The 253,500-nt window shown below is 36.8% G+C and overlaps 2 protein-coding genes across 8 annotated transcripts; one reads left to right on the forward strand and one right to left on the reverse strand.

The window, feature by feature from the left end:
* Nucleotides 1–2,092: 2,092 nt before the first annotated feature.
* Nucleotides 2,093–80,620, reverse strand: MINDY2 (MINDY lysine 48 deubiquitinase 2). Of its 4 annotated transcripts, none has more exons than XM_045899973.3 (9): nt 79,649–80,616; nt 68,333–68,390; nt 54,055–54,119; nt 48,183–48,341; nt 38,065–38,167; nt 30,749–30,891; nt 17,411–17,584; nt 14,537–14,731; nt 2,093–10,966 (listed from the first exon to the last, which is right to left on the reverse strand). In XM_045899973.3, the coding sequence occupies exons 1-9, from the start codon at nt 80,504–80,506 to the stop codon at nt 10,841–10,843; spliced, it is 1,881 nt and encodes a 626-aa protein (XP_045755929.1). In that variant the 5' UTR covers nt 80,507–80,616; the 3' UTR covers nt 2,093–10,840. The 4 variants fall into 4 exon arrangements, with proteins under 4 accessions (XP_045755929.1, XP_064426479.1, XP_054369492.1 ...); XM_054513517.2 differs by lacking the exon at nt 2,093–10,966 and adding an exon at nt 10,976–14,280 and having other exon boundaries at nt 79,649–80,617; XM_045899974.3 differs by lacking the exon at nt 2,093–10,966 and adding an exon at nt 10,976–14,283 and having other exon boundaries at nt 79,649–80,617.
* A 19,267-nt stretch (nt 80,621–99,887) lies between these two features.
* Nucleotides 99,888–235,061, forward strand: ADAM10 (ADAM metallopeptidase domain 10). Of its 4 annotated transcripts, none has more exons than XM_045899976.1 (16): nt 99,888–100,205; nt 137,024–137,174; nt 157,329–157,447; nt 159,887–160,045; nt 175,122–175,222; nt 189,992–190,141; nt 191,331–191,423; nt 194,496–194,679; nt 202,755–202,918; nt 210,342–210,525; nt 215,009–215,159; nt 215,973–216,156; nt 216,852–216,960; nt 217,874–218,094; nt 230,892–231,018; nt 232,810–235,061. In XM_045899976.1, the coding sequence occupies exons 1-16, from the start codon at nt 100,151–100,153 to the stop codon at nt 232,902–232,904; spliced, it is 2,247 nt and encodes a 748-aa protein (XP_045755932.1). In that variant the 5' UTR covers nt 99,888–100,150; the 3' UTR covers nt 232,905–235,061. The 4 variants fall into 4 exon arrangements, with proteins under 4 accessions (XP_045755932.1, XP_064426481.1, XP_054369494.1 ...); XM_054513519.2 differs by lacking the exon at nt 99,888–100,205 and adding an exon at nt 100,403–100,540; XM_045899977.3 differs by lacking the exon at nt 99,888–100,205 and adding an exon at nt 110,468–110,489.
* The last annotated feature ends 18,439 nt before the right edge of the window (nt 235,062–253,500 follow it).

Here is a 253,500-nt window from a genome sequence, read left to right on the forward strand (position 1 = left end):
CAACAGGTGTTGGCAAGGATGTGGTGAAAAGGGAAGCCTTATACATTATTGGTGGGAATGTAAATTGGCCAACAACTATGGGAAACAATATGGAGGTTCTTCAAAAACTTAAAAATAGATCTACCAAATAACCCAGCAATTCCACTTCTGGGTATATACCCAAAGGAAATGAAGAGAGGATTTTGACAACATATATGCACTCTCATGTTTATTGCACTATTATACACAACAGCCAAGCTATGGAAACAATCCAAATGCCCAACAACAGATGAATGGATAAAAAAGATGTGGTACATAAACACAATAAAATATTAATCAGTCATGAAGAAAGAAGGTATCCTTCTATTTTTGACAACATGGATGGACCTTGAGCACATTATCCTAAGTGAAATAAGTCAAAGGATGACAAGTACTGTATGATATCACTTATATGTTTTATCTAAAAAAGTTAAAACTGTAAAAAACAGAAAGTAAATGGTGGTTATCAGAGGATAGGGGTAAGAGTGATAGTCTTTAAGGGTACAAACTTTAACAAGTAGAAAATAAGCCTTATAGATCTAATACACAGTATGGCTATAGATAATAATATTATACTATAATTATGTAATCTGATAAATAGCACTACATCGGCAATCCTATAAATGTATCAACATGCTGCGCACTGTAAACTTACACAATGTTACGCATCAAATTTATTCAGTAAAAAAAAGAAAGTTTAACTTGAAATTGATTACAGACCTAACTGTAAGAATAAAACCATGACACATCTAGAAGAGAAATCTTATTGATCCCAGATTTAAATTTTTGATTGGATACCTGAAATGTAAATGAAAATTTCAGAAATATAGTAAGTGGCTTAAAAAGGAAGGTTATTAGAATACGTTAGGTATGCAAAAGCTTACTGAATTTTGTGGAATGAAATCTTTATAAAGGGGCATAAATCTAAAAGGCAGTGATTAAATACAAACAAGGCACATTTTAATTTGGACTCCAAATCCTATCCGTAGAATAAACCACCTCTAGAAAGCTGCAGTTTTTCAATTTGACTGAAACTATTCTTTTGGTAAATCAAAAGCACAGAAAGAGAAGCTTCAGAAAATTTCAGGCCATACCTTTGACCTTTTAATGGATGATCTAGTACCCCAGTTCCACCCCAATGGTAAAAAAAAACCAAAACACTGATGAGGCAAGGTTTCAAATGCTTCGTCCCAGAATGTGACTTTAAAGGATTTCCTGTAGCCTCCCTATGCTGAGATTCGGATTCTGCCAAGGATAGTCTTAAACAAATACTTAAGTCTAGGAGGACTGATAACTACTCTCCACATTAAAGGAGTCAAGAATGGCATGCAAATGTGTGACTGCTTCCATAATTTTGAGGTAAGAGAACAGGCTTTAGAGTAGGACAGGTTTAGTTTTAAATGTCAACATTGCCAGTAGCAGTGACCTTTTGCAAGTTGCATAATCTTTCAAGTTTTCTGTTTCTTTAACTGTGACAGTATCGGTCTCCTAAAACTGTTATCAGGATTAAGAATAAGAAGATAAACAGTGCAATGTCTGATACATAGTAATAGCCTAATAAATGTAGAGTATGGTTGTTATAATAATTAGTAGTAACCAGTGAGCTCCCTGTTCCAAGGACTAGGACATTCAGTGGAATGCCAGGATTCAGGGGCTACTATATTTCATTTACCTTATCACCTTTTATTTATAGTGACTTATTTAGCAATGTTGGCAGTCCAAAGAAAAGTCCTCCAACGAATGAAGACTTCATTGGAGGCCTCTGGCTGGCTCAGTCAGTACAGCATGAGACTCTTGATCTTGGGGTCAAGAGTTCAAGCCCTACAGTGGGCCTAGAGCTCACTTAAAAAAAAGCAGGAGCAGCAGCCTTCTTTAAAGGTGATGTGTCAGCCTTTGCCTGAGTTGCCTGAAGGGTAACAGAATATGCCACCCCAAAATATGCTTCTTTGTATTATTTTGAGCTGATTATTTTGAGAAACAGCAGACCCAGGAGTTCTGAAAACAGAATAGAAATTACCCTTTTGTAATGGAAATTTAAATTTATAAAATAAATCTTCCTTTATTTCAGAAAGAGAATGACTAAATCACGAGAATCTGGTCAGTAGAGAAGACACCAACTTAAAGATTTTAATATGCATAACAAACCTTACTTTTGTTTACTATACTTTTCCTGGTTACTTCCCCTGACCTGATCTCCCCCACACTCTTCTTTCATCTTTATCTGGAATGGTATTGAAGCCAGAATTCTAAGCAACCTCTGAGAGTTAATGCATCTTTCCCTATCTCCCACGTGTACATGAGGTACACATGTTAATAAATGTTTCTTTCTTCTTAATCTGTCTTATGTTACAGGGGCCTCAAGCTAAGAACTTACAAGGGTAGAAGGAAAATTATTTTTTCTTCCCTGACCCTTTGTTGAAGATGCTGACTTTGGTCTGGCTGACTCTTTGTCCTCTGCTCCTGACTTGTGCTTACTTTTAAAATGTAATGTCATAACTTTACTCCAAATATGGTCCTTCCTATAAAGTCTAGGTGCCTGGGTGTCCTGGTATATTTTATTCTTGATAAATGCATAACCAAACTAGTCTTCAAGGAGAACATGCCACAATTTACAGTTTTAGAATTCATTATTATATTATTCTATGTATTAAGTTTCCTTGTTGCACATTTTTCACTATGGGTCATTCTGAGTGCAGGCTGATCCCAGCCCTTATAGCAGGATCAACATTATATCTGGAGGGGAAAGAAAAATGTTTGCTTTCATGGGGCTTAAGTAGCCTTCTTAAGCTCCTTAATCAAGCCTTTCTTAAAGTTCTTGGCTCGGTTAAAAAAAAAAGAAGTTTCCCCTAGTCTATTATTGTTACAATTTATTGTTTGTTATATATCTTATACTTTATATGTAGTAACTTTAAACTTTGTAACAAGGTATAAATTATGACATTTTAGAAATAACAGGCTATGTAGTATTAACTTGCTCTAAGACTAGAGAGTACAAAAAAGGCCTGATTTTTCAGATTTCTGCAGGTTTGAAAAAGATGTGACTTCAAAAGTCCAGGGTCAGAATTTGAATACAGACCTGGCCTAGACCTATATGTCCCTTTCCAGATATATTTGTGAGCACAGCCTCTGGAGTCAGACTGCTTGGCTTCAAATCTCAGCTCCAACAAATTAATAGGTGCCTACTTCATAGGATAATACAGAGTGAGGAAAGAGACCCTGCAAGGGAAGGTATGAAACAGGGAAGAACAATGCTGCTTACTCCAGTTGTGAAGCTGCTGATCCCTAAGCATTCTTCCATTGACTCTGGGAGAATGCAGGATGATGCCCAAGGAAAATCAGAGGCAGGGATAAAAGATTAGGAATTTTAGTTCCCTCTATCTACATAACTTTATGCTATAGGAGAAAACCAATTCAATAACTTGATTTACTTACTTTACTTAAAGGACAGGCAAGCAATAACTATATAATAGAGAGATCTTTAAAAATTCCTCTAAATAGATATTCAAATTCATTTCAAGTGCCAATGATCATGTAATGTGCCAAGAAAATCAAGATGAGTAAAGTTTGATTCCTGTTCTTAAAAGGCGCACAGTCTAGCTTAAGTGCTATAACAAGGGGAGGTCAACAAAACACTGTATGTAATGATTAATTCTGCTTAGAGGGCTGTGGTGTCTAAGAAAACTTTCACAGAAATGTCAGACATTAGCCAGTCTGGACATTAAATTGTTGGACAGAAACTTTACATTAGGGTTGGCTTGGTATAAAGATAAAGTGACCCCTTCTCAGCTCTAACTTAGTCTTCCAAGAGGATAAAAGTATCAGATATAATGAATCTACCATTGGGGTCAGGTAGTTAACTATTGTATGGTTTAGAGTTAATTGTGTGTGTGGTTTTTTAAAGATTTTATTTATTTATTTGACAGAGAGACACAGCGAGAGAGGTAACACAAGCAGGGGGAGTGGGAGAGGGAGAAGCAGGCTTCCCGCCGAGCAGGGAGCCCAATGTGGGGCTTGATCCCAGGACCCTGGGATCATGACCTGAGCTGAAGGCAGACGCTCAACGACTGAGCCACCCAAGTGCCCCGAGTTAATTGTTTTTTTGTTCATTGCCTCGGGTGGGTAAAAATCTGTCTTTATCAAGAGTTAGTCCAAATATTCTATCCTAGGTAAATGTGAATCAATATGTCAATTCCCCATCTCTCCATTTCCCCACTTTGTAAGAAGTACCGTAATGAGATGAATATACATAGCAGAAAGACTGTTTGGTCTAAATATCAAAGTTTATTGAAATAAAATATAATCTATAATAAAAAATACTGAGGGTGTTATCACTGGTTACAGTTTTAAGTATATTAACAAAAAAATCCAACATTTTAATCCAAGAATGACACTATCCTTGTGGTACAGTAACAAACATGAAATTAAATGTTGAATAATACTGAATAATTGTCAGAAATATTTTATACTTTCCCATCTATGTTCAATATGCATTTTTTAGGAATATCCTCCAAAAGTGAAACTTTTGAAACTTGTTTAAGACATAGTTTTTAGAATTAAATAGTTTTAACATAATTAGCATTTAAAACAAGTAACTTTCTTTCATAGAAATTCAGTTCAATTCTAAGTTGGGTAGATGCTTTTAGGTGTCATTTGAAAAATGTATTTCAACGCTGTTTTGTATCAGTCTCTACAGTTGCTATTATTCTCACATTGCAATTAAAACTGGTCATAAAGCAAAATGAATGAGTTAGAAGTAGAAAGGGCGTTAAGAGAGCAAAGAAAAGGAGGAGGATAGAACAAGCACTCATACCCTGTATATTTAAACTCTTTAAGAACTCTATTTCAATTGGCCACTCTTGGCCTAACCCAAGAGATCTATGATATGTCATAGCAACTTCCTGACCCAAGTAGTTGGACATTAAAGTGGAGGAAGAAAACTTGTTTCTTCTTACTACATTTCAAGATCACTTGCTCTGTAGTCATGATACTACTTCACTTGCTATTCCCCCCAAAATTGGCCACATCCAATAATTCTGCACAATTCAAGGAAAAAGACTCACATGCACTAACTTTAGGAAATGACTTTCAGGTACCTCTAAAGTGTCACAAGTGAAGATTATCCCTTTTGCTGACTGTTGTGTAGCTATCATACATCAGTCTTCTATCATATTGTCCTACTTGTGATGTGTGGGCCTGTGAAAACAGTGGTTGTCATTTTACTAAGGAAAATTGCTTTTTAACAAAAACCATTTTTCAAATTCCCATCTTTAAAAATCTGTAGAGCTGTGATATCCTATGTACTCTGGGGGAAAAAAAAATGATTACCTCATACAACTAAAACTTAAAAGGAGGGCGCCTGGGTGGCTCAGTCGTTAAGCGGCTGCCTTCGGCTCAGATCATGATCCCAGGGTCCTGGGATCGAGCCCCGCATCGGGCTCCCTGCTCGGCAGAGAGCCTGCTTCTCCCTCTCCCTCTGTCTGCTGCTCTGCCTACTTGTGCTCTCTCTCTCTGTTAAACAAATAAATAAAAATCTTAAAAAAAAAAATACTTAAAAGGAATAAAAACTGACAAAATTGAGATACACCAGACAGATCTTCAAAGATTAAATGCCAATCTTAGCCTTTAAACATATTGTTAGTTAGAACTACTCTATAGTGGTATTTCAGTGATAATGCCCATTTGGACAGGTCACTGATTTGGGAATTTAAATGGGCATTTCAATTTCCTGACTTCCTATTTAAAGGTGTGACTACTAGACCCAAAGAAGCCAGCATCACCTTCAGAAGAATTTTGCTTTGTGCATCCTCTAATCTAGGAGGCATCTCTGCCTCTCAAAGCAGTATACTGCAGTGAGGAAGGATATAAAGTTTTTAAAGTTAATGACAAATTATCAAGTTACTTGAAAAAAATTCTTAAAATTAATATCAAATAAAGTAGATGCATTGTAGAATAATACTAGAATTTTGTCTTTTAAATCTACAGTGATTTATAGTTTAGGTTTTGTATTTCTGCCATGGTATTTCAATACCTTATCTGGGATAGTACCATGTTCTCAAAAATACCAGTTATACGCAGAGAAGTCTAAATCTCAGGACAGTAGGACAAAGCTGAACTTGATAATAGTTCAGCTATTATTGAAGACTTAGACCCAATTTTTTGAGTTTAATTTTTTCAGATCAGAAAAGTGAAATTAGAAACTAGGATACTTTATTTAAAAATACATATGCATATTCACAGTGTATTAAACTCTGATTTCTAATAACAGAGACACTGGGATTAAGTAACAGACATGTGTGAACTAAAATTCAGATAGATCTTCAAAAGAAGTTAAAATTACCTGGGTCCTGCAGTCTGTCCCTCAGACTCCATTATCTCTATTTTGCAATTTTTTTGGCCAAGAAGGCTTCGATTTTAAACTTTAGTTTGTTTTAAAGTGTGACCTGAAAAAAGTTACCTCAGTTCTTCATAAGATTTTCTCAGCAGCTGTAGAAGTGTTGGATATCACAGTAAAACAAAACAAACACCACTATATTCCCAGAGAACCGAAGAACTCTGATTTTCAGTCACTTTCTAAAAGGAATTTATCTGCACATTATCAAATAACATTTTATACCTAAAAACAGATATAATTCAAATAGCTCTAAAAGTGACAGTACTTGACAGACCTAAATGAATTCCATCCATGCACAAAAGTTTACATATATGTATTAGTAACCTGATACCACTGTACTTTGGGCAAAGAGAATCTAAATATTTAAATATATGAAAGATACTGGAAAAAATAGACTTTTAATGCTCTTATACTCTCAAAATAATCTCAATTTTGATCAAAACACAAAAGCAACCACAAAATACATTTTGGGAAGAGATGATGCCATACTCAAAGACAAGATAATTCTACAAATTTTAACAGCATTAAAAAAAACTGACTTTAAGAAATATTGTCATTGGGAAAAAGATCTGCACATTCAAGAACAAAAACTATAATATTTATGATTATTTAAGTCATATTCTGAGCTTATACTATGCCCTTTATTCAGGAGTATAAAGCACTAAAAAAACGAGCATCTTTTACATATTTAGAATAAACTGAGGCACAGAAAGTTTGCCCCTTTTGGAAAGATAAAAGCCAGATTTTTAGACCTAAAACAGTTCAGACTTCCAACATTTCCACATTTGTAGTTCCTTAAAATACAAATTATGTACTATCTTTAATGCCTCCATGTTATTTTATCAAGCATTAATAAGTTTACAATAATAGTTTAAGTTGTATGCCCAAGTATTGTATGATAGGTAAAGCCTGTTAATTTTTCCATCATATTTAAAAATAACTGGTATATTTAATAGGAAATTAAGTGAAATGTAATAATCAATTTGCTTTTTTGCTTAAAAGAATTTTTTTTTTAATAAATGAGTTAGAGGACAGCCCTGGAAATTCTCGCCTTGATTATTTCTCCAGTAAGACTTGACAGATATCTTCTTCATATGCCAACATTAATATAGGGACTAATTCTTTATTTAAATATCTATTTGACTTCTAGTCCTCTTTCCTCTCAAGATCTTTCTTAGTGACCTGAGCTGGTGATTCAGTAAAAACAAAGTATTAGGTTTTTGTGCAAGTACAAAATGGCATTTAATGTTGGGTTCAGTCAACTAATCTCTGATACTGATTTGCTTAATTAAGCTAAGATCAAGAAGTATGAGGAAGAATTTGAAATATAATATGGGATAAATTGTCAAATACTAGAAATATGAGACACTAAAACAAAATATATTCCAAAACCTAATCCTAAATTTCAATCTATGCCTCATTCGATTGCTAAACTGACACCTTGAAACATGGAAGAAGTTACATCACCTAAGCACATTGGACCAGCATATTACAGGAAGCAGCCAATGCAAATTTTAGCTGCCTTAAACTGCTTAGTGTATGTATGTACATATGTATGTGTGTGTATTCTTAAATGGTAATTCTTAAATTTGAGGGAAAGTTCCCAGATTCCTTTGATAATAGAAATCATGGATCCTTGCTTCAGAAACACACACACACACACACACATACTTCTAAGTGTTGATAACCTATTGTAAATCACAGCATTATTAATTCAATGGGATTACACACCAGGACAATTTTCATACTGGTAAGAAAGACTGGTCACTAAACTTAAGAAATAGCCTTTGAAAGTACAATAAAGTATAGTGACCATGTCCACTCATTTGTATCTCTTTTGCTAAATCTAATAGTGATTAGTTGATGCAAATGTGTCCCTAATCTAGCCTATAAATATTAACAACAAAAATGTTTCAGTTCTAACTTCTGCTAGCAGTTCATGTAACAGTTACAAAACACTGAAGGAAAGACTTGAATATACCACTATCGAATTCCAATGTACCCAAACCAGCAATGAAATGTCTGAATATATAATTTGTTGCCTTGAGCAAAGTGTAAGAAAATAAAGACACAATGGCTCTAACCTTCAAGGATGGGAAAGCAGTATCTCCAAGAAGTTTGTTTTAATAGAACTGAACATTTAATTTTTTCCTCACAGTAATCAAAGCAAACATTTTATCATTATTACTCTTGGTATATTAAACTGAATTCCAGGAATGTAAGAAAGTCTGACTTGGAAATATTACATAGAAAAAAGGTTGAATTAACAAACACATGACATTTTTTAGTTATTTTTTATAAGTATACATTGACATCTACTTATCTGATAGCAGCACTGCTGGTTTTGAGTGAGTTTTTTTTTCTTCCAAAGGGAATGCAGAATGGCAGTATTATCTTTGGAACAAATTAAGAAGACAGTAACAAATAACAGAATAACTTTTACACATATATTTTTCAAGGGTAATAAATAGATAAGTATATAATTATGGAAAAATATGCCTTAAATACGCTTTTTAAAATTTCTCCGGATTTACTGTTTTGCTTTTTCTTATTAAAATATAATGCACTATCACTACTATCTGTTCTAGGAAAAACAAACCCTGAGGTTTGAGTTTCCTCCTTCAACCAATATAGTGATATCAAGAGTAAACTTGGACTAAGGTCAACTTGCTTGAGCCAACAGAGAATTCTGTAGTACATCTGATTACTTTACCAATGTACACATATTGTAGGTTATTAACTAGAGACTCACCAAATATTTTGTATCAACGTTTTATACCCCAGATTCTATGATGATTTATCATGCTAGCATAGGAAATCTGAAGGAATAAACAAATGGTATAACATAACCAGACATGCAATGCAGAAGGACATGACATAAAAGATACAGCTTGACCCTGGATTTTTCCCTTAGAATAATTCCTTCCATAAATAAGACTTTACTTTTTATTTTTACATATAGACTCATCCTATAAGTGGTCTTGGATCATGGAGAATGTTAAGGACATAGCTTAAGAACTCTAGACCACATGAACATTCTCCAAGTGGATGCTCAGGTTAGATTAAGATGCTCTTAAACAAATTTACTGAGGCTTAGAATGTAAATCACATAACTACTTGCAGCAGCAACAGTCTTTTCAAAAATAACTAAAACAAACTTTTAAATATAAAGCATATAAAAAGGACTATTAAGGACAGTAGAAATACAGGAAAATATGTGTTGCCTCATAATAAAGTTCAATAAATATTTCTTTCTGAATCCTATAAACACTACAAGATGTTATAGGTCTATTTGGTTCCCATAAGTTAAAAAAAAAATCTGATTGCTTTTACATAAATTCCTCCCAATTCTTATCTATTTTCAAACAGATTTTTATTAATGCTTTTTCACTAGACTCAGAGATTATTTCTCTTCCTTTCAGAAATGTGCTTTTTTGTTGGCTTTAGTAAGTATACTTAATTTTCCAGCAAATAAACATGATTTAAATTTTAAGGTTCAAGGTAATTCTAGAAAAAGGTAGACATTGAACTATCTGCTTTTCTACATCCCATATTTACAAGGCCTAGCATCCACTCTGGTTTCCTTCTTATACTCAGTTATCACACTGTCAATAAATAGTAACTGTAGTACAAGTTACCTATATTAAAGATTTCAAAATTCCTCAAAATTTCACAACACTACAAAGTCATTAATATCTGATTTTGATAGAATATGAGTATTAGTGTTATGCAATTTTTTGGTATTGGAAAAGAAATACAAATTATTTTTTTTCTATCTAAATTAAACCCAAGCTCCGTTATCAGTTCTCAAGATAATATCTAAAATGTACATTCCTAAAGAAAGGTAAAGCTGTTCAAGGGCTGAACTAGTCCAATACAGGATGAAGGGTTATTGATTTGTTATTTTTTGTCTCGGTTCTTTTGTTGTTTGTTTTTGTTTTTTTTCTTTTTACATCCCTATATTAAACCCCTGGTTTCTCTTGGATTAGATCATAATTTAACATTGTAAAAATTAATTTCAGAAACTATTGTGCTAGTATTTAGATTTCAGGAAGGAATCAGACAAAATAAGTTACCTCCATTCATTGTTAGAACAGAAGATAAAATAGCTTACTAACTGATATGAGTTATGAATGTCACTATGACACAAAATTTGCTGTGATTTGCTTATTTGGCTACAAGTGCAGTATTTTTCATGAATGATAACACACAGCATTTCCAACTTGTAACATGAAACTCCAGCTCATAAAGAGTGTACTGTGTGACTTGAAAAAGTCTGATTGTAACTAAGTAACAACCTTTCCCCTGAAAAACATGAACAAAATCCATTGGGAAATCAGGCACAGACGGTATTTATCGGTTTTTCTTCCTTTCCTCCTGTGGTTTTGTTTCTCAAGACATATAGATGCATCCAACAGAATCCAACACTTGTTACAAAATGACACAGCTATTTTTGTCCTTTTCTTTCTCTTTATCTTTTTCTCGAGGTTCCTTTCGTTTACGTTCACTATTCCCAGGTTGTCTTCTACTTGGAGAGGCTTGTGCTGGCTGGCTTTGCTTTAAGAAAAATAAACAGGAAGAAATTACCTCAACTTTCTAAGGTGCTTAATCATAGTTATCTAGAAGGAAAAACCACAAGAGTGAAAGGAATCATTAATGGGAAAAAAAGTTATTTGTATACAGATTTGTTATGTTACATGGTATCTTAATAACTGCTCCTGTCATTTTAGATAGATCTAATTAATGTATCCATTATTCTAAGTAAATGGAATTTCAAACAATAAATAATATATAGGATTATATGCCCTGAAACCTCAAATTCAAGAAATATTTATGTTAAAGTTTAGAAAATGTTAAAGAAGGTGACATTTGGTAAATTAAGTTCCCTAAGATCTCATTAAACTATAATAAACCTCATTACTATAAAAAACAGATTTTAAAGGAGAAAAACAAAAATCCTGAGAACTCTGAGTGTGAAATAAGTGTATTCTGTGAAATAAGAGAATGTAAGAGAACGTTTTTAATGAAAAGCTATTCATAACATGGTGGGTTTTAACTTTTAAGCTTGGAATAGTCAATATTTGAATTAGGAATAGAAATACTTAGGTTAATGGAGACCTCTATGTTTAAAGTTTCGTCAGACCTTAGAGTGCACCTTGTTTTCTTAAATACCCAGGTCAAAGGAACTGTTCTGGCATGGTACAGTTAAACATAAAAGAAGGGAAATATTTTTTTCATTTAATAAAATGAGATTTAATATAAAGTAACCCACTTAATAGTCACATTTTCAGTGCTTAATACATTTAGGAAAAGTGGAAAGGTACTAATAACCTTTGTTGAATGCTTAGTACATGTCAGACATTGGGTTAAGTACTAACATTATTTGTTCTTACCCACAAACCTAAGAGTTAAGCATTATCTTTTATTTTCAAGATAGGGAAAATGGGGCTAAGAGAGGTAAAGGACTTTGTCCAAGGTGTTACAACTAGCAGGGGTAGACAGAAGCAGGAAATGCAATCCATTTCTATCTGGCTCTGAAGTCTACATTCTTCCCAGCAGTACTTCACACTGCCCTTTAATTGTTACAAAAGACTTTGTTCCCGTTGGTTTATATTCTTTGGATATACAATTTAAAAAATACATTTGATTCGACTGCACCAGAAATAATAAAATACTTAGGAAAAAACTTAACCAAAGAGATGAAATATGTGTACTCTGAAAACTATAAAGCACTGATGAAAGAAATTGAAGACCACACAAAGAAATGTAAAGACATTCCACGCTCATGGATTGGAAGAACAAATATTATTAAAATGTCTATACTACCCATAGCAATCTACAGATTTAATGCGATCCCTATCAAAATTCCAACAGCATTTTTCACAGAGCTAGAACAAACAATCCTAAAATTTGCATGAAACCACAAAAGACCCTGAATAGCCAAATCAATCTTGGAAAAGAAAAACAAAATTGGAGGTCTGATAATTCCAGACTTCAAGTTATATTACAGAGTTGTAGTAATCAACAGTATGCCTGGCTGGCTCAGCCAGAAGAGCATGCCACTCTTGATCTCAGGGTCACGAGTTTGAGCCACATGTTTGGTGTGGAGATTACTTAAATTAAAACAAAAACCAAAAAACCAGTATGATACTGGCACAAAAATAGACACATACATCAATGGAACAGAACAGAAAACACAGAAATAAACCTACAGTTATATGGTCAAATAATCTTTGACAAAGGAGGAAAGAATATGCAACAGGAAAAAGTCTCTTCAACAAATGGTGTTGGGAAAACTGGACAACTGCATGCAAAAGAATGAAACTGGACAACTTTCTTACCCCATACATAAAAATAAACTCAAAACAGATTAAGGACCTAAATGTGAGACCTGAAACCATAAAGACACTAGAAGACAGCACAGCCAGTAATTTCTCTGACATCAGCCATAATAACATCTTTCTAGATATGTCTCCTGAGGCAAGGGAAACAAAAGTAAAAATAAACTATTGGGACTACATCAAAATAAAAAGCTCTGCACAGCAAAGGAAACAATAAAACTGAAAGACAAGCTACTGAATGGGAAAAGGTATTTGTTAATGACATATCTGATAAAGGGTTAGTATCCAAAATATATAAAGAACTTCTACAACTCAACACCAAGAAAACAAATAATCCAATTAAAAATGGGCAGAAGGGGTGCCTGGGTGGCTCAGTCGGTTGGGCGTTTGACTCTTGGTTCGGCTTGGGTTGTAGTCTCATAGTCGTGGGATAGAGCCCCACGTTGGGCTCTGCACTCAGGGCAGAGTCTGCTTCAGATCTTCTCTCCCTCTCCCTCCCATTCGCTCCCTCTCCTTTAAGTAAATAAATAATTAAAAAAGTTAAAAATGGGCAGAAGACATAAACAGGCATTTCTCCAAAGAAGACATACAGATGGCCAACAGACACATGAAAAGACACTCCACATCACTCATCATCAGGGAAATACAAATCAAAACCACCATGAGATATCACCTCATATCTGTCAGAATGGCTAAATTAAAAAACATAAGAAACAACAAGTGTTGGTAAGGATGTGGAGAAAAAGGAACCCTCATGCACTGGGGGGAATGCAGACTGATGCAGCTACTGTGGAGGTTCCTCAAAAAATTAAGAATAGCACTACCATATGACCCAGCAATTACACTACTGGGCATTTACCCAAAGAATACAAAATACTAATTCAAAGGGATACATGCACTGCTATGTTTACTGCAGCATTATTTATAATAGCCAAATTATGGAAGCCTCCTAAGTGTCCATCAATAGATAAATAGATAAAGAATATATGGTATACACAATGGAATATTATTCAGCCATGAAAAAGAATGGAATCTTGCCACTTGCAACAACATGGATGGAGCTAAAGAGTATAAGACTAAGTGAAATAAGCCAGTCAGAGAAAGACAAATACTGTATGATTTCACTCATATGTGGAATTTAAGAAACAAAAGTAAATGAGCAAAGGGAAAAAAAAGAGACAAACCCAAAAATAAACTCTTAACTATAGAGAACAGACAGATGCTTCCCAGAAGGGAGGTGGATGAAGAGGGGGAAATGGGGGGAATATGTGAAGGGGATTAAAAGTACACTTAGCTTGACAAGCACTGAGTAATGTATAGAATTGTTAAATCACTATTTTGTACACCTGAAACTGGTATAACACTGTATGTTAACTACACTGGAATTAAATTAAAAACAAAAACAAAAACAACTGAAGGGGCGCCTGGGTGGCTCAGTCGGTTAAGCTTCGACTCTTGATCTCAGCTCAGGTCCTGATCTCAGGGTCGTGAGTTCAAGCCCCGCGTTGGGCTCCACACTGGGCGTGGAGCCTACTTAAAAAACAAAACAAACAAAACAAAAAACAAAAACTGAAAAATCTTGCCATCAGAAACTCAGGAGAAATAATTTCACTAAATGAGAAATATATTAAGATAATAAACTTATGACAATGCCATAAAACCATGGGTGCTAAAATGCTAACATAACTCAAGAGTCAATACCGAATTTAAAAATATTTATCTCAGTACAAATTTCTTTGTTGCTAAAGCGATCATTGTATTTAAGAATCAGAACAATAGTTTTTACCTGGGCCTGTGTAGAAGCAGCAGCAGCAGCTGCTGCTGCTTGTTCCTGTTCCTGATAATATTGAGAAGCCCGTCTATCCTCCTCTTCTTGGAGTTTCTTTGCTAGTTCTAAATCACTGATTCCTTCAGGTATTTGTTCCCAATTGATCTCTTGGCTCTGCTGCTCTTGTTGTAGAGATAATGCCATAAGGTAGTCCTAAGAAATTAAATTATAACCATCTTTAGCTATGAGATTTTACTGAAGAACCGAGGAGTATAAATATAGAGGCTATACCTACAGAACTATGAGAAAGGCTTTTGAAAAACATACCAGAGTTTAAATATAAAAACTAAAGTTACCTAAGTATTTCTGTTTGAGAGCTACAATTTCAGTGATGCTGCCATTGTTCTAAATATTCTTGGAATTCATTTAAAATTATTTCTAGAACTAGAATATAAGGCATTCAAGAAAGCTTTAAAAACAACTCACCTGAACCTCCCCCGCCCCCCCGCAAAACTCCCCCTAGGGGCACCTGGCTGGCTTTGTCTATACAGCATGCAACTCTTGATCTTGGGGTCATGAGTTCAAGCCCCATGTTTGGCGTAGAGTCCACTTTAAAAACAAACAAAAAAACCAAAATAAACCTCCCCCTATTTATGAAAGAAAGATGTCTGTAGAAAATTGAGACAAAATTAAAAAGTGTAAATAAGAAAGTTAAAATTACCATATTATACAAAGATAACTATTATTAACAACTGATATATACCCACGTAGTTTTTTCTACATTCACATACAAACTCAAACACATTTCCCAACCTCCATTTAATGTCATAAGTCTTTTTTAAAAAAAATCATAAGAATTTCCCAAATCATTTATTAAATGTTCTTCCAAAACATTATTTTTAAAACCAACACAGTTGCCCATCATACAGTGATATTCAATTACTTAACCACCTCCTGCTTCCTCCCACAAACACCCCCAAATTATTTCCTATGAGAAAATGTGATGCTTCTTTGGTTGAAGGTTATATTATCTAACTTCACACCCACATTTATTAAGAATTAGTACTGAATGGAACTTGACTACTCTGTGCATCTCCCCCAAACTATCCTCAAAGTAAGAGAATTTTAATTACCCACAGAGGATATCTAAAAAGTTTTTGCCTAAGAAGACTTTGTACTATCCAGCATGAATATATTACCAATATGAAGAATTTGTCCTTCAAATTTTTCTCCTCACTTCTTCAAACTGCTCTTTGCCACGTCCCATGGTCTTAAATCCACTTTCCTTGCAACTTCCACAGACACTATCCTGTATCTTTTTTTCTCAGCATCTTACAACTTTACTACTGTAGCAACCGACTGCTTTACCTTCATTCCCTCTGCTCTAGTATTTTTTACATATCGTGTTAGAAAAATCTTGTACATTTCTCTCAAGTAATCTTTTTTTTAAATGCCCCTATAAAGCTTCTGAAAGAAAATGAGCATGTTATTATAACTATTTGTATACTTAACTTCCAAGAGTCCGAGAAAGATCAGCATTTGTTTGAATCAAGTATTCTTCTGTACACTCATAGCTTACTATTCAAAGTGCCCTACAGAACTTAACATATAATTATTGGTTGGTCAAATATTCGCCTCTCTGTTAGACTGTAGAATTTTTGAGGACAGGACTAAATGATTTATCTTTGAGTCTCCAGGACCTTGTTAAGAGTGCCAGGAACACAACTACTCAATGAATATTGGCCAAATGAACAGTCTCTATGTACTTAAATTATCAGTATCAGAAACGTGTGCCAACTGTTCAACATAACCGTATTTCTGCCCCAGTAGGGGAAGCAGTCCCATCACTGTTATACTTCTAGTAACAAATACACTTGTGGCTCCAAGACTGCCCACCTATAGCAGGTGAAGATCTTACCTGTCGCTGTTCTAAATGAGAATTCCACTCATTAGTGCAGTTCTTGCCCTAAGTGTCTGCTTACCCTGGACGCTAAGGCTTAGAACACCTACCTTCTTTTTTACCCTCTCTTTTTTCTACTTTTTCTGACTAGCTAAATATATCTCTCATCTGTGCTCAGCTCGTCTCTACCACCATGGCTAAGCCGTCATCACCTCTTGCTTGAATTGCTAGTCTCTGCTTATAGCTGTGTCATCTGTTCATACCTATGCATTCTTCACATAGTAGCCTTTAAAAAAGGTAAAGCAGGGGCGCCTGGGTGGCTCAGTCGTTAAGTGTCTGCCTTCGGCTCAGGTCATGATCCCAGGGTCCTGGGCTCGAGCCCCGCATCGGGCTCCCTGCTCAGTGAGGAGCCTGCTTCTCCCTCTCCCACTCCCCCTGCTTGTGTTCCCTCTCTCGCTGTGTCTCTCTGGGTCAAATAAATAAAATCTTTAAAAATAAATAAATAAATAAATAAATAAAATAAAAAAGGTAAAGCAAATCATCTCACTTCCATGTTTAACACTTGGCATATCTTTCCTATTACAGTTCAGAATAAAATTCAAACTGTACCATGGCCTTCACAGTTCAATATAATCTGGCCTTCTGAACCAAAGTGTATGATCAATGTATAACATGTAAATGATCACTTGCCGATTTAGGAAATGTCAGGAATATCTCACAATGAATCTTTAGTTCAGAAGTTTTAGATAACTGAATTCACATTTGAAAGGAATGAGCATTTTATTTTTTATTCTGTTAAAAAGATGTATTTATTTGAGAGAGCAAGCAAGAGCAGGGAGAGAGGCAGAGGGTCAAGCAGACTCCACATGGGGCTCGATCCCAGGACCCTGAGAGATCATGACCCGAGCCAAAGTCAGACACTTAACTGACGGAGCCACCCAGGTGCCCCAAAAGCAAGAGCATTTTAAACTATATGAAGAAGACAAATTTACCTGATCTATCTGGTCTTGCTGTCCTCTGTATACGGTTTCAGGATCTGAAGGAGGCCGCAGATGAAATTCTGAGTCACAGAAATTTCCATCACCATCCACATTGTGTAGGCTTTCCCAAACAACTTTTTCTTCAGTAAGAAACCCCTGGTCTGTTACCAGCAAATACAGTAGACCCTTAATAAGAAAGAAAAAGGACTGTTAAATTGACCAAAACTAGTTAACACTTAAGGGAAATTTTATCACCTGTATGTTTAAAGCATATTAATTATTCCTACTAGTTAGATATAATAAATAGTAGACTAGATATCTTATTTGTTCAGTGAATTAGGTCTACCTGGCTTTGAATATAGTTTATAATTGGTGTACTGTAGTATAACGAGAGGTAGGAAGCCGCTGGTAGGCTCACCTATGAAATGACTTATCAGTAAGCCTTTGGGGGTTTATAATCTCATTTCATAAAATAGAAATATAATATACAAGTTCCTTAAAAACATACCAGGTAACAAGACACAGTCATAGTAAAATGATATCACACTGCCTGTTTATTTAAAATAAAAAATTAAGCCTATATGACTAACCCAATCCATACAAATTTTTTCTTTTTCTGCTAGCACCATTAGCTGTTCTTTCATATACCAACAGTACTTTGTACTTATTTCTATTGGAGCATTGAATCACACTGTGCCATGATTATGTTTCCCTGCCTCATTCCCAGACTATATTTTTAAATCTGTTATCTCTTGGCCTAGTGTAGGGTGCATCATAAAGTTGAAGCCTAATATTTATTGAATCAATTAATGAATTAAGTTGTATTTACCATCACTACCACAGAATTTAGTACAGACATCTAATTTTTCATATGCATTAGTTCTAACTCCAATCACAGTAAAGCATCCCTACTATACCATGTAAGGTTTATAAGCCATTTTTTCTTCAGATCTGCCAAAGACAGGACTTTCATTTATTTACTCAGGGTTCCCACTGGTTAATATAGTATTTGTTGTTGCACAAGATTCGTGCTTCTCATGTTCTCTCACTACAATTAATCTTAATAATTAAGAACAAGAAATTCCTTTAGAGAGTTTGGTGGTGGGGTTAGACAAATTACTGAATAAGAACCACAACTATATGGTCAACTAATCTTTGACAATGCAGGAAAGAATATCCAATGGAAAAAAGATAGTCTCTTCAACAAATGGTGTTGGGAAAACCGGACAGCAACATGCAGAAGAATGAAACTGGACCACTTTCTTACACCATACACAAAAATAAATTCAAAATGGATGAGAGACCTAAATGTGAGACCTGAATATTATGCGAAGCGAAAGAAAGACAATTATCATATGATCTCACTGATACGTGGAATTTGAGAAACAATGCAGAGGATCATAGGGGAAGAGAGGAAAAAATGAAACAAGACAAAACCAGAGAGGGAGACAAATTGTAAGAGACTCTTAATCTCAGGAAACAAACTGAGGGTTTCTGGAGTATACGGGGGTGGGAGGGAAGGGGTGGCTGGGTGATGGACATTGGGGAGGGTATGTATTATGGTGAGTGCTGTGAATTGTGTAAGACTGATGAAACACAGACCTGTACCCCTGAAACAAATAATACATTATATGTTAAAAAAATGAAAAAAAAGAAAACTGCTCCTGAAAGCTTTCATCTTCTAAAACAAACACACCCACACACACCCACCCCCCCACACAAAAACACCCCCTAGGCCATCATTCCAAGCTGCTGGGAGTGTTTGGGGTTCAGACTAACTGTGACCCCATAATCACACCTGACAGTGCCAACTATGAAGCAACAGCTACTCTGTGTTCCTTGTAAAACCCCTCACTCCAGATGTTGTCCACACTTGTAAGGCTGAATGTCTGATATCATGGACAAGAAAAACTGAAACTGATGGCTACAGGCAGTCCTTCTAAAACCAAGAACTAAGCCGATATTTAATAAATAAATAAATGTGAGACCTGAAACCATAAAAATACTAGAGTAGAACACAGGCAGTAACCTCTCTGACATCGGCCATAGCAACTTCTTACTAGATACATCTCCTGAGGCAAGGGAAACAAAAGCAAAAACAAACTACTGGGACTTAATCAAGATAAAAAGCTTCTGCACAACGAAGGAAACAATCAACAAAACTAGAGGCAACCTTTGGAACGGGTGAAGATATTTGTAAATGACATTTGGGATAAAGGGTTAGTATCCAAAATATATAAAGAACTTATACAACTCAACATCCAAAAAACAAATAATCCAGTTAAAATATGGGCAGAAGATATGAATAGACATTTTTCCAAAGAAGAAATACAGATGACTAACAGACACATGAAAAGATGCTCAACATCACTCATCATCCGGGAAATGCAAATCAAAACTATGATGAGGTATCACCTCACACCTGTAAGAATGGCTAAAATTAACAACACAGGAAACAACAGATGTTGGCGAGGATGCAGAGAAAGGGGGGAACCCTCTTACATTGTTGGTGGGAAAGCAAACTGGTGCAGCCACTCTGGAAAACAGTATGGAGGATGCTCAAGAAGTTAAAAATAGGATTACCCTATGACCCAGCAATTGCACTACTAGGTATTTACCCAAAGGATACAAAAGTACTGATTTAAAGGGATACATGCACTCCGATGTTTATAGTAGCATTATCTACAACAGCCAAATTATGGGAAGAGGCCAAATGTCCATCGACTGATGAATGGATAAAGAAGTTGTGGTATATATATACACACACATACATACACACACACACATATACACAATGGAATATTATTCAGCCATAAAAAGGAATGAAATCTTGCCATTTACAATGACAAGAAACCATTGAATAAACTCTGAAGCTTTAAAAAACTAATTATTATTTTTGAACATTTACTATGTGTCCAGCACTGCGACACAGTTGTTCCTAAGCTAAAATAGGAAATCTTACCTATTGTCTACTACCAGTTACATCTAAGAATTAGCTGTAGATACTGATTAATTTATATGGTCACTGAAATTACTATAGCAACATGAGAAGTATTCATAAAGAAAAACATTTTGGCATATACAGTTTATAAAGACATTGCTTTAAGCAAAAATTATGAGGTGATATCTCATTTTTTTTAATCAAGTAGGTTCCAGTTCATCAAATATTTGAATACCTACCACATGCTCCGTACTGTGCTAAGTGCTTGAGGATTCATATCATGGAAAGTAATGATCTTTCCTTACTTTGTATGAGGTACCCCTTTTATGTTATTCCATAGAATACTGCATTTACCACTATCATAGCACTTTATATATCTAACTGTAGTTGTGTGTCTATTTACTTATCTGTCTTAATGTATTTCAAGCTCCTTGAGGACAGAGCCATGTTTTATTCACCCATACATCCTCATTACCTAAAATATTTTTAATACCCAGTCAGGGTCTACCTTGCCCTAAAATAATTTTAAAAGAAAACCTAAAAGTTCTTTCCAGCCAATTTTCCACTGAATAGATCTGACCCTTCTATGTATATCCTTACCAGGGTATATTTTAATACACCATTATATTATATAATATCTAGGTTTTACAATTTATTTATTTATTTATTTATTAAAGATTTTATTTATTTGAGAGAGAGAGAGAGTGTGAAAGAGAGCACAAGCAGGGGGAGAGGGAGAGGTAGAGGGAGAGGTAGGCTCCCGGCTGAGCAGGGAGCCCGATGCGGGGCTCGATCCCAGGACCCCGAGATCATGACCTGAGCCGAAGGCAGACGCTTAACTGACTGAGCCACCCAGGCGCCCCTACAATTTATTTTATATAAATCATATATTAGAGTGGCTACTTACTGGGAGAGAAATCACAGTCTTATTCTCCAAATGACATTTTAAGATGGGTAAATTCTGGGAGGGTTTTGTTGAAAGCTATTACCATTCATAGCATATGAATACTTACAAGTTTAACTAAAAAGGTGTTTCTTTCTTGAAATAGCTGACCTGTCTTCTCACGGGCCATCAGTCTCAATTTCTTCCCCTTTTAGATCTTGACATTTATCAAAAGAGACTGTAACTAGTCCACTGTCAATAATGCTAGTTATTACTCAACTTCCTTTATATAATTGTATTGTAGAATTGCAAAGTATGTATTAATATAGTACTGAATAGTTTAGGCCCATTGGTTCCTGAGAGTCCACAATTAAATCACCATCAAGAATAGTTCTTGCTCGGGCACCTGGGTGGCTCAGTTGGTTAAGCGTCTGCCTTCAGCTCAGGTCATGATCCCAGGGTCCTGGGACTGAGTCCTGCATTGGGCTCCCTGCTCAGCAGGGAGTCTGCTTCTCCCTCTGCTCCCCCTCCCCAATTCGTGCGCATTCTCCCTCTCTGTCTCTCACACACAAAGTAAATAAAATCTTAAAAAAAAAAAATAGTTCTTGCTTTTATATCCTAGCACTTTTGCTACATTATCTAGTCAAAGCATTCTTTTCTAAGCCTTGAATCTTCTTCCTAATCTTACCAGTCTCTAAATACTAACTTCAAAAAAATAACTAATAAAGGATACATATATTAAATTCTTAAATTAGGTATTAATGTATAAAATGTATACAAATTATTTATTATTATATGAAAATAATAAATGATATTAGATAATTTTTATAAACTAAGCAATTGGATCACCAGACAGAATGAAAACCTCTTCTATCTAAAATACGCTGATGGGGCAACCTGGGTGGCTCAGTCGGTTAAGCGTCTGCCTTTGGCTCAGGCCATGATCCTGGGGTCCTGCGATGGAGCCCTGTGTCAGGTTCCTTGCTCAGTGGGGAGTCTGCTTCTTCCTCTTCCTCTGCCCCCTCCCCCTTGCTCATGCTCTCTTTCTCTCAAATAAATAAGTCTTTAAAAAATAAAATACCCTGATAGATTAGTCCTATACATGTATGAGTTACCTGTATTAACAACATACATGACAATATCATCACAATTTGTAAATTGTTAAAATAGAAGAAAACTTGTCAAATGTATAAAAAAATTAATTCTCTAATTCCAGCCTCTGAATATGGAGAAAAGCACTGCCCAAATATTTTTGGTTGATTAGCTTGGATTCAAATTACTTAATGTCTTTGGACCTTAGTTTTCTTTTCTTTATTATAAAGTGATATAGAGGCAGTTCAACCAGAGAATTTCTAAGATACTTTATAAATTGGAAGATGAACTTTACTTCTACTTAACAAGCAAGCATCTCTCTCATCTACAAATAGCTTTCTTATCCATCCAGAGAGGCAGAGCTATTGAGTGTGGGCTTGAAAGTCAGACTGGAGCTGCTTACAAGGTGAATTGTGTTGGGCAAGTTACTTAGTGCCTGTAAGCCTGTTCATTCAGTTGTTAAGTGGGAGTAATAATATCCACTCCTCATGGGGAGTGAAAATTAAATGAGATAATGCATGTTAAGTGTTTAACACAATGCAAGGCACATAATGCTTAATGAATATAAGATATTACATTCATGAATACCACCTAAATCTATCTGTTTCTATATCGCCTTTTCCTGCCTCCTATTTAGAAGAAAAAGATGAATCTTTGCCTACACTATGGAATCTATCACTTGTCTTAGTCTGTTTCTACATTCCTCACCCCTGCCCCTGCTTAATGTGACAATTGTTTTTTAAAGATTATTTACTTATTTGACAGAGAGAGAAAGAGACAGCAAGAGAGGGAATACACAAGAAGGGGGAGTGGGAGAGGCAGAAGCAGGCTCCCTGTGGAGCAGGGAGCCCGATGCAGGGCTCGATCCCAGGACCCTGGGACCATGACCTGAGCCAAAGGCAGACACCTAACGACTGAGCCACCCAGGTGCCCCTTAATGTGACAATTTTTGATGTACCCACCACCTTTTAAAAATAACTAGATTTAAAAAAACTAAAATAATTGAACTTTTACTTAAATGTAGCCTTCAGTGGGAAAAAAAAATCCCAGTATAGTCTTAGTCAAACAGGAAAGAGAAAAGATTTATTTAATATGGCCTTAGCACTTATTTAGAACTGTATCTCCTTCTAAACTACTTTTCACTTCTAATCCCTAAATGTAAAGTAAAAATGCAAACAAACAAAAGCCAACTTCAAAAACCCTGGTTTTGAATATACTCCAGAGAAATGTGAGTAATTAAAGCCAAGAGGTAGAAGAAACAGTTGTGACATGGGTAGAAAGGCTGACATGGATAAGGGATGATTAAGAGGAAGTCATGAACAGAAACAAAAAAAAAGAGGGTGTCATGATGGGGAAACAGCTACCTAGATGTCATTATATAAACCAAAGTTAAACTAAGTGATCTACATAGGGGCCAAGGAATTTGTAGTTTACCTTACTAAAGAGAAAGCAGAAAGTACTGGAGAATGGAGAAGGACCATAAGAATAAAATGGAGTAACTAGATCTTAGATATAGAATTATATATATAAGAATCTAACAGTCATGATCATATAGATAATATGAGAAGCAAAGGAGACCTAGAAGGTCTTTCCTAGAAATAGACCTACAAGGGTAGTTTATTTACAACTCATTTTTATACTTTCAAATTTCCTGCCTGGATAAAAAAGTCACCTCACTAGCTGGAACCACAGGAATGGCACTGAAAGCATCTGTTCTCTCACTAGGATCTCCTCCTGCTGCTTTCAGATCCTAATCTGGTTATGTTGATGCACAGATCTTCAGAGGATCATGTATTCATTAGGGATTTGCCAAGATGATCTGCTCAGCTTAATTGTACAAGATTGAGTGGAAGTACACAGAGCAAGGTAACATAAGTGACAGCAGAAATTGGTATATATATTTTTTCCTGATGGACAGATGAGGGATGAAGAGTTTAAAAAAGGATTCATGGAGGCTGCTATTACAACAAATCACTAGCAAGAGCTGGACTTGATTATTTTGCTAGTGATGAGAAATAGCAGAGGTACTTGTCTAGGGTTTAGTAATGGTAAATCACAAAACTAGGAATAATAAGAGGACTTGCCGATAAGTTAATCATTATCCTTGGTTAGGCAAAATATCATGAAAGGCTGTGCAATCAAAACCATAGATCATGCTATATTAAATAGTTGAGAAGTATGAGGTTGATTGGTAGGTATTATTCAGGGAAAAACAAGTCAATTTGACTAACAATCACTGTGACTCTGTAATGGTAGAAAGCCTAATAAAACGTCTATGAAGATGGAATCATAAAGTTAGTAAAGAGAATACTTTGTCCAGGTACAAGTTTTAGAAACATCTATAATCTTCAGTGCTTTACAGAGAGTCATAAAGAAGTCTAACCTAACAGAGAATTTGCCTCTGCCTCTATTCAGTATCCAAAGAGAAGAGTTAGAACAAAGATGAGTACTGGAGAATGTTATAACAGACATATACCTCCCCTTTGGTCAAATATAAGTCCATAGTTCATATATCTTGAGTTTCAAAAGACTTTAAATGAAAAAGATTTATACACATAAATTAAGAGTTTAGAAGTTCCTAAAGAAATAATATAACCAATAAGGAAACTGGAAATGACCTTTCCTAGGTAATCCTTTGTCCTGCCAACATGGATTTCCTCCTTGTAGGTCTTGGTCCTGGGATAATAATGGCATATGATATGACATGGGTATCAGAAAGCATGAAGATCCTTTCTGCAAATCACAATAAAGATAAGCCCCACAAATAAAATAATACAGCTACAGAGACGTATGACATTATCAATTTATTATTGACATTTATATAAATAAAATTTAACATTACATAATTTATTATTATGGTACTAGTTATAGACATCATTTATCTGTAGTAGAAAGTATTCTATCCCTATGTTAAATTTATTTTTTGTTGAAAGTATATCTGGAATTCTGTGGGATGAACTGTATTTATACTATAGGTATTCCAAAGAGTTCACAGGGGTAGAAAGATGCGAAATAAAGTAATTATTAAATATGAATGCATAAAAAGGCCCTAAAATCTCAGGGGTCTTCAAAAGTGAAATGTTATGAAGACCTAATGTAGTATTAAAAGTAGCCATATCTTGTTTGAAAAAGCAGCTTTATAGTTTTTCCTTACTTTTATATCCTTATTAAATTATAGATTACTGGGGCTCAAATTTATAAAGAACTACAGAAACTCTTAACAACCCAGAAATTAATGGTAGAGAATAATAGCTTTAATGCTGAACAGGTTTAACAGAACAAGGGCACAATCTTATATCCTATTTCCTTACCAAGCAAATGGATACCATGTTGGAGGAATGCCGTCCCTAAACTTTATTAAGTATTCTTTTAGGGCTTCTAGCTCTACACCAACAGCCAAAGAAATATTATAGATTTTGTTGTAAATCAGCTAATCAGCCACTGGGTCATGAGGAGGGAAAGTGTCTCTGACTCTTATAAAAGAATGTACTCATTGGGGCACCTGGGTGGCTCAGTCCGTCAAGTGTCAGACTCTTGGTTTCAGTTCAGGTCACAAACTCAGGGTCAGGGAATCAAGCCCCCATGTGGCCACCTCTATACTCACTAGGGAGTCTGCTAGAAATTCTCTCTCCCTTTCCATCTCCCTCTATCCCTCCTCCTGCTCGTGTGTCTTCTCTCTAAAATAAATAAATAAATCTTATAGGAAAAAACCCCCCAGAATATTCTTACATATAAAAAAAGAATGTAATCATTAAGTACTCTGCCAGATGTAAAGCAGTGTCTTATTTACAGACCCTCAGGATTGGATAGTTCAATGGGAATACAGGAAACAGGACTGGACTGAGAGGATTATAATGGGGCATAAATAAATTGTTCACAGGCCTATAAGATCCCTGGAAAACACAAGATTTGCATCATATTAAAATGGAGTTACTTCACCAAATATAATGCATGTTCCTTGATTAGACCCTGGTTTGAACAAATCATCTATAAAACAATTTAGGGGACAAATGGGAAACTTGAATATGGCTTAGGTATTAGAAGATATTAAAAATTATAATTAATTTTGTTAGATGCAGTAATGGTACTGTGATTTGAAAGGAAAATGCTCTTGTTTAGAGACACATATTGAAGTATAAGCAAAAATACAAAAATGTTTTTCATAGTAAAAAACAAAAACAGTGTTACTGTTTCAGTTTGGTGGTCACTACAGTAAACAAGGGAAACTAAGCATTTCCCTTAGTGACTGACCACCAAGATAGTTGTTCCCATTTATCCCTTCTATAAAAATAGGATTACCTTGGGGCTCCTGGGTGGCTCAGTCGTTAAACATCTGCCTTCGGCTCAGGTTATGATCCCAAGGTCCTGGGATCGAGCCCCGCATCAGGCTCCCTGCTCAGCCAGGAGCCTGCTTCTCCCTCTCCCACTCCCCCTGCTTGTGTTCCCTCTCTAGCTGTCTCTCTCTCTCTGTCAAATAAATAAATAAAATCTTTAAAAAAAAATTGGATTACCTTAGTGAAGAATGATGTTCCTAAACTCCTTTGGTTTTCTTCTGTTCTTTACTGCACCCACTTAACAAAGTCCCAAATCTAGAATAACTACCTTTGCCATGCCTATACCCTGAAGAATACTTCTGCAGAAAAATCACACAAGAGGTATATTCATGTAATAATTAGCATCCTCAATACTACCTTCTTAATTTCTCTAATTAGAACTTCCTCCCACATGCCGTAAAGACTATTTCAAACTACCTCCTTCAAATCTGTTACCAAACTTAACTACTCCATCTTAGTAAATGATCTTGCCTTCCAAATAGTAACAGAAACTAGAAGCATTCAAACAGTAGTTTTCTCTACTTCCTGCTATCAAATCTATAAATTAGCTGTACTCATAGTCTATTCCTTCTCTCCTTTAAAGGTCTCTTCTTCAATCAAGGGTTAATCCCCTTTGCCTGTGAAAATTTCTGTCCTTTCTCACCTTCTTAGGAGCCTTCTCTCATCAATTATCTCCTCTCCTGAACCTTCAACCTTTCTCTCTCTAATGAGTCCTTCAATATCGAAACATGATCAAGTCTCTCATACTAAAAAACAAAACAAAAAAACCCTCTGGATTCCATACTCCACTGCAGTTATGAGCCATTATGTCTATGCCCCCCTCACAGACAGTTTCAAACTAGTTTCCTATCATCTGTTCCTAGTTCCTGACATCCCAATCATTTCCTAACCAATTCAAATTGAGTTTTTTCTGCTGCCACCATTCTCTAAAAGGTACCAACGAAATCCGTATCATGTTTCCCCCCAGTGTTCTCATCTTACTCATCTTTTCAACTGATTTAACAGCATTTAACAACTGAGATCTCCAGTCTTCTTGAAATACTCTCTCCCTGTTCTTACATGATACCATATTCTTTAGATTTTCCTTTTCTTTTTTTCTTTCTCAGTCTTCTTTGCTAGTTCATACTCCTTTAGTTGATCCTTAAATATTAGCACTCCTTAAATCTCTGTCCTATCATCTCTTTTCTTCTCATTCTTTATTTTCCTTGTAAATCTCATCCTCTCCCCAAATTACCATTTATACACAAAAATTATTCCAGTCTTGAACCATTTACCCAATATTTCCACTTGGAGGTATGCCTCAGAAGCAGCTCTAACAGTTCCAAGGCTGATTTCATGCTATTTGTCATCTTCTCTTCAGCATTCTTGGTGTCAATAAAGAGCACCACCATTTATCCAGTTCTTCGTGCTCAGAGCCCAGAAACCATTCTTTCTTAGTTTTTACATCCTAATCACCAAATCTGATAGATTACCTCCTAAATGTCTATGGAATCTTTGTACTCTGCACTTCTTTACCATCCTAGTCCAAGTCACTGTAACATCTTATTTGGCCCCTGCAATAGTCTCCTAACTAAATCCACATCCACATCCACATTTGCCCCCAAATCCAAAGCACCTTAATGTTGTACAAAGGGGGGAGGGAGAGAACACAACACCTTGGATACACTGTTTAGCCACAGAATAAGGTTTACTGAGAAAAACATGGAAGCAGAGAAACAGCAGAATGCACCCATTTTCTGAGTTATCATTATCTCACAGAAAGGTATCCTTTGTCCAGAAACAGACACACGGTAGAAAGTGCTTCAGGAGAGGTACCCCTTCCCCAACCACACAGGAACACTGCGAATCCCTAGCTGACTAGTAAAGGACTTCTGGTCAGGGATATGGCCTTGACAAAAAAGAGAACATCTACAGTTTAGTCTGGGGAGGTTGCATACCAACCACCAATGACAGTCAGAGATCTTGTTTTCCCATTGACCGATCTCACCCCTCCTGAGCCAAAAAAAAGAAAGAAAACACAAAGAACCACTAGGCCATCAGGAGACCAAGGTGTTTCTCCTCTTAACTCAAGACTCTACAAGATCTGGTACCTGCCTATCTTTTTAGTCTTATATCATGCCTCTTAATTTCTATGCTTCAATCACACAGGACTTCTTTTAATTCCTTAAGGAGTTAAGTTCTTTCCCTTCTCAGGGCCTTTGCACACACATGTTCTATCTGCTTAGTTAATCCTTTTTTTTGCTAACTGATTAAACTCCTAAAAGATTCATTTTTCAAGTGTCAGTTTATTTTTTAAAGTTTTAAAAAATTTTTTATTTATTTGAGATAGCGAGAGAGCACAAGCAGGGGGAGCGCCAGGCAAAGGGAGAGGGAGAAGCAGGCTCCCTGCTAAGCAAGGAGCTGGATGCGGAACTTGATCCCAGGACCCTGGGATCATGACCTGAGCTGAAGGCAGACGTTTAACTGACTGAGCCACCCAGGTGTCCCACAGAGTATTTTTTTTAACTATTATTTTTTAAAATTTTAATTCCAGTATAGTTAACATACAGTGTTACATTAGCTTCAGGTGTACAATATAGCAATTCAACAATTCCATATATTGTTCAGTACTTAGAGTATTCTTATATAAGCAAACAAATCATTTTACACTGCTTTGTGCAATTCATTGATTAAAGTGTTGAAGGAAGTATGAAGATCCGATTTCTGACTTCAATCCACTTACTTTCATTTAGAGAAAGAAGGCACATTTACATGAAAAGAAAACTGGTAACCAGGTACTCATCTGTAAGGGAAGTAAGAATGACAAGTCTCATAACAGCTAGAGGAGGATGGGTAAAGTAGTGATCCTCAGCCTTAGCTGCACACTTAAATCACCTGGGGAGCATTTAAAAAATACAGATGCTTAGGTCCTACCTCTAGATATTCTGATTTAACTGAGTTGGTGGTGGGCTCTGGGCATTAGTATTTTTTAAAAAGCTTCCGGGTAGTTCTAGTATACAACCTGGTTGAGAACTACTGGTTTTAGGAGAAAAGGAGTAGCTGTACTGGAGAGTTAGTATTTGAAATGCTTCTTAAAAGCTAGGTGAAATGTGGGGGCGCCTGGGTGGCTCAGTCGTTACGTGTCTGCCTTCGGCTTGGGTCATGATCCCAGGGTCATAGGATCGAGCTCCGCATCGGGCTCCCTGCTCCGCGGGAAGCCTGCTTCTCCCTCTCCCACTCCCCCTGCTTGTGTTCTCTCTCTCACTGTGTCTCTCTCTGTCAAATAAATAAAATCTTAAAAAAAAAAAGCTAGGTGAAATGTGGATAGGCTAAAAGGAGTGAGATCTTTTCAAATAGGAATTAAGGAGTAAGAAATGATGGTAAAAATGCAGAAATGGTAAAGCATAAAGTGTCTACGAAGATAGAGGACTATTAATGAGTAGGCAGGCTATATGGCTGAAGCAAAGTATTGGCATAGGAGAACAGTAGGAAACACCTTGCATTTTCATCCTCTAGGCACTGAGGGAGGATAGCAGTAGTGCTACTGAGCATTTTTGCTATATTATTGACATGACCAGAGCAGTATTCTACCACAGAAGCCTCCCTATAAGTTGAGAAACTCCTCAAATAGGTAGCAGCTGTACAAATGGAAGAGATGGATGAAGAGAGAACAAAAAGGATAAATCAGTAAGATTTCTGGCAGAGCCATAAATGGCATAAGAAGAATTTAAAGTTACACCGATAACTTCAATAATAGTAAACACTATCAGAGACAAATCCTGATTCTTTCTTCTAACTTCCCCTCAAATACACACATCCATCATTAGCAATCCTAGTTCTATCTCTAAGGTTTATCTTTATTTTTTTCTTAGAAAGTAAATAATACTTTTTAATGCAGTAATCTGTGAAAAAGGAGTTGAGACTTAAAACAAAAAGCTGATTTGAAGTAACACTTAAATTGTGAATCCACTGCATCCTAAATATTTAATAATTACCTTCATAATTTGATGAATAAAGAATATTATGCTGAATTTTTTTATTTTGAAGTCAATCATAAGACATCTCTAAATCCAGCTCCTTTAATTTAGAATAACAATTAAAAAGCTATTTCTATATCATACCTTGTATTTGGTCATGGTGCTAAAATGATTATTCCGAAAGAACACACAAAGTTCTCCTTCCTGAACCGTTGAAGTTAGTTCACATAATCCATGGTATGTCAGTTGAGTGGCTGTGTTATTTAGAAACTGCTCAGCTACAAAGCCTATGGAACCAATGCATAATATTAGATGGAAGAATAATTTCAGAATTAAAAAGTTTTTCTATTTACATTGTGTTCCAAGTATGAAGAAAGGCCAACCAAAATAAGATTTTAACTACTATAACATGATGACTCCAAATTGAAGATTTTTCTTTCTAATTTTGCTATGGAAGATGTGTTTATAGACATTCTCCATCCTGAAGAAACAGTTATGTGAAATTCTTTTTAACAATAAATGTATTTACTTATACTCCACCTACTTCCAAAAAAGGATTTCAGGCGCTATCAATAAAAGATACAGACACAATAAAACTAAAACCCATTAAAATAAATAAGAAGGCAAGAGTTAGCAATTTAAAAAGTAGGTAGGGATGAAAGATGTATGTCAACAGCTACTTTCCCAATGGAAAGGTGTTTAACAACTTCAGTTGCTTTAAGATGTTAACAAAGATCCCAGATAGTTCTCAATTCACAAACTGTTCAGTTTTTGCCTTAAAAAACTAAAAGGAGGTGTGAGACCAAATAGAAAACAGTGGGATAACTGATGCCATTTTTATCCTAATGTCCTATCACATATACCACTCATTATGTAGATATATCAAGTTCAGAGACAGAAATGATCTGTTTTCAAAACACAATGAAATATAAAGACGTTTTCTAGAGTTTAATTTAAAAGATATATGTACAGTTGATACTCATTATTTGTGCACTTTCATATATTTTCGTATCTGCAAACTTGCCTAGTAACTAAAATTAAAAATCCAAAATCAATACTTGCTGTGCTTCAGGGTCAATCTTGGATCTGTACAAAGTGGCAAAAATTTTCAGTCACTCAATGCACACATTTCCCACTGAGGTCAAACAAGGCAACGTTCTGCCTTCTTGTTTCAGCTTTCTTACTATAAATAGACTTTTCACAGTCTATTAGGTATGTCTTTTTGGGTGTGTAAAATGGTCCCCAAGCATACTGCTGAAGTGCTGGGGAGTCAAAGGCTGTGATGTGCCTTACAGAGAAAACACATATTTTTGCAGATTCATTCAGACATGAGTTATAGTTGCTGTTGGCCATGAATTTAATATTAATGAATCAACAATATGCTTTAAATAAGGGGTCTCTAAACAGAAACACAAATAAAACAAGGTTATATACTGATCAGTTGATGAAAATCTTGTGACCAGAGGCTCACAGGAACCTAATCTTGTGTTTCCCCTAGGAATAGTGGTTCAGTATTCATGAATTTAATGTTCATAGCAACTTTACAGAACGTAACTACCAGGAACAATGAGAATCTGTATAAATAACTTAAAAGGCTGTATTTTTCTTCTTTCCTTCTTTTTCTTCCTTCATCCTTCTGCTCCCTTCCTTTAATAAGGAATGTCTCAGAAGCAGTGGGGGTGGGGTAGGGTAGGGTGGAATAGAATGCTCTAAAAAGTTTTATAAGTGAGCAGAGAGGTGCAGATACAGGGAGGAAAGATAAACCTACATTAAGAAACTGACACCTCAACAAGACATTGAAAAATAAACTTCGTAGGGCCAGAGGCAGCTGGATAACATAGCTTTATTCCACTCCCTCTCTATCCCTCACTCTTGGTGTCAAGCTATAGCACTTCAAGCTGCAAATGGTTGTAAAAAACTACCAATGTATCACACTATTCCAAGGAATTGGTTAAGGTTGGAGGGGAAGTGCAAAAAAGTTATACAAAAGGCCCCTGCCAAAGGAAATTTATAGCCCATTTGCAACTTCTTGGGTTTATACATTTAGTAGAGCTCCCCCCTTCAGTTATTATCATTACTTTGCTAAGTACTAAGTTACTGAGTAGACTATATACTAAAGTACCTGCTATATAACAGTTTCAGTCTTAAGCACTATATCTATGCTGAGAAGTACCACTGTTCTACATAATATCCACGTTACTAAATGCTTCCTTCAGAAAGATGTTTCTAAATACCCCTCCCACATCTCACACAATATCCTCTCTAAAAATCCCTTTCAAAAAGATACAAAAAATGAGTGGAGATAACTGAATTCACAACATAATATTTCATGTGTGTGAAATTCAAAAATGCTACACTAGAAAGGTCTTTCTCAGGTACTTCTTTCTAGAGAACAGGGTATCAGCTCAAGAGAGAATACATGACTTGCTCGAGGACATAAAACTAGTAACAGCAAAGTGAAGACTGGAACCCAGGAGAATTATTGGCATTAAGTTTAAAAATTTAGTGCTGATTACTATAAATGCAAACTGAATTGTATTTCTCCCAAGCCATAAAGCATATTCTAATTTAGACTTATAGAGAACAACGTTTCCTAATTCTTTTACCAACTCTTAAAATGACCCCTGTGGGGCGCCTGGGTGGCTCAGTTGGTTAAGTGACTGCCTTCGGCTCAGGTCATGATCCTGGAGTCCCAGGATCAAGTCCCGCATCGGGCTCCCTGCTCAGCAGGGAGTCTGCTTCTCCCTCTGACCCTCCCCCCTCTCATGTGCTCTCTCTCTCTCAAATAAATAAATAAAATCTTAAAAAAAAAAAAATGACCCCTGTGATTTTCATGGACTGTTCAAAAGCCTAATCTAGTTTCAACTTTTCATAACTAATTAAACAAATTTTGGTAAACAATTCTAAGTGTTACATAGCAGTTTACTTATTTGCATTGCTTCAAATGACAGTTTATTTGCAACATTTAGCTTAAACTTCATTTTTTTTTTTTTAATGGGTTCCACCCACCCAACGCGGGGCTTGAACTCATGACCTTGAGATCAAGACCTGAGCTGAGATCAAGAGTCGGATGCTTAACCAACTGAGCCACCCAGGTGCCCCTTAAATTTCAATTTTAATGTTATAGATACTGTTATTAATGATACTAAAGTAAGGTTAAAATTAATATAATGGTAATAATAAAATTATATTACTAAACGTAAATTTAAATTAAAAATTGTTGACATTATGTGTTTGAAAATATTTCTCTCAGAAATTCACTAAATTTATCAAATTACTTTCCTTCATTACTGAGGAGTTATTAGAGAACAGAAAGGTACTAAGTGCCTTAAAGAAACTGAAATAGAAACAGAGGCACTAAAATTAGGCAAAAAGGAACAAAAAGAGGATACAGGAAAAAAGGAAAACTTGGCTTATTTTTAAATGTTGGCTAGATTTGGCACTGCTTAAGATTTGCATTCAAATTTAAACTCAATCAGAACTTTGTCACTGTGATAGTTTTAAACAATGATTTTCTTTTTAATTTCATCTACTATCAATTTTCAAAAATCAAATACATTATATTAACATTTTTCCCCAAGAGGATGCAACAAAACAATCCCTTTTAATATGACAAATACCCAGATTTTCTCTGAAATACAAGGGCTCATATAATTTGATTCCAGGGATGTAGTAGGGACCAGAACATTCCTATTGTGCCATAAAATAAGGAAGTACTCAAGAAATGAAGACATGTTAAAAGAACATGGGATCCAGGCTGAGAGGATTCCACTGGATAAATCTGAGACAATTCTAAGCATTAAAAAGAGTCATGATAATAATGGATTATAACATACTGAATAAAAAAAAATCTATGAGTCTACATTGATAAAAAAATTTTTTAATGGGGGAGGAGAAAACACTTTTTATTTTTACAGAAAACTGCCAACTAATAAATGTAGAAGGAATAGAAATATCCTAATCACCATAGTAACGGTTGATTCAGATAAGAATCAATGAATGCCAATTGTACTGGCCAAAAGATTATTAGGGAACAGGGTATTCCCGCAGTTTCAAAGCATGATATCAGAGATTACTAATTAATTACAAAAGGCAAAGGACATCTTTACAACAAAAAAATCTGGTAGATACCACTTTAATCATATCATATTTCAACATCACCAATAATGGGATAATCAGACATCTATCTTGTGCCACCTGATTTGATGCACTGGGAAAGACAGAGTATCACCTATGTAGTATTCCCACCAAAAATATATGACCTATTCTATTCATGAGGAAACAGTCAAATGAATCTAAATTGAGGACTATTCTACAAAAAAACTGGCCTGGATTATTAAGAAAAGTCAATATCAGAAAAGACCAAAAAGAAAAAAAGAAAAGAAAGAAAAAAGATTAAGGATCTGTTCTAGATTACAGGAAGCTAAATTGATATGACAATTAAATGATTCTTGATTGGAGCCTACATTGAAAAACCTTCAAAGCTAAAAGGGGCATTATTGGGACAACTGGAAAATTGAGAATATGAACAGTATATTAGATAAAAGTATTGTATTGATGCTAAATTTCCTGAGATAATTGTATTGTGACTACATAGGAGAATTCTTGTTTTTAGGAGACAACTGTTGAAGCATTAATGGGTAAAATGCTATGATATTTGCAACTAATTCTCACATGACTTAGGAAATAGTGTGTGTGTGTGTGTGTGTGTGTGTAAACAGAGAAAGAAAGCAAAACTTCAATATGTTAATAATTGGTGAATTTAGGCAAAGTGCATAAATAATCCCGGTACTATTCCAATTTTTTTATGGATTTGAGTTTTCAAAATAAAAGAAAGAAAAAAGAAAATCAGTATCATTTAATCAGAAATAACATGAATTCAAACTATAATCTTCAGTGTTGATAGCACATGATAAAGGCTCAATAAATATTTGAATGAATGAATATTCTGGAATTATTTAAGCATTTTTTTTTTTAACTTAGGAATAACCGTTAAAGAAGAAATTATTACTGAGAAAGCATCTGGAATTAAATGACCAGTCTGGCAGCTGGTACTGTGCTATTTTTTTTCCTTACTGATTTTTGCTGCCATGCCATACCCATCATTATAACTAGATTCAAAAAAGTACTGCCATCCAAAGATATAGCAAATAATACATACTCTCTATGTACATGTAAAAGTTCTGTACTTTTACTTACAAGGTATTGCCATCAAAAGAAAAAAAATGTTATCTGAAAGAAGGTGAAAGAATATCTAATTTTATTTAGCTAAATAACATTGCTTTTTTATAAAAAAATGATAGTTAAAATATATCTTGTATTCTGCACGTTATGGAAATGAAATATTTGAATTAAAAAAATTAGTAATTATCACCTGAAATTAAAGCTTAACACTTTTTAATAAAGAAGGATTAGAAATAAACCACCTTTGGGATATTTTATTGATTCAGAAGGAAAGTTACAGTTGGGGGCTAAACAGAAAAAGAAAGCAGACTCCTTCATCTGAACACTATACCCAAGAAAATATGAGGAACAAAACAATGGGGGGGGGGGGGGGAGAGCTAAACTGCTACATTATAAGTAAAAATGTCCATTGTGGCCTTTTCTTTCCTATACCATTTCTTAGTGCCTATACAAGTAACCATTGGAACTGAATAATTATTTCAAACAGATTACACATTTATAGTTTCTTATAAACAAAAACTTTTTAATTGTACTGAATTCTACATATAATTATTCCTTGATATAAAAATCCGATATGCAGAATTCTACCATATAAAATTTATATACCAAGGAATTAATCAATTCTGGTACATATTACCCCAAAATTCTATAGCACTAAAGAGGATGATTCCTTCCTTGCTTTTATCAAGGAGTTCTTCTCAAGGTATCAATACTATATAAATTAGTTATAGTTTTTTGTTACCCTGGGGAATCAATGTTAGAGAAATAGTAACAATAGTTGTAACATCAGGTGAGAGAAAGAAGTGATGAAGGGGCTGGATTTTTGTTGTTGTTCACTTTGTTAATTAGCATACTGCCTAAGTACATTACATTGTTACATTATAGCCTAGCTTGGGGAAAATGCTGTTACCAAGTGTTCCCTATAGGTTCCTACCCTATAAGCCTGTTCACCCAAATATCCCTAATATAGCTACTATTCCATCTGTTAACAATTGCTGAATCCTATTGTTCCCTCAATTACTACTGAATAGCATATTGGAAGTTATGGAGAAAGCTGGAACCTACACATGGAAATTTTCTTTATAGTCTGTTTTTTTAGGAATATATAGTAATAAGAGTTTGGGTAAGGAATGGAAAGTTCTAGTGAATGGAATTTTGTTAATTGAAAGTATTTTTAACAGCTTTTGTTGCTCCTCTCTCCCCTAAAATTAAACTTTGTTGCCTTGGGTTGCAGTGAAAGAGCTGTCATACAAATCAGTGATCAGTATCCCTGCATGCTTATGTATTTATTACAAGTAAAAACCTAGGATAAGTGTCCACTAAAATACTCTCTTTTCTTGCTACCTGCTTCTTGAATAAACATGTTAAACTTATGGATAACTGAATAATTACTTGGGTTCTGATTAATGTAGTATGTGATTCATGTACATACCTTCTCATATGTTCTTATATACTCTTGTAGTCACTTAGTTTTATCTTTTTAAATGTGGTGATTATAATCAACTTTTATTATACCTCATGTAAAAGAACTGTGTCTGAGAGGATGATGAAGCCCATCCCCTACTTCTCACGATTTCTATCTCATTTACCCTTCAAACAGAGGACAATAGCAGCCTAAAGTTTTTGTACATATTTACAAGAAAGTGAAGTGGGTTGTAGGAAACGTATATCCAAATACTATGGCTCCTGATAGCATTCTGGTTTCAAATGTGCTTTTCCCTTCATTGACCAGAACACAGCTGAAAAAACATGAAACTGCTTCTACAATGATAAATTTAGCAATTTAATTAGTTAGGGATTAGGAAATCTGATGATCAGAGGTATACTTTCATTTAGAATGGTGCTTTAATATACTATATTGTACTGAAACATAAGGCAGAGCTCTACTAAAATAAACACTCATTGAAATGAGTACATAATACTCATTTCAATCAATTAGAGGATGAATTATAAAGTTCACTCAGTACTCCCAAATAATAATCCTTTTTTTTAAAAAAGGTAATTATCAATAACTCCTGGGTAATTGATCATATCAAAGTTAACAAGTGATTCCAAAGACTTTTAGTAGAATCCAGGCCTGATTTTAGACATCAAGTGAAAAGGGTTCTAAAAAAAACCTTTCCCTGGTATCTTTATGAATAATTACTTCTTTTAATTCCTACAAGTAGCATCACTTGGATTTTTTAGAAGTCTTATTTATGACATTTAAAAGCTACTAAATTATAACACAAGTTATTTTGCCAAGAATAAATCAGGTAATAGCAGCACTCACCCACCTTCACTAACGAGCTCACTATTGTCTGACTGCTTACAAGAGATGATCTTCTCCACTAGTTGGTTGTAGCTGCAGTTACCAACAGCTTTTACAATGTCATCAATCTAGAAAACAAACGACTGTCTCACTAATCATGATAAGATTAAAAACAATAACAAAGAAACCCATTTCACTCTTTAGGGTTTTATTCTAATAGTAAATGTAAAAATATGACTTCTGAAAAAGAAAATCAACACCCAACAGTTCCTAATTTTGTTTACAGCTCACTATAACACATTATGAAAAATATTGCTTAGCTGTATTTCAATTATGCAAAAAATAATGAAATGGGATTATTACATGCAACTTTATTTCTTAAGGTTGTAAAGATACTAGTGATTAAAATAAAAAGTAAACTATTTCAGGAGGAAAAATAAGAACATTTCAGTTTTTTTTCTAAAAAACAAATATTTTGCATTTAAAGCAAGGCAAATCTAAAGATAATTTATGGGATTAACAAAGTTCTCCCATTTTATTTATTATTTAGTTCTCAGCAAAGTATAGTGGAGATGCAAGTAGACGTAACTATGTCATTTTCCTGAAAAAAAAGTTAATATATATTAATCAGGGATAGTATTTGCCTCACGAGTCTTATTTAATCTTTGTCTTTGGCAGTAGAGTAGAAAAGTAAATGCAAAGTTTTAAGCTGAAGGAAAATGAAACTGGGCATCTCTACTCTCCTTCCATTACACTTTGCTTTGACTACTGAAGAAAAAATAGGTTTCTGGTGTCTAAACAACTTGTTTTGATTGCTATCCCAACTGTAAAATATATTTACTTATAAACTATTTACATGTACTACTGTATTGACATATACATAATTAAACAAATATAAATTAATACATAGATATAACATAAGAGGGCCAATGTTTTCTTTCCACATCCAAATGATCTTCTTGAATACTTACACTTTGAATACCACAAGTCTTCACATATATCTGTTCAAATAATACTCTGGACAATGGTTCTCAAACTAGGGAGCTTGTTAAAAAGATCTAAAAGAATTCCAGGCTCAAATTGCTTCTCAGCTGTCTAAATTTTCATTCCACTGCTGCACTGCAAAGTTTAAGAAAAACTGCTCTAGGCTATAATTTCTTTGTTCCTGCAAAATTCTAGGATGGGAAAAACCTCTGAACCATTGTGGGACCGACTGTTGAGAAGAGCAGTTAATTGAAAAAAGTCAAAGCAGGGAGTTGTGAAAAAATGTTATATACACATCTTGAACATTTCATGTTAAAATACACAAATGTATTCACTTGTCAATCTTTTGATGTAGAGCCAATAAGGCTTTTTCTTTGAAAGCAGAATCTTACAATTCTATGTAAACAACACAGAAGAGTATGACTTCCAGTTTTGATTTAAAGTGAAAACTTAGACCCTTAAGAAGCAATTTGAGGGCACAGTTCCTTTAGATTTTCATTATTTTTCTTAACACTTTTACTGTTTACAGCAATTTTCCTTAGTGACTTAACTTCACTAACTCTTTCCAAAGGATATGAATTTTCAATCCTAAGGAATCCACAAAATACAAATAAAAGATAAATATACAAAAATCAATTGTACTTCCATAGACCAGCAATAAACAATATAAAGATTTCAATACAGAGATTTCATAGGCCAAATCTCTACATTAGCATTTCATTCAATTAATTCATTTGGGAGCCTTTTATGCACAGCTGTGTACCAGGTGCTGTTAGAGAAACTGCAGACTCAGCAGTGAACAAAAGAGATGGTCTATGCTTTCATATAGTTTACATTCTAGAGTAAAGACAAACAACAAACCAAATAAGCAAATATATTATATGCTAGGTAGTTATATGTAGTGGTGTACAGCTGTTCTTTGTTCATTTTCATTGTATTCCACAGTATGGATATACCATAATTTTTTTTCATGGCTAAGTTGCTTGCAGTTTTGGGCTATGACAAATAATACTGCCATGAATATGCTTATACATTTATCCTATTCTACACATAAAGAGTTTCTCTAGGAAATATGTTTTGTCTAATTGCTAAGTCTTAACGTATGCTTATCCTCAACTTTGCTATAGAACTCCAAACTGCTTTCCAAAACAGAAAGCCAATTTATTTTCTCATCAGTGGGAAATGAGAATTCTCTACATTGCATATCTTCTCCAACATTTAGTACTGTCAGACTTTTAAATATTAATTGTTCTATGTTCTAATGGGTGTATAATAGTAGTATCTTATTTTGGTTTTTATTTGCATTTCCCTGATGACTAGTTCTTATGTTCACTAGTTGTTTGGATAACCATTTTTATAAAGTGCTTGTTCAAGTCATTTGCTCGTTTTTTTAAAAACTGGGTTGCCTATCTTAAAAAAAAATATATATATATATATGTATTTGTAGGAGCTCTTTATTCATTATATAAGTTGTAATCCTCTCAGGGGCTTGCTTTTACATTTTCTTCAGCATTTCTTTAAATAAATACAAGTTCTCAATTTTAATGTAGTCATGTTTACCAAAGTTCTTCACGGTTAATGTATTTGTTTAGAAATCCTTTCCTATCACTAAGGTCAGAAACACACTGTCAAACTTCGGCAGTTTTAGCTTTTACAGTTAAATATCAATGCATATGGAACAAATTTTATGCTGTGAGTTGGAGGAAATAATTTCATTCTTTTCCAATTGACTATCTAATTAGAAATCCAAATTGGCTATCTAACTGGCTATCTAATTAAATATGTAATGGCTACCTAACTGCCTTAGCACCTTTAATTATAAGGACTGCCTTTCCCATTGCTCTACAGTGCCTTCTGTCTATATATGCATGGTCTTTTTGGCTTCTCTATTCTGTCATTGGTCCAAATCTTAATTACAATATTTAAAGTATTTCCTGTCTGGAAGAGCAAGTCCTCCCTGCTTGTTCTGCTTCAAGTATATCATGGCTTCTATTCCCAGCCCTTTGCATTTCCACATAAATTATAGAATCCACTTGTCTCATTCCAAAACTACTCCCCATAAATCTGTTGGGATTTTGTTTGGGGTCATACTGAAACTATAATTTACTTTAGAGAGAATGGACATTTGTATAAATTGTCTTAAAATCTAAAATCTAAGAATAGAGACCTACATTTACATAGGTCTCTAATTTCTCTCAAATTTAAAATTGTGCACACAGAGATCTTGCACATCTTTTTGTCAGCTTTATTCTTAGGAACTTACGCTATGTAAATGACATATTTTTAAAATTTCATTTTCTGTCACTTTATTTATTTATTTAAAAGACTTTATTTTTAAGTAATCTCTATACCCAGTGTGGGGCTCAAACTCGCAACTCCGAGATCAAGAGTCGCATACTCTACCGACTGAGCCAGCCAGGCGCCCCTTCTGTTTGTCATTTTAAAATTCTTTTTGAAGGGGGCGCCTGGGTGGCCCAGTCGTTAAGCATCTGCCTTCAGTTTGGGTCATAATCCCGGAGTCTTGGGATCGAGCCCCACATAGGGCTCGCTGCTCAGAAGGAAGCCTGCTTCTCCCTCTCCCACTTCCCCTGCTTGTGTTCCCTCTCTCACTGTCTCTGTCAAAAAAAAAAAAAAAAAAATCTTTTTGAAGAATATTTGAAGAATTTTGAAGATTTTAGCTTTGTTGATCTTACTTTCTGATTTTTAATACTTTCTGATCTTTTTTTTAAAACACTTTCTGCTCTTAAAATGGATATATAGTTTATTAGCTTTCAATCTTTTCTTATTCATTACTATATGAATTTAGGGCTTTAAAAATCCCTCTAAAAGCTGTTTTAGCTAATCTCACAAGTTTTGATATGGATTTAGTTATTGTGCAGGTTAAAATATACTCTGACTTTCATTATCCAAATTTTTGGCCCAAACTATTTCTATTGTTTTTCTACTGATTTCTAGCTTAACTGCACTGTGGTCAGAGGATATTCTATACTCTATGTGATTTAAATCCTTAGAAATTTGCTGAAACTTGCTGTATAGCCCTGTCGTAGGTCAGTTTTTATAAATTTCATGAATGTATAGTCAGGTTCAAGAAAAAAAACAGGAGAAAATGTCATGGACAGGAGACTAGGAAGATATGATGATTAAATGCAATGTATTATTCTAGATTAGATCATGGAACAACAACAACAAAAATTAGTAGAAAAATTGGTGAAGTGTGTGAGAACTGAAATCATAAAAATACTAGAGGGGAATACAGGCAATAACTTCTTTGATATCAGCTGCAGCAACTTCTTTCTAGATATGTCTCTGAGGCAAGGGAAACAAAAGCAAAAACAAACTACTGGAACTACATCAAAATAAAAGGCTTCTTTTTTTTTTTTTTTTTAAAGATTTTATTTATTTATTTGACAGAGAGAGAAATAGCGAGAGCAGGAACACAAGCAGGGGGAATGGGAGAGGGAGAAGCAGGCTTCTTGCCAAGCAGGGAGCCCAATGTGGGACTCGATCCCAGGACCCTGGGATCATGACCTGAGCCGAAGGCAGACGCTTAATGACTGAGCCACCCAGGCGCCCAAAATAAAAGGCTTCTGCAGAGCAAAGGAAACAACCAACAAAACTAAAAAGCAACCTATGGAATGGGAGAAGATATTTGCAAATGACAAATCCAATACAGGGTTAGTATCCAAAATATAAAGAACTTATAAAACTTATAAACACCCAACAAAACCAAATAATCCAATTAAAAAATGGGCAGAAGACATGAACAGACATTTTTCCAAAGAAGACATATAGCTAACAGACACATGAAAAGATACTCAACATCACTCATTATCAGGGAAATACAAATCAAAAGTACAATGAGATATCACCTCACACCTGTCAGAATGGCTAAAATCAACACAAAAAATAATAGGTGTTGGTGAGGATGTAGAGAAAGGGGAATCTTCTTGCACTGTTGATGGGAATGCAAACTGGTGCAGGTGCTCTGGAAAACAGTATGGAGGTTCCTGAAAAAGTTAAAAATATAACTATCCTACAACCCAGCAATTGCACTACTAGGTATTTACTCAAAGAATACAAAAATACTAATTCAAAGGGATACATGCACCCCAATGTTTATAGCAGCATTATCTACAACAGCCAAATTATGGAAAGAGCCCAAATGTCTATCGACTGATGAACAGAAAAAGAAGATGTGGTGTATATATACAATGGAATCTTACTCAGCCATATAAAAAGAATGAAATCTTGTCATTTGCAACGACATGGGTGGAGCTAGAGAGTATAATGCTAAATGAAATAAGCCAGTCAGAGAAAGACAAATACCATATGATTTCACTCATATGTGGAATTTAAAAAACAAAACAAACAAGCAAAGGAAAAAAAAAGAGAGAGAGACAAACCAAGAAACAGACTCTTAACTGTAAAGAACAAACTGATGGTTACCAGAGAAAGGTGGGTAGGGGATGAGATAGGTGACGGGATTAAGGAGTGCACATGTCGTGATGAGCACCAGGTAATGCATGGAAGTGTTGAATCAATATATTATACACCTGAAACTAATATTACACTGTATGTTAACTGGAATTTAAGTAAAAACTTAAAAAAAAAAAATTGGTGAAGTGTGAATCAAGACTCTAATATAGCTAATAGTAATGCACCAATATTAAATTTTGATATGTGTACCAAGGTCATGTAAGATTAAGAGAAATGGGGTGAAAAGTATGCAGGAATTCTCTGTAATATCTTTGTAAATTTCCTGTAAATCTGAAATTATTCAAAAATAAAAATTTATTAATTTTTTTAAAGAATATATATTCATTAGGTTTTATTTTCTGCTTCTGTCAGTTACAGACAAATATATAACAACTTCCAGTATGGCAATCTATTTCTTTTTATAATTCTGTTAAATTTTGCTTTATGTACTTTGAGATTATATGATTAGATGCATATAAATTTTATTTTATTTTTTTAAAGATTTTATTTATTTATTTGACAGAGAGAGACACAGCGAGAGAGGGAACACAAGCAGGGGAGCTGGAGAGGGAGAAGCAGGCTTCCCGCCGAGCAGGGAGCCCGATGTGGGTCTCGATCCCAGGACCTTGGGATCATGACCTGAGCCAAAGGTAGACGCTTAATGACTGAGCCACCCAGGCGCCCACAAATTTTATTTTTTATTGTCCAAAACTGACCTTTATTCTTTGTGACAGTTCCCATGGGTCCAAAGAATGAGCAATCAATCAGGTATTTACTTTCTAGGTGTCTCTGGGCACATACAAATCTAAAATAATTATATCTACTTGTCAAATTAAACATTAAGCAATTGTATGGCATCTTTTTTTCCCTCTCTTTACTTGCTACCTTTGTTTTTTATATCTCTTGTGAACAACAAATATATATTATTTTAATCCAACCTCAGAACCACTTTTAACTAGAGCATTTAGTCCTATTTACACTTACTATAATTATTTACATACTTGAACTTATTAAATCTATTCTCTTTGTCCCATCAGTTCAACATTCCTTTACCTCTTCTTTCTTCCTTCTCTTTAGATTAATTTTTCTCTTTTCTACTAATCTAGAAGTTACCCACTATGTCTTCTATTCTTTTCATAGTTACTCTAAAAGAGCACTATCCAATAGCACATTCTGTAATAATGGAAATATTCCAAATCTGTATTGCTCAATAAGATATCCACTGGTCACATGCAATTGAAATATACCTAGTGCAACTCAGAAACTAAATTTTTAATTAAATTTAAATAGCTACACTTGGCTACCACATTGGACAAAGAAGTTACAGAAACTATAACATCTACCCCTACACAAAGTCAGAAGTTAATATTCTGTTCTTGAACAATTAATTCTAGGCCCTTACAATATTTTACCTTCCTCCCAGCTTAGGTTATTATTTTTGTATTTGCTAATGTTCTTTTTTAAAATCCCCAAAGATAGCATTATTATTTGATACAGTCCACATTTATATTTATCCACATATTTATCATGTTATTTTCTCTTCGTTCACTTTTCCCTCCATCTGAGATCATTTTCCTTATTTCTAAAATCCTTGTTTAGAATTTCCATTAATGTTGGTCTATTGCCAGGAAGCTTTTTTTTTTTTGAGATTTAAAAAAATGTTTAAAGTAATCTCTACACCCAATGTGGGTCTTGAACTTACAACCCTGAGATCAAAAGTCACATGCTCTATTGACCGAGCCAGCCAGGCACCCCAAGGAAGCTATCTTAATTTAATTAATCTACAAAATGATTTTGTTCCATTCTTGAAAGATAATTTTTCTGGGAACAGGATTATAGGTTAGCATTTGTCTTCTTTCAGCACACTCAATATATCATTTCCACTGTTATCTGGCTTCCAATGTTGCTTTTAAAGAGTTATTATCAATTAATAATGGAGAAATATCCTCTCAGTGGCTGAATTCTGGTGCTCACCATCAAGAGAAAAGCTGAAATTTATTTGCAAGACAATCATTTACAGAATACATCATCAGAATACAAAGAACTAACCAGTTCTGAGAGGTAGTTCGTATACATCTATAGATTACAAACTTTTGCATCGCTCCTTTTCTTTTCTCAGCAGCAGAATCATTTTGTCACAAATAAGTAAGTAAAACAGATAAAAAGCACAGCCCGAACCCCTTCCAAGAGTTTGAAAATCACTGTGTATACCAGAAAAGTCTGATGAACAATTTCAGTTCTACACTTGAGTATATGTTTTTCTTTAAGCATATGAATTCAACTGTTTACCAGACAATATACAGTTCTATACAGACAGTCAGAGAGATGATCTGAGTAAAATTTTTAAGAACTCAGGCTTAAGTTCCTCAGGCTGTCAGCTCATTCTCCTCAAGAATCTAGGCAATCTGGCATTGTCATCTGCCAGGATGCAACATGGCTCACCTTGGATATGTAAAATGCTAGACATGGCTACACTTTTCAGTGATATTCTCAGAGACAGAATGCCAATAAAGATACAGATGACCTGTTTACAGTAAGCCATGCTTTCCTTGCCCAGACTACCGGTTGCTTTTACCAACAGACAAGGATGGAGAAACCACTGCTATTATGATCTCTCCATCCTTGTAGTTAACGCATGGAGACATGTATACATGCTTCATGCCATCAATCAATATTTACTAAGAACCTACTATGTGCCAACCACTGTTCTAAACAATGAGATATAAGAGCTCAGCCCTCATAAAACATTCTAGAGGGAGATGAGAGCCAAGCAAGTAAATAAATAAATAATAATTCCAGATAACGGTAAGTGGTAAAGAAAATCAAATAGGATTGTGGGAGAGGAAATGACTGAGGAAAAGGAGGGTGACTAATTTCAACAAGTTGTCAGAAAGGGTCTCTCTAACAAACTGATATTTGACCTGAGATCTGAATAATGAGGTACCAGAAACATGAAGATCTGGAAGAACAACATGTAGGGTAGTAAAACAATGTTCCACAGTAGGCAATCAGCCAGTAGAAAAACCTGAAATAGAAATGAACTTAACATGCCCGAAGAACAGAAGAGCAGTCAGCATTACTAGAGAGTAGTAAAAAAAAAAAAAAAAAGGATAATTATATGAGGTGAAGTTGGACAGATACAGAATCTAGGTCATGCAGCATATCATAACTAATAAGGATTTTGTATCTTATTGGAGTTACAGTGGAGGTTTTTAAGGAAAGGAAGGGGGCACAGGCATCAAGGGGAGGGTTATTTTACAAAGATCACTCTGAGTGCTGGGGGAAAGAATAATCTTTTACAAAGAGTACAACAAATACTACTAGGACAACTGGATATCCACATGCAAAAGAATAAAAATGGATCCCTCGTCAAACTATATACAAAGATTAACTCAAAATTGATCAATCACACTCCTAAATACAAGCACTAAAACTTTATAAAACTCTTAGAAGAAGATACAGGAGTAAATCTTTGTGACTTTGGGTTAGGCAAAGCCTTCTTAGGACACCAAAAGCATAAGCAACAAAAGAAAAAAAAGATAAATTGGACATCATCAAAATTAAAAACTTTTTGGCTTTTCAAGAACACCATCAATAAAGTGAAAAGACTATCCACAGAATGGTAGAAAATATTTACAAATCATTTATCTAGTAAGAGACTTATACCTAGAATATATAAAGAACTCTTGCAACTCTATAACAAAAAGACAAATAGCCCAATTAAAAATGGGGAACGGATCTGCAGACATTTCTCCTAAGAAGATATACAAATGGCCAATAAGCACATGAAAAGATGCTCAACATTATTAGTCAAAAGAAATACAAACAGGGTGCGTGGGTGGCTCAGTTGGTTAAGCGACTGCCTTCGGCTCAGGTCATGATCCTGGAGTCCCTGGATTGAGTCCCGCATCGGGCTCCCTGCTCTGCGGGGAGTCTGCTTCTCCCTCCGACCCTCCCCCCTCTCATGTGCTCTCTCTCATTCTCTCTCTCTCAAATAAATAAAAATCTTTAAAAAAAAAAAATTAAAAAAAAAAAGAAATATAAACAAATCCACAATGAGATGCAATTTTATACCTATTAGTATGACTATAATCCAAATAACAGATAATAACAAGTGTTGGTGAGAATGGGGACTCAACTTCGTAGGTAACTCCTAACTCCTTGAAGTTATAGTTAGAAGTCTTGGACACACAAAAAAAACACACACACAAAAAAAACACACAAAAAAAACCACACACAAAAAAAACCCACAAAAAAAACCCACAAAAAAAACCCACACACACACACACACACAAAAGAAGTCTTGGACAAACTGAGCAGTCTGGAGTACAGTGCCCTTAACCTCACAGTTTGGCTAATTTCAGGTAAAACCACAAAAATATAACAATCAGAGGGGCACATGCGTGGTTCAGTCGGTTAAGTGTCCGACTCTTGATTTCAGCTCAGGTCATGATCTCAGGGTCATGAGATCGAGCCCTGTGTTGGGCTCCATGCTGCGTGTGGAGCATGCTTAAGAGGCTGTCTCTCTCCCTCTGCCACTCATGCTCACTCTCTCTCTCTCTCAAAAAAAAAAATTATATATATATATATAAAACAATCAGAAAGTATAAATCTAGATTAAATTTCCAAATGAATAAAATTTTACTACATTTGTGTTTATATAATTTTAAATTTTCTACTTACCTGTGGATCCACTAACCACCCATGGTACAAAGGAATATCAAGAAGATCAAATACAATGCATTCTGGTGTATACTCAAATACTCGAACACCAGTGAATTTTACGTTTACATCCAAGCCTGTCTGTAGTTTGTGCAAGATTGCCATAGCATCACTCATATTCTGAATATAGAAAGGAGAAAGGTAAAGATGAGAAAAATCAAACGACAATGACAATGACAACAACAGCAAAGATACTTGAATGCAGGCACATTTACTTCTACTTTTCCATTTTATCCAATTTATTTGTCCCTTCAATTTTTATTAAGTGCCTACTATGTACCAGGTACTAATTTGAGTTCTAATGAGGTAACAGTGAATAAAACAAATTTCCTGATCTCCTGTAACTAATATTCTATTTTGAGAGACAAATATATATATACAATATAATGTCAAGTATTTAAGGAAAATTGAATAGGATAATGACATACAGACTGACAGGGATGAGGGACCTATTTTAGACCAGAAAGACCAAAGACAAAGTTTCTAGTCAAAGGGTATTACCTCTCCCACTTTGGGGCATATATCCAAAAGAATTGAAAATAACATCTTTTTTTTTTTTTTTAAGATTTTATTTATTTATTTGAGAGAGTGAGAATGAGAGAGAGAGAGAGAGCATATGAGAGGGAGGAGGGTCAGAGGGAGAAGCAGACTCCCTGCTGAGCAGGAAGCCTGATGCGGGACTCGATGCCGGGACTCCAGGATCATGACCTGAGCCGAAGGCAGTCGCTTAACCAACTGAGCCACCCAGGCGCCCCGAAAATAACATCTTGAAGAGATACTTGCATCCCCATGTTCATTGTAGCATTATTCATAATAGTCAAGAGGTGGAAACAGCCCAAATGTCCACTGACAGATAAATGGATAGAGACACTGTGGTATATACATACAATGGAATATTATTCAGCCTTAAAAAAAAAAAAAGGAAATTCTATCAGGGCGCCTGGGTGGCTCAGTCGTTGAGTATCTGCCTTCGGCTTGGGTCATGATCCCAGGGTCCTGGGATCGAGCCCCGCATCGGGCTCCCTGCTCGGCGGGAAGACTGCTTCTCCCTCTCCCACTCCCCCTGCTTGTGTTCCCTCTCTCGCTGTGTCTCTCTCTGTCAAATAAATAAAATCTTAAAAAAAAAAAAAAAAAGGAAATTCTATTACATGCTACAATATGGATGAAACTTGAGGACATTATGCTGAGTGAAATAAGAAATCACAAAAGGACAAATGCTATGTGATTCCACTTACATGAAATATCTAGGTAGTCAAAATCCTGGAAACATAAAGTAGAACGGTGATTGTCAGGGGATGGACAAAGGGAAAGCTGGGGAGTTGTTCAATGGGTTTAGAGTTTCACAGTTTTACAAGATGAAATGTTCTAGAGATCTGTTATCAACGTGAATATAGTTAACACTACTGAACTATACACTTAAAAATATTAAGGGATTAAATTTTATATGTTTTTTTAAGATTCTATTTATTTATTTGAGAGAGAGAAGAGAGCATGAACAGGGGAGGGTCAGAGAGAGAGGGAGAAGCAGACTCCCCACTGAGCAGGAGCCCGCCTCAGGCAATTGATCCCAGGACTCTGGGATCATGACCTGAGCCGAAGGCAGATGCTTGACTGACGGAGTCACCCAGGCGCCCCTAAATTTTATATTGTTTTTAAATCACAATTTAAAAAGAAAAAGAGGGCGCCTGGGTGGTTCAGTTGTTAAGCGTCTACCTTTGGCTCAGGTCATGGTCCCAGGGTTCTGGGATCGAGCCCCACATTGGGCTCCTTGCTCAGTGGGGAGTCCTGTTCTCCCTCTCCCTCTGCTCCTGCTTGTGTCCCCTCTCTCTCTGTGTCTCTCTCTGTCGAATAAATAAATAAAATCTTTAAAAAAAATAAAAATTAAAAATAAAAAAAAAGAAATGAGCTATCAAGCTTGAAAAGACACAGGAAATTTAAATGTACATTGCTAAGTGAAAGAAGCCAACCTGAAATGGCTACATATTGTATGAGTCCAGATGATATTCTGGGAAAGGCAAAACAATGGAGGCAGTAGAAAGATCAGTGGCTGCCAGGGATTAGGAAGAGGGAGGGACGTATAGGCAGTGCACAGAGGATTTTTTAGGGCAATAAAACTACTCTGTATGGAACTATAATGGTGGAAATTTGTCATTATACATTTTCAAAACCCACAGAACGTCTAACAAGAGTGAACTTTAATGTGAACTATGGACTCTGGGTGATAATTATGTATTGATGAATGGATATTGATAGTAGGGGAACATTTGTATGTGTGGGATGGGGAGGCAGGGAGGGACAGGAGGTATATGGCAACTCTGTTCTTTCCACTCAGTTTTGCTGTAAACTGCTTTAAAAAGGTGGGGAAGCTCTATAAAAATGGCACTTAAATATCAACCAAAGCAAAACACTGACTCTGTGAAGCTCAGGGGAAAAAAAGCACTCCAAACAAAGTAGACACTAGTACAAAAATTCTGATGCAGAAATGATTTGATACTATGTCCATGGAACAGCAAGGAGTCCTGAATAGCTAGAAGAAAATTAAGTAGAAAGTGTAGGAGATGAAGTCAGAGAAAGAAAAAGACAAATACAAAGACTTGTTGCCCAAATTAAGGAGTCATTCTGTCCACCTCTGTTTTCTCTGTAAATATGGTCACATAGATCTGTAAGGAATACTATTTTAAAACATGTTTTTCTTAACATTTTTAATACAGTAAATATGGTCATACTTATAGAGGATTTATTTGATGAAACAAAAAACGCCAATATATAATTTTTTTTAGATTTTATTTATTTATTTGACACAGAAAGAGAGATAGCGAGAGCAGGAACACAAGCAGCGGGTTAGAGGGAGAGGGAGAAGCAGGCTTCCCACCGAGCAGGGAGCCCGATGCAGGGCTCGATCCCAGGACTCTGGGATCATGACCTGAGCTGAAGGCAGACACTTAATGACTGAGTCACCCAGGTGCTCCCCAATATATAAAATTTAATACAATTTTTATTTAATCCCTACTGTTAATCAGACACTGTGCTACATATTGAAGATATAAAAAAATAGGAGGGGACTATAGCTTACCAGGGGTCTTATACTAGAAAGGGTGAACATGAAATAAATCCTTTTATATTAAAACTAGGGACTTTCTCTGAAATCTGAAAAAGACAAACTTAGGTCATAAGAACAAAATTCTATTTTACCAAATAACATAAAACTCCATTTGAAGAGACTATACAGACTGAAAATAGAAATTACTCAAATCTTTTAAATTTATCAATGAAGAATTTATAATAGGATAACATTGTTATATAGTCTGGCTTTCATCAGTTTCACCTCTTCCTAATAACTATATTCTCCGAAAACAATATATTTTTTCAATCTTCCCAAAAGTTGAACCCTTGAAAATAATCAGCTTACATTTTTTCCCTCAGTGTTATAAAACTTTTCCTAAGCCATAGCAATGATGAATCTGAAAAAATGGTAATAGTGGGCTATTGTAGGATTATAGTTCTACTGCTACTAGTTTTTCTTCTACATTTGTTAAATTCTTGGTTGCCAGTCACCCAATTTCCTTTAGGGTAGGTATAATTTCTAATAGCTCCTGGGCTCATGCTAACACTTTTATACATCTTCTATATTTCTTTATAAATTATGTAATATTAAAATATCTATGGGCGCCTGGGTGGCTCAGTCGGTTAAGTGTCTGCCTTCGGCTCAGGTCATGATCCCAGCATCCTGGGATCGAGCCCCGCATCAGGCTTCCTTCTCAGAGGGAAGCCTGCTTTTCCCTCTCCCACTCCTCTGCTTATGTTCCCTCTTTCGCTGTATGTCTCTCTGTCAAATAAATAAATAAAATCTTAAAAATAAAATATCTAAATTGACAGCATTTGATAATCTCCATAAATATTAATAACACTGATTTAAAAAATGAACATTTGTAAACAAAGAACTAAAGGATAAGTATTTTGCCATTTTGTTCCTAAATCCAAATTATGATATTAATAATATCAAATATAAATCCTTGGGATGGTTGCTTATATCCCAAGAAAGAATTACTATTGATTCCTTTAAGTCAGTGGTTAAACTGTTTTTTAAAGTTTTTCACAAAGTACTTCTGACATGGTGAAATATTTTTAATTTAAATATAAAATATACTTTAAAAATATATTTGCAGTCATTTAATAACCTGTCATACATACACAGACACACAGTGCTTTCTTGTGTTGTCAGGGTATCTACCATTAAACAAAACTGGAAAAAATACGCTTTTTGTTTATATTACTACTTCTGGCAAAGAAGTTTAATTAAGAAGATTTCAGCTCTACATTGATCTTTCTTAAATTTAAGGCTTAAAACTTTCTGTTCACATAAAATTATACAAAAAAGAACACTATTAAATCACACCTGTAGAACATTAAACACCAGCTTAAACTCAGCCTTATCAGTTTGGTACATGTTATCCTCACAACTAATGGTAATGTAATCATAATACCTTATAAACAGTTTTAAGAGTGCATCTTATATGTAGGGTATTTTTTATCTGACATGTATTTCTCTTAAGAAATATAAGTGGCTGTTAGATACTGTTTCAACTTGAAACAAAACTTTACTTCCAATCATTTTCCAAGAGTCTAGATCACCTTAATGGAAGTATTTCCTGAGACTGCAAGATGGCCTTGAAAAAACAAACAAAATGCTGATATTATTGGCAAATACTCATCAATCAAGATTTTCTCAAGACTGTGCAACAAAAATAAACAAATGTTGAGGGTGATATGAAACTGCAACTATCATCTATAATTCCTAATTTCAAGTTTTTGTATTAAGCAAAACAGCCTCACTAATTTCAATAAGAGATGATATAAATTTGATAAATAATATAAATTGAATCTTATCACTTTATACTTATATCATTTACCGCTTTTCTATATTAGAGGTTAGCATGAGATTTCATTTGAAAAGACTTCCTAATGCAAAAAATATTTGGAAATTACTGCTTTAAGCTACAAATGCCAATAGAATTTAAATGACAGCATACCAATTTGGCTTTAGCTACACATTTCCTACCTTACAGAGTGAAGCAATGCAATATGTTTGGATTTTCAATTCTATTAGGACTAGATTATCTGATCATTCAAATTCAAAAAAATTTGCAATACTGAAATGAGTTTTGCTTCCTAAGTCAATTTGATACTGCTAAAAGTATTTAAAAATGTTGCTTTGAAAGTAAATATAAAGGTTCCAATGATGTCTGTTTCTTCCCTGATACTTCCTTTCACTATAAGAACCTGATACCATCTTGCCTTTTACTGTCAAATAGAAGAACAATACTGAAGAAAATGAAGGTCCCCTTGTTTCCTTCCAGCTCCAATAGTTTTGAGCTTCTCCTATTTTACAGAATAGAATCTCTAAAAAAATGCAAGAAATGTGGATACATTGAAACTACAAAGGAAAATATTTTGTCCTAATGACACACAACAGGCATCATTTACTCAACTTCCTCTCAAATATAATTATAAAATATAAATAAAACAAGGAAAGGTGAATCAATGACAAATTCACTTGAAAGTCAATTTTTCAAGAAAAATACCAGGTTATCATTCTACATAGATCTGTAGATCTGTGTTTCATTCCATATAGCATATATGTTCATATAAAGCAGAGATGGAAAAGTATGCCCTGTGGGCCAAAACTTGCTGAAGCTAAGAATGGTTTTTACATTTTTAAAGGGTTGTAAAATAAGAAAACAAATATGCCTACGAGCCACTGACAGAGACCAATGAATACATCCATTAAGTTAAAAATTACACATTTAAATATAACAAAAATTGTGTCTATTACCTGCTCATAGTTTAAACGTTGAATTTCTGAAATTTCTTTAGGCTTTGCATCAAGCATGTAATCTCCTGTAAAAAGAAATTGTGAAATTGCCTTTTTAAAATATTACTTTTTCATTACAAAGGTAATGATTTTAATTATAAATTGTAGAAATAAGTGACACAAAACTGACCCCCAGTTCTACTCAGAGAAAGATCAGTGTTAACTAATTGCTATAACCTCAAATATTTTTTCAGTGTACATACTATAATGCTTTTGAACGTACTTCTTCTACTTTCCAATATATTTGAGCATTTTTCCATGTCACTACAATAAAGCTCTAAAAGGCTGTACCAAGTCTCATTGCTATCAACAATATAAACTGCTACCTCATTACTTTCTCAAGAATGGGTGTTACTGGGTCACCTGGCTGGCTCAGTAGGTTAAGCAACTGCCTTCGGCTCAGGTCATGATCCCAGGGTCCTGGAATTGAGCCCTGTAGGCTCCCTGCCCTGCGGGGAGCCTGCTTCTCCCTCTCCCTCTGCCTGACACTCCCCCTACTTGTGCTCTCTCTCTCTCTGTCAAATAAATAATAAAAAATCTAAAAAAAAACAAAAAACCAACAGCTGTTATCAGTGTTTTAAATGTTTGCCATTATAAGAAGTACACAAAATATTTTTTGCCCTTGAGAAATCGGTATATATATATTTTTGTTATCACCCTTCCCCCCCATCTTTTTAATATATGTATGACTTTTAGTATATGTGGCACCTTTTAAATGTATGTAACACCATTTTAATATACGCAGTAACTTTTCTAAATTTTTTTTTAAAGATTTTATTTATTTATTTGACAGAAAGAGACACAGCGAGAGAGGGAACACAGGCAGGGGGAGTGGGAGAGGGAGAAGCAGGCTTCCCGCTGAGCAGGGAGCCCGATGCAGGGCTTGATCCCAGGACCCTGGGATCATGACCTGAGCTGAAGGCAGACGCTTAACGACTGAGCCACCCAGGCACCCCATGTAGTAACTTTTTTATCTATGTTTTGCCTTTTTACTTTTTTATTTTATTTTTAAAAAGATTTTATTGATTATTTTAGAGAGAGGAAGAGCACATGCAAGCAGGGGAAGGAGCAGAGAGGGAGAGTGGGGGATAGAATCTCAGGCCACCTCCGCACTAAGCGTGGAGCCCAATGTGGGACTTGATCTCACAACCCATAAGATCATGACCTGAGCCAAAACCGAGAGTCAGATGCTTAACTGACTGAGCCACTTGGGCGCCCCTATGTTTTGCCTTTTTAATTATATATTAACTATATATACTTTCCTTTTTTTAAAGATTTATTAATTTGAAAGAGAGAGCAAGGAAGTGGGAGGAGGGGCAGAGGGAGAGAATCTTTAAGCAGACCCCCTGCTGAGCAGGGAACCTGAGAGGGGTGGGCTCAATTTCACAATCCATGAAATCAATACCTGAGCAGAAACCAAGAGTCAGACACTTAACCAACTGAGCCACCCAGGCACCCCTATACTTTTCTTTTAATTGCCTGTCTATATAAGTATCATTTTTCCTTATTGAACTATAGAAGTTTTTTTAGTAAAATGACTTTTTAAAAGATTTTATTTTTAAGTAATCTCTACACCCAACATGGGGCTCAAACTCATAACCCAGAGACCAAGAGTTGCATGCTCCACTAACTGAGCCAGCCAGGCACCCCACCCCTTTCTTTTTTTAAGATTTTTTTTATTAAAGATTTTTATTTATTTATTTGAGAGAGAGAGAGCACGAGCGGGGAGGAAGGGCAGAGGGAGCAGGCGAAGCAGACTCCCCACTGAACAGGGAGCCCACCTCAGGCAATTGATCCCAGGACTCTGGGATCATGACTTGAGCTGAAGGCAGACGCTTAATTGACTGAGCCACCCAGGTGCCCTTAAGATTTTTAAAATGCTCTTTTTTAAAAATGGAAGTATAGTTGATACACAATGTTATATTAGTTTCAGGTATACAATATAGTGACTCAACAACTCTATATGTTATGCTATGCTCACAAGTGTAGCTATCATCTGTCATCATACAGCACTATTACAACATTAATGACTATATTTCCTATGCTGTAACTTTCATCTCCATGACTTATTCATTCCATAACTGGAAGCCTGTACCCTCCCACTCCCCTTCACCCATTTTGCCCATCTCCTCACGCACCTCCCCTCTGGCAACTACCAGTTTGTTCTCTATATTTATGGGTCTATTTCTGTAAAAACTCCTTTTCAATCGGAAGAATTAGAACACTTCCTGTTATACTGTGTGGTAAATATTTTTTCCCCTATATTGTATTCTAACTTTATGGTGATGCTTTTTGTCTATTTTTTTTTTTTTACCATACAGAAATATTTAATTTTAATAAAGTCAAATTCTTCTATTATGGTTTCTGGTTGGATGTCATGTTTAGAAAGATCTTTACCTCTTAAGCATATACAAACATTCACATGTGCTTTCTTCATGTAATTTTTTGTTTACCTTTTTAATGTTTAAATCTTTAATTTATCTGGAATTTATTTTGATATAAATAGTGATATATGGAACTAACTTTTCGCCTAGCCTCCCAAATCACTACGTTGATAAAACTGTATGGGTTTTGTTTTGTTTTTTAAGATTTTATTTTTAAATAATCTCTGCACTCAACCTGGGGCTTGAACTCACAACCCAGAGATCAAGAGTTGCATGCCCCACTGACTGAGTCAGCCAGGCAACCAAAAATTGTTTTTAATATAACTTTTATTTTTCTAATTCAAAATAAACCTCTAAAGAGTGCATCAAGTGTTTTCTTAAGCTTTTCAACAAGAGATTTCTGATAACATCAAGAATCTCTGATAACAGAAGATTCCTATGAACATCAATATATTATTACTTGTGCTTTGTGTGTGTGTGTGTGTGTGTTTTAAGATTTTATTTAGGGGCACCTGGGTGGCTCAAGTTGTTAAGCGTCCGCCTTCGGCTCAGGTCATGATCCTGCTCCACGGGAAGCCTGCTTCTCCCTCTCACACTCCCTCTGCCGTGTTTCCTCTCTCACTGTGTCTCTCTCTGTCAAATAAATAAAATCTTTAAAAAAAAAAAAGATTTTATTTATTTATCTGAGAGCGAGCATGAGCGGGGCAGTGCAGAGAGAGGGAGCAGCAGACTCCCCACTGAGCCAGGAGCCCGAGGTGGGCCTTGATCCCAGGACCCTGAGATCATGACCTGAGCCAAAGTTGGACACTCAACCAACTGAGCCACCCAGGTGCCACCTGTGTATTCTTTTAATTAGAACTTTTTTTTTTAAAGGTTTTATTTATATATTTGACAGAGAGAGAGAGAGAGAACACAAGCAGGGGGAGATGCAGGCAGAGAGAGAGGGAGAAGCAGACTCCCCGCTGAGTTGAGCAGGGAGCCCGACATGGGGCCCGATCCCAGGACCCCGAGATCATGACCTGAGCCGAAGGCAGATGCTTAACCAACTGAGCCAGTCAGGTGCCCCAATTAGAACTTTTTAAAAAAAGATTTTATTTATTTATTTGACAGAGAGAGAGAGAGATAGCGAGAGCAGGAACACAAGTAGGGGGAGTGGGAGACAGAGAAGCAGGCCTCGCGCTGAGCAGGGGCCCGATGTGGGGCTTGATCCCAGGACCCTGGGATCATGACCTGAGCTGAAGGCAGACGCTTAATGACTGAGCCACCCAGGCGCCCCTAATTAGAACTTTAAGTTATCAAATCTAACTAGTAATGATTTTATTCCACATAGGCACAAGAACTCCCAAAGCACTAAATTAACTGATCATAAAAATGTATGAGCAAGTCTACTTACCATTTTTGAGTCCTCTCTATACACAGCACATTGTATATTTGTATGTTGAGGCTTTCATTTGGCATTTAACTGAAAACTATGCTTTAAGTAAATTCTATATACCACTTATTCAAATAACTGAGGACACAATTACTATACTTGTATCTTATACTTAGGTTCTGTATTTATCCTGATAAAAGACTGTACTTGCTCTCCTCACTAAAACCTTAGTGGAGTCAGGATGCAGAACATTCTAGAATTCAATATTAAATGACCCTGATTATGCTATCATAGATAAAACTTAAATGCTAAGGGGCGCCTGGGTGGCTCAGCCGGTTAAGCGGCTGCCTTCAGCTCAGGTCATGATCCCAGGGTCCTGGGATCGAGTCCCACATTGGGCTCCCTGCTCAGCGGGGAGCCTGCTTCTCCCTTTCCCTCTGCCTGCCTCTCTGCCTACTTGTTCTCTCTCTATGTCAAATAAATAAATAAATAAAATCTTTAAAAAAAAAACACTTAAATGCTAAGAGTAGAATAATTATTGTGAAAGACTCAAATACACAACTCCTCTTTTCCTGAAGCCAGAAAAGGTTTCTGCACAAGAGAATAACCTGGCTAAGGTAGGCAGCTTCTTAGGTGGACCTCAACAGGGGCACCTGGGTGGTTCAGTTGGTTGGGCATTCAACTCTTGAGCTCAGCTAGGGTCTTGATCTCAGGGTCGTGCTTGGCATGGAGCCTACTTTTAGATGGACCTCAATAATTCCCATCTTCTGGTATTCATATCTTTGTATAATCCCCTTCCCTTGAGTATGGGCTGGACTTATTAATTCACTTCTAGTGAATAAAAAAATGGCATAAATAATGAAATGTCACTTCTGAAATTAGAATACAGAATTATTGTGGCTTTTGTCATGATGCTCTCCCACTTGCTCACTCTGAGGAAAGCCAGGTGGCATGTTCTGAACTGCCTTATGGAGAGGCCTGCATGGCATGGAACTAAAGGAGGACTCTGGCTATGGTTAGTGAGGAACTGAGGACCTCAGTCCAACAATGTATGAGGAACTCAATCCTGCCAACAACCATGTGAATAACCTTAAAGCAGATCCTCCTGAGTTGGGTCTGGGGATGAGACTGCAGCCCCAGCTGACACCCTGACTGCAGCCTCATGAGAGACCTTGAGCCAGTCACTTAGCTAAGCCATGCCTAGATTCCTGATGTACAGACACCATTAGATAATAAATGTTCATTATTAAACCAGTGAATTTTGGGGTGATGTGTTATACAGCAATAGGTATCTATATTTTTAGGAAAGTTTGTAATAAAAGAATCAGGTATTTTTAAAAGACTAAGTTTGAGTTTCTAAGAAAGATTTATTTATCTAAATAAATCATCTCTTAAGAGTGTTGTTTTATCTAGCTTATCTAACCTGTGTATCTGAATTTGGTTAACAATACTATTTCAGGGGCTCAGTTGGTTAAGCGTCTGACTCTTGATTTTGGCTCAGGTTGTGATCTTAGGGTTATGAGATCAAGCCCCACGTTGGGCTCTGCACTAGGCGTGAAGCCTGCTTAAGATTCTCTCTCTCCCTCTGCCCCTCCCCCACATCTCTCTCTCCCTCTCAAAAAACAAACAAATGAAAACAATACTAGTACAATAAAAAAATATTTAGAGTCTAGAGAGTCTACTATGAGTATTTAATAATAGGCTAAAACAAATGTTTCTCTTAAAAACCTAATAATTTGGTTGGGAAAAGAACATACAAGAAACAGAATGAGATGAAAAGTATAATATAGCATAACATGTAATAAATGCCTGAAGTACCAATTGATTTTGAAAAGAGATACTGATAAAACCTATAGCACCTAGAAATATCCTTTGGAGGGGGTCATATCTAAACTGGATTCAGAAAAAGGGCAGAACTTGGCAAGGCAGTGAGGGAAAATGCATTCTTTGAGGGAGAAACAGTGACAGAAAAGCACATAAAAGAAACATCATGCCGTGGGGTGCCTGGCTAGCTCAGTCAGTAGAGCATGCAAACTCTTGGATCTCAGGGTTGTGAGTTCCAGCCCCATGTTGGGTGTAGAGGTTACTTAAAAAAAAATCTTTGAAAAAAAAACAGAAAGAAAGAAACATCATGCCATATGGACAGCTCATAAGAAGGTTTATACATAAGATTTATGTTGTAGGGGTACCTGGGTGCCTCAGTTGGTTAAGCAACTGACTCTGGATTTTGGCTCCGGTCATGATCCTGGGGTCCTGGAATCCAGCCCTTTGTGGGGCTCCACACTCAGCAGGGAGTCTGCTTGAGGATTTTCTCTCTCTCCCTCTGCCCCTCCCCCCACTTATGTATGCACTCTCTCTCTCTAAAATAAATAAATCTTAAAAAAAGAAAGGAAAGGCAGAGACGATGCCATTTATTTAAAAAAAAAGCTTTATGCTGTAGAGTGGTGGGAAATACAGCTGGACAAGTAAACTGGATCAGATAATAGAAAATCATAAATAATATCTTGGTAAGTTTGGCTGCTTGTGAAAGATCATAAGGGATCTTTACCTTTATCAGTAGACAAGTGAAGTATGAAATTGATGCTTTAGGAAGATAACACTGTTATGTACGCTAATTTGAAGGGGAGAGGAAACAACAGAGTTTGTAATAATTCACATCGTGAAATACGCACAGAGAGAGGAAAGAATTTCAGAAAAAGAACCCATAAGCCTTTGCTACTAATGGGACATTCCAGACAAACAGAAATCAAGAAACAAAAACCTGACAGCTACACTAGGCCAAAAACTGGAAGAGAGGGTTTGGCAGTAGTTAGCTTATCCCAAGTAAGCATTAGGAAAAGAGAGACAGGTCAACTCTGGGCAAAATTAAAATGCTTCAACAGTGACCTCCCTATCCCAGCTTGCAACGTTCCTTTCTCAATGCCAAAACCCTCCAACAGGCCACGTCCATGTTTGGCCCTGCTCTAATACTCTAGTTACAGAAATTTTCAAATTAAAATTTACTCCTCCTCTAACTTTTGCCAATCAAAATTCCCATTCCCTGTGGTCTCTAAGCTAGGTGCTAAGAAAGCAATTAATGGTTTGTCTTACAATCTTTCTACTAGCATTTGCTTATTAATTTAAAAGCATCTCTGGTTCCTCCAGAGAACGGGAGTAATCTCGAGAGGAGAAAATCCAAATAGCTTAGAAAATTAAACAATTTGTTCTGGCAGGGTTGGCCCTGAATAAAGTTCACTTTTGGCAAGACAGGGTCTTCAGAATCCCTTTTCTCACCTCATTCTTGCTTACTTCTCCCACCTCCCATTAGGATCATATTACTTTCTTTTTTAAAATTTTTTAAAGATATTTATTTATTTGACAGAGACAGCAGCGGGGAGTTGGAGAGGGAGAAGCAGGCTCCCCACTGAGCAGGGAGCCCGATGTGGGGCTTGATCCCAGAACCCTGGGATCATGGCCTGAGCTGAAAGCAGATGCTTAACAACTAAGCCACCCAGGTGCCCCAGGATATTACTTTCATGCTGCCCCTAGTAGTTGAGTCCCCCTAACCCAGGACTTCCAAACCTCTTTTATCTACCCAGATTTAGATATTTCTTCCTCAATTTTTCTTTTTCCCTATTAAAATTCTCTACCCTATGTCCTGCTTCCTCACGGCTTTGCTAGCTAACAAATTATACAAAGACATGCTAATTATTTTCTCCCAAGAAAAATACCATGTTAACATTTTCATAGTAGAATACACTTATGCCGCCACATTCACTGCATTGTTGACACCTCCAAATAACTTGCTGCAGTATGTGCTCAGTCAGTATTTGCTGAATAAGAAAAATAAAAGAAAGAAAAAGACAAGTGGTGGGAATTTCAAATATTATATTCAAGTATTCAAAAAATACTTTTGAGTGGTAAAGGGGGAGAAGGGACAAACTTTTGAGTATAGGAGCCTTTCAGGGAGGAGGTTAGGTAAATGGCATCAACCTATGACAGTAGAGAGCACAGCCTGAATGAAGTTAGAAGCTGTGGAGTAGCAGTGTAGTTTAGGCTAACACTGTCCAAGAGAAATATAATGCAAGCCACAAATTTAAGCCCATACGTAACTTTAAATTTTGGAGTAGCCACATTGAAAAAAGTAAAAATAGGTGAAATTAATTTAAATAATTTATTTAACCCAGTATATTAAAAATATTATCATTTCAACAGTATAAGACTCATGATACTTTTTTTTTTTTTAAGATTTTTTATTTATTTGACAGAAAGAGACACAGCGAGAGAGGGAACACAAGCAGGGGGAGTGGGAGAGGGAGAAGCAGGCTCCCCACAGAGCAGGGAGCCCGATGCGGGACTCGATCCCAGGACTCTGGGATCATGACCTGAGCCGAAGGCAGTCGCCTAACCAACTGAGCCACCCAGGCGCCCAATTTTTTTTTTTTTTAAAGATTTTATTTATTTGCGAGAGAGAGAATGAGAGACAGAGAGCATGAGAGGCAGGAGGGTCAGAGGGAGAACCAGACTCCCTGCTGAGCAGGGAGCCCGATGTGGGACTCGATCCTGGGACTCCAGGATCATGACCTGAGCCGAAGGCAGTTGCTTAACCAAGTGAGCCACCCAGGTGCCCCTGATACTTTATTTTTTTTGCATTAAGTCTTTGAAATCCAGTGTATATTTATACTTATAGAACATCTCAATTCACATTGGCAAAATTTTAAGTGCTCAACAGCCACATGTGGCTAGTGATTACTGTACTAGTGTAGGTTTAGGTGATTATGGTCATGATCTGAGAACAAAGAAAGTAGGGCAGACAGTAATTAGATATGGAAGAGATGGATAGGAAACTGGGCTCAGAAACATGTTCTCATCACTTAAATTATATATATTAAACATTCAAATATCTGTTGATATTTGACCATATCTGAGCTACTATTACTATTTCCTAATTGGTCTCAATCAGACCATCTTAAAAACTATACTTAACATGTTATTAGCTGCATTTAAGAAACTAAAAAAGATTAAATGGCCTAGTATAGTAAACCCAAACTCCTCAACCTGGCTCCCAAAAGACTCTGCAGTTTATTTTTTTATTTTTTATTTTTTTTTTAAGATTTTATTTATTTATTTGAGACAGAGAGAAAGAGAGAGAGAGCACACGAGAGGGGGGAGGGTCAGAGGGAGAAGCAGGCTCCCCGCTGAGCAGGGAGCCCGATGCGGGACTCGATCCAGGGACTCCAGGATCATGACCTGAGCCAAAGGCAGTCGCTTAACCAACTGAGCCACCCAGGCGCCCAAGACTCTGCAGTTTAGCTGTAACCCACCTAGTCCAAGCTCCATTCCAACAACAATACAATATGCAGACTTGCCAACTACAGTCAAATTGTACTCATTCACCATTTCTCCAAATATGCCTTATATATTTTCACCTCTAGCTTGAGCTTAAAATAGTTTCCACCTAGCCCTGTAACATTGTTTTTCTTCTTTACAAGAGTTTAGATTTAACTATACTTAAAACCCAATACAAGTCATACGTTCTCTATTAAACTTTTTCCTACTTCTCACCCACTTCTCATACCCATTGCTGCCAAATTTCTCAAAAGTTATCTGTACTTGAGGTCTCCACTTACTCACCTCTTAAATGCTCTTCAACTTACCACTTCATTTCCAGCCCATCACTGTACTGACATTGTTTCTGTAAAGATCACAATAGCCTCCATGTTGCCAAATCACTTGGAGAGTACTCTCCAGTATTCTATACCCCATCTCCTTCCTTCTAACACTCCTCTTGGTTTCACCATACCACCCTCTGTTGGCTCTTCTCCTATCTTACTGGTTACTTCTCTTACTTCTCTGTCCTCTACCCCATGCATTTCAGCAGGGGCTATGTTGCCCCAGGAGGACAAAAACTGATTCCCTGGGGGAGTGGCCAAAAATATTTTAGCTAGTATAATGGTTTGTGGCCTTCAAAGGGCACAGTACATGAAGAAACATATAGTATGTCTGCGGTATTAAAATTTCCTGGAGTGGGTGATTAGGATAAAATGCCTACAAAGGCTCCTTAGGGGGCAATAATTAAAAGATTGAGAAACATTGCTCTAACCCAACTCTCCATGCTGGGAAACTTCAGGGGACAATCCTGACCCTCTTCTCATCTCTCTTTATGCTGTCTCTCTTAATGCTCTCATTAATTTCCACAGATTTAAATGCCATTTTTATACTGATGACTCTTAAATTCTTATCTTGAATTTCAGTGTCCGCTGGAACTCATGGACCCTCCTGAGCAAAATCTTCCAGGTATTTTCTTCTCTTAATGTTCCCTTCACCTTCATGCCTAAATGAAATTTGGCTCTGCCTAATGACACTGCAGCCTTCTCAAGTGACAGTTCTCCCTCATGCTTCTTTACCAGTGAGCCTGGAGGTGGAGCAGATATCTACTTGCTCCTTGTTGTCATGTTGTCATTCTCTTTCCCCTTCCTCCCTAAAACTCCTCAGTTTTAAAACTCATGCCATCAAATAATACTACCCATCATCCACCCACCTGGTTGCAGTCCTCTATTAACTTCCAGGTCAATCCTTCTCATTCCTAGCTTACTATCTCTCTCGAACACAAATCCTAACATAATTTTTTGGTAATTCCAATATTAATAGAGATAATCCATCCAATAACCTAGTCTTTCTCTTTCTTGACCTCTTCTTCAACAAGAATCTTATATTCTATCTTACCTTAGAAACTCATTCCCCATGGTCATACAGCTATGTCATTACCAGGCTCCAAAAATTCTAAAGTTCCATCAGAACCCCTACAATCCTTTAACTCCACCACATTTTTTTTTCCAGCACATTTATATCTTCGTTTCCTCTTTATGCAACTCAAATCCTTGGCCCATCATTATAATCACTCTTGACACACATCTTCAATTCTCTAGACTCTTTTTCAACTTACTGACTTGGCAAAAACCCAACTCTGGTTAAATCCTGCCCCCCCACTATGTAGGCCTATATTCATGCAGCTAAATGTGACTAGAGAAATCATACCACCATGCTCGCTGCTCTCACTAACTTCAGAGGTAATGCCCAGGAACATATCACATCTCCCATTCACTCTCCTATTCTTCTATAGGCAACTATTTCATACCTTCCCTCTCACATCCAACAACTCTTTCTTCATTCTCACTCTCAGCTAATGATCTGGTTCCCTATTTCACTGAGAAAATAAAAGTACTCAAAAGACCTTCTACAAGCTACCACAACCACATCTACCCACCCACCTGCATCTATTTTTAATACATTCTGTCTCACCTCTTATTGCTACCGATGAGCTATCTATACTATCTAAGACTAATTCTATTTGTCAAAAGTACTCTTTTCAATTTCTTTCCTCCAGTTTTCTTTTTTAAATAGCTTTGAGATGTAATTCACATATCATACAATAAACCCATTTAAAGTATACAATTCAATATTTTGCAAATATATTAACAGGGTTATGAAATCATCATGATTTAATTTTAGAACATTTTTGTCCCCCCAAAAGAAATTCTGTACCCATTAGCAGTCAATCCCTATTTGCCCCCTTATCCTCTTCACCAGTCCCAAGCAACCACTCTTCTACTTTCTGTCTCTATAAATGGGATCATAAAATATATGATCTTTTGTAACTTGACTTCTTTAACTTAGCATAATGTCTAAGTTTTAGCCACATTAAAGTGTGTATCAGTACATTCCTTTTTGTGGTCAATATTTCACTGTATGGATATATCACATTTTGTTTATCCACTCATCAGTGGATGGACATTTGAGTTGTTTCCATTTTTTTGGTTATTAAGAATAAAAAAGTTTCTGTACAGATGTGTGTTTTTACAAATTCCCTTGGGTAAAATTATGGGTCATACTAAGTTTAACTTTTTAAGGAACTGACAAACTATTTTCCAAAGTGGCTGTGTTAAGTTACATTGCTATTGGCTGTGTATAAAGGTTTCCAATTTTCTCTTGTACCCACCCTGTCTGGTTTCCTCCCATGCAATGGTGAGGTTACCAGTGACCTCCTATGGTTCAATCAATAGTCAATTTTTAGTCTTCACACTGCTTGACCTATTAGCAGCATTTGGTTCAGTTAATCTCTTACTTCTCATTGAAACTTCATTTGGATTCTACGAAATCAGTCTCCTGTTTTTCTTCTACCTGGCTTGAAGATACCTGTTCTTCCTTCTTCCACAACTTCTAATCATTGGCATGTCTCACATTCAGTCCATTGATCTTTCCCCTTCTCTATCTACATTCATTCTCGTTGTGATTTCACTCAGTTCTACCATTTATATATGTTGTCTGCTCCCAAATGTTTATTTCTAGGCTAGATCTGCATTGCCCAATACGTTAGCCAGTAGCAACGTATGGCTATCTAATTTTAATTAATTAAAACAATTTAATATTCAGGTCCCCAGGCACATTAGCTATATGTTAAAAGCTCAAGAGCCACATGTTGCTAGTAGCTACCAAACTAGATAGCAGAGATATCGAACATTTCTTTTTTTAAAGATTTTTTTTTTTAAATTTATTTGAGACAGAGAGAACGAGAGAGAGAGCACATGAGAGGGGGGATGGTCAGAGGGAGAAGCAGACTCCCTGCCGAGCAGGGAGCCCGATGCGGGACTCGATCCCGGGACTCCAGGATCATGACCTGAGCCGAAGGCAGTCGCTTAACCAAATGAGCCACCCAGGCGCCCCGATATCGAACATTTCTATCATCACAGAAATTTCTATTGTACAGCACTGATCTAGACCTCTCCTCTGAACTCTAGATTTATAGATATATCCAACAGCCATCCTGAAATTTCCACTTGGATGTCAATAAGCATTCCAAAACCCAAATCCTGTTATTCCTCCCTAAACATGTTCCTTCCATTTTTTTTCCCTGTTTCAGCTGATGTTAATGCCATCCTTCCAGTTGTGCAAGCCAAAAACCACGGGGTGAACCACTCTCACTCTACACTAAACTGATCAGCAAATTCTGTCAGCTCTATATCCAGAATCTGACCACATTTTACAATCTCCACTTCTACTACCTTGTTTGAAGCCACCACCATCTTTTGCCGGTTGTAATAGCATCTTCTGTTGTAATAGCTTCCTGATACCCCTGCTTGTCCTTTCCTTCCTAAATTCTAGTTTCAGCCAGAGAATTCTTGTTACACTCAAAGTCAGATCATCACATCAGTCCTCTGTTCAAATCCTCTAATGGCTTCCAAGCTCACTCACAGCAAACATCAGGCTATAATAGCCTATAGGGCCCGATACGACCTGACCCCATTACCTCTCAAATGTCATCTCCTTTGTACACTTCTTGGAAGTCATACTGGCTATTCATCAAAAGCACCAAGCATATTTCAGCCTTCCCCATGAAACATAATTCCCAATTATGTTCCCATTTATGAAACATAATTTAGAAATCACAAAGTTTAAGAATCACTAAGCTAGACTAAAAGAGGTATAAACAGAAATTCTATTTCCAGATACATGGGTATTCAAAGTAATCTACCCTTAACTATGAAATTTCCCTAGCCAGTGAATAGGATTAAATGATAGTAATTACATAAAGAAAAGCGTCTTCCAAAAGTTACAGTCTCCATTACTTCACTAAGCCTATATTTCATTAAAAATCAGTTAGCTTGTAGTCTGGAATGGCGTAGACAAACTAACCAGCTGACCAAAAAAAAAATTGTTATTTTTCTTAAAATAAACATTTAATTACTAAAAAAACTAAAAATGTGGATTAAGATTTCCTATTTGGTAACAGTATAAATATATAAATACCTATTTGTTAAATTGTAAAAGACCTCAGTGTGATATACTGCTATCTGTTCTGTAAACAAGTTCTACTGAAAGCAGCTGGTCTGCAAACTGTGTATTACTAGTCTGTTTTGAAATAAGAAGCTTGCATAAGAATGCAACTTAAGACACTGCCTCCTTCGTCAAGAAAATTTTGCTATGAAAAATTTCAGATGAACCAAACAGTGTGCTTATGTAAATGTTTTACATTTTGGCACAAGCCCCTATATCACTGCAGATTGGTAACTAACACTTCATAGACTGGTATAAGTCCATGAATCATACTTTGGATACTGGTGCTCTAAATCACCTCCTGGGTCTTTAATCCAGTCTACTCAATTTTTTTTTTTTTTAACACCTTCTATATGCAATGTCAGAATTTCTGTACCATTTCCCATTCTGCAATTTATTAGGAATTAGTACGTAACTTGTTCTTTTCTGGAAGTTATCAGTCTCCTTATTTATATTATAGAATTTTAACACTGGTTAGAAAAAGCCTTCAAAAAGGTTTAACACCCAAGAACAGTAACATACTGATACAAATTTTTAATTAAGAGATTCAAAATTATAATTTTAAAGTAGATTATATAATAGCACTTCAGAAAGATGCAATTTGGTAATATATTGCTTTGGAGACTTTATTTTGAAAGAGATATAAAATCATCCACTTTTCAACACTAACCTAAATATTCCATCAGCTGTTCAGCAGTTATGATTTCCATCATCGGTGGAAGTTTCACCTGAAAAACAAAGTATTTTTTCTATAAAATCAAACGTTTTAGGTAATTAAAGTGTTTCTTCAGTCAGAAACATAAGTATGTATGTGTACATATGTATCTACTATATGTATACATTAATGTTTGTTATTAAATTCTTTATAACTAATCTTTATAAAACATGGCAAAGTCAATCTTATCACCATAAAATTTACAGGGTGATATAAGATCTCATAGAGACATTGAGAAATCTGTTTTCAAAACCAAGTGCTACCCTTTCACCACCGACTACAATTGTCACTAGGCACTTCCAACAATGTCCTACATGTTAGAGCAGTTGAAGGGCAGGAAGAGGCATCAAACATGTGACAGGTCACCCACGGAGCAGTTTTACTGAAGACAAGTTTGAATATAGCTCAATATCCCATTACTTCAGTTTACCTTGGCCATTTTTATTGAATGACTATAATGAATACAGTATTAAAGTATTAGTCAGGGGTGCCTGGGTAGCTCAGTTAAGCATCTGCCCTTGGCTCAGGTCATAATCCCAGAATCCTGGGATCGAGCCCCACGTTGGGCTCCCTGCTTAGTGGGGGATCTGCTTCTCCCTCTCCCTTTGCCCCTACCCCTGCTCATGCTGTCACTCTCTCTCTCAAATAAATAAATAAAATCTTAAAAAAAAAAAAGTATCAGTCATATACTGAAGAATTCACACTGTATGATTCCACTTGCAAAGTTTAAAAGCAGGCAAGATTAGGGCGCCTGGGTGGCTCAGTTGGTTGAGCGACTGCCTTCGGCTCAGGTCATGATCCTGGAGTCCCTGGATCGAGTCCCGCAACGGGCTCCCTGCTTGGCGGGGAGTCTGCTTTGCCCTCTGACCCTATCCCCTCTCATGTGTTCTCTCTCATTCTCTCTCTCTCAAATAAATAAATAAAATCTTTAAAAAAAAAAAAAAAGCAGGCAAGATTAAGCTATATTGTTTACTGCTGCACACATGGTGATAAAATTATAATGAAAAGTAAGGAAATGGATACTATAAAAATCAGAATATGGTTGGCCCTAGGGGTAAGGGAAGGAGTTATAGTTGGAAAAAGGCATATAAGAGCCTTCCGGGGGCGCCCGGGGGGCACAGTTGGTTGAGTGTCTAACTCTTAGTTTCAGCTAAGGTCATCATCTCAGGGTCGTGGGATCAAACCCTGCGTCAGGCTCTGTGCTCAGCTTAGATTCTCTCTCCCTCTCTACCTCCCCACTGGGCTTGCTCACTCACTCTCTCAAATAAATAAATAAATCTTTAAAAAAAATAAGAGCCTTTGGGACACTGGTAATGCTCTATTTCTGGACTTGCATGGTAGTTCCACTGACTTTTTTTTTTTTACAGTAACTTGTTAAACTATACATCTCTGTTTATGTATTCTATGTGTTATAGTTTACAATAAAAAGGTTAAAAGTAGATACATACGTTACAATCATATTTAAGTTTCTAAAGTTAATTCAGCTGCAACACATTAGTCTACATTAACGTTTCAATTGAATTGTCAGATGAGTTACACACAGATATTACAGCCAATGGTTATAAATATTTTAACTGACTTATTCAAAAGCATACTCTGTGGTATATTCGTAGGAGAGAAGAAAAAGAAATACTGTAGGATGGAAACTCGAAGTAATTAAGTATCAATGACAGGAGAACAGTAATGTAATTTAAAATTCTCCAGGAGTTATTTTTTGGGAATTATTTTCTGTTCAACCAAGGAAATCATTTAAATCATCAATTTTCTAACAATTCCTCCAAGTGTTGAAGAAGGTGCTCTGGGTGTTTATGTTAGCAAATGTGGTAATAGCATGTCACAATATTTTGTTTGTTTTAATCAATGAATAAAATAAGTTCCAAAACAGATCTCTATAAAACAGAACAGTTTGGTACCCTCTGAGAGCATACATGACAATTAATGCTTACAATTTTGTCATCCAGGGGATTTATCACTCAGTGAAAACTAAGAGATGCCATGGAGGTTTTGATCATCACTTGATTCTAAATCATTTTTTTTCCTGTGTCATACTTCTCAAAAAATTTTAATAGATTTTTTTTTTTTTAAGCAGCTTTAGGTTTACAGAAAATTGAGCAGAAAGTAGAGAGTTCCCCTATATGGTATATTTTTAAACTGAAATTCATTGGCAAATTATGGTCTCCTGCCTGTTTTTCTAAATTTATTGCAACACTCTCACTGTTTATGTATAGTTTTGGCTGTTTTTGCACAACAATAATAGAGTTGAATCTTTACGAGAGATCAAAGAGCCCACAAAGCCTAAAATATTTACTTACTCTCTGATCCTTATGGGAAAAGTTTGTTGATTCCTGCTTTAGATTATTTTAACTGTTTACTATAGAATATTTTATCACTATAGACTATTTTATCAAGCTATTTCAGTAGCACTATTAAAAGTCTGATATTTAAACCAGTAGTTTATATTCACTGTGAATGTTTATATTCTGAATAATTGTCAGAACAATCTAAAAGTCCCACTTACACCTAAAAATGTTTCTTAAATAAGATCTATATATTCTTTTATTCCAGACAGGTTCAGTCAGAATAATATTCAGCAGAAAATTCCACAAACAGATAGCTTATCCTCTGCTTTGGTTAAAGTAGCAATCCTCTTATAAAACTGTCAAAATAAGAATTAGCAGAATTGCCAATTGTGGCGTTTCTGTCAAATAAGAAACAAAGGCACTAACAAGTATACGTACTTGGGAAAAACATACTATAATTCTAGATTTCTACAAACATGATTTCAGGGTTTAGCCTTGAAATTTCCAAATAACAACTGCCTACCATGTGTTGTTTCAAACATTTGAAAAAGAAAATGACACCTCTATACTGATTAAGAAGTGGGACAACAGTATACAAATATTTTAACTGACTTATTCACAAGCAGACTCAGTGAAATACTCATTTCCTGAATCCTAGCCAATAACATATTCCGGATAGTCATTAAAACTAAGGACAAATAAACAGAATTGAGAAGGAACGCCTACTTCTCACTAATACTGTGAAGCTGTCAACAGATCTTTTTTTTTTCAAACCACAAAATGATCTTCCTGAAAGCTTGATTCTCTTTTTGCTTTCCTCTACCACCATCACCTCAAAAACAAGTGCCAAAGGTTTTGTTAATGATCCAATGACTTTCACTCCTTTGTCTCTTTAGATTTTACAAAAGAAAAAACAGGTTAGGGAATAACTAGCTAAGAATATAGAATTAACAAGTATGGTATTTTGTCTGAATCTCTAAATTTTAAATTTTACAATGAAAAAACTCAAATGAAGTATGACCTAGGTTCTTAGGTGGTCTTCTTTTAGTAATAATCTATAACATATTGTTCTTAAGTACATGAGTACTTTAATGTATATAAAGGTAGTTGAAAGGTACTCTCTTAAGCGGTTTAAATATTCTTCCTAAAACATGAGCAAAGCTTCTCAGCATATAGTAATACATAGCTCCAAATTAAGAGTCCAAATAGAGTCTAGGAAAATAAATTATGTCCTCTCCTAGAACTAACATTTTACTGAATTAACTGGATTTCCTGAGCAAGTTAATAATGTAAGCACAGCAATAATATTTAAGTTAACAAAAGGAAATAGCTACTCCCAACTCCAAATATTCAACTATACAGTAAAACCTCATTAATTCAGCCAAATTATTCTGTAATTCTTACTCATCTGAAGAGTGAAGTGTATTTGAGAATAGACTCAAGCAAGATCAAAAATTTGTTTTAATTTTAAAAAATTAAAAATAAATTAAAAAAAATAAAAACAAATATTCCATTTACAGTATTAATAAAATCTTAAACAAGAATGCAAAAATCCCAAAAATGATATGCCACGATTTTGATACCTATGATTTTGATATTCTGAGGGGAGTAGAGAAATGCAGGAGACCCAGTAATAACTAAGAAATAAGCAGTTTATATAGGTGATGGTAAGTACAAAAGTGCCCAAAGAATATTATTAAATATTTAACTGGAATACCAATAAAAAGTCAGAAATACACAGTTTGAATTATAACACCTCTATAAGTTGGGGAGTTACTTGAGAAGATAAAAAATTGAGTATTTGCCAATCTCTGCTCTTTAGGAAAGTTAGAAAAAAAATTTTAATATATTGAACTAATTGTCATTCAATTTGCATGTTATCCTTAATCCACAACAATCCTATGAAGAAGATTTTATTACCTTCATTCAAAGAATAAACTAATGCACTGAAAAGTTAATTTGTCCAAAGTAGCAAAGCTATGATGTAAACTGAGATTGAACTCCAAAGCCAGTTACTCTTTCCATTATACCAGTATTTACAGACTTTACAGCAAAACACTTCCTTTCAACACAAATCTTATGTAAAACATCATCTGAAATATATTTTAAATGAAGAACTGACAGAACTTTGTGAAGTGAAGGATGAGGGGTGCCTGGGTGGCGGCTCAGTAGGTTAAGCGTCCAACTCTTGATTTTGGCTCAGGTCATGATCTCATGGGTCATGAGATAGAGTGTGATGGGATCTGCGTTCAGGGAGGAGCCTGCTTGAAGATTCTCTCTCTCCTTCTCTCTCTCTAATAAATAAATAAATCTTAAAAAAAAAAAAGAAAGAAAGAAAAGTGGAGGACGATGGGGAAAGAATAACTGAGGTTAACTCTAAGACTCAGGAGATTCTAAAAATTAAGATCTATATAATCAATATGAATGAGAAATTTGGTAAGGGAAGTTAAGTTTGTAGAAGGAAACGATGCTCAAGCAGAGAGCCTGCTTCTCTCTGTCTCTCTCTGCCCCTCCCCCCACTTGTGTGCCCTCTCTCTCACTCTGCTCTCTCTCAAATAAATAAATAAAATCTTAAAAAAAAAAAGAAAAAGAAAACAAAAGTATGACAAAGTAGGGATTCCCTCTATTATTAAAGTAATATGAGGTGCCTGGGTGGCTCAGTCTGTTGAGCGTCTGACTCTTGGTTTTGGCTCAGGTCGTGATTCCAGTGTCCTAGGACAGAGGCTTGCGCCAGGTTCCCTGCTCAGCAGAGAGTCTGCTTGGGATTCTCTCTCCCTCTCCCTCTGCCCTACCCCTGCTTGCTCTCTCTCTCTCAAATGAATAAAGAAAAAAAATCATCATTGTTTTAATCAATGAATATGTGTACATCTGTATCTACTATATGTATACGTTAATATTTGTTATTAAATATTTTCTAATATTTATATTAGATATAAAAATACTTTTTAGAAAATATTTATTTATTTAGAGATTTTTGAGATATTTTCTTTATTCATTTGAGAGAGAGTGCACAAGCGAGAGCACAAGCAGCGGGGAGGGTCGGAGGGAGAGAGAAAAGCAGACTCCCCACTGAGCAGGGAGCCCCATGGGGGGGGCAGTGCTTGATCCCAGGACCCAGGGATCATGACATGAGCTGAAGGCAATGCTTAACCAACTGAGCCACCCAGGCATCCCAAAGTAATACTTTCATAAACATAAAGATATTAAGGCAGAAACTTTAAAAAATGTTACATAATGCAATATTTAAGTTATACAAAATAGAAAAATAATAGTATAATGAATTTCCAAGTACCCATCACAAAGCTTCAACATTTATAACATAAAGTCAGTATCATCAGAAACTAAATTTTGTATTTTATATATATTTGACTTGTTGATTTTTACAAACATATCTTTTAAAGATTTTATTTTTAAGTGATCTCTATACTATATGTGGGGCTTGAACTCAAACCCCAAGATCAAGAGTCACATTACCTACCGACTGAGCCAGCCAGGCACCCCTAAACACATCTAAATAAATGGGTCACAGCCTTCAAATATACCTATAGATGGCATTGTTTTTGATAGATAAAATGAAAGATTAAAGAAAAACTATAAAAAACACCAAGTATAGTCTAAAGTAAAGAAGCAAAATGAAAATGTATTCCAAAGCATAAATTTAGGTAAATTTACCTGGTGTCAGTTAAACAGAATTAGAAATTTGAGCTTGAATTAAATTTAACAAATAGGTTTCCTTCTTTCTTGATTTGTTGGATTATTACAGCTCAACTATTTCAGAGATTATGAATGATCATCTACTCTTCATCAGTCCTAAAGCAACACTTATAATTAAAACTCCAATATTTCCAACACAGTCTGTTTGATAATTTTAACTGTCATCTCTCACCCAGAACCACAGCACTTACTTTCTTTGAATCACTCAAATCCTCCCAAGATGTTTAATTTATTGATTTTTCCCAATACTTCACCTCCCCCAAAAGAAACATCAACTGTTTCATTTTTCAACTCTAATTCCATTGACTCTCCATAAATCAGTTTTTGAAAAGCCCAATCCCTGATATAACTCTAACGAGCCATTCTTCCTGCTCCTATTTCTAGGTATTAGAGAACTACTGGGGGAAAAAAAACAAAAACAAAGCAAAATTGATATTCTAAAAGTTTTTAAAGAGTACCCCCAATTTATCCATTACTACTTACTACTTTCTATTTATGCCTCAAATTCCTAGACATAACCTCCATGAGATTAGAATTTCTTTAAAATACAACGTACCTTTCTCACAAAATCCTCCCCTCCATGTTTTACAACCTCTCATTGCTAATTACTGACAAGTTCGATAGTTATTACTGACCAGGTCAATTGTTATTCTGCCAAAATGGGAGAATGAGGCCTCAATTTCCATCTGCCTCTCTCTATATCTCTCTTTTTTTTAAGATTTATTTATTTTATATATAGAGAGCGCATGTGAGTGAGCTGGGCAAGGAGGCAAAGGGAGAGGGAGAGAGAGAATCCACAGGCAGACTCCCTGCTGAGCGTGGAGCTCAATGATGCAGGGCCTTGCAGGGCCTGGATCCCAGTACCCTGAAATCATGACCAATACCAAGAGTCAGCTGCTCAACTGACTGAGTCACCCAGGCTCCCCCTGCCTCACTATCTTAACATGACCTTGTCTATCTTCCTTGTCCCATTTCTTCCATTACTTCAGAAAATGAGATTACTGTTCCTTTCCTCTGAAGAGAACTTTACCACCTATCATGAGGAGTCATATTATCCTGACTTTCAGCAACCTTGTCCTCACACCTGTCCTTTTTTGGGAAAAATCTTTCCTACTCCAATAGCTCCTTGATGCTGTTGCACTTGACTATAACTGACCACTTTATTACAGTCTCTCTCTCCAAGACTACTATCATGACACTGTCCTATTTCCAGTTCTCAATATCTTTTTTTTTTTTTAAAGATTTTATTTATTTATTCGACAGAGAGAGACACAGCGAGAGAGGGAACACAAGCAGTGGGAGTGGGAGAGGGAGAGGCAGGCTTCCTGCCGAGCAGGGAGCCCGATGTGGGGCTCGATCCCAGGACCCTGGGATCATGACCTGAGCCGAAGGCAGACGCTTAACGGCTGAGCCACCCAGGCACCCCAAGTTCTCAATATCTTAAATTATGCCTATACTAGTTTCTTTTGCACTCTCTCACCCTTAATGCTTAGTATGCCTTTTTCCCCACCAAGTTTAATCTTTGTTTCTCTGTTTTCTCTATGTCTACTGAAGATGGCATGGGGAATTACAGGGTGGAATTACAAGGAGGAATTAAGCTGGCAATTTGTAGTTCCCCACATATATTGGGATGGAAAAAAGTTGAGAATTACTGTTCACCACTCCCTATGGAATATTCATTTATTCTCACACTTATGGCAAGTAAGCTACCATACTTACATCTATTCAGTAACTCCCCTATTCAGTTTTTCTCTATAATTTGACCTCTTCTCAGAGACCCACTCCATGCTTCCAGAGGCATGATGAATATTTATGTCATCATGTCCCACTATCAGGCATTTCCAACCTGACACAACCAAACTTTGACATCTCCCACCTAAAACATATTCTCTATCTTTTGAATGACCCAATTAATCTCCATTACCCAGAGTAGAAAAGGTGGGGATGGTCTCCTTCATTTCCTATGCCCAGTTAGTGATCAGTTCATCATTTAGGCTGCAATATTATCTTCATCAAAGAGAAGGGGCAGAGAATTCCCCATCCAAAAGGGTTATCCTCATCCATTCTTCCTGCTACACTCACTACAATCTTAGTCTAATCTCAAGCGAACAAGACCACTTTCATCACGTTATTCCTCTGTCCAGTAATTTTTAATAGTTCCCTATTATCAGCTAAATATAAAGTGTAAACATCACTAGTGATGGGTCTTCTGAAATCTGACTGCTACTTTCATAACATATTTACTATTTTTCTTTACTGTAGCATTTCTCAAACCTTTTAGTGTCAGGACCATTACAGTCCTAAAAATTACAGTCCTCCGAAGAGCTTTTGTCTATGTAGGTTATATCTACTCATATTTACCATACTAGAAATGAAAATTGAGAAAATTTTTAAACAGAAGAATACATAAGCACACATTCCTGTCAGAGGAATGATGTCACCACACATCACATAGCCTGGGAAACTCCACTGACACTTGTGAAAGAATGAGAATGAAAAGGCAAATAACATCTTAGTATTATGAAAATATTTCTGACATCTAGCACCCCTGGCTCACTTAGAGAACACTGCTTTATCAGACCTTTCATCTCTTTACCTGTCTCCCTATTGATGATTACTGATGAGTATTATTTGTGTGTAGCCATAGCCTGGAGGCAGAAAGAAGGCTAAAAGCCACAGATTTATAAAATATCCTCCAAATTAATTAGCACGCCTGTTCTTTAATAGTCTAACCCAACCTATCAATTTTATGTTCTGCTATTACCATTTCCTTCCCCTCTTCCTCTGCACTCCCGACCAAGGTTGGAATCAGGAAAAAAAACAAATCTTTTTCTGCTTTACCATCTTTTTTTTTTTTTTAAGATTTTATTTATTTATTTGACAGAGAGAGAGCGAGAGCAGGAACACAAGCAGGGGGAGTGGGAGAGGGAGAAGCAGGCCTCCTGCCGAGCAGGGAGCCCGATGTGGGACTCGATCCCAGGACCCTGGGATCATGACCTGAGCCGAAGGCAGATGCTTAACGACTGAGCCACCCAGGCGCCCTTGCTTCACCATCTTTGAAGACATTATTCCTTCTGCCTGAAAGGCCTTCTCTCACTCATCCTTCAGACCCAGTTCGTAGGTTACCTCTTCTATAAAGCTTTCCCTTGATATATCCCATCCCCAGTTACCCTTCCCTCTATAATCCCAAAGCACATTTAGAATTTACCACATTACACTGTAATTATTTATACATCTGTCTCCCCACTAATAGTGAGCTACATGAGGGCAGACTTGCATCTTGTTTTTGTATTTCTAGTACCTCACCCCTAGTGGGAATTCAAACGTTTGATCATTCCATCAAAGCCATGTCTCTGAAAGAGACAATTAAATGCTCATTTATCTCCCAAAATTCCAGACCAGAGGAAGAAGCAACTCTGAACTTCTGCAGTACTGTATGGAAACTAAGAGAAGAGAAAAGCCTAAAGGAAACTGTTATTCCTTCCTACAAAAAAACCTGGGGATTTCGGCCCATATATCAAGTCTAACTCCCGACTCTGACCCTAAAGGGCCTTCATCAAGTGGCTCTTCACCTTTTCAATCTTATTATTATTCACCAGTATGAACTTAAATACTTCTTTCATCCAAACACACACACACACACACAATCCATTCTATTTTCATCCCTTCTGTTTACACCCTTCCCTCTCCCAGAATTCCATTTCCCTATTATTTTATTTTTTTAAAGATTTTATTTATTTATTTGACAGAGAGAGACACAGTGAAAGAGGCAACACAAGCAGGAGGAGTGGGAGAGGGAGAAGCAGGCTTCCCGCTGAGCAGGGAGCCCGATGCGGGGCTCAATCCCAGGACCCTGGGATCATGACCTGAGCCGAAGGCAGACGCTTAACAACTGAGCCACCCAGGCGCCCCTTCCCTATTATTTTAAATTCTACTTTTCCTTAAAAGCTTGGTTCAAGACCACAAATTCCATGAAGCTCTCTGGGACTACGCCAAAACAAAGAAAAATTTCCCCTTTTGGAATATCTAATACATTTTCATCTGTTTTCTATAACCTAAAAATTTATATTTATATAAACATATTTATATTTATAGTGCTTTGTCTTGCATTGCCCTTTAATAATTTCAAGTAAATCAATGATGCAACCCCAAATAGCTCAACAGCTTTTCAAAAGCAGGCAGTCTTCAACAAACATTTGAGTGCCCTTATGTACCAGATACTCCCAAGGTTTCTAATTTTCTTTCTTTTGCATCAGCCCTTGCTAGTAACAGGAAAATGAAGGCACATAAGAAATACTATTCCCTTTACTTGATTTTCTTCTTAACTGGTCAGAATAATCCAGGATATTTTTTTTCTAGGAAACATTTTATCAACAGATATAATTATCAATTTGGAAATAAAATTGTGCTATAAGATGCTTCTTCTCAGCACCCTAAAACCGCAAGCTTGAGTAAGACACTTCAATTACACATAACTGAGTCCTAGATATACTTAAGTTTTGAAGAGCCCTTCCTTTTTTTGTTCCTTTACCTTGACTATGTCTTTTCTTATTTTAGTCATTACAGTTTTAGTTCCCTTAATGTATTCTGATGCGAGGTTACTAGTAATAATGTCAAACTATCTAAATAGAGCCAAAGAAACAAGGCAAGTAAAAATCAGGCATAGAATGAAAACATCTTTGAAAACCAAGAAGTTATGGTAATTGGGCTCAGACCAATGCTTTCCCTTAAATGGAATTTGTCAAAGGGGCCACATCTTCCCTGTCACCATTTCCTTAAGTATCTACACCCAAATGGCACAAGTATTAGTTGGAAAATCGACTAAACATAACCATCAAAACTTGCTCCTTGATAACACGGATTGATAATAACTTCTGAAGATCATTTTCCCCAATTCTTCACTCTTTTGCATATGTGACAAGGTCAGTAAGAAGGAAACGTAGAAAAATATAGTTAAAAAAATATTCCTAGGGTTTACGATGTTTAAGTCCTAGTTGTTTTTAAGTACATCAGCCTGAACTCTTATTTAAACACTTGAGAGACCTGGGGTTGCCGGCAATTCCTTAGGAAATACATATAAGAATATTCTTTGGACAAAGGAGTCCCATAATGAATTTCAAGAGAACAGAGTACTGATGAATGAGGAAAGAAGAAGCCGTCAGCTGACATGCAGCAGCTTCTTCACCCCGTCCCCCCCGTCCCCCCCGCACCCCCCCCCCCCAAAAAGCGGTAGGAAATAGAAAGCTGCAGAATGTACCTTCCAGGCCAGAAGCAAAACATTGAGGATGGCCAGCAAAGGGCAGGGTCCATTCTCATTCTGAGTGATGATGGGCGTGTTCTCTTCCTTCCACTGGATCCACTTGATGTGATAGACAGACTGTCCCGGGAAGCGTTCCTTGGAGGCTGCCAATACCTGAGCTTCCTCCCCCTCCTCCTCCTCCTCTTCTCGGCACAGAGGCACAGCCCCGGGCAACACCGCCGCGCCCGCGCCCTCCTCCTCCTCCTCCCCAGGGACCCTGTTCTCCGCTCCCTCCTCACTATTAAACTCAGAGCTACTGGGGAAAGAATGCAGGTTAGAGAACGACTCCAGGGAGTCCAGGCTCGGCGATTCCCCAGGAGGGCTCGGGTCGCTGCAACTGCTGCTGAGGCCGCCAGCGCTGCTGGGCTCCTCGGACCCGGCGGCCGCCAACTCCGCCCGGCAGGTGCCGGCGGCATCCGGGCGGGGGCCGGCGTCTCCGGCCGGACCCGATCCATGGTCCGCTCCGGCCTCGGCTGTCTCCGGAGAGGCGGTCACCTTGTGCTGCCCTCTCGGAGGCGTCTTCTGGGCGGAAGGATTCTTCAAATCGCTCTCCTTTAAGTCCAAGCCCGGGAAGGAGCTGCAGGGTCCGGGAACCTGAGGAGAGCCGCCGGGAGAAACCGAGTCCAAGAGGCTCCTTCCGGCGGCCGCCGCCCCCTGCCCATTCCCGCCGCTGCTCTCCGCCGCCCATACTCCAGGACCATCCCCAGCGGCGAGCCTGGTCTCCGGTTGCCCTTCCTGCGGAGAACCTGTCCCTGGCGCTGGGTCGGCGGCCACCCCGTGTTCTAGCGGCTGCAGGCTCCCGGGGCCGCTCTCCATACCCAGCCGCCAGCCCCTCACTCTAAAGAGACCGCGGCGGGTTCTCTTCAGCCAGCGCCTCAGACGCCATGACAGCGGCACTGGCAGCAACAGCGCCCTTGCGCGGCCTCGGCCAGGCACGTCACGGGGAGGGCACCGGCGCGCGCGCGCGCGCCACCGCGCTAACCGCGGGCTCCGGGCGAGCCTGCGCGCCGCCGGGTGAGGCCGAACCGCGCAGCGGCCCCCATGCGGCCCCGCCCCTCCTGCGCGCCCGCGCCGAGCCAGAGCTCGGACTCGGAAGGCGGGGCGTGGCGGGCGTGGCTAGGAGGGCGTGACCAGAAGGAAAACATCCTTTCACTATGTGGCCGGAAGTTGAACTCTGGGGCAGCCCGACCGCGCGCGGCTTCTTTAAAGGCGAGGCGGGCGGTGTCCAGTTTGTTGTGACCCTTCTGATCTGGGTTGTGTGTGCCCCAGCCTAGGGCTCAAGAATGGGGAGTTGGCGGTGTTTGTGTTATTTGGAAAAGAGCTCGTCCCCGAAGAGCTCAGGAGATTTGTTTCCTCGGCTTGTAATATGGAAAATTGAAGGAATTTTTTACGAGACGCAGATTTTTAAAGGCTGGAATCTACTCGAGGTGTTTGGATTACTACACCGCATAAATCCCAATCTCCCAGGGTTTTGGCTGAGAAACACTGGGCTCCCCACCAGCTACTGGTGAAAACGTTCGCCCTACTTGAGGCGTCAGTGCGGTTGTGGATATTGGCCTGCACAGCAAAAAAAAAAAAAATCAAACCAAACCTGGGTAATTTGGGCCAGTAATAATAAATTAGCTTGTGCCTGAATTAGCCAAGTCTTTGCGGTTTTGTTAACTTGGCCTCACTTTGGATAGAGTGGGAAGTGCCTGTTCTTGAAAGAGTTTTCTAATTAGAATTGATTCGTCTTAAAGCCACGCAATTTTCAGAGAGGACGGAGTAGCCTCGACGTTTTGTTGGTGACACAATGGGATTTGGATTCTATTATGACCTGTTCTCGACAAGGAGCACCACCCCCCCCGCGGCCTTTTTTTTTAGTGTTTCATCATTTTTTTAGGCCCAAGAGATACAATTGACAAGACAGGTCTTACTTTGTAGTTAGGCATGTAAATACCTGACACCTAATGGAATGGTATCTGTCTCTTTTAGTTAGAAAAGGTAGACAAAATTACAAACTAGTTTCATTCACTCATTTAACACATTTCAGGACCAAGTACATTGCTGGATACTGTGGCACTGGGGATGCTCTGGTGAATAAGACAGAGAACTTATATCTTCTTTGGGTTTACGGCTAGTAATTTTTTTTTATTGCTATATTTTTAATACTTGCTTGGGAAGTACGGTTTCCTGAGGATACAGAAGATGGAGCTTTTTCCACCTTTTTACATTAACACAATATTGTGATACTTATCCAACTCTTGGAAAAGAAGAAAATTAAAAAGATAATAGCATCTTCAGAATGTTGAATTTAGAAGTTTTGTGTGTTTTTGGTCTCCATATCAATTTATAAGCAACAAATACTATTGTTCAAATCAGGAGTTTGCCCTGAAAAAAGATTGCAAATGTTAACAGATTAAGATACATGCTGCTAGGGGTGCCTGGCTGGCTCAGTCCACAGAGCATGTGGCTCTTGATCTTGGGGTCAGGAGTTCGAGGGTCGTTTTGCCTGTAGAGTTTACAAGATATACGCTGCTGGATTAAGCGTTTTATGGTATTTAAGGCCATTAAGTGCAAATGAGAATATTCAAGATTTCAGGAAATTCAGAATTTAGCACGATGCCTTGAATATAAATAGATTTATAAGGGTGTATTATAGGAGTACCTGGCTGGCTCAGTCAGTAGAGCATGCAACTCAATCTCAGGGTGGTAAATTCCACATTGGGCATGGAGCCTACTTAAAAGAAAGAAAGAAAGAAAGAAAGAAAGGTATATTAGATGAATAAATTGAATGACTGGATCATTTACAGGCCAGAAACCACAGAGCCAAAACGTACGGAACACATGTCTTAATAGCCTTCCACTATTTAAAAAAAAAACCAACCTGCTTAGATAGGAGAGTATTTGCTCTGGTAGTTTTCACTGGTATATGTTTCAAATGCTCACATGCATAATTTAATAATTTATTTATAATAGAAAGAAACAGAACCAATTTTTGTTTTTATATGTTGTCAGCAATTACATAAGACAGTATGAACAGTGGTGAAAATGTACATGTGTAATTATTTAAGTTTGTGAAAATGTACATAGTTATTTTTCTAAGGAGGTGGGGAGTGGTATCTAGGGAGAAATGCCAGAAGACAATAAACTGAAAAATGTCTCATTCTTTTTTGCATATATGTGTATATATATATATATATATATATATATATATATAGTGAGGTAAAATATACCATTTTAAAATACAATAGTTACTATCCAAACTTTTTAAATTATTTTCCAAAGTTACAGATATACCAGTCTTAAAGTCCAATAGTTTATATAAAAACAAAGCAGTTCCCTGCTCCATTCCTCTACATTTTTGAGTCCTGTTCTTTAGAAGCAGTCTTATTCAACGCCTAGATATTCTTTAGCTCCTTATACCTGAATTTTTGAGTAACATAATTACACTCTGATTTCTTCATTAAAAATCATAGATTTTGTTTATTGATTTATTCTTATGGGAGCTGAGGATTTAGTTCTTTTCTCTCATACCATTCTTCCTCCTCTTGCTCCAGCCTCCCAATTACTTCAAAAATTTTGATTAAATAAGGTATTCAAAGTTTAAAGGATCAGAGTTATGTGAATATTTTTTACCATTTAAGTCGGGTATTTTACTATGATTGTGGGTACATTTATTTTTTGTTAAAGTTTTTGCTTCTCCTGGAATTAACAATTACCTCATTGTTTCATTTGTTTGCTTAACTCTTTACCTATCACTAGCTCAACCATAGACTTACCAGAACAGTCAAACCTATCAGGTTACCGCTCAGATCCATTTTAATCTTGGGTATATCCCTCCTCAAACACTTACTTCTCTTACTCTGATCTAAATTTACTGTTTTACAGGGCTACTGCCCAGCTGTCATCCTGGGACTTCTCTTCACTATTGTCTTAGGAGTTCCTTCCTCCTCATTTCCATGTTGATTCCTTTCTTTCTTGGATCTCCTGTCTTCTTCTTTCTTAGATTTGGTGGAACATATTCTTATTTAGCTTCCTGAGAAAGAGTGCATAGGAAGCATATTTTTGTAGATTGTGTATGTCTGAAAAAAGACCTCCATTTTACCTTTCCGTTTATGGTTTGGCTAGATACAAAATTCAATGTTGGAAATACTTTGTCTTCATATTGAAGTCATTGATCATCGTCTTTTAGCTTCCAGATGATTATAATAGTCTGAGACTCCAGAACCTTTGTATATAACCCATGTCTTCTCTCTGAAGTTTATTTGATCGTCTCTTTCTTCTTGGTGTTTTGACATTTCAGTATTTGATATACTTTTGGGTGGGTCTTGCTTTATTCATTGGGCTGCATACTTGGTGATCACATTCAATGTAGAAACTTATGTTCTTCAGTTCTGGAAAATTTTCTTTTTTCATTTCTTTTGTAATTCTTATTTATTCTTTCATCTTATTTATCTTTTTGTTCTACTTTCTGAGAGATTTTCTCAACTTTATCTTTCAATTCTTTTTTTTTTTAATTCTTTTTAAATGTATTGTTTACTGGTACTATTGTATATTTAACTTCCAAGAATTCTTTCTAGTTCCTTTTTATTGCTTAAAGGCACCTGACCTTTCATCTCTTAGAATATTGATCACAGTTTTTAATGTATCCTTTACATTTTTCAAAGGGTGTCTGAACAATATGCTATAAAAAGTATACTTAGTATGGAGTTACTGATAGTGTCAGAGAGTGAGATATGGGGGATACAAGTATAAAACATTGATTTTACTTTTTGGAAGGGCAAAATTTGTTTTGGGAAATAAGATATAGTCACATGAAATGTTGAGAATATGTCAGTTAATAATTAATACTAAGTGAGTGGTGGGGCACCTGGGTGGCCCAGTCAGTTAAGTGTCTAACTCTTGATCTCAGCTCAGGTCTTGATCTCAGGGTTGTGAATTCAAGCCCCATGTTGGGCTCCACATTGGTGTGGAGCCTACCTAAAACAAAAAATACTGAGTGGTACAAGCAATAACATAAAAATTCAGATGAGGAAAATCTTTTAGTATGAGATAATTGAGGAATGAAGCTACATTATCCTAATTAAAATCACAGACCAATTGTTATTTCGGGCTTAAGAAACCTGAAAAATATATCTCTAACTCTCAAAATTATTATTCTTTTAAAGTTCTCTGCTTTTTAAAGTTGGATCGTGGCTTTTTTAGCTATCATGACAGAAAACTTGGTATTATCTTTGACTTTTACCCTAATTTATTTACTGATTATTATCTCATCTATCAAGTCTTACTGACATTATACACCCCTTTTCTCTCTATTTCATTCATCGATAGCCTCCATCCTTGCTGAGTCTTTATCATCTTACTACTAATGTGTATCAGCATTCTAATTATTCTCTGGCCTATGATTTTTTCTTCCTAAATCCTCATCTCCCATAGGAATAAATCAATGAACACTATCTACAGTTTTTAAATGAAGAAATCAGAGTGTTATCATGTTACTCAGAAATTGGAGGTAAGGAACTAAAGAATATCTGGGAGTTAAATGAGACTGCTTCTAAAGAACACTCAAAAGTGTGAGGGGAGAGGGCAGAGAACTGCTTTGTTTTTATATAAGCTATTTGCCTCTTTAGACTATTACATCTTGTTTTTATTTTGGTTGATAGTTCTACTAGAAATAATTTGAAGATTCTTTATTATCAGCTGAACCAAAATTGGGTCAGAGCAGATCGCACAGGAATGGGGCATATATACCTTTACTTCTTTTCTCTTAGCTTCCTATTCAAGACATGGTGGTAAAATTGTGAGTTAAAATCAAGTGTTTCCATGTAACTCAAATTGCACTGGCTCTGGCCCTCAACCACTTATGCAGAAATTCCAGCCTCCTGCAAAGTACATCCCCTATTTAATTATTTCTGAGAGCCCCCATGAGGAGTCCCACACCTGTTCAGAAACAAATCCAATCCTATGATATTCTACCAGGTGCTGCTTCTACTCCATGCTGCTTTACCAGATGCTAGTCTGTCCTGGTGGTATTAAAGATGCATGATGGTGAATGGAGGAAAGTGACCTTCTTTTCCCTTCATTATAGCTCTAATATGCTAAGTATTGGTGAAAGAGTTTTTTAAAAATTTTTACTTATGTAGTTCTTTTTAAGAGTCGAACCTAAATTTGGGTCTAGATAGGCTGATCAGGAATGAATTCAAGCATTATATTCCATCCCCTTCAACTCAAAATCCCTATTCTGCTGGTCTTATGACAATGGTTAAGGTTTTGTTATTGGATCAAGTATACCATGCCTTAAGATACCTCTCCTCAGACATACTCCTACTGGTTTGCTAGATTTCTCTCAACTTTAGTACAATTATTCTCAAAGTGTGATTTTTGGATTAGTAGTATTAACAGCACCTGGGAACTTATTAAAAATGATAATTCTCTAAGCCCACCCCAGATCTACAGAAGCAGGAACTCTGTGTGTAGAGCCCAGCGGCACAGAGGACTGTGTTTTAACCAGACCTTTAGGTGATTCTGGTTCACAATAAAGTTTGAGAATTACTATTCTAGCACTAGGGGAAGCCTCTCTTCCCCATCCCAATGGCAAATAAATAAATCTTAGCAAGAGTAAAAGGCTTCTATAGCCAATTTTGTTTTTCATTACACACCCAAAACTCTCCACAGTTGTTTTTTTGGCCATTTTTTCCATATATTCTCCCTTGGGGTGTGGGGGGTGAATATGTGTGTGTGCGCGTGTTTGTGTGTATACCTTCAAAATCATGTTGAAAACCATCTTTTGAAAGCAAGCAAACAAACAAACAAACAAAAACAACCAAACATCTTTTGCTATCCTGATCTCAAAATGCTTCTTCGTTCTTGTCACATTTTTCTACCTTAATATCGGTCTCTGCCACCCAGGCTTAAAACATTCAAGTACTTTTGTTTGGCTTCCTCATGGTCAACAAGTCCTATTTTTTAATTTAAAATGTTTAATGTGAGTAAATATTTAATTGTGTTTTCTTAATACAGAAGATACTCATTTTAGAAAAATTAACAAACACATATAAGCAAAAAAAGAAAGGAAAAACCACTCTTCATCATATATGTGGAATGAAATATTAGAGATAACACTAGTGATACTTCACAGTATGTATGTCCTCCTCAAATTTTCAACATATCTGAACACATACATATTTTTGTAAACAAAAATGGGACGATTCTGAACACATTTTTTTTTTAAGTTATCAATATATTGTGAACATCTTAGGGTGTAGCTGGCTCAGTTGGTACAGCATGCAATTCTTGATCTTGGAGTTGTGAGTTCAAGCCTCACATTGGGTGTGAGCTCACTTAAAAAAATTAAATCTTAAAAAAATATATATATATTGTAAACATCTTTATGCATTAATATACATTCATCTGCAACATTTCTAGTGAACTAATAATATTCTGTTATGTGGCTGAAGCAATCCCTGCTTCTTGGACATTTAGATTGTTTAACTGTTATGAACTTCACAATCAATGTCTTTGTAACTGAATCTCTACTCCTTTAATAGATTTCCAAATGTTTAAGTCCAATTAAGATTTGACTCTTCCTTCAATATTTTACCCATGGCTTGCTCTCCATTCTCTCTGGTGCTGTCCTAGGTCAGTGAGTATGCTGGAGTAAACCTGCTAACTGATTTCTCTATAGTTTATTTTCCTTGGAGTACATTGTGTATATTACCAGATTAAACAATGCTTTCATTATTTCCATCTACCACTGAAAACCTTTAAAGACACTTCTTTACTAAATATCATGAGTTGGTCTAGCATTCAAAGCTTTTCTTATCTATCCTCATTCTATATAACAGCCTTATCAACTACTAAAATGTAATAATAACCCTCTTTCTATAAGATTTGGTTTGCTCACTCACTGAACTAATTATACCTATGCAAATTATTGGCTCATTTTGTTTCCCTAATTCAAAAAGTCCTCTCCCTTTTTCTCTTAATTCCAGTTTAGCTTTTAAAGTCTACTCAGATTATGTCCAACTTCCCACTTCAAACTCCCCTCTTTTTACTACACCATTTAAAATACAATTATTAAGAAAAATACAATTATTGAATTTCCTCAGGTCTAAGTTTCACTTTCTTAATATTTAAAATTTTCTAGATTCAGAATTATTTTTTTAATTTAACCTTTTCTTCTTCTTTTTTTTTAATTTATTTATTTGACACAGAGAGATACAGCGAGAGAGGGAACACAAGCAGGGGAAGTGGGAGAGGGAGAGGCAGGCTTCCTGTGGAGCAGGGAGCCCAATGTGGGGCTCGATCCCAGGACCCCGGGATCATGACCTGAGCCGAAGGCAGATGCTTAACGACTGAGCTGCCCAGGCACCCCCTTTTTCTTTTTTTTAAAAGGTTTTTTATTTATTCGTTTGTCAGAGAGAGAGCACAAGCGGGGGGAATGGTAGAGGGAGAGGGAGAAACAGACTCCCAGCTGAGCAAGGAGCCTGATGCGGGGCTCTATCCCAGGACTCTGGGACCATGACCTGAGCCGAAGGCAGATGCTTAACCAACTGAGCCACCCAGGCGTCCCCAGAATTAAACATTTTTAAGAAAAAGATTTTATTTGAGAGAGAGCATGAGTGGGGGTGAGGGGCAGAGGAAAAGGAAGAATCAGAGTCCCCTCTAAGCATGGAGCCCAATACGGGGCTTGATCCCAGGCCGCTGAGATCATGACCTGAGCCCAAGTCAGACACTTAACCGAGTGAGCCACCCAGGCGCCCCCAGAATTAAACATTTGGTGAGCATTTAATGCTCTTTTCTTCAAAAGCTATTATTAAATCAATTGCATACCTTACAATTGAGGGTATCTGAGAATCAAGGATAAATATATATCTTCTCTATTATTTTTATATGCTGACATTGAATTTCTAAGAGAACCTGGTCTTTTATGTTCACTCTATCTCTCATGTTTATTTAGATCAGTGATTGTCAAACTTCAGTGTGTTTAACACTTACATGAGAAGCCTGTTAAAATGCATGTTTCTGGAGGCACCTGGGTGTCTCACTCGGTTAAGTGTCTCACTCTTGATTTGGGCTCATGTCATGATCTCAGTCATGAGACCAAGCCCCATGGGCTGTCTCAGCCCTCAATGGGGAATCCACTTGGGATTCTCTCTCTCCTTCTGCCCACCCCCTCAAATAAATAAATCTTTTTTTAAAAAAAAATAAATGTTTCTGCGCTCTAAGCCCAGGAATTCAACTCAACAGAATTGGAGAAAAGCCCAGGAATCTGTAGTTTTGACAGGCATCCTAAGTGACTCTGATGCAGGTATTCCACAGGCCATACATTGAGAAACACTCATCTAGAACAATAATCAGATAATAACCACTTGCATTGTTGAGAAGTAAAGTATAGTTGGTAATTGTTAATATGCATATAATAGGAATTATGACTCATTTAGCTTCTAATTACAATAATGAACCTCTGTAATTATTTATTGAATATCTACAACATGGTGCTTTGGGGCACAGAAGGGAATATTAAGCATGATCACACAGAAGCAGACTAGTGTGGTAGGAATTGTGATGAATGGAGACCACAAGACCTGGGACCAAAACCTGGTCCTGCGTTGACTAATTTTACAAGCTTGGGTAAATCAATTTACTTCTCTTAACATGAGATTTCACCTTTTGTAAAAGAAAAAAAGGGAAAAATATTAGTGTGGATGATTTTGCTATGTGGCTTTGCAAATAAATGGGAACATACAGCAAAGCTCTTCAAATATATTATTATTGTCACTGCCCTCAAATTGGTTACAATCTGGTTAGGAAGACAAGACATAAGCATCTACAAATGAAATAAAAATATGACACTCGAGGCAGTATAGGAGGCCTACCATGAAGTGCTTCCCAGAAAGATGAGAATGAAATAACCAAATCAATATAAAATGAATCAGATTCACTACTTGTTATAGTTCTTTCCAGGTCCAAAAGAAGCAAAAGTAAGGCTTAGCGATCAAATCAAAATCTGAATAAATATAAAAAAGTTGTGGCCTAATCAATTATATTATTCTTGAAAAAAAAATAACAGAAAGGGAGATGGTGGTCTGTGTGGAGTCTAGAGAATATCTCAAAATATAGGGGTTTGTCATCGTGTACTTCAATCACCATCTAGGGTAGAGGTCACCTGAACAGCTGGATGGCCTGATACCTGTCTGGTCCCTTGACAGTTTCTAATGTGGCATAGTAAATTGTGTAGTTGGATGAACTAGCCAGTAAAATCATTTCATTAACTTCTTCTGCAGTGATGCCTTGCTTACTAAGCTGCTTTCAATGATGACTAGCAGCTCACATGTTAAAAGATAAAAAAGAGAATGCAGTGACTTGTTAACATGAATATCTAACTTGTAGCATAATAAGGTGATGTTTTGATCAAGATGTCCCTCAAGAATTTAGCTCTTATGAATTAGTCTTTGTTGATCAACTCAGGTTGCACTATGAAAAATCAAGCTTCTGGATCTTCCAGATGGTAGGTTCTGGACCATGGCAGTGATAATACAAATGGATTCACCCAGTAATTAAAAAAACCAGACTATAATATTTGGAGTCAAACTTAAGTTAGAAGCCTGGTCCTCCTCTGTTTCCTCATTTGTAGAACGGGTATGTCTACTTCATAGCATTGTTTTGAATAGTAAATGGGATCATGTATGTCAAGTGCTTATTATGGTGCCTGGCACTATGTCAGCAACATTGTCTTGGTAGTCTGGAAATCCCCAAATTAGGAGCAGAACAAATATTTGTTGAATGGATGATCAATAATTACCATTGTCACCCTGTAAGGTTTTTTTGAGTGCTCTCTGCTTTGCCTCAAAACCTTTCTCTCTCTGTCCTCTATAATATCCGAATAATAATATGAGAGTTTCCATAAAGTAATACAGGATTAATTACAGATGAGTGATATAAATAATAGGTGTTTTGTGCTAAAGTGTGATTGTGATTTGTGGGGCCCCTGGGGTCTAGGAAAACACTTCAGGATGATTTGGAAGTTGGCCTAGTTCTCAACACAGAGGTCACAAGCTAAAATTGTGACAGGAATAACACAGGCTGGGGTGACATTAGACCAGCCCATCCAAGGAGGGCAGCCTCTACTCAGTTTCAGCCAATTGAGGTTTTGTAGGAACTTAAGTTGGCTTAACCTCTCAGTTTTCACAGAAAATCTGTTACCTAGGTTTTAATTCAAAAGCTCCTGATAGCTGAATATTGAGATTTAATTAAGAAAAAAATTTAACTACAAGTCAAACCAAACATGTCTGTGAGTCTAATTTGGTTTACGAAATACCAGGTTGTGACCAGAGCTTTAAAGGCTATGTAATCCTTGTTAAAAGATAAACTGAGGCATATTTAAAAATTTAAAAGTCTCTTTGAGCAAGAATCAATTCAAATCGGGCAACAGATAATAATAATCTAGTAGATAGAAAAGCTTGGAAGAACTCCACAAAATGACAGACTTTAAGAGGCAAATGGGAGTGGGAATAAGGAAGTTATACTACGCAAAAAAAGTAGGTTGGTTATTGCAAAGTTAATTCCTTCAGGAGATGGCAAGAGCCTATCTGGCAAATTACCTAAGTAGGGCTGATCAGACATTTCCTGATTGACTGATTGGCTTAAGATTCCATTTCTGAGAGAGTGGAAATTGTAATTGAGTCTCAGTTTGGTGATGTGGGGTTTAGCATTAATGATTCCATTTGGACCTGTTGTCTTTTTTTTTTTTTAAGATTTTATTTATTTATTTGAGAGAGAGAGAGAGATAGCAAGAGAGAGCATGAGCAAGGGGAGGGAGGGGGGAGAGGCAGAGAGAGAGGGAGAAGCAGGCTCCCTGCTCAGCACGGAGCCCAATGTGGGGCTTGATCCCAGGACCCTGGGATCACGACCTGAGCTGAGGGCAGATGCTTAACCCACTGAGCCACCCAGGCGCCCCTGTTGTCTTGTTTTTTTTGTATTTGTTTTTGTTTTTGTTTTTTTACATACTGTATAAGAGGAAAAGAGATAAAGGGAAGAAAAAATGTAGGAGGGGGAAAGTTTTTGATGCTTCAAGGTTCTGAAGGGTAGACCAGTCTGACTGGATGGAGCAGGAAGTTCATTTCAAAGGCAAGAGAGAAAAGATTGGACAAGTGAGTTTGTTTTTGTGGAGCACCTTGAATGTTAGATCAAGATACCAGAGCTTTAGTCAGTGAGGTACCACGCCTAGTTTTTTAATAAATCAGTGAAATATATCTTATTCTAGTATTAATGTTCAATAAATGTTTGTTGGGTATATATTTGCTAAACTCCCTGAGGCCCTGTGTTTAAAACCTCTATAACATGTGATTCATTCCTATCTTCAAGAATTAGGGAAGATATTAGGGGTGCCTGGGTGGCTCAGTCAGTTAAGTAGGTTGTGATCTCAGGGTCCTGGGATGGAGCCCTGCATCAGGCTCCCTGCTCAGCGGGGAGTCTGCTTCTCCCTCTCCCTCTACTACTCCCCACTGCTCATGAGAATGCATGTGGGCACTCTCTCCCTCTCTGAAATAAATAAATAAATTCTTAAAAAAAAGAATTAGGGAAGATATTAAATAAACAAATACAATACAGTTTAATAAAGCTTTACTTATTTTAGAGAGAGAGAGAGAGCATGAGCATGGTGGGGAGGGACAGAGAGAGAGGGAAAGAGACAGAAGACGACTCCCCCTGAGCAAGGAATCCCACCAGGGCTCCATCCCAGGACTCTGAGATCATGACCCAAGCTGAAACCACAAGTCCAATGCTCAACCGACTGAGCTGCCCAGATGCCCCTATAATACAGCTGAATATAGCTACATTAGAAGTATGTAAATGCTAGATACTAAATTTTGTCAAGAGATGAAATTAGTGGAGATTTTACAGAAAAGTAGCCTGAGCCGTATCTTTTTATCTTTTTTTTCTTAAGATTTATTTATTTATTTGACAGAGAGAGACACAACGAGAGAGGGAACACAAGCAAGGGGAGTGTGAGAGGGAGAAGCAGGCTTCCTGCAGAGCAGGGAGCCTGATGTGGGGCTCAATCCCAGGACCCTGGGATCATAACCTGAGCCGAAGGCAGACGCTTAACGACTGAGCCACCCAGGTGCCCCCTGAGCCGTATCTTTAATAATATCTATTTCTTTACATTCAAAAGGAAATTGACACTTGTTACATGCCTTTTAAATGCCTTCAGTTTTATTTATTTTATTTTTTTTTAAGACTTTATTTACTTATTTGACAGAGAGAGACACATCAAGAGAGGGAACACAAGCAGGGGGAGTGGGAGAGGGAGAAGCAGGCTTCCTGCCGAGCAGGGAGCCTGAAGCGCAGCTCGATCCCAGGACTCTGGGATCATGACCTGAGCCGAAGGCAGACGCTTAACGACTGAGCCACCCAGGTGCCCCTAAATGCCTTCCGTTTTAAATACCATTTTTCACTGTTCTCTTTCCCCAAAAGTCAATTTTCCAAGTGCTTTTCTTCTCTGATCCCTTACACAGAAAGGAAAATCCTAGCAAAAAGATGTCTTAAAATTAATTATTGAAAGGGTCTTTTGAGACTAATTTTATAGACTATATAAGATAAATGGGAGAGGCATTCCTCATGGAGGGAATAAAATGTGCAAAGGTGTCAAAGAGGGAAAGGATATGTGTGTTTGGGAAGACAACTGCAGCTGAACAGCGGCATACTGTAGTGATTAAAGCACATGCTTTGGAGGAAAATTTAACTTTGGATGTTGACTCGGCCTCATACCTGCTTTGTGACTTTGGGCAACCTGTAAGTTCTTTTTTTCTTTTTCCTACGCTTTTTTTTTTTTTTTTTTTTTTACCATAATCTCTACACCAAATGCAGGGCTTGAATTTACAACCCCAAGATCAAGAGTTGCATGCTCTACCGACTGAGCCAGCCAGGTGTCCCACTTTTTTTTTTTTCCTAGATGACAACTTATTTAAGTTCTTTAAGCTTTCATTTCCTTACTAACTGCCAGCTATTACTGTTATTCTGGTTTTTGTCCTTGATGTTTTTAGAAGATAAAATAAGAAAAGAGAGCCATGAAAGAAAAATCTGGCAAGGAAGGCAACAACCAGATCATGAAGGCTTTGTGTTTTACCTTGAGGATAAAAGGAGATATATATATATATATATATATATGATTTTATTTATTTATTTGAGAGAGAGAGATAGTAAGAGAGAACACGAGTAGTTCATAGGATGGAGATTAAAGATGACTTGACTTACTTGAATGGGAGAGGAGTTAGGTAATTGCTTCCATGGGGTTGTCATTAACCAAGATGGAAAAAGTGGTTTGAGTAGGTTGATGTAGGGGTTTGTTCAGTTTGGGACATGTTGTATTTGGTGTACTGGGAGGAGTTAGATACACAATAATAACAGCATCTAAAATTTTATAATTACATGTGCCATGTAATATTCTCAGTGCTTTACAAGCACTTTACTTAATTGACATAACAGCACTCTGAGGTAGGTCTTATATTCTCCCCCCTGTAAAAATTACCAAAGTGTGGCACAGGTGCCTTAACTTATTCAAGGTTACAGCTGGTACACGGAGTGACTAGGATATAGGTCTAGGACTTGGGACACAAGTATAGGAAAAGTGCTGACTGTGTGCTAGGCACTGGGGTAGAATTGAGATCTAGGCTTTGTTTTAATGGAGTTTACAGCCTAGTGGGTCATAGACGTTCGAGAGTAATAAAAACTAACCATGCAAATGAAGAATGGTAAGACAAGAGAGCCAAGGATAAAGACCCGAGGGACACCAATATTTAAAGGATAAAGAGAAGAAAAAGCCCCAGGGAAGAGATGCAGAAGGAGGTGCGGTTAAAAGTAGGGAGGAAAATCAGGAAAATAAACAAGGTCTTGCAAAACTGGAGGAGGGAATTTTGAGGAGTGTTAATTGACCAAGAGATCTAGTTAGATAAGGATTGTGTGGGTGTACAGTGGCATTGATAACTAACGGATCTTTGATGACGCTGACAAGAGTAGCTTCTTAGGAATGACGGGGTGGAAGCAAATTGCATTGCATTGAGTGAGGACCAATGGTGAGAGACCATTGCGCTGCAATGCTCTCCAGTGGGAGACTGAAGTGAGATGGATTAGAAGTCCTGCAGGAGTGTAACCAAAAGAAATTTTGTGAATTGGAGTGACAGTAGTGGGAAGGGAAAGATTAAAGGCTCAAGAAAGAAGTTTTTAGGGGAAGAATTAACACATGGTGACTGGTTATGAATAGACAAGGGAAGAAGAGTCTATGATGATTCCACTTTCCATGTCAGGTTACTGGGGAGAGTGATGGTGCCATTATTAGAGATAGGAAGTTAAACATGTTGAATTTGGCATGACAGTGAGACATCGAGAAGGCAGTTTATTAGGAGTTGGAAATTTAAAATGTAATTGTTGAAACTTTTACCAGGATTGGCTTAAGTTGTGCAACAAGCATTTTCATGTAGTATTACTTGTGTAATATTCTGTATACAAGCTTATACTTCCTAGCCAAATTTCTCATTATTGTTGCATGAGGATAACTTTTATTATGCTGGTAGTATCAAAGCTGTGTATTGTTGCTAAGGAAATAATCCTATTAATTGCTGCTTTTTAAATTTTTAAATTTTATTTATTTAACAGACAGAGAGAGACAGTGAGAGAGGGAACATAAGTAGGGGGAGTGGGAGAGGGAGAAGCAGGCTTCCCACTGAGCAGGGAGCCTGATGTGGGACTCGATCCCAGGACCCTGGGATCATGACCTGAGCCGAAGGTAGACGCTTAATGACTGAGCCACCTAGGTGCTCCTAATTTCTGCTTTTGAATGGATATTTGAGTATTCATGAAAGGACAGTGATATTTATATGTTTTTTACAAACAAACACTTATATAGCAATTATTACCTGCCACCTTACAATGTTAACCTAATTTAAATTTAATCATCAAAACAATCCTGTGAGGCAAATATTTTATCATTCTTATCTTATAAAGAAATAATTGAGGTTAGAAAGGTGAAATAATTTGGCCAAAGCTACACAGCTTATACATGGGAGAGCTGGGAGCCAACCCCATGCAGTCTATGATGGTATAAACCATCAGTTTCCCATACATCGGCAAAATACCCAGAATGTGGTAAGTTAAATTTTCAAACAAAATAGCAGTCCAAACTTGTGACATTTTAATACCATCCATTATGAAGCTGGTATGTTACGTATTTATGTTTTAAAATAAAAAGGTGGGGTGCTTGGTGGGCCCAGTTGGTGGAGTGTGCAACTCTTGATCTCGGGGTTGTGGGTCCAAGCCTCAGCTTGGCTACAGAGATTACTCAAAAAAAATCTTAAAAAAATAAAATAAAATAAAACGAAATACCATCTTAAGTGTAATTTTCCCATGATCACCCTGGTGATTTTTTCAGTTGAATTTATTTTTATTTACTTATTTATTTATACAAAGATTTTATTTATTTTTTATTTATTTGAGAGAGAGATCACGTGTAGGGCAGAAGGGTAGAGGGAGAAGCAGAGTTCCCACTGAGCAGGGAGCCTGATGTGGGACTTGATCCCAGGACTCTGGAATCATGACCTGAGCCAAAGGCAGATGCTCAATCGACTGAGCTGCCGAGTGGCCCTCCAGCTGAATTTATTTATTTTTTATTTTTTATTTTTTTAAAGATTTTATTTATTTATTTGAGAGAGAGAATGAGATAGAGAGCATGAGAAGGGGGAGGGTCAGAGGGAGAAGCAGACTCCCCGCTGAGCAGGGAGCCCGATGCGGGACTCCAGGATCATGACCTGAGCCGAAGGCAGTCGCTTAACCAACTGAGCCACCCAGGCGCCCCTCTCCAGCTGAATTTAAAGAGAAAGTGTCATTTGCCTCTAACCATTATATTAATTTAAAATATAATTATAAAAATTAATCATATAAAATTAACTTTATATAATTAATTATAAAAATACTGTGCTACACAAAACATGCCACAAGGTCGTCTAATAGCTAGAAATCAATATATAATTTGTTGACTACACCACCAAAAGAGTACAGTAACAAGCACAGGTGATAGGCAATGTAATGTTTGCATATAACTCTTTCTTTTGAGAAAGGAAAAAAAAATTCATGAGAATCTGCCATCTTTTAATAATCCCATACATCTCATTATAAATGGATGCTTTTAATGATGGTTTTGGAACTACTGACTGTATTTTTGAGCTTATTAATGTTGGAGCAAAACTATAATAATTCATTTGTCAAACTGACAAAGAAGCATACTCTTGGCTTCTGTAAAGGGTAATAAATTTAAAAAACATACAGAATAAAAAGTATAGGAATTCCAATTTATTATTAGTAATGATATTATTAATACTTATATTCCCTAACTCAGCCTATTCAAACAGGATGCCAGATAGATAAAGAATATCTAGTTAAATGCCACCAGGAGGTTCTAGTTAATGAAATACAAGTTTTTTCCTCCCTTATTTGCCATATGAATATGTTCTGGAAGTAGATAGTGGTGATGGTTGTACAGCAATGTGCATTTACTAAATGCTACTGAATCGTGTATTTTTATTTATTTAATTTCAATTTTTTCCAGCTTCATCAAGGTGTAAGTTTAAGTTGCATAATGTGTTGATTTGATACACATATACTGCAAAATGATTATCACAGTGGGGTTAATTAACACCTCCATCACCTCACATAATTACCATTTCTTTTTTGTGGTGATAACATTTAAAGTCCACTCTCTTCGCAACTTTAAAATATATAATAGAGTATTATTAACTATAGTCACCATGCTGTTCATTAGAGCTCCAGAACTTACTCATCTTATAACTGGAAGTTTGTACCTTTTGACGAACATTTCCCTCCCACACACCCCAGCCCCTTATAACCATCATTTTACCTCTTTGTTTCTAAGCATTTAGCTTTTTTTAGATTCCATATATAAGCAAGATCACATGGTATCAGATCTCTGTCTGACTTATTTCATTTAGCATTATGTCCTCAGGGTTCACCCATGATGTGGCGAATGGCAGGATTTCCTTCTTTCTCATGGCTGAATAATATTCTGTTGTATATATAGACATATATGTATGATATAGATATATGTATAGATATGTATGATATAGATATATGTATAGATATAGATATGTATGGTATAGATATATGTATTTATATATATCACATCTTCTTTATCCATGCATCCATGGAGGGACACTTATCTTGTTTCCATGTTGTGGCTATTGTGAATAATGCTGCAGTGAACATGGGAGTGAAGTTATCTCTTCAAGATCCTGATTTCATTTCCTGTGGATGCATACCCAGAAGTGAGGTTGTTGGATCATACGGTAGTTCTATTTTTAATTTTTTGAGGAACTTCCATTCTATTTTCCACAGTGGCTGCACTAATTTACCTTCCTGCCAACAGTGCATATGGGTTCCCTTTTCTTCACATCCTTGCCAACACTTATATCTCCTGTCTTTTTGATGATAGCCATTCTAATAGTGAAGATTATGGTTTGGATTTGCATTTTCTTGATGGTTAGTGTCGTACTGTCGGCCATTTGGATATCTTCTTTGGAAAAGTGTCTATTTAGTTCCTCTGCCTATTCAAAAATATTTTTCAAATTTATTTTTTATCAAGTATAATTAACATACAGTGTTATATTAGTTTCAGGTATACAGTATAATGATTCAACAATTCTATACATTTCTAGTATAATTAGTGGATCATATGGTAATTCTATTCTTAACTTTTTTAAAAGATTTTTAAAAATTTTAAGTGATTTCTACAGCCAACATGGGGCTCGAACTTACAACCCCTAAGATCAAGAGCTGCATGCTCTACTGACTGAACTAGCCAGGCACCCTGACTTTTAACTTCTTGAGGAACCTCCATACTGTTTTCCACAGTGGCTGCACCAGCTTACATTCCTACCAACAGTGCAGAAGTGTTCCTTTTTCTCCACAACCTCACCAACACTTGTTATTTCTTATGTTTTTATTTTAGCCATTCTGATATAAAGTGATATATCATTGTGGTTTTTATTTGCATTTCCCTGATGATTAGTGATGATAACTTTTCATGTGTTTGTTGGCCATCTGTATGTCTTCTTTGGAAAAATGTCTATTCAGGTTCTCTGCCTATTTTTAAATTGGATAGTTTGTTTCTTTGCTGTTGAGTTGAATAAGTTCTTTATATATTTTGGATACTAACTCCTTATCAGATATATGATTTACAAATATCTTCTCTCCTTGTGTATGTTGCCTTTTCATTCTGCTGATTGCTTCTTTCCTTGTGCAGCTCTCGGTTTGATGTAGTCCCACTTATTTGGCTTTTGTTGCTTGTGCTTTTGGTGTCATATTAAAAAAAACATTGGCAAGACCAATTGTTTTTTCTTCTCCCAGTTTTCTTCTAGAAATTTTACAACTTCAGGTCCTGTGTTTTAAGTCTTTAATCCAGGAATATGAGTTTAAAGAACGAAAGTGAGTTATTGAGAAACCAAACATAAACCAAACATGAGCTTCAAAGAAGTTGGGGTGCAGTTCTCTTCAGAGCTGGGAAAAAAAGAGTGGTCAAGAGGCCATATTTTGGGCAAGAGATTTAGGACCGTATGGATTAAACTGCGGACATTTAGAAAGGCCAAAGCCTGATCTGCGACAAATTTTTAAAGAATTAAGGGAAAAAAATGCCATAGGCTGTGTTTTTCCTTTCTGGGTTTGAAGGTCTTTTCATCTGTTTGATCACTGGTGGCTGTCGCTTGTTGGGACTTTGCTTTCGTTTATTTGGTTGCTGTCGTGCACCACCAGAGACAGAAAAGGAAGAAATAAAAATCTCCCTTACTTGTGAAGTTAAAAAGAAAGCGGCCTCTTAACATCTTTTCACTCTCCCATTTTCGTCTCAGGGACGGTCCTCATCAGTCGTTAAGAACTAGCGGGCGAGCCGTCACTGCTCTGAGGAGAAGCGCTCCCGTTTCGGGGCGGGACCAGGGGAAACCCCGCCTCCTAAACCCAATCCCAGCTCTCCGCCAGCGGACAGGAAGCGGCGGCGGGCCTAACAGCCCGGGAACCGGACCCCGCGCGCATGCGCGCGCCCCTGGGGTGCCTGGGGGAGGGGGAGGGGCGGGAGGAAGGGGTGCGGCTGGGCCTGCCGGTTGGGCGCCGCGCATCACGTGGTGAGGAAGGAGGCGGAGGTCCGGGGCTCGGGGGAGGGAGGTAGAGAAGAGGGAAGGAGCGAGGGAAGGAACGCGGGGAAGGGAAGAAGGAAACGAACGAGGGGGAGGGAGGTCCCTGTTTTGGAGGAGCGGGGAGCTTTGCCGGCCCCTGAAGTGGAGCGAGAGGGAGGTGCTTCGCCGTTTCTCCTGCCGGGGGAGGTCCCTGCTTCCCGTGGAGACTCCGGACCAAGCCCCTTCAGCTTCTCCCTCCGGATCGATGTGCTGCTGTTAACCCGTGAGGAGGCGGCGGCCGCGGAAGATGGTGTTGCTGAGAGTGTTAATTCCGCTCCTCTCCTGGGCGGCGGGGCTGGGAGGTGAGGCACGACCCCGAGCGCCGGGGACGCCTTGACCACGGCGGACCGCGCGGCGGCAGCGGCGGCCGGGTCGAGCGGAGCCCAGTCGCGCCGCGCGGCAGGCGCGTCAGTCAGCCCGGCCGGCCGGCGGCGCCACTCCGGCGCGCGGCGCTCCCCGCTCCCTATTGTCCCCCGCGCCCCGACCGCGTTCCCTTCCGTGGCGGGCCAAGGAGGCTCCGAGCCTCTGCCGAGGCCTTCCCCGCCCCCCACTGCCCCGGCGGCAGGGGAGGCGGGGGTCGCCTCCCAGAGAAGCAGTCGGGAGATCCGAGTTGCCGGGCGTGAGCCGTGGAGCCCAGGTCGGTGGCTCCATACCTCCAGCCTGCTCGCCGGGTGCCGGGACGGGCTGCCGCCGCGGGGCTGGCGGTCTTTACCGCCCTCCTTCCGCCCCCAGCCTCTGCCCGGTGGCGGATTCCGGAGTCCGCTCCACCGCGGGGAACGGCCGCGCAGGCTCGTGGGAAGTTGAGATGTGTGCGGCGCGGCTGGTGTATTGTTCTTTACCCGGCGCGGCGATCCAGGCTGACCCGGTTCTGTGGAGGGGCCGCCCGTGGAGGGGTAACAGTGGTCCTCTGCTGTCTGAGACGAGTCGCTTCCGCTCTCTCTAGTGCCCTGCCTCTGCCCGAGTGTTTGGAGAGAGCTCTCAGGAGGGTGTGTTTAGGTTCAGTGAAAACATTCTGTTGCCCAGGGGAATGGGCTTGGTGGGGAGAAAAGTAAGCCGTTTCGGATGTTTGATCTGTTTGGATTGGGTCTCTTAGAGCTCCGGAGAAGTCCCTGGGTGACCCAACTTTTTTCTTAAGCTCTCAGGTGGAGTAGACGTACAGCGTAGTTAGTGCGTTGTCAGACGGTGGCAACTCCCTCACCCCGCAAATTGGAGTTAAATTTACTGTAAGCAGATAATTTCTTGATTACTCGGGTTTTGAAGACGATTTTTTTATGATCCTAGGACCGGCTGCATAATTTTGTTGTTGTGTAAAGTGCTTTATTTTAGCTAAAGTTTTTGTCTTGCCCCAAAGTATACTTAAAAACCTCAAAGTTTGTTTAAAATCATTGAATTGAAAAAATTACCGGAGTGCTTCCGATGAGGATAGTGTAATTTGATAATTTAGAGAATACTGTATATTTTATGTAGTGTGTTGTTTCTGTTCTTCTTTGTCACTTTAACTTATGATTGCAGAGCCAAGCGTATTTTTGTCCTGAGTTCTACTTAGTCGGAGAATGATGCTTTGTAGGTACACTTTTGTTGTAGTTTGTGTTCATTTGCTAGATGTACATTTTAGATTAAGAGTTTCTAGTAGATGTTTAGTTTTAAGAAGTATCGTGTGCTAGAGACCCTTTATAAGGGCCTTTTATAACATTTTTATTTATGTTCAGAATGTGGCTTCCGACAAACCATTTTTTCCGTCTCATCACTATTTATGATTATAGTCAGGTGTTAGACTCTTGATTTCTATGAGGTGGTACAAACTAAGACAAACACATGAGGTACTGTAAATTACTGAGGAGTGGTACTATATAAAATGACCGTTGTTTTTAAGTGTGAAACAATAAGAATATAAATTGGTGTAGCCTGATGGTTGAAGAAAAAGTAAATTAACAGCATAATTTTTGTGGGTTAAGACCCTTGGTACACAAAAATCTAAATTCAGAACTTTGGAGTCATTTATAAAGTATCATTTTGCATTAAACATTAAAAGGCTACTTACTTTTTCATGTTTACGCAGAACTTTAAAAAAAAGACACTAAGAAACTTTCATTTTAAAATTAGTATCAAGATTGTAGCCTTTGGGTACTTGGAGATATTTGTAATTTTATTGTAATATATACTATTTTTAAATATGAGCCTGAGCTATTTATATTTATGGTCAAGTTTGTAAGAAGTTTATATGATGATGATATGTAGAATAGAATATGCTCAAATTGAATATAATTTGTTAAACATATGAAAGACATGAATATGTTTATGTAGACAAGAAGTTGTAGTGGAAATATGGATTTAACTTTGAAGTATAGATTTTTATGTACTTAATAAATGATTTTAGTTGCCTTAGTTGCTTCCTGAAACAAACTTTCCTAATGCACAAGCATTAAACTTTCATTTCTAGCACATGCCCCAGTCTGTTGTATATGTAGAAGATACCATAAAATTTGCAGAGTTCAGTGTTTATATAGATATATATACATAAAATTGCTTTTATTATTTGTAACCACATTAGAAATTTATTGGAACTATTCTAAGTAAATATAGCCCAAATATTTTTTATGTATGTGTGTATAGTACTTTTTAACACAAATATTTTGGAGAGTTGTTGTCTTTTCTCTTTTTAAAAATTAATTGGTATGTTTGAGAGGTCAAAGATATTTTAGCTCTAGTAGTAAATTCAATCCGAAAGTACTTGGGTTTGATGAAATCATACATAAAATGAAGTTTAGAGTCTGTCATGTTTTGTATGTTTAAAAATCTGGCGTAAATCCTTTGTTTTGTACCATGCATTCTTTAGAAATAAGTTTTCTGGAAGTTTGGCCAAAAGTATTAAATTATTAAAGCTTAAGCTTAAACGATTTCTCTCACTTCTACCAGCAAATAAGAGTCTATGAAGTTAATAAGAGAGATTTGTCTCTATTTTTAAGGAGTTCTGCCTGTTCATCTTTTTAATTTGAGATTGATAATCCAGTTAATTGTATCATTTTAAGGTCCATTCAAGCCATGCCCTACATTAACTATCTTTTCTGTATACACAGAACCTCTCTGAGTAGCAGGGGTGAGGGAAATGGGCACAGCGGGCACCTCTGTTTTCTGATTTTTTTTTTTTTAATAACTTGTTTAAGATCTTCAAGGGTGTCTATTTATTATCTGATCTCTTAAATTTTCCAAAGGACTTGCAGGGTTAAGGAGGGGCAGTAAGGGACATTTCTGTGATGTCTATTGTGTATCTGATACTGTGTTAGGAGTTTCACTTTTCAACATTTATGAGAGAGTGGTGGTATTTTACAGTTGAAGAAATAGGCTTGAAGAAATAATTTCTTTCATTATCCACCTGCTAAGTGGTGAATTAGACATTCAAACCCAGGCCAGCTTGACCTCAAGGCCTGAACTTTACCCATTGCCCCCTCATAACCTTTTTGAAAGCAGTTCACACATTAGGTTAAAGATGGCCCCTGGGCTGAGCCACCTTAGAGATGTATTGTTTGATTCGCAGTGTCTTTAGGTTTCAGCTAGTTATCAACATTGAAAAATCGGGAAATTCCTCAATGAAATTCACAGACTTCTAAAATTTTTTTTTTTTTTTTGGAAGAATTGGAAACCCAGGCTCTTCTGGGCTGCATTCCTATTGTCTGTAGCGGAGTGGTAGAGCAGTAACTGCCCTCTTTAGACTGGGCATGTGCTTACCGGTCAGTGCAGTTACTATCATTCCTCCTGGTAATACACTTGGCCTGCTTCACTCATTTTTGTCACCTGTGTGGATCTTGCGACTATGTTATTTGCATCTCTGCCTTGGCTTCATCTTACATAGATGAATCCAGTCTTTTAGAAATGTTCTTTTGACTGTGACCTCTTATCCAACTTTTAATATGTGTTTTAATTATTTTTACAGTAGTCTTAAGCCTTTGTTAATAAAAGCTGTGGCATACCTATTCTTTTTATTTAGCATAAGATTATTAAATATTAAAAATCCTATTTTCACAATAACAATTTGAAGTTCTTAAAGAATGATGGTTCTGATTTTTCCAGATCACTTTGTCTCAACGAGCAAATAAGAAACCATTTCTTTTTCTACTTGGATGAAACTCACAGGAAAAAATGGTTGAGGGTCATGCAAGTAAAAACTTAGGCTTTTTTTCTTTTAAGAACGGGTCATAAACATAAACTCTGCCTTTGAAATTCATAAAATGAAATGAAGTAATACATTAAACAATAAGGTACATTTTCCAGCGTTGTTGGGAAATGACAATGACAGGTTCAGATATGAGAAGATTCCCAAATAAGTCTCTGGGACCAGACTTGTAAAATTTTGGCAATTTTTGATGGAAGTTTTTCTAGGATACATTACACATTTACTGTGCCCTTAAAATGGGCTGACTTCAATCTTCTCTTAAATGATTGAGGTTTAATATAGAGAACAGCTGTTACTGTTCTGGGCTCTATTGTAGTTTCTGTCCCCCCTCCCCTACCCCGCCCCCCCCAACAATTGAAATGGGTATTCTAAATTTATTCTAGGTGATTGTACTTTTTATTCTTGTATCTGGTTTCAGTAGTATTTCTAACTTTTTGGTTAAAATTCCTGGCTTTCTTGCAAACCTTGAGGATATCACCTTCTAATTAGTTGTTTCTAATACATTTTCTGTGGGGAAACTAAATAATCATACTTGATATGCTTGCATGCAAAGTGGAATAAATAAGTTCTGCATCTTTTTGGAATAAAGTACATGAGCTTTAGATACATATATATTTTAAAATTTATTTATTTATTTATTTATTTATTTATTTATTTTTTAAGATTTTACCTATTTATTTGACAGAGAGAGACACAGCGAGAGATGGAACACAAGCAGGGGGAGTGAGAGAGGGAGAAGCAGGCTTCCCGCGGAGCAGGGAGCCCGATGCGGGGCTCGATCCCAGGACCCTGGGATCATGACCTGAGCCGAAGGCAGACGCTCAACGACTGAGCCACCCAGGCGCCCCTAAAATTTATTTTTTAAAGTGATGTGTTCTTTTTAAAAGATTTTATTCATTCATTAGAGAGCACGCACAAGCGGGGGGGGGGGGGGCGAGGCGGGGGGAAGGGCAGAGGGAAAGCTGGCTTCCTGCTGAGTTGGGAGCCAGAAACGGGGCTTGGTCCCAGGACCCCAAGATCATGACCCGAGCCGAAGGCAGATGCTTAACTGATTGAGCCACCCAGGCGCCCCTAAAAGTTTATTTTTAATGTATATGTTTTGGCTTGTGGAGTTTAGTGTTGAGGTTCCCTGTTCTGAACAATTAGGATAATGTTGTATTAATGTATTTTGGTAGTTAAAGTGAGACAAGGTGGAATGGAGAGAAAAAAACTGATAGATAACCAGGAAGACACACCAAATAAAACGCACACTCATTTGGTTGCAGGTAGATCATTTCCCAGATCTGAATCATGAGTACTTTGGTTCCAAACTAGTATACTAGATTATTGATATTAAACATACCTTAAAATGTGCAATTGTAATATCCTCTGCAGGAGTGCAAATTGTATGTTAAGAAAAATATTCTCTGTATTTAAAGGAGCAATTAGGTAAAAGGTAGATGACAGAGGCTCCGGATACTGTGATATACTGTGTTTTATTGTTAGTTTGAAGTAAGGTAACTGTTGTGTGTTACAGATTTGGTGAGTTTGTGATTTGCATAAAGTTAAATTTGTCTGTCTTTGAATTGTATCACATTCTAATGGTTAGAAAACTTTTGCCAAAGTTGGAGGTATATTTTTGGGACGGCCTAACTTAAAATATATACATGGAGTAACAAAAATGGAATTTGTGTGTGTGGAGAAGTTGTGGGGCAGGGCACATAGTCATTGGATATAGCTGCTAACACAAGTTTCCGTGAGAGGCCTGTGTGGTTACTAACTGGGGGAGACGAATTGTAGATACAAAAGGCTGTGAACAGAAAAACACAGTGGTTTCAGATCTGAGCCCCAAGTCACAGGGCAGATGCTCCAAATTCTAGGAATTGATTTGCATTTGGTTTATTTGCACATGGGCAACTCTATGTGACATGCTTGGGTAAGGAGCCCCAAGTTTGTTTTTTTTGGAGGAATTGATTTATTTAACGATTGTTAGTGATTCTTCCAAGCAACTCTAAAATGCCTGCTTTTCTGAATAAAAATCCAGTAGTGGTAATTCTAACTAGTTTAACTGTCAATCTTTATACTAGGAAAAGAAAGCAATGTTAATAAGAATAAATGGGAAAACTGTAATAATGCTACCAGTTCAATCCCTATGAGGGCAGTAACATTGCTATCTAGCAGTGTGAAGGCTTTCCCTTGGTACTAGTGGAGACAGTCCTGTCTCACTAGGTTGCAGGAAACAGTAATACTGAGAATAGTTCTTAGAGAATGTAGACTCCCTTTGAAACTGGGTGAATTCATTCTGAAGCTATTACAATTCCAAGTAAACAGTGTGAGAACGTGTACAGCGAGAACATTGCTGTTTTAGTCACCAGTTTATTGTATGTCTGTGGTTAGTAGGAGTCATGAGCTACAGTCTTGAGTGAGAAGTAAAAAATACTGAGTTTGTCAGCATAGACAGAAATGCCAAGATATAAAAATAAAGTTCCAATTATGTATTGTAGTTGCAGATGAAATGAGGATTTATTTCCCCAGTTGGGGAAAGCCTTTTGAGGAAAGAGAATGGCATAATAGTCTAGTAAGGTGCTTGTAGGTTTTCTTGCCTGGAATGGAGAGTCCATGGCAGGAAATAAGAAGTGCTAGCTGGGCCATGATAGCCAGGACTCCAATTATTCATATTCTAGGCCATTATAGCTGCAAGGTAGAGTGTTACGGAATGTTGGTTGGAGTCCATGTTGAGGAGTTGGAATATGATACAGTAAGGAATAAATTAGTTGCTTGATGAATTGTGTGTTTAAGTTCTATATTTATTTCTGTATTGTAGAAATAAATAAGGATAGAAAAGAAATCTCACGGAAGAAAACTTATAAAACTTGGCAGAAGTTTAACATGAAGCTAACAAAATTATTGAAGGCTCACTCTGTGTTGAATTTAGATCTCAGAGGCTGTTGCATTGGAGAGAGGGTGTTTTCATAAAACTTAGAGGACCTCACATCTTAAGATTTTGAATCTAGGTAGGTTCTAGTTTGGGATGTGTGTCATAGTCTGGGATTTTATCTGACTTGCAATCTAATACTTTTGTTGGGGATTGGTTGAAACTTTGCAGTCTTCCAGAAATATTTGGCTTGTCATTTGGGAAGCACTGCTCCAGAGTTGTGAGGTAGAAGTTTGGTGAATTTGGAGGGGAGGGGTTCGATTTTTTTTTTTTTTTTAAGTAGGTTCTACGCCCAGTGTGGAGCCCAACGCGGGGCTTGAACTCATGACCCTGAGATCAAGACATGAGCTGAGATCAAGAGTCAGATGCTTAACTGACTGAGCCACCCAGGCGCCTGGGAGAGGTTAGAATTAAAGATACATTAACAAGTATATTTTTGCAGGTATATATTTGTTATCAAGTTGGAATTAGGCTCTTTGGCAAATGTACATATATGATTTTTGGAGCAGAATTTTCTATTTGTCTTTGCTTGCATAGATGATGGCAAGGGATACAGTACACATATTTGAACTTTGGATTTAGTTTTCATAAGAATACAGATAGAAACCTATACCTATGAATTGAATGGGATATTAATTTGCCACCTCTTTTCCTAAGAATTAATTGGGATAAGTTTGTAAAAATGCTGGAGACCGTAAAATGTTATACAAATATTATAAAAATTATATTGTTTCCAGGCCTACTTTCATTTGGAATCTATTAGTTTCAAAATAAAGATGGATAAAATGTATTTCTAGAAGTTGAAATGCTAGAAAGTTGATACCAAGCATTAGAAAATAGAATTTATCTTTTTATTTTTTTTAAAGATTTTATGTATTTGATAGAGAGATAGCGAGAGAGGGAACACAAGCAGGGAGAGTGGGAGAGAGAGAGAAGCAGGCCTCCCGCCGAGCAGGAAGCCCAGTACAGGCTCGATACCAGGACCCTGAGATCATGACCCAAGCTAAAGGCAGTCGCTTAACCGACTGAGCCACCCAGGCACCCCTAGAAAACAGAATTTAAGAAAATCCATAATTCCTTCACAGTTTTATCACTTTTAAATATTAATCATTCAATCTTTTAAAATGCTTATTATTATGAATTTGCATTGTAATATTTATGCAGTTTTGTATCCTTCAAAAAATTAGTGTGTAGTTAAAGTGTATATGCAGAGCAGACACTGAAACATTTATAGACTAGAGACAGTTTTGGTTGTCATACCTGGAGGGATGCTACTGGCATCTAGTGAGTAGAGGCCAGAGATGCTGCTAATTATCTTAAAATGCACAGGACAGTCCCCCACACCAAAGAATTGTCTGGCCAAAATGTTAGTAATGCTGAGAGTGAGAAACCCTGCTCTAAGGAAATTTGAGTCTTTTTACCTTTTTTTTTTTTTTTAAATTTCTGATAGCTTGCTGTCTTAATTGATTACTCAAGTTTCATAAGCTTCCATATTTCTATCCTGTTCAAACCTTTTTCCTCCTAGTGTTCTATGCGCTGCAGCTCTGAAAAATTTACTTTTATCATTTATCTTCCAGCATTTCCCATTCTTCATCTTCCAGTTTGTGGTTGGAAAGTAAATCTGATTCTGTTTATTTATAATAGCAATTGAATGACTGATAACTCATGAGGATTATTTAAAAACCAAACCAAATCAGTTGCTTGTTAACCGAGAAGAGCCATAGATTAGTAGGATTTTAGTTTCTGTGGGGTAGTTTTGAGAGACTCTGTCAGCAGCTTCTGCAACTCTGTCTTCAGAATTTGTTCTACTCAGTTTCAACTTTTCACAAAATATTCTCTTCAAAATTTTAATGCATAAGTTCTCAAAAACTTTCATTATCTTTTTTATAACTCTATTCCCCCTTCCTCTTATTATCATCATTAACACCTTTGGCAGAATTATTTTATTTGCACATCCAAATTTCCTGGAAGGAGGTAGAGGTAGATGCTTTGGGGTGTCATATGGGAGAAGGGTGAAGTAATGAGAGTGGGCTTAGGATGAAATGTGGGTGTGGGGTAGATATACACCAACTGGGGAGTTGTGGCTGAGCCCATTGTGTGTGTGTTTTATTTAGGTAGGTTGAAAGTCACAGTCCCTTACATGGGTTACTGTCTGTACTTGTGTCTGCGCTTATTGAAATGGTATAAAGGCATTTCAAATGAGCACAGAAATCTAAATTATGCACATGTTCCATTTTTGAATTTGTAAGTTGTATTTCATACGTTAGTGGTATAAATTTAATACATTCAGTATGTTTTAATCATTGATGTTTCGTGCCCTTTGTGATTGATTTAGTTTATAATTTAAAAAGAGCTACTTATCTTAATTTCTGAGCCAGCTAGCTTTATTATTTTTAATTTTTAGAAACCAGTTCATCTCAAAAAGTGGATGTGTTGAAATATGCTCATAATTGTAGGACACACCCTACTGTCTTGAACTTTCACTGGAACTGTTAGGTGTAGACATTTACTTGTAGAAAATGATCTAATTCATTTCTAGTGAAGAAATTGATACTGTGACTTAAGTTTGAAGTCACATTGTAGAAGTAACTTTTTCTTTTTTTTTTTTTTTAAAGATTTTTATTTATTGTTAGAGAGAGAGACCATGAGAGGGGGAACACAAGCAGGGGGGGTGGGAGAGGGAGAAGCAGGTGCCCCGCTGAGCAGGGAGCCCAGGACCCTGGGATCATGACCTGAGCTGAAGGCAGACGCTTAAATGACTGAGCCACCCAGGCCCCCCAGAAGTAACTTTTCTAGGAGTACAGTAAAGGTACTTACATATATTGCTGAAATGTAGGACATGATAGTTCCTGGAAGTCTACCTTTGTCATACAAGGGAACAATTTTGTTAGTGGTATTTAGTGCTTCAAGATCAGAGTGAATATATATCAAATATAAGAAGCATTGGTCAACACAGTGTGATGTCTAAGACATAGTTGATGACTCAAGTTTCTCAGGAAGGAAATACACTTTTCTGTTGGGGAAAAATGCTCTTGATACTTAATTTTAGAATTATACAAGTGAAAAGTCTGTTGAAAACAACTTGATTACAAGTAATTTTTCTGAGGAATGGAAATGTGCCAGCCTTAGCTTCTTTTTACACATCCTCTCATTTATTGTAATTGAGTTTTTCTGTAAATAGGAAGCTCTGTAATGTCAAAACATGTTTGCCAATTTTTCTTCCCCCATTCTTAAAATTGTAGAATAAAGTTTCTTTGATATAGATAGAAAAAAAAGTTTGCTATGTAATATTGCTGTCCCACACAAAGATGATGATATTGATGATATGTGATGATACATCAGCAAGATATATTCTGATTATTTTTTCATCTTGATGTTAATGAAATTTTCATTCTATGTTTTTTGCCCTATTCTTATATTAAATTTAGATTGGAACAGAAGATTGTAGGTTTTGGATTCAGAAGCTGGGAAGGAAGCTTTTGTTTGCAGCATTCCTAGAAAGTAAGATGCTAACTACCCATGAAATATGGAAAATATTCATAATGTTTAGCATTTATGGAATTGTTATTATATGCCAGGCACTGTTGTTAGGGCATTTTGTGTATTAACCCAGTCTTTACAACATCTCTGTAAGATAGGTTCTGTTATTTTCTTTTCTTTTCTTTTTTTTTTTTTAAAGATTTTATTTATTTTTTGACAGAGAGAGAGACAGCGAGAGAGGGAACACAAGTAGGGGGGAATGGAAGAGGGTGAAGCAGGCTTCCCGCCGAGCAGAGAGCCCGATGCGGGGCTCGATCCCAGGACCCTGGGATCATGACCTGAGCCGAAGGCAGACACTTAACGACTGAGCCACCCAGGCGCCCCTGATTCTGTTATTTTCATTTCACAAATGAGGGAGCAGGATCAGGGAGGATAACATCTTCAATGTCAGAGAAGTCATATACTTACTGGGGAAAACTGGAATTTGAATCTGGTCAGTCTGGCTCCAGAATTCATGCTCTTAAATACTATACTGCCTCTAAGAAACATATCTTGTGCTTTGAAAGGCATTGTATAGTGAGGTTGTTAGATTCTGCCTTTGTACAAAGAATTATTTTGCCATCAATTTAGGCTCTTTATACTTATTTGAGCCATTTGGCTTTTGGTCAGTCAAGTTCTTTACAAGGTTTTTCTTTTACATTAGAAAATGTTTAGAATTAAGGAGAGGAAAGCACCTTTTAGTTTTTTTTTTCTTTTACAGTAGAAAATGTTCACAATTAAGGAGAGGAAAGCAGCTTATAGGACATTTTATTCATAATACCAGATCAGTTTTGTCATAAATTTGTGTATGTTCATTTTTTAAAAGCTTGAGGATACACAATAAATCTCTGGATGGTGAGATATAAGTTAATGTGTTTCTACAGTAATCAGGAAACAAATATTTTTTTAAAGCAGATTGCCTTTAGTAAGAACCAGTATCCGAAGTCACCAGACTTTGAAAAAAATTACAGGAAATAAAAATACTATTCTCAAACTGTAAAAAGGGAGACACTTTCTAAGCTCTTCAGTGGCAAGGAGACCAAGTTATGTTTTTTTTTTTTCTATTTTTTAGAACTTGCTGGCCATTTTTCTACTACTCCTGCATGTAGGTGATTTTCTGGTATTGCTTTACTTTTTCCCCAGTTTTTTTTTTTTAATAAATTTTGAAAATTAGTTATGTTTTCTCCATCTAATAGATCCAATCCAGTTATCCTTTACCAATTTTACACATAGGCATTTACTCAGTATATACTATATTTTTTCCTTAACTTCGTATCTTAAAAGCTTCTATACTTTTTGAGAGGTTGAAAGTATAAATAGTCCAATTAACATTTGTATACCTTTGATCTAAATTTATTAATGGTTATCTTTTGCTGTGCTTGCTTTATTGCTCAAGAAATATAAGTAAAAAATACGTATTTATTTATATATTTTTTCCTCTGAACCATTTGAAAGTAAGTTGTAACACTAAAGACTTCATTATGCATCTCATGAGATTAATGACATTATCTTACATAACTAATAAGATTACTTTCTCTTTTTAAGTGTGGGGATGTTCAAATTTCCCATGAAGCTTCTAAGTACTAGGCACTGTGTGAATTTATTACATGCTTTCTGAGGGCCAGATTTCCGTCAGCTACAACTAAGGACCAGAAAGTAAAATGTTGGGATGCTTTTATGTATGGGTAAAATAACGTACAGTAGAGAAAGGAGGAGACATCATTGACAGAATACTGCAGGATGGAGCTATTTTATGTAGGAGCAATGGCACAATAACAGTAGCCTATAGGTTATCATATTTTATGAGGACATCTTAGAATAAAGATGTTAATAAGGATGAGCCTGGCTCAAGAAGATGTTAAAGTAGAGGAAAAAATTAATAATGGTTCAAATGGAAAGATATTTGGACATAGATAAACCGGTTATCTAGAAATTTTCCGCAGTGGAAGCTGTCATTTTCTGCTGATGTTGGATTACTAACATCTTACTTGTACTTTAGGTTAAATGTATTTTATTTTTATCATTGTGAGATAACAGATTTGTTTCTCCATTGCTAAGGACTTTACATGAGAACATCGTTACTGAGTATTCTATTCTATTCTTTTTTTTTTTTTTTAAAGATTTTATTTATTTATCTGAGAGAGAGAGAATGAGAGAGAGCACATGAGAGGGGGGAGGGTCAGAGGGAGAAGCAGACTCCCTGCCGAGCAGGGAGCCCGATGCGGGACTCGATCCAGGGACTTCAGGATCACGACCTGAGCCGAAGGCAGTCGCTTAACCAACTGAGCCACCCAGGTGCCCGAGTATTCTATTCTTAATAGAAGGAATAAAAAGGTGTAACAGATTGCTATCCTTTGAGTCCTTCTTGTTAACCTTCCCTGTCTTTCGTTTTGCCCCTCATGGGTATTATATCAGAGTGATAAAAAAACTCCAGGTCTGTATTAAGAGGCAACAACAGAACATTAGCTCTTTTTCATTATTGTTTTGTTTTTTTGCTCACAGATTTGTTGGCTGTGTTTCCTTTTGTACAAATCTATTTCATGTAAATAGAGGATTTAACTTAGAGGAAGAAAATAGTCTATTATGGGCCACAAATCACATGTTAATTTAAATTGCAATAGACCTTTGAAAGAAGTAGTTTCTGTTCCTGGATTTACTTATAAGTTGCTTTATTTATTTATTTTTTTAAGATTTTATTTATTTATTTGACAGAGAGAGATATAACAAGAGAAGGAACACAGGTGGGGGAGTGGGAGAGGGAGAAGCAGACTTCCTGCCGAGCAGGGAGCCTGATGGGGCCTTGATCCAGGGAGCCTGATGGGGGGCTCGATCCCAGGACTCTGGGATCATGACCTGAGCTGAAGGCAGACGCTTAACGACTGAGCCACCCAGGCGCCCCATTAGTTGCTTTAAATAACCCCTAATATAGTGATGGCCCTCCATATTTATTTGTATCTCTAGCCCAGTCCTCTCCTTTGATTTCCAGCCTCCTGTATACCAGCTATATATTGGGTTAAATGTCTAGTGGGCATCTCAAACTTAACATGTCCAAAACCAAACCTCCGATTCTCCTCACCCCTTGCCTTTTGTAGTCTCTCCCGTCTCATAAATGGGAGCTCTGGCCAAAAACTTTGAGTTATATTCTTCTTTCTCTTACCCTCTGTATGCAGTCCATCAGCAAATCCTGTCAGCTCCTTCTGCAAAGTATGTGCTGACTTTGAATACTTCTCACTAGTTCCATCGCTACTACCCTGGTTGACACAAGACAACATCCATCTCACTTCAATTACTGTAAACCCTGCTAACTCTTCTCCCTGTTCTCTTGTTCTCCCGGTCTTTTTTCAACATAGCAGTCAATGTGATCCTGTTCCAAAGGTACTCCTTTTGTCAAAACCATCCACTGGCAAATTGTATACTTTAAAATGTTACAAATGGTGAGTTTTATGTTATATGAATTGCACCTCAAAAAAAACAATAGCAAATAAATAAATTTAAAAAACCCCATTCAGTGGCTTACTATTTTAAGTAAAAGCCAGAGTCCTTCTAAGTGGCTTGTGAGGCCCTACGTGATGTACATTGTATGCTTATCTCCCCTGCAGTACCTCTACAGTCCCCCCCCCCCCCGCCCTTTGCTTCTGCTCCAGCTGCACAGAACTCTGTAAAAAATGCCAGGCTTGTTCCTGTCTCAGGGACTTTGCCCTTGCTGGTCCTCTTACGTGCAACACTTCCCTTCTAGACTGCTGTATTATCTACCCTCTTTGTTTTTCTTTTTTAAATTAAAACTGTTTTTTAAAAATAGTGGTGAAATACACATAACATAAAATTTATCATCATGACCATTTTGTGCAGTTCAGTAGTGGTAAGTATTGTAGTCCCGCCTTAACTGTGGTTTCACTTTCCATAGTTTCAGTTACCTGAGGTCAGCCCCAGGTTAGAAGTAGATGATCCTCTGGACTTAGTGTCAGAAGGTCAGTATTAGCCTCACTCTGTGTCACAATGCCTGTGTCATTCACCTCACTTTATCTCATCACTTAGGCATTTTATCATCTTATATCTTCACAAGAAGGAAGCATGATTACCATACAGTAAGGTATTTTGAGGGACAGACCACATTCACATAAGTTTTATTACAGTGTTCTAATTGTTTTATTTTACTATTAGTTATTGTTAATCTCTTATGGTGCCTAATTTATCAGCTGAACTTTATCATAGGTATGTATGTATAGGAAAAACCATATATCCAGTGTTTGTGCTGTCGTTGTTTCAGACATCTACTGGGGGTCTTGGATTATATCCCTTGCAGATATGGGGAAGGGAAGGACTACTGTACACTTAGATTGTTGCATTTAGTTCTCTTTTAAATCTTTGCTTAGATGTTAGTGAGATCTTTCCATTACTTCATATAAAAAGACCAACCCTTTCCTTGGCATTCTATTTGCTTACCCTGTGAATACACTCTTATAGCCATTTAAAGTTATTTAGGGGCGCCTGGGTGGCTCAGATGTTAAGTGTCTGCCTTCAGCTCAGGCCATGATCCCAGGGTCTTGGGATCGAGCCCCACATCCGGCTCCCTGCTCAGCGGAGAATCTCACACTCCCCCCGCTTGTGTTCCCTCTCTCTCTACCTCTCTGTCAAATAAAAATAAGAAAAGTTATTTACTTATTTTATTGTCCATCGTCCTTCTCTAGAATAAAGGTCAATGAGGTCAATAACTTATTCATCCACTTTTTTACATTAGAAAATGTTTTTGTCCACTGCTGTATTCCCAGCCCCTGAAACAATGGCTAGGATATTAGTAAGTGCTCATTATATATGTGTTAAGTGATTAGATGAATGAATATTGAACTAAATAATTTTATTTTTTGTGAATTATGTAAGAATCCTAAGTGTTTAAGTATGTCTGGAAAAAAGCCTCGAAAGCTTCTGATTAGTCTTTTAACTTAAATTGACTTTAAAGTGAAATGAAACTACCATTTTTGTTAGTGTATTGGTTTTGCTTAGTATTTTTATATGTTCTGTTAAAAAACTAGGTAGGTTGAATGAGTTAGAATTTTCTCTCTAAAAACCAAGTTGCTTTTTCTCAACTAGTATGTGTTCCTATTTTTAAAAATGTTATTTTTTAAAAAGATTTTTTATTATTTTTAAGTAATTTCTACACCCAGTGTGGGACTCAAACCCACAACCCCAAAATCAAGAGTCACATGCTCCACTGACTGAGCCAGCCAGGCCCCCGCCCCAAACATTATTTTTTGAAAGTTTACTTATTTAAGTAATCTCTACACCCAACGTGGGGCTTGAGCTCATGAGCCCAAGATCAAGAGTTGCATGCTCTTTTTTTTTTAATTTTAATTTTAATTTTTTATTGTTATGTTAATCACCATACATTAAATCATTAGTTTTAGATGTAGTGTTCCATGATTCATTGTGCATAACACCCAGTGCTCAATGCAGAATGTACCCTCTTTAATACCCATCACCAGGCTAACCCATCCTCCCATCCGCCTCCCCTCTAGAACCCTCAGTTTGTTTTTCAGAGTCCATTGTCTCTCATGTTCGTCTTCCCCTCCGATTACCCCCCCTTCATTCTTCCCCTCCTGCTATCTTCTTCTTTTTTTTTTTGTCTTAACATATATTGCATTATTTGTTTCAGAGGTACAGATCTGAGATTCAACAGTCTTGCACAATTCACAGCGCTTACCAGAGCACATACCCTCCCCAGTGTCTATCACCCAGTCACCCCATTCCTCCCACCCCACCCCCCACTCCAGCAACCCTCAGTTTGTTTCCTGAGATTAAGAATTCCTCATATCAGTGAGGTCATATGATACATGTCTTTCTCTGATTGACTTATTTCGCTCAGCATAAGAGTTGCATGCTCTTTTGACTGAGTTAGCTAGGTGCCCCTAAAAAATGTTATTTTTAAAGCATTGAGCAGTTGTCATTCACTGCAAAGTTAGACCCCAAGGGAAAATGTAGAGTGTCTTCATGCTTATTTGATTATACTCAATAATTATAAACTTTATTGTTAACTCGTTAACTTTATGTTAAGATGAAACTTTTTTTTAAAAAAGATTTATTTATTTTATTTGAGAGAGCGTATGCACACGAGTAGATGGAGGGGCAGAGGGAGAAAATCTTTAAGCATACTCCCTGCTGAGCACGGAGTCCTACGCAGGGGCCTGATCACAGGACCATGAGATCATGACCTGAGCCAAAACCAGCTGAGCCACCCAGGTGCCCCAAGGTGAAACTTTTATTTTATTTTAAATTTTATTTATTTATTTGACAGAGAGAGACATAGCAAGAGAGGGAACACAAGCAGGGGGAGTGGGAGAGGGAGAAGCAGGTTTCCCGCGGAGCAGGGAGCCCGATGCGGGGCTCGATCCCAGGACCCTGGGATCATGACCCGAGCCGAAGGCAGATGCTTAATGACTGAGCCACCCAGGCGCCCCCCAAGGTGAAACTTTTAAAAACCCATTTTCATTTTGGACTGAATTTAAAATCACAGAATGTTAGAGCTAGAGGGAGGCTTTGTAGTCTTAGCTGGGTCACTTAACCTCTCTCTACCTCATTTTAAGATTAATTATCCTTGTTCTTTACAGTTACGAGTTAAATTAGATAATAATTTAGCCATAATTTACTGAATTTTTACCTATTATGTGCTGTACACTATTCTGAGCCCTTTACCTATATTGTTTTAATCCACATAATAACACCTCAGGTACAGATACTGCTATTTCACTTGTTTACAGATGGGGAAACTGAGGCACAGAGAGATTAAGTAACTTTTCCAAGATCCCTAAATTAAGTAAGTGGCAAAGCTGGGATTCTAAGTCATGAAGTTCTACTTATAAATAAAGAAAATGCTTGCTAAACTGTTATAACATGAAGTAGGATATGTTGACCTGCCATGGTAATTGAAAAACTTAATTGCAGCAGGAATATGAGAGTTATAATTGTCCAGAAAGGCATGCAAAATGGTGATAAAAACTGCATAGGTAATTACAGAGACAAGCATCTGAAATGCAGTTGTAGCATCAGTAGAAGAGTTTTTAAAAAATTACCTGGTGAATAAACCTATAATTTATTTTTAACCAATTGCATTTTGCAAATGCTAGGTCTGGTAGAAATTCTGGTACTTCTTGGTAAGTGTCATTAACCCACATATTTTCTCATGATTGCTTTGTGCTTCTCTTATCAGCAAGGTATAGGCTGCTTTCTTTATAAATATGAATGAAAATGGGAATTTCCATGAAACATTGAGTGGATTCATTCTTTTTTTTTAATTCAAATTTTGTTAGTTAACATACTGTATAATATTGGTTTCTGGAATAGACTTCAGTGATTCATCAGTTACAAGTAACACCCATTGCTCATCAGAACATATGTGTTCCATAATACCCATCAGTCATCTAGCCCATCCCCCCCCCACATCCCTCCATCATCCCTCAGTTTGTTCTCTATAATTCAGAGTCACTTATGGCTTGTTTCCCTATATCCTTCCCCCTCTCCCCATATGTTCATCTGTTTGCTTTCTTAAATTCCATATATGAGTGAGATCGTATGGTATTTGTTTCTCTGACTGACTTATATCACTTAGCATCATATACTCTTAGCTCCATCCATGTCATTGCACATGGCAAGATTCCATTCTTTTTGATGACTGAATAATATTCCATTGTATATGTACACACCACATCTTTATCCATTCATCAGTCGATGGACACTTGGGTTCTCTCCATAGTTTGACTATTATTATTAATGCTGCTATAAACATTGGGGTGATGTATCCCTTTGGGATTCATTCATTCTTAAAGCAAATATTTCTTGAGCACCCATTTTCTGTGTCACTCTGTTCTAGGCACTGAGGATACATCACTGAACAAAATAGAGTCCTTTTTTTTCAAGATTTTATTTGAGAGAGAGAGATCACAAGTGGGGAGGAGAGGGAGAAGCAGTCTCCCCGCTGAGTAGGGAGCCGGATGTGGGGCTCAATCCCAGTACTCCGGGATAATGACCTGAGCCGAAGGCAGATAGCCAACCGACTGAGCCACCCACGCACCCCATAAAGTCCTTATTTTCATGGAATTTCTATTCTAGTGGTGGAGGGATATATGTTAATAAGAAGTAATATGAAGAAAAATAAAGCAGGATATTATTTTTTTAAAGTTATATTTATTTAAGTGATCTCTATGCCCAGCATGGGGCTCGAACTCAACCCCAAGATCAAGAGTTGCATGCTCTTTTGACTGAGCTAGCCAGGCACCTAAAGCAGGATATTAGAATGAGAATGACTGGGATCTGTGCTTTTAAATAGGGTGACCAAAGACAGCTTCTGAAGAAATTGAGTAGATACAGGAATGAAGTGTGGTTTCCAGCCTTGCTTTCGGAGAAGATGTTCTAGGCAGAGGGACAGTAGGAGACTAATGTGGCAGATAGAATAAGGGGATAGTGGTGAGACAGTTATGGGAGTAGAGTAGGGGAATGCAGTCCTTTATAAGGCTCATGTTCAGTCCCTAATTCCCACACTGTTCAAGGGTTGCCTGTACTTGATTAGGAATTGGAGTAGACAAATAGGCAGCTTAAGAAGAAGGGAATCAGGAAGATCTGCAATAAGGGGAGATCAGATAAAAAGGGGAGTACGTCAGAGGCCAAGCTCTGTTCAGATAGATTTGAGGAGATGGGTGAATATTTAACTGCATCAGTGAGATTTGGTGATAGAGCTGCATTCTGCCCCTACTTTTTGAGCTTTTGACTAGTTGCTAAAGTATAGGAACAAATCTCAGTTGAGTAGGTCCATACTCTGTATGTGGGAATAGGCAATTTTGTGATATCTGACTGAGCTAAGTAGTGCAGAGGGTTGGAGATTGGCATGGGCTCCCATGGAGTAAACTGTGCCAATTTCATTCACTAGCTGTGGAAATCAAGGGTATACATATATATTTCCTGGGTCTTTAAAAGGTATGTTCTTATTTGGTATTTTATTACATGATTTTCTGCATCTTAGAAGTAGATGTCAGTTTAGGTTTTGAAAGGTCCCTGCCATGTGATGTATTTTGGTATTCTTCCTCCTCAGTTTTGTTGTTTGTTTTTTTTGGAAGATTTTATTTCGAGGTAATCTCTGCATGCAAATAGGGCTCGAATCCACAACTCTGAGATCGAGTCATATGCTCTACGACTGAGCCAGCCTAGGCACCCCTCTCTTCAGTTTTTTATAATTACATCAGAAATGTGAATGTGAATGGTGTCTTGCCTTGTTTATGATGAGGGTAATAGAATTATTGTAGAAAATCATAAAGTAATTGAAACCAGAATTATCTTCTTGGCACTGCCTTCTATTTGCTGTGTGACTCTGGGCTTGTTATGTATCTCTCAAACCTCAGTTTTCTTTAAAATGGGCTAATAGTTCTTACTTTATATATGTCTTTTGGTTGGGTTAAATAAAAAAAAAATGTAGAACACTACAGAGCCTGGCAGATTGCAAGTGCTCAATAAATTTTACTTCTTATTAGATCCAGTTTTAAACATTATTTAATTAATACTTAAGAAGTTTATCTAATCAAGATATTTTTTGTATGTAGTGAGCTATCAGTGTATACTTAAAACAGAATACATTTTGAAAATAGGCATATGTAGTTTTGGATGTTTAACGCTTAAAGATATGACATGTGAAGCTTTTTTTTTTTAAACGAATGTCTTTTCGCTAGATTTTTTTTTTTTTTAAGATTTTATTTATTTATTTGACAGAGAGAGACACAGCGAGAGAGGGAACACAAGCAGGGGGAGTGGGAGAGGGAGACGCAGGCTTCCCGCTGAGCAGGGATCCCGATGCGGGGCTCGATCCCAGCACCCTGGGATCATGACCTGAGCCGAAGGCAGACGCTTAACGACTGAGCCACCCAGGCGCCCCTTTTAGCCAGATTTTCATGTGAATTTTAAAATACGAGATTTCTAAAATAGGAATGGGAAGAAACAACCTTAGCATCATGTTATGAATATATTATATGATAAAATTAAAGATACTCTTGTAAAAATCAGGAGCAAAGTAAAAATGCTCTACTGTTATTTAGCATGGTTTGTTAGTCCTGGGTAGTGTAGTAAGTTTTAAAAAAAGATAGAATTACAAGTAGATGAATAAAAGATTTAAATAAGAAAATCAGAATCAAAGTACCAGCTAAACAGAGACAGAGAAAATAATATTCTTAAGAATTTTGCATGCAAAATCAAGGGGCTCATGAATCCTCTGCAGAGGCACCTGGATCTCATGTTAGAACTCATGTTGTAGAGGAAAAAAAGATGGTTTATAACTAGTCAGTAACTGCTAAAGTGACTTTCTACAGATTTGATGCCTGTTTTGTAATGTTTTGCCTATTCAACTCTGCTGTTGTAGTATGAAAGCAGTGGCAGAAAATACATAAATGAATGAGCATATAATTGTGTTGCAAAAACAGGTGGCCGGCTGCAATTGGCTTTTGGGTTAATTTGCTTACCTCTGTTTTACATTAATTGGGGACTTTTTCTAATCAGTACTTTTACCTGTGATAGCAGGTAAGGTGTTTCTTGCCTAAGTGGTAGCACCAGTGGTAACTAGCCCTATTAATACACTATTAAATGCTTAGATTGAAGCCAGCATGTAGAAAAAGAAAGATACAGCTGCTGGTAGAGGTCAGGGAATTTCTGTATACAGAAAAGTTGCAGGGCTTCTGAAAGTTGGATGTACTTCTGAAAGTACAGATCACTGGGAATCATGTAGGTCTGGGTAGACCCTGAGTTGCTTGGGGGATTGCAAAGGGGAGGGCAAGATTTTGCATTGCTAACAATTCCCCAGGAGATACCCATACAGCCAGTACCCAAAACACACTTTGAATAGCAACGTTCTGTGTGTCAAGACTGAAACATCCACAAACACAAATTTCCAGTCTCTGTGGTAATAGTTAATGAATGAACTTGTTATTTGAACACATGGTGAGTAGTAGGCTCCCAGATTTTCTTTTAGCTTTTTAGCTTAAATGTTGAGTTGGAACTTCAGTACTGCTAAGAAGTTCTTGGAAATGGTGTAGTTTCTACTTTCTTAACTGATATTTTCTCTTGATGTTTGATTTCCCCCAATGTTCTTTTGGTACCTATGATCGCTAGTTGTCATTTAATCTTTTTGTTTCCTCCATTTCTTACTACTTATGTCTTATTAACAAAAATATAGTTATTTTTGAATAATGAGTCATTACAGGTTGCTTAGTAGTTTCTTGGAGGTGAGTAGAATGTTGATTTCATTAATTTTCCTTAAAGAGGACAAGTTGTAATATTTGAGTTGTCTTTGTTTTTGATTCTGGATTTTTGTTTTTGAAAATTTTGTAACTTAGGGAAAGGTAAAAGAAAGGCCAGATAGCCATATACCTACCTACCAGTGTGAGTCAACATTTTTCTTTAAAAATTTTGTATTAGCTTTATTGAGGTATAATTTCTATGCAGTAAACTTCAGCAATTAATTTTGAGAAATGTATATAGCCATATAACTACTATAATAACATAGAACATTTACATCAACCTATAAAGTTCCCTTGTGCTCCTTGCAGTCAATTGAAAATACTTTGTGATATCCCTTTTGATTTCTACTTTGACCCGTGGGCTAATTAGAAGTGTGTTAAGTTCCTAATATTTGGGGATTTTACCACACATCTGTTACTGATTTAATTGCATTATAGTCAGAAAATATACTGTATGATTTCAGCCTTTTAAAATTTATAGAAACATGCATTATGGCCTAGAATTAAGTCTGTCTTGGTGACTATTCCATGTGTCCTTGAAAAGAATATTCTGTTGTTGGGTGGAATGTTTTGTGAATGTTAATTGGATCAAGTTGTTTGATAGTTTAGGTTTTCTGTATTTTTATTTTTTGCCTACTTGTTCAGTGAGGACTGTTATGATTTCCAACTATAATTATAACTTCTTTCAGTTCTGTCAATTTTTTCTTCATGTGCTTCGAAGATCTGTTATGTGGTACACATTTAGGATAGTTATGTCCTTTTGATGAATTGGGAAATGTCCTTTTTTACCCCTCATAATTTTTTTTGTTTTGAAGTTTACTTTGATAATACCTTAGCTACTCCAGCTTTCTTTGGATTGTTGGTATGGAATAACTTTTCCCATCCTTTTTACTTTAACTCATCTTTATTTTTGTGTTTAAAACGTGTTTTGTACAGCCTGTATTTACCTGTTCTTTTTTTATTTAAAATAAGAAAATGACTTTCTCCCATTTATTTGTTATGTTTAGGTCATTTACTTTTTTTTTTAAAGACTTTATTTATTTATTTATTTGAAAGAGAGAGGGAGTGAGTGAGAGAGCATGAGTAGGGGGAGGAGCAGAGGGAGAGGGAGAGGCAGACTCCCTGCTGAGCAGGGAGCCTGATGGGGCTCTGTCCCAGGATTGTAGGACCATGATCTGAGCTGAAGGCAGATGCTTAACCGACTGAGCCACCCAGGCACCCCTAGGTCATTTACTCTTAATGTATTTATTGATATGGTTGAGCTTAAAACAACCATCATACTGTTTGTTTTCTGTTATTCCCCCCTCCACCTTTTCCTGCATTCTTTGGGATTAATTTATTTAAAACAGATTTTATTTATCTCTGCTGTTGGCTTATGTGTTATATTTGTTTGCTCTATTTTTAGAGGTGTTCCTAGGTTGTACAATATATATCAATAACTTATCATGTATACCTTCAAATAATACACAGTTCCATTTCTGTTCTCCACAGTGCTGTTGTCCTGCATTTTAATTCTATATGTCATAAATGTCACAGTACATTGTGTTTTTTAAAACAGTCATTTAACTTTTAAAAGGATTAAAAAAGAAAAATTCTTTTTTCTCATATTCATTATTTCTGGCACTATTCTTTGTGTCAATACAGATTTCCATCTGGTATCATTCCTTCTGCCTGAAAGCTTCCTTTAACATTTCTTGTAATGCAGGTCTACTAGTGATGATTTGTCAGTTTCGATGTCTGAAAAAGGGATCATTTCACCTTTTCCCCACTTCACCTCATTTGTGAGAGATACTTTCACTGGGTATAGAATCTTAGGTTGAGAATTTTTTTTCTTAAAGTACTTTAAACATGTTGCTGCTTTATCTTCTGACTTATGTACAATTACACTGTCATTTATAACTTTGTTCATCTGTATGTAATGTGTCTTTTTCTCTAGCTCTTTGGGGTTTTCTTTGCCCCTAGTTTTCAGCCATTAGTCTATGATTTGCCTCTGTGGTTTCTTTTATATTTTATTCTGCTTAAGATTTGTTGAGTTTCTTGGTTCTGTATATTTATAGTTAAATCTTTTACTTTTTCCTCCTCCTCATGTTTGTTTTTTATGCTCCTTAACATAGGGAACATATTTACAATAGCTCTTTTAACCTCTTTGTATGCTAATTCCATCATTTCTGTAGTTTCTGTTTCTAATGTCTGATTTTTTCCCCAGTTATGCAGAAAAATAAATTTATATTTTCCTGATTTTTTAACATGCATGGTAATTTTTGATTGGATGTAGATCATTCTGATTATTACTTTTTTGCATGTTTGATTTTGTCTCTCCTTTAATACTGTCTGACTTTTTTGGTGTATAGTTAAACTACTTGGAATCACTTTAATCCTTTGGAATGTTACCTTTAAGCTTTGTTAGTGTGTTTGGCTAATTTCACCCCATGAATAAGGTGATGTTTTTCTGAGGGCTCTACCCAATGCTCCATATATTACAGGTCTTTCTTCCCTGGATGGTGGGAATATGAACACTTCTCAGCCCTTTATTGGCATTCATTCATCCATTCATTTATTTTTATTATTAACCTATGATGTATTATTTGTTTTAGGGGTACAGGTCTGTGATTCATCAGTCTTACACAGCACACAGCGCTCATTACAACATATACCCTCCCCAGTGTCCAGCGCCCAGCCCCCCCCACCCGTCTCCCCTCTAGCAACCCTCAGTTTGTTTCCTGAGATTAAGAGACTCTTACGATTTGTCTCTCTCCATGGTTTTGTCTTGTTTCATTTTTTCCTCTCTTCCTGTATGATCCTCTGCCTTGTTTCTTAAATTCTACATATGAGTGAGATCATATGATAATTGTTTTTCTCTGATTGACTTACTTCACTTAGCATAATACCCTCTAGTTCCATCCACGTCATTGCAAATGGCAAGATTTCCTTTTTTGATGGTGGCATAATATTCCATTGCATATATGTACCACATCTTTATCCATTCATCTGTCAATGGACATCTGGGCTCTTTCCATACTTTGGCTATTTTGGACTTTGCTGCTATAAACATTGGGGTGCACGTGCCCCTTCAGATCCCTACATTTGTATCTTTGGGGTAAATACCCAGTAATGCACTTGCTGGGTCGTAGGGTAGCTCTATTTTCAATTTTTTGAGGAACCTCATACTGTTTTCCAGAATGGCTACACCAGCTTGCATTCCCACCAACAGTGTAGGAGGGTTCCCCTTTCTCCACATCCTCACCAACATCTGTCATTTCCTGATGTGATTTTAGCCATTCTGACTTGTGTGAAGTGGTATCTCATTGTGGTTTTGATTTGTATTTCCCTGATGACGAGTGATGTTGAGCAATTTTTCATGTGTGTGTTGGCTATTCATATGTCGTCTTTGGAGAAATGTTTGTTCTTGTCTTCTGCCCATTTTTTGATTGGATTATTTGTTGTTTGGGTGTTGAGTTTGATAATTTTTTTTATAGATTTTGGATACTAGCCCTTTATCTGATATGTCATTTGCAAATATCTTCTCCCATTCTGTCGGTTGTCTTTTGGTTTTGTTGACTGTTTTCTTTGCTGTGCAAAAACCTTTTTATCCTGATGAAGTCCCAGTAGTTCATTTTTTGCCTTTGTTTCCCTTGCCTTTGGAGATGTGTCTAGCAAAAAGTTGCTGCAGCCAAGGTCACAGAGATTGCTGCCTTTGTTCTCCTCAAGGATTTTGATGGATTTCTGTCACACATTTAGGTCTTTCATTCATTTTGAGTCTTATTTTTGTGTGTGGTGTAAGGAAATGGTCCAATTTCATTCTTTGGCATGTATGTGGCTGTCCAATTTTCCCAACACCATTTGTTGAAGAGACTGTCTTTTTTCCTTTGGATATTCTTTCCTGCTTTGTCGAAGATTAGTTGACCGTAGAGTTGAGGGTCCATTTCTGAGTTCTCTATTAGTTCCATTGATCTGTTTGTTTTTTTGCCAGTACCATACTATCCTGATCATTACAGCTTTGTAATAGAGCTTGAAGTCCAGGATTGTGATGCCACCAGCTTTGGTTTTCTTTTCAACATTCCTTTGGCTATTTGAGGTCTTTCCTGGTTCCATACAAATTTTAGGATTATTTGTTCCATTTCTTTGAAAAAAGTTGATGGTATTTTGATAAGGATTACATTGAATGTGTGGATTGTTCTAGGTAGCATTGACATCTTCACAATATTTGTTCTTCCAATCTGTGAGCATGGGATATTTTTCCATTTCTTTGTGTCTTCCTCAGTTTCATGAGTATTCTATAGTTTTCTGAGTCAGATCTTTTGCCTCTTTGGTTAGATTTATTCCTAGGTATCTTACGGGTTTGGGTGCAATTGTAAATGGGATCGACTCCTTAATTTCTTTTTCTTTTTTTAAAGATTTTATTTATTTACTTGACAGAGACAGAGAAAGCGAGAGCAGGAACACAACCAGGGGGAGTGGGAGAGGGAGAAGTAGGCTTCCCGCCGAGCAGGGAGCCTGATGTGGGACTCAGTTCCAGGACCCTGGGATCATGACCTGAGCTGAAGGCAGATACTTAGTAACTGAGCCACCCAGTTGTCCCACCTTCTTAATTTCTCTCTTTCTTCTGTCTCATTGTTGGTGTATAGAAATGCAGCTGGTTTCTGTACATTGATTTTATTTCCTGCCACTTTGCTGAATTCCTCTATGAGTTCTAGCAGTTTTGGGGTGGAGTCTTTGGGTTTTCCACATAAAATATCATATCATCTGCAAAGAGTGAGAGTTTAACGACTTCTTTGCCAATTCGGATGCCTGTTACTTGTTTTGGTTGTCTGATTGCTGAGGCTAGGACTTCTAGTACTATGTTGAACAGCAGTGGTGATAGTGGACATCCGTGCTGTGTTCTTGACCTTAGGGAAAAAGCTCTCAGTTTTTCCCCATTGAGAATGATATTTGCTATGGGTTTTTCATAGATGGCTTTTATGATATTGAAGTATGTACCCTCTATCCCTACACTGTGAAGAGTTTTAATCATGAAAGGATGCTGTGCTTTGTCAAATGCTTTTTCTGCATCTTTTGAGAGGATTATGCAGTTCTTGTCCTTTCTCTTATCAATGTAGTGTATCACATTGATTGATTGCGGATGTTGAACCAACCTTGAAGCCCAGGAATAAATCCCACTTGGTTGTGGTGAATAATCCTTTTAATGTACTGTTGGATCCTATTGGCTAGTATCTTGGTGAGAATTTTTATATCCATGTTTATCAGGGATATTGGTTTGTAGTTCTCCTTTTTGGTGGGGTCTTTGTCTCGTTTTGGGATCAAGGTAATGCTGGCCTCATAGAGTTTGGAAGTTTTCCTTCCATTTCTATATTTTGGAACAGTTCCAGAATAATAGATATTAATTCTTTAAATATTTGGTAGAATTCCCCTAGGAAGCCATCTGGCCCTGGGCTCTTGTTTGTTGGGAGATTTTTGATTACTGCTCCAATTTCCTTGCTGGTTATGGGTCTGTTCAGGTTTTCTATTCTTCCTGGTTCACTTTTGGTAGTTTATATGTCTCTAGGAATGCATCCATTTCTTCGACATTGTCTAATTTGTTGGCATATAGTTGCTCATAATATGTTCTTATAATTGTATTTCTTCGGTGTTGGTTGTGATCTCTCCTCTTTCATTCATGATTTTATTTATTTGGGTCCTTTCTCTTTTCTTTTAGATAAGTCTGGTCAGGGGTTTATTAATCTTATTAATTCTTTCAAAGAACCAGGTGCTAGTTTTTTTGATATGCTCTACTATTCTTTTGGTTTCTGTTTGATTGATTTTTGCTCTAATCTTTGCCATTTTTCTTCTCTTGCTGGGTTTAGGCTTTATTTGCTCTTCTTTCTCCAGCTCCGTTAGGTGTAGGGTTAGGTTGTATATTTGAGACCTTTCTTGTTTCTTGAGAAATGCTTTTAATGCTATATCTGTCCCTCTTAGGGCTGCCTTTGCTGCATCCCACAGATTTTGAACAGTTGTGTTTTCATTTGATTCCATGAATTTTTAAAATTCTTCTTTAATTTCCGGTTGACCCATTCATTCTTTAGTGGGATGCTCTTTAGCCTCCATGTTTTCAATTTCTTTCCAACTTTCTTCTTGTGATTGAGTTCCAGTTTCAAAGCACTATGGTCCAAAGATATGCAGGGAATGATCCCAGTCTTTTGGTACCAGTTGAGACCTGATTTGTGATGCAGGATGTGATCTGTTCTGGAGAATGTTCCATGGGCACTAGAGAAGAATGTGTATTCTGTTGCTTTAGGATGGAATGTTCTGAATATATCTGTGACGTCCATCTGGTCCAGTGTGTCATTCAAAGCCCTTATTTCCTTGTTGATCTTTTGCTTAGATGATCTGTCCATTGCAGTGAGGTGGGTGTTAAAGTCCCCTACTGGGACGCCTGGGTGGCTCAGTCGGCTAAGCGTCTGCCTTCAGCTCAGGTCATGATCCCGGGGTCCTGGGATCGAGTCCCGCATTGGGCTCCCCGTTCAGCGGGAAGCCTGCTTCTCCCTCTGCCTCTGTCGCTCTCCCTGCTTGTGCTCTCTGTCTCTTTCTCTCTGACAAATAAATAAAATCTTTAAAAAAAAAAGATCTTTGGGCACCTGGGTGGCTCAGTTGGTTAAGCGACTGCCTTCGGCTCAGGTCATGATCCTGGAGTCCTGGGATCGAGTCCCACATCAGATTCCCTGCTCAGCGGGGGGTCTGCTTCCCCCTCTGCCCTCTTCCCTCTCATGCTCTCTGTCATTCTCTCTCTCTCACATAAATAAATAAATAAAATCTTTAAAAAAATAAATAAATAAAGTCCCCTACTATTACTATATTATGTCAATGTGTTTCTTTGATTTTGTTATTAATTGGCTTATATAATTGGCTGCTCCCATGTTAGGGGCATAAATATTTACAATTTTTAGATCTTCTTGTTGGATAGACCCTTTAATTATGACGTAGTGTCCTTCCTCATCTCTTATTATAGTCTTTGGTTTAAAATCTAATTTGTCTGATAGAAGGCTTGCCACCCCAGCTTTCTTTTGATGTCCATTAGCATGATAAATGGCTTTCCACCCCCTGCTCCCACCCCGCTTTCAATCTGGAGGTGTCTTTGGATCTAAAATGAGTTTCTTGCAGACAGCATATCGATGGGTCTTGCTTTTTTATCCAGTATGATACCTTGTGACATTTGATTGGGGCATTTAGCCCATTTACATTCAGGGTAACTATCAAAAGATACGAATTAGTGCCATTGTATTGCCTGAAAGGTGACTGTTACTGTATATTGTCTCTGTTCCTTTCTGGTCTGTGTTACTTTGGGCTCTCTTTGCTTAGAGGACCCCTTTCAATATTTCTTGTAGGATTGGTTTGGTGATTGCCTTTATTGGCTTTTGAAGATTGTTCTGATGTTTTTTGTGTGTGGTTAATTTTTCTGGCCTGTGATAGTTTATTCTCTCACATGTTCAGATTAGTACTCAGCCAAACACTTAAGGGGACCCCTTTTTAGGTCTCATGGCTCCTTCTCTGTTTAGCTTTTCCTGGCACTTGACCCACACATTCTGAATGCCCAGCCTCCCTGAACGCAGGTTTCTGGCTCCTCAATTCATTGAGATCCTCAGGCTGCTTGGGTTCTTCCACCCTGCATATTGGCCTGGAAACTGCTTGTAGTTAGTGAGTTGGGCCAATTGTAGATCTCACCTCATTTGCTTATATTCTTATGTTTAGTTTTCTAATTGTTTATGGTGGTGGTAGGTTAAATTCAGTCCCTTTTCTCCATTACAGCCAGAAGTGGAAACTGATTTAACAATTTGCGTTCTTTCTCTTTTTGTCCTGCTTGGAATCACTTCAATGAAAATTATGCATGTTCACTTTACCCCTAAATATTTAAAACATAGCTTCAAAAATTCAGAGTTTTCTTTTATATACCTACAGTGCTGTTGTATTGAAGGATATTAACAGGGTTTCCTTAATATTATCTGATTGATTCCACTTTGTACCGGATTTTCTCCAAATGTTTTTTGTTTCCTTCTTAATTGGATTCTTATCTATTTTGCCTTTTTGTTTTGTTTTGTTTCTTTGTTTTTGCTCTAGCATATTTGGACAGTGTTTATGGTTGTGTTGCTTTTCCCTGCCCTGTTGTTCTTTTTGCTGTGATATAATGTGGGTAATTTCTTTTTCCCTTTTCTCTGAGCCAAAGTTTGAGGGGCTATTTTGTGTTTTACCCACTTTTCTCCAGTCATGGAGTCATGATCATATTCAACCTTTTTGAGAATTCCAGGGCTTTCTTCTCTTTTGAGATTTAAAAAAAAGTGAATTGTATGACCTTTTAACATTAGGAGCAGCATCAGGAGTCCAGTGTGCTATGCTTTCCCACTTTCTCATTAGAATATTCTGTTTATTTCCTTGGCTGCCTGTTTGAGAGATTATACCATTAGGTTGTGCCCAGTGTTGTATTAGTGCACTGGCTCTCTTGAAAACAAGAAAAAAATCCTCTGATTTGTAGCCTTTTCTAATTTCAGTGGTATAAATACCCCCCACTCCACGCGCGCCCCCCCCCCCCCGGTGGATTTCAAGTTACCAACATAATGTCAATGAATGCTGATTTGGGAAGAGATCTGGTGCTTATGAGCCTGTATAAGCTTAATCCAGCACACTGGTTATATCCTTTTCTTACTTGTTTTCAGTTCTTGAGGAATTTTTTTAATATGTGAGAATGGGCTGCTTTTTAAAAGTTTTTTTTTTCTTCATGGATCCCCCCTTTGTTTTATTAAGTGTTAGGGTATATAAATTACATAATATAGTTTCAGTACATTATCTTAACTTCAGTGATTTTTTTTTTTAAGATTTTATTTATTTATTTGACAGAGAGAGCACAAACATGCAGAGCAGCAGGTAGAGGTAGAGGGAGAGGGAGAAGCAGGCTCTCCGCTGAGCAGGGAGCCTGATGTGGGGCTCGATCCCAGGACTCCGGGATCATGACCTGAGCCAAAGGCAGATGCTTAACCGACTGAGCCACCCAGGCGCCCCGATGATTTTTTTTATATTACTGAGATCATCTCATAAATACTGATATTTAGGCATAGTTAACATAGAAACATAGGTCTTATGTAGAAGATGATAATGACGTGGACTTGATAACTATATGTTCCTGGGTAGCTTTTTTAACTTTACCAGTTAAAATCTGTGAATCATGTTTTATCTCAATTATAAAGATTCAGAAAATCATTATTCAGATCCTTTATCAGTGAAAGTAAACATTATCTTCCTTTAGAAAATCCCTTTGTGTGTGGGATGGAGAAAAGATGACTGTTTAATAACTCTCCCAGTAGGATTCCATCCATGCAAATAATTGAGCTTTTATCACATGTCACCAGAACTACAGTAGTTATTGTTTTAAGTTATCAAAAGTGACATATCTGAACTGTGACTTAAAAAGTTGACTTTTTTGGTGCTGAAAAAGGAGTGGGAGCAGTAACTTTGCAAAGCCAACTTTGTGCTGTGGCTACTCGGTCCATTTAAATACAATTCATTAATCCAATGGAAATCCTACATTGAATTTCAAATTGAAAGAAACTACCCAAAAGTTCTCATACTACAGCTTCCTCATTCTTGATTTCTTAAAACCCAAGTATAAACTTAAAAATATTTTTAAAGAATATGGAAAATGTATGGTAAAATACCTGATACCATTATTTAGTTTTGATTTTTAAAAGTTTCATACTAGCAGGCTTTATCATCTCATATCCTGGCTTCACTGTATTGTCTTTGTTAGTTGCAGACATAATTTTGGATTCTGGTTTTGGACTCCATTCTTGTTATCTCTCTTGAGAACTGTGCATTTAAGAGGACAGTGAAGTGACTTGATAATAGTTTACATTAAATGATCCTTTAATGCCAGTCTTTGTGCTAAGCAATTTACATCCATTTAAGGTAGTCCTTGTCTCTATTTTACAGGTAAGAACTCTGAGATTTTAAAAATGTTAAATAATTACCCAGCTCATCTAGTCATGGCTAGGAAGTATCAGAATGAAAACCCAGTTCTGTGTTTATTCCTCACTTTATGGCTTCAATTTGTGTATGTAGGTCTCAAAGGCAAGTGTAGGAGGAGGAAGTAGAGGAAAAGATGGAGGAGATGAATGATAATGATGAATAATTTACTGAGCCTCTACGCTATTGTAGGTACTTTGCTAATTACGACACATGGCTTAAATCATAATCCAAACAGCCTTAAGAGAAAGGTATTCTACTTCTCTCCAGTTTTAAGGATGGGGCGCTGAAGCTCAGTTTTGCATTTGATGAGGGAAACAGGCTAATAAATGAAGGTAATGGTATTTAAACCAGATAATTTTTTTATTCTAGTAAAAAAAATGCTTACCATAAAATTTGTTACCTTAACCATTTCTAAGTGTACGGCTCAGTAGTGTTAAATATATTTACCTTGTCACAGTCTTCAGAACTTAAACCCAGATGATTTGACATAAGAATGTGTGTCCTTAACTGTACGATGATTAGCCACTGACTTGTATGTATATAGAAAATTTAGTGATGGACACTTAGGCTTTATGGAATATGTTAGATAAACCATTATAGTTTTTTTTTTTTTTTAATTTTGGTGTTCTGTTTTATAAAAAAAGGCAGTTTTCTTTAGGAAGAAATTTTGATTTCTTAAGGAATCACTCTTTCTGACTTTTGCTCATGGTGAAGATGGAGAGACCAGGACCAAATTTATCCCTCTGCCTGAAAAAAACTAAGGAAACTTAAGGGAAAAAAAACCCCCCAAAACAAAACAGAGAAACCACAGCTTTCAAAGACACTAGTCACCTGATGGTAAAGGACAATGATCCCTGAGAGGGGGGAAACAAATGAGGCCAGACCTATGATTGCTTCAGCTCTCTGTCTTGAGAAAATTTCCATCTGCAGTGATATGGGAGGGAACCTAGATGCAGGCCAACTGACTCTCTTGAGTTGAGGAGATGAAACTGAGAGTCAAGGGGGACCAAAGCAACTAGAGTTCACAGACAGAATATCAGAATGAAGAGTGCTGCATAGAGAGAGAATCCCTGAGATCTGCAAAGGGTTCCCCTAGTGTTTGGCGGAGTATTGATCAGTAAATACATGTGAAGAAACTACCTAAGGCCAGGGAAAGAAACAGTGCCCTGTGTTTACATAGAGCAGGAAATAGTGCCTGTTCTCACTGGCTAGACTGAAAAAACTCATAATTTGTGAAGCAGTGGGGTAGACTACTCAGATAGGTCTTGCTTCAGTAGTGGGGAATAATTAACCCTACACTGAGCACTGTTCTAGACCCCCCTAACAAATCATAAACGCAAGACCCAAAAGGATCAGACTGTTTCCATGTAACTATACTTTCTCCTATAACAAAGCCTGAGAATATTTATAAAAATACAAAAAAGCTTAGCACCCAACAAAGTGAAATTTGCAATGTCCGGCATCCATTTGGTGAAAGATTATATTAGAAGGCATGCACTGAAGCAGGAAAACAGCAATCCATAATGAGAGGAATAAGCAATTAATTGGAATCAACCTGTAAATGACACAGGTATTAGAATTAACAGACAAGAATATTAAAAGAGTATTATAACTCTATTTCATATATTTAAAAAGTTAAGTATAGACATAGAAAATATAAAACACAAATTAACTTCTAGAGATGAAAACTATACTGTTTTCAGTGGAAGATGCAGTGGATGGCATTAACAACAGATTAGATATTGCAGAATATTAGTGAACTAGAAGATACAGCAGTAGAAACAATTTAAAATGAAAAGAGAAGAAAGAATTTTTAATGAATATGAAAAACCAGCAGTTAACTGTGGGAAAAGTTTGAGTGTTCTGATACACTTGTAATTCAAGTCCTGGGGAAGGATGGAGAGAGTTAAAAAAAAAAAAAAAAAAATTGAAGAAATAATGGTTGAAAAACTGTCCACCCACAGATCCAAGAAGTTCACTGAAATAAAGCTCAAGAAATATGAAGAAACACATGGTAATCAAATTGCTCAGAGCCAGTGATAAAGAGGAAAATCTTAAAAGCAAACTAGGGAGGGAAAAGATACATTATATTCAGAGGAGCAAAGATAAGGATGACAGATTTCTTCTCAGAAGGAATACAAGTGAAAAGATGGTGGACTAACATTTTTAAAGTATTTAAAGAAAAAAAATACAAACCTGAAAGCCTGGAATGCCCAGTGAAAATATCTTTCAAAAATGAAGACAAAATAAAGACTTTCAGACATATAAAAGCTGGAAGAGTTTTTCATCAGCAGAAGAAATGTTAGAGGAAATCATCCAGAAGGAAAATGATACCAGATAGAAATATGGATTCACATAAAGAAATAAAGAACCCTGGAAATATTAATTAGAGAAGATTTTTTTTCTTGTTATTTAAACCTCATTAAAAGATAATTGTTTCAACGAAAACAATAACAATATATTGTGAGCTTTATAAGATATATATATATGTAAAATATACAATGGCAGTAATCTCTAAAGGCCAGCAGGAGAGAAATGGAAGTATATTAATGTCAGATTCTTATACCTGAAGTGGTATAATATCATTTAAAGGTAGGCTGGGATAAGTTAATGATATATACTATAAGCCTTAAAGCAACTACTGAAATAACCAAACAGGATTTTGCTGATAATCCAATGAAGAGATAATAATGGAATCATAAAAAAATAATTAGTTCAGGGGTGCCTGGGTGGCTCAGTCAGTTAAGTGTCTGCCTTCGGCTCAGGTCATGATCTCAGGGTCCTGGGATGAGCCCCGTATCAGGCCCCTGGCTCAGTGGGGAGTCTGCTTCTCCCTCTGTCACTCCCCTCACTCGTGCTCTCTCTCTCTCAAATAAATAATAAAATAAAAATCTGAAAAACACCACCACCACCACCACTACCAAATGGGTTAAAAAGTAAAAGGATGGGAAAAGATACACTATGCTAGCTCCCAAAAGAGAGGGGAATGGCCATATTATTTATTTATTTTTTATTCTTATGTTAATCCCCATACATTACATCATTAGTTTTAGATGAAGTGTTCCATGATTCATTGTTTGTGCATAACACCCAGTGCTCCATGCAGAATGTGCCCTCCTCAATACCCACCACCAGGCTAACCCATCCTCCCACCTCTCTCCCCTCTAGAACCCTGTTTGTTTTTCAGAGTCCATCGTCTCTCATGGTTCGTCTACCCCTCTGATTTCCCCCACTTCATTCTTCCCCTCCCGCTACCTTCTTCTTTTTTTTTTCCTTAACATATATTGCATTATTTGTTTCAGAGGTACAGATCTGAGATTCAACAGTCTTGCACAATTCACAGCGCTTACCAGAGCACATACCCTCCTCAGTGTCTATCACCCAGTCACCCCATCTCTTCCACCCCACCCCCCACTCCAGCAACCCTCAGTTTGTTTCCTGAGATTAAGAATTCCTCATATCAGTGAGGTCATATGATACATGTCTTTCTCTGTTTGACTTATTTCACTCAACATAATACCCTCCAGTTCCATCCACGTCGTTGCAAATGGCAAGATCTCATTCCTTTTGATGGCTGCATAATATTCGGGTAATGGCCATATTAATATCAAAGTAAATTTTAGGACATAGAATATTACAAAGAATAAAGAAGATCATTTGATAATGATAAAGGATTATTTAAACCAAAAGGCATGATAGTCATTAACATTTATGCATGTAATAACAGCTTCAAAAATCAGTGAAGCAAACAACTGCAAGGAGAAATAGAAAAAAATTACAGTCATAGAGCTTTCAATACCCCTGTCTTGATAATAGGTAGATAGAAAATCAATAAGGATATTGAAGACTTGAACAACCTTGGTAACCAACTTGACCTGGTTGACATTTATAGAATACTCAATAAGAGCAGAGATTGACATTTCTAGAACATTCATTGTTAACAGCAGAATACATATTCTTTTCAAGTGTCCATGAAATATTTGCAAAGAGAGATCATATTCTGGGTTATAAAATAAGTGTGTGATAGATGAGAAGTAACAGACTTCTAATAGGACATGGATCAAAAAGGAAATTAGAAAGTATGTTGAATAGAATGAAAATGGTAACACAACGTAACAGAATCTATGGGATGCTGCTAATGCTGTATTAAGGGGATATTTATAGCACTAAACATCTGGATTAGAGAAGAAGTGAAGTCTTAAATCATTGGCATTACTTTATGAAACAAACAAGAAAGAACAGTCTCAAAGTAAGCAGAAAAGAAATAATGAAGATCAAGTGAAAATCAACAAATAGAAAACAAAATGAGGGAAAATGAAAGGAAATAAAAGGGTTTTTTTTTTTTTTTTAAGAAGATCAATAAAATCAATAAATTTCTAGCCATCCTGATCAGGAATGAAAAAGACAAGCTGTAGATTACCAATATCAGGAATGAGAGAGATGACATCACTGAAGATTCAAAAGATATAAAAAAATATAAGGGCATATTATGAATAAATTTATTTCTATAACTTTAACAATTTAGGCAAAATGGACAAATTCTTACCGCTCACTTAAGAAGTATATAACCTGAATAGCTCTTTTTCTATATATGAAATTGAAATTATAGTTAAATTCCTTTTCACAAAAAGAATTCTAGGCCAAGATGGCTTTACTGGTGAACTCTACCAAACATTTAAGGAGGAACTAATAACCAATTCTATATAAAAGTGTCCAGAAAATTTAAAAAGGGGTATACTTTTTCAATTTCTCTTTTACTCTAATATCAAACCTTGGCAAAGATAGTACAAAAAAAGAAAACTATAGACCAATGTCTCTCATGACTGTAAAAGATAATACACAGTGACCAGGTAGGGTTTATTCAGTAATGCAGAGTTGGTTTAATATTAGAAAATCAGTCAATTTAATTCATCATAATAAACTAAAAAGAAAAAATCCATATAATCAACTTACTAGGTGCAGAAAGAGCAGGTGACAAAAGTCAGCATCTGTTCCTGGTAGTTTTTATCAACAGAGTATTAATAGAAAACTTAACCTGATAAAAGACATCAAAGACAAACCTATGGCTAACATTCAAACTTTTGTGTGTGGGTGAAATTCCCATTACAATAAGTTTTTAAAAAAAAGTATGTGAAAGTAAAATACTAACATTAGTGAGACAGTTGTTTCATATGTATTTGTAGATACTTGAATAATCATGGAATCATATTAGAACTAGAATGGACCATCAAGATGATACTAATTCAAACTGTTTATTTTTTATAGGTCAGTATGGAAATCCTTTAAATAAATACATTAGACATTATGAAGGATTATCTTATGATCCGGATTCATTACACCAAAAACACCAGCGTGCCAAAAGAGCAATTTCACATGAGGACCAGTTTTTACGTCTAAATTTCCATGCCCATGGAAGGTGAGTAAATTTCTTGCTGAGTCTGAAGTTTTCCTATATTTAATCTAAGTTAAAAGAAGAAATTTTATACCATTAATTTTCCTTCTCTAAAGGAAAGGTCCCCATTTGGAAATTCAGCCTACACTAGAATTTGGTATATATGCAAAAAAATGTTTTCTTTTAAAAAGGATTACCCTTTTTATATATTTTTTTTAAGATTTTTTTTTCTTTTTATTTATTTATTTGAGAGAGAGAATGAGATAGAGCATGAGAGGGGAGAGGGAGAGGGAGAAGCAGACTCCCTGCTGAGCAGAGAGCCCGATGCGGGACTCGATCCCGGAACTCCAGGATCATGACCTGAGCCGAAGGCAGTCGCTTAACCAACTGAGCCACCCAGGCGTCCCAGGATTACCCTTTTTTATATTAAGGAAACAGTCAAACTTAAATGTTTTTAAATTTATGAATCCATTCCTCTGTTGTATTATTAGAGGATTTTTAAAAAAGATTTTATTTATTTATTTATTTATTTATTTATTTTTAAAGATTTTATTTATTTATTTGACAGAGAGAGACACAGCGAGAGAGGGAACACAAGCAGGGGGAGTGGGAGAGGGAGAAGCAGGCTTCTGCCGAGCAGGGAGCCCGATGTGGGGCTCGATCCCAGGACCCTGGGATCATGACCTGAGCCGAAGGCAGACGCTTAACGACTGAGCCACCCAGGCGCCCCTATTTATTCATTTTAGAGAGAGAGAGATGGAGAGAACACAAGCAGGAGGAGCAGAGGGAGAGGGAGACAGAATCTCAAGCTGACTCTGCGCTGAGCACAGAGTGGGACGTAGGGCTTGATCTCCTGTCCCTGAGATCATGACCTCAGCTGAAACCAAGAGTTGGATGCTCAATGACGGCACCACCTAGGTGCCCCTAAAGAAGATTCTTTTTTATAATTTCCCACTACTTTTTATATGATTTATGGGGTCGATATATCTGTCTTAGGGGGCCAACAGTGAAGGTAGCTCGTTTTATGTCATTAAGTCATTTTATTTCTCATTAACTTATTTATTTATTTAGAGAGCGCACAGGAATTTGGTGGGGCAGAGGGAGAGGGAGAAACTGAATCTTAAACAGGCTTCATGCCCAGTGTGGAGCCCAACATGGGGCTTGATTTCAGGACCCTGAAATCATGACCTGAGTCGACATCAAGAGTTGGATGCTTAAGTGACTGAGCCACCCAGGCGCCCCTAACTCAATTTTTTATCAATTCTCAAATGAGTTAGAAGACAGATTAGCTATTGTATGCTCATTTCTCAGAATTGTTAAGGGATAAAGAACCAGGGACCCAAGGGAGAAAGGTAAAAATCACATTTATTTAGTGCCTGGGGTATCCCAGGTGCATAGATGCTTTATATGCATTTTCTTATTTTAATCTCTCAAAACCCAAACAAGGTAAATATCTTTTTATATCCAAGAAAACTAAGGCTCAGAGAAGTTAAATGATTTCTTTAAAGTTACACAGCATAGATTTGAGCCAGACCTGGCTCACTTAAACCCCATATTTTTTTTTCTTTCTGTGGGTTAGGGACGCTTAGATAAAAAATCTTGGGAGTATTCTTTGTTAGACTCTGCCTTGCTTGCTGTAATTAGTAAATCTATTCCTTTTGTTCTTTTCCTACTGCTGTAACCCTGATTTATTTAGCTCCTAATAGGTTTCCCAGCTTCCACTCCATTTATCATTAAAGCTATCCTGTGGACTTCTACAAGATGACTCTTCCTTAAAGGCTTCCTTTTTCATGTCAGCTTATTGCTCTAAAGTCTTCAATTAATGATTGTAAGCCAGATTTCTTAACTTAGCTTTCAAGATTCTCTCTAAATTAATTCTAGTCTATTTTTCTAAGCTTTATTCTGTTTCCCAACATTAAGTGTCTTTTTCATCCAGAATGATCTAATTGCTGAATATACCATGAACAGCTTGTTTTCTGTGTCATTTATCTTAAATCTTGATTATCTTTTAATGTACTGTTAAAGTTCTTCTTTAAAGATTTACTTACACCTTTCTTGGAGCCTTTAAATAGGTGAAATGTACCATTGGCATTTGATTCATTCTGTCTTCCTTTTCATGTGTGTATTTCATATTTATTTTTCTAGAACTGTATTTTTTGTTCCTCACAGGAAGGCATCCTGGCTACTATTTAGTAATGTTTATTATTTGTACTTATGCTTAAGTACAGATGTACAGATGCTTAAGAAAGATATTAAGGGATGAAAAATCAGATAATAAATGCTATGAAGCTTAAAATGTTTTATGCATGGAAATAAATGGATTACTTAAATTAACTTATTTTCCATATTTAAAAGTAATGATCATTATAGAAAAAAATACTTATAAGTTATAAACTCTCTTACTTTGATATAAAGGAGGTAAAAAGATTCATTTTATGGTCTGTTTGATTTTCTGGATAAAAATTTTAGTGGCAGCAATTCATATAAATTTCTATGAACCTTATCTTCAGATATTTTTAAATTACCCATTCTTTATTAGTACCATGAAATAATAAGCAATCATTAAGCCTTCCTAAGGTTTTAGTGACCACCTCAAAATAAGTTTAATACTGTATTCCAAATATAGTGTAACTACCAGAAGGAAAAGTTGAGATTCTGGCTGCCTTTGGTTTGGATACCACATTTCTATTATATGATAGATTTTTATTTTTATCTGTCACGTGATTCATATCGCACTTGTGGCAAAACTAAATTCCTAGGCTCCTCCGTCTTCTTTTGGTGTATTTATGTGTGTGAGTGAGAGTGAGCATATGTGAGTGTGCATGCTGTTGTTTATTAATCCAAAAACTTATTTATTGACTGCTAGTTAAAGGTTACTTAGTTTAGGCTGTGGGTGGTAGAAACAAATCAAACATAGATCTAATAGGGGCAGCAAGATGTGTGTTAGTCATTTTATAAGAGGAAAATGTGATATGGTGCTTTATAGGTAAAATACTATAGATATTCAGATGATGGAGAACTTATTCTTACTTATTTCTCTCAACAAAGGACCTGGAGCCAGGAAATTTCATGCGGTGTGTAAGTGGTCATCTTAGGTACTTTTAACAGAAATCTGTTTAATCAACTATATATACACATACTACATTCTCTAGAATAGATCCAAATTGAGGTATTGTACTTTATTGTCTCAGTGGTTATACTTGTATATTCATGCTGTGTCAGAGTTTGTGCCCTGGGCACCTGGGTGGCTCAGTTGTTAAGCATCTGCCTTCAGCTCACGTGGTCCTGGGATTGAGCCCCCCGCATCAGTCTCCCTGCTCCAGGGGGAGCCTGCTTCTCCCTCTTCCTCTGCTTACCACTCCCTCTGCTTGTGCTCTCTCTCTCTGTCAAATAAATAAATAAAGTCTTAAAAAAAAAAAAAAGCACTTGTGCCCCAATGTGTGCTGTCCTTGTGCATTGTGACTAGACTTGTTATCTATTTTTCATCTTTTAAAAAATAATCAAGTAGAGTTTATTTCTCCTGATTGTATGGTAAGGCTTAATCCCCTAGAATCAGATCTCACTATATTTTAATAAAGTACAGAACATAATAAATACTGTGCAGTTAACTTAGAAAAAGGGAAAATACTTGAAAAGATATTTATTCTGTTTAGGTGGACATTTATGACTTGCATTTCTGAATATTAGCACAGTCTCTGGGTGTGTGTGTGTGTGTGTGTGTGTGTATTAAAGTCATTCTTTGTGCTCTTTGTTTTATGTTTAAGTATAATGAGCAAATTTCTTTCCAACTGGCTTCCAAGTTTCCTAAATGAGAAAGGGTATATGACATCCCAAGTTTACAGATATTAATGTTAAATGAAGAAATGTTGAGATTCTTTAAGCCCACAGTCCATTCTTAAGAATTCCATGAAAAACCATTGCTCTTGAAATAAAGTTTGAAGTTGTTTGAAAATAAAAGTCATGTGAGGCAGTGCTACAGGAAAGATTGTTAAGGAAAGATAAGTATTTTGTAACATACTTCAGTAATATTCATTAGGATATTAAAATATTTTGATAATAGGTGCTAGGTTAAAAGATACTCTTAATTTTGCTGAGAAATTAGAAATCAGTTTTCTTGATTTCAGAAATTGCTTCCCTTGGATAAGTTTTGATAAATGGGATGCCTAAGTGAGCATTGCTTCTTTAAGCTCACTTAGCAATATGTATATCAATTATAGCATTTAGTACATTTTATTATAACTTTGTTTACATGCATATGTCTTTTGTTCCCTGCAAACTTGAAGGGCAAAGTCTAAGTTGTATTTACCTTTTTTATATAGATGGTGGTCATTTAAGTTATTTGAATGAGTGAATGAATGAATGAAGCATTATGAAGGGAACACAACATTTATAAGCATAAAGTTCTGACAAGGGGAGGTATATAATTAATACTTTTGTTTAGGTCTGGCCTTACCAGAGAGTTTAATCAGAAAAAGTAAAGTATCAGTTGCTTATTGCATCTTTAATTTGATGGATATTAAAATACACTAAAATATTAAGAAATAGATTTTCAGCTTAAATATTGTGTAGTCTGGAATATCTCACCCTTTTTAGCGATTGTTCCTAATCAGTAAGTAGCAGGCAGATTTATTGCATTGTGGGGTGCAGGATTTTTAAAATACTTGTGGAAAATTTGTTCTTTATCAGTCCTCTTGTTCATGTGAAAGTGTGTGATGCGCCAGGGACTGTCCGTTGTTATTCCCTTCCCTTATTCTACTTTGATACTAGTAAAAGACATGTTTTATCCTACAGTCCCTGGCTTTATGGTCTTGTGTTTTAGGTTTGTACATTACCAGTGCACTGCAGTTTCATTAGGAATTTTGGTAGTGTGACTTTCATAAAAATGTAAATTTTATATTGTTCAAGTCTGGGTTTTATATAATATGCTGAAATATTACGATAGTCCTATATTGAAATAGATGAAAATTTAGAATAAATAAGTATTCTTGGACTTATCCAAGAGTATTAGTTAGTATAGCCTGAGAAGAATGGCAAGCTTGTTTAGTAGTGATTTTTAGTATAGCTCACAGTGAGATTCTGATGTTGTATATATATATATTTTTAAAGATTTTATTTATTTATTTGAGAGAGAGAATGAGAGAGAGAGAGCACATGAAAGGGGGGAGGGTCAGAGGGAGAAGCAGAATCCCTGCTGTGCAGGGAGCCCGATGCGGGACTCGATCCTGGGACTCCAGGATCATGACCTGAGCCAAAGGCAGTAGCTTAACCAACTGAGCCACCCAGGCGCCCTGTATATGTATTTTTTTTTTTTTTTAAAGATTTATTTATCTGCCAGAGAGAGAGGGAGAGTACAAGCAGGGCAAGTGGCAGGCAGAGGGAGAAGCAGGCTCCTTGCTAAGGAAGGAGCCCGATGTGGGACTCAATCCCAGGACCCTGAGATCATGACCTGAGCCGAAGGCAGACGCTTAACCATCTGAGCCACCCAGGCGCCCCTATGTATTTTTAATTTATGCCTTTTGTTGCAACCATCATTGAAGAGAAGCATGAGGGATCATTCCACTATTCCTTTTTCCTAATAGAACTTCTGTAAATTTTCTGAAATACTTCTTCATAGTGGTATTTAAGAAAAATAAGTAGAAAGAATATCTGAGAACTCTGAAATAATATAGTTTATCTTTTTGGTAGGAAGTATGCATATACTGTTATATTAGATTCTGTTTTTTCTTATTGTGTATATATGTATTTTTGAACCTTTTCCTTTCTTACCTTGTTTTCCAAATTATGGACAGTCATCTTTATTTTCTGGTCTTCTCACCACTTGTCTAACTTTACAGGCTTTTATAGATTTGATGGTTCACATCTACCAACTTTTCATTTGAGTGGAAAGCCACTTAATAAAGAAACTTGTGATTTTATAGGAAGGATAATAAGTGTATTGAAACAGTCATAAACTAGGTAGAGAAAGGGAGTACAGTGGTAATTCAGAGACGGAGTTCTCTACTAACTTCACATGTGTTATCTAGAGATTTCTTATGAGCCTCAGTTTCCTCAGTAAAACCTTGAATTTTGGACACGATAATTTTTAGGCCCCTTCCTGCTTTAAAATTCTATAAAATATATTAATAACACTCAACTAAATTTACAAAAGTCAAAACATTGTGTAGTCAGTAATAGACTATTTTTTCTGCCTCTGTGTTTAATTATTTGCATACATAATAAATCAAAAATTGTTTCTAATACATGGTTTGTATATAGTATAGAAAGATACCAGATTTTTTTCCTTAAGTTCCCGATAATGTTTTGGAGAACTTACACGTTTCTTTTTTCTTATTTGACAAGATAATTCTTCCTAATGCCTTTTAATAGTATGCTTACAAACTTTTCAAAACAAATGGTCAGACATTTGATTTGACATTTTCTTTTGCAGTTTAGAACTTAAGTTCTCCCTACTGCTCATATACGAGGGTATCAAGAAGGTGGCCCAAGGAATTTGTAAAAGACATAAATATTCCCTTTAATGGATCCTGACTGGATTTGGGTTAGTCTGGAAGTATCTTGGTTTTATCTTTGTCATACCATGAGTGAGGTAGCAGAAAGCTAGGACACTTTTAACTCTGTGGAAAAACCAGCACACTTTGAGAAGCAGAGGTAAGAATCCAGGGAGCCCAAACAGATGCCAGCTCGTAAAGAACAACAAGAGAATAAATTTGAATTATATAAAAATATTGTTATGCATGAGGAAAAACAAAATTTTGAAAAACACTGACTTGGCACTGAAATCTTTCCCAGCAAAATTTAAGCAGGTTGGAGCAAAAATTTATAAAGAAAAAGGGTATTTATTTAGTACCTACTTTATGTGAGATACAGTACTCTTTAGCATATATTATTAAGCTATATGTCACACTGCTTTTTGTGTCAGACGTGGATTTCCTAGGAGGTGATATTCTTTATTCTTGCCTGTTTTCTCTTTACACAGAAATTAAAAGCCTAACAATTTTTTTTAAAGCTAACAAATATGTTAAAAGTCTGAAGAGACACTGGCTATTTGAATTACTTCTTGAATCATAAGGAAAAACGAGCTGAGTTGGATTCATGTTAATTTTGTATTTAAGAAGCTAAGTTGAGAGCTGATGATTGCTCTGAGTTTAGCTTCTTAGATATGATTTCAGTTGAAATACCATTTTTATTTTACATGTTTTTAAGCACTAAGCTAGGCTTTATGTGGAAGAGATGGAATGAGTGTTAAAAAAAAACAAACCCCCCTCCCCCCAAAACCTGAGCTTCCTCCTGCTCAGGGGAGGAAAAGGGAATGGAAGTGTAAGAGTATAAAAAGTACCTTTCTGGGGTGCCAGGCATGCAATTCTTAATCTCAGGGTTGTAATTTCAAGCCCCATATTGGGCATGGAGCCTACTTAAAATAAAATAAAAATAAAATAAAAATTCTGCCAAAAAAGTGTTTTTCTGACTGTTTTTAACTTTTGATACCTCATCACCTCTAAAGTTCATCAAAAACAGGCTTTTGAGGGGCACCTGGGTGGCTCAGTCGTTAAGCATCTGCCTTCAGCTCAGGTCATGATCCCAGGGTCCTGGGATCGAGCCCCGCATCGGGCTCCCTGCTCCGCGGGAAGCCTGCTTCTCCCTGTCCCACTCCCCCTGCTTGTGTTCCCTCTCTGGCTATGTCTCTCTCTGTCAAATAAATAAATAAGATCTTGAAACAAACAAACAAACAAACAAACAAAAAAAACAAACCAGGCTTTTGATGTCAGAGTTTCTAAAGTTGTTGATCTAGACAGTAAATGTCAGAAATTACGTGTATTTTAGTAGTAGAAAAGCCCATCATTCATTTTCCTCAATTGTAAATTATATTTCATACTAAAATATTGCATGTGCAGTTGGGTCTTTTATGAGATAAGTTCTCCAACTTAGATTTAATTTGGATTCATAGCCATCCTTTTTTTTTTTTTTCTTTTCTGTTATTCAATTGATTAAGCCCTATGTAAGTTGTGCTGTTTCTTAAAAGTGTAGCAAGGGTTTTATATAACTAAAAGTTATTTAAATGCTTATCCTATTTCATTATACTTGAAAATCCTTTTATATAACTGTTGAATGGGTATGTTTAGTTTATTGGTTTTATGCTTGTTAGGATTGTTTTATTAAGCATCAGTGAAGTCTTGTATAGTTGTATGCTACTTTAAAACTGGTAACTGTTTAAAAATTCTTTGGTAATCACATATATAGTTTCTTTTTGAAAAGCTGAATATTGAGATTCCTCACTTGGTTGTATCATAAAACTTTCTAACTTCTTTTTTAACTTCTTAAAAGTCTTTGCTTCTTTGGGTTGACATTTTTTGGGGGGGAGGGTTAATAAATATTTTTCATACTTACACATAGGGATAAAATCAAGTTGTTAATTTGTGTATGTCTCTGAAATCTTTTAACTACTTCAAACTAGTTCTAAAACAGTCTGAATGGGAAGAATAATGCTGAATCAACAAATCAAATATAAACCGAAAGTCTAGCGTTAGCATCTTAGATATGTTGTTATGGGACATATAGTTGTGTAATGTAGCAGTATTTTTTTTAACCCTAAACCACAGATTCATTTGAATGGATTTTAATCTCTGGATTGAATGAAAAATACATTGTGCATTTCTTTTTGTTTAAATTTATTTGAGCTACAAGAGATGTTTCTGTAGTTTTAATATGCTGTAATTTACTGAGTCCGCTTTCATATTTTAAGCACCTAATGTATTCCAGGCACTTTAGTAGTCACTAGTAATAGACTAACTGAACAGACAGGTCCTTGCTGGTGAGGAGTTCATGGATTCATGAGAAAGGCAGGTGTTGGATTAGGAATAACAGCTGTGATAAATATTAAGAAAGGAATGTTCAGAAGATTGCTATGAGAGCATTGGGGATGCCATCTTGTCTGGAGGTTAGGGAAGGCCACTCTTAGGAGATGGCATTTAAACTGATCCTGGAAGGATGACAGAAGAGGAGGTGGTTAGCCAAAGAAGGGAGTGAAATGTGTTCTAGACAGAGGAAACAGCATGTGCAAAGATACTAAGATGAGAAGTGGCGTGTTTATGGAATTGAAGGGATTTCGGTATATGAGGGATCTTAAAATGTGAAGGAGTATGGTTCCAAATGAGGCTGTAGATGTAAGTAAGAGCCAGCTCTTTGAGAGTTTATGTAAGTCATGGTAATGATTTTTTACTTAGCCTTGGAAGGTTTTTTTTTTTTAAAGATTTTATTTATTTATTTGACAGAGACACAGCGAGAGAGGGAACACAAACAGGGGGGTGGGAGAGGGAGAAGCAGGCTTCCCACTGAGCAGGGAGCCTGGTGAGGGGCTTGATGCGGGGCTCGATGTGGGGCACGATCCCAGGACCCTGGGATCATGACCTGTGCCGAAGGCAGACACTTAACCAACTGAGCCACCCAGGCGCCCCTGCCTTGGAAGGTTTTTAATGATAAGTGACTGTATAAGTTTTAAAAAGTTCAGTCTGGCTGCAAATGAAGAACAGTTTGGAAGGGAGTTAAACTAAATGCATTGAGACTGTTGCACTAGTCCTCATGGGAGATGGTAGCCTGGATTAAGTTGGTATTAGAGGTGATGAAGGAGAGTGAGTAGATTTAAGATATTTTATTTATTTATTTTTTAAGATTTTATTTATTTATTTGAGAGAGAGAATGAGAGACAGCATGAGAGGGAGGAGGGTCAGAGGGAGAAGAAGACTCCCTGCTGAGCAGGGAGCCCGAAGTGGGGCTTGATCCTGGGACTCCAGGATCATGACCTGAGCCGAAGGCAGTCACTTAACCAACTGAGCCACCCAGGCGCCCCGATTTAAGATATTTTAAAGTAGAATTTTTTGGACTTGGTTGATACATAGTTAGGTATAAAAGAAGGAGTTATAAGAGGACTGTTCTCTGGTTTGAGCAACTGAGTGGTTACTGGGTCCACTTATTTAGATAAGGAATATTGGAACAGCTGTAAATTTGAGGAGAAATCGTTAAGTTCAGTTTTGGACGTGTTCTGTGAAATTCATGAGGAGGGCCTAGGAGAGAACTCTGCTAAATGCCAACAATTTAAGGTTGGTGGGGGGGAAGCAAAGCCTAATGAGTGGTAAGAAAAGCAGAAAACCTGAGAGTGTGGTATCCTAGAAGCCAAGGGAAACAATGTTTCAAGGAGGGGAACAGTGAGTTGCTGCTTCTTGCTTTTGTTATGCTGAACATTAGCAATATTTCTAATCTATGTTATTTACCCTTTGAGTTTCTCTAGTTTTGATGATCTTGCTGGATATAATTGCACAGGGTAGTCCAGATTTGGATACTTCATAGTCACATATAAATAGGGTAACAAGATAACTTTTTTTTGGTGTGAATTTCTAATGATTCATGAAAATAGCCAATATGTTTTTAGGCATTTTGGTTACAAGCGCCTATTGGCCAATATCTTTGACTAACCATCTCTACTAATTCTGTGGTGATTGATTACAAGGACACTAGTTATCTTTTTAGCATAGCGTGGCTAATTTTTACTTAAATGTTTGAAGCACAGGGGCCCCTGGGTGGCTCAGTCGTTAAGCGTCTGCCTTCGGCTCGGGTCATGATCCCGGAGCCCTGGGATCAAGCCCCGCATCGGGCTCCCTGCTCCGTGGGGGACCTGCTTCTCCCTCTCCCCCTGCTTGTGTTCCCTCTCTCGCTGTGTCTCTCTCTGTCAAATAAATAAATAAAATCTTTAAAAAAAAAAAAGTATGATGCGCAAACACATTAATTAATTTGTTAATTTGTATGCATTTCTGAAATCTTAAATTATAATCACTTTGTATTAGTTAAGTTCCAAAACTGTCATTTCTGGGAGAATAATGCTGAAGCAGCAAACTATGTATGAACACAAAGTCTAGCATATCAAGAATCTTAGAAATGGTGGTATGGGACAAATAGTTGTGTTATGAGCAGTATTCATTGTTTTTTTGTTTTTGTTTTTGGTCCATAGTAAAACTGTTTGGACCATGTACATGACTCCCAAAGTCTTCTAACATTTCAGTTTTACAAATAGCTTCTTCCCACTTGTCAAACTGAGTGAGCCTTTCACATTCTAAATCTTGAGAGACTTTAGAGATCACTTTGTCCAATGTAATATTGGATGATGTTTTTGAGACATGGTCATTCAGCTTCACTTCTATGTGTTTCAAGTCCCCAAATAGGAACTTTTACCTGTGCTTTCTGTGAACATTTAAGAATCTGCTGTATTGAAACCTTTGCTATCATATGCTGTTTTTTCTTTTTAGTAACTATAAAGTGATAAGATGAAGGTGGTATCTTTTTTTTAAGATTGATTTATTTATTAGAGCATGCACAAGTTCAGCGGGGAGGGGCAGAAGGAGATGGAGATAGACAATGTCAAGCAGACTCCCTGCTGAGCGTGGAGCCCAGTCCCATAATCCTGAGATCATGACCTGAGCCGAAATCAAGAGTCAGAGGCTCTACTCACTGAACCACCGAGGCGCCCCGATGGTGGTATCTTCTTCCTAAGTTCATGTCATTTAATCATCCAGTTAATCATAGTTATTAGTATTAAGTGTAGAGTAGAAATTCTTATCATTGTGTTCTTTTTCTTCTGGAAGTTGGGATAATCAGTGAGGCAAATCAAAAAGCTGTCAAATGTTTTGCTGTAGCAGAGCAGCAGTACCTCTTCTTCATCAGAAACTTTATCTTAAGTGGGAGGGAGACTTAGGATAAGAACTGAGTATAGTACTCACCCCTGGGGAAGAAAACGTGATATACTTGAAGCCACAGTTGGACGGGTGGAGCCTGGGAGTAGAGCTTGGAGGAGGGGTTTGGGTCCTCAGGGCTCTCTGGGTCTGGATAGTTAAAAGGGGAACGAAAATGTGGATAAGAGTGGAATGATTGAGGAGCATAGGGAAGAGATAATGATAGGTTTTATCTTTAAAAAAAGAGAGATCTGAGGGGCGCCTGGGTGGGACAGTTGGTTAAGCCTCCAACTCTTGGTTTTGGCTCAGCTTGTGATCTTGCGGTTGTGAGATCAAGCCCTGCATTGGGCTCTGTGCTAAGTGAGGAGTCCGCTTGGGATTCTCTTTTCCTTTCCCTCTGCCCCTCCCACTTGTGTGCGCACGCTCTCTCAAATAAATAAATCTTAAAAAAAGAGAGAGAGAGAGATCTGAAATATTGAGATTGAATGCAGAGGGGCAAATTCCCTTCTTCACTTTGCCCCAAAAAGGGAATAGGGAATATTGTAGTTTGAAGGGATATGGTCATAGAGATGTTTTAGAGTGTTTGCCACATGAAGAATAACCTGCTAGCTGCCCAGACAAGTCTTCATTAATTCAGCAAAGGTTTTGGAATCCCTTCTCTATGCTAGATTCTGTTCTCTTACCTTATCTTCTGCTCTTCTCCCCTATTTTTTAATTTGTTATTTATTGATTGATTTTGAGGTAAAATTGGTATATAACAATATATAAGTTTTAGGTGTACAACATTATGATTCGGTATTTGTATATACTAGAAGTAATCACCACCCTTAGTCTAGTTACTGTCCATCACCATACAGTTGATCCCTTTTACCCACCTCCCAACTCCTTTCTCTTCTGGTAACCACCAGTCTGTTCTCTGTATCTATGAGTTTGTTTTTGTTTTGTTTTATTTTTTAGATTCCACATGTAAGTGAAATCATATGGTATTTGTCTTTCTCTTACTTATTTCACTTAGCAAAATACCATCAAGTTTCATCCATGTTGTTACAGATGGCAAGATTTCCTTCTTTTTTATGGCTAAGTAGTATTCCATCGCATAGATATACCACATCATCTTTATCTATTCATCCATCAGTGGATACTTGGGTTGTTTCCATATCTTGGCTATTGTAAATACTTAAGTAAACACGGGGTGCATATATCTTTTTGAATTAACGTTTGAGAGTTTGGTTCCGATTCAAGCTCTGATTTTATTTGTGTGATCTAGGTCAAATCAGCCTTATCTGATCTGTGAAATTAATAAATTTAGGTGATTTTTACGATTTTGTATGTTTGATTTATATTAAATATTGAATAACTCTTAAATCCTATCATTGTTTTAGTGTTTTATAGAGGTATACCTTGGAGATATTGCAGGTTTGGTTCCGGACCACTGCAGTAAAGCAAATATTGCAATAAAGCAAGTCAAATGAACTTTTTGGTTTCCAAGTGCATAAAAAAGTTATGTTTATACTATACCATAGTCTGTTCAATGTGCAATAGAATTGTATGTAAAAAAAAAAATGTATATACCTTAATTAAAAAATACTTTGTTAAAAAATGCTAAATGTATATACCTTAATTAAAAAATACTTTGTTAAAAAATGCTAAATGGGCATCTGCCTTTGGCTCGGGTCATGATCCCAGGGTCCTGGGATTGAGTCTCACATCGGGCTCCCTGCTTGGCGGGGGTCCTGCCTCTCCCTCTCTCACTCCCCCTGCTTGTGTTCCTGCTCTCGCTATCTCTCTCTCTGTGTCAAATAAATAAATAAAATCTTAAAAAAAAAATGCTAAATGCATCATCTGAGCATTTAGCAAGTTGTAATCACTAATCACAGATCACCATAACAAATATAATAATAATAATGAAAAAGTTAGAACTACTGTGAGAATTGCCAAAATGTGACACTGAGATAGGAAGTGAGCAAAAGCTGTTAGAAAAATAGCACCAGTAGACTTGTTGGATACAGGGCTGCTACAGACCTTCAATTTGTAAAATAAAAAACCACCCTATTTGCAAAACATAATAAAGTGAAGTATAATCAAATGAGGTTTGCCTGCGGGCTCCTGGCTGGCTTAGTTAGTTGGAGTATGGAGTATGGAGAGTCTTGATCTCGGGGTTGTAAGTTCAGGCCTCATGTTGAGTGTAGAGATAATAAAAAACAATGAGGTATGTCTATATTCAGTAGTTTTGTTTGCCAGTTGTTTAGTTAACATAGTTGCATAAAGTCAGAAGGTGTTTACAGAAACCTTTTTTCCCCCTCTCCAATAGATAAATCTGTTTATTCTCAAGTAACGTAAAATACATGTAATCTTGTGTTCTGTAATGATGCCATTATGGCAGATTCTTCCCCTTGGCTCTCCTTTTATGGGAAAGACTTAAACTAATGATCTGTTTGTCTTCTTACACAGGATAAAGTTACTCATTTTAGCTCAGGTTTTAGTTTTATTTTTATCTTCACTGAGGATTCTCACATACGTGTTTTTGCTTGTTTAAAGTAATTTACCTTGGGGACAATAGTTAAGCCTGGAACTAGGTCTTTCAAACTGTATAGCCCTGGAATTTCCGGGGTGGTTGCCTCAGGTACTGCCCAGTGGGGTGCCCGTGGGCGGACTGTGCCCTTTCCCCTTCTACCAACCCGTTCATTTTATCCTTTAAAAATATATATATATTGGCTTTTAAAAGATCATTTGAAAAAAGGATTTTTCTGTTTCAAAAATTGTGCTAGTGGAAGTAAACTAGATATATGACTCATAGTAGTATGGTATTAAATGTTGGCAGCTTGTCTTAAAAAATAATTTGGATGGAGACTCAAGGATCTTTATTAAGAATAAAGTGAATGTTGGGGCACCTGGGTGGCTCAGTTGTTAAGCGTCTGCCTTTGGCTCAGGTCATGATCCCAGGGTCCTAGGATTGAGCCCCACATTGGGCTCCCTGCTCGGTGGGAAGCCTGCTTCTCCCTCTCCCACTCTCCCTGCTTGTGTTCGCTCTCTCGTTGTGTCTCTCTCTGTCAAATAAATAAAAAAATCTTTAAAAAATAAAAGAATAAAGTGAGTGTTAAGAGATAACATCTAGAGACATCAGGGATATCCTGTTAAGTAGTACAGTTTTATTTCTAGGAGTCATTGAGCCAGGTCTGCCATAGACCTGTTCCATTTAGACATGATAGACCTCTGTTTTTAATGACAGTCTTGGTCTTTGGGACTGGATTACACTGATGTACTTTTAAGCAAGACTTTTGCTGTCAGGGTTCTTCCCTGTGTTACCAAGGTACTTAATTAGTTGAGGCTTTTGTTCTAATATGACTTCAGTTCAAGGGATGTACCCTTTATCGTTTTCTTCTGAGAATCAGAGCCATATTCTCATTAGCCAAAATAGCAACTGTATGGACAAAGGCAACTTCTTTTTACTCTATATTTTTACTGTTCTAACTGTTGTAATATACAGGAAAGGTACTTATTTATATAAAGATGTAGAGGGCACGTGACATTCCAGAAATTTTATAGAGTCATATCCTAAACAAAATTTATTTTGTTGTTCTGCACCAAAGGTGGTTCAGGTACCTCTACTGTTTGTTTGGTTTAGATGTAGAGTGCTTTTCTAAAGCCTAGAAAGGAAAACCAGCTGTTACTACCATATGGTACAACTAGATCTTCAAAGCAGTGAAGCTAGAGAATTGGAATCTGTTTGGTATGTTTTTTCAAATTACTGTCATTTGTTAACTGATTTTGCCCTCCTATAATTTCACTCCATTCTTTACAGCTTTACTGTAGTGCCACTGAGGAAAACAAGAAAGAATTGCAGTAGAAATACTATAATCAAGATGAGAGACAAAATACTGTTGATCAGTAGAATCAATATAGTGGTTAAATCTAAGAGTAGAAAAGCATTCCAAGTGCAAGTAATGTTCTTTAACAGAGCATCTTCCATGCCAAAGAAAATCTAAAGTTTATCTTTGATGACAGTGTGGCATATAGTAATAATAATAATAATAATAATAATAAAATTAAACTTACTGAAAGAAACATTGTAAAAGGAGACAGGTTAGCCTTTTTCTTGAAAGTGGCTTAACCATTAATAAAGAAAATTTCTTATGGTGGTATTATAAAATTTTTACTGAAAATTAAATAAGGTTATATTTTTATCTCTTTATTTGCATTTGTTCAGATTTTAAAAGATGACTTGTTTGTGGAGACTGATAATATTATATTAAGACTACTACAGCACTCAGCATGTATTAGCTTGACTTTTTTTTTTTTTAAAGATTTTATTTATTTATTTGACAGAGAGAGAGATAGCGAGAGCAGGAACACAAGCAGGGGGAGTGGGAGGGGGAGAAGCAGGCTTCCCGCCGAGCAGGGAGCCTGATGTGGGACTCGATCCCAGGACCCTGGGATCATGACCTGAGCCGAAGGCAGACACTTAATGACTGAGCCATGTATTAGCTTGACTTTTTAAATCACATGCTTGAGATGCATTTGTGTTATGGTAGACAGAGCAAGTTGCAGCAACCAAATACTGGAGTTCTAGTCCTAATTCTAGTCTTGTGACTTTGAGTCATACCCTTTGATAAAAATATTCATCATACCTCCTTTGCAGCGTTACTCTGAGGATAATATGTAGTAACATAGGTAAAAATGCTGTGAAAATCATAAACCTATATACATTTGGGAAGAATGTTTTAATCTCATTATCATCACAATGTCACTATCTCAATTGGTTCTCTTGGAGCTTTTATCGCTAAGAAGGATATCTCTGGCCACACCATTTTTTTTATACTCCAGCTCTTTTGAATCATTTTAAAAATGATTCAATCCAGCTCTTTTGACTCCAGCTCTTTTGAATCATTTAAAAATGATACATTCATTTTTAAAATTTACTTATTTATTTTTATTATGGCAAAATAACATATGATTCATAGATTGTGACAGACTTAAATTCAATCTGGCTTCTTTCTACCATTTACCTGCCTTTCAGGCTCACTATCGTTCCATTCCCTCTTCTGTTGATACATGTTTTAGATGCAAATTAATGTTAATAAAAGCAGTGCATTTGGGGGGTATGATCTAAGTTTGATTTTTGTTTTATTATCTATACTGCTACTTGATTGTGCATGGATAATTGAGAACTGATTTTATATATAGTTCAGTCCAATTTAAATCAGTATGGAGAATAACGTTTTGTACATGTGAGATGATTTTCTTATGCTGTCAGTATCAGGGTTGGAAGGGACCTACTTCAAGTGTTTTTAAATTCTTTCTGTTATAACTCTCCTCTAGGGTTCCTATGTGCTTAAACATTTTAAGTGATGTAAAACTATTTTTGTGGGGGTAGGGAGTGTAGGATAGATTACTGAGTTGAAATGTCTTTCTGAAGCTTATACTCCCCTTTTTTGCCTATAGAGTATACTCTTGCTTATAATGGTTATAGGGTATAACAGTTTTGCTGAATAATAAATCTTGGATGATAAATATACTAAGCCCTTGGACATTTAGTGTTTTAGTCTGTTTAGTGAAGATGCTCTTTTTCAGATAGTATTTGTACAGGTAGTTAAAAGTATATATAATGATAAGTTAATGATTTTTCAAAATATTGTGATCCTTTAGAAAATAATGTATTTGGGGCACCTGGGTGGCTCAGTCATTAAGCGTCTGCCTTCGGCTCAGGTCATGATCCCAGGGTCCTGGGATCGAGCCCCGCATCGGGCTCCCTGCTCGGCGGGAAGCCTGCTTCTCCCTCTCCCACTCCCCCTGCTTGTGTTCCCTCTCTGGCTGTCTTTCTCTCTGTCAAATAAATAAAATCTTTAAAAAAAAAAAAAAAGTATTTATTTATACCTGCATATATGATCAAGAATTCCCTGTTAGTTAGCAAAAGAAATTTTATGAAAAGACGGGATGTGCAGTAAGAATTCAGGCAGGATTCCTGTTTGTTCAGGGTAGTCTATTTTTAACTTTGCGGAATTCCCGTTTAAAAGATATGTTTGACTTTTTGATTACTTCTGCCAGGAGATGGAAAACTTAAGGCCCTAAGGATCCTTTTCCTAGTCTAGAGTCCTTGTCACAGCACCTGGGACGCTTTAGGAGTTTTTTGGTGAGAGTTTTAGGCAAGTAGAAAATGAATACAGCCTCAAAATAAAAGAGTGCCAAGATTGACATGAAGTTAAAAGGAAAATAGAAAATAGAAAAATTTGAAAAAGGGACACAACTTTCTGAAGCTAATGAGTATACCCTGTTGACCCTTATTTACTTGAAGAATGAGTTTTTTCCTTTAAGATAAACTTTATTGAAGTATAATTTATATATTTTTTTAGTATATGTGCTGCTGAAGTGAGCACAAAGTATGATTTACATAAAATAATATACAGTTGGCCCTTGAACAATGTGGGAGTTAGGGGCACCAACCCCTTGATGCAGTCAAAAATCCATGTACAACTTTTGACTCCTCCAAAACTCAACTACTTCTGTTGACTGGAGGCCTTATTGATTATATAAACAGTTGATGAACACATACTTTGTATGTCTTATGTATTATATACTGTATTCTTAAAGTAAGCTAGAGAAAAAATGTTACTAAGAAAACAGTACTGCACTGTATTTATGGGGAAAAAAATCCGTGGGTAAGTGGACCCATGCACTTCTGATCTGTGTTGTTGAAAGGTCAACTGTACTCATTTCAAGTGTGTAATATGAGTTAGGTTTTGACAAGTGTATATATTTGTGTAACTGCCATTCAAATCAAGATATAGAACATGTCCCTCATAGCAAAAAAGTTCCTTCATCCCCCTTTGCTCTTAGTCTCTCTTCACCCCAGGCAACCACCGATCTTTCTGTCACTGTAGATAGGTTATTGCCTATTCTAGAATTACATATCTATGGAATTATACAATATATATATTCTTTTGTGTCTTCACAAAAGTACATATTTTTAGTAGTTTGACATTTTTTATTGCTGAGTAGTTTACCATTGTATGAATAAGCCACAGTCTTTTTATCTCTACTTGTTGATATTGACTGAAAAACTGATTTCCAGTTTTTGTATATTTTGAATGAAATTGCAATGGACATTTGTGTCCAATTTGTTTTTGTGGACTTACTTTTTATATTTTGATTTCTCTTGGGGTAGAATTGTGGGTCATAGGGTTTTTATATGTTTAACTTTAAAAAAACTCAGTTTTCCAAAGTGATTGCACCATTTTATACTCTACCAGCAATGTGTGACAGTTCAGTTACTCTATATCCTACTAACATTTAGGGGTTGCTATTTGAACACTTAGGTTCAGATTCATTGAGGAGAAATTGTGCTGTGTGAGCCTTTTATGACAATTATAAAAGAGACTTGATCTACTTTTAAGAGTTTAGTAATGATAGCTAATTAGTTGCCATTTATTTTGCAGCTCCTCTGTGCCAGGTGCTGTGTTAAAGACTTTACATGCGTTATAAGCTGTCATTCTTACAAGGGTTTTACAAGACAGAATGTATTGTCTTTAACAGATCGGAATCCTGGGCTAGTAGATTTTAGGCATAAGATTTGATTCATAGTTTGATTCAAACCCTAGATTCTTTATTTAATTTCATCTCAATATTTTGGTCTTTCTCTTTCCTTTATAGAGGACTGTTGAGAATGAGTATGATTTCAGCTAATATCATGGTCTTTTGGCTTCTCTCTCGCTCTCTTTTTTTAAAAAATATTTTTATTTATTTTGACAGAGAGAGACAATGAGAGAGCAAACACAAGTAGGGGGAGTGGGAGAAACAGGCTTCCCGTCGAGCAGGGACCCTGGGATCATGACCTGAGCTGAAGGCAGATGCTTAATGACTGAGCCACCCAGGTGCCCGGTCTTTGGCTTCTCAAATTGAGGATGGTCTAATGATAATTAGAAGAATTAGAAGCCATAGGGAAAACATACAGGAGTTGAAAGGGGATGTGTGTGTATGTATATGTAAAAGAACATGCATACTTGCTTTTCTGAAGGAGAGTCATTAATATAGATGCCACTTTTTAAATGTCTTGTTTAAGTTGTGAAAAGTAGGGGAAAATGGCAAAGTTGCAGAATTACTAACGAGGGAAGACAGGTAGTGGTGAATAATAGTAATTGGGTCAAGAAGCTTGTTTTTATGTCCAAGCAACTTAGTTGCTGTTGAAATTAACTTGTTTTACCCCATATACAAATCAGCCTATCGGCATTTAATTTTTAATGTATCTTAGACAGTTACTGTTTAATTACATATAATTTAGATTTGTATCACAGCTACTAGGTTGAATTTGGTGCGAAATTTTTATAAGAAAAATCTTGTAAAGTGTATTTCCAAGTAGACAAATGGTGTGAAACAGTTTATATTTTGCAGACTTTTTAATAAAAAAAAAGTTTAAAATTGGGATCCTTTTAATTTCATTTTTTCCCTTTTCCACCCTGTTTTGCAGACATTTCAACCTACGAATGAAGAGGGATACATCCCTTTTCAGTGATGAATTTAAAGTAGAAACATCAAATGAAGTACTTGATTATGATACCTCTCATATTTACACTGGACATATTTATGGTAAGTTGAATCTTAGAAGAATTCCTTTCTTTAATTTTTTTCTACACAAAGAAATGCATGTATTTTGAGCTATAAGCATATATTTCAGAGAGGTGGGAGAAATCCCGAGGAGATTTAAATATATCACGAAGGATAACAGTCTTTGAAGAATAAAGTAACCCTTGGACCTATCTCTATTTGTATATTTAATATTTGATTATACAGTGCCTGGCTTTTGAAAGATACCTAGTTTTGATTCTCTCAATACCTACAAACTGTTAATTTTTTAAAAAGTTTTTATGGGCCCAGCACGCTTCCGCTGCGCCACTCTGCTCCTTTTTAAAAAGTTTTTAATGACTAATTTTCTGATCTTTCAAGCAAAACATTACCTGTGTTTTATAAGAAGAGAGAAGAAACTTAAAGGGAAACTATAAAGATCATCTTAACAGCCAAAAATAATGTGACAAAGTCATTCATAAAAAAACCCTTTCAGGGCCTTCCTGCCTCAGTCTATTTGCTGTGTTCACAATTCTAACAAATGTTCCCTTACTACAACTGATTAAGAAGGTACTGGGGGGATGGGGAGCACACTTAACCCAAGAGAAAGTTACATTTGACAGTTTAGTAGTGTGGAAAGAACAGTCAATCTTCTGGAGGTACTAGAGAGGGTCAAAATATTGTTATAACTGTATGTTAATAAATACTGAAGATTCTCAGTTATTAAGACAAAGTTAACTGAAAGTTAAATTTCATTTCTACATATCAGAGAGATTTCCACTCAAAATTATAACATTATGGAAAATTGTTTAAAAATGTTTCTAATTTTTTATTATGCCAGATAAATGAGGCATTAATAAATAAAAAGTCTTACGTACTCTTGTAGTTTTGTAAACAAAGGAAAGTGTTTTTCCGTCAGTCTAGGCTTTTAATATTGAACCATTATTCCTTTTTTTTTTTTTTTAAAGATTTTTATTTATTTATTTGACAGAGAGAGACACAGCGAGAGAGGGAACACAAGCAGGGAGAGTGGGAGAGGGAGAAGCAGGCTTCCCGTGGAGCAGGGAGCCCGGTGCGGGGCTCGATCCCAGGACCCTGGGATCATGACCTGAGCCGAAGGCAGACGCCCAACGACTGAGCCACCCAGGCGTTCCTTGAACCATTATTCCTTTGATCATTTATCTTTTTGGGCAGATAACTTTGTAGTGTCTGCCCTTCTTTGCTAGGCGATGGTCAAGAAAAGTACAAGACTAAATGAGTTTGTAGATAGAAATCATGTCATTTAAAATACCAGTGTCTTGGGTTCCTAGCATCAGTCCTTAGTCAATTCAGTCAATTAATTAATGTTAATCTATAATTTAGAAATTGTGGAAAGCCTGATACTTATTTTAATGAGAAAATTTTAACAGGTAAATTTAACTTTTAACGTACCATCCTCCTACTTTCCACTTCTTTATGTCATTTGATGGTTGGCGCTCAGCTTTTCTTTGCAAATATCTCAAAATACCCTTTTTTCCCTGTATTTTCTTTCACTAGGGAAGTATAATTGATGGGACAGTATTACAAATCCAATATCTTAAGAAGGATTGTTGGTATGCTTTTGTTCAAACTACTTCTGAAATAATTGGTACTTTCTTATTTAAAAAATGTATTTATAAAAAAAAGAAGCCAGGGCGCCTGGGTGGCTCAGTTGGTTAAGCAACTGCCTTCGGCTCAGGTCATGATCCTGGAGTCCTGGGGTCGAGTCCCGCATCGGGCTCCCTGCTCAGTGAGGAGCCTGCTTCTCCCTCTGACCCTCCCCCCTCTCATGTACTCTATCTCTCAAATAAATAAATAAATCTTTAAAAAAAAAAAAAAAGGAAGCCAAAAGTTTCATGCAAATTATATCAGGTGGGAAAAGAACTTTTTTACTTACGGTAATTAGAGCAAAACCTCAGAAGATACTTTCTTTTCTTTCTTCTTCTCTCTCTCTCTTTTTTTTTTTAAATCCGGGGCTTGAACTCATGACCCTGAGATCAAGACCTGAGCTGAGATCAAGAGTCAGACGCTTAACCGACTGAGCCACCCAGGCACTCCTCAAAAGATACTTTAATATCTTTATTTTGGAAGTGCATATTTTATCAGTGGATCTGCTTGCCTTTCTGAGCTTAAGTTAATTTAACAGTTATTTATTGAATGACTATTGAATTCTTGCCAGGTACTGTGCTTAGATGCTGGGAATATGATTGTCAATGAGACAGATGTTCTATTTCTCACTGTTGTTATCTAGTAATTGTACAGATTTTAACTAAGTACTAGTTGCTGTTCACGTCTCAAATTCCTCTTGATATATTTTATGTGAATATTAATTTCCCCAATAAATTTGTATTCAGGTTTTTAAAATAGAATGGCTTTTTAAAGGAGAATGAATTTAACATTTACGTGCAAATTAATTTTTCAAGTGTTTGTTGCTTTCATTAATAGGTGAAGAAGGAAGTTTTAGCCATGGGTCTGTAATTGATGGAAGATTTGAAGGATTCATCCAGACTCGTGGTGGCACGTTTTATGTTGAGCCAGCAGAGAGATATATTAAAGACCGAACTCTGCCCTTTCATTCTGTCATTTATCATGAAGATGATATTAGTAAGTACTTAAATTAAAGGCATATAAATAGTTAAAAGTATGTGGAGACATACGAAGCCTGAGTTGTTTTCTTTCCTAAGCTATTAATCAGGCTAGAAAATAGTTTCACAGCCAAAGTCTCAATTTAACAAATAGTAGACCTATATAAAGAGGTAATTTCCTTGTCAGTCCATGCCAGTCCTACTTTGTTGATATGATATAACCAATTCTATTTGAACTATGAGTCAACCAACTCTGATTGAATTGGAAATTCTATATTCTGATATCAGCCAGTCATTTAATGCTATAATGCCTTTGTGTGTGTGTGGCTTTCCTTCTAATGTAAATTTCAGAGTGGGTATTTGTGTACTATTATGTAGTATTTAAGAAATATTTTAGATATTTTTGTAATTCTAAATCCTTCGAGTATTTCTTTTTGGAATCTTGAAATAATGATTTTACTCTAGCTTGGTAAGACTCCAGGTTTATCATGATGGATTTTGTCCTCTATCCTGGTTTTTATATGATGGTAATTTGTTGGAAGAGTTCTTTTTCTGTGTTTTAAAGGGTAGAAAATGTACTTAGACTTCACCGTTTAATTTTACCATTGTCCATGTATTCACAGTCATCCAGTCATGAGAATGCTTTACTGAAATACCACAGAAATACATTCCTCTAATTTATAATGCCTCTTGAATACTCATATTTTATTTTTGACTATAATTAGACTAGTCTCTCATTTTTGCCTATTTTCCTAACTTGGCTCCTTCCTTCTGGCTTCATTTTCTGTTCTACAGCCAGAAATTTATTGTCAGTAATTTCATTCTCGCTCCTAATAATGTACTGGAAAGCCTAACCATCTATCTATATATACATATTTTGAATGCTCCTTGCCTTTATTTTTATTTATCCCTGTTTGATTCCTTTTCCAGTTTCAGATTTTTCTCAAGCTCATGCTATAGTCCTTCTTAACAAGCTGGAATATGAATTCCTTTGCCTTCCTTTCTTTCTGTCAACAGAATTACTATCTACTTGATTTGTATGTTACTTTGTAATTTTTTTAGTAATTTAATCTTCTTGCAGGTTTACCTTTCCTGTCAGGGTGTGTAAGTTCTCCAAATGTGGTTTCTGTTTCTTTTGCTCTTTTAACATTGCAATTATTTAATCTCTGGAGCAGACTCTTTATAGACACTTAATAAAATCTTGAAACATTTTCCTTATAATGTTTTCTCAAAATCAAACAAGGCCTTATGGGAAAGGAGGGAGAGGAGGAGAGTAATGGACAGATTTTGAACTCCTGTTTTTATTTGTATTATAATCAGACTTTATCCTTTGCTGATTTGTACTTGCCATAAGCACCCTATACTGTGTTCGTTCTGCCTTTTATGATTTCTATTATTACATCTTCTCTCTCATTTCCTTCCTTCTCCTATCTACTTGTAAGTAAGTTAAACATATTCTGCTCCTTTTTTGCATTTTTATTTCTTCCTGTCCTGTAATTGCATTTTTTCACTTTCCATCTTACAGTAACTTCCAAATATCTTCCTTTATGTCAGCCTTTCTCTTCCCTCAAAGATGATGAGTTAGCATGGAGGATCAATGACATTGGATGTGACTGAGTTTTCTATTCCTTTTGGCATTTAACTTTACCATTGATTTCAGCTCTTATTTTTTACTTGTCCAATTAAAATGTATGTTCATTAAAAAAAAAAGTTCATGCTAAGGAGGCCTTTTCTTGTTGTTATTATTATTTACTTAATAATAGCTTAAAAATAGTAATGTTTAGAGTGATTTTGTTTGTAATTTTTTCCCATCCATTTGAAAATGTAAAAACTTTCCTTCGCTTGAACGGCAAACCAAACAACTGAGTTGTTCAGCAGGCTGTAGTTTGCTTACCCCTCCCTCTTCTAGAGGATGGATAGATAACTTACTTTTTTTAAAAATTTTATTATGTTATCTTAATCAGCATACATTACATCATTAGTTTTTGATGTAGCGTTCCATGATTCATTGTTTGTGTATAACACCCAGTGCTCCATTCAATACGTGCCCTCTTTAATACCTATCACCGGACTAACCCATCCCCCCACACCCCTCCCCTCTAGAACCCTCAGTTTGTTTCTCAGAGTCCATAGTCTCTCATGGTTTGTCTCCCCTTCCGATTTCCCCCCCTTCATTTTCCCTTCCTACTATCCTCCTTCTTTTTTTTTTTTTAAAGCATATAATGTATTACTTGTTTCAGAGGTACAGGTATGTGATTCATCAGTCTTACACAATTCACAGTGCTCACCATAGCACATACCCTTCCCAATGTCCGTCACCCAGCCACCCCATCCCTCCCACCCCCCACCACTCCAGCAACCCTCAGTTTGTTTCCTGAGATTAAGAATTCCTCATATCAGTGAGATCATATGATACATGTCTTTCTCTGATTGACTTATTTTGCTTAGCATAATACCCTCCAGTTCCATCCACGTCGTTGCAAATGGCAAGATTTCATTTTTTGTTTGTTTTTTGATGGCTGCATAATATTCCATTGTATATATATATACCACATTTTCTTTATCCATTCATCTGTTGATGGACATCTTGGCTCTTTCCATAGTTTGGCTATTGTGGACATTGCTGCTATAAATACTGGGGTGCACGTACCCCTTCGGATCACTACATTTGTGTCTTTGGAGTAAATACCCAGTAGTGCAATTGCTGGGTCGTACGGTAGCTCTATTTTCAACTTTTTGAGGAACCTCCGTACTGTTTTCCAGAGTGGTTGCACCAGCTTGCATTCCCACCAACAGTGTAGGAGGGTTCCCCTTTCTCTGCATCCTTGCCAACATCTCTCGTTTCCTGACTTGTTAATTTTAGCCATTCTGACTGGTGTGAGGTGGTATCTCGTTGAGGTTTTGATTTGGGTTTCCCTGATGCTGAGCAATGTTGAGCACTTTTTCATGTGTCTTAGATAACTTACTTTTAATTGGCTCTTTAACCTTTCCGTGTAGAATACCTGAGGTTATGGTACTAGTAAGTACTACTATGGTAGTAGTAAGAAAAGTTATTACTGTTTAATGTGTCCTGTCACTTTATAAAGTTTTTTGCTTACATACTTCATTTAATCTTTATAATAACACTATAAAGTGTAATAGGCACACATATCGTATCCCCTTGTCCCCAGCTTTATAGATGAGGAAAATTAAGGTTTAGAAAACTTATGTCACTTGATAATGGATCTTGTGTTCTTAAGCATGTGCTCGTCTGCTTCACTTATGGTAGAAAGCTGTAAATTCTAACATTGCTCCAAGGATTTCTGGGGCTCTTCTGAAATCTATAAGCCTTTCTAAAATGGCACATTTGCATCTATTGTTGTTTTAAGCCAAATTCTCTCCTCACTGTATTTAGCAGTGGATGTTCTACTTTGCAACTAATTAATAGGGGAAGGACATTCCTTTAATGTATATTATTATTTTCATATAATTTGCTTAAGTGCCAATAATTTACTTTCACACCTAAACTACTACGTGATTGTTTAGATCACTGTGTATATGCTTGAGTGAATTTAGTATCCCTGTATGTTTATTCTCAGCAGAAGCAAATGACAGGTGAAGTATACCAACTTAGGGTAGGCGTTCTGATGAGAATTTGGCTACCCTTCTTTTAATAATTGTTTTTGCAACTGTAGGCATAGTGTATGAAGCCACCATGGAAAATGATATTGCTGTTCTAGAGAATCTTAGGGAATATGGCTTCTGAGGCAGTACCAGAACACAGAGACAGTTTGCAGTGAAAATGTTCAGTAACTTCTGGGCGCCTGGGTGGCTCAGTCGTTAAGCGTCTGCCTTCGGCTCAGGTCATGATCCCAGGATCCTGGGATCAAGCCCCGCATCGGGCTCCCTGCTCAGTAGGAGGCCTGCTTCTACCTCTCACACTCCCCCTGCTTGTGTTCCCCCTCTCACTGTCTCTCTCTCTGTCAAATAAACAAATAAAATCTTTAAAAAAGAAAAGAAAAAATGTTCAGTAACTTCTCTAGGTGCTTTGATACTCATGTGATGGTGATAACTACATGTATTTATCAGCTTAAAATTCATACTTGTTCAATTCTGTACTTAGGTGGTAAAAAGTACTTTCTCCTAGGACACAGAAGCGTGAACAGTTACAAGTTAAGAATACCACTTACTCCTTTGTTCATGGTTGATTTGGAGATCAGATAGATAATCTACATAAGCAGTCTTGCTATCTTATATATTTATATTCAGGCATTACACTAGGAATTCATTGATGTGGATATAACTGGTTTCAGCAGCTTAGGGAGTCTTCTAATCATGGATTTAAAGGTGACCTTGTAGATCAACTAGTTCAAAGGGCTTCAGGGTTTAATTCATTTGCTCAAGAACATAACAAATTAGTGGCAAACATGGTAGGAAAAAAAGCACAAGAGGTAACGTGTCAGAGAACTGAGGCATGCTGTATATATGAGAAAGGAGTTAGAAGGGAAATCGGGATGATGCACTAGAATAGCTTCGTGACCTTATGGGAAAGTCTTAACTTTTTTAATGCAAGTAAGTAGGTCTTATTTTCTATGTATAATATGAGGGTGTTAGACCAGATTTTGAATATCCCTTATCTCTTCTAAAATTGGATGATATCTAACTACTTTTCCTCTAGAGCTGGAAATATTTCTGATTTTGCTGATTATCAAACGACTATATAAAATATTTTTGGCCGTTGATGAAGTAGAAGTGTGTCTACCACCATTAACATTTTTCTTTTAAATAGTTGCATAATATTCTCTTGTTTCATTGGTGAATATATTATTTACCAACCCATCAACTAAATGGACATTTAGATTGTTTCCCCTTTTTTAGTATATACATTGCTGTGGTATACATTATCTTCAAAACTGCTCATGTAAAGTATACTATTTGGTAATTTTTTGACACATCTGCAGAACTGTTACCATAATCAATATAGTGTATGTATCCATTGCCCCCAAAAGGCTTCCTCCTACTCAGTGTAATCCTTCTCTTCTTCTCAACCCTTCTTTCCTCAAGTACTAAACTGCAGGCTTGTTTGCATTTTGTAGAATTTTATGTAAATGCACTTTTGTATTATGTAGTCTTAAAAAAATCTGGCTTCTTTAGCACAATATTTTTGAGATTCATCCATATTGTTTGTGTATATTAATAGTGCATTCCTTTTTATTGATGTAGTATTTCATTGTGTGGATAACATCTTTATGCATTTGCCTGTTGATGGACACTTGGGTTGTTTCTGTTTTGGGTTATTAAAAATAAAGCAACTCTAAAGCTTTTGATAAACTCATCAATTATTGATTGATTAAAGATCATTTTACATATGATATATTTTGAAAAAAAAAAAAAAAGATGTAACAAATACTAAGGACTTTTATTGTCTTGGTCTAATACCTGAGCTCTAGAGAGGGGATATTTTGGAAATTTAAGATGAGCCTTATGGAAGCAAGAGAGCAGAAGGAACATTCATCTTAATGAGAATTGTGTATAGATTCTGTCTCCCCCAAACCAATACTCATCCTTCAAAACGCAGTTCAGAAATAATCTAGAAGCCTTTCTGGCTCCTCACTTCTGGCTGTACCTCTCTTTACTGCCGTTTATATATTGGTGAGTCCTCGCTGTGTTTTGAATCCAGCAGTTTACAGGTCAGTGGTCCGTATGATTGACCTCTGGGAAGAGGCATGGAAGGAAAACAGCTGTTGACTGGTTGAGTACATTAAAATCAACCAATATTTAACTGTTTATTAACTGTGGATGATTGAAGCAACACTTAACACTTAGGGAATTAGTATTTAAATGGATACTTGTTTATATGTCTAATACCCCAGCTAGACTGTAAGCTCTTTGAGGGTCTGTACTCTGTGTCTGTTTATTCTTGTGTTGCTGATGTTTGGTAACTAATAGTTTTTTTCCTCTCATTACTTGTTTTGTAAATAAATTAATGCAATTAAGAATAACATTGATATACAATTAGGAAATTTATGTGCATATATGCCCTAATTTTGAACAAGGTCTGTGTTATAGTGAATCTGTAAAGTAGTTAGAGATTTAGAATACACTTTCATGTAGAAACAGTTTTGAAGTTGCAGACAGTTCCTACTTATTGCAGGTGGAATGAAGGCGAATAGGAGGATATTGTAGTCAGCAGTTTATAGGTCTTTGATTAATGGATGACCTTTGAAGAGGAATGGAAACCAACTGCTGACTGAAAAATTAAATTCAACAAGTGTTTGTTGATTTGTGTATGTACAGGAAGGATTAAGACTTAAAAAAGAAATCCATCAGGGGAATCTTCAGTCAGTAATCTAGTCAGAATGTGATAAATGCTTAACTGAAATGTCATCAAAGCACTGAGGGTAGTACAAACTGAAGGAGCCTTAGGGATACTTAGGAAGACTTCTTAGGGGAGATGGCATTTGACTTGAACCTTGAACATAGGGTAGACTTTTGGCTGTTAGAAATAAGAATAAGAATCTCTGAAGACAGAAGAAAGGTAGCTGTAACTCTGGCTGCAGTAATAATTTGTTTTTAGCTGCAACAGCTCAGGAATTTCAGAAAGGAAAGGAACTGGCATCTTCTTTGCCCTGGACTCACCCATTTTCTGTGTATAGGGGTAGAGTCCCAGATTGAATAAATGGAAATAATGGTCATATTAAGTCAGTATAAGTTTTCATTAAAAGTTTCAGCTGTAAGTTTTACAGGTTTAATGATTGATTAATTATTTTAAAATTTGAGTGTAGTTAACATGATTAATTTATTAATATCATTTGAGTGCATAATTTGTGTAAGACACTTTCAAATACTGTGGACACAGGGGTTCTTATCCTAATGCATCTTAGAGTCTAGTGATTCTGTTTATAATTGATCGGAATAATGGAGCAACATTGCTCCTGTTGACCTGATGCCCATGATCTACTTGGCCCCCCAACACTAACCCTTTCTTCTTAAAAACCAGGGGTGGGAAAGGACATGCCTGACCCAGCTTCCTATCTCTGTTTCCTGGGAGATCAGTGTTGTGAGTACAGGTGGAAAGGGGGTCCACCTTCAGCTTCCTCTCCTTCCCAGGGACAATCATACTATGCTTCTCTTCCCATGCTCTCCACACCCTCCCCAAACAGAGACTGGGTGTGGGGAATGGGGACAGGGTGTTCGGGAGAAAGGGACTCCTATCTCCTGGAGTTCGAAGAGGGAAGGACATTTGGGGTTTGCCTTAGCCATTCTTTTATTCCTCCAAACTCATCCTCTGTCCTAAAAAAACAAAAGAAAAACAAAAAAAAGCAAAAAACCCACCTTTTCCTTTTACTCTTCTTCAGTGAATCCTTGTTGATTTTTGACAACTTTGGGGGAATAAACAACATTTTTGTGGGCAAGGACCCTACCCACCTACCCTCCAGATATTAACAACTTTTTGTTCATTGTCTGTGAAGTCAGTCTATTTAAATTCAGTTAAGATAATAAAAGTTAGATTATTTCATTGGATTTGGTGATTCATAGCATGTTATTGGAGAGATTACACCAAATTTTGACATCTCATAGCCAAGGCCTTGGATTTTGCAGTCAGATTTCTAACCTGCCAGCCACAGAGAGGTGGGGGAAGCCTTACTGGGAATAGTGAGGATGCAAGGGGATGCGAGGTCTACACTAGTTAGTATGTAGTGAGAAGTGGGGGTTTTATGCACCAGTTCTACATTGGACAGAGAATCTGAATGGTAAATATTTCCTTCTTCCTGGACTGGATGATTGAGAGTTAACTAGAACTATTTCCTGCTTGAGGTGGTATCACAATATATGTATTATTTATACTTGCCCCCTCCTACAGCAAAACAAAAGCAAGAGGTTGGCATGCAAAAGAACTGGAAGAAAGGCAATCGATTTAAAGCCAATCTGTGTTTTAAATAGGCTGAATATTCTACACCAATGATTCATTCTTTGTGAAAGAATATGCTGTTTGGCCTTTTCAGGGGAACTACAGTGCATCCTATGATTTAGCATCACAATGAGGGCTTATTCATTAGTTGAACAAAGGCTTTTTCTAGAAATGGGGATTATATTGTCGGTAATTTTAGAGGGAAAATGTCATTGTCCATTTTCATCGTTAATGTGTTGATCAGGGTAAATAGGGTCTTTTAGAAGTTTTGAAAGTATATAGGAAAAATTTTACACTTGATTCCTTTTTTTTTCTGTTGGGATAGTTTTGTGCTAACAGAATTTGAAGCATATATAAATACTGTTTTGTTGCTTTGGAAATGTCTTTTTTATCTTAAACTGTCAAAAAGAATGTCTAGTTTATGATATATAAAATATAGTTTATAAAGAGATAAAACACTACATTTTTCTTTTTAGATATTCTAATTCTTCTAATATTTTAAAGCATGGTGTAGTAAATAATAGTTTTATTATTTTTCATTTCCCTATACATTTATAAGTAATAATTAGAGTTTTAGTATATTTAATAAGAGGGTATTAGTATTTTCTGTATTTAACATTTTTAAAGGTTGGGAACAATTGTAATTTTCCCCATTGATATTAAGATCACTTTGCATAGTTTCAGCTGGCATGGTCACTTGTACTGCTGCCTCTATTGTGGCAAAGCAAGGAGTGCCTGTAGTTAACTGGGCAGATTGGATCGAGAGCGGACTCTGCACATACAGTGCCATTGCCAGGTAGCATAAAGGAATGCTAGAGGTTACAGGTGATTATTTTTGAGTGACAATAGTCATAGTTACTGGTTTTCTCTGGGCCCATTCAGTTGCACGGGTGCAGGTGGAAGGTTCATTTTAAAGAGGATTTGGGTGAGAGGTGGGATTGGGGGGCAAGGAAGTTTTAAGCAATACAGTGAAGTAATTATGATAATAATTGACTATTGGATTTAAGCTGAATAAACAGAAGGAAGAGAATATCCAATGATAGTGAACAAGGTGGTAACATCGGTAGATTGAAAGGTCTTGGTGTTGCAGGATTGTTGGAGGGAATTTTCAGAAAAGATAATTGGTGGAAAGAAAGTAGGATGTGCAAATTGAGATTATTAATGGGTTTCGGTTGTTAGTAATGACAGGTTCAAAAGAATGACTATTAAGTGAGAACTTGATTTAGGAGAAGATCATTGGAGAAAAGGTGGTGTAAGTGTACTAGAAGAATCATCGATATTATTGTTGGAATCACTAAGAATTATATTGGGGTGATGTCAGAGAGATAGGAGCTAAAAATAAGGAAATAAAGGGAAGAAGTGACCTGGAGGCAGCAAACGCCTATAATGAGTTAGAGTAGTTGCATGAAAGCTAAGTCACAATGAGAATAGTCCTGATGGTCCTAAGGCAGAAAGTGGTAAATGGTTATGAGTGTTTAGTGATGTGAGGGGCGGGGGAATGTTTTCCCAGCAATAGGAAGAGTTCTTGGGTTCCCCCCTTGATTCTTGCTGGAGTTCTCCTGATGAAGTTGAGCAATACGGCAGGAGTCTCTTGACCTCTGATGATGGACCAGAGGAGGTGGTTTTCTGAAATGTCAGTATTCTCTTGGTTCCAGCCAAATGCAACTTATTGGAGGTGCAGTGGGGCAGAGCAATCTTATTTTAGGCCGCTTTATCCCCCTGGGGAATGATGGCCTTCAAGGTGGTGGTTCTGTTCTTAAGTTTCGGCTAGCTTCCTTTCAACCGCTGCTGTTAGCCTATAGGTGGTGTGCTATTATACTAGTATTTGTTTGACTTCTAGAAATCCATTCTAATATCTGCTACATATACAATGTCAACAAATATATGTGTGTGTATACCTGTATATGTTTATTTATGTCTATAACTATATTAGCTTTATATATTATATAATGTAGGTGAGATATTGAGCAGTACTTGTTTGAGTACCCTAATCTTAATGTTCAAATGCTCAGTATCAATGCCAGTATATTGATGACAACAGTGTCAGTGTGTCTAGTATTACTAATAACTGGAAAGTATTTATATTTTATTGAGTTACTATATAATAAGGACTGCTGAATATGTATAAATCAGACATGTATATTCTTCTTTGGCTTCCGTTATCATCATACTACAGAGAATGATGTTACAGTTGTTTAAGACAGGGGTATTTTTGTTTTGTTCCTGAATTCAGTAAGATACTCATTTAAATGCTGTGCATGTTTACTGGTTCAAGTGCTTGGAAGTATAAAATTCTCACTTCCAGAAATACTTTGTAGTAGCTCTTTTGTGCCTGTGTAGAAACAGATTCAAAATATATTTCTTAGTATGTTTTGTTTTTTTTTTAAAGATTTTATTTATTTATTAGAGAAAATGAGCATGAGCGGGGGGGGGAAGGGACAGGAGGAGAGGGAATAGCAGACTCTGCTGAGCAGGGAGCTGGACTCAGAGCTCGATTCCAGGACCCCAAGATCACGACCTTAGGCGAAGTCGGATGTCCAACCAACTAAGCCACCCGGGTGCCCCTCTTAGTATGTTTTGAATGGAGGTGTATCCTAATTCCTGTCATGGTCAGATTATGATATTTGTTTTTCTCAAATTTGAATAATATCAAGATATCAACTGATTTATATATTGAAGTATTATAATTGAACTAAATTATGTATTGAAGCAAAAATGTTATTTTGACATATTTGTTATGTGGTGGACTTACAACCACATTGCTAACAAGCTTCACAGCTCTTTTTACTTTTTAAAACTGAAAATCTTGCATTGAATAAATCTTAAACTGTTCGAACAGTGATAACATTTCTCTAAGCATGTGAAATATTTTACCTGGGTGTTATAGAGTTTATGAGTTTCTATCTTTAGCTAAAAGTGGAATTATCGTGTCCATGAGTCTTCAGGTTAACTATATGTCTCATTTTTTGGCAAAAGTTCTATGGGGATGAGTGAAAACTAGTTATAAATGAACACATTCAGAAAATGATAATAAATACTAATACTGCTAAAGAATTTCTGATATGCTAGTCTAAGATTATTTTGACACTGTCTATGATTGGAAAAATTTGCCAAATGCCATTGGAGAGCAGATGCAAAATGAGTTTTTCTCTCTTTGACGAACATTTTCACCATCTATTAAGGCAGTGCTAACTGCAGTACCAAAAAGCCCCCAAATTTAGTGACAAAATGCACTAAAAGCTCATTTCTCACTATCTAACAGTTTGAGTATTCCTCATCAGGCAGCTTTTCTTCAATAAGTAATTCAGGAATCCAGGGTACTTTATTTCATGCTGTTCCCAGGTTGTCTCCCACCAGCCATTCGGAAGGGGAAAAGAGCATGGAGGATCCTGTCTCGTGCACTTCCCTACTGCTCATGTTCCTTCAACTTGAGCTTGGTTATATATCACACCTAACTTGGAAGGGAGCTGGGAAATCCAGTGTAGCTTTGTATGCAGGATAATGAGGACCTGTTGGTCAGTGCCTACCCAACTATGCCAAGAGAAAAATTGTTTTTTTCAAATAAAATTTTTGAATAGTTAAAATTTTTTTTTTATTGGCTAAGTGATAAACTGATATGAAGGGTTTTGGGGACATTTATGTATTTTGGTAAACAAATTATTCCCTCTGCCCCCATTATTCTTTCTTTTCTTCTTTTTTTTTTGGTAGTGGTGAGGTGTGTGGGATGAGGAGACCAGGTATGGTAGATGTTTAGGGAAAGTTCATCTGAAAATTGATTGTAATGATTTAATCACAGGGCTTGTCCTTTAAAAGGCTAGTAAGTTAAATAGTTTTTTATTTGGGAGTGGTGTCATCGGTGTCCATGCTTGTGTGTCTGTGTTAATGTCTCTGTGTAAGAGATAGCAGTTTGAGTTTCGGGGTTATTAAGTTGGTTTTAAGAAATGTCATGATAAAATCAGAACTGTAGTTTGAAATAGTTCTTTTTTTAAAGTTTTAATTTTAATTCCCATATAGTTAACATACAGTGTTATATTAGTCTCAGGTGTCAAAATAGCTCTTTTTTGTGTGTGTATTGGGAGATGTCTAATTCAACTATAAGAATTTCATCAAATGGTAAATATGCATTTATTTCACTGAACTTAAATTGGCCTAAGGTAAGTGGTAAAATAGATTCTTATTATCTTAAATACCGACTTAATAAACAAATCTAAATTAAGGCACCATAAACTGACCTGTTAGTGGAAAAATAAGAACATAACATATTAATTGAATAGTAAGTTAGTTGCTTATCACATTGGAACAGAAACTAAACTTTTGAAAATATATAAATTAGTTTCATCCATTTTTATTATGGCAAAATATTTTATGTATCAGTAATCTGAGTGTATTTTTTACTTACCTGCCTAGTTGCTGCCAGGGTCAGCAGAAGGATTCCTCCTCATATACATTGTTATCTTAAATAGATAAGCCATTTTCTTAGCCATGAGTTAAGGGAAAACAAGCCAGAGAATCAGTCCACATTCTTAACTACTGGAGTCTGGACTATCCTAGTACGGGGGTAAAATAAAATAGTACAAAATTATGGATGTATAAATGATATCAAACTGTGAACATGGCTTTATAACAACAATTAAAATAAGTAGCAAAGTTCCAAGGGATCTAAATTCTGTTAACTAAAAAAGGTACTTAAGTATGTGTATAAACTTGCCTATGAATATGACTGTATATTTTTTCTTTGTTTATTAAAATGAGTGTTCTTGGCATGGAGGAACATCTTCACCTGGTGGTTCAGGCAAGCTAGATTTTCAGGTTAAAATTATATTATCAGAGGAAGGTATTGTGGTGATTATAACCCCAAATCTTCTAGAAGGTGAGAATTGAAAATCTGGGCATATTACATTGGAAAACTTTTCAGCCTTTGTGGCAGATTCTTACTAGATACATGTTGGATGGTGTTATGGTTTTACTTTCTCAAAGTCAACCTTTGAAATGCTAAAATAATATACATATTAGGTTTTTTCTCATTTGGCACTTCAGTGCCACTTTGAAATCATTTGTTCTACCAACATTGCAGTCTTTTAGTCCTAATTTTATTTTGAAAAATTTTAAACTTAAAGTTAAAAGAATTGTGCAATGAACACATAATATCCTTCTCCCAGATCTGCCATTAAAAAAATTTTTTTTTGCACCCCTCCAACACTTTTTGGGGGAACTAGTTGAAAATAGGTTGTAGACATCATGAAACTTCATTGCTAAACACATCCCCTAAAACACACACTCCCTAAGAATATGTACATTTTCTTTTTTTAAAGATTTTATTTATTTATTTGACAGAGAGAGACACAGCGAGAGAGGGAACACAAGCAGGGGGAGAGGGAGAGGAAGAAGCAGGCCTCCCGTCCAGCAAGGGAGCCCTATGTGGGGCTCAATCCCAGGACCACAGGATCATGACCTGAGCCGAAGGCAGACGCCCAATGACTGAGCCACCCAGGCACCCCTGAATATGTACATTTTCATAAATAGCTATAGTAGTGTTTCACCCCTAAAAAAATTAATTCAGTATTATCATTTACTATCCAGTCTGTAATAAAATTTCTCCAGTAGTCCTAAGAAAGCCTTTTTTGCATTTGTTTATTGTCTCTTTTAGTGTTTTAATTACCAGGCTCCCCTACCCTTAGTTATCAACTTTTTCTGTTTTTTTTTCTTTAAATGACATTGCCATTTTTTTACTTGTCTAGGTCAGTGACTTACAGGATATTCTGCATTTTGTTGTGTCTGTGTCTGATTGTTTATTCATGATTAGATTCAGTGAACATATTTGGTCCATGTTGTATAGGGAAAGCTGGGCATTCCTTACTGCATCACATCAGAGGCACATATTTTTCTGCTACTGGTCGTGCTTAGCTTGATTACTTGGTAAATGAAGTGAGAATTACTATATCTTTAGTGTGAAGGTACTGGTGTCCTTTATAATTAATAAATAATCTATGGAGTGATACTTTCAGAGACTCTGAATATCTTGTTACCTCATATCTTTCACCTTATGGTTTTAATACCCATTAATGATCCTTACCTAAATCACTTTATACATGTGGAGTTATAATGTGGTAACATTTTAAGTGTATCATTTCACATTTATTGATTGGAATTTTACAGTTTTTGCAGTCTTGACCTCTGATAAAAAACTAAAGTTTAAGTCAGAACTGTTAATATCAGTAAATGTAGGTTGTCCCATAACCCCTCCCTCTTAACTGCTAGATTAAATTTGTGTTGTACTATGTAATTAGCATTTCCAAAGAAATAGGTCACTAGTGTCCACTTTAGGTTCTAGATTTTCTTAAGAAACTACCTGCAGTGTTTCTAATTATAATTCTTTTACTATATCTTAAGCTACTTAAGGATTTTGCAGTGCTTCCCCTCTCACCCATGTCTTGGTATTTTATCTTGACAGTTCTCTTAATTATGGTAACTTGAGTATATTATAAAATATGTTCATGAATAAGAACCCTAGCAAGGGAGAAGTATGAAATTTGAGAGAGTGGAATAAGCTTTTAAATGACTAAACTAAAATGGAACAGCTATCTAGAAATAGAACCAATTCAGTTACAGATAAATTAATCACTGCTTAATTATAAAGGGAAAACAAATGATGATAAAATAGTTATTGGCTTATAAAGCACTCAATTGAATTACATTTTGAAGAAATTTAAACTCACTCTGCTTTTACTGTGCCATGGAGCATGTTTCTGGGTCACTTTTCCTTGAAGCCAGTTGGTATTCATTGAAGGAATTCAAGCTATGTAGAATATTACATTAGTCTAACTGTAGTTCAGCTTGGGTTGTACATTTGCAGCATAGGAAATTTAATGTGTTTGGAGGGAAAGTTATAAATGATGAAATGAAGTAAATTGCAGTATTAACATACTTTATATATCCGGAGCAGGAAAGGTTGGGAAAGTTAAACCTAGAATGAAGAATGATTATTGTCCTTTTTTTAGAATTCACAAATCATCTTTATGACAAAAATCTAGAGACCAGTGATGTTTTATTGAGGGAGAACTTACGAACCTGCCAGCTTTTAAAATGAGGATGCTCAGTAAGCATCTATGGCTTTCGTTAATTGTGACGGTTAATTTTTCATTTATAAGATACTTAGTAATCTCTAGACATATGATAGTAATGACCTTACTTCTTTGTGTTTTAGACTATCCCCATAAATATGGTCCACAGGGGGGCTGTGCAGATCATTCAGTATTTGAAAGGATGAGGAAGTACCAGATGACTGGTGTAGAGGAAGTAACACAGGTAAGGATTTTAATACTAGCTTGCATTTAAGAAATGGAAATGAACCTGGGCATGTGTTTCTGCATTAAAAATGTATATTCTAGAATTTCTGAAAGATTTATACCACTGTGGAGAAATAATTTATATTTTTTAATGTTCAAAAGGCTAGGTAACTTGCCTATAATAAAGACATGGTGCTGAGATTGGAATGTGTGACTCAAAAAACGTGTGACTCAAAAAACATTAAGTTACATGTCCAAAATATACTCTGTCTTACATGTTTTGTTGTCAAGTTATGAAAAATTTAGTCTGAACATGTGTTTTGTATAAATGTAAGTATTTGTATTAGTATGAAAATTAGAGCGACCAAATTCCCCTGGTTTGCCTGGGACTTCTCTAGTTTAACACTAAAAATCATGTGTTCCTAAGCAAACTGAGATGGTTAGGCACTATAATAAAAATCACAAGGCTTTTGATACACACACACACACACACACACATATATTTGTTTATTTGTCTAATTAATTGATTTTTAAAGTAATTTCTATGTCCAGTGTGGGGCTCCAACTCTGCTTTTCATATATTAAGTTTTTTCACCATTTGACTATTGTTTTTTTACTCTTTTTTTGACCTTTTTAAAAATAGTTAATTCAAAGGGCACCTGGGTGGCTCAGTCGTTAAGCGTCTGCCTTTGGCTTGAGTCATGATCTCAGGGTCCTGGGATCAAGTCCCACATCGGGCTCCCTGCTCAGCGGGAAGCCTGCTTATCCCTCTCCCACTCCCCCCACTTGTGTTCCCTCTCTCGCTGTCTCTCTCTCTCTCTCTCTGTCAAAAAATAAATAAAATCTTAAAAAAATAGTTAATTCAAAATACATTTAAAATTAAAAAATTATTTTTATGGTATAACATTATGTATTTTGGCATCTTTTCTAAAAGTAGTAAGATGGAGTAATGTTGCTTGAGTTTCTTGAGTCACAAATGCAGATATGTGTATTTCTTGATCTGCAAAATGGCACAAATAATTCCATTTCAGGTGCATCTTTCAAGTACAAGTGAGATTTTATTCTTGTACTTGTTGAATAATTATGTGTCAATCTTCTGCCATATGTCAGAGACTGGTAGGTTCTGGGAGTATGTGGAGATGAACATGAAAGCTTGTTCTCAAAAAATTAATAACACTTGACCCTTGAACAACATGGTGCTGACCTTTGTGCAGTTGAAAATCTGCATATAACTTTTAACTTCCCAAAAACTTAACTACTGATAGCCTCCTGTTGATTGGATACCTTATTGTATCCATTCAGTACGACTGTTATGAACAGTTAATGAACAGTTAGTTAACATATTTTATATGTTATATGTATTATATACTGTATTCTTATAATAAAGTAAGCTAGATAAAAAGTGTTATTAAGAAAATTACAAGGAAGAGAAAATACATTTACAGTATGGTAGTTTATGTATGGAAAAAATTGCATATTCGTGGACTCACACAGTTCAGACCCATGAAGGGTTTGTTCAAGGGTCAGTTGTAGTTTAATTGGTGACACAGAGAAACAATTGAGAGTGGTAAGAGATAGAAGAGGATTAAGCATGGGGTGATACTGTACACAAATGAGGAGTAGTTAATCTAGCCTATGAAGTATTTGAGGGCAATAATTAGAAATTAAAAGAATAAGCAGAAGTTAGGTTGACTGTGAAGAGCTAGGAAGACAGGAGGAACAGAGAGATAGCAAGACCAGTGAAGAATTTTTAATTCCAGGGTAGGGTACAAAACTAGAGACTGGGAAACTAATTTGAAGTGTTTCAGTTACTCAATTGAGAATAGTGGCTTGTGGGCGCCTGGGTGGCCCAGTTGTTAAGTGTCTGCCTTCGGCTCAGGTCATTTGGGATCGAGCCCCACATCAGGCTCCCTGCTCAGTGGAAAGCCTGCTTCTCCCTCTCCCACTGCCCCCTGCTTGTATTCCTTCTCTCGCTGTCTCTCTCTCTCTCTGTCAAATAAATAAATAAAATCTTAAAAAAAAAAAAAAAAAGAATAGTGGCTTGTACTAAGGTATTGGTAATGTGGATAAAGAGGACAAGACTACAGAATACTAAATATAAGAGAGTTTAGCAGTGGCTAGATGAAACATTCATATACAAAAGTAGGTTGCATTTTTTAATATCAGCAGACTACCAGAAAAAGAGGACATCATTAATAATAGTATCAAGAATATCATGATTTGAAGAATCATTGTAACAAGGAATTACAAGCCTGTATAAGGAAAATTATAAAACTTCAGAAGAAAAGCTAAAGAAGATTGATTTTAAATAAATGGAGAGATATACCATAGTTGTGGAAAATAATACCTAATACCATAAAAACATCAATTTTCCCCATATTGATTTGTAGGTTCACTGCAATTCCAATATAAATTACAACATGGTTATTCACAGCATAATGGTGGGTTGAAAATGTTATACAGAAAAGTAAAGGCTAAGAAGAAGTAGGGCCCATCCTAAAGATGGTGAGCAGGAAAGAGGGATTTACCCTGGAAGATATTGAAACTTATAATAGTTGAGAGTATGATATTAGCATAGGATGAACAAGTTGACCAGAGGAATGAAATTGAGCACTCAGAAAAAGACCGATACATGTGTGAAACTTTGTTATATAGTAGAGGTAGAAGCTCAAATCAGTGAGGAAAAGTAGAGATCATTGAATAATTGGAGCCAGAAAAAAATATCCATTTGGAAAAAAATGAAGTTAGGTCTCCATCTTATATTATATTTAAAACAAAACAAAACTCCAGGTATATTAAAGTATTAAATGTCTAAAATGAAAAATGTGAAATGCTTAGTGGAAAAAGTAGGTGGAGATTTTCCTTCTAGCTGTGATGGAGTAACTGGTAATCCAACTAGACCTCCTGTAAATATATGAAGACTGAACTGAACAAAATATTTGAAACAGTTATTTTCAAAACATTGGACAATAGGCAGTGAAGGACTGAGATCCCCGAGAGGGTGGAAATAAGTCTCTCTGTGATTTCCCTGATTTTTTTGACTGGAGGCAAAATTTTAGGTATGGCACAGGGGAAGGGGATCTTGAGAAGAGTGAGAAGTACATAGCAATTCTGCTGAGTTGAAGACAGGTCAAAGTTTAGGAAGGCTGAGGTATCTGGTCTTAGGACAGAGTACCTGAGAAGAGAGGACTACACTGGGAAAAAGCTCCAGATATCTGGACAGGGGTTACCCTGAGTCTTAGCTGTAAACTAACCTGTGTGTGCAGAGGGTGAGGGTTGTATTAGACAATTACCAGGAAGGACAAACTATTGGAAAGTATATAAATTGAACAACTGTAAGAAATTACACTTGGTAGAGATCCCAAGCCATGGTAGGAGTAGGTTGACCTCATCTAAAGACTACTTCAAACCTGCCTTTATTGAGCTGAAAAATCAAGCTTGAAAAAGATCAGAGTGATTTTTAAGTAAATTAGTTCCCTGTCAGAATAAAGCTCAATAATATTTGTTAAAGGAGGACAAAGAATGCAGATACTTAACAATGTAAACATTCATAACGTCTAGCATTCAAAAAACATTACTAGATGACAAAAAGATGAAAAATGTAATCTATAGTCAGGAGAAGAAAACACCCAGATAGAAACAGAACCAGAAATTATAGGCATTAGCACGCAAGGACTTTAAAGCAACTATTATTAGTATGTTCAAAGAATTATAGAAAAACATGAAAACAGAGAATAAAAATTATAATAAAGAACCAAATGTAACTTAAAGAACTGTGAAAAGTACATTTTCTGAATTGAAAAATTTGATGGATGGACTTAAGAGCAAATTAGTTATTGCAGAAGCTAACATAAGAAAACATGAATAAAGGACAATAAAACAATAGAAATAACCCAAATCTAAGCACAGAGAGAAAATAATTGGGAGTCCATGGAGGAGGGAATGTAGAACAAAGATTTGAAAAATTAATATTTCCAGAATTTTAAGATACGAAAAAAAGCCTAAGAAGCTCAGTGAAACTAAGGCAGGATAAACACAAAATCATACCAGGACACATTAAAATCAAATTACTGGAAATCACTAGAAATAAGAGGGGTGCCTGGCTGGCTCAGTCAGTGGGGCATGTGACTCTTGATTTCAGGGTTGAGTTCAATTCCCACATTGGGGGTAGAGATTACTTAAAAATAAAATCTTTTAAAAAAAAAAACAACAGCCATAGAAAGGAAGACATGTTTACATACAGGGAACAAATAATAAGAAAAACTGTTGCCTCCCCATCACACATTGCAAACTGAAGACCTACATGGAATGACATCTGTAAAGTGTTGAAAGAAAAACTGTCAAACTAGGATTCTTTATTCTGTGAAGATAATATTAAAATATGAGCGCAAATTAAAGATCGTTTTTAGACAAAGCTGGGAGAATTTGCCTCTAGGAGATTTACATTGCAAGGAATGTTAAAGGATGTTTTTCAGGTAGAAAAGGATACCAGATGGAAATGTAGATTTATACAAAGAAGTGAAGAGTATAAAATAGTAAATACAGAGGGGCGCCTGGGTGGCGCAGTCGGTTAAGCCTTTGATTCTTGGTTTTGGCTCAGGTGGGGATCTCAGGGTTGTGGGATCGAGCCCTGCATCGGCCTCCATGCTCTGTGTGGAGTCTGCTTATGACTCTCTCTCCATCTGTCTTCCCCACTTCCCCCCTTCACATGCATGCCCTCTCTTTCAAAAATAAATAAATCTTTAAAAAGATAGTAAATACATAGGTAGAATATAAAGGACATTTTTATCATTTAAATATTTTCTTTAAGAGATAATTAAAATATTAATGTAAAATGTGTCTATAATATACGAAGAATCAAAATTTATGATAATGGCACGAAAGATAGGAGGAGGGAAAGTGGCAGTATATTGTTGTCTCTTACACTATACAAGAAGTGGTATAATTTTGGCAGGTAGACTCTGCTATTAAAAAGTTTGGTATTGGAAACCTTAGTGCAGAGCTCAGCAACCTACAGCCCGTGGACCAGCTGTTTGTTTTTGTAAATAAAGTTTTATTGGAATGCAACCACAGTCATTCACAGGTGCATGTCTGTGGCTGCCTTTGCGCTACATTGGTAGAGTTGAGTAGTTGTAACAGAGACAGTGTGGCCCAAAAGTCTAAGTATTTACTATCGTCCTTTTAAGAAGATGTTTACAGTGATGTCCCCTGCCCTGGAGTTACCACTGAAAGAAAATCAAGGAGATATAGTTAACAGGTCAATAAAGGAAATCAAATGTGCAGTTGACCCTTGAAAACATGGATTTGAACTGCACAGGTCCTCTTATATGTGGTTTTTTTTTCAGTAGATACTGTACAGTACATTAATTATAGCACTATAAATGTATTTTCTCTTACTAGCTTACTTTATATATGAATCAAGTATATAATATATATTGTATGCAAAATATATGTTAACTAGTTATTTTTTTTCAGTAAGGCTTCCAGTCAACAGCAGACTATTAGTATTTAAATTTTTGGGAAGTCAAAGTTTATATGCAGATTTTCAACTGTGTGAGAGGTTGGCATCCCTAATCCCTGGGTTGTTCAAGGATCAACTGGAGTTTAAAATACTCAATTAATCCAAAAGAAGGTAGGAGAAAAAAAAAAAGGAACAAAGAACATATAGGATAAATAGAAAATAAATAAAATAAGTTTAAATCTAACCATGCTGATGATTACATTAAATGTAAATGGACTACCCACATTAATTTAAAAAGCTGAGATGGTAAGAGTGATTAAAGCAAGACCAAATCTGTCTAAAAGAAATGTAGTTTAAAAAAAGTTTTTTTAGATTTAAAGTCAATTAATTAACATATAATGTATTGTTAGTTTCAGAGGTAGAGGTCAGTGATTCATCAGTCTTATATAATACCAGTGTTCATTACATCACATGCCCTCCTTAATGTCCATCACCCAGTTACCCCATTCCCCCACCCCCTCCCCTCCAGCAACCTTCAGTTTGTTTCCTATGATTAAGAGTGTCTTATGGTTTGTCTCCCTCTCTGATTTCATCTTGTTTGATTTTTTCCTCTCTTCCCCTATGATCCTCCATTTTGGTTCTTAAATTCCACATATGAGGGAGATAATATGATAATTGCCTTTCTCTGATTGACTTATTTTGTTTCACATAATACACTCTAGTTCCGTCCCCATCATTGCAAATGGCAAGATTTTATTTTTTTGATGGCTGAGTAGTATCCCATTGCACGCACGTGTGTGTATGCATATATACATATGTGTATATGCATACGCACACATACATATATATATATATATACACCATTATATACACACACACATACATATATATATACACCATTGTATATCACATCTTCTTTATCCATTCAGATGTCAGTGGACATCTTGACTCTTTCTATCGTTTGGCTATTGTGGACATTGTTGCTATAATCGTTGGGGTAAATACCCAGTAGTGCAATTGCTGGGTTGTAGGGTAGCTCTGTTTTCAACTTTTTGAGGAGCCTCCATACTGTTTTCCAGAGTGGCTGTACCAGCTTGCATTCCCACCGGCATGTTAAGAGGGTTCCCCTTTCTCTGCATTCTCACCAACACCTGTCGTTTCCTGACTTGTTAATTTTAGCCATTCTGACTGGCGTGAGGTGGTATCCCATTGTGCTTTTGATTTGTATTTCCCTGATGCCAAGTGATGTTGAGCAATTATTTATGTGTCTGTTGGCCATTCGTATGTCTTCTTTGAAGAAATGTGTGTTCTTGTCTTCTGCCTATTTCTTGATTGGATTATTTGTTCTTTGGGTGTTGAGTTTGATAAGTTTTTTACAGATTTTGGATACTAGCCCTTTATCTGATAAGACATTTGCAAATACCTTCTCCCAATCTGTTGGTTGTCTTTTGGCTTTGTTGACTGTTTCCTTTGCTATGCAAAAGCTTTTTATCTTGATGAAGTCCCAATAGTTCATTTTTGCCTTTTGTTTCCCTTGCCTTTGGAGACCTGTCTAGCAAGAAGTTGCTGCGGCCAAGGTGACAGAGGTTGCTGCCTGTGTTCTCTAGCATTTTGATGGGATTCTTGTCTCACATTTAGGTCTTTCATCCATTTTGAGTCTATTTTTGTGTGTGGTGTAAGGAAATGGTCCAGTTTCATTCTTTGGCATGTGGCTGTCCAATTTTCCCAGCACCATTTGTTGAAGAACCTTTTTTCCTTTGGATATTCTTTCCTGCTTTGTCGAAGATTAGTTGACCATAGACTTGAGGGTCCATTTCTGGGCTCTCTATTCTGTTCCATTGATCTGTGTGTCTGTTTTTGTGCCAGTACCATACTGTCTTGATGATTACAAGCTTTGTAATAGAGCTTGAAGTCTGGAATTGTGATGCCACCAGCTTTGGTTTTCTTTTTCAGCATTCCTTTGGCTATTTGGGGTCTTTTCTGGTTACATATGAGTTTGGGGATTATTTGTTCTAGCTCTGTGAAAAAAGTTGATGGTATTTTTTTTAAAGATTTTATTTATTTATTTGAGAGAGAGAGTGCAAGTGAGAGAGCACAAGGAGGGGGAGCAGCAGAGGAAGAGGGAGAAGCAGACTCCCCGCTGAGCAGGGAGCCCAAGGTGGGGCTCTATCCCAGGACCTTGGGGTCATGACCTGAGCCAAAGGCAGATGCTTAACTGACTGAGTTACCCAGGCACCCCAAGTTGATGGTATTTTGATAGGGATTGCATTGAATGTATAGAGTGCCCTAGGTAGCATAGACCTTTTAACAATATTTGTTCTTCCAATCCATGAGCATGGAACATTTTTCCATTTCTTTGTGTCTTCCTCTGTTTCTTTCATGAGTGTTCTATAGTTTTCTGAGTACAGATCCTTTGCTTCTTTGGTTAGGTTTATTCCTAGGTATCTTAGGGTTTTTGGTGCAATTGTAAATGGAATCGACTCCTTAATTTCTCTTTCTTCTGTCTTGTTGTTGGTGTATAGAAATGCAATTGGTTTTTGTGCATTGATTTTATTTCCTGCCATGTTGCTGAATTCCTGTATAAGTTTTAGCAATTTTAGGGTTTTCCACGTGAAGTATTACGTCATTTGCAAAGAGTGAGGGTTTGACTTCTTTGCGGATTTGAATGCCTTTTATTTCTTTTGTTGTCTGATTGCTGAGGCTAGGACTTCTAGTACTATGTTGAACAACAGTGATGATAGTGGACATCCCTGCCATGTTCCTGACCTTAAGGGGAAAGCTCTTAGTTTTTCCCCAATGAGAATGATATTCACTCTTGGCTTTTCATATATGGCTTTTATGATATTGAAGTATGTTCCCTCTGACCCTACACTGTGAAGAGTTTTAATCAAGAAAGGATGCTGTAGGGCGCCTGGGTGGCTCAGATGGTTAAGTGTCTGCCTTCGGCTCAGGTCATGATCCCAGGGTCCTGGGATCGAGTCCCGCATCGGGCTTCCCGCTCCTTGGGAGCCTGCTTCTCCCTCTGTTTCTCTCTGTCTCTCATGAATAAATAAATAAAATCTTTAAAAAAAAAAAAAAAAGAAAAAAGAAAGGATGCTGTACTTCGTCATATGCTTTTCCTACATCTGTTGAGAGGATCATACAGTTCTTGTTCTTTCTTTTATTAATGTAGTGTATTATGTTGATTGATTTGCGGATGTTGAACCACCCTTGCAGCCCAGGGATAAATCCCACTTAGTCATGGTGAATAATCCTTTTAATGTGCTGTTGGATCCTGTTGGCTAGTATTTTGGTGAGAATTTTTGCATTCATGTTCATCAGGGATATTGGTCTGTAATTCTCCTTTTTGGTGGAGTCTTTGTCTTGTTTGGGGATCAAGGTGGTGCTGGCCTCATAGAAAGAGTTTGGAAGTTTTCCTTCCCATCTCTATGTTTTGAAACAGCTTCAGAAGAATAGGTATTAATTCTTCTTTACATGTTTGGTAGAATTCCCCTGGGAAACCATCCGGTCCTGGACTCTTGTTTGTTGGGAGATTTTTGATTACTGCTTCAATTTCCTTGCTAAAAGAAATGTAGTTTAATGTAAAGACACAGATAGTTTAAAAGGATGGTAAAGCATGTATCATAAAATGCCAATCATAAGAATGTTAGAGTGACCATATTAATATTAAAGAATGTGTATCAGTTCACAGAATATTACTGTGGACAAGGAGGGACCTTTTACTTTATCATGGAGAAATAATCCTAAATGTTAGTTAATAATGCAGTTAGTAATAGAGCTGTGAAATACATTAAGCAAAAACTGACAAAACTGGAAGGATAACTGGAAAAATCTACAAATTATAGTTGGAGGTACACTTATTTCTGAGTAGAGAAGTTGACTGATACGTTGATAGAGCAAGTAGACAGAAAACCAGTTAGGATATAGGACACTTGAACACCACTCTGAACCAACCTGACCTAATTGACATTTATAGAGCTCTCCACTAAAAGTAGCAGATCTACATTCTTTTCAAGTGTACATGAACATTTGCTAACATATGCTAGGCTATAAAAGAAGTCTCAATAAGTTTAAAAGGATTGAAATTATATAGAATAAGTTCTTGGGTCTTAAGGAAATTGAATTAGTAATCAATAACAAAAAATCTGGAAAATTCTGAAATTTTTAGAAATTATGTCACATCAAATAATGCAGTTGAGAACTATTTTGAAGTGAATAACAAAAACAAAATAATAAAATTTGTTAGATTCAGCTTAAGCTGAATAATCACTGAAAGAAATTTAATGCAAGGAAAGTTAAAGGATGTTCTTTGGTTAGAAAAAGGATGGAAACCAGATGGAAATTTAGATCTATACAAAGAAGTGAAGAGTGCACAGGAAACATTTGCTAACAACAAAGAATGTGAAGTTTAAATGATCATATTAGAAAAGAAGAAAGTTCTAGAAATCAGTCACATAAGCTTCCACCTTAAAAAGCTAGACCGGGAAATACAAATTAAACCAAGTAAATAGAAGGAATCAAGTAACAAATAAGAGAGATATCAATGATATAAAAACAAGAGGAAATCAGTAGAAAAGATTAACTGATAAACTTCCATCTAGTCTGATCAAGAAATAAAGAGAAACCACAAATTAACAGTACCAGGAATGAAAGGGGATATTACTACACACATTAGTAGTTTAAATTTTGAGCACATTGAGCCAATAAATTTAACAGCCAATTTAATGGGCAAATTCCTTTACAGATACAAATTAAGAAAAACAAACAAATAGAATAGTAGGTGTGTATATGATGATATTAGATACTTAATAATTTTCCATCAAGGAGTGTTCAAGCCCAGATATCATTTCACAATAGAAGTTTAAGCATTTAAGAAAGAAAAAAATACCAATCTTATACAAAGCTCTTAAGAAAATAAAGGAGAAGGGAAAACTTCTTAACACATTCTGTCAGAGCAGCATTACCCTGATGCCCACACCAGACAAAAACATTACAGGAAGACTAAACTACAAGCCAATATACCTTAGAAATATATATGCAAAATTTCTTAAACAAAATATTAACAAGTCAAACTCAGCAATATATAAAAGAAGATAACACATCATGATCATAGCATAATCAGGCAAGAAAAAGAAATGAAAGGCATACAGATTGTAAAGGAAATAAACTGCATTTATTTGTAGGTGACATTGAGAGTATGCTTAGAAAATCCTAATGAATCTAGGAAAAGTTATAAAATTAATAAGTAAATTTACCAAGGATATAGGATAGATACAAAGTCAGTATGAAAAAAATCAGTCGTATTTTATAAAATACCAATGAACATTTAGAAAATGAAATTTAAAAATCCCTCTAAAAATATCATTAAGAATATAAAATACTTCGAATAAATTTAATAAAATATGCACAAGACATATATGAATACTATAAAACATTGCCAAGAAAAATTAACTAAGTAAATGCAGAAATAAACTGTGTTTATTGTTTGGAAGACTCAGTGTGTCAGTTTTCCCCAAATTGTCAGTTTTCCCCAAATTGTTCTGTAGAGCAGTCAGTGCAACCCCTATCAAAATCTCAATGGGGATTTATCCTGTAATTGATAAACTGATTCTCATAGTTAGGCTGAAATGTAAAGAACCTAGAATAGCCAAGAGAATTTTCAAAAAAGAACAAAGCTAGAGGATTTTGATTTTAAGCCACAGTAGTCAAGATAGTGTCCTCTTGACCTAAGGAGAGTGTCCATAGGGTCAGTTGATTTTCACAAAAGTCCAGAGAAAGAGCAGTGTGACAAATGGTACTGGCATAATTAATTGGATATCCATATAGAAAAAAAAAAATCAAACCTTAGCGTGTACACTACACCTTATATAAAAATTAGCTGAAAATAGATAATAAATCTGTATGCTTAAGGCTAAAACTTAAAACTTCTAGAAAAAGAGAAACTTTTGTCACTTTGGCATAGGCAACAGTTTTTTAGGATACAAAAATATCCAATAAAATTTAATCAACTCGACTCTGTCAAATTAAAATCTCAAAAGACACAGTTAAGAAAATGTAAAAAGTCAATCAAAAACTAATGATGTAATGTATGGTGATTAACATAACATAATAAAAAAAAAATGAAAAAAAAAAAAAAAGAAAATGTAAAAAGCCAGAGACTGTGCAAAAATGTCAGCAGTACATCTGACAAAAACTTCTCCAGAACATACAAAGAACTATTTTAACTTAAAAAAAATGCATGAGCTCCAGTTAAAAAATGGGCAAAGCATTTGAAGAGATATTAAAAAATATTTTGGATTTTGGGGTAGAGAAATACTTTGAATATGACATAAAATCTTTTAACTGTAAAAAATTTGATATATTTCACTCTATGAAAATTAAGAGTAAAAGACACCTTAAAGCGAAGACAGTTATAAACTTTGAGACAGTATTCACAATACATAAAACTAATAAGGAATTGTTTTCAAGAAATAGAGTAATCCTTTTCCTGCTTAGAACAGCTAATAAAAACCAACCTGGCCTCAAAATATAAAATTTTCTTTTGTTTAAAAGATTTTATTTATTTGAGAGAGAGCAGGGAGCCCGACGTGGGGCTCAATCCCAGGACCCTAGGATCATGACCTGAGCCAAAGGCAGACGCTTAACCAACTGAGCCACCCAGGCGCCCCATAAATCTTTTAAATATAAATATTTAAAAGTACCTATGTGTATGTTTATATGTGTGTCTGCATGTGCATGTTTGTGTGTGCGTTTGGAGGCATTGGAGAGAGAACAAGGCTGTGAGGAATTATGGGGCTGGATCTTAGGAAAATATGAGAATGCCTAGACAAGTGAGCATGGCCTTTGGGGCATCTTTTCTCCAGGTGTATTTTCTAGTTCCCGATAAGGTAGCTGAGAGACTGAGAAGCTGAGTAGAACTCTGCAGATTCTTGAGGCTAAGGATAAAAATAGTACTTATGGCCTTCTCAGAAGGGCTTTAGGTTGGGATCTTGAAGGGCTACTCCCTGGGAGTAAGGGTGAGTCAAAAAATGTCCTACCTCCTTCTGTCACAGGGATTAAAATTCTGTATCACAGCTGCTTAATGTCTAATTAGAGTAAGGTGATCTAGGATTACTAGTGCATCAAGCCTAACTGATTTCCAGAAGAAAAAATAAATCTTGTCTTGAGAAAGGTATCATCACCTGAAGCCTAAAATTGTATCTGAGGTTTTTCAATTACGTTGTCTGGCACTCAGTTAAAAATAATAAGCATATGAACAAACAAGACAACATGATGGAAGAACAAGAGGAGAAAACTATTGTATATTAAACATCAGTGATACAAGAATAAATGACACAGAGTATACACCCTCAGAGAGCTTACATTCTAGCTGGGATGCCAGACATGTAAACAACCTAAAGTTTTCCAGATAATGAAATGATCAGATACAGACTTCAACATGGTCAAGTACATAAAGATGGAATTTAAAATTACAGCAGAAAACTGAGAATGAAAAAAAAAGAGCCTGATGAAAATTCTAGAATTGAAAAGTATAACAGCAGAAATTAAGAATTTGATGGGTTTAGAGCTGGATGGTATATCATAAGAAAACAGTGAACCACTAAGAAACAAAAGGATAGAAAAATACAAAAAAGATATAAGAGATAAGGGATTCCTTAAAAAGGTCTAGCATATGTATAATTGATATCTCGGGGGGGGGAAAAAGTGAGAGTGAAATAGGGACAGATATGGCAGAAAGTCTTCCAAATATGATAGAGGGTATCAACAAATTTGGTAAACCCTGCAATTAGAGTAGGATAAATACTTTCCAATGAAAGTAACACCCTAGCATATTATTAGAAAAGTCTAAAAACCAAAAGATACATACTCTTAAAAGCAACCAATAATAAAAGTCCAGTCACCTTCAAAGAAGCAACAGTTGAAATGACAGCTCATTTTTCATTGGAGACTGTTGAAAACAGAAGACAGTGCAGTGTGCTGAAACTGAGTAATTGCCATCCTAGAATGCTGTACTCAGTGAATAGATAAAGGTAAAATGAAGGCAGTAACTGAGAGAACAAACATGGAGTTGTCAAGGGAGAAGGAAAGTATAAAATGTGAGTGTAAATTTGGAATTGTGGCTTAAAATCTAATTTAATTTGAATTCTCCGTTACTGTGTCATCAAAATTCACTTAAAATGGAGCTCTTAGATGTCAGCAAATGTTTAAGTGCTTGGGTTCAATAGCAGTGCTAATTCTTTAAACAAATACATACTGAATATCTACTGTTTGCCTGCCAAGTCTGTGTTAGGTGATAGCAGTGTATCGAGAAGCAAACACAGAGGTAGTTTCTTCTTTCTGGAGCTCATATTCTAGTGGTTGAAGTAATGATGGTGGGCTAGGGACAGAAATTAAACCAATCACCACATAATAAACTAAAGTCACACTATGTAAGGGACATGGGAATATGGTTCCGTGAGGTGGTATGATGGATAAATTGACCTTTGCTAAGTCTGAAGAGAGAAGTTAGCTAGGTCAGGAGAGACAATGGTAGTGTGTGCAGAGACTGTGTCAGGAGACAGACGATGCTGGAGGATTGGAAAGAAGGCCTGTTTAGTGTAGCACAGAGAGCAAGAGTTGAGTTCTGTGGTAGATAGTCTCTCTCTTTGAAATAATATAGAATGAGAAGAAACTGGGCAGGTAAGCAGAAACTGCAATGCTGATTTGGTGGCACATGTAAAGGATTTAGGGCTTTATCCTTAGAGCAGGAGGAAGCCTTGAGATCTATTGTACAGGTGGGTAATATTTGCAAATTTGCATTTTGAAAAGATTGCATACAGTATGGAGAATAGAGTGAAGGCCAGTAGTGGATATGGATGGATTACATTGCTATTATTGCAGTATTCTAGGTAGTAAGTGATGGTAGCTTGGGCTGATGTGCGGGTGCCAGAGTTAATGGGCATATTCCCTAGGTATTTAGGGGATCGATCTGACAGGGCTGGGTAATAGATTGAGTATTAGAGGGAGATAGAAGACGATATCAAAGTACTATAAACAACTATAAGACTTGCTTTATATTTAAATGATTACACATATTAAAAGGTGGGTTTTGAAAATGTTTAAAAGTGAAAGAATTGCTTGAATAAATTACAGATCATCTATACAGTGGAATGTTATGAGGCTGAAAGCGAGGTTTATGAAGAATTTTTAACGGTGTGGGGGAATACCTGTGGTGTTCCATAATAAAATAGTATGTGAAAGTCTACATAATGTGCGTTCTTAGCTATGTAAATTTATAATAATAGTGAAGCATACTAATTATCAGAAATGACTTTTTTTGACATATAGACACCTCAAGAAGAACATGCTGTTAATGGTCCAGAACACCTGAGGAAAAAACGTACAACTTCAGCTGAAAGAAATACTTGTCAGCTTTATATTCAGACTGATCATCTGTTCTTTAAATATTATGGAACACGAGAAGCTGTGATTGCCCAGGTATTTATAATTTTGCTACTATTTTAGGAGTTCTCATACTGTTTCATTACACCTCTATTTTCCTCTAAGAATTAAAGTTAAGGCATATCCCTTTTTTGAAAAAAACAAAACCATATTTTCAATAATTATAAAATATGTAGGATAAGTACACAGATGACTAAAAGACCAGGTAGGATATTTTAGAATTTATTTGACAGAGAGGGAGAGAGAGAGAGCACAAACAGGGAGTGGCAGGCAGAGGGAGAGGGAGAAGCAGGTTCCCCGCAGAGAAGGGGAGCCTGATGTGGGACTCAATCCCAGGACCCTGGGAGCATGACCTGAGCCGAAGGCAGACGCTTAACCAACTGAGCCACCCAGGTGCCCTAGAATTTAGCAAATCTTAATGTATCTTATTTATATTTGCATTACTTCCTCTCTCTCATCACCATCTAGAATAAATCTTTGTAAATTTATAGGGACCTTTTCTGTTTTTCACCGTTGTATCCCCAGCACCTAAAACAGTGCCTAGTATATAATAAGTGGTCAACAAAACTTAAAGATCTTGTGTACTAGTGCATCAATAGAAAGACTAAAGTCAGAGAATGACTGAATATCCTGACATTATCAGGGAAGTTTTTTGTTTTTGTTTTTTTTGGAGGGAGAGAGTACGAGAGAGCGGGAGTGGGGCACGGGAGTGGGCAGAGGGAGAGAGCGAATCCCAAGCAGGCTCCACGCCCAGGGCAGAGCCTGATGTGGGGGCCCGATCCCACGACCCCGAGATTATGACCAGAGCTAAAATCAAGAGTCAGACACTTAACCCACTGAGCCACCCAGGCACCCCTATCAGGGAAGTTCTTACAGGAGATGTTTGAACTGAATCTGATGGATAAAGATACTCTAAGCATAAGGAAATAGCATGTGAAAAGGCATGGAGGTCTGACATTGCAAGATTGATTGAGGAAACAAATTTTTATATGATTGAAGTAAGAGTGATGTTTGTTTCTGGCTGGAGAAGAGTCTGGAAAAGGTACAGAATCTTCCCTCTTAGCCCCAGCTCACTAATCTATTTCATCTTTTCATCCAGTATATGATGTAGACATTTTAAAATTTGAGTGTGGTGGAACATTCTTGATTCAGAAAATGGAAACTCACAGCCTTATTCACATTTTAATATTGCCTCTAAAATGTTCTTCTTTTTTTAAATCTATAGATATCCAGTCATGTTAAAGCGATTGATACGATTTACCAGACTACAGACTTCTCTGGAATCCGTAACATCAGTTTCATGGTGAAACGAATAAGAGTAAGGAATTTCAATAGTTCAGAACTTTAAGAAAGAGAAACAATAAGGACCGTGTTTATAAAAAGAAAAATGCTTTTTACTTCATTTTTATGCATTAATAGTTTAAATTGTTTTGCTGATCGTTTATCTTTACTCTTGGCTTTTACACAACATGCGCAGACGCACACAGAGACACAGGGATACTAGGTTTATCATAAAAATGAAATCTATAGGGCTTTAATCTGGACTGCAAAAGAGGTACTGTCATCCTGTATTCTATCTGATTAACATGCCAGTTAGAAAGCCCTAGTCTCTCAAGAACTACAGATAGAGTACTTGACATTCCGCACGCCTCTTATCATTTCCCAGGTGTTTTTTTTTTTTTTAAGATTTTATTTATTTATTTGAGAGAGAGAGAGCACAAGATGGGGGAGGGTCAGAGGGAAAAGCAGACTCCCCACTAAGCAGGGAGCCCGACACAGGACATGATCCCGGGACTCTGGGATTATGACCTGAGCCGAAGGCAGTTGCTTAACCAACTGAGCCATCCAGGCGCCCTATCATTTCCCAGTTTTTAAAGATTTGCCTTGTGCAGTATTTTTCAGTGTGTGTCCCATTTGGTGCTCTAGAGGAGGGAAGGATAGATAGAATGGTTAAATAAAATTGGAAGTTGGAAAAACACTTAGTACTATGCTCTCTTCTTGTAAATTCATAGTACAGACTAACATATCTCAAATTTTGATAAGTCCTTCAGGAGAGAAACTCATAATTTTCAAAACTAATTTGACCATGGAACCTTTTCTGTATTAATGTCAACTGAGAGTCCAAAGAACTGTAAAAGACATTTTGAGAAATGCTCACCTAGAGCCACAGGTTCACTGATGATTAATTTTAATGTTATAGATTTAAATAAGTAGATATTAAATTACTAACAAAATTGGGTTGTTTGGGCGCCTGGGTGGTGGCTCAGTTGGTTAAGCGACTGCCTTCAGCTCAGGTTATGATCCTGGAGTCCCAGGATCGAGTCCCTCAGCTGGGGGTCTGCTTCTCCCTCTGATCCTCTTCCCTCTCGTGCTCACTGTCTCTCACTCTCTCTCTCAAATAAATAAATAAAATCTTTAAAAAAAAAAAATTGGGTTGTTTAATAAATTTTCCAAATGTGAATTCTTTTTATGTGTATAGGCTTTTAAGAATCTGAATTGAATAAAAAAATAAAATAAAATAAAAAAAAGAATCTGAATTGATAAGCTAGATAAATAGCTTGAGTTTTAAAAAAAAAATCATTTTACAAAAGTATTTGCCATAAGGTTTCTTTATATTTGTGCTCCTAATTTTCTTAAAATATGATTGACTAATTCATAGTTTTTGTTCATGCATGTTATATATTTAATAGCATAGTTAAAGATGGTCCTTAGTAATATGATTAAATGTTAAATTGGAGTTTAAGGTGAAATGTGGTTTGTAGATAAACAATGTAAGAATTGTTCATAATCAGTTGCTTTCATGTATTTTGAGAGTAACTGAAGTCCTTAAATAAGCAAGTAAAAGTGATAATAATTATTGTTTAGTTGGCAAAGCAATAAAATGCAAGCTAGTGAAAAGTAAAGAATACCAGAACAAATTATAGTGAAGCATTTTTTTTTTTTTAGTACAATGATTTGCACTATGAAGAAATGCATGTATATGAATAGATAGTGTGGCATTTGGTTGTTTTCAAGCTTTTAACTAAATCTCATCTGAAGATTCCTTCTGACCCATTAATTTGAAATTTATATCAGTAAACATTTAAATATTATCTCATTTTTAATATAGGTAACTACAACTTAGATACAATTTTTATTTGTAGCCAATATTTAAAAAATCTCAAGGAATTTAATTTCACTATTTAGTGGGAAAAAGCCATCTATAGCATGTCTCTAAGCATGGGCTATTTATAATATATAGTGTGATTGCTTTTGGATTTTTTTGTGTTAGATGACCATTACTGATTGTTTTTAGTTGTTAATAGATAAACCATAAATCTGTCCTTAAGCAGTTGCCCGCAGTAGTGTTTTTGCGATCCTGCTTCTGAGCCTCTTGGTTTTACTGAAGGGTGTGGAACCTAGAAAGACCTGCAGTTCTCATTTTATCAACTGTTATATCCTCCCTTTACTACTAACATTTTCAATAGACTGAGGACTGCCTTCTAAAAAAATGTTTACTTTCATGCATATCCCTTTTTATTCTGTATCAACAGTTGTATATGTAATTTTCTGACTTACTTGGGCAAAGCCAAATTGTTCTAGAACTTCAGAGGACAGGCAGGGGTCTCTGAAAGGAGGCAGAGGCTAATAAATGAAGTTTCTGTTTAGTAGAACAAGTAGAATCAGTTCAGTAGAACTGATTATTCTTCAGATTGTGAAGGAGGAACCTGCACTTAGGAGTACAGTAGCTAAGTATCAAAAGAAACATTCTGGAGGAACTGAGCTTGATACAGTGAGAGAAGAGAATGGGGAGTAAAAAAAAAAATTCTTGCCCACGTTCAGGGAAAAAAATTGAACTTGCATTTTGTTGGGCTTGACTCCTATGATTTTAGGCAAGCAGAACCAAGGAAATGATTTGGCTGTTGAATTGACGGTCTTGGGTTTGATATCAATTTCATGTTCTAGTAATTAGCTAAAATTTAGGGGTTTATATCCTTATACTTTCCACCATGTGCAGGAGATTAGTACTGAAAGAGACTTGCTCACATGATTAAATTTGAGAAACTGTACTTCCTTTATTAGAAGTTTTGAAAGCAGAACTTGTTTTTCCATCCTAAGTGTTCATTGTTTAGAAATTCGGTCAATACTTGCCCAGAAATTTTTAACATACTCAATTTTAATTCTCCTACTCAGCCTTTCTTTTTTCCTTTTTTTCTTTTTTTTCTTTTTGGTTTCTATGAGCAGCTCAGGGATGGGGGCAGTGGGAACAGTTGTAGAAGCCTTAATTCAGGCCTGATTTCCCTTGGGTTCCAAGCATATTGTCCAGGCGGATGCAGAAGGTGAGCAAAGACTTTACACATAGGCCCTGCTAACATTAATTGCCTATTTAAATAGTTGTCTTGGATTTTAGATCAACACAACTGCTGATGAAAAGGACTCTACAAATCCCTTCCGTTTCCCAAATATTGGTGTGGAGAAGTTTCTGGAATTGAATTCTGAGCAGAATCATGATGACTACTGTTTGGCCTATGTCTTCACAGACCGAGATTTTGATGATGGTGTTCTTGGTCTGGCTTGGGTTGGAGCACCTTCAGGTAGTTTATCCAACTATGTCTTGGCTTAATACTTGAAACAAGCAATTTTCAGGGCACATTGAATTTTATAAAAGTATAGTAGGAAACTGATGCCTGTACAGTATCTTAATTTAAAGAGCTTGAGTTAGGCAAGAGTCATAAGCATAGTGTAAGTAGAAAAATAGGTGGAGTAGCTTTTTATTTTGAAATGAGTACTAACAGGGAGATAGCCTGACATTTGTTACATTCTGTGGCTGAAATAATTTCATGAGGAAAAAGTGGTACTTATTTCTGAAAACAAAAATGAAATACTAATTTTTTCATAGAAGTTAATGTTATTAATTAAAAAAAATATTTTTCTGGGAAAGAGGTCCTTAGAATTAAAAGGGGAAAACTATGTTCTTGCTTCTGTTCTGCAATGAGATAGAGAGCAGAGAAACCCCAGTCAGAAGCAGTAGGTAGAAAAGAAAGACTGCCCTTATTATTATTTTTATTTATAGCCTTTATTTTAACAAAAGGTAAGTGTTGCCTGAAAAGAGATGGAAGCAGGAGGCCCCAGTACCCCCAGCTCCACTAACCTCACCACCTGGGCCCAAACTCTGCTGGGGTCTTTGCCTTAGCCATGGAAACTGTTGTCACTAACAAAACTGGGATAGGATAATCCCCTTCCCCTTACAGTGGGGGTAGGGGGACTGTAATTTACAGTCTAATAAATTTAGGAACCTAGTTTAGAGAAACACAAATTTATTAGTTGAAAGATTGGGTAGAAACAATCCCAGACTCTTTGAATATAAATTTTGCCATATAGAGTTTGATCAGTAGTCTTATCTTCTGAGCTATATATGGTAATATCTCTTTCTTCTGATGTATCGTTTCTATCTTTTTAAAAGATAGAATGCTTTATGCAGGGTAAGGGAAGCTTTTCTATTCCTGTTCTTTAATTAGTTTATTGTTTGATCTGTGATGTATATTTTAACATCTTAAGTAGTAGTATATTTTAGCTTTTATATTTCTTGCTTTATTTTTAAAGCCAGCAATGAATATTACTTTCACAATTTTCAAAGCTTCTTTTGTTTTTCGTCCACATTTTCATGATGTCATTAAGGTGCAAATTTATGTCATGAACTATATATCATAGTACAGTATTTTTGGAGTTTTATATTTGTCTCTTATGTTGATCTGTCCTGGTTTTGTGTTACTTGCATTGTCAGCAGATTGTATAATCTCACTCTTTCCTATGATAATTTTACGTTTTATAACTTGTATATTCTGAAATTTCTTTTCCTCTTCTTGAATAAGTTGGATGATTTATTATAAAGTTTATGGTTTCTTCTACTTATTCATTAGTAAGTACTGTGAAAATTCAAGGGTTCATTTGATTCTTTGTTGTAAATTACCATTAGTATACTAAATTACTGTATTTTCAAAGTGTGTTCCTTAACTATAACAACATCAGCATCACCTGGGAACTTGTTAGAAATGCAAATTTATGGACCCCACCCAAGTCTACTGAATCAGAAACTCTAGGTGTAAAGCGCAACAGTCTTTGGTTGAACAAGGCTTCCAGCTGATTCTGATTCACATTCAAGTTTGAGGACTACCATATTCATATTTTTGTCTCTAAGGAAACTTACTCATAGAATGGCTTCTGGGCAAGTGATTGGATGATTTCAAACCAGAAACTGTTTTACATTTTCAGCTTCAGACTTTTGTTCATTAGGAATGTAATGCTCCTGAAAGAGCTTGGTCAGTTTTTTAAAATCTTCAGATAGCCTCATGTCTATAGATGCAAAAATAGACTGTATTTTTAGGATAGTTTTAGATTCACAGAAAAATTGAGCAAATAGTATAGCGAATTCATGTACACCCACCCATACATATTATTAGCAGCTTGTATTAGTATGGTACATTTGTTACAATTAACAAACCTATAGTTTCATTATTGTTAACTGACGTTCGTAGTTGATTCAGATTTTTTAGTTTTTACCTAAGGTCTCTTTTGTTCTAGGATCTCATCCAAGATACCACATTACATTTAGTTATCATGTCTCTTTAATCTTTTCTTGACTATTAGAGTTTCTTAGACTTTTTGCTTTTGATGATTCTTGACAATTTTGAGGAGTACTGGTCAAGTATCTTGTGGGATGCCCCTCTGTTGCAGTCTCTTTGATGTTTTTCTCATGATTAAATTAGGGTAATGGGTTTGGAGGACAATTAGCCTTTATATCTAGTTATTTTGAAATTTGGGCCACCATTTGTGGTGCTGCTCATTTTACTGAACAGCAGCGGGCAAAGTTCTCGACTGAAAGTTGGACATATGACTTGTATTTTTGTCATAGGTTCTTCATCTGATACCCTCTTCCTTTACTCTATGTTAAACCCCCAACTCCAGTTCTTAGAAGCCTTTTTCTAAGAGCTGTTGGGAAAGGGCTAGGGAGAGACAGAAGAATGGGGACCAGAGTGGAAAAGAGAAGGGATCTTTGTTCTTTTTTTTTCCCCCCAATATTTTATTTGAGAGAGAGAGAGCCCAAGAAAGAGCAGAGAGCACAAGCAGGGAGGTGGGGAGTGGGGCAGAAGCAGACTCCTCACTGAGCAGGGAGCCCAATGTGGGACTCCATCCCAGGACCCTGGGATCATGACCTGAGCCGAAGGTAGATGCTTAACCAACTGTGAGCCACCCAGGCACCCTGATCTTTGTTCTTTTGAGCCAGCTTTTTCTAGTATAGGGTACCTGCCTTAACATGACATTGATGGTTTTCTCCTCTTCCCTTTGCCCTTTGACTACCTGAACTGAGTTTTACATTTGATTCACATTGTGTTTTTTAAAAAGATTTTTATTTATTTATTAGAGAGAGAGTACACAAGCGGGGTGAGGGGCAAAGAGAGAGGGAGCTTGAGCTGAGCATGGGGCTCGATCCCAGGACCCTGAGATCATGACCTGAGCCTAAGGCAAACGCTTAACCAACTGAGCCACTCAGGGACCCAACATTGTATCTTTTTATAGGGAATAATATATAATTGGTTTTATTGATTATTTCAGTACCCTTCTGAGGTGTAGGTATTATTACCTCCATTCTGCAGATGAAGAAACTTGGATTTAGAGACTTTGTGACTGACCCACAATCACACAGAACCCAGAGTCTAGACCTTTTGACTCTAGGTTCAGTGCATTTGGTAGTTATTCTACTAAGTATTATATACTGTAATATCCTAGCTTTCTCTAAGATGTTTCTGATAAGAAGTTGAAATGTTTCCTGCATCTTAGTAGAGGTTTTGTATTGTTGGAATCCATTTTTTTGGAAGAGGAGTTATAAAAGAATTCTATTCTTTATTTTTTTATTTTTATTTATTTATTTTTAAGATTTTATTTATTTATTTGAGAGAGAATGAGATAGAGAGCATGAGAGGGGGGAGGGTCAGAGGGAGAAGCAGACTCCCTGCTGAGCAAGGAGCCCGATGTGGGACTCGATCCTGGGACTCCAGGATCATGACCTGAGCCGAAGGCAGTCGCTTAACCAACTGAGCCACCCAGGCGCCCCAAGAATTCTACTCTTTAATATTTAGACATCATTTTGGGTAATTGTCATGGCATAATGGGAAGAGCACTGTTTTGGGAGCTAGGAGACTGGGTTCTGTCTGTTCTCTCTAAATTTAGGTAAATCATTTTGCTTCACTGTGTTTATTTTTCATTGTAATTTCTTCTCTCTTTGTCCTTTTTTGAGACCACATTTCTGTTTACAGATCTTAGTAATTTTTGTGGTTATCTGTTTATTAAAAAGTACCATTTCATAGCTGATCTGTTCAGCTTGTGATCTGTTACTGTTTCTTAGTTTTTTCATTTTTATTTGGCCTAATTAATTTTGATTTTGTTGTATTATTTAGCTTAGTTTCATTTAATTCTGCAGATATTTTACTACAAATAGATGGTGGTGTGGAGGGTTTTGTTGTGATGTTAATTTTCACAGAATATTACTCAAATTATTAGCTATAGTCTTCACTGACTCAGTTAAGCTGGGAAAAGCAGTAAAAGTTGAAACATTTGAATAGTAGGTTTCTTGTTTTTAAGTCTTCTTACACTACTTTTCTTATTTAATATCATACTGTAGTTGGGTACTGCCTTGGGTTTCTTTAATCAGGAAAACAGCACCTCCTGCCCAACTCCATAATTAGTGGAAACAATTAGTGAATTGGGCTGGCTTGGATGCTCCCATTTGAAATTATACAGGGATTGGAAGGGAGTCTGATCTTCCAAACAAAGTCATTGTTGATTATGAATCTGACAGGATTTCTTTAAACTTTTCTTTGTATGAGCACAGTTCTGTGTTAAGCAGGTAGCCTCTTATCATTTAATTTAGAGACTGAAGCATTGATTCCTTAACTAAGTCAATTCCTTATATTAGGTAATCTTTTTATTTTACTTCATTTGTGGCACCCTTCCAACATGCCTTTTGAGAGGGGCCATTTTTTTTTTTTTTTTAATAAGGTGCATTCTGTTCATATATTATCCTTCTTAATGTTATCCTAATGAACATAGTCTCAGTTTGGGCAAGCCACTGAGTAAGGCTATCTCTGGAATTCATCTCCATAGTTAATCCTGAACCATTTGGTATTCTTCTGACCATTTGTGGAGAACATTTTTTGAGACATTTCAATTGTTAGCAATAGTCTCTTCTGTTTTTCTTAGTTTAGAAATTTTAGTTTGATTTTACATATTAGGATTTAAGGGCATACAGAGCTCAACTTAGGGTTCTCAAGATAACCCACAGCCTATCAAATTCTTAACATGTTGTTTAAAAGTCTAATTATAAGGCTGGGAGATTTACATCATTAGAATATTACAACAGGACAGTTAATACTGGCATTTTGTGCAGTCTGGATTGTTCCATGCAGGATGTTTAACATCTCTCGTCCCTCCCTATTACTTGTGAATGCCGCTCTCCAGACATGAAAGACAAAGAAATGCCCTAGGACATTTCCTGATAACCTGTCGGGGATTGGAACTATTGTCTGGTTCAAAATTACTGCTCAGATTAATATTGCATGATCAGTATGCTACTGTTAAGTTTTAAGTGTTTAGGCCTGCTCACATCAAAACTGTACTTGTGGACTCTGTCAGGGTATTATATTATCCAGTTTTTCTAATTTGGGGCCTGGGGTGGGGGTCTGTTTTAAAGTTTAGGAGTGATATTCTGTGATTTTAGCTCTCAGGCTGTACTGTAGATAAAAAAAATGTCATTATCCTTCTTTGTTGGTTATTGAGCCATCTATCCATCAGTAATAGCTTTTAACTCAAAATAAAACAATTTTACCCTTCTCATTATTAATCACAATTTGTATTTTGTAATGATGACTACATGTAGTAAAATTTTAAATGTATAATATAAAGCCATACTGAACTTGTGCTGTGGTTTACCTATAGGTATATATGATATCACTGATTGAGTTTCTGGCACATCAGAACTAGTTGCATTGTTTTGTAAAAAATTAAACCATAACTTAGCACTGGGTAATGTATGGAATTGTTGAATCACTATATTGTACACCTGAAACTAATGTAACACTTTATGTTAACTATATTGGAATTAAAAAAAATTAGTGCACTACTGCCAAAAAGAAATTAAACCATAACTTATAAAATTAAATATAGTCTTATTTTTTTCTGTATAATTGAGTTATTTTAACATGTTATTAGTTTGTAACAAATATTAAACTTTTCTGTAAGTGATACACATTAAAACCAAAAGCATTTACTAAGATGTTAAACATGATGTAAAATTACAAAGACTATATTTCAGAAGAGTACATTCAAATTTATGTCTGATCTTCCCTTAAACTGTATAGACCTTAAAAATATAGAAAAATATATTATCAGAGTTTTTAATACATGCTATTTATTTTTTCCTTTTTTTAACTGATAGAGATTTACAGTGTGGAGTCTTTTGTGCTTAATTCAAGTTTGACGTACTGCATTTGACCAATTTGCATATGATAGATCTTCATTAAGGCAGGATATTAATTTACTATTTGTTTAAAACTATTACATACAGAGTGCTTATTCATATCTTTTCTAATTTCTGGAAGTAGTGATACAATTCTTAGGACTCATCTCCAAAAGTAGAAGTTGCATAAGAAAATATATTAAATATTCATAAATCATTTGCTGTCAGTTTTCTTTGTAGAAAAGGTAGTAAGTTCTGAATATCATAAAGGTTCTCCATCTTGTGCTGGTTAAAATCTGCATATGGCTCAGTCTTTCATTTTACTTTTCTGTGGAGGTTGTTATTTTAGCTTCCTAAATCATAACAGTAATTCAAATTTATGTTCAACTTGTGTTAAATTTATTTATGAGAGAGAGAGAGAGAGTGAGAGAGAGCCCAAGAGGGCGGTAGGGTCAGAGGGAGAAGCAGACTGCCCACTGAGTGCGGAGCCTGATGTAGGGCTCGGTCTTGGGATTCTGGGATCATGACCTGAGCCAAAGGCAGACACTTAACTGACTGAGCCACCCAGGTGTGCCTGTTAAATTTACTTTCTAATGTTAAAATGAATGGGTAGCAATTGTAGTGTCATGCCATTCTTGCAAATCTATTTTAAATTGCCTTCTATTATATGCTTTATCAGGGATTATAAACATTAGATTTTTTAATGGCTTAATAACTTGGTTGTAATTTTGCATATAGAAAGCTAATTTGAAATAACTTGATCAGTTCTCAGAATATCCTAAAATTTGATTGTATTTTAATTAAAAAAATCAAAGAGAAACACTTTACATGTGAATGTAAACTAAAGAATTCTCACTAAGAGTCTTTAACAGAGTTATTAAAAGAACTCTGTTCTTCTCAGTACAGTGTACATACAGACAAGGGTTGGTCGGCCAGTTTCTGATTTTCCCATTGTTCTTTTTTAATTTCTTATATTAACTGCCTTTAGATGTACAAGTACTTTCATTTTGGCATTAGGCTATTTTGGAAAGTTACTATCATGGAACAGGTGAACTACAAAGTGATTTAATATGTATAATAGAGGTAGTGTTATAGGTTTTCTTTCACAATTTGAAAGTATTCTCAAGACACATTGGAAAATCATAATTCAGCTTTTTGAACTTATTTTGAAAAAAATTTCAAACCCACTGAAAAGTTGCAGGAATAGTATAGTGAACTCCTGATAGATTAATCAGTCAACATTTTTCCACATTGCTTTCTTCCCCTTCCATACATCTTCTATCCTTCCTTTCCTTCCACTCCCCATTTCTTGCCCACTGGACATATTTCCTCCCCCCCCCCCCCGCTTTATTGAAGTATAACTAACAAAATTGTAAGATACCTCAAGTGTACAACATAATGATATGATACTCATGTACATTCTGAAAGGATTCTCCCCATTGAGTTAACACATCTATCACCTCACATATTATTTATTTTTGGTGAGAATGTTTCAGTTTTACTCTCTTTGCAAATTTCATTTTATACAATACAGTGTTATCAACTATAGTCATCATGTTATACATTAGATACTTAGACCTTACTCATTTTATAATTGGAAATTTGTACCCTTTTACAAATCTCTCTCTATCCCCCTACTTCCTTGCCAGCCCCTTGCAACCACTAATGATTTTCTTTTTAAAAAAATATATGTATATTGCCTCTCAAGATAGTGAATCATGTACTCCTGTGCATTACTACTATTATTTGTGGAAGTGACTTTCTCAGAATCTACTTGAGAATATTTTGTTCAACTTTCATTTAAATTAAATGTTTTTTTTTTTCTTTCTTTTTTTTAAGAGAAGGTACAGGCTTTGCTTAAATACGGGTATATTCAAATTTAACAGAAACTTTTGTTTGCTAAATTAATGGGAGCAAAAATTAGGGAATATTTTGCTTATGAAGAACATTTTCTTAAGGGCCTTGTACGAAGTCCTGGGAGTTTCTTTAGGTGTACCATTCAAACTTATTTGAAATGACTTCCTAATCTTGGACAAAAGAAACTTTTGAGTATTTGATATGTGTGGGATATATAAAATGTTTTAATTTAATATATATTAGAAAGTTATTTTGGGGGGTAAATAGATGCTAATTTAGCCATCTTTTGTTCTGAATTAGGAAGCTCTGGAGGAATATGTGAAAAAAGTAAGCTGTATTCAGATGGTAAGAAGAAGTCCTTAAACACTGGAATTATTACTGTTCAGAACTATGGGTCTCATGTACCCCCCAAAGTCTCTCATATTACTTTTGCTCATGAAGTTGGACATAACTTTGGATCTCCAGTAAGTATTGCCTAATTATAAGATTTTTTTAAGTTACTAAATTTTATGTTGAGTGATTTGTTTACATTGAATACAAGTACCTATGGATGTTTAGTTGTTTTTTTTTCTTTAATTGAAGTATAGTTGACTGTTTAGTTTTTATATATTGGAACACAGGAATGTACTTGACACTACTGAAAGGGAGGAAGATAGAATATTTGCAAGTCAAATAAGAAAAGTAAGCATAACAATGCAGGATTCTATGAAGGCAAGGAACTTTTCATTCACTTCTCTGTCTGCTAGTCCTAGAACAGTGCCCACCAGCAGGGGGAAGGGCAGAGGGAGAGGGAGAGAATCTTAAACAGGCTCCACCCACAGTGTGGAGCCCTACCTGGGTCTCAATCTCACGACTCTGAGATTGTGACCTGAGCCGAAATAAAAAATGGGATGCTCAACCAACTGAGCCACCTAGGCTCCCCTCACTTTTCATTGTTTAAAGTACATTTTGAATGTTAGCAAACTGTGGAGTGGTTTTTTTGCTTGGTTTCTGTTAAAGCATTATCAGGGTTTGTTAGATTTGTCTTTCTCTATTGTGGATTGATATTTTAAAATTTTTCAGTGTGATACTCAAAATTTTTCATACTTTAACGTACACAGAAGTTGAGAAAAATAGTGCAATAAATTCTTACATGCCCATTATCTAGAATAGGAGTCAGTAAACTTTTTTTATAAAGAGCCTGCTAATAAACATTCTAAGTTTTGGAGGTAACATTTGGTCTCTGTTGCATATTTTTCTTTGTTGTTTTTACAATCCTTTAAGCATGGAAAACCATTCTTAGCTTAGGCCATATAAAAATGGGCTGTTGGGCTCCCGTTTGCCAACTGCTGATTCAGATTCAACAGTTATCAAGATGTTGCCACATCTCCTTTCTGTGTGTTTCTTTCTTTTTGTAAGGTATTAGAAGCAAATTTATTCACCCTTACATATTTCAGTATATATCCCTAAAAATTTAGACATTTTCTTACATAACCCTAATGTGGTTATGATACCTGACAAAATTAACAATTCTTTGGTGTCATTTAGTACTCAGTCCATCATATTGATTTTCAAGTGACCTAAAGATTGATGCACACAGAAGTACAAAATACTGAAAGATAGTCTCTTTGTGATTTTGGTAGGGCTTATTAAATAACAAATTTGGGAAAATATCATTTGACAACTATGTGCATTAATTTTACTTGTACCATATCACTTGTAAAAATGGAAATTTTCATGAGTTTAGAAAAATATTATATAGTTGGAGCTTAAAATCCTCAAATGCACTTCTCTAATTTTCTCCCAGTTTGTAAAATGGAAGTGCCATCTCACTAAAGTTGCAGGTCCTTCTTCTTCTAAGTCCCTATCAGAAATTGATAGATTATTAATGTTCTTGGATAAACTATTTAAAATGTGTTTAATCTCTCTGCCTCTTGAACTGCTTTTGTGATCTTTTGTTTGTTTTGTTCTTGAGATCAATACTTTTTTTTCTTATTAGAGGTTCAAAACTTTGAAAGCAGTATCTCTTTGCAGCAAATGGACATTATGTGATCTGTTTTATTTATTTATTTATTTGAGAGAGAGCGTGAGCATGAGCGAAGGAGAGGGAGAAGCAGATTCCCCGCTGAGCAGGGAGCCTGACATGGGGCTTGATCCCAAGACCCAAGGATCATGACCTGAGCCAAAGGCAGACGCTTAAGCGACTGAGCCACCCAGGCAACCCACACTATGTGATCTGTTCTTAAAAGAGTAATTGAAATTGTAGAGATGAGCAGAGAACTATTGCTTATGGTTAGTTTGTTTTTTCAAGGGCAAGTAAATGTTCTCTTTTCTCTCTCAGTCCCCTTGATTCCAACCCTTGCTAGGGGAGTTGTAGTACCCTTCAGCTACTCCTCTGTCCTTTAGTCTAGGGCCTCCCCAATTTTTTTCTTCTATTTATATTTTATTTATTTATTTTTTAAAATTAACACATAATGTATTATTGGTTTCAGAGGTACAGGTCTGTGATTCATCAGTCTTATGTAATACCCAGTGCTTATTACATCTCGTGCCCTCCTTAATATCTATCACCCAGTTACCCCATCCCTCTACCCTCCTCCCCTCCAGCAACTCTGTTTGTTTCCTGTGATTAAGAGTCTCTTATGGTTTGTCTTCCTCTCTGATTTTGTCTTGTTTTATTTTTTCCTCTCTTCTCCTATCATCCTCTGTTTTATTTCTTAAATTCCACATATGAGCGAGATCATATGATAATTGTCTTTCTCTGATTGACTTATTTTGCTTAGCATAATACTCTCTAGTTCCATCCATATCATTGCAAGTGGCTAGATTTCATTTCACATCTTTATCCATTCATCTGTCAATGGACATCTGGGCTCTTTCCATAGTTTGGCTATTGTGGACATTGCTGCTATAAACATTGGGGTACAGGTGCCCCTTCGGATCACTACATTTGTATCTTTGGGGTAAATACCCAGTAGTGTAATTGCTGGGTTGTAGGGTAGCTCTATTTTCAACTTTTTGAGGAACCTCCATACTGTTTTCCACAATGGCTGCACCAGTGTGCATTCCCACCAACAGTGTAGGAGGGTTCCCCTTTCTCTGCATCCTCATCAGTATCTGTCATTTCCTGACTTGTTAATTTTTAGCCATTCTGACTGGTGTGAGGTGGTATCTCATTGTGGTTTTTTCTTTTTTCTTTTTAAGATTTTATTTATGTATTTGACATAGAGCACAAGCAGTGGGAGCGGCAGGCAAAGGGAGAGGGAGAAGCAGGCTCCTTGCTAAGCAAGGAGCCCGATGCGGGGCTCGATCCCAAGACCCTGGGATCATGACCTGAGCTGAAGGCAGCGGCTTAACCAATTGAGCCACCCAGGCGCCCCTCTCATTGTGGTTTTGATTTGTATTTCCCTGATGCCAAGTGATGTAGAGCCTCCCAAATTTTAATATGCATACCAATTACCAAGGGTCTTAAAATACAGATTCCATTTTCTGGGGCGGGGGCAAGTTTCTGCATTTTTTAATTTTTAAGTAGGCTCCAGCTCGGGGCTTGAACTCACGACCCTGAGATCAAGACCTGAGCTGAGATCAAGAGTTGGATGCTTAGCCAGCTGAGCCACCCAGGCGCCCTAGTTTTTACATTTCTGAGACATTCCAAGGTGATGCTGTAGCTGCTCCTGGTCTGCAGACCACACTTGGAGTAGGGAATCTAATCTTTTCTCTTTTCATTTCCTGTCTAATCTGTTCCCTGCCCAGCTGCCAGAAAATTTTTTTTAGTATATTAATTTTATATTACTTACGGCTTTTTGTTTAATGGATAAATTGGTTTACGTTCTTTGCCTACCCTGCTGTCTTTTCCTCTCATACCAGACTACTTTTAATGACTCTACCATGCTCAATCACACCCCATTCCTTTGTGCATGTTGTTCATACTACCATACATATACACAGTAGTGCTTACTGTTAAATTACTTATAAACTAAGAGCAGCCAGAACTATAAATTCCTGAGCCCGTGTCCCTTGACATCTTTATCTGAAATCTGTCTTTATTTCTCCTGTTGTACATTTGTACTATGTTGGTGTTACTTTCTCTCTGAGTGGTACACACTGTCGCTTATATTTATTTATTTTATCCCAAATCTTTATTGTACACCTTTTGTTAACCACTTTATAAGCTTTGTCTTGGGAAGTTGTAATCATAAATGAGACAGGTATCTGTCTCTCATTATGAAAGTTATAATATGTACTTGCTCTTACCAAATTAATCTTTGTCTAGGTTATAGTTCTGATTGTTTTGATCATGTCACTTCAGTTTACAACCTTATTTCCTGTACCTGCTGATATTGCTGATACAGTTTCCTTATCTTAGCATTTAGGGTTTTCCATCTTTTGGGTTTAAGTGTATTTCCAGTGTTAACTGCCCTCTCCTGTCAGATTAAGTTATTTATAGTCCTTTAAAATTTTCCTTTTGCCAGGAAGCCAATTCCTTCCCATCTCTGCCTACTGAAATCTTGATCCATGTTATATAATGTAAATTGATAGAGCCCTTCTGTCAGTCATTTGTCATTATGTATCAAGACCCTTAAAATGTTTGACCTTTTAACTCAAACTCTACCCTTGGGAATCCAACTAAAAGAAAAATGCAGAATCTGTCAAAGATTTATGTGCATTAAAAAAAGTATCCATTGCAGTTTTATTTATTTATAGCAAAAAGTTTTAAACAGCCTAAATGGCCCCACAATACGAAAGTATCCTGGAATGCTCTGCAGTCATTTAAAAATCAGTGTTTGCCTTATACTGTTAAGCTGAAAGAAACCATGTATATAACTACAAGTGGTATAGTTCAAATTTTGTATTAAAATATGATATGACTAGGTACAAGTCATGTAGGAAGTAGACCAAAATGTTAATAGTGGTTATTATGCATGGTTGATTATGATTGAAATGTTTTACCTATTTTTTATTTTCTAAATTTTCTAAAAGAGTATATATTGTTTTTATAGCCAGAGAAAAGTTTTTCTGTTTTCTTGTCAAACTTTAGAGTTCCTTTGTGAAACCATATGAATTGTCAGCACTTTTTGGGGATATGGTTAAAATGGCCTTTATAGTCTGTTTTATATTTTGCTTACTGGTGTGCTTGTTTATCCCCTGTTCTGAGGATAACAAATACAAATAGTTGGCATGCTTGTTTATAACCTCTTTCTCCCTCCATGGCCATTAATGATGATCCATTACAATATCCTCTGGGCTAGTAAAGTAATAACTGATTAGCAATATCTGTTTGTTTATGTATGTATGTAAGTAAGTAAGCAAGCAACCAAGCTCTTTGCCCAATGTGTGGCTTGAACTCATGACCCTGAGATCAAGAGTTACGTAGTCTATCAACTAAGCCAGCCAGGCAGCCCCCGATTAGTGATACCTGTAATGGATTTATGGGTCAGAGTCAGACTAGCCAGGGATATCAAAATATGCTCTCTTTTAAATAGAATATAAGGCTTTTGAGGGCTAGGCTAGGGACAGTGCTTAAACTCATCTTTATATTTTTATATTATATTTTTAGTTCATATAATGGACACATTCTAATATTTATTGAATTGAAAATACTCTTGTGATAATATCAAGAGTTACATAGTATTGGAATTTTCTTCTTTTTTTCTAAAATTCTAATGCTGAGAATAATTCTAGTGTCATACATTATCATAAACCAAATTGAATTCTATAGAATGAAAACATAAAGCAAGGTAATATTGGAGAATAGTCAGGAGTTGTTAAATGCTGAATCTAGGTTCAGGAGAACAGCAAGAGGTACCTGGAAGAATAAATATGATAGGAGAGGTCTTATTTTTAATAGTTGCTTCAGGGGGCGCCTGGCTGGCTCAGAAGAGCATGCAACTCTTGATCTTAGAGTCATGAGTTCAAGCCTCATGTTTGATGTATAGATTACTTAAGTTAAAAAAAAAAAAGAATATAATCTTAAAAAAAAAGTTGCTTCAGATTAGGGAGTAGAAAATGAAAGTAATTTAGATGGGTTTTGAGAAGAAACATAATGCCCTTGGGCATTCTTTCTTTCTGGAGGGTAGAATTGTTGGGTATTCAAATAACAGTTTAAATAGAACTTTTACTCTTGGACCCAAATATTTTCCCCCTTTCTGGCAAGTTCTGAATTGTTGTTTGAGGAGCATTGTGAGGTTGGTTTTTTGTTGTTGTTGTTTTAAGATTTTATTTATTTATTTGACAGAGAGAGTGATCATAAGCAGGGGGGAGCAGGAGAGGGAGAAGTAAGCTCCCCGCTGAGCAGGGAGCCCGACTCCGGGCTCGATCCCAGGATCCTGGGATCATGACCTGAGCTGAAAGCAGCCGCTTAACCGACTGAGCCACCCAGGCATCCCTGTTTTCTTTCCTTTTTTTTTTTTTTTTTTTTTAAATGCCTATCTCCCAGAGGAGGAAGGAAGGTGGGGATGCTGCTGTGATCTGATAGTATTCTGTTAGTTGATCTCAGTGCTGGTCACATAAGTATATTTACTTAGAGAAAACTTATGGAGCTATAGTTTGGTACTTTTCGGTGTGTAACTGATACTTGCGTAATATTTGCCAACACCATAACCTTTCTGTGTACATATACATGTGTGTCTGTTGTTTTACCCTTGCAAATCAGTGTTTTAGTTTTACCACTTGGCTCTTCTTAATTGTCATTTAAAAGTGGTATTTATTGGGGTGCCTGGGTGGCTCAAATGACTCTTGGTTTCAGCTCAGGTCATGATCTTGCAGTTGTGGGATCGAGCCTCGTGTCAGGCTCTGTGCTTAGTGTGGAGTCTGCTTCAGATTTTCTCTACCTCCCCCTCCCTCTCTCTTTCTCTCTCTCTCTCAAATAAATAAATAAAATCTTTAAAAAATAGCATTTACTTATCTTTCTTATGTACTAGTTAATAAGTCAACTTTCTTAGATGCTTATCCTGTATGTACTTAGCTTCATGCCATTCTGTTTCCTGTCTTTCCCCATCTGTCTTCTCTGAACTAGTTGTTAGTAGTTTAGCATGTATGTTAAAGAATATTTAGTCATTTTAAGTAGTTTATATTCCTGTTACTAGTTTTGAAAGTAGGTGAGCTTATTTTTTTCATTTTATTAAGTTTTTAATTTTAATTCCAGTGTAGTTAGCATACAGTGTTATATTAGTTTCAGCCATACAATATAGTGATTGAACAATTCTGTACCTGACTCAGTGCTCATCATAAGTGCACTCCTTAATCCCCATCACCTATTTCACCCATCACCCTACCCACCTCCTCTCTGGTAACCATCAGTTTGTTCTTTATAGTTAAGAGTCTATTTCTTGGTTTCTCTCTCTCTCTTTTTCCTTTGCTACAGTTTCTTAAATTCCACATATGAGTGAAATTATGTGGTATTTGCCTTTGACTGACTTATTTCACTTAGCATTATTCTCTCTAGCTCAATCCATGTTGTTGCAAATGGCAAGATTTCATTTTTTATGGCTAAATAATATTCCATTGTATATATGTACTACATCTTCCTTATCCATTCATCTGTCAGTAGGCACTTGGCCTGTTTCCATAATTTGGCTTTTGTAAATATGGCTGCAATAAATATAGGAGTGCATGGCAAGCTTATTTTTGAAAGACTTTATGATGGTTTATCCTCCATTCTACTCCCTCTTTACTGAGCTGTACATTGTTGTGGCTAGACCTTCAGTCATTTTTCCTCCCCTTCTAAGACAGTGGCTCCTAAAAGAGCAAATTGTTTTCCTTCTCACAGTCTAAAACAATTGTAGGACCTTTTTTAGAGGAGAGTCCACAAGCTTCCATTGTTCTTCTGGTGAGAAAATTACATTTAATCAGATGACCTGAAAACCTATTTTACTTCCTGTTTATGTAACTCTATATTCTGTTTGGCAGCATGATTCTGGAACAGAGTGCACTCCAGGAGAATCTAAGAATTTAGGGCAGAAAGAAAATGGCAATTACATCATGTATGCAAGAGCAACATCCGGGGACAAACTTAACAACAATAAATTCTCACTCTGTAGTATTAGAAATATAAGCCAAGTTCTTGAGAAGAAGAGAAACAACTGTTTTGTTGGTATGTATGTTTTCCCAACATATATTTTCAAACATTCAGGCAACTTGAAACACCCATGCACCTACCACCTCTATTTTATAACTATTAAAACTTTGCTCTATTTACCTTACCACTTATTTACTAATTTATCCATCCCTCAATCCCATTTTTTTTTTTTGTTGCAACTTAAAGTGGATTGCAGACATCAGTATGCTTCACCCTTAAACACTTCAGCCTGTATAATTAACTAAAGTTCAATATTGTTTGTGGTTCTTTTTTTTTTTTTTAACATAAAATGTTGCACAGTAAGTCCACCATTTAATGAGCTTTGACAAATGCATTTACCTGTGTAACCTAAGCACCTGTCAAAACACAGAATATTTCTGTCACCTCAGAAAGTTCTTTTATTTCCTTTTGCAGTTTCTGCCCCCAACACATTCTCAGAAGCAACCATTGTTCTGATTTATTTCACTGTAGAGAAATTTTGCTTGTTTTACTTCATATAAGTGGCATCATATGGTTTATATTCTTTTGTGGAGGGCTGCTTTCACTCAGCATATTTTGAGATTCATTATTAGTGTTTTGTTCTTTTTTATTGCTGAGCAGTTCATATTGCATTGTATGAATATATCACACTTTGCTCATCCACTCTCCTATTGATTAACACCTGGGCTCTTTGGGTTTCGGCTAATATGAATAAAGCTGCTGTGAAATTTTTTTTTGCCTTACAGTAAAGAAAAAAGATCTAAAATATGTATGATTTTATTAATATCTAAGCTAATTTTAAGTTAAAGTTCAGTGGCATTAAGTACATTCATGGCTGTGTGCAACCATCACCACTACCCATCTCCAAACTTTCTCATCTCGCCAGATAGAAATTCTGTAATCATTAAGCAGTAACTCCTGCTTCCCTCTCTCCCTACTTGGTAACCTCTAATCTGTTTTCTGTGTCTATGAATTTGCCTATTCTAGGTACCTCATACAGATGGGATCGTACAATATTTGACCTGCTGTGTCTGGCTTATTTCATTTAGCATAAAACTTTCAAGATTCATTCAAATTGTAGCATGTATCAGAATGCCATTCTTTTTATGGCTGAATAATATTCCGTTGTATGGATAATACCACATTTTGTTTATCCAGTCATCTGTTATGCCTCTCTTGTGGCATTTAATATGTTCTAAATATTCTACCTTGTATTATGTTTATTTGGGTCCCTGTCCTATTTCACAAGATTATAAGTTACTTGAGGGGAAACACACCTACCTCCCTCCCTCCTGCCATCCCCTGACCGATGCCCTACTAAACCATTCTCCATTTGTAAAATTTTGTCAGTCCAAAATGTTGTATAAATGGAATCATACAACATGTAACCTTTGAGATTGGCTTTTTTCGCTCAGCCTCATTCCCTGAAGATTCATTCAAACTGTTGCCTGTATCAGGAGCTTGATTATATTGCTGAGTAGTAGTCCATGGTGTGAATGTTCCACAGTTCGTTTACAGTTGTAGCACAGGCTACAAGGGAACCACAGCTCAAACACATGAACCCAGCGCAAGGCATATCTGAGTCCAAACGGTTCTAGAAAGACTAGCTTTATATTTAGAAAGTTTATTCACCTGTTAAAGGCTATCTGGGCTATTTTTAGTTTCTGGCTATTATGAATAAAGCAGCTATAAACATTTGTGTACAGGTTTTTTATGCAAACATCAGTTTTCATCTCTCTGGGATAAATGCTCCCAAATCCAGTTGATGGATCATATAGTAATTGTTTGCTGTATTTTCTGGAGTGGCTGTATTATTTTAGATTCCTATCAGCAGTGTATAAGTGATCTAGTTTCTTTGCATCCTTGCCAGCTTTTGGCATTTTTATTGTTTTTATTTTATCCATTCTGATAGGCATATAGTGATATTTTGTTGTGGTTTTAATTTATATTTTTCTGATGACTAAAGATGTTCATCTTTTTATGTGCTTTATTTGCCATCTGTGTATCTTCTTTGGTGAAATGTCCATGTTTCTTGGCCATTTCTCATTGGATTTTTTTTTTCTGTTGAGTTTTGAGAGTTCTTTACATAGCCTACATACTAGCCATTTGTCAGATACTGATCTGCATATATTTTTCTTCCGGTCTGTAGCTTGTCATTTTATCCTCTTCACAGAATCTTTCCCAGAGTAAAAATTAAATTTTGATCAGCCCCAAATTTCAATTTTTACTTATATTGATTGGCTTTTAAGGCCTTCTGTTTCTTTAAAAAGGGCAGATTCAAATTATATTGACGGTATCGTTTTTGTTATTGCTCTTGTTATTATCACTGGTAGGTTTCTAAAACATCTTATGTAGAAGTGCTACATAGAGTCTTTATTTGTAAACCGGATTTTCACAGTAAACTTTCTAATTGAAGTTGTCTTTTAAAAATGAGCATATTGTTTTGTAGGTATTATGGTAAGGAAATTTGTTTCTTTTTTTTTTTTAAGATTTTATTTATTTATTTGGCAGAGAGAGAAACAGCGAGAGAGGGAACACAAGCAGGGGGAGTGGGAGATGGAGAAGCAGGCTTCCTGCCAAGCAGGGAGCCCGATGCGGGGCTCGATCCCAGGACCCTGGGATCATGACCCGAGCCCAAGGCAGACGCTTAACGACTGAGCCACCCAGGCGCCCCAAGGAAATTTGTTTCTTAAATTATAATGAGATATGTGTCTATTATAATTTTTGCATTTAAACAGCACCTTTTCCATGTGTCCTAGCTTATTTGAAGTAATATTTCTATATGAGATAAAAACCAATGTGTAGTAAATATTGCCTCAGAGGTTTTCTGACTTTATCATTTTTCCTTTTCTCTTAAATTACATATCTTATGAATTCTGAAATGATTTTACGATACTTTAGAATAAAGTCATTATTACTTAGGATATATGTCCATGTGCATGTTTCTAGTCTTAGAGAACAGAAGAGGTGGTACAAAATGAAAGGGAGAGAGCTTCAGTTAGCTCTAAGATTTCCTTTAATATTTGATGTGGTTAAGGATAAGAATGAACTTTCTAAATGTAAAGCTAGTCTTTCTAGAATAGTTTGGATTCAGATGTGCCTTGTGTTGAGTTCATGTGTTTGAGATGTGTTCCCTTATGTTTATTCAGTTCTCAATTTGAAGCCTGTGCTACAACTGTTTCCCACATCAATTTGATGTAGCAGAAAGAAAAGAGCACCAGATTTCAGATCCCAGAAACCTGGGTTTGGTCTTCAATTTGCCCATACTGAGGCATATGGTTTCCGGCAAGTCACAGACTCTCTGGAAGTTACTTTTCTTTTCTAGAAAGTGAAGACATTTGATTCTTGTCATCTCCCTGCAGATGCTAAAGGTCTGTGATCTTCTGATCTTACAAAGAATAGCATTCCTCTTCCAATTTTAAAGCCCATTGATAAAATTCGCGAACTTTAAAAGAGAGCCTAAAAATTTTTCTAAAATTATTCCCTGTGCCTAGACCAGACTGTCTAACCTTAATGAGCCAGGATTTGACCCAATACTGTTAGCCTTTTTGGGAATACAAAAAATAGGAGTAATACGTTGTTCTTCCCTTAGAGAGCTTGGGTCTAGCTGAGGAGCAAATTAATGTGCATTAAAAAAATTATTTATTGACTAGGATACAATCAGCTAAGCACAATGTGGGAAATTCTGTAAGACAAAATGACCCAATTTCTTTAAATAGTGTAAAAATAAAAAGAGAGGAAGGAGTCTGTTATATTTAAAAGAACACATATCAACCAAAACCAGCCATGGGGTTGAGGATCCTTATGTGGAACTTGGTTCAAATAAACCGGTTGTAAAAAGACAGTTGAGGAAATTGAACACGGATTGGCTATTAGATGCTATTAAGCATATTGTTAATTTTGTTAGATGTGATAATGCTATTATGGTTAGATTTAAAAAAGAAACAAACTCCTATCTCTTAGATTCATCCTGGAGTATTTACAAGAATAAATGAGTATGTTAGGTGGAATTGTTTACAGCATATTGTTGATAGTTGTTAAAGCTAAGTGATTGGTACATGGGAGTTCATTGTACTTCTACTACTTTTATGTATGTTTGAAATTTTCTATTAACACAAAAGATTTAATTTTTTTCAGGTTGTTAAAGCACTAACTTAATTCGTATTTGCGTAATGTAAATAGTGCCGTTCAGTAAAGCTCAGTGTGGCCTAAATAGAGTGTTACCACTTTCAGAAGGGACCTTAGAGGGGACCATAATGTCAGTTCTTTTCACTGTACAGATTAAGAAACTGAGGCCCCCCAAAAGGGAAGTGACTTGCCCAAGGCCACATTGCTAGTTAGTGACTGAGCCACTCTTAGAATTGAATTTAGGTCTTCTGATTTCGAGATTCCTAGTTCTCCTTTTTGTATTCATCAAATTATCCTTTCTCCCTTTGTTATGAGGTTCCAAAGTTTGTGGATTGTAAATCAAATTAATGTGTGCAGACAGTGCTTACTTTGTTTTATTGATTTTCCTCAGAATCTGGCCAACCTATTTGTGGAAATGGGATGGTGGAGCAAGGTGAAGAATGTGACTGTGGCTATAGTGACCAGTGTAAAGATGAGTGCTGCTATGATGCAAACCAGCCAGAGGGCAAGAAATGCAAGCTGAAGCCAGGGAAGCAGTGCAGGTACCCTGCCCGTTCCAGGAGTGCTCACGCTGCCGCCGGTCAGCCAAGGGCAGTTGTGACCGACTTAAAACTGACATTAAGAGATGCATAGTGTTGGGAATCTTCGTCTTTATTTGCTGTTGCCTTATTTATTTTTCTGGAGTAGCATTGATGAGTGCACTGTGGTTGGCAGATTGAGCTAGTTGTAACTTGTGTGGTGGGTATTAAAAAAAAAGACAGGCAAAAGTCAGGACACTCAATAAAATACACACTGTTCAGTTACTAACTTAAAAATGTGACTATCATCTGTATTTTTAGAATCTTAACTTTAAATAGGTAATACTGATTTCATAGACTCTTGTAACTTAGTGTCCTATAATTATTTCACTTGTCAAACTTACTTTGGTAGTGGTAGGTATAAGCATTAGAATATTGCTTGTGCACTACTTTTTAAATGGTTGGTCTGTATATCCTAGTTTGATTTTAGCATAGAAATGTGAGAAAATCTGATGAATTGACTAATGTATGATGCAACTGTGAAACACTGATGGCTCACCTAATACTAAATCTCTTTTCTGTGATAGCCTTCCACTAAAGGCAGGTAGAATAAGAATGTTGAATATAGTATGCCTTGATTATAAAAACAACACAGTCACTTTTTTACATTTATAGAATGTTGAAATTTAGTAGCCTCTTAGTCCAAAATTTGAAGTTGTATACCAGTAACATACTTACCATTTAAAAAATGAGAGTTATGATTTAAAAATTAGGATCATATCTATGTATATAGGAGATATGCTAGTGATTTTCTTTAATCACTTTACTTTATTCTAGCCCAAGTCAAGGTCCCTGTTGTACCGCACAGTGTGCATTCAAATCAAAAACTGAGAAGTGTCGGGATGATTCAGACTGTGCAAAAGAAGGAATATGTAATGGCATCACAGCTCTCTGCCCAGCTTCTGATCCTAAACCAAACTTTACAGACTGTAATAGGCATACACAAGTGTGCATTAATGGGGTAAGCGTTTGATTTATAAGCTTCTTATAAAACCTGCTTTTTCAGAATAATTTTGTTACTTACAGCTGCAGAGTTCCAGTAATTGATCCTGGTCCCTGTTTCAATAATATCCCTGTCTGTTTCCCCATAAAGCCATGAATGTATCATGTGGCGTAAGTGCCTGGTGGCATTTGATTAATTACTGACTTACCTTTCATCTGTCCACTGCATATGTTTGATAGTCTCTAGAGGAAAATAGTTGTATAGCTAGGCATATGACTTGGTACTGCTTTTGAGTTTTATAAATTAGTATTTTAACAGCCTACATAAAAGAACTCTTTTGGCCATTTTATCTGAATGTGAAGCCTTTAAAACTTTCTTGGCTAAATATTTACTTTACATGAGGAAAATATCATTTTTCTCTTCTTATAAAGGAGCCATAATAACCAATGTAAAACTGATGCTCACCTAATCTCTTTCTCTGTTTTGGTTTTGTTTAGATTTTTTTAAGTGGCATTTCTTTAAAAGATTTGCTACCTTATTTGTACTTAACTCTTTTTCAGGTGTGTTTATGTGACCCATTTCTGATATTAATCTTTGTTTTTTCCACTTGTATTTCTACTTAATTATTTTAGCATCAGAGTGTGTATCTGTCTATTACTGTGAACAGTAGGTTTGTATAGAGATTAAAAACTGGTCTTTTACTTTTCTTTCAGCAATGTGCAGGTTCTATCTGTGAGAAGTATGGCTTGGAGGAGTGTACCTGTGCCAGTTCAGATGGCAAAGATGATAAGGAATTATGCCACGTCTGCTGTATGAAGAAGAGTAAGGCTTTTAAAACCCAAGAATATAAAATCTCTTTTAAAACCTAATTTTTCTGGGGCACCTGGGTGGCTCAGTCGTTAAGCATCTGCCTTCGGCTCAGGTCCTGATCCCAGGGTCCTGGGATCGAGCCCCACATCGGGCTCCCTGCTTGGCGGGAAGCCTGCTTCTCCCTCTCCCACTCCCCCTGCTTGTGTTCCCTCTCTCACTTGTCTCTCTCTGTCAAATAAATAAATAAAATCTTAAAAAAAAAAAAACCTCCTAAATTTTTTTAAAGTTTATTTATTATCATCATTATTATTATTTTTAGTAACCTCTGTACCTAACGTGGGGCTTGAACTCACAACCCTGAGATCAAGAGTTGTGTGCTCCTCTGACTGAGCCAACCAGGCACCCCTAAATATATATTTTTTTAAGTAGACTCTACCCCAACGTGGGGCTTGAACTCACGACCCCAAGATCAAGAGTCACATGGTGTATCAACTGAGCCAGCCAGGTGCCCATTTTTCTCCTAAGTTTTAAGCATTAAACTTTGTTATCCAGTTTGGACAGATAATTTCCACCAATACTGATCCTCTGGAAAATTTTAAATGTAGCATAGCGTTATGTTTCTAGTATTATGATCCGTACAGTGTTTTAAAAATGATAAGCTAGACAAAAACCTGCCAACTTTATGGCAATAATTAATATAAACACTGTTAGCCATTGTAGGTACTAAGTCAAGAGTTGGTGGCTGTTTGTTTATATTGTATGTTTAAGGCGAATTACTAATGGTGTTATCCAGCCTAAACTAATGCAAGTCTATATAACATGTCATGGTAATGATTTTAGGCAGTTTTTTCCTTTCCTCCCTCTCTCCCCAGTTAGTCTGGTAAGAAATCTGATCTTCAACTTATATTTGGCACTTCTTTTCCAGTGGATCCATCAACTTGTGCCAGTACAGGGTCTTCGCGGTGGAGCATGCACTTCGTTGGTCGAACCATCACCTTGCAACCTGGATCCCCTTGCAATGATTTTAGAGGCTACTGTGATGTTTTCATGCGGTGCAGATTAGTAGATGCTGATGGTCCTCTAGCTAGGCTTAAAAAAGCAATTTTTAGTCCAGAACTCTATGAAAACATTGCTGAATGGATTGTGGTAAGTATAGTTTTTATTTATAAAGAAAACTTAACATGGTTTTTTTGTAATTTTACCTGGCCATTGATCACCAATGTTATGAGAAAATCACTTCTTTCCTATTTATGCTGGAATTAACTTTATCAGAAGAATGATTTTTAAAGTTCAGTTATCCCTGTGTATTATTTTCTTTTGAATAAGTGGTCAGAATCTCCACATGTATATTGTTCATAGATTAGTTGGTAGATGATGGGAGTCCTTCTGTTTTACTCTGCTCCCTGGTTCTTCTCCTGAATGGGTTACTTCCTCCTTTGGCCCATATTATTAGGGCATTTTCCTCAAGTTGTTTTGGAAAGCCTTGCTTGCTTTTTATATTTCTCCCTTGTCTCAATATGACAGATAGCCAGCTGCAGCTTCTATTTTGCTGAACAGGAGACATGAAAGAGAAATTGGTGATTTTCTGAAGGTTTTTTCTGTTGTTTCAATATAATTTCTTGGTCTTTATCTTGTCAGTGATCAAAAATGTTGAACAGTTAAGATCCGATACAGAGCCTTTTGCAGATTTGTTAATGATTATGGATGTTCATCCAGCATAAATCCACTGAACTATATTATTTTTAAGCCCACATTTCTCTAAGCTGTACAGATATTGAATTACCTGAAATTTTCTTAAAAGATTGCTGAGAATGACTATCTGAAGTCTCTTAAATATTCATGTTTCTAAGTGATTACATTAAAATATCAGGAAATTTGCAAGTGATATATTTGAGCATGTGCTATATCTGAATTGAATGAGTTTGCTTTGGAAATTGACTTAGAACTCAGCTCCTCCTCCCTTCCTGCATTCCCAAATTGTTTCTTACATTTTCTTGTGTGTGTTCAGGACTGAGGATGCCTTAAAGGCACAAGAAAAGTCGTCTGTGGCTTGTCATCCTTTTTGGTACTCTTGTAGTAACATTTGCAATAAAAACTTTGGAATTATCTCCAGTACTAAAATAATGTTTATTGGGGCGCCTGGGTGGCTCAGTCAGTTGAGCCCCTGACTCTTGATTTCGACTCAGGTCATGATCTCAGGGAGGTGAGATTGAGCTCCAGGTGGGCTCTGCACTCATCAGGGAATCTGCTTCTCTCCTTCTGCCTCTGTCCCCCGACTTCACGCATGCATGCGTTTGTGTGTGTGTACGTGCACATACATGCACATACTCTCTCTCAAATAAATAAATAAATCTTTTTTAAAATGGTGTTTATTATACATAGGAAGAATAATATTTTGCATGTTAGAGTATATGATTTTAAATTACATAATGATTATGAGGTAGAAGGATCACTGAACCTGGATTTAGGAGGCCTAGGATTTATTTGTTTGGAGAATACTTTCTTTTTTTTTTTTTTAATTAAGCTCTATGTCCAACTTGGGGCTTGACTTCACGACCCTGAATCAAGAGTTGCATGCTCTACCTACTGAACCAGCCGGGTGCCCCTAAGAGACCTAGGTTTTAAACCAAAAGATGGATCAATTGACTTAACTTAGGTCTCCTTAAAACATGATATGTTACTCATTTTCACACTCCTGTGCTTGGTGCATAATAGGTGTTAAAAAAAAATATCCATTAAGCTAAAGGTGCCTTTGGCACTGTGGCAAAATGGAAAGAGTGCAGCCTTGGGAATTATGCAAGGATTCATATCATCCTCTGGCATTTGTCAGTTCTGTGACTTCAAGTAGCTTGCCTTGGCCCTTTACTTCCCTCTTTTCGATTCAGATCCAGCTCTTTTTTTTTTTTTTTTTTTCTCCTTCTCCCTGATTATCTCTAATAAGAGTAAGTTGAGATCTGGTATACTTATCCACTATAGAGGATAATGTATTTAAAAAAGTAATCTGATAATGGAGATCTCAGAGTTATGTTCTACTGAGTATATGTTGTGCCAGATATTTTAGGTTTTCTAGGTAGTGAATCATATCTAAAAATAATATTTTTTTTACTTTTCTCCATTATCTCTAATTTTGATTCCTTTTATTTAGCATATCAAAAGCTCATTCATTCCTATTTTAAAATATTTAATGGAAATGATTTTTTTAAAGTATTACTTTTTTCCCAGGGTTTTTTTTTTTCTTTTTTTTTTCTTTTTAAGTAGGCTCCATGCCCAGCATGGAGCCCAGCACAGGGCTTGAACTCAAGACCTGAGTGAGATCAAGACTTGAGCTGACAGGATCAAGAGTCAGATGCTTAACTGACTGAACCACCCAGATGTCCCTAAAAGTATTTTTAAAACATTTTTTCATACTTAGATTTGAAGATTTAGTGAAATGCTTCTTACAATGAATTAACAATATGAAGTCTTTTCTTGTGTTCTGAAACTGATTAATCAGGCACTTTTAGGTTTATACAAGTTTGCCTTAAGTGAGTGTAGAATGCTTTCATTTTATATCACTGTTGACACTCACATGCCACTGTTTCAGATAGCATGGCCCATAATGCTTGGAGAGTACCACTAGGCTGTTGCTGCATTTGTGGGCATTCCCAGGCCAAACAGATAACAAAGATCCAGTTTCTTAGAACTATTTGTCTCACTTGTGTTCTGTGTAGAGTTCACTTGCATAGCAGAGTTTATTTTGTTACATGAATACTTCATACTTTAGTTTTCCATCATGTCGTCGGGAAAGGGTCCTTCTAGTTAATAAGCTGGGTTATTAGGATGCTGTGGTGTAAGATGCTGTGAAGGGGAGGAGGGTTAGTTTCACTGACTTTCCTTTCCAGTGGGGCCAGTGGCTTTTTTCTCCTTTCTGTAGCATACCCTGGCACCTTTTCTCCTCAGATTGCATAGAGTAAGAAGAACCTGAACAGTTTAATACTTTTCAGGGCATGAGGTACTGACTGCTGCTGATATCATGGAAATGATGTGAGAAAACTTTTACTTTTTTTTCCTGGGAAAAGTTGTTTTTGATAGTATTTTTAAAAAAATATGTTTGCTATATTTGCTGAGTGCTTACAATGTTTCTGGCAAGGAGATAATGATAAACATCCTTTGGATTTATCAAGGAGTCATCTAGTCCTTAAAAAGTTTGAGAGTGATTACCAAGAAATCTTTTGACTCTGCATCCTTATCTCCTTTTTTTTAAAAAACGTTGTTGAGGACATTGGTAATTCTTTTTTACTTTTTTCCGTAGTTATTGATGTGTTCACATTTTCTACCTCCTTTGTATTAGATTTGACATTGTAGAAAACTATCTTTGATTTTTTTTTTCAAATTTATCATTGTATTTCCCCATCTTTTTAAGATTTACTTATGTATTTGAAAAAGAGACACAAAGCATGAGTGGGGGGAGGGGCAGAGGGAGGGAGAGAATCTCAAACAGATTCCACACCTAGTGCTGAGCCCGATGGGGGGTGGGGTGGGGGGTGCTCTATCTCAACCCTGAGATCATGACCTGAGCTGAAATCAAGAGCTGGACACTTAACCGACTGAGGCACCCAGGCGCCCCTCTCCCATCTTTTTAAAAATAATTTCCTGTTATTTTGTGACTTTTTAATTTGTTTAGATTTATCAGGAGTTTTTCTTTTTTATTATTATTTTGATAAGAATCAATTGTATTTCTCATTTTTTTTTTAAAGATTTTATTTATTTATATGAGAGAGAGAATGAGATAGAGAGCATGAGAGGGGGGAGGGTCAGAGAGAGAGGCAGACTCCCTGCTGAGCAGGGAGCCCGACGTGGGACTCGATCCCGGGACTCCAGGATCATGACCTGAGCCGAAGGCAGTCGCTTAACCAACTGAGCCACCCAGGCGCCCTGTATTTCTCATTTTTAAATTAATTTCTCCTCTCATATTTTGTTGTAACTTTATGAACCTAAGTATTAAGTTATTAATGTTATTCTTTATGAAAGATTGAAGCCAGTGTTTTCTGAGTACTTCATAGAACACTAGATCCATGGATTAGGTGGTCAAATGCATCTGGAAAACATTGCATAGTATAGTCCCCTCTTAGATACTTATGAGAATATTGTGGGATATATGCAGTAAAAAATGCTTAAATTTCATTTTCCAAACTTACCTGACCCCAGAAACCTCTATTCATGTAAGGCTTATTAAACCCTAAATATCCTTAGAAGTCACTTGGGGGAATATTGGTTAAGATCAGTAATTCTTATTTCTGGTTATTCATTAATTAGGGCTTAGACTAATTAATTCAGAATCTCATGGGATGGCACTTACGTATCTGGGTCTTTTAAAAGCTCCTCAGCTATTTCTGGTGGGGAGCCAGGACTGAGAACCAACCATTCATCTAGACCCAGGGATCGGCAAAATGGCTTATGATCCATATCTAGCCCACTGCCTGTTTTTGTATGGCTCACAAGCTAAGAATGGTTTCACATTTTTAAGTAGTTGAAAAAAAATCAAAAGATATTACTGAAATAATATTCCTTTGAAAATCATATGAAATTGAAATTTTAGTGTCCATAAATAGTGATTTATTGGAACATGGCCACACCCATCTATTTACATATTGTCTTTGGCTGCTTTTGTACTTTGAGTAGTTGTAGCAGAGACTGTATGGCCCCCAAATCTAAAATATTTATCTAGCCTTTTAGAGGAAATGTTTGCCAACCCCTAATCTAGAGCATTGGATCTCAAAGTGGTGTCCCCTGACCAGCAGCATCAACATCATCTGGGAACTTGATAGAAATGCAAATTATCGGGACTCACCCTGGAGCCACTGAGTCAGTAGGTGATAGTGCATGCTGAAGTTTGGGAGCCATTTTTTTAGTCTCTGCAGTGTAATGACTCCTTTTTAAAAAGGCTTATGACAGAGATTTTCTACTCTGTCATCCTCACATGTTAAAATGGAGGGTGGGTGTGGACCTGCATTGCCTAGTAGAATAGGCCACATAGCTGTCACTTGTGAAATTTAAACAACAAAGATGCAGTATTGTCACAGGGCTTAGCATATGGTAAGGATTCAGTATATATTTGCTAGATGAATGAAGCAGACTTCTTAAATGTCATAATTTATATGGAATAGATAAAAATTGTGCATATTATCTTAACTTTGAAGCTGTAATATCTTCAGGTTTCTCTCGGGGGTATTTTATCCTGCTTGCCCAGGCTGCGCTTAAAGTAACTAAGAGATTAGTAGCCAGTTGCTTTCTGCTTGGCAGATTGGTGTGAGGGGTGGCACGTTGGGGGTGTTGCAGTATGAAAGAACATTTAGTCGAAGTCTAGACAACAGTGTATTCTGAAGGATAGAAGCAAAGCTTTCTGCCCCTGCAGGATGGCAAAACCAGCATCACCACAAGGAGCTGTGGGCCCAAAAAGGCTTTGTGAGCCACAGGACGTCTAGAGTGCATTTGCTGAGAGTGAGTTGTCAAACACTGAAACATTCATTGAAACGATTATATGGTTGAGTTTTTCTGGAGGTTTTTTTTAAGATTTTATTTATTTATTTTAGAGAGAGCGTGCACGTGCTCATGCTCGTGCTCACACACAAGAGGGGAGAAGGGCAGAGGGAGAGAGGCAGAGAAGCAGACTCTGCACTGAGTGCAGGGCCTGCCACGGGGCTCCATCCCAGGACCCCGAGATCATGACCTGAGCTGAAATCAAGAGTCAGATGCTCAACCGACTGAGCCACGCAGGCGCCCCATGGAGATGTTTAAATACAGTAAAGACTATCCTATGTCTGGAGAGACTTGAATGTATGTGTTGCTCCTTCCCCCTCACAGTTTTCTTTTGGGTGATAGCTGTTTTATCATTTTATAATCCTGTAGGTCCCTTTTGTTTATTTAGATTATTAAATAAAAAACTATTGTAATTAGTACATAATAAATTAGACTGGTAAATTTTGACCTTTTAATTTGTAATGTTTACTTTTTTTTTTCTACTTTGTCTTCTTTTGGCCATGTAAATGACTGTGTTGAGTAACATCTGTCTGTTTGCTATGTAGAATTATTTTCTCAGACTTGATTTAGTGCTTGGTAACTGCAAAGCTGTGTTTTAACTTTATGGTTATCTTCTCTTTGTCTCTTAAGTTTCACTTAACACCCTTGTATCTGTGAAAGGCAAGAGTTGGCGCATAATTTACACTCATTAAATGTTTGTTGAGTAAATGATGGCTCTCCTTTCTTTCATATTCTAGCAGGTGGACAAATTGTGATCTTTTCTCCTATTTTTCATTTGCTAGCCTGCTTTGTATTCTTTCCTCTGATTTTATAGTATGTATAAAAGAGAAAAGAAGCAATTTCACATTTAACCAATTCTATGATAATTCTCTTTTAAAAGGAACATTAAAAAATACCCTCCACCAATGGTGGCCATATTTACTACACTCTCAAATACACCATTGTCGAGCGCCTGGGTGGCTCAGTTGGTTAAGCGACTGCCTTCGGCTCAGGTCATGATCCTGGAGTCCCTAGATCGAGTCCCGCATCGGGCTCCCTGCTCAGTGGGGACTCTGCTCCTCCCTCTGACCCTCCCCCCTCTCAAGTGCTCTCTGTCTCATTCTCTCTGTCTCAAATAAATAAATAAAATCTTTAAAAAAAAAATACACCATTGTTTTGTTTAGTTTTTCTTTTTTTTTTTAAAGATTTTATTTATTTATATGACAGAGAGAGACAGCGAGAACAGGAACACAAGCAGGGGGAGTGGGAGAGGGAGAAGCAGGCTTCCTGCAGAGCAGGGAGCCCGATGCAGGGCTCGATCCCAGGACCCTGGGATCATGACCTGAGCCGAAGGCAGACGCTTAACGACTGAGCCACCCAGGCGCCCTTGTTTAGTTTTTCTTGCTGTCTTCTCACCACTGTGATGTTCTGTTTCCCCACACACTAAACTCTGAAGAGCTGCTGTCATTGTCACTGAAACATCTCAAGCTGTGGGCTTTTGCGATACGTAGTTAGTTACCTGGAAAAATTTGGGGGAAGTCCAAGAACACTGCTAAAAGGAACTGGAAGTTCTTAAGGACCTGGGTGCCATATTTTAAAATGTTTATTGATCTCAACTGGACCCTCAACTTTTTACTTTTGTTTTCTACAGTTATAACCATTACTAAATCTAGGCTTTCTCTCTTATGTGCTTCTATTACTGTCATACTACTTGCATCTGTATTTAGGACTTTTTAGGTACTAAAAAACTAGCATCAGAGATATCAAAACCACCATTTTTTACATCCTCTTTCTGTTGTGAGAGCCTTTTCACACTATTTGTATGTGAGCAATCTAGAAATAACAAATGAGCTGTTTAGAAGTGTTTATGAAAGTCGATATTTGGAATAGTGACTCACCTGTAATAACTAGTCCAACAGATACTTTTTTGTGAAATAGGTGCTGAGTTTGTAGGATATAAATTCAGGGAGCTTGCAGTCCAGTTTGGATTAGAGAAGACTAGTGCAGAGAAACTTGTTTTCATTTCTGCCTGGTGTTTTCATAGAAATTAGGGAAGACCTATTTAGGGAACACCTCTTTAAGGAGGTGATACCAAAACTAAATTCTTAAGGACTAGAAATAGAGCGTACAGATGGATGTTTTATGAATAGAGAGCATCTAAAAAGTCACATACGTATGAATCTTTTTAAATAAAAACTTTTTTTACTTTTTTTCCTTTTGAAAATGTAATTATCCTTTCTTTTAATTGACAAAGTAATGCATTGAAAAATAAGCCACCTTTTCACCTGAAGTCCAGTCTTCTCAAGATGATTTTTTTGGTATATTCTTCAGAAACTATCTATACCATTACAAGAATATATTTATTTCTTTATTTTTTAGAGAGAAAGAGAGCTGAGTGGGTGGGGAGGGGGAGAGAGAGAGAGAATCTTAAGCAGGCTGCACACCCAGCGCAGAGCTCAACATGGGGCTCGATCTCATGATCCTGAGATCATGACCTGAGCTGAAATCAAGAGTCGGATGCCCAACCGACTAGCGCCCATATGTATACATATACGTATACATACATATATACATATATGTGCATATATATACGTATATCTGTATTTAAATCTATTTAAGCAGGAGGGCAGAGGGAGAGGGAAAGAGAATCCCAAGCAGACCCTGTGCTGAGTGCAGGTCCGACATGGGGCTCGATTTCATCCCTGAGACCAGGACCTGAGCTGAAACCAAGAGTTGGTTGCCCAACCAACTGTGCCACCAGGCACCCACCCCCCCACATATATATATTTTTAAAGTGAAATCATATACGTGCTTTGCCATACTTTATTGTGCTCAAGTTTTATTTTTTTCCTCTCTCCTGCTTAATGGTTTTAGAGATCCTTGGTGGGAGAAGCTTTTAAAGAAGGATTTTACATAGAGGGATGGCATAGTCAATTCCGTATTTTAGGTAGTTGTAACATTGATGACCGTGTGGAAGATGGTTTTGAGCAGGGAAGACTAGAAGGAAGGAAATGTGTTAGAGAATATAATGGACTTTAGGAATAGATGTGATGTAGCTAGCACATCAGCCTGACAGTAGGAAAACCATTGATTCTTTGTGCTTATGGATTGGATCACATTGGAGGTGCTCCTTCCTTCCCAGAGGGTATTTGGGAATGTACAGTAGTTATCAAAGTAACTGAAGGGCTCTACCGGCATTTGACGGATGAGGGCCAGGGATGCTAAATTTCCTGTTTCCTGAGTGGTTTCGTACCACAGGGCCAGCATGTCTACACTGAGTAAGAGCACTCATCTGCATCCTCGTCACTGGTGTGCTTGTTTAAGATGCAGTTTCTTGGGCCCTCCACCAGAACAGCTGAATTGGAATTTGTAGGGTTTTGGCCTGAGAATCTGTGTTTTAATAAGCATATCAGAGAATTCTTAGATCTACTGAGTGATAGGAACCATCCCTTTACCATGTGAGTGCTGACTATTTGAGCTATTTTCCCAGTCATAGGACTCTACTTCTACAGCCAGTCATATATTCTCAGCTTCCCGCCAGATTCTCAGGCAGGTAGTTAGGATAGAGATTTAGAACTGAAGAGTTAGTGTTGGATGGTATCCATTTAGGTATAGGCTCCAAACTAATGTCCTGTATGTGGGTATAGAACAGGGGTTGAGAGACCACGGCCCATGGGTCAAATCCAGTCCGCTCCTGTTTTTGTAAATAACGGTTTTTTTGGGGGAAAAAAATATGGTCACACTCATTTGTTTGCCTGTTATCTATGGTGGGTTTTGTTCTAGAATGGCAGAAATGAGTAGCTTGACAGAGACAAGTCCAAAATATTTGTTGTTTGGCCCTTTATAGAAAAAGTTTCAGAACGTGGTTCTCAGTCTTGGCTGCATAATGGAATAACCTGGGCAGTTTTAATAAAATTACTGATGTCATAATCCCTCCGCCACCCCATTTGGGTCTGGGATTTGGTCTGGGTATCTTGAGTTTTAAAAGCTTTCTAGGTGATTCTAATGTGCAGCTACGGAGAACCACGGGTATAGAGCAGGAAGAACACTTGTAGGAGTACAAACTGGTAATTTTAGTTCTTTATGTATTTTACTAGGTCAGAGTGTCAAAAATGCAGACAGTGGCGGGAGAAGAAGGTCCTACTTCATTAAGTGCCATATTTAAAAGGCCTCTGGATGCTAGGAACAGGACAGAAGCTATGCATATAGACTATGGAAAGTTTATGTAACAAGGAAAGGAAATATCCTAAAGACTCCCAGGGAGAGCAATGCTCTGAAAATTATTTTCTGTAGAAAACAAAAGAAAATTTTAGAAGATTCTCTGGCAATCCTCAGTAGGATACAAGAAGTGGCCTCTGAAAAGTAGATTGTAAACTTGTGGTTTCCAAGCAAGATTCAGCTCTGTAAACAGGTCTTGTACGGTCTGTGCATTGTTTTTAGAAATTTTGAGTGAGGTGCCAGCATTTGAAAATAGATTTCACATAAAAATTGAGATTTGTTAGCTTTGGAAAAATCAAATCTTTCAGTAATAAGGCTGAATTGCATTATATCTTACCTTCTCCCTTCCTGAACAGTATATTCCTAAAGCCATTAGGTGAGGCCAAGTAAGGTAGGCCATCCATGCCAGGTGGGGGGAGCTGTTGTGGCACAGAGCAGGATGTTAGAGCCTGAGCAGAGTAGGGAGGGTATGGAATGGGGAAGAAGACGAATATGAGGTGTTGTTAAAGCCCAAGCAGGATGAGAAGGGCACCCTGTGGAGGGGCAACTGGCTTGGGATATCAGAGTACAAGTGTTATGAGGAGGGTGTCTACATAGGAGAGGCAGTTCTAAAGCGAACCAGGGCTCCTTGGAGAAATGGCTGATTCCAGCACTGGGGCAGGGAAAGAACAAGATAAACCTAGAACTAATTGTGCCAGAAAGTAAAGTGTTCAAAGACTGGTAGGGACATGTTCAAAAGCCACCCCACGATAGTAACATTATAACCCATTGAATAAAATAGGAAACCATGAGGGATTAATAATGAATGAAATGAATAAATTGAAAGTTTGATGAAGAATGGGATATCTACATAGCTTCAAGTTATGTCCCTACAAAATACTCATTGACTACAAAAAAAGAAGAGTATCCTTATGGTGAAGTTTGGCATATAACACCTTAATCAAGTGATCAAGTTAACACATCAATAACGAGATCAAAAACATGTGTCACCTGATAGGATGCAATGAGAACAATGCAGCATCACTTCTGTAGTCTTCTTACTCAAGATATATGACCAGAGTCTACTCATAGGGTCACATCCAAGAAACCTAAATTGAGGGACATTCCAGTACTAAGTAACTGGCGTATAATCTCCCAAAGTGTCAAGGTTATATTTAAGCCAAGGAAAGACTGGAACTTTTCCAGATTGTAGGAGACTGAAGAAACACAGCAGCTAAATGCACCACATAATTCTGATTGGATGGTATTGGGACAAATGGCAAAACTTGATTAGGGTCTGAGGATTAAATGGTAGTAATTTATCAGTGCTCATTTACTGATTTTGGTAACTGTGTTGTGGTTATCTAGAAAACCCCTTATGTTGTAGAAACTATATGCTGAAATGTTTAGGTATAACAGGGCATTGTGCTAGCACTTTACTCTCAGATAGTTCCAGATTTTAAAAAGTTCTTTGTAGGGGCGCCTGGGTGGCTCAGTTGGTTAAGCGACTGCCTTGGGCTCAGGTCATGATCCTGGAGTCCTGGGATCGAGTCCCACATCGGGCTCCCTGCTCAGCAGGGAGTCTGCTTCTCCCTCTGACCCTCCTCCCTCTCATGCTCTCTGTCTCTCATTCTCTATCTCTCGCAAATAAATAAAATCTTAAAAAAAAAAAAAAGTTCTTTGTACTAGCAGCTTTTCTATAAGTTTGAGATTCTTTTAAAATAAGTTTTAATAAAGTTTAAATTAAATAAAGTTTAAAAATAAAACTTAAAAATATGTATATATATGAAAGGCTTTATGCACACATGAATAAAGTGGCTTGGGGTATTTTCCGCAACATGTATTTTTATTTTAGTTTTTATTACTTTAATTACAATGCCCTGCTGATAAAGAAAGCAGGATAGAAGTAGTAGGCTATTGTTACAAGACCCCTTATCATAAAAAATCTTAAATGGGAATTTCTTGGGCAATAATTAGCAGTAACTATATATATCTGTGTTAAGCCAATGTGAAGGTTATAAAATAACCTTTTAATAAAAGGTATAATAAACATTCAAAATAGTTTTGTATTTTGTATGATGTTTATTAGTACTTACTGTCTTAAAATTTAAATATTTTGAATCGCAAAATAGAATTTAAGAATAGAAACCATAATTTTTCTATAAATAGGATTATGCCAGTAATTTTTGAAGTAGTTTTTGTTTGGCTTATTGATTTGTTTAATATGATTTAAGTTAGAAGTGAAATTTTTAGTTCCTTCTTAGACTGGGTAAACTTTGTAGAATATGTATATCCTTCCACTTTTCATATTAAAAAAGAATATGAATATGAATATATATGAATATAAATGAATATATAATAGATATGATATAAATATATAATATTTTATATATTATCATATGTAATGATAATATATAAAACATAATAACTAAGATATATATCATATAAAAATAATTTCATAACAGTAGTCTGGGGCTTAAATTCCAAATGAAATAGAATAACAGGAAAAGGGAGGGGCTCAAAAAAGATAGAATTTTGATATTAACTTTGATTAGAAAAAATACATAGTTGGAGATTATTTTAAAAATTTATCTAGAATTAGAATTTATTTAAAGATTTTATTTATTTATTTTGACAGAGAGTGTGCACAAGCAGGGGGAGCAGCAGAGGGAGTGGGAGAAGGAGACTCCCCACTGAGTAGGGAGCCTGATGTTGGGCTTGATCCCAGGACCCCGGGATCATGACCCAAGCTGAAGGCAGATGCTCAATCGATGAGCTACCCAAGGGCCCCTAGAAGTAAAATTTAAAGCAAGTAATATACCCTCTAAGTCACTAAAGAATGTAAAAGCAAACATAGTTTATAAGAGTAATAGGAAAAAAAAAAAGAGGGAAATATTCAAACCAGAAAGTACTTAATAACATTGGGAAACACAATATAAACTATATTCAGGATGGACCCTAGTTTTGCATGTGAGTTTATCTGTGTGTATGACCAACATAGCTGTTTCTAGAAAAGAGACTGAAAGGAAAGTAAGATTGAGTGGTTTCATCTAGGGTGTGAAATTATGGGTGATTTTTTTCCCCCTTTATGCTTCTCATATTTAAAGAAATTAATCTTATATTTGGTATCTGTACACTTCCCAAAGAACAAATGTTCTTAAAAAATGAAAATGTATATATTTTATGTAATATAAAATATTCTAAAATATTTTACAGTTCTTTCAGTAGAAAAATCTGTTTATTTCTAGGTTTATTGGTGGGCAGTATTGCTTATGGGAATTGCCCTGATCATGCTAATGGCTGGATTTATTAAGATATGCAGTGTTCATACTCCAAGTAGTAATCCAAAGCTGCCTCCTCCTAAACCTCTTCCAGGTAAGATAGTTTGAGCAAGGTATATATTTTTGTAACTCGGAACTGTTCAGCAGGTAGAATTGAATGTTAAGTCTTTAGTAACAAATTATATAATACTTTCTCTCTGAGAATGAGATTAGTGGATGAATTATTTAGTTGATTTTTAAGTATTTTTTTTTTTTACCAATCCAATCTAATGGCTGCCAATTTAATGCTAATCTGTCTTGAGTCACTAAAAATATTTAGACTTAGACAATTTTATTTTTGCTTGATACCTGTTTTCTTTTTTCTTATTTTTCATATTCTAAAATCTTCCCTTTTTTTGTTTTTATTATGTTAGGCTACTTCTAAATGATTGATTTTTCTATTCTAATAGCTAGATTCTTTTGTTTCTAATGTTTGTGCTCTTGAAATATTTTCTCGTACATAAATTCATTTTCCCCATGGGTGACGCTTATGGGGAAATAGAGATGACAGTCTGTGGGAAGGGTTTAGGATAGAGGCTTCAGTCACCAAGTAACCATAGTTTTACTCTCCATCTCTGAAAACAACTCCTGAGCTTTGGTCTCCACTCTTGACCCCTCACGGAGACACAGCATCAGGAGGAGGCTTTCTTTAGATTAGTTCCAGGGATTTGGAGAAGAAAAGAGTTAGGAAGCAACTACACTAAATTATTTAGTTCCCATCTGTTTGGCCCTCGCCTTCCCCTATTTGTGGCTTCTGGGCTGCCCTCAGAACACCCGCCCCAGAACTCTTCACTCTAGGTGTGGGGCAGACATGGTGCCGTTAACAGTGGCAGAGAACGAGAGCTGAATGGACAGCTGTCCCTCTCCTGCCTCCCCCAGACTTCTCATGAAGCCTCTTGCCTCAGGCCAGGTCTGCTACCCTAAACAGGGTAGTTTAAAACTAGGGGTTTCTTACAACTTTTCTCTCAGCTGCTCCCCTGAATTTACCTATCTTGGGGCAAGAGAGCTCAGTAGTCATGCTTGGGACAGCATCTTGGTTGGAATCAGAGGAAATTTGACTTTGATGTCATTGCTTTTTGTAAATTGACAGTGTTAGCACTGTAAAACATATTAATTTCTTAGGGATTTCTAAAGAGGGCTGCCGACACTCATTAGCCATGTTAGCAATTATGATCTCATGCAGTATAACAATTTTTTTTACTTGATTTTACTTTAAGCAAATTCCGCCTTTAAAAACTTAAAAAAAAAAAAAAAGACAAACTCTAGGTATCATTGAACCCTTCCCAAAAGCACTTCTACATGAATTGTCATATAACCCTCACAGATTATATAGACAGACTGTAGGAGTTCATTATTATCCCTGTTTTACAGGGATAGGCATCTGAGTTTCAGAGAAGTTAAGTCATTTACTCAAAGACTCCATAATTTATTCCTCATGGATTCTGTCCTCAGAATTCATATTAATCTAATAGTTACATCTGTTGAGCACTTGAAATGTGGCTAGTTTACATTGAGACGTGTTGTGAATATAAAATACATACCAGACTGGGAAGACTTGGTGTACAAAAAAGAATGAAATAGTTCATTAACACTTTTTTGTATTGATTACACCTTGAAGTGATAATATTTTGCCTATTTTGGATTAAGTGAAATAAAGTTATTAACATTATTTTGCCTGTCTTTTTGACTTTTTTCATTATGGCTACCAGAAAATTTAAAATTACATTTATGGCTTGTATTTCTTTTGGATAGTGCTGATCTAGAACCTTTCTTATTGAATTGGCAGCTTTGTTTTTTAAGATTAAGCACCCAGTAAATCCGTTTTACTTTTGTTTGTGATTCGCAGGCACTTTAAAGAGGAGGAGACCCCCACAGCCCATTCAGCAACCCCAGCGTCAGAGGCCCCGGGAGAGTTATCAAATGGGACACATGAGACGTTAACTGCAGCTTTTGCCTTGGTTCTTCCTAGTGCCTACAATGGGAAAACTTCACTCCAAAGAGACACCTATTAAATCATCATCCCCAAACTAAACCCTCACAAATAACAGTCGGAGAAAAAATGGCAAGAGATCATGTCCTCAGACCAGGTGGAATTACTTAAATTTTAAAGCCTGAAAATTCCAATTTGGGGGTGGGGGGTGGAAAAGGAACCCAATTTTCTTATGGACAGCTATTTTTAACCTAATGGCACAAAGTCTTAGAATATTATTATGTGCCCCGTGTTCCCTGTTCTTCGTTGCTGCATTTTCTTCACTTGCAGGCAAACTTGGCTCTCGATAAACTTTTATCACAAATTGAAATATATATATTTTTTTCAACTGCCAATCAAGGCTAGGAGGCTCGACCACCTCAACATTGGAGACATCACTTGCCAATGTACATACCTTGTTATATGCAGACATGTATTTCCTACGTACACTGTACTTCTGTGTGCAATTGTAAACAGAAATTGCAATATGGATGTTTCTTTGTATTATAAAATTTTTCCGCTCTTAATGAAAAATTACTGTTTAATTGACATACTCAGGATAACAGAGAATGGTGGTATTCAGTGGTCCAGGATTCTGTAATGCTTTACACAGGCAGTTTTGAAGTGAGACTCAATTTACCTTTTTATAATGATAGAGTTGGTTCTGATACTCCTCTTGTCTTCATCCCATGGCTGCTAAGAGCATAGGAGTGACTACGTTGAAGGACACAGTTAAGTGTGCAGACTGGACGTGCGCAGCATACTACTTCAGAGTCCGTTCTTACGTAAACGTCTGATTTCTGCTTACTTATTTTAAACTTTCTAATTCAATTCCGGTTTTGAAATTTTAATCACGCTTTGGTAGAAATTATGTCAATGAGATGATTTTTTTTATTTGTAGCCTGTTATTTGTGTTTTCCGTATATCTAAAGTATGCTAATTATGTTTTTGGTTTTCTCTGATATGGAAAAGAAAAAGCTGTGTCTTTTATTTTATCAAAATATTAGAACAGTTTTTTCAGCATACTATCACTGATCATTGGTAACCACTAAAGAAGGGTGATTTGTTCAACTAGTAGTTAAAATTGTAGATAGGCCTTCTGACATTTTTTTCCTTAAAATATGTTAACAACAGTGAAGGTGAAACAGCACAATGTCCCATTCCAAATTTATTTTTTAAACATGTAAATAATTGGCTTTTTAAAGAAAGAAAGCAAAAGCATTTAATGTATTAACAGGCTTATTGCTATGCAGGAATGGAAGGGGGCATTACAACAAAGTTTTAAGCTTGTGACATATTTATTGCTTCTGTTTTCCAACTACATCACTTAAATTAGAAGTAAACAGCTATGATTTTTCTGGCTTCACATAGGAGGCAAATTTAGAGAACGTTGAAAAGATTTGTGTTTTGGCTTTTTTTTTTTCCTTTTTGTTTCTTAAGAGTATAAGGTTTACACAATCATTCTCATAATGTGACGCAAGCCAGCAAGGCCAAAAATGCTAGAGAAAATAATGGGATCTCTTCCTTGTAAACTTGTACAGTATGTGGTGACTTTTTTCAAAATACAGCTTTTTGTACATGATTTAGAGACAAATTTTGTACATGAAACCCCAGATAGACTATAAATAATTCTAAACCAACAAGTAGGTAGATATGTATGTAATTGCTTTTAAATCATTTAAATGCCTTTGTTTTTGGACTGTGCAAAGGTTGGAAGTGGGTTTGCATTTCTAAAATGGTGACTTTTATTCTGCAAGAGTTCTTAGTAACTTCTTGAGTGTGGTAGACTTTGGAACATGTACATTTTTTGCTTGTAATGTTATCCTGTGGTAGGGTTTTGGCAGGTACACACTGCCCTATTTTATTTTGAGTCTAAGTTAAATGTCTTCTGACAAGAGATACGTGCACTGAACTCTTTCCACTGCAAATCAAGATGTGGTAAAAACAAAAGGATCAAGACAAATGAGATCTAGTACTACTGTCAGTTTAATGTCCACTGTGTTTTATACAGTATCTTTTTGTTCACTTTGGAAATTTTTACTAAAAATTGCAAAAAATAAAGTATTGTGCAAAGATGTAAGGTTTTTTGAAACTTGAAATGCATTAATAAATAGACTTGATGAAATCAACTTGAAGGTTCCATACTCTTTGAACTCTGAGAAGTACCAAAAGGAGCTTCCCGCAAGGCAGCTTTTCCTTACTAACTGAGAGATGATTAAGCAGAGAGAGGATCGACTCTTTCCGCACACGTACGGATAGTTTTATTCCAGGTTAGGAGTCCATGAAAAAAAATGTACGATCAGTTATCTCTGTACCTACATACAGTGATCATTTAAAAAGACATTCAGCTGATCTCAGCTGCTTCACATTACTTCTAATCAATATTCAAAATGTTTAAAAGTCTTTGTCTTGGTAGATGAGCAGAGTCATTTTGGAGACTGTGGTCTTACATGTATTTCGCAAAGCTTTGAATACTAAGTACCTCATGTATTTTAAGGGTCTGTTGTCGTAGGTACGTTTTAAAATTTGGAGCCACGTTTCCTGTCTTATCAAATGCGTAGCAAATGAGAGAACTGACATTTCAGTTTTGTTTTGTTTTGTTTTTTTTAAAGATTTTATTTATTTATTTGAGACAGAGAGAATGAGACAGAGAGCACACGAGAGGGGTGAGGGTCAGAGGGAGAAGCAGACTCCCTGCCGAGCAGGGAGCCCGATGCGGGACTCGATCCCGGGACTCCAGGATCATGACCTGAGCCGAAGGCAGTCGCCCAACCAACTGAGCCACCCAGGCGCCCTGACATTTCAGTTTTAACTAGAAAAAGAATTATAAGCCCAGACTGGTGCCCTGCACGGAATAATCGGCCCCAAATTCTTTTTTTTTAAATCAAGACCAGCTGTAAATAAACAGTATTTGCTAAATGAGTAAATATGCAATACTTTTTAGTCACTTTGATTTATAAACATCCAAGTATATATCATGTTTAATTTTGTTTGTTCGTGAAGCCATTGATTCAGATGATTGCAAATTTGTTGTTTTTACTTACAGTTGAATACTTAAATTTGTTTAGAATGTTTTTGCCCCTCAGTTTTCTAAATTCTGGCAACAACTCACAAAACAAAATCAATAAAATAAACTATTAGGGTTTTTGGACTTGGTGTTCCCTGTAGCTTCAGGAAAGATCATACTGTTGGGGAAGGACTTTTTAAAGGGAAAGATGACTTTATCTGGTCTTATTTTCTGAGGTGTCTTCAGCACCTGTGCTTCGGGTACTTTGTTTTTATCATATTCACAGGCTAGTGAAAACTGAAGATTTCTCCAAATTGAGCAAACTACTTTTAAGTTCTTTCTCTCTCCGTGTGGCCGGTACATTTTAAGATGAATAATGATTATTACTTCTCCCAAGACGGGATTCGTGTCCTTGCCAGCTGTGCAGTTGTGGGTGCTTGTGCTTGAGAAGGCTTTTAATTTCTTGTTAAGTATTTCTAATGGGAAGTGTTAAGAAGGGTCGGTGTAGTAAATGCATTACAAAACTGGACAGCCCTTCTTCAGGGGTATAAGAGGAGATGATGTTCATTATCCAGAATTAAAAGGTCATTGTCTCCCCAAACTGGAGAGCAAGTTGCATACGGTTTTAAAGCAGCTGCCGGGGACAATTCATCTTTAAAGAAGTCTAAATTTGCAATAAATTGTAGTTTCTTGAAAAACAGTTTGACTTCTAAGTAATAAATATGGTCAGTTTGCCCCACAGAGCTCAGCTTCAGTTTCGACATTTCTGTGTTCTTGATTAAAAACAACTCCTGTTTAGTTCTCTTTTTCCATTTATTACCAGTTTAGTTTTTCCATTATTGTTTCTGTATCCAGCCCTTCATCTTATTAGGCTACAAAATGAGCCCTTGTGTGCTATATTGCGATATTATTTGCATGTGTAAGAGATACACATGTGTGCACTAGTTTCAGTAGAAATTCATATATTTTATAATTGATAAGCTCTTCAGAGTGTGTGTTCTCTCCCATAAAAAGCATTGGGATGCTAGGTAAAATGGAGGGTTGAACAAAATATTTATAGCCTCTGCTCTTTCCTAAAATCTCCACTAAAGTCACAGTGACTGGGGAAAGAAAAGAGCATAATCCAACAAGGATAAGGAATACTGAAGCAAAGACAACAAGAACACAATTTTTGAAACTGGAAAGCAGGTGAAGTAGTATCTGACTTGGCAGGCCCAGGGAAGCCAAGTCCTAAGCCAGCAGTAGAAAATGAGAATGTTCAGATTTTGGGATATAGCTTACAAGACTTCTTTCTATGCATGTGGTTAAAGGCATGCTATGAACACTTCCGTACCCACCTTTCTTATTTAACAATGTACTGATATAGTATCTACATCATTTTAATGACTATAAATGTTTCATTCTAACGACTTATTCGATGGATGTACTTACTGTACATTCATAAAATTAACCAGTTCCCTCTTGTTTGCATATTTAGGTTTTTAGATCATTTATTATTTTAAACAGCCCTACAAGGAAAATGCCTAAGCCTAATAAAATACCTACAAGTGGAATTGTTGGGCTAAAGGTTTTTTAGAGGTCATGGATAAAAATTATGATATTGTCTCTCAGAGAGATGGCACCAAGTTATATTCCTACCATTATCATATAAGAGTACTTCCACCATTAGCATGTTATATGCTTTTTTCAAAGTAATCTCTACAGCAACATGGGGCCCCAGCATATTATATAATTTTTTTTTTTAAATCTGAGAGCCCCATGCTTAAAAATTCACATATGTGCAGCTACATGAATTTATTAGAAACAGTAGAAAACTCCTGCTTGATTGACTTTATTAGCTTTGAACATAATTCAAGTCAAACATAGTGCCCCAGGTGTGGTCTCTAAATGCCATTTTCTTCAAAGAAACAGGACTTCCTTGATGAATGGCTAATTCCAGGTCTAGAGAAAGAAATGTACAAGAAGAGCCTAAAAACCACTCTGTCATACCAGAAAGCAAATAAACCATTAGAAATTTGTCAGAAAAGATTGAGGAGGCACCTTAAAGAAGTTCCCACTGGTCAAAGCTGAGATAATTTTAGCATCAATAAGGATAGCATCTGCAAGAAATTGAAGCTCATGTTAGGTTTACTCTAAGAGTCTACAAAATCATAGTTACCTTTGGAATATGCTCTTAAAGAAATATACCCAGCTAAGTAGTTAAAGAGGAAGGATAGGATATCACCATTTTACCCCATAATGATTAATGGATCTAGGCAGTGATCACCAGTAACTGCTAACCCCACAAAGAGATAGCAAACATTTTTTGCCTCTTAACGGAAATACATATACCACTTATGAAGCAGATTCGACCAAAAGTCGAATCTGATGCTGATTGAGCCTCTGTAACTGATCACCTCTTTACTAGAAATACAGAAAAGAAAGGAACATGTTAATTGATACCACAAGAGATTCAATCAGCAAAATCCAGACTCTGGAAGACTATAGGACCAATAACCTGTTTGTTCAATAACTGAATTGCAAGGGAAAAAAAGATGGGTTAAAAGAGACTGAAGAGATATATCTACCAATACAATTTATGGGCTTATTTGGATCTTGATTTGAATAAACTTAATTAAAAAATGAGACCATTGGGGAAATCTGGAAATAACTGGATATTTGATGACTTTAAGGAGTTTTACGGTTATTTTTAGGTGTGATAATGGTGTTGTGGTTACATTTTTACAAGGAGCCCTCCTAGAGATGCAAATTGAAATACTTAAAAATGAAATAATACAGCATTTAGGATCTGGTTAAAAATAATTGAGGAGTTTGAGCTGGGTAGTGTGTGGGAATACAGATGACCATGAGTTGATAATTACTGAAACTGGGTGCTGGGTACTTGGGAATTCATTATACAGGTACTATTTTCTCTACCTGTGTTGATGTTAGAAGTTTCCCATAAATGTTTTTTTTAAGTATGAATCAAATTCATACAGAAACGCATTGTTTTTATTTCAACAACCATTCATGATAATAGCCTATATTTACAATGATTTTTTATAATGATTTTTTTTACTGTAATTAAACTTGAATCAGTCAAGCTAACATAATTAATTATATTCTGCTCCAGTTACTGTGAATGATTAACTGATTTCAACTGCTAGGGTGAATGCTTGAAGCTGTCAATCATTCAGCAGTCATAGCAAGCGGGCCGTTCCATCCCTCTTTGCGCACTAGTTTTTGTTGGTCTTATTTATTCACATTTAACCTGTGTGTCCTGAAGTAGAAGAAATAGAATAAATAAACTCTACTCTTTCTTGTTGAAATGATAATGATCTCCAGAGGTGGAAATGTATCTTTAAAAAGATATCCTGGAGTTGTTCTCAGTATAAAGAAATTAGAATAATTTGATAGAGTGCAGTTTGTCTTATATAAAAAGTGATTGCATTGCATGAGTTTTCGAAATAATTTTGGAAAAGCAAATACTGAACGAATTAGCCATTCTTCATTCATTCTAAATGTGTATTTCACTTTTTTCTCTCTGCCTTTTGGGCATGGGAGTTTTAGGCTTTGTATTTCTAACAAAAAAGCCCAGTTTTTATAAATCGAGGTGTCAATATGTTGTGATTTTCACTGTTTAGTTTTGTGATTGTAGTTAGTTCTCATTTTCCATAAGTTCCTATTAGTAGCATCTCTGAATAAGTGAATTGACCTTTTAAACCCCCCCCCCCCCCCCCCCCGCCCACTTCCTTGAAGTCTTATCTCAGAGGATGTTTGGAATTCTTTGGCTCTGAAGGTATGCATAGACTGGTTGGCATGCGCTGGTAACCTCAGTTATTCATGGGATGGATCATTAAGCGCTGGGTTGTGCCAGCACATCTGCTAGATTAATAGGTATATATTGGTGAACGTAACAATGTCCCTGCCCTCGTGAAGCTTACGGTCTGGTAGGTTAGACAGATGTTAATCAAATAATCATGTGGGTACATGTACAATCTCAAGCCTGATAAATGCTACGGAGTGGACACTTCTGTTGATGGGAGAGTTGATCATGCAGGGATGGGACTGAGGGAGGAGGTGGGACCTGGTCAGGAAGGTCAGGGAAGACTTCCCCAAGAGTGATGCTTGAGCCCAAATCTGAAGGATGAAGAAAAGGGGTAAGTGGCTCAAATAGAGTTTTTAATAATATTGAAAGGTTCTATACTGGGTGCTGATAGCTAATTTTTCTTTGGGGAAAGGTAACATTTTTTGCTCTTGATTTTATTATATGTAAACCTAGCCATTCAGATTCCCTTGTGAGTTTTTAAGGGTGGTTTTTCATTTTGGCTTAGCACTGTATTCATTTACTGAAGAACTGGCTTTTCCTTTGGCAGATATGTCCTACTTGGTGGTGGTTCTTGAGGATGTTGGCTGGCCTAACAGTTTGGAGGTTGTGAAAGGTTCTTGGCTTTTCAGACCTTTTCCTCTGAGCCATGGCTGCCCATCAACTCAGGATCAGGACATCTAACCTCATAGTGTGCTTAGTGAGGTGACCCTCTGATGTGCGCTCTGGCATTCTGTACATGCTTCTGTCCTAGCTCGTGCCACACAGCCGTGCTAACCCTGCTTCATCTAAGCCAAGCTCTGGAAAGGATCATCGATACTCAGTGGCTACCTCAATTCCCATTCTCTTACCAACCTCCTGCATTCTGTCCTCACAGCCCTCCAGGGACAGCAATCTGTGCTCTCAGGGAGCTCATAGTCTAGTAGGAAAAAAGAGCCCAGCAATTAGAATGCTGAGGGATTTGTGCTGTAAAACCTACAGATACAGGGTGGCTAGAGGCTCAGAGGAGATGCACATGTGAGCTGACATGACTCCCCAGAGGAGATAGGCTTGAGCTGAGTTTAGGAGTTTTAGTAAAAGTTTGCTCAAACTTGTCCAAACTTCTCGTCACAAGCTTTGAGCAATGATGTCATTGCAGGGTGATTCCTTGACTGCTTCCTGCTCTGTCATACTTTCATGCCCGTGGGTTTGTTTTTCCCTCTGCCTGGATTGCCCCTTCCCTCTTGGGTCCTCTACTTTGTTAGTCTCTATGTCCTTCAACTTGGTCGTAGTAAGTGTTCCATAAATATTTATATTTTAATAAAGGGTGTGTGCTTTGTAAATAGGCAATGAAGCTAATTTCACAAGATAAGCACAAATGTTAGTCTCCTTACAACATATTACGGACACCAATACTTCTAACTTTTAACATCTCTGATTCTAAATCCCCTGGCTGCACGACCTCCTCCCTTTGCCCCCAGGGAGAAATTTTCTTTCAAAATCTAATATGCACTTGTATTTATAGAGAATAAAATCTACCCACCACGTTCTGTGCGAATGGGAAAAATACAGCTTAGCTTTCGAGTGTGTAAGCAACAAATTGTAACTCCTGGCAGAAGGAGAGCTGGATTCATAAAATCTCGAATTAGAAATTAAATGGGGAGGCCCTAGCTTCTTCATGTGTGAACAAGTGTTTTCTTAAGCTAAATCGTCTATGGCATTTTTTATTTGACTATTTCATAACGAAAAGTGAAAGTTAAACATTTTGTAGGTGGTATTTTCCCACCACAAACCTCCTGATCAACATTTTTCTATAAAGTTTTCCCACAAAATTCTAGTTATGTGGGTTTTTAGACAAATATTCAGAAAAAAAAAAAAAAGTTGGGAGGGGGTATGGATCCCAGGGTCAAATGGAAATGCTGAGTTAAAATCAAACACGTTTTTGTTTATTTTTATTTTCATTTATTGATTTATTTTAAATGAAGTACCTTTCAGAGCCTCCACTATGATCTCTAAAAGGGTCTTAGAGCATGCAGTGCTCCCAACCAGTTAACTCTTCTCCTCTTTCTCCCCTTGAAGAGTCTGGGCTCTGCAGAAGCATTTTGGGGATCGCTGCTTAGATGGCGGGTACCTTTGTAGGGTCCCCATCCAGGGACAGATTCTGCTTACATAAGGAGTTCTCATTGGGCTGGAGTTTCACGAATGCTACAACACACAATGCCAAGGGCCGTGGGGGGGACGACAGGTCGCAGAGACTCAGAGGACAGGTGACCTGGCCCCTCCTTCACCTCTTAGAAACCTCTCTGCTTTCTGTGGCATTCATTAAAACAGCTGCCTGGGACAGTGATCTTCAGCTTTGTTGATCTGATACCCCACACTTAAAGATCTTGGGTGCATACTCCTGATAAGGACATATAAATGTATTGTTGCACTATTATGTATGTTTGAAAATATGCAAAACTTTTAAGGACAAGGTTAAAAGTTAATGGAAGTTATTCCACATTCCAGTGAGTCATTTTGCACAGACCTGGGTATATGAACAACCCACTTTGTAAACCTCTGGCTTTAGAGACAGAATCTACGTATCTTTCAAATTATCTATCTGTCACCCTCCCTGCATTCCTGGGTTAAGTATGCTTTCCAGTGGAACACTGTAGCTGTTGAAGAATGCAGGCCACCTCTCCATATTTATTCCTAATGATGTCCAAGAGAGACTAAGTGGAAAAAGCAAGTATTAATAAATATGTCTGATTTCTTGTATGTAAACATTTTTAAGTTTGTAAAAATATGTAATTTATGTATAAAAATGTCTAAATTGATACATTAAAAATGACTATTTCTGAACACTGGAATTAAGGTTTTGGGAAAGGTTTGGGAAGAGGATTATATCTTTCCATATTGTTTGAATTTTTTATGAACTTGGATTCTTTTTATAATAAATAATTTTTAAAGTCACTAACTCCATTGTGATGTCAAATATGTTACAAGACACTGGGTTTTTATTTTATTTTTTTTTTAAGACTTTTTAAATTTATTCATTTGAGACAGAGAGACAGAAAGAGCATGAGCAGGGCGAGTTGCAGAGGGAGAGGGAGAAGCAGGCTCTCCGCTGAGCAGGGAGCCAGATGTGGGACTCGATCCCAGGACCCTGGGATCATGACCTGAGCCAAAGGCAGAGGCTTAGCCATCTGAGCCACCCAGGCGCCCCTGGGTTTTATTTTTTTTTAAGTTTTATTTATATAAGTAATCTCTACACCCACCATGGGGCTCGAACTCATGACCCTGAGATCAAGAGTTGCTGGCTGTTCTGACTGAGCCAGCCAAGCACCCCCAGTACATTGTTAATGTTGATAGTTGAAATTGAGTGGTGGAAACATTGGGCTTCATTATACTATTTTTACTTTTATGTATATTTAAATATTTCCATAATAAAAAATTAAAAAGAAATGCAAAAAAAAAGTCTGTAGATATAAACCACATAGTTAACAGGATTATCTTGGGGGTGGGAGAGAGTTGGGGAGTAGAGCTCCAGGTGCATTTCCCCAGATACGTTCTATAAGCATGTATTGCTTTTATAATGGGAAAACACATAATTAAACATAAACACACACACACTGCAGAGCCCCCAGTGGGAAGAGTTTTGTGTGTAGACAGGAGTTTAAGATACTTGTTTGACTTCCCAGACTCTTGTTAGTTTCTAAGGGAAAAGACAAAACGAATGTGCAAGCCAAAAGTGTTTAATATATAGGGCCCAGCTGTTCCATGTTCAGATCTTAAGGCTTGTTTTATAATACAATTTCTAATTCTTGAGCTTGTTACATAATAAAACAAAGGGGAAACTCCAAAGCATAGCCAAACACCCCTGCACAGCCCCAGCAGCATCAGGGAGAGCACAGCGAGTGGTCTGCCATGAATGAATTGCACTGTTAGCTAGTTACCAGGCTCCAGGATACGAAAGACAGTATCTTTAAGTAGAGTACCTAATTATAGCTCTCACATGGGGCTCAAGGGAATTAATATGTAAAGGATGTTCTGTGTTGCTTACTGCAATGGTAGGCTGCATTCATAGACATATAGAATCTATAAGGAGGGAAATGATGGTTCATTAACTGTGTGACCTTGTAAAAGTTAGTTAAGCTCTGGGTACCTCATCTGTGAAATGAGGATAATAATACTAGCCACCTCAGGGTACTTGTGAAGATTAAATGAGCATGTTTGTAAGGCACCTTGCATATGGTGAGTACTCAAATGCCAACTATTCTTGTTTTCATGTGAAAAACTGCTTATTGAACTGAGAACATTTAGCTTGCAAGCAGGTGTTCCCTGATTTTAAGTATCTTCTCAAACAGCCATGTGGTTAGGGCTGATTGGTCTTTGGTTAATCCCATGACCCTTGCCAAGAGTAGGAATGGGCCTGTAACCCAATCTGGCCAGTGAGATATGAGGGGATTTCTACTTTTCTTTCTCTGGATGTTGTCTTGTCTAAGTATGCTGCCTGGAATGGCAGTAGCCAACTTGCTATCAGCCTGAGGATGAAGCCAACGTCAAGGATGGTAGAGGAGAGAAAAGAGAAAAAAAGACTTCATCTTAATGACATTACTGAGCTGCTGAATCGGCCATCCCTGAAGCCCACCCTACCTTGGGACTTAACTTCTTTGTAAGACTAAAAAAAAAAAAAAAAATTTTTTTTTAATTTAAGCTTGTTTCTGTTAGCTTCCTAAAGCATCATAATCAATAGAAGCTGTACCAAAGGAGATGTGAGGTGAGAGTGGTGGCATTTATTCAGTCATATTTATTGAGTACCTTGGAATGCAAAAATAAGTTTCAAGCACGAGGAATGGGGATTCTGGAAAGATAGCAGCTTGAACACATCCTGCCTCTTTTCTACTTGCAGTGTAACCCATCTGCCTCTCCTGAGAAGAGCAGCTGCCGGGGCCTCCAGGAGGCAGACAAGGCCCCAAATGTGGGTGAGGCTCTAGGCTCTGGCAGAATCCTGACAGAGAGAGGAGCGAAACAGAGAGCCCCAAGGAGGGGAGCAGGGGGAAGGTCCTTGTGAGTGTACCTGGTCTCCCTGGTTCCTAAAGAGCTGAACAGATGGACTGAGTTGCCTCCACCCCTGAGTTGGAGAGGTGAGAAGAGGAGGAAGGGCTTCCTCCTAATGCCTCACCAGATGACTGGCTGCCCATCTGCTGCTAAGCTTGGGCCAGGGGAGGCTGAGACTACTGTTCCTTCTACTGCTTTGGGAGTGCTGCCATTTAAGATATCCCAGGACACGGGACAGAGCCCCAGTGAGCAAACAAAGGAAAAGATTCCTAATGTGGCCCAGCAGCCTAATGGAGAAGAATTACAAGCAGAATCCTCAGTACAGAAATAGCTGCTTTGAAGCAGAAGAATAAGAAAAGTTAAGGAGATTTAAGTGCAACACACACACACACACACACTGATTTTCTGAGACCAAAAATGATTTTGATGTAAAAATTTCAAGAGATGAATTGAAGGAGAAAGAGGTCACTGTTGATGTCTGAATTAGTCTCCTGGAAGATAAGAGAAAGATACACCTAAAGGCACAGAGCAAAAATACACAGATATAAATCAAAAGATGGATAGAAATCCAGAAGGAGGGTGGGGGGTGTGATAGAAGAGGCGATCGATAATACAAGGAAAGTTTCTTAGCTGAAGAGAGACTTGCATCTCACAGAGTTCCAGGAAGGACTGATGATGAAAAGACTCCTAGGCGTATTCTATCTTTGAGCTACAAGAAAGAGAAAAATCTTACACGTTTCTACAGAGAACAAGTTACCCCTAAAAGGGAAAGAATCATCCTAGCACTGGACTGCTTATCTACAACAGTGGAAGCTACAAGGTGGAAAACTGCTGACCAACCAAGAGATTGTGTGGAAATCCACCAAGACAAATCTCTGTACCTTCAGTTCACTCAGTCCTGCAGATTAACCCGAGAATACGTTACCGCTTGCTTTTATCTAGCACATAAATTCAGAGTCAAAGTCTCCAGAAGACTGAGGAAGGGCGAGGAGAATATAAAATGGTAAAAGGAATCATCACCCAAATCCGGGTGTATCATCATCACCTGGGTACTCAAAGCACAGAGAAGCTTGTTCCTCAGACTGTTGAGTGTGGCTGGGCTCTCCACTCTGTAAGAGTATATTCTTTTTCTGGATTGATCACATCACCATCTGCCTTGACAACTCTTCTAAAAACAGTCTGGAACTAAAAATAAGGAGCGAATCTCAGTGAATCTGGGCACCGGGGGTGGGTGAAGAGGAGGGAAGTGTTCCAAAGGTCTCATCTGGGGAGTGGCTGTGGAACTGGTGGAGGAAGTGAAAGTATTCTGAAGTTTGGAGTGCAAGTGGTGGGGGAATGGAGTATTTTGGTGGGAGAAATATATGTCTGGTTTTCATATTGTGGTAAAGAAGTACGTATCTGATTATGAGCAAAAGGAAAGAGAGAGTAGCTGGAAAGAGAATGGAGATTCACAAGAGAAGTCATGTAATAAGATGAAAAGGGGAAAATAAGATCAATTTGATCAACCTGCAAAAATAAATATAAGTAAAAGGGGGAAATAATAAGTAGAATAAGCCACCAAATAAATGAGATACCAGGAGCCGTCTAATCATTACGCTAAATGTGAATGGACTGGATTTTCCCATTAAAAGTCAGACACAGATTGAGCTAGAAATATAAATAAGTCTGCTATACACTATCTAGAAGGACAATATCTTGAAACAAAATTTTAAAGAACTATAAAGAGCAGTTGAAAGTGAAGGGATGGACAAAGATGCCATGCAAGCATAATGAAAAAGAAAATAGGAATGGTAAAATAAATAGCAGACAAGGAAGAATGTAAGGCTAAAGGCACTCTAAGAGGGATATTACATAACCATATAAAGCACATATGCAGAATTAACATTAGTAATCCTGTGTATACTAAACAATGTAGATGCAAAGACAACTTGATAAAAATTTTGTAGATTTCAAAACATGTTTTCCAGAATCGAAATATACAAAAAATAAGGATATAGAAGAACTGCATAATACAATCAACATACTCAATTTAATAGATATACAGGTAACCTTACGTCCCTTAAATGAAAAAAAGCCAGATTTTTATATATTCATAGAACATTATAAAAATCGATTATGTGCTTGATCACAAAGAAAACCTTACCAGATTTAGACATGAGATATTTTTTGTTGCCACATTCAACAAAGTTAGAGATAAAAAATTTAGATGTCCAGAATAGCTTATTTATAAATGAAGGAATACCTCCTGGCCAACTTTTGGAGCATAGAGGAAAATAGAGCTAAAACAGCAAACTAGAAAGCATTTGGAAAGGGGGAATGCTTTATATCAAAATCTGTACTCAGAGGAAAACTTATAAACTTACATACCATTACTATTTTTTTTTTAAAGATTTTATTTATTTATTTGAGAGAGAGAGAATGAGAGACAGAGAGCACGAGAGGGAAGAGGGTCAGAGGGAGAAGCAGACCCCCCATTGAGCAGGGAGCCCGATGCGGAACTCGATCCCGGGACTCCAGGATCATGACCTGAGCCGAAGGCAGTCGCTTAACCAACTGAGCCACCCAGGCGCCCACCATTACTATTTTTTTTAAAGATTTTATTTATTTATTTGAGAGAGAGAGCAAGAGTGCGTGCATGTGCTTGCTCGCAAGAGTGGGGTAAGGAGCAGAGGGAGAGGGAGAGAATCTCAGCAGACTCCAAGCTGAGGTTGGAACTCAGTGCGGGGTGGCGGGGCTCCATCCCACCACCCCAAGATCATGACCTGAGCCAAAACCAAGAGCTGGAGGCTTAACCGACTGAGTCACCCAGACACCCCAGACTCAGAGGAGATCTTACAGACGTAACTTATGTAGTCCTTTAGATGTTTTTTTTTTTTTTCTAGAAACGCTTTTTTTTTAAAGTACATTACTTTTAAAAAGTACATTACTTTATATTCCTAAATTAATAGGCCTATTTTATGGGCCTACCCTTGTCACTGTATGTCATTGTTAAAAAAATAAGACTCATTGTACCTCTTATTCCATTAGAATTTCAGGATATAAGGTAGAAAACAAACAAGTGGGCTGTTCAGAGCGCATCAGCCATGCAATGAATGAACCCGCCAATCACCCAGGAATTGCAAGAACTTAGAATTATTCCAAATGTACTTCCTAAAAAGATAGTATTTAAATATATTCTTAAGAAGAGTATCTCTAGATCTTGGGAGAAATATTATCATTCTCCAGCATAGTTTCTCTTTATAGTTAACTAATTTAACTTTATAGTCTATTGGTTTCCCCCTTTTTTTTCCTTTGGTGGATTATATCTAAATTTAATGTTGGACAGAGCACTACATAGCGTTCCTATGACTTAATCTTATTTTCCATGAAAAATATGTGCGTTTCCTCCGTTACCTCAGGCAGGATTATTTGAATTTCAGTTTAGTTTGGGATTTTTTTCCTGTGCTTTAATGTTATGTCTTCATTTACTCATGATTGTGATCATATATAACTTTGTATTTCTCTTGCTTGAAGGCATTTCACAAGAATAATTTTAATAAATGTTATATGCAATAAACAAGTAAAAGCTGAAAACCGAAGAATATTACATGCAAAAGCACAAGGACCAGATGGTTTCATAGCTGTTTTTCTCTAATTAAAAAAATAAAAAGATCATCACAATCTTATCTAAACTATTCAAGGCCATATATTAAAGCTGTAGAATATCTAAACATGAAAATTATAGCACCAAAAAAGTAGATCAGTTTCACTTACGAAAACAAAGGCAAATTTCTTTTCTTTAAAAAGATTTTAATTTATTTTAGAAAGAGAGAGATTGGGGGGTGGGGGGGAGGGGCAGAGGGCGAGGGAGAGAGAGTCTTAAGCAGACTCCATGCTGGGCACAGAGCCCTGACACAGGGCTTGATCCCTGGACCCTGAGATCATGACCTGAGCCAAAACCAAGAGTTGGACGCCTAACAGACTGTACCACCCAGGCGCCCCAACAAAGGCAAAATTCTAAATAAAATTTTAGCAAGTCAAGTCCAGCAATGTTATAAATGTTATAAAAAATGTTGTTATAAAAAATGCATTGTTAAACCAAGGAGGGTTTAATCCAAGAATGCGAGTTGTGAGCCAGTATCAGGAAATTTATGAGCATAATTTATTTTATGAATAAACTAAAGAAGAAAATCTTTATATTACTAAGGCATTTCCTAAATTTCAACAGCCAATTCTAATAAAAATAGAAGAAAATCACCTAAATACAATAAAGTTTACTTGCCAAAACCAAAAAAAAGATGTATTATAAAGGCAGAACATTAAAACGTTAATGTTAATCAATATCAATATCAATATCAATAATGAAACAGAGGTGTCCGCTACTAGCATTCTTAGTTGACGTTGTCTTGGAACTTCTGGCAAACCCAGTAAAGTGAGAAAAACAATAAAACAATCACTCACTATATATATATCTATCTATCTCGTCTTTTTGGTGGTGAAGGGATTGTATGTCGTCGCGCACTGAAATAACGTTCTCAGACACCAATCTGAGTGACCGGGCAGGGCTGCCTCTGCAAGGGAGAGCAGCAGCCGCTGAATCCTGCACACAGCTTTTATTTTGCTTTTTTTTTTTTTTTTATCAGAAAAGCAAGGACAGATGCCTCCAAGCGTGGGAAAGGAGTACAAAGTGATGGTGAATATATATATATATATATATTTTAAAGATTTTATTTATTTGTTAACAGAGAGAGAGACAGCAAGAGAGGGAACACAAGCAGGGGGAGTGGGAGAGGGAGAAGCAGGCTTCCTGCTGAGCAGGGAACCCCAATGCGGGGCTCGATCCCAGGACCCTGGGATCGTGACCTGAGCCGAAGGCAGATGCTTAACGACTGAGTCACCCAGGCGCCCCTACAATGTACTTTCTAAGACTAACCCAGGAGATCATGGGATCCTGCTCCTACTGGGCCATTGCATTCAATAGCCCGAGAACAGGAATGCTGCTGACATTTCAGCTCCTTCCACAGTCACCCCTTAGGGCTTACAATATACTTTCTAAGAAGAACTTCACAATTGTATACCATGAGATTCTGGTAGGAAAAAAACCAAATAGAGTTAGTAAGATAGTTTCATAATGTGGACAAATATAGAATATATAAACAAAACCCAAAAGCCATTCTATATAGTAATAACCACTATTTAATAGAAATAATGAATAATTCTATTCTCAATAAAGACAAAAAATTAAAATTCTTAGGAATAAATAAAAACTGTAAAAGCTTATTGAAGGACATGAAACAAGATTTGAAGGGTGCCTGGGTGGCAAAGTCAGTTAAGCGTCCGACTCTTGGTTTTGGCTCAGGTTGTGATCTCAGGGGTGTGGGACCAAGCCCTGTGTCAGGCTCTGAGCTAAGCAAGGATTCTGCTTGGGATTCTCTCTCCCCCTTCCTCTGCCTCCGCCCCCCTCTCCCCTCCCCCCACCAGCTCTCTCTTGCTCTCTCTCAAATAAATAAATAAATCTTAAAAAAAAAGACTTGAACAAATGGAGAACATACCATATTCCTGAATGAGAAGACCTCATATAACAAAATGCTCAGTTTTTCTTCTGCTAATTTCTGTATTTCATATGATTCCCAATTAGAACATTAACAGTGATTTGGAGGGGATTGAATAAAATTACCATGATATCCATGTTATAAAAGAAACGTTAGACTTTTTTTTTCCCAAAGATTTTATTTATTTATTTGACAGTGAGAGATGCACAGCAAGAGAGGGAACACAAGCAGGGAGAGTGGGAGAGGGAAAAGCAGGCTTCCCACTGAGCAGGGAGCCCAATGTGGGGCTTGATCCCAGGAACCCAGGATCATGACCTGAATCGAAGGCAAACGCTTAACGACTAAGCCACCCAGGTGCCCCAAAATGTTAGACTTTTTTGACCTAAACAAAAAAATCCAACTACTGTATAGCAAAGAATACTATAATTAAAATCAATAGAGGAATAGGTTTGGAAAAATGTTTGCAAAGAAGCGGAAAGATAAAGGGTTAACATATTTCATAAAACATGTAGTTTTTACAAACTGATAAGAAGACAAGCATTCTAACAGCAAATGAGATTTGAACATTTTAATTCACAGAAAAGCAAATCCAATAACCATCTGGAAAGATTCTCAAGCTCATTAGTAGGTAGGGAAATGTAGAATAAAGTAACAATGAGGTCATCCCTTATACTCATCAGACTGGCAAAAACTAAAATAAGCAATAAATATCTCTGCCTGGAAGGAGGTGGGGAGAAAATTCATACACTGCTGGTGGAGCTGCAAATTATTGCATTGTTTTGGGAAAGCAACAGGGCAACATCTATTAAATTAAAAAAAAATCATTTGATCTAGCAATTCCCTTGCTAGAAACATTTCCCTTAAATAGGTAGATGTAGGATATGATTTTAAATGCAGCATTTTTCAGGAGGGCAAAGAGTTGTAAGCAAAGTGAAGACATTTTGGTATAAGACTATTTGAATACATTAAGACAGCCCTACAATGTAGAATATTATGCAGTCGTCAAAATAATGAATAGCGGTATCAATTGACCTAGAAAGATTTTAGGAGGCACTGTTGAGTCAGAAAATCAATCAGTTGAAAAGAATATATAATATCGCATTTTTGTAAAACAGGGATATCTCCCTTCCACATGAGAATGTGTATATATGCTTGGGTATATGGCTGTAGGCAAATTTCAGTTACACCTCTAGTTGTCAACATGGGTTAAGGGACAAGGCACTGGCCCAATCAAGAAGAGTAGGAAAATATTGTACTAATTTCTCTAGCATGTATAATTCTACTTATATGGGAATGAGGAAACGATCTGTAGCCCCTGCCTTACAGGGATACGAATGATACATCATTACCTAAAAAATAAAATCAAGTTGCCGAGTGATCTATATACTATGATTCTAATTCGGTGAAAACAAACAGTCAAAACCGGGGGGTGTATAAATGCTCGTGGGTGTTTGAAGGAACATCATGGGAGGCTTCCTATTCCCTGCCCTATCTCACTGGTGTAGGGCATGAGGGGGTTGCAGGGAGGTGATTGTAACATCTCTGCATCGTTTCACCTGTTGCTTTCATGCTTCTGTAAAACATCTTAAAAGTGAGAAATTTAAAACAACCACATAAACGAAACCCAAGAACACATGAAAACTTCTGCACTGAAGTGCTCCCAGTGTCATACAGACTGTGCTCAGCTATTTGAGGCATTAATTTGATCTCTGTGGCTTCCAGGAAAGAACCTGAAGAGGGGAAGTTACAGGCAGCCAGATTTCCTCTCTGCAAGTGTAGGGACTTCCCTCCACTTGTAGGTGCTCAGCCACAGGTATGATGTTCCCCCCGAGAGGAAGGTTTTGGATGAGGTCAGTGTTGTCTCAAATATTCTGATGAGAAGAATTACCCAGGAAACTTGTAAAAATAAACATCTCTGGGACCTCTCCTCACCCCGCTGAATTAGAATCCCCACAGGAGGGGCTCTAGGAAGCTGTATTTTCGTTAGTGTCCAGGCGATGCAGATCATCAGAGCCGGGTGGGAAACACTGGCCTGCATTCACGCTACTCCCAGGGTGGTCTGCGGACCAGCAGTGGTTATACCTGCAATGATATCACTTGGGAGCTTGCCAGAAATGCAAGCTCTCGGGCTCCGTGGTGGACTGAGTCCCAAATGGCAGTGGACAAGGTGCCCAGGCACAGCACAGTTTGAGAACCATTGCTACAGATGATCTGTATGGTCACCCCCAACTCTAACTTATTTGGCATGAAGAGAGTTCTCAGTGTCTAGAAAATCCTTTTTGTGGTAGACCTATATGAAAAGTAAAAATGGGGCGCCTGGGTGGCTCAGTCGGTTAAGCGACTGCCTTCAGCTCAGGTCATGATCCTGGAGTCCCGGGATCGAGTCCCGCGTCGGGCTCCCCACTCGGCGGGGAGTCTGCTTCTCCCTCTGACCCTCCCCCTTCTCGTGCTCTCTCTCTCTATCTCATTCTCTCTCTCAAATAAATAAATAAAATCTTTAAAAAAAAAAAAAAGTAAAAATGTAGTCAAGGAACACAAGGGCTTTTAATGAACTGACTGAGGCAGAGGCTGAGCCAGGCTGGGGGGAGGCTAGCGGGCGGGAAGAGATGGCGTTGTCCTTGAGGTGGGAAGGGAAGCTACCTCCTACCCCAATCTGTCCGTGTTTTTGAACCGGATGAGAAAGCGGTGAACTCTGTTGTGAACAGATACAGTAGTTGGGGTTTACAGTGTATTCAGAAAGACTAGACCTACCTCTAAAAGGATGACCGACCCATACTTGTTGGTTCAACACGTATTTGCAAGATGGCAACTCTGTGCCACAGTGGGCTGGGCATTTAGAATAAAGCAGCCAACAGTTAGAGTCTCTCCCTGATTTCACAGAGCCTCACAACATCCAGTGGGGGAGACAGACATTGGATAACTGGTCCCATAAATCGCCAGGACGAGGGTGAGGTGGTGGGAGGCACTTGCCCTGGGTGCCCAGTAGAAGAGGGGCTCCAGAAACTCACTTATCAAAATAAGTAATATTTTAAGGCACTATTTTTAAAAGGTCAAAATTAATGAAAAAACCTATGATGAATAAAATAACACAATTTTATATAAAGACGGGATCAGTGTTACTGGTTTCTCCTTTTGTTCACGGCTCCACAGGGCCTGGCCACAGATAATTTTTCCAGAAGAATGAAAAGATGTTAAGAGTTATG

This window comes from Mirounga angustirostris, unplaced genomic scaffold (genome assembly GCF_029215605.1).
Source record: "Mirounga angustirostris isolate CCGP_5_RB_7025 unplaced genomic scaffold, mMirAng1.0.hap1 SCAF_9, whole genome shotgun sequence".
In the NCBI taxonomy this organism is placed as follows: domain Eukaryota; kingdom Metazoa; phylum Chordata; class Mammalia; order Carnivora; family Phocidae; genus Mirounga; species Mirounga angustirostris.

Bases quoted from the DNA above. Each gene is read 5' to 3' on its own strand.
- MINDY2 (XM_045899973.3), bottom strand. From the start codon at position 80,506: ATGGAGAGCGGCCCCGGGAGCCTGCAGCCGCTAGAACACGGGGTGGCC. The intron at 38,168-48,182 runs GTAAGTAGAAAA...TTTGTTTTCTAG, and splicing joins GGTGGTTAGTGGATCCACAG to ATTGATGACATTGTAAAAGC. The intron at 10,967-14,536 runs GTAAAAACTATT...TTTTTCTTAAAG, and splicing joins CTGCTTCTACACAGGCCCAG to CAAAGCCAGCCAGCACAAGC.
- ADAM10 (XM_045899976.1), top strand. From the start codon at position 100,151: ATGGTGTTGCTGAGAGTGTTAATTCCGCTCCTCTCCTGGGCGGCGGGG. The intron at 175,223-189,991 runs GTAAGGATTTTA...TTTGACATATAG, and splicing joins GTGTAGAGGAAGTAACACAG to ACACCTCAAGAAGAACATGC. The intron at 216,157-216,851 runs GTAAGCGTTTGA...CTTTTCTTTCAG, and splicing joins CACAAGTGTGCATTAATGGG to CAATGTGCAGGTTCTATCTG.